At 42.7% G+C, this 243793-nt stretch overlaps 1 protein-coding gene and 1 non-coding gene across 3 annotated transcripts; both read left to right on the forward strand.

Moving 5' to 3' along the window:
• The first annotated feature begins 18356 nt into the window (after positions 1 to 18356).
• PREX2 (phosphatidylinositol-3,4,5-trisphosphate dependent Rac exchange factor 2) lies at positions 18357 to 230884 on the forward strand. Of its 2 annotated transcripts, XM_038766581.1 has the most exons (40): positions 18357 to 18551; positions 67963 to 68034; positions 68128 to 68250; positions 71348 to 71452; positions 73077 to 73178; positions 76405 to 76566; positions 88388 to 88521; positions 92293 to 92396; positions 101412 to 101561; positions 104122 to 104266; positions 107750 to 107850; positions 116143 to 116246; positions 118303 to 118352; positions 121538 to 121613; positions 122995 to 123067; positions 125855 to 125997; positions 126153 to 126245; positions 127236 to 127384; positions 129416 to 129501; positions 132805 to 132941; positions 136286 to 136403; positions 136585 to 136769; positions 138258 to 138419; positions 141917 to 142139; positions 143577 to 143784; positions 150907 to 151086; positions 153626 to 153720; positions 154466 to 154548; positions 155077 to 155167; positions 155665 to 155793; positions 158011 to 158052; positions 161538 to 161755; positions 166924 to 167026; positions 169098 to 169241; positions 178479 to 178593; positions 191118 to 191184; positions 191730 to 191920; positions 211598 to 211700; positions 221851 to 221918; positions 228924 to 230884. In XM_038766581.1, the coding sequence occupies exons 1-40, from the start codon at positions 18426 to 18428 to the stop codon at positions 228958 to 228960; spliced, it is 4797 nt and encodes a 1598-aa protein (XP_038622509.1). In that variant the 5' UTR covers positions 18357 to 18425; the 3' UTR covers positions 228961 to 230884. The 2 variants fall into 2 exon arrangements, with proteins under 2 accessions (XP_038622509.1, XP_038622508.1); XM_038766580.1 differs by lacking the exons at positions 221851 to 221918; positions 228924 to 230884 and having other exon boundaries at positions 211598 to 211808.
• On the forward strand, positions 62192 to 62329 carry LOC119945607. The gene has a single exon (XR_005456269.1). It is a non-coding gene; the product is annotated as a small nucleolar RNA SNORA7 (small nucleolar RNA).
• Positions 230885 to 243793: the final 12909 nt, after the last annotated feature.

The following is a 243793-nucleotide window of genomic DNA, read 5'->3' on the forward strand; positions in this document are numbered from 1 at the left end:
GGCCGGGGGTCGACGGCGGGACGGGTGAGAACGAGGCCTAACGGTGAGGAGGTGAGCGGCGGAGGAGTGGAGGGTGCGGGCTGGGCTGGAGAAGGAGAGAAGGGAGGTGAGGTAGGAGGGGGCGAGGTGATGGACAGCCTTGAAGCCCAGGGTGAGGAGTTTTTGCCCGATGCGTAGGTTTATTGGTAGGTACTGGAGATTTTTGAGGAGGGGAGTAACATGCCCAGAGCGTTTCTGCATAAAGATGATCCGGGCAGCAGCGTGAAGTATAGATTGAAGTGGGGAGAGACAGGAGGATGGGAGATCAGAGAGAAGGCTGATGCAGTAATCCAGTCGGGATAGGATGAGAGATGAACGAGCAGGGTAGCAGTTTGGATGAAGAGTAAAGGGCAGGTCTCAGAGATGTTGCGGAGGTGAGAGCGGCAGTTTCTGGTGACAGATTGGATGTGAGGGGTGAACGAGAGAGCAGAGTCGAGGACGACACCAAGGTTCCGGGCTTGTGAGACGGGAAGGATGGTAGTGCCATCAACGGTGATGGGAAAGTCAGGGAAAGGGCAGGGTTTGGGAGGGAGGTAGGAGGGGGCGAGGTGATGGAGAGCCTTGAAGCCGAGAGTGAGGAATTTTTGCTTGAAGTTAGGAGTTTTTGCTTGAAAGGCAAAAAAAATGAGGGCCTATACTAATGATTTTAGATAAAAGAAATTAAATGAGGTACAGTTTTCGTGTGATTTGATTGACTCTATTGGCATCTGTTAATAATTGCTTTCCCTTTTTGCTCTATTAATATGCAAATAAACTTTTTATATCTACTGCAGTGCTTAGTACAGTGCCTGGCACATAGTAAGCGCTTAACAAACGCCATTAAAAAACACAAAAAAACTTCTGGATATTACAAAATGGAAGAATCTCTGGAGAAACCAGAATTTTCAAAGGGATTTGTGTAGCTCACAGATTTGAGCTGTGCTTTTTTAATGTAATGTGGGAAGCCCTTTAACACCTTTCACATGATTATAGTAGGAATATGGTAACAAATTTCTGTATGTTACAGTTGGCCATGGCTAATAAACTCTAAGTATATTAGTGAGTATTCGGTTTTTAAAATGCTATTTGACAGTACATTTAACGTATGTTTGAAAGTATGTCTGGACAGTGAATTTGTCATGAACTTCTAGAATTCAGACTTCATTTTTCATCTCTGACTTTTTCTTTATTTTGCATTTTTATATCCTTCGGACTAGAATGAGAAGCAGCATGGCTTAGTGGATAAAGCAAGGGCCTGGGGGTTAAGAGGACCTGGATTCTAATCCCAACTCTGTCACTTGTCTGCTGTGTGACCTTGGGTAAATCATTTCACTTCTCTGGGCCTCAGTTACCTCACCTGTAAAATGGTAATAAAGACTGTGAGCCCCATCTGGGGCAGGGCCTGTGTCCAACCTTATTAGCTTGTATCTACCCAAGTGTACCCAAGTGTTTAACAAATGCCATAATAAAAAAGATTACCAGTAATTCTGAACTAAAAAGCCCTTTCTAAGTATGAGTACGGAAAATAATTTCCCAAATCTCACCCATTTATTCAGTGATAACAAAAATAATTTGGGATTTTCCTTTATGTGGATATAGCCTCAACTCCAGGGTTTGAAAATTGCATTTTCCTGAACTGTGCTCCTTCCCCCACATCTTGCTTCAATAGAGTTATCTCCAGAAAAAGCGGCAAACAGATGTGTGAGCTGTGTTGTATTTCCTAGTGGAATTTCCCTCTATTGAAAATATCGCAAATGTCACTACAAGATTCAGGGAGATTTCACGACTAGAAATATCTTTGAAGTAGAATGATATCTCAGACCAGAAGTTTTTAATTGTGTGCATTGTCTATGGAATGTTTCTCTTTGTGGATTTCATTCACTTACATAGCCTAATATTTAAGGGCAAACTTGTACACAAATCCAATGGGAAGCAGGGTGAACTAGTGGAAAGAGAATGGGCCTGAAAGTCAAAGGACCTGGATTCTAATTTTGGTTCTGCCATTTGTCTCCTGTGTGAATTTGGGCTAGTCACTGAACTTCTCTGTGCCTCAGTTACCTCATCTATACAATAGGGCTCTAAGACTGTGGGCTCAATTATCAACCCAATTATCTTGTATAGTGCTTAGTACAGTGTCTAGCTCATAGTAAAAGCTTAACAAAGACCATTAAAAATTATTTTTCTTCCTCCTATCTGTAATGCTTTCATGGTCTGTCTCCCTTTCTAGGTTCTAAACTCCTTGGAGGACTTGTCAACAAATGTTCAACAAATTCCCTAGATCAATTCACCAATGAGATGGTAACTCAGTCTCCAAAACTGGAACCATTTTCTTAGGCAAATTCAATCAGTCAATTAATCAGTGGTATTTATTGAGGGCTTACTATGTGCTGAGCACTGTACAGTACAGTAGGAAAGCAGCATGGCCAAGTGGAAAGAGCATGGACCTGAGGATCATATGACCTTGGGTTCTAATCCTGGCTTTGCCACCTTCCTGCTCTGTGACCTTTGGTAAAGTCACTTCACTTCTCTGTGCCTTAGTTTCCTCAACTATAAAATAAGGATTCAAAACCTGTTCTCCCTCCTCCTTAGGCTGTAAGCCCCATATGGGACCTGATAATCTTGTATGTACCTGAGCACTTGGTACAGTGCCTGGCACATACTAAGCGCTTAAAGAATACTATTATTATTATTGTTAGTTGAAAGGCACATTTCCTATCACAAGGAGTTCACAGTCTAGAGGGGACTTTAAAATAAATAACTGATAGGGAAATGGGAGAGTATAAGAATATGAATATGTAAGTACCACGGGGCTGGGACTAGGCTGAATATCAACTGTAAAGGGGTACAGATCCTAGAAAAAGGTGGCACAGAATGGGGGGGGGGGGTGGCGGGGGCAAATTGGAGAAATAAGGGCTTATTCCAATTCTTCTCTCAAGCCTGTCCTTCCACAATGTGGCTCAGTGGAAAGAGCACGGGCTTTGGAGTCAGTGGTCATGGGTTCAAATTCCGGCTCCACCAATTGTCAGCTGTGTGACTTTGGGCAAGTCACTTAACTTCTCTGTGCCTCAGTTACCTCGTCTATAAAATGGGGATTGACTGTGAGCCCCCCGTGGGACAACCTGATCACCTTGTAACCTTCCCAGTGCTTAGAACAGCACTTTGCACATAGTAAGCGCTTAATAAATGCCATTATTACTATTATTATTTTTGTTTAAAAAATTTCCTCAAAATCTTACTAAGTGAATAACCCTCACATTAAGCCCCTGATTTTATATATTACTATAGATTAAAAATTTCACCCTCAATGAGGGTCCTCTGAGAGAGAGAAAAGCATGGCTTTTAGTCTGTAAATGTAATGCCGTTGGGCTGTAATTGTTGTTTTAACGGTTTCATGCTCACATGGTCTCTGTAGGGGGCCGTTTTCCATTTGAAAAGCACTGAAAATTAACAATAAAATTAGCAACATATGATCATGCATACATTAATCAGGGGGAAGAGTGGAGTCTTTATTCCTAAAATTCAGCTCTTCCAAATAGCTGCCTTGCATTCAATCTGGATGAAACAGACTCCATTTAAAATGGAGCTGCTGCTTAACACACTGGAATGAAATCTCTGCCATTCTGTTGAGAGACTGAAAGAGTCAAGCAGCTTGTTATAGGTGGACAAAGGGTCACAGATGTTTTGTCATTAATCTCATTCCTGGTGAGGTTGGGTTTGGGTGATTGTGGTTATCTTGTTCAGATGGCATTTCTTAGTCCAGAAACCTTGAATCCAAAAGGGGTGGGGATAAATAGGCAGGACCTAGAGCAGACATCGATCAGCCGAAATGACGACTGTGTGTTTTCTTGTGAGGAAAGGGGAACTGCATGGAAAGGCCTCTAGTGCAGGGGGCATTGCCGATTTGTTGCTGAATTGTACTTTCCAAGTGTTTAGTACAGTGCTCTGCACACAGTAAGCACTCAATAAATACGATTGAATGAACAAATGAATTTAGGGACACTGCTCCCCAGATCTGTAAGTTCACTGTGGGCAGAGAATGGATCTGTTATAGTGTACTCTCCTAAGTGCTTAGTACGGTGCTCTGCCCATGAGTGCTCAATAAACACAATTGACTGACTGACTGACTTGTACATATCTATTCTATTTATTTTATTTTGTTAGTATGCTTGGTTTTGTTCTCTGTCTCCCCCTTTTAGACTGTGAGCCCACTGTTGGGCAGGGACAGTCTCTATATGTTGCCAATTTGTACTTCCCAAGTGCTTAGTACAGTGCTCTGCACACGGTAAGCACTTAATAAATACGATTGATGATGATGATGACATGACTGTCCTAAGCACACCCTTCTCTTCAGCCAGTCAAATACTAGTATTTTATTGAGTATTTTATGTGTATAGAGTGATGAAATAGGTATTTGGGTAATAGAATTAGTAGTCATGATTCCTAACCTCAAGTGGCATATAGTCTGGGCACTGCGGGGTGGTGTCAGACACTAAAGTACAGATAGGAGAAGTAATAGACTATAGGAGATATGTAAACTATAAGCCCCAGGGACTGTGTCTGACCTGATTATCTAGTATCTTTGCCCAGCACTCAGTACAGTTTGGCATGTAATATGCACTTAACAAATACCCCAGTTATTATTTTTAAGTAGTATGGCGGGGCTTGATAACTTCATTGTTTAGGTAGCACTCAACTGCCAATGTGGAAGTCGTGGGGCTATTAAATGGGGGGATTAGAAATTAAACAGGGAAGACCTCCTGGAGAGGTGGGATTTCAGAAGGGCTTTGAAGCTAGGGAGAGACCGTTTAACCCTTTCTAGACTGTAGGCTCTGCGGGCAGGGGTCAGGTCTGTCAACTCTGTTCTATCATACTCTCCTGAGTGCTTAGTACAGTGCTCTGCACAGAGGAAGTACTCGATGAATACTTTTTAGACTGTGAGCCCACTGTTGGGTAGGGACTGTCTCTATATGTTGCCAATTTGTACTTCCCAAGCACTTAGTACAGTGCTCTGCACATAGTAAGCGCTCAATAAATACGATTGATGATGAATACGATCGATGGATCGATGGATTGATCGGGAGAGCTGAAGTCTGCCAGATGTAAAGGCAGAGAGGCAGGTGGAATTTTGGGCAGGAACCAGAAGGAACAAAGAACATTCTGAAACTATTTCATGAGTAACTAATTGATTTGTTTTACTGCTTGCCCGCCCACTGGTGTTATCAGTCACACCCAGCGGCTGGCATGTTCCCGTCTATCACACGTGAAATGCCCTCATCTAGAGGAAATATAAATTTGCACCCCCTTTCAGGAAAGAGAAACCTTCCAATGGGAACAAAGCAGAAGTTTTGGAAATGGACAGTCTGTGACCCTACTGTTCTCCCTTTTACACCATGAAATCATTTTAACCAAAGAAGGCCTCAGGACCAGAGATGCAGCATAGTTATCAATCAATCAATCATATTTATTGAGCGTTTACTGTGTGCAGAGCACTGTACTAAGCGCTAGGGAAGTACAAGTCGGCAACGCACAGAGACGGTCCCTACCCAACAGTGGGCTCACAGTCTAGAAGGGGGAAACAGGGAACAAAACCAAGTTCTGATTTGACCTGGTTTACCTCCAACGTGACTTTTGTGATTGGGAAGCATGTACTCGATTTAGGAACCATCAGTAAGAAACCCTTGAATCAACCCAGCTAAATTGGCTCGCTCTTGTAGACATGTAGAAAAGTTCAGATAGGGTAGGAACCAGGCTGTGGGTTTGGGCACCAGAACACTGCTTTTGACTATATAATAATAATAATGGCATTTATTAAGTGCTTACTATGTGCAAAGCACTGTTCTAAGCACTGGGAAAGTTACAAGGCGATCAGGATGTCCCACGGCGGGCTCACAGTCTTAATCCCCATTTTACAGATGAGATAACTGAGGCCCAGAGAAGTTAAGTGACTTGCCCAAAATCACACAGCTGACAATTAGCAGAGCAGGGATTTGAAACCATGACCCCTGACTCCAAAGCCCAGGCTCTTTCCACTGAGCCATGCTGCTTCTCCAAAACACTGTTCTAAGAGCTGGGGAGGTTACAAGGTGATCAGGTTGTCCCAGGGGGGGCTCGCAGTCTTAATCCCCATTTTACAGATGAGGGAACTGAGGCCCATAGAAGTTAAGTGACTTGTTCAAAGTCACACAGCTGACAAGCGGTGGAGCCGGAATTTGAACCCATGACCTCTGACTCCAGAGCCTGTGCTCTTTCCACTGAGCCACGCTGCTTCTCTATCTGAAATACCAAGAGGAAAGACACTCAGAGAGTGAAAATGATCACTCTAGAGTTCCCAAATTACATTGATGTCTGCTTGTGAAAGGATCTAACTGAAGGCTTATTGTAGGTTTTTTTGCCCCTCTGTCTCTTCCGCCTCCTCTTCCTTCTCCACTTCCTTTTTCTTTTCCTTCTCCTTATTTTCCTCTTCCTCCTTCTCCTATGCTTCTCCTCTTTCTCCCCAGTCCTTCCCTTGCTTTTCCTCCTCCTTGGATTAAAAGAAAGACTGGGCCCAGTCTGATATTTTCTGAGCATCATTGTCATCAAATGTATTTATTGAGCACTTACTGTGTACAGAGCACCCTACTAAGCGATTGGGAGAGTACAGTACAACAGAGTCGGCCAACACCTTCTCTGCCCACAAGAAGTTTATAATCTAGAGGGAAAGATGGACATTAATATAAATAATTCATAATATATAATTTAGAGCTAGGTACGTAAGTGCGGCAGAGCTGAGATGGGGTGAATATCAAATGTCCAAAGGTCAAAGATCTGTGAGCATCTCATGAGAGTGCTAATATCTCTCTGTACAAAGGAGAAGGAGAGCAACATGACCAAATTCAAGGAATCCGGGCCTGAGAGTCAGAGGACCTGGGTTCTAATCCAAGGTCTGCCACTTGCTTACTGTGTCATCTTGGTCAAGTCACTTGACTTCTCTCTGCCTCAGTCTCCTCATCTGTAAAATGATGATTAAATCCTACTCCCTCCTACTTAGACTGGGACAAGGACTGGGTCCAACTTAATTATCTTGTATCTACCCCAGCACTTAGTACGGTCCTTGGCGTCCAATAAGCGCTTAACAAATCATCATAATAATTGTGATTATTGTTAATCAAAGGCTGATGGGTCAGCGTGGAGAGAAGTAGGTCACTTAAGAATCACACCCATGTTGTAATGTAACTTGTGGAAGGCTACTCTGTGTTATTTGGAAAAGACAAACCTGGTCGTTTAGGCCTAGGGGTCAACAGAGGACTGTCCATGACTCCGTATCCATAGTTAGAGCCCAGCGGAAGAGTGAAAATCAGTTGAATTCCAGCTATTCTAGCAAAATCCTGTTATGTTTCCTGGGTGACTGAGAGATCTGCTGTCTGTGTGGCATCTCCGGAGAAAAAATCGTTTTAGGAAAAAAAAAAACCAACCAAACAAAACCCCCTATTTTGACAAGTGGTTGGATTAGAGATTTTTGCAAGAGCCAAACTTTGGGACTCTAAGTCTTTGTGGCAGAAAATCAAGTCTTATGTAGTCCTCTTTGCTGTTGAATGGGTATGTTGTGAACCGGTCTTAATCAGGGACAAGAACTTTTTTTTTTTCAGTTTGCTGAGTTCTTATTGTGTTACAAACATTTGCCTACTCTTTAATGGCCCTTTCATCTTCATCTTAATACCACAATTTATATGATAATAAAAAAGATTCTGCCAGGGGGTAAAATACACTATAGGAAGGGGCATTCTGGGGGTCCCCTGTTATGTTTGCACGTTTGAAAAAGCATTTGAGACAAACATCAATCTACCATATTTGCTGAGTGCTGACTGTGTGCACAGCACTGTACTAAGTACTTAGGGGGGTACGATCGAATAGAGTTGGTAGACATGTTCCCTGCCCATATGCCTGGCTACAATCTCTCTATTCAAGTTTGGAGTCTCTTCAGGCCCTGTGAGATGTTGGATAAGGCTCAGACCTCACAGTTTAGAAAGAATCAACCTGGAATATTTCTAGTTAACAATAATTGTGGTATTTGTTAAGTAAGTGCATCGATTTTCAAGAATATCTTTGCAGATCTGCTCTTGCTAAATATGGATAGAATGGTAGAAAGTGTGTGCAACCTTTCCTTTGGAGAAAAGCAGGATACAATTGTAGGATAAAAGCACATGGTTATTTTTCACCAACTTGATTAGAATTATTTGCTCCTTTCAAATCTTGGCCTTTAGTCACAGGTAATTCTTTTATCTCTGCTTCTATCTTCTGAAAATCATTCCTTCATTTTTCCCCACAAATTTCTTATTTATGATCTTAAATGCTTACGCAAATAAATTTAAGTTTATCCACAAAGGCTTCCATGATTTTCCACTTCAGAGGTAGTGGCCACACCAGGAAAGATGACAAAGTCTATAAGTCTTCATATGCCTGTCTTTTAAAGCAAACGAGCTCTTTAGATTTTTGATCTTTTGTCTCTAAGAGATGAAATATATATTCAATTTTAAATATTTAATTCCATGATATAGATTTTTGACAAAGAAAGGAACTGCCATGGAAACCTAGCCAAAGATAGAGTGACAAGTTGTTCTCAGTCAGTCAATCCACCAATAACGTTTATTGAGCACTGACTGCGTGCAGAGCTCTGTACCAAGCACTTTCAACACTATCTTAAAATAATGAACTTAGAAATAGTTTCAGGGTTATTTCAGCAGTTTTACCCATCCTATCCAAATCTATCACTGTAAAGATGATGGAATCTCCCACCGAGAACGAGTGAGTGTCATTCTGGAGATTTTAGGACCAAGAACCTACACATAGAAATTGGTTTTCATCATAGTGGTTTGTGCAGTACCATTCTCTTATTTCTGTCAGCCGTGTTCCTGTGAGGGCATAGTTGGGAGTGAGAGAGTAGGCAAATTGTTGCACATTGAAAAGCACACATCAAGGATTTTTATATATAGGACTTATCTATTACCAACCAGCATTGTCTCATTGAATGATCATAATAACTATGGTATTTGTTAAGCGCTTACTGTGTGCCAGGTACTGTACTAAGAGCTGGGGTAGATACAAGGTGATTGAGTTGGACACGGTCTCTGTCCCACATGGGGCTCCTAGTCTTAATTCCCATTTTACAAATGAGGGAACTGAGGCCCAGAGAAGTGAAGTGACTTGCCCAAGGTCACACAGCAGATATGTGGTAGAGCCAGGATTAGAACCCAGGTCCTTCTGACTCCTAGGCTCCTGCTCTATCCACTAGACCACACTGTTTCTCTCCTTGCTGCCTCAAAGTCCCTTAACTCAGCAAACAGTGGCTTTGGCGATCTATACAGTGCTTGCTGCTGAGATCATCCGGCTATTTTTCAGGGAACATGTTTACCATCTCTTTTATGTGGTACTCTCCCAAGTGCTTAGTACAGTGCTCAGCACAGAGTAAGTGCTCAATAGATAAGCTTGTTTGATTGATTCCTGCAGAGCCAGTCCACCTTGCAGATGGCCCTATATGGCACTTCTGTCAATTCAGTCGTCAATCAGTAGTACTTATTGAGTTCTTATTGTGTGCAGAACACTGTACCAAGCACTTGAGGAAGTATAATACAATAGAGCTGGTAGACCCAATCCCTGTCCACAAGGAAAAACCTTTATTTCTGATGGAATAACCCCAGCAAGCATTCCCCTCTTCACAGAGGCAGATCTAAGGTCTCAGTTCTAATTACTCGAGCTGTGTTTTCGTCACTGGACCAACAGTAGCATTCAGTAGTGAAAAGCCATGTTAGATTTAATTTTACTAGGAAATGTAGAACAACCTAGTATCCATTATAGTCCTTATTTTAGCGAATGATGCTGGAACTAAGGCAATATTTTTTGCTGTACTATATTATCGGATATTAATTCGAAATCTAATCAATTGATTTTTTTTAACTACAGTTGTTAAGCACCCACTATATGCCAGGCATTGTGCTAAGTGTTGGGGTAGATACAAGCTAATCAGGCTTGACACAGTCCATGTCTCACAAGGGGCTCACAGTCTTAATCCCCATTTTAAAGACGAGGGAACTGAGGCACGACATATTGAAGTGCCTTGCCCACGGTCACTCAGCAGACAAGTGGCAGAGCCAGAATCAGAACCCAGGTCCTTCTGGTTCCCAGGTCCGTGCTGGATGCACAAAGCCATGCAGCTACTAGAGAATCCTAGGGATTTTTAGACTGCGAGCCCACTGTTGGGTAGGGACTGTCTCTACGTGTTGCCAACTTGTACTTCCCAAGCGCTTAGTACAGTGCTCTGCACACAGTAAGCGCTCAATAAATACGATTGATGATGAGGATGATTCCATGCAGGGTACCGGCCTGGGGAGGGAAAGAGCTATAATTAGAGTAAAATGTGCTCCCATCTTGTAGAGAAAACTGTGGACTCCGTAAGAAATTTCCCTCCTGCCTCAGAAAAAGCCTGTTGAGCTCTTATTCTACAGATGGTAAACTCCTTGTGGTCAGGCACTAAATGTACTGGTATAGTGCTTAACACTCGGTAGGAATTTTGTAACTAGCTAGTTTAGCGTCCGGCCTTTGATAGACTATACCAACTGCTACTTCAGGAGGATGTTAAGTGCATTTGAGGGCCCTTCACCAAGGGCCCTGGCTATGTCACTGCCTCCTTTGATGTCTTTACCCCCGTCCCCCCGGGGCCCCAGCCCCGGCTCCCCTTCATTGGATGTTCTGGTTGCATCGGCTACTGGTCCAAGGCAGTCCGGGATCCCATCCATCATTTCAATTGTTGCTTGGCTTTTAGCTGGCAGGAAGGAGCTAAGCTTCAAAAGGGAGAGATGCCACACATTCAGAGCTTGTGAAAAGCATTACTTACCATTAGAGTGAAGGACCGAAATCCTCCGGCCTCGCTTTCTTTCCATTTCAGCCTTTGATGAGGAATTAGGGACATTCCGAAAGAGGATCCCGCAGGAGTTGTACCCTTAAGATTATAATAATTATAATGGTACTTGTTAAGCACTTATTATGTGTCAAGCACTGATCTAAACGCTGGGGTAGATACAAGTCAGGTTGGACATAGTCCCTGTCTCACATGGGGCTCACTCTCTTAATCCCATTTTACAGATTCATTCATTCAATCGTATTTATTGAATACGATTTATCTTGAATTATCTTTTAGACTGTGAGCCCACTGTTGGGTAGGGACTGTCTCTATATGTTGCCAATTTGTACTTCCGAAGCGCTCAGTACAGTGCTCTGCACACAGTAAGCGCTCAATAAATACGATTGATGATTTATTGAGAGCTTATTGTGTGCAGAACACTGTACAAAGTGCTTGGGAGGTACAGTACAATAATAGACATGGCTCAGTGGAAAGAGCATGGGCTTGGGAATGAGAGGACATGGGTTCTAACCTTGGCTCTGCCACTTCTCTGTTCTGTGACCTTGGGCAAGGCACTTCTCTGTACCTCAGTTTCCTCATTTGTAAAATGGGGCTTAAAAGTGTGAGCCCCACGTGGGACAACCTGATTACCTTGTATCTACCCCAGCACTGAGAACAGTGCTTGGGAGAATCAATTAATTAATGTGGGAGAATCAATTAGTCAGTGCTATTTATTGAAAACCTACTGAGTGCAGAGCACTGTACAAAGAGGGAGAGTCGAGAGTGAGGGAAAGATCATCATCATCATCATCAATCGTATTTATTGAGCTCTTACTGTGTGCAGAGCACTGTACTAAGCGCTTGGGAAGTACAAGTTGGTAACATATAGAGACAGTCCCTACCCAGCAGTGGGCTCACAGTCTAAAAGGGGGAGACAGAGAACAAAACCAAACATACTAATAAAATAAAATAAATAGAATAAATATGTACAAGTAAAATAAATAAATAAATAGAGTAATAAATATGTACCATTCATTCAATCGTATTTATTGAGCGCTTACTGTGTGCAGAGCACTGTACTAAGCGCTTAGCACTGTACTAACATATATACATATATACAGGTGCTGTGGGGAAGGGAAGGAGATAAGATGGGGGGATGGAGAGGGGGACGAGGGGGAGAGGAAGGAAGGGGCTCAGTCTGGGAAGGCCTCCTGGAGGAGGTGAGCTCTCAGTAGGGCCTTGAAGGGAGGAAGAGAGCTAGCTTGGCGGATGGGCAGAGGGATTGGGGGCATTCCAGGCCCGGGGGATGACATGGGACGGGGGTCGATGGCGGGACAGTTTGTTAGTATGTTTGGTTTTGTTCTCTGTCTCCCCCTTTTAGACTGTGAGCCCACTGTTGGGTAGGGACTGTCTCTATATGTTGCCAATTTGTACTTCCCAAGCGCTTAGTACAGTGCTCTGCACATAGTAAGCGCTCAATAAATACGATTGATGATGATGATGATGACAGGCGAGAACGAGGAAAGATGTCAGAGAAGACTGGCGAGGTGGGGAATTTTTTACCTTGACACCCTAAAACTTAGTGGAAGTGTGAATAATAATAATGATAGCATTTATTAAGCACTTACTATGTGCAAAGCACTGTTCTAAGCGCTGGGGAGGTTACAAGGTGATCAGGTTGTCCCACGGGGGGCTCACAGTCTTAATCCCCATTTTACAGATGAGGTAACTGAGGCCCAGAGAAGTGAAGTGACTTGCCCAAAGTCACCCAGCTGACAATTGGCAGAGCCGGGATTTGAACCCATGACCCCTGACTCCAAAGCCCGGGCTCTTTCCACTGAGCCACGCTGCTTCTCCACACATGTGAATGTAGTGGAGAAGAAGGGGAGTCCTTCCTGGCATTCAATTTTGTGAGGGATAAAGCGTGCCTTTGATTTATCTGTGGATGCGTGTTTCCTGCGGGAACTATTTTGTTTGGCCAGGTGTTTGGGGGCTTGTCATGCAGCACTCTAGCTGCTGATATGAAGCCGGTCACATCCCTTTTTATTCGTCTTTATGAATCATGTTCACATACAGGCAAGGTAACTCTGATGCAATTGTGTATAACATTATTATGTATTCTATCTATCGGTGCTACTCACTGAGAGCTCTGTGCGGAGAACGGTACTAAGCTCTTGGGAGACAACGGAGAAGAAGTACTGCCTTAGTGGAAAGAGCATGGCCCTGGGAGTCAAAGGATCTGGGTTCTAATCTTTCCCCAACACATATCTGCAGCATGACCTTGGGCAAGTCATTTCACTTCTCTGTGGCTCAGTTTCCTCATCTGTAAAATGGGGATTAAATTCAGCTCCTTGTGCCCGATCCAGTTTGCTTGTATCCACCCCAGCACTTAGCACAGTGCCTGGCCCAGAGTAAACACTTACCAAATACCATGTCAGTGAGGTCCCTGGGAAACAGAGCACCCGCTGAAGCAGTTCCGTCTTCTCCTCCGCTGATAACCCAGATGAGTGTACTCAGTCGGTTTTTCATGCCTGTGAATATTACTCTGTTTTACTCGTACATATTCTGTTTATTTTATTTGGTTTATATGTTTTGTTGTCCGTCTCCCCCTTCTAGACTGTGAGCCCGCTGTTGGGGAGGGACCATCTCTATATGTTGCCAACTTGTACTACCCAAGCGCTTAGTACAGTGCTCTGCACACAGTAAGCGCTCAATAAATATGATTGAATGAATGAATAGAATGTGAGCCCCATGAGGAATGTGGACTGTGTCTTACCTGATCACCTCGTATCTACCACAGTGCTTGACACATAGTAAGTGCATAAAAAATACCATAATCATTAATAGAGTATATAGACCCAAACCCTACTCTCAAGGAGTTTATAGCCTTGCAAACTGTAAACTGAGATTCTTGGACAGGGGAGAAGATAAGCAGGCTCTCACCATCTGCCAGTTGCACATTATATAATTCATTCATTCATAATAATTCACCTCCTCCAGGAGGCCTTCCCAGACTGAGCCCCTTCCTTCCTCTCCCCCTCGTCCCCCTCTCCATCCCCCCCATCTTACCTCCTTCCCTTCCCCACAGCACCTGTATATATGTTTGTACATATTTATTACTCTATTTTACTTGTACATAGCTATTCTATTTATTTTATTTTGTTAGTATGTTTGCTTTTGTTCTCTGTCTCCCCCTTTTAGACTGTGAGCCCACTGTTGAGTAGGGACTGTCTCTATATGTTGCCAATTTGTACTTCCCAAGCGCTTAGTACAGTGCTCTGCACATAGTAAGCGATCAATAAATACGATTGATGATTGATGATTCATTCAATCATATTTGTTGAGTGCTTACTGTATGCAGAACACTGTACTAAGCACTTGGGAGAGTATGGTACAATAAACAAGACACATCCCCTGCCCACACGAGCTTACAGTCTAGAGGGGAGGAGACAGGCATAATATTTATATTAATTACTGATTGTAATTATTGTAATTTATTTACAATCAGTTTATACCTAAACTTCTTTTAAAAAACAAGAGATTATTTACAATCAGTTTATACCTAAACTCCCTTTAAAAAGCAAGAGACTTTTAAAACAGATGTTGTAAGTTTGTAACAACCTTAAAACGTTAGGAGGCTTACTTTAACGTTGAAACAAAGTAAGATTTTGTGACTTGGGAAATTGCATAGGGAGTGAGGACACCTCTTTTTACTTTATGGCAAAAAAGTTAATCTGCTTATTTCCAGCATAATCAGTGTGGCAAACTGGAATCCTATTGAAAAAGTTACAGTATGTGGGGAAAATTCTAGCTGAAAATTGCGAAGTTATACTTGATTAGATAAAGGAAAAGTGAATGAATTATTTTGTTTGTTGAAATGTTTATTAGCCCCAGGCCCTGTTTACAAAACAGTCAAACTGAACTTAAAAATAACCCCCTTTCTCTATCAAAGTGTAAGTACTTGTAAATAGAAAGGATAAACACGTACTCCCTTGGACTAAAACTGAAGTACAAACTCTGTCTTTTCCATTCCTTAATTTGATGACGCTTGTTGAAATCACAATACAACGGTAGTAAAGTGGAGTAAATTCAAACTTGCAAAGATGCCCGATCATCTGGGAGACATTTAGACCCAGGCCCCCCTCCCCCCCAAAAAAGAACACTACATCCCAAGTTTGAGCTTTTCTTTTTAAAATGGCATTTATTAAGCGCTTACTATGTGAAAAGCACTGTTCTAAGCGCTGGGGAGGTTACAGGGTGATCAGGTTGTCCCACGGGGGGCTCACAGTCTCAATCCCCATTTTACAGATGAGGTAACTGAGGCCCAGAGAAGTTAAGTGACTTGCCCAAAGTCACACAGCCGACAGTTGGCAGAGCTGGGATTTGAACCCATGACCTCTGACTCCAAAACCCGTGCTCTCTCTATTCTATTTATTTTATTTTGTTAGTATGTTTGGTTTTGTTCTCTGTCTCCCCCTTTTAGACTGTGAGCCCACTGTTGGGTAGGGACTGCATATGTTGCCAACTTGCACTTCCCAAGCGCTTAGTACAGTTTTCTGCACACAGTAAGCACTCAATAAATATGATTGATTGATTGATTGACTGTCTGTGTATGTTGCCAACTTGTACTTCCCAAGCGCTTACTACAGTGCTCTGCACATAGTAAGTGCTCAATAAATACGATTGATTGATTGATTGAGCCACAATGTAGCTTTCCTGCTGCAGTCCCCTAGTGTCTTCATTTATTATGCTAATTGGGACCTTCCAAATGAAAACAGGAATCCAGTCCGAGAAAGATTTCCCAGCCCGTAAAGCACAATAAATCCGTTTTTATTGACAATTAGAAGAAGGTGGGAATGGACAAGGGGGGTAAAAAAAAAAAGTTAGTGCCTTCAAGTTATGTAACTTCGGGGCAGGGGGTGGGCATGTTCTTTTGTAGCATTGTGGCTCAGTGGCAAGAGCCCGGGCTTTGGAGTCAGAGGTCATGGGTTCAAATCCCGGCTCCGACGACTGTCAGCTGTGTGACTTTGGGCAAGTCACTTTTTTTTTAATGGTATTTGTTAAGCGCTTACTGTGTGCAAAGCACTGTTCTAAGCGCTGGGAGGGGATTCAATTTGTACTTCCCAAGCGCTTAGTACAGTGCTCTGCACAGAGTAAGCGCTCAATAAATACGATTTTTTTTTTAATGGCATTTATTAAGTGCTTACCATGTGCAGAGCACTGTTCTAAGCGCTGGGGAATTTACAAGGAGATCAGGTTGTCCCACGTGGGGCTCACAGTCTTCATCCCCATTTTACAGATGATACAAGGTGATGAGGTTGTCCCATGGGCTCACAGCCTTAACCCCCATTTTACAGATGAGGTAACTGAGGCTCAGAGAAGTGAAGTGACTTGCCCAAGGTCACACAGCAGACACGCGGCGGAGGCGGGATTCGAACCCATGACCTCTGACTCCAAAGCCCGGGCTCTTTCCACTGAGCCACTTCACTTCTCTGTGCCTCAGTTCCCTCATGTGTAAAATGGGGATTAAGACTGTGAGCCCTCTGGGGGACAACCTGATCACCTTGTAACCTCCCCAGCGCTTAGAACAGTGCTTTGCACATAGTAAGCGCCTAATAAATGTACTACTACTAATAATAATAATTATAGATAATTATAATTATATATATAGTTATATATAGTTATATATATAATTATATACATATAATTATAATAATATAATATATAATATATATCATATATATAATATATAATATATATCATATATAATATATATAATATTATATATAACACATATAATATTATAATTATTATTATAATCATATAATAATAACGGTAATAGAATAATAATATCATAGTTATATTATAATATAATATATAATATATAATAATTATATAATTATAATAACAATTATATTATTATGATTATTATGATTATTATTATTATTATCCCCGGCTCATTAAAGGGAGACTCTGGAGCGGCAGTCCCCGGCGGAGTTGGGGGGCTCGGACTTGTAAGGGAAATTGTGGCCATGTCGAGACCCCAAACCCGAGGGGGGGTGTTGTGTGTGTGTTGTGTGTGTGTTGTGTGTGTGTTGTGTGTGTGTGTCGGGCGGTTCGTTGGCACGCAACGTTTCCTCAAGGTTGTGTTTCCTTTCCTCCTTCCTGAGCTCTGGCGAAGGGCGTGGGGGGCCGAGTCACATGGAGCCGCAGCTTTTGATTAATGGCCAAGTTGCTGCCGCCGCCGCCGCCGCGCTCCAGAGCGTGTCCCCAGCCCCGACCGGACGGAGGCCGGACCGGACCGGACCGGACGGGCCCCAGCCCGCCATCGGCCCCCCGGGAGGCTCGCCTCAGGACCGGTACCTCAGGACAAGAGACTGGTGCCTCAGGACCGGTACCTCAGGACTGGTACCTCAGGACTAGTACTTCTTGGCAGTACCCCAGGACCGGTACTTCCGGGCGGTACCTCAGGGCCGCTACCACAGGACCGGTACCTCAGGACCGGTACCACAGGACTGGTACCTCAGGACCGTTACCACAGGTCCGGTACCTCAGGACCGGTACCACAGGACCGGTACCTCAGGACCGGTACCACAGGACCGGTACCTCAGGACCGGTACCTCAGGACAAGAGACTGGTACCTCAGGACCGGTACCTCAGGACCAGTACTTCTTGGCAGTACCCCAGGACCAGTACTTCTTGGCAGTACCCCAGGACCGGTACCTCAGGGCCGCTACCACAGGGCCGCTACCACAGGACCGGTACCTCAGGACCGGTACCATAGGACTGGTACCTCAGAACCAGTACTTCTTGGCAGTACCCCAGGACCGGTACTTCCGGGCGGTACCTCAGGGCCGCCACCACAGGACCGGTAACCCCAGGACCGGTCCTCAGGACAAGAGACTGGTACCTCAGGACCGGTACCTCAGGACCAGTACTTCTTGGCAGTACCCCAGGACCGGTACTTCCGGGCGGTACCTCAGGGCCGCCACCACAGGACCGGTAACCTCAGGACCGGTACCTCAGGACAAGAGACTGGTACCTCAGAACCAGTACTTCTTCTTGGCGGTACCCCAGGACCGGTACTTCCGGGCGGTACCTCAGGGCCGCCACCACAGGACCGGTACCTCAGGACAAGAGACTGGTACCTCAGAACCAGTACTTCTTCTTGGCGGTACCCCAGGACCGGTACTTCCGGGCGGTACCTCAGGGCCGCCACCACAGGACCGGTACCTCAGGGCCGCCACCACAGGACCGGTACCTCAGGACCAGTACCACAGGACCGGTACCTCAGGACCAGTACCTCACGTCCGGTACCTCAGGACCGGTACCTCAGGACCGGTACCTCAGGACAAGAGACCGGTACCTCAGGACCGGTACTTCTTGGCAGTACCTCAGGACCGGTACTTCCGGGCGGTACCTCAGGGCCGCTACCACAGGACCGGTACCTCAGGACCGGTACTTCTTGGCGGTAGCCGAGGACCGGTGTCCGCCGCCCAGTATGTAAGGCGGCCGGGGGCGTCTCCCCGGCACCATGACGGAGGAGGGCGGCGGCGGCGGGAAGGAGCTGGAGAAGCAGCTGCGGCTCCGGGTGTGCGTCCTCAGCGAGCTCCTCAAGACCGAGAGGGACTACGTGGGAACCCTGGACTTCCTCGTCTCTGTGAGTGATGAGGAGGAGGATGATGAGGAGGATGATGATGGCATTCGTTAAGCCCTTAGCATGTGCCAAGCACTGCTCTAAGCGCTGGAGCCATCGCCCCGTGGCTCAGCGGAAACACCCCGGGCTTTGGAGCCAGAGGTCGCGGGTTCAAATCCCGCCTCCGCCAACTGTCAGCTGGGTGACTTTGGGCAAGTCGCTTCACTTCTCTAGGCCTCAGTTCCCTCATCTGGAAAATGGGAATAAAGACTGGAAGCCCCCCGTGGGACCACCTGATCGCCTTGTAACCTCCCCAGCGCTTAGAACGGTGCTTTGCACATAGAAAGCGCTTAACAAATGCCATCATTATTATTATTTGGAGCCAGAGGTCACGGGTTCGAGTCCCGCCTCCGCCACAAGTCTGCCGTGTGACCTTGGGCAAGTCACTTCTCTGAGCCTCAGTTCCCTCATCTGTAAAATGGGGATGAAGACCGCGAGCCCCACGTGGGACAACTGTGAGCCAACTGTGGGCTGTCTCTGTGTGTTGCCAATTTGTGCTTCCCAGGCGCTTAGTACGGTGCTCTGCATCATCCTCATCATCAATCGTATTTATTGAGCGCTTACTGTGGGCAGAGCACTGGACTAAGCGCTTGGGAAGCACAAATTGACAACATATAGAGACGGGCCCTGCCCAACAGTGGGCTCGCAGTCTAAAAGGCTCTGCACATAGTAAGCGCTCAATAAATACGATTTTAGACTGTGAGCCCACTGTTGGGTAGGGACTGTCTCTATATGTTGCCAATTTGTACTTCCCAAGCGCTTAGTACAGTGCTCTGCACATAGTAAGCGCTCAATAAATACGATTGATGATGATGATGATGATCACATTGTATCCCCCCAGCGCTTAGAACAGTGCTTTGCACTGAGTAAGCGCCTAACAAATACCATCATTACTATTATTATTATTATATCCCCCCCCAGCGCTTAGAACAGTGCTTTGCACTTAGTAAGCGCCTAACAAATACCATCATTACTATTATTATCCAGAGAGCCCAGCGCCTGGCCCGCTTTTCTCCAGAGAGGGTCCAGGGGTTCCACCCATCCTACCTCTAGTTCATTGATTCATTCAGAAGTATTTATTGAGCGCTTCCTGTATGCAGAGCACTGTACTAAGCGCTTGGGAAGCACAAATTGACAACATATAGAGACAGTCCCTACCCAACAGTGGGCTCACAGTCTAAAAGTCTCTGCACTTAGTAAGCGCTCAATAAATACGATTGATGATGATCACATTGTATCCCTCCCAGCGCTTAGAACAGTGCTTTGCACTTAGTAAGCGCCTAACAAATACCATAATTACTATTATTATTATTATATCCCCCCCAGCGCTTAGAACAGTGCTTTGCACTTAGTAAGCGCCTAACAAATACCATCATTACTATTATTATCCAGAGAGCCCAGCGCCTGGCCCGCTTTTCTCCAGAGAGGGTCCAGGGGTTCCACCCATCCTACCTCTAGTTCATTCATTCATTCAGAAGTATTTATTGAGCGCTTCCTGTATGCGGAGCACTGTACTAAGCGCTTGGGAAAGTACAAATCGGCGACACGTAGAGACGGTCCCGACCCAACGACGGGCTCACAGTCTAGAAGGGGGAGACAGGCAACAAAACTAAAGCAAAACATAGCAAATCATAGCTATTATTAGTTAATAATGGTGGTATTTGTTAAGCACGTACTATGTGCCAAGCTATTATTAATCATTTATTATTATTATTAATAATAATTAACGAATTAATAAATAATTATTAATAATAAGGATATTTGTTAAGCATTCGTGGCTCAGTGGAAAGAGCACGGGCTTTGGAGTCAGAGGTCATGGGTTCGAATCCTGGCTCCACCACAAGTCTGCTGTGTGAGCTTGGGCAAGTCACTTAACTTCTCTGAGCCTGTTACCTCATCTGTAAAAATGGGGATTAAGACTGTGAGCCCCACGTGGGACAACTTGATCACACTGTATCCCCCCCATCGCTTAGAACAGTGCTTTGCACGTAGTAAGCGCTTAACAAATGCCATCATTATTATTATTACTATGCGCCAAGCACTTTCTAAGCACCGGGATAGACATGAAGTAATCAGGTTGTCCCACGTGAGGCTGACAGTCGTAATCCCCATTTTACAGATGGAGCCTTGTACTTCCCAAGCGCTTAGTACAGTGCTCTGCACACAGTAAGCGCTCAATAAATACGATTGATTGAGTAAATGAGGCCCAGAGAGGTTTAGTGACTTGCCCAGGGTCACATGGCAGACAAGTGTCGGAGCCGGGATTAGAACCCACGTCCTCTGATTCCCAAGCGCGTGTTCTTGCTACCAGGCCATGCTGCTTCCCTTTCCAAACCTGATTTCTCCCATGGGGGCCGTCAGTGAATCAATCAATCAATCAATGGTACTTATTGAGCATTAACTATACTTCTCTGAGCCTCAGTTACCTCATATGTATTAAGCGCTTAGAGATCGTGTGTTCTAATTCTGGCTCTGCCCTTTTTTCAGCTGTGTGACTTTGGGCAAGTCATCAGTCATATTTATTGAGCGCTTCCTGTGTGCAGAGCACTGTACTAAGCGCTTGGGAAGTACAAATTGGCAACATATAGAGACAGTCCCTACCCAACAGTGGGCTCACAGTCTAAAAGTAACTTCTCTGGGCCTCAGTTCTCTCATCTGTAAAATGGGGATTAAGACTGGGAGCCCCACGTGGGACAACCTGATTTGCTTGTATCACCCCAGTGCTTAGTGCAGTGCTTGGCACATAGTAAGCGTTTAAAAAATACCATTATTATTACTATTATGTACAGAGCACTGTACTAAGCACATGAGAGACTACAGTACAACAGAGTTGGTAGACACATTCTATGCCCATAATGCATGCGATTCCAGATTCTCCTCTACCCCTCTGACAGGGACTTGTTAATAATAATAATATTGATGGTACTTGTTAAGCGCTTACTACGTTTCAGGCACTGTTCTAAGCACTGGGGTAGATACAAGATAGGTTGGTTAGATAATCGGTTTTGCCTCCCCCACTCCATCCTTTCCCAACACTGTTCCCAACAATTTGAGCTGGCGTTTGCTCAAATTCCTCATCTAGTTTGGAAGTGAACTTCATAGGTTCATTCAGGGTACAGCTGGTTCTTTTGTAACACGGGTTTTCGTTGGATCTGATGTGATAGAAGCATTTGGGGACATTCTTCCCAAAGTACAAGTTGTCCTGGGTATATAACGATCCACAAGATGGTTCGAGGAGATTTGATATAGGAAGAAGTAGTTGGCCACATTTGCCTGGTGCTAATCAAGGTGTGATGCTGTTGTTAGTCAGTGGTATTTATTGAGCACTTAAAGTGTGGAGGGCGTTGTACTGTTTGGGAAAGTACAATATGATAGTCGGAGGTGCTATCTGTGCCTATAAGGAGCTTACACTCTAACCTTCCTAGCCTCTGTCTTATTGTCTGTACCGCGCAGCACTTTGTGTCTCTTGGTATATTTTCAACTTTACAGCTTATCCAGTTCTTCTGTAACCCAGAGGTTAAATTCTTGTAGAACCAGTCATTTAAAAAAAAAATTGCACTCAACATTCCCCATGTCCAGCATTGCGTGCGTATGCACGATCGCTTCTTTTGACACCTCATTGCTCTGCCTCCAGATGGGCTCTTGTCATTCGCAATGATCCTTAATTCTCTTGTGGGATTCTAGCCAAAATGCGGAATGGCCAAAGCGGGCGTATGTAATGGATTTAAACAATGATTAACAGTAATATAAGCATTTGTATCAAAAAATGTCAGTCACGTTTGTATCTTCAAACCATCCCCCCCCTTACCATCGATTCCATCAACTCGATGGCTACTACGGCATGACTTTTCCCATAACATGAGTTCTTTCACGAGCCTAACTACTTTGTTCTGTACATTTCCTTAAGGGTCTGTGACTGGAGATCATGAATTGGATTCCAGGGCAGGCATTCCCTTTATTTATAACGATCCTTATAACAGACTTTTCTGGTGGGGGGTAACTGAAAGAGCCAAGGGGGTTTTGATCTGCAGCAGCTGTTGGATATTAAAGCCACATGCACAGCTTGCCCCCTCCTCAAGACCCTCTCTTTTTCCCTGTGGAGTATATTTGTGGCATCTGCATTCACAGAGAGTACAGCGACTGTGTGAAAGCAAAACTCAGACTAACTTCAAAAACTCACAAAAACTACTTGGGAGAGACCTGCATGTTGTTTCATGGTTTAAACCTCATTCAGGATGTGCTTTTCCCAAAAGTGCAGCTTTTTTAAATGAAAGGAACTTGGGGAAAGTCAGGATTTTGCGATCCACAGTTGGAAAGACAAAGAACAAGAAAATCTGTTAGCCTTCGGTAACAGCCAGGCAAATATTGGTTAAGGATCAACCCCTTCGGTCATCAGGAGCCGAGGAGCCTTAACTGGAAGCAAATCTCAAGTCATCTGCTTCATTTTGAACTGTGCCTGCTTGCTGCTCAAAGACTTCTGACTGTTCTCCTCTCCCGATTCCTTCATGTCTGAGGGGAAATATTTCAAACAGCAAACTTCCTGCTCAGCTTTAGGGGATCTGAGAACTCTCTGCTTATTATCAGGGTAGAATAAGGCACGAAGGAAGGCACAGTCTCCCACTCCAGTTGGTCATGCAGTTTGGCATTGGATTTTGTGAACTAAAATCGACATCACTGGGACCGTTTGAAAAACATTCCTTTGAATTGTGAATATTTGAGGAAATAACTGATGATGTGTAAAAATGCACTGTGCTTCCATGTAGCAGCAGCCCGTGGTATTTTGGCCAAAAAAGGTCATTGTCAAGGCTTAATTAAAAAAAAATTCCATCCCCAAAATTTGACCCACTTTAAAACTTGTACCCTCTAGACAGTGAGAAAATCGTTTTGACTTTTAAGAATCTGGTTAGTTTTAGAACCCCACAATCACTCTGTGAAGAACACTAAGTGGAGAATGAGTTACCAGGTTTGAAGAAATGAATAGTGAACATACCTTTCAAAGCAGTAAGTCAATTTGTTGCACGAAATGTGGCTCACTTTGCCCTTATGTTTGGATCTGAACCCTTTAAGCATCTGATACTCACCCGACCCCCACAGCACTGGCATGCACATCTGTAATTTATATTAATGTCTTTCTGCCCTTTTTGACTGTAAGATTCTTTTGGGCAGGGAAGGTACCTGCCAACTCTTGTATTATACTGTCCCAAGGGCATACTATGGTGCTATGCACATAGTAAGCACTCTATAAATACCATTGATTTGATCGGTTGATTTTGCTAGCAAACCCCCTGCTCCATTCTTGGTGTCCTAGTGGAAAACGGAGCCTTGGATTGCCCTAAGGAGAGAGTAGGAGGGTACGTAAGTGTATGACTCTAGATGTAAGCTTGTTGTGGGCAGGGAATGTAGCTGTTTATTGTTGTACTTTCTCAATCGCTTAATGCAATGCTCTGCACACAGTAAATGCTCAATAAATATGATTGACTGACTCGTAGTTTTTCCTCTCTCATCCAGTGGGTTGAAATGAGGAATCCTCCCCGCAACCCTGTCATCATCCACCCTGACCACCATCATCATCATCATCAATCGTATTTATTGAGCACTTACTATGTGCAGAGCACTGTACTAAGCGCTTGGGAAGTACAAGTTGGCAACATATAGAGACAGTCCCTACCCAACAGTGGGCTCACAGGCATCTCCCTATTCTTTTTCTCTTATGTTACGGTGAAAGGTTTTCGGTAAATGGAACTGAGTTTCTGACATCACAGTTAGGCAAATACTGACTTAAGCATCAACCCATTTAGCCACCAAATTACAAGTTCAGACTATGTGAACCCTACTCTCCCCTTCTTCAAGGCCCTTCTGAAATCACATCTCCTCCAGGACTTCCCCGACTATTCTCTCATCTTCTTTCATCTTTACGTTTTCCCTACTGCTGCCATGCTAGGGCTTTTGGGTCCTTTAAGCAATTGGGTACTAATCCTAGTTCCCCCTGCAAAATTTAGGTAAATATTTTTAAACCTCTGTTGCTCTCTTGTTTTAGGTCTGATTCCCTCAGTAGATTGTAAACGCCTCAAGGACAGGGAACAGGTTTAATAACTCTACTGTAATAATAATAAAAATGTTACCTGTCAATCTCTCCCAAGCACTTAGAAGAGCGCTGCACCGAGGAAGCAATCAAACAGGGTTGATTAATCACAGCAAGAATCCAACCTTGAAAAGGTTAACAACAATTTGGTATTTCGGATGTGTCAATTACACTTGCCAAAGAGAGAAATACAGATGAGATGTTCATTACGATCGAGCGTTTATAACTTTTGAAATGGAGAAGTGGGAAATGTTCTCACTGGACAAGTATAGAATCCACATATCCTAGCTAGAGTTGGTCGAGCCTGCAGATTTCTCTGAAAGCTATAGCCATACTGATTTAAACACTAGTCTTTGCTTCTTTCCCAGAAGCATTTTACTCTAAAATCTTTGCATTGTACCAGGATTGGAAGGGCAACATCCAAAGCCTAGCATGAGAAAAATAGGGAGAGGAGACAATTGACGGAAGTGAGACGAGGTGGTGGGTGGAGGAGCAGGAGGAAGGTCGGCTACCAAGACCCACAACTTTTCACACAGGAAACACTGTGGACTGTAAGCTCCTCATGGACAGGGATTGTGTCTACCAACTCTATTCTGTACTTTCCAAGCACTTAATACGGTGCTCTGCGCAGTGAAAGTGCTCAGTAAATACCATCGGGGGGACATCTTTGAAATTGTTTCTATGTTTCTCTCCTTGGGTTTACTATTTATATCTGTAAGAAATAGACTCTACAAATCTGGAAGATATGTGGATCAGATAAAAACCAACCAAATTAATCACGAATGGTTTGTATTAAGATTCATCTCTTTTAAGGTAATTTTATTCCGAAAACTTTTAAAATTACTTTTATCTTGGTAATTTGTTAATCTTAACATGCACAGTCAGAAGGAAAGTTCTGATTCCTGTCAAATTAACAGTGAATTGACAGATTAAAGTATAGGTGAAGAAGAATTTGCAAGTAAATAGCACACAGTATTTATTGGTCACTTGTCAAAGCAGTGACTTTAATGAGACTGGTAGGTCCTATAAAATAGAAAAACATTTGAAAGTATCCAGTGAAAGTACTGTAGAATTTCCCCCTTCCTCTTTGCTACCTTGAGAAAAGGAGTTTATTTTTATCCCAATATTTTGTTATTTACTATTTCATCTCCTGACAGTTTTGCTTCTGGTAGAAATTAAAGCAGATGAAACCACTTTGTTAATATCTGGCCGAAGAACTCCTTTGGCCAGGTGGTTGTTAAAGCTAGATGAAGTGGTGACTAGATTTGAGAGGAAGAAAAAGGGGTAGGGATATATGAGGGTCAACAGCACCATGAAATCTTTACTGTCGACCAATTAAGATAGTTGCCTGTAGGCAGTTTTAAAGGTCTGCCTTGAAAGCAGGATAGACATGGCAGGCTATTTAAGCCTATGTGGTAGACACTACTTCTATTGTCTAGATTGTGGCTCACTTCTACACCTAACCATCCAGCCGAGAGAGCCAAACAACACCTATCTGTCTCCGATATACAATTGTTCCAGTGCTGAGATGAAGAGTAACATATTTTGCTTATTTCCCCTTTTTTTTGGTGGTTGGGGTTGGAAAATGTGACTCTCTTTCTCCACTTTTCTCTACTTCAATGTCACCTCAAATGGCCAATTTAGCATCTCCTTGAAGATGATGAACAGCTGGGTGCAGTTTCCTTTGCCAGACCATCATATGTCACTCTGAGTCCCTGTCATAGCTTGTGAGGGAAAAGGAGGTCACTTAAGGACTATGGAAAGCATTCTCTTATTCCTCAGTAATTTTGGGACCTGGCTTCTAGGCTCTGTGCTTTTCCGTAATGATAAAAATGGTATTTAAGTGCTTACTATATGCCGGGCCCTCTGCTAAGCACTGTGGTATATACAAGGTAATCAGGTTGGGAAAAATCCCTGTCCCACACTGGGCTCATGGGTCTTAATCCCCATTTTACAGATGAGGCGACGGAGGCACAGAGAAGTAAAGTGACTTGCCCCCGGTCACTCAGCAGACTCACGGCGGAACTGGGATTAGGGCCCAGGTCCTGTCTTCCAGGCCCGTGCTCTATCCAAAAGACCACACTGCTTCCATGTTGTTGACAGGGGGAGTTTGGACTTTAAAAGTTGCTACCTCTAAGCCTTCCACATTCCACAGAAGACTCTAAAGCAGTGTTATGTGGTGGTGGATGCAGGCTTTTAGGGGAAGTATATGTATTAAGGCCATCATGAACAACTTGAGACTAGTTTAATGAATAACCTCAGCATGCTTGCGTTGCATTAAAAAAAGATAGAAGGGAAGGGATTTAGCGGGCTGTATTTTTTTGATAAGCTTTTGTGATTTCCTTTTCCTTTCCTCTTTAAAGAGCCCATTCTATTGCTAGTACATCATTAAAAGTCAAGAGGAAGTGCAAACACAATTACCATAGAAAGTCAAAATCTTTTCCATTCACTTCTGGTTTTGCCGTTGTTGACTTGTCCGCCTAGATTGTTCCAAAGTAAGGAAAAACCTGGGATTCCTTCTCCATTCTTTCTCAAACCTGGTTACTTGAACACCACCTGTGGCATTGATCCTGATAAAATCTCAGTAGGATCAGCTTTATTATGTCCCCACTAGCCAAAACGAACAATTGTTCCAAAGCACACAGTTCATCTTAAAGTAGGTTGGATTACTTACTTGAGAAGTTCAAAAATATAATTTGTTCTTTGTGGTCAAGGCCGTAACAAAATGATACTGGAGTAGCCTATAAACTCGTGTGTTATATTGTTGTGTTGTAGTCTCCCAAGTGCGTAGTATAGTGCCCTGCACAGAGTAAGAGCTCAATAAATACGATTTATTGATTGAGTAGCTTCCTTGCTGTCTCTGTGGCTGGTTAGATTAGGTTAAATCTGACTGTGCTTTGAACCTCTTCGTAGTTGGAGAGTCCTGCCTTTCCTTTGGATATAATATAAACTGAGCATGAATTACATTCTGCAGGACACAAAAATTCAGTTTTTCAAGGTTGCACAATTAAATCACTTCTTTGTAGTTGTTCCTGGTACAGCCCCACAGAACTGAAGTTCACTGCCTTGAAAACCCTGGAGATTGGAACTCATTTGATTCAGTGCAGGGGTACAACCTTGTCTGTTCTTCTAGAAAAATGATACTCGGTACCTTTAATAATATCCATATTTTACATATCAGCTCCCAAATGGCAAATCACTCCCTGATAGAGAGTAATGCACAGTCTCAGTTTCAGTCCATGTTTTAATTCACTAGAGTGGATAGAGCACAGACCTGGAAATCAGAAGGACATGGGTTCTAATCCCAGCTCTGGCACCTGTCTGCAGAGCTGTGCGGACAGATAATTATTATTATTATTATTATTATTATTATTATTATTATGGTAAAGAAACCAGTAAAGTTACCTGGAGAGCTGTAAAGGCAAACTGGAACAATTTGTGGATTCAGTTCATGTGTACAGAGCTCTTTCCTTGGGACACAAGTGAATTGACATGTTCCAAAATCAAGAGACAAGGAGTTAAAGAGAATGTCTTCCCTGTTGTCTGAAATTGTTTACAGTAATTGGCAGCATTGAAAGGAAGTATCTCTGGTTATTTTTCTCACAGCTCCTTTTCTTTTAATGCCCCTGGGGTGCTGAGTAGTTCTCTTTGCTGTTGTTTTTAGCTTTTAAATATTTATTTATTGCAACTTGTTTAGTGATTTAATTGAAGTGCTCACTGATGGAGAAGGAGGAATCAGAGCTTCCTGAATGTTTTAAAAACAAAGTGTAAAGTGATTTGTTTACTTGTCTGGTTGTCAGTACATGAGAGCCTGATGAGGATTATGTCCTTATTTCTGGATCTCATGTGATTGCGACCCAAATGCGGGATTCAACATTTTGACACAAAAAAATTCCAACAATAAAGTGACAGTCATTTATACAGAGAAATAGTGCAATGATCAAGAAACTTTCAACAACACGGGATTAATTATGAGGGAAAAAACACACAATAGTCTTAAAGTCTTAATCTGTTTTCATGCTTCCATATATCTGATGGAAACAATTTAAAATGATTGAAGTGGAGCCTGACATTGTACTTTTTTTTCAGCAATCAGCCTCACCAACCTCCTGCAGAGACAGACAGGAAAGCTAGTCTGGGAAAATGCACCCATTGCTCTCTTTGGAAATGTGGACTCTACTGTCCTCTGGACCGCAAACTCATTGTAGGCTGAGAATGTATCTTACCAACTCTGTTGTATTTGATTTTCCCAAGCACGGAGTACAGTGCTCTGCACACGGTAAACGCTCAATAAATGCCACTGATTGATTTGGAGGCAAGGAGAGGTCCATAATGGATCTCTTGAGGGAAAAGTTAAGAATGTCAGCTAGCGGATCCGTGATCCTGAAGGTGGATGTCAAGGAGGGCAAACGTGACACGGTTCTTCCGTGCATCCTGTTGCCTCGATTGATCGCCCCTGTTAGAGACAAAAGTCTGAACCAAGCAGACCATTGCTCACGTTCTTATGGTCGCCATCCAAATGCTAGTTCCTTGTAGGGGACCTGGAGAGAGGACCAGGAAGGGAAAGAATCAAAGGAGAGCAAGGATGGCTCCATTTACCTGCTGGCTTCCCCAGTTGTTGGGGTCTTGAGAGCCTATCTTCTTTCCCACCCCAAACCAGCTTCCTGCCACCTTGAGCTCTACAGTGTTTATTGGTGGTATATTTAGCAATCCACCAGGTATCCCGTAATGACCATGGGGATGGGGTGGGGATCTTTAATTTGTACAAACCCTTCCCCTTGCTATGGGGGATCAGCCAGGGCAGCTGGAACTATGGAACTCAGTCCAATATTGATAGCACAGCAGTGGACCTGGAGGTATCGGGAAGGAGACAGAATTTGGTTTTAACACACCAGACAGTGTGCGTGTGCGGGGGCAGTGTCTAGGCAGCTCAGCCCCACCTTCCCACCCTGTGGGTGGTCCCACAGTGCAGCTCAGAAGCCTCCCTGATGAGCCTCCAACCCATCTGCCCTCAATTCTCGCCTCTTCCCTAAGGCCACAACGAATTGTTCAAAGGATTTGCATATACTTTGCATGTGTCTATTTCCACTTTGAGGGTTATTTTTAGGGAATTTCGAATCAAGAGTTTATTGCTGCTCTGTGGTTGTTTCTTTTTCTTCTTGCCTTTGTTATCTACCCACTAACATTGACCCAGATCCTGTCCGTCTGTCTAACATTTGAAATGTTTTAGTGGAGTTGGTGGGTGAGCCTACAGTTTGGATGACAAGGGCGCTACAGTCTATTCAGCTCTCAAAATATTTGGCAAAAAGGAGACTTGCCCGATTATATCCACAGAATAAGGAGAAATGAATACTCAATTCTGAGGAAATCCATTTATGTTTAAAACAGAGTGCCAGGCTGCTCTAAACCGGTTTAGAACTCTGATATTTAATGTCTTCTGAAGAATATACACATAATGAAGTGTGTCCTTTGGTTAGAAACATGACACTGCTGTTGGTGAGATTGCATCCATAGACGTATGGCATAGTGGGAATCACTTGCACAGTGTATCCATGAAAATGTGGTAACACAGCTTTCTCTGTCTCCTTGCTCTTCATCGTGAGCATTGCTTAGCCCAGTGAACAAAAGGAGAGAGGTATATCTCCCTCCAGTTGGTACTGTGCTCGAGTTAATGATAATGATAATAATAATTGTGGTATTTGTTAAGCGCTTACTATGTACCACGCACTGTACCAGGTGCTGGATACAAGCAAATCAGGTTGGACGCAGTCCGTCTCACATGGGGCTCACATTCCTAATCCCCATTTTGCAGATGAGGTAACTGAGGCACAGAGAAGTTAAGTGACTTGCCCAAGGCCACACAGCAGTTTTGGCACTAGAGGTGATGGTTTGCTCTGAGTCAACCAGACTTTTTTTGCTCAGTCAGACCTGAATGGAGGCATACAATGTGAGATGACTGAAAGGGAAAATAGGTGGAGCCAAACAGAACGTAGCAATCCCTTATTAAAACTCTGTTTTGGTTTTTTTTGGTGCTTTTTCGGGAATAGTGCTATTGAAGGTTACTGCCATTGCTATTTTCAAGGCTTTCTCACTTCAGGATAATGCTGCCAAGTTTACCTTGGCCTAAGCATTTCCCTTCCACACCCTTGGAAGGATATGGACTAATTTGGTAGAGCGATTAACGCCTATTGCAATTGAACATATCTCTCATCTGTAAAATGGGTTGAGATGCCGCCTCTCCCTGTCCTTTGCTCTGTGAACCTTGGCTGGGTTAAGGATTTTGTCCAAGCTGATCATCTGGGAGGTATCCCAGCATTTAGTACAGTGTTTGGCAGGGCAGCACTTAATAAATAATTGTTATAAATATGGCAGATCTGTTAGTTGCCTTTTTGCAGAATAGTATGTGAAAGATTGGGTTAGAAATAGCAAGTCAAAGCAAATGGATTTTTGCTGTTTTGCGGCGTTTAATTTGGTTTTTTTTTTTTTTGGTTATGATTGGACCAAAGCCTTTTTTTTTCCCATTGCACAAATAAATTTTGGGATTCTCCAGAAATTCTGGACATGTGAATCTTAGTGCAAAAATACCTCCACTGTCTTTGTCTAAGAAACTGCAGTTGTTGAATTAAAATGAAACGATTCAGGTGCTAGCGTAGACCCTTAAAAAGTTTAGTTGTAAATGGCTAAGATCTCGATGAGGTACTGGTAGATAATTTAATTTGGATTAACAGCCATTAAAATGATTTACCACAATTCCTATTCGGAGCAGAAACAATTCTCGAGAGTCACAGTGCCGAGGAACTTAATGTTTGATTTCCTTAAGGTAAATAATTTGGTACTCTGAAATCTTGCAGAGAAATCTTAATTTACACTTATCAGTTGGTTGCATAAGGGCAATTCAAGTAATAACACATTTACTCCCCCCATAAAAATAAATATTTGAGTTTGAAGATGATACTGCTGACAGGGATAATTGAGAAGCAGTGTGGCTGAGTGAAGAGAGCATGGGCTTTGGAGTCAGAGGTCCAAAGCTGCCGTATGTCAGCTGTGTGATTTTGGGCAAGTCACTTAACTTCTCTGTGCCTCAGTTACCTCATCTGTAAAATGGGGATTAATACTGTGAGCCCCCTGTGGGACAACCTCATTACCTTGTAACCTCCCCAGCGCTTAGAACAGTGCTTTGCAAATATTAAGCGCTTAATAAATACTATTATTATTATTATTATTATTATTATTATTATTATTATTATCATCATCATCATCTGTGTAACTGCTTGGTGCCTGATCCAAACCCTTAATGTTTCTTAATACATCCTGACTGAAAACAAAAAAAATTGGTTTTGCCATAACCAAGTTTACAACTTTTTATCCCCAAATCAGAATCAATCAATTGATAGTATTTATTGAGAAACTAGTGTTTTAAGTGCTGTGGAGCTTATAATAGGCTCCTTTGACCTCAGGGAGCTTACATTTTCAGGCTGAACAATAATGAACCTTTTAATTTGTTGGAAATGGGCTCAAAGTCCATTCTGTACAAGTCTTTGGCACTTTGCTCTGTTGTGTTACTCTGCCTTTATAACATTCTTCTGATTGCACCCTATCTGTGGCCCTCTTTGGGAAAACCAACTGAAGAGAATTTCCCTTAAGGATAAAAGCTAGTGAAAATCCTTTCCCTACTCTTTCTTTCAATTTTGGGCTAACAGTTTGGGTCTCATTTTACTCTTCAGTCTCTACTGGGGCCAGTTAGCAATTAAGGGAATGTCACTGCCAATTTGCTTGAAAGGAGTTTTGAATTCTAGTCATTGATTACATGAATGTATTAAATTTTAACACATTCTCGTTTCTCCCAGTGAAATACTAGTGTGTCAATTTAATACAGCTTTATTTTTTTAGCAGGCACGTTAATCTCATAGCCTAATTCAGCACCTAGAATATATTAGCTGTTCAGTAAATACTAATAATGCTAATTAAAAAGACGTTGTTCAAATGGTGAAGGATCGGATTTATTTTATGTTAAGCCTTCTGAAACTTTTCCTAACAATCGTTTCAATCAGCTGTGACACCTTTCCCATTTCCAGCTACCTATCTTTAGATATTCCATGGTAATGGAATATCCCCCCTCTAGATTGTAAATTTGTTGTGAACAGGGAATGTATCTACCAACTCTTTTATATCGTACTCTCTCAAATGCTTAGTACAGTTCACTGCACACAGTAAACACTCAATACATTTGGTTGATTAATGGGCTAAATAGTGGAGTCCTCGATTGATTGATTGATTGGTAAAGCAGAAGTGAGTGCCAAACTCGATTTATGAGCATGAGATGGATGAAAATACTGTAGTATCTGCTTTGGGGATGGCTCATGAGGATCTGTGCAATGCTAGACAGAATGCCTCTACCATAGGCAGCCCAGTGATGCTGTTGGATAAAAGGGGGATCAGGAGAGAGAGATTCATTTAGTTAATAATATTAATGATCGTCGTCATCATCATGTATCTCTATCTTGTCTGTCTCTCAGCCAAACCCTTGCCCACATCTTTGCTCTGGCTTGGAACTCCTTCCCCCTTCATATATGATAAATCACCACTCTCCCCACCTTCAAAGCCAATATTAGAATCATATGTCCAAGAGCTCTTCCCCGACTAAGCCTTCATTTCATTCATTCATTCATTCATTCGATCGTTTTTATTAAGCACTTACTGTGTGCAGAGCACTGTACTAAGCACTTGAAAAGTACATCGACAACAGAGACAATCCCTACCCAACCAAAGGCTCACAATATAGAAGGGGGAGACAGACAACAAAACAAGTAGGCAGTGTCAATACCATCAAAGTAGATAAATAGAATTATGGATACATATTAATAAAATAGAGTAATAAATATGTACAAATAAACAAAAGTGCTGCGGGGAGGGAAAGGGAGTAGGGCAGAGGTAGGGAGTGGGGGCGATGGGGAGGAGGAGGAGAGGAAAAGGGGGGGCTCAGTCTGGGAAGACCTCCTGGAGGAGGTGAGCTCTCAGTAGGGCTTTGAAGGGAGGAAGAGAGTTTGTCTGGTGGATGTGTGGAGGAAGGGCATTCCAGGCCAGAGGTAGGACGTGGTCCAGGGGTCAACAGCGGGACAGGCGAAAACGAGGCATAGTAATGAGGTTAGTGGCAGAGGAGTGGAGTGTGAGGGCTGGGCTGTAGAAGGAAAGAAGGGAGGTGAGGTAGGAGAGGGCAAGGCAATGGAGAGCTTTGAAGCCAATAGTGAGGAGTTTTTGCTTCATGCGATGTTTCATAGGCAACAACTGGAGATTTTTGAAGAGCGGGGTGACATGCCCAGAGCGTTTCTGTAGAAAGATAATCCAAACAGCAGAATGAAGTATAGACTGAAGCGGGGAGAGACAGGAGGATAGGAGAACAGAAAGGAGGCTGATGCAGTAATCCAGTCAGGATAGGATGAGAGATTGTACCAACAAGGTAGCAGTTTGGATGGAGAGGAAAGGGCGGATTTTGGTGATGTAGTGAAGGTGCAACCGGCAGGTTTTGGTGATGGATTGGATGGGTAGGGTGAATGAGAGAGCGGAATCAAGGATGACACCAAGGTTGCGGGTTTGTGAGACGAGAAGGATGATAGTGCCGTCCACAGTGACGGGAAAGTCAGGGAGAGGACAGGATTTGGGAGGGAAGTTAAGGAGCTCAGTCTTGGACATGTTGAGTTTTAGGTGGCGAACAGACATCCAAGTGGAGGTGTCCTGAAGGCAGGAGGAGATACGAGCCTGGAGGGCGAGAGAGAGAACAGGGGAGGAAATATAGATTTGGGTATCATCAGCGTAGAGATGATAGTTGAAGCCGTGGGAGTGAATGAGTTCACCAAGGGAGTGAGTATAGATGGAGAACAGAAGGGGACCAAGAACTGACCCTTGAGGAACCCTTACAGTTAAGGGATGGGATGGGGAGGAAGAGCCCGTGAAGGAGACTGAGAATGTATGGCCAGAGACATAAGAGGAGAACCAGGAGAGGATGGAGTCTGTGAAGCCAAGGCTGGATAATGTTTTCTGAGGCGTGGGGGAATGTGTCCTGAAAGTTTTCGTAGAAAAATGATCTGGGCAGCAGAGTGAAGTATGGACTGGAGTGGGGAGATGCAGGATCCTGGGAGTTCAGCAAGGAGAGTGATGTAGTAATCCAGGTGGGATAGGATGAGTGATCGTATTAACGTGGAGGCAGTTTGAGTGGAGAGGAAAGGGTGGATTTTAGCGATATTGAGAAGGTGGGACCGACAGGATTTAGTGATGGATTGAATATGTGGGTTGAATGAGAGGGAGGAATCATTGATAATGCCAAGGTTAAGGGCTTGTGAAACAGGAAGGTTGGTGGTTCAACTCATATCCTGTAAGAGGCCTTCCACTATTAAGCCCTCATTTCCTTTTCTCTCACAACCTTCTGCGTTGCCCTAATCTGCTCCCTTTATTCACCCCTTCCTCAACTCCACAGCACTTCTGTACATATCCATAATTTATTTATTAATGTCATCTAGAGACATTTATTAATTAATGTCTAATTAATTATTAATAAATGTCTCTAGACTGCAAGCTCATTGTGGGCGAGAGTGAGTCTGTTATTATACTCTCCCAAGCACTTAGTACAGTGCTCTGCATGCAGTAAGTGTTCAATAAATACGATTGATTAGAGTGGGAGAACCAGCAAAATCCTAACCAAATTTGGTTGTGTCTACACAATAAGCAATATCCAACTTTGGTTGTGTCTACACAATAAGCAATATCCAACTTTGCCCAAATGTTTGAAAAGGTCACTTTGGCCAGTTTTATAACTAAGGAAATTCTTGCATCGAACTCTGTAATTAAATTAACAAGATTCCCTGGGAAAACCAAAATGGAAGGGAACAGAACAGAAAAGGGGAATGGTGGTAGGAAAGGAGGAACAAAAGTGATGAGCAACAAGGAAGAAGAATAGATTTAACACATGGGAGGGATCATTGAGAACAAAAGGATATTTGGAGAAAGAATTAAGAGACATAGAAAGTTGGAAGAGAGCATGGGGACTTGGTATTGAAGACTTAAGAAGTTGTGTGGCAGCAAATCCATTTTCCTGAAAAATTACATTGTTGACTTGCCCTATCAAAAATTTTAGTTTTCCCCTCTGCCACATGTAACATGTTGTTACTTTCATATTGAAAAATGGAAATATATTTCCATTTTGCATCTCCTTGGAATTATGAATGATAGTCTTAAATTTGGAGAAGCCCATTTGATCTGCCCAGAGCTGTTGTGCTTGTTTTGTAAGTAGCTTGAGAAATAAAATCTCTTTGTTTTCTGGGATGATAAAAAAAGGGATCCAAATCAACAACTTATGTTTTGGGGCTGAATTTTACCCAAGGGCATTCTAACTGTAGCAAATCATTTGCTTGAGTGGAAATATCAAATGGCATTGTATCCTTGTAAATATTTCCTAGGGAGACTTCACTGCTAAAGCTGGCCATGGCCTTAGTGCTTCAGAGTGAAAAATTGATGGAAGCAAAAATTTTAAAAGGCTGTACTTTCCATAGTCTAACTAGCTTGATTTACAATTTTGTCTGGGGCCTTTTTGGAGTAGCCTTTGGGCAAGGTACCGTTCAAAGAAACCAAGACGAAAATGATCTCTAAATAAGACAAATCTGAAATTTCCAAACCAAGCACAGGTTTCCTTAAAATTTAACACCATATGGAAGAGTTTTGACTCCTGACTGCTAGATCTTTCTTTCATATGTCATAAATGGCTGAAAAAGTGACAGGGAGCCAGAAATTAAAGTCAGATGGTTTATAGTTTAGAGGTTTATTTATGCGGTCTTAAACTAAGAAGAATTCGGATATAGAAAAAGATTAAAGAAACCTTTCAACAACTGGGTAACTTACAAACTATAATGTAAGCACCATCAACTGTCGATCTCATTTCTACTATTTTGTTAAATATTTTTTTCTCTGTACCAATACACTGCTCTTCCTAGTAACATTCTTCCTCTAGACTGTAAGCCTCTTTTGGATGGGGAACATGTCTATCAACTTGGTTTTTTGTTTTTTGTGACTCTCCCAATTGCTTAGTATAGTGCTCTGCATACAGTAAAGGCTCAGTAAATACCATTGATTGATAACAGTATCTTGTTTCTGGTATAAAACCTATTGATGTCATCAGCTGTAGCTGTATGTCCATTTTTCTTTTGTGGATCAGTATTTGCTAACTAACTCAAGTTGTGGGTGAACCACCATTAGACTTCTTGAAGCATTTCTGTTGGGTACTAGCAGTAATATATATGCAAATTGTCCAAGAAAAATTAAGCATGCAATTAGAATTAGAAAAAATGAGAATTAAAGTGGGCATTAGTTTGTAGATGATTTTATGAATTAAAGGATTACAAAGATAACCTATTACAGAGTTTTCTATTTGGGGGTTGTGGAAAGAACTCTGGTAATTGGACCAGTACCTTCAGCAATATTCTATTTCCATCTTATCAGGAAACCAGAAAGAAGAGCAGCATAAATTCAGTGAGCAGTAGAACAACTCTGAAGTTACAAACAAAGGTAGACATGCGATTTCCTAGTGTAGACCATCCTAAAATATTTGGACACTATTTCTTCACGGTCTTTGCAGCCCGTTGGCTTTTGATCTACTGTTGAAAGGTAAATTGCAAAAGAATTTGTGAGCAAATAATGCACTTTATTTATGGGGGGATCTGCCAGTTGGGAAGAGAAGGAAAGACAGTCTCTTGACCCCTTTTATTATGGGATATAAGAAAGGGTCAAATGTAAAACAGATGTCTGTATTCTGAGGCACCCCCTATGGAGGTTTGGCGGGGGTTTTTTTCCATATGCTACCCTTACCACATCACCTTGCCTAGTTTCTGCTGAAGAGACTGGCATGATGTTGAATAGAAAGTTGGAGTTTCCCCATTAGAGAGCCTGCACTTGCATGCACTATAACTGCAGTTTTTTTTTTTTTGAGGTCATGTGTTGTACTCTGCGGTCTGCTTGACAAGAGGCAAGTTTCTCCCTGTCTCTTTACGAGAGCCTAATAGAGATTGAGCATATATTCTGTGGTACATAGAAAAAAATGAAGTATCTTCTGAAGGGTTTTGCTTGCTTAACTCCGATTTGGCTCAGGGCTGAGCAAGGTATCCAATAAAAACACGATTTAATATCAGAAGTATTGAATGTAACACAATGAGTTCGAGGAGTGCTAGACATTTAACAAAATTTGATAGAAGTGGGTTTGCTTGAAATAACTTGGGAAACAATTGTTCTTTATTTTCTTCTATTTCAAAAGAATGGAAAATAGTTTAGAATATATCTGATGTTGAGAATTTCCACATTATTCTCCAGTATCCATTTTTAAAACTGATTATATTTTATTCACATTGTTTAAATAGTAATGAAAATATCTTGGCCTTTCTTCAACTCTCCCATCTTTCCCAGCAGTATCTCAAGACGAGATCTCCTGCTTTCTCTCAAAATCCACTCTCTCCACTTGTGCTTCAGACCCCATCTCTTCGCACCTTATCAAAGCACTTGCCCCCTCCCTTCTTCTCTCCCTGACTGCCATTTTCAACAGTTCACTCTTCATTCACTTCTTCCCCACTGCTTTTAAAATGCCCTCGTCTCCCTATAAACACCCTCCCTTGACCCCACGGCTCCCTCCAGTTATCGGCCCATCTCCCTCCTACCATTTCTCTCCAAACTCCTTGAGCGAGCTGCTTATATCTGCTGCCTCAAGTTCCTGTCTTCCAATTCTCTCCTTGACCCACTCCAGTCAGACTTCTGTCAACAGAAACCGCCCTTTCTATCTCCTATCTCCTTTTTGCCAAATCCAATGGTCTCTACTCCCTCCTAATCCTTCTCAACCTCTCAGCCACCTTTGATACTGTTGACCAGCCCCTTCTCCTGGAAAACCTATCCAACTTCAGCTTCACTGACACTGTCCTCTCCTGGTTCTCCTCCCTTCTCTCTGGCCGCTCATTCTCAGTCACTTTTGTGGGCTCCTCCTCTGCCTCCCATCTTCAAACTTGGGGAGCCCTTTAAGACATAGTTCTGGGTCCCCTTCTGTTCTCCATCCACTCCCTTAGAGAACTCATTTGCTCCCCTGGCTTCAATTCCCACCGCTGTGTGGATTATTTCCAAATCTCCATCTCCGACCCTGATCTCTCTCCCTCTCTTCAGTATTGCATTTCCTCCTGCTGTAAAGATATCTCTACTTGGATGTCCCTCTGACACCTCAAGCTTAACAAGTCCAAAATGGGACTTGTCTTATCTTTTCACCCAAACCCTGTCCTCCTGCTGGTTTTCCCATTACTGTACACAGTACCACCAACCTTCCTATCTCACAAACCCACAATCTTGGCTTTATCCTTGACTTAACTCTCTCATTCAACCCACATATTCAATCTTTCACTAAATCCTGTCAGTTCCACCTTCACAACATTTAGACTGTGAGCCCACTGTTGGGTAGGGACTGTCTCTATATGTTGCCAATTTGTACTTCCCAAGCGCTTAGTACAGTGTTCTGCACATAGTAAGCGCTCAATAGATACGATTGATGATGATGATGATCACTAAAATCCTCCCTTTCCTCACCATCCAAATTGAGACCATGTAATCCAAGCACTTGTCCTATCCTACCTTGATTACTATATCAGCCTCCCTGCCTCCTTTCTCTCCCCACTCCAGTCCATACATCCCTCAGCTGCCTGGATCATTTTTCTACAAAAACATCCAATCGGTGTTTTTCCATTCCTCAGAAACCTCCAGCGGTTACCCATCCACTTGCACATAAAACAGAAACTTCCTCACCATCAACTTTAAAGCACTCAATCACCCTGTCCCTTCCTACCTCACCTCAGTGCTTTCCTGTTACTTCGCTACTCTGGTGCCCACCTACTCTCTGTACCTTGATCTCATCTATCTCGCAGCCGACCTCTGCCCACCCTCCCTCTTCATATCCAGCAATTACCCTCTCAACTTTCAAAGCCTTATTGAAGGCACATCTTCTCCAGACTGTAAGCTCATTATGGATCGGGACCGTGTTTGCTAATTCTGTCGTATTGTACTCTCACAAGCACTTAGAACAGTGCTCTGCACGTGGTAAGCACTTAATAAATGCCACTGATTGATTGATTGACCTCCTCCAAGAGGCCTTCCCTGATTAAGCCCTCATCTCCTCTTTTCCCACTCCCTTCTGTGTTGCCCTGATGTACAGCACTCATGTACATAACTGTAATTTATTTATATATATTAATTTCTGTCTTTCCCTCTAGACTATGAGGTCACTGTGGGCAAGGGACTGTGTCTATCAACTCTGTTATATTGTACTCGCCAAAGCTCTTAGTATAGTGCTCTGTACACAAATAAATATGATTGACTGATTGAATTGGAAGGGCCAAGTAGTATCAATAGTATTTAGTAATAATAATAATAATGGCATTTGTTAAGCGCTTACCATGTGCAAAGCACTGTTCTAAGCGCTGGGGGGATACAAGGTGATCAGGTTGTCCCACGTAGGGCTCACAGTCTTAATCCCCATTTTACAGATGAGGGATCTGAGGCACAGAGAAGTTAAGTGACTTGCCCAAAGTCACACAGCTGACAATTGGTGAAGCTAGGATTTGAACCCATGACCTCTGACTCCAAAGCCCGTGCTCTTTCCACTGAGCCACACTGCTTCTCTAAGTGCTTTTTGTGTGCAGAATACTACGTTAAGCACTGGGAAAGAATATGCAGGGGGGATTTAGACTTGGTCAAGTGTATTTGAATGAAATGATATTACTAGAATGCAGCTAGGTGAACTAATAGTTTTGAGTGTTGGCTCGTCAGTTGTATTTATTGGGTGCTTACTGGGTGCAGAGCACTGTACTAAGTGCATGGGAGAGCACAGTAAAACAGAAACATTCCCTGCCCGCAATGAGTTTACAGTATAGAGGGGAAGACAGACATTAATCTAAATAAAGTCAGCTCAAAGAAATCTGTGGTTTGTGACTCACATTCATTCAGTCATTTGAGTTTCATAGCAAGAAATTCTTCCCACCCTCAGCATTACTTCTTCCTTCAGATTAGAAGTCTTGTTGCCAAAATGAACACTTGAGTGTCACAAATAACTACATCTCTGAGAGCTGAAATGATGGACTTAGTGGAACTCAATGGAGAGAGTCCTGGGGCCACTGCTCATGTGCCAATAACTAATTCCAAAACAGAAAATGAGAAGTGTCAGAACCCCCACTTCTCCAGTGATTCAGTTTTGCAGAATTTGGGCTACTCCTATTGGGAATGGGAAGAGGTACTTATCTCAAGTAGTTTCCAGGAAGCTCCTACTGATTATTACAAGAGTAGTCAAGGAAATGGTGTTGGGGGGAAAATCTCATATTGCTTGCACCTGGGCTTCTGAACTTCAGAAAAGGCACTTGATCGAAAAGAGGTTACAGTCCAGCTGTGAGGAAAATGCTTTCTATTGTGAGGGGAATATGAACAGTAGTTCTGAGAAGAAAAGAGCAGATTGTAAATCAGGACTTGAATAGCGAAGGGGAAAATAGCAGTAGGTTGTGGGAATCTGGTCAAGAATGCCAACTAGAAAATAATAGGAATTTAGGGTTTGAGACAGTGAGCGAAACAGTGATAGGATAAGGTACCAAGGATGAAATGAGTTATTTTAATCAAAATTAATTTGACTGAACTGCTAATTAGCCTCTTTCAAATTTGTACTAGTCAGTGTTAATTTGCCTATTTCTTGATTTTTTTTTTCCACTTTCGAATCTTAAATGAGTAGATTAGATGCTGCTTGAAGGCAGTGTTGGATGTGTCTGTTGTATTTCTTAAAGTTCCCAAAGTTCAATGCTGCTGATTCGAAAGGTGGTCAATAAATGATAGATGGTAGGTAGGCATGATGAAAATGCATTTGAATACTAGCAAAATGGTACATTAGGTTATTGTGTACAATATCGTACTTTGTATATTGGTATCTAAAATATGCTAATCAGTTTTGTATTTTAAATGGGATCTCCAAATATGCATAGGAAGAGAAATGCTGTATTGCTGCCTTCAGTTAAGTCTTGATTATTCACTGTGTGCAGTAACCATCGCAGTCATTGTGTTTCCTGCCAGCAGCTTGTAGCCACTGGGTTACTTCATGGTCATGAACATATTTTTCAAAAGGAGGGCAAGAGAAAGTAGAGAGAAGGCTAAAGTTAGCCACTTTTTTACCAAAGCACTCCTGTAACAGATTTGGTGGGAGAAGAGGAAGAAAAGGGTTTGATAAAATTAGATTTAAAAAAATTGTATGTAGGTTTTATTTATACATTCTATCTTGGTCCCAAGTAACTTTCGATGGTAATGTGTGGTGCAATTCATCTTATTAAGTATCTGGCCATTAGCATCAATACAGACTTTTTTTCCCTTAATGACATTTAAAAAGAGTTGGGGAACTTCTTAAAAAAATGACATCCTTAAATCTGTTTGGACAACTGTCATTTGAAATGTCATCATAGTTTGTGACTGTACATGATGAAGCATTTTTATGAGGATGGGAATTCTGTTGTGATTTTTCCTTAGCAAGTGGAAATACAATGAGGAATTAAAAAAAAATCACACTATAAAAACTACCAGAATATTATACTTCCAAAATGATCTGGGACTCTAATGCTGTTTTATCAGTGTTTTTTTAAAAGCCAGTGGGAATTTAAATAAGTTAATATTGAAATCTGATTTCATTGAGCTATAGCATTTAACTTTTATGTTTCATTAGAACATATAATTTCTATAGGTCAATGGCATAGGATAGAATATTTTTCATAATGACTTTTGACTTAAAGGTGAGAACTGGATATTCCCTTATTTAGCTGTTCTGTGTTGAATGAGAAGTCCAGAAATTTAGGATCCCAAATGAAAAATGGCAGAAAATGATAAGCTCATATGAAATACTTTATAGTTGCACTACTAGTATTAAAATCATTATTTTCTAAAATAAGTGTTTTTGATTTTTAAAATGGCAATTTCTTTAATATCCAATGGCCTTGTTTGCTTGATCTTTGAGTACTCCGGGTGTACGTCGAAATAGGTATTGTTCTGTGGATACAATTGTTAAATCATAGACTTTTGCCTGTGTCACCTCCTGAAAAGTCTTCAAATGATCCCGAGTTGTTCAGAGAAAAGCCTGATTTATTTGACCAGAAATGCAGAAATGTCCCGCCAGCAGTTATTGAGGAAAAAAGTACAGCCACTCCACAAGTCCGTTGACGAACGTCCTTGCTGTTCAACTGGAAGATTGCCTCCTCGTTGGAGCCCTGATTTAATAAACAGAAGTTCAGACAACTTTATGATGGAAAATGCAGCTGAGGATTCTTTCAAGTGAGCAAGCCGATCGTGCTGGATGCCTTTCTGGGTCACGGTCTTTTCATGAAAAAGCAGTCGATTCCTAGCCTTCCCCCAAGAGGAAGCAGTGAAGGGCCCTAGCAGTTGAGAGGGGGAGAAAGAACTGGGGAGGAGGGGGTCAGAGGCAAAGAGGGAAGGGAAAGAGGGGGGAAAAGAGGAGGAGGGGTGGGTTGTTGATCATGTCCTTTCATTCACAAGCCAAAAGATGGCAGGGAGCCCAGTCTTCTCACACAGGTCTTCCAGAACAGCGGCTTTCAGTCCAAATTCAAGCCGCTGCTTAGATGCGAAAGTTCCTTCTCATTCATCGTGGCCAATTTATTCCAGCGAGCAGAGAAACATAGCATGGAAGTACAGAAAACACACCAAAGTGTTCGCTAACTTTTAGGCAAAGTAAAACTTTTTTCAGTGCCGGAGGTACGCTTTCCCCGGGTACCGTTCCTTAATCATGACTTGTTTTTGAAGCGGGGCACAATAGCGGAGTGAACTTCAGTCAGCATTTCGGTAGAGCTTGGAACTTTGCTGCCCAGCTAATTAATGTGATTTTTTCAATTTGGGGGTTGGGAGAATAAAGAAGATTGTTGCTAGTAAAGAAATCACTTTGTGTGGAATCTGAAACAAGCCAATTATAAACCCAAGTCCTTAGATTTAGCTTTTGGCATATGTGAATTCACAGTATTACTTTTGAGGGCCACGGATTTTTAATTTTCTCTTAATCTCAATCTCTGCCAATGGAATTTTTAAATTGTTTTGGATAATCCTGAAAGTAGCCTTTTCAAGGTGTTAAGATTGTCAAAACTGTTCTTGAGCATAAATTGATTTTCCTTTCACTATGTTGCTTTTATATGTGTACATATATAATACAAATATTATATAAAATTAACTAAATATATTGCACACGATGTGCAGTACAAAGTGAAATGAGACTTCTTATAGGGCAGTTTCTGGAAACAGGCACTAAGTGTACATTTTCCAGGAAAGACTGTCTCTCTTTTTTATGGTATTTGTTAAATGCTTTCTATGTTTCAAACACTATGCTAAGCGTCAGGTTAGGTATAAGTTAATTAGATCGAGTGTGAGCCCCATGTGGGAGAGGGACTGGGTCCAACCTGATTAACTTTCATCTAATCCAGCACTTAGAGTAGTGCTTGGCACAGAGTAAGCGCTTAGCAAGTACCATAACCATCATCATTATTATTATTAGATCGGACACAGTCTCGCAGGGGGCTCATAGTCAAAGTATGAGGGATAATAGGCATTTAATCTCCATTTTACAGTTGAAGAAACTGAGGCACAAAGAAGTTAAATGAGTTGCACAAGGTCATACAGGAAGCAATTGGCAGAGTGGGATTAGAACTCAGGTCCCCTGACTTCCGTACTCGAGCTCTTTCCACCAGGCCATGTTTCTTCTCAGGAAGGTCTCCTAGGTGTTGTCTTCACTAATTTACAGCAACATTTCTTCCATACTTTCTCAGAAATGTTAGTGAGTATCAACTGGCCCTGTGGGTACTTTAAAAACAAAAGCCCCAGGCTAATTCATCAGTGCATATGGCCTTGCTCTGATAGATACCAAGGAGGAGAAAGAAAAGCTCTATCAAAACTGGATCAGCTCAGCACAATGGATCCGACATCTGACCATCTAAATTGTTTTGGGAGGTTTCAGTGCAGGTAGAGCCTGTGAGGCTGAAACGTGGAAAGGAAATCATTTGACCACACAGGTTTGGAAATCTAAATAGCAGTGATCTTCTCAGCTGTCCGTGTGTCTCGCGTCAGTTTATTATTGGCACACAATCTTTCCCTTTCTAAACACAGGCATGGTCAGTAACGTTCATTCATTCAGTCGTATTTATTGACCTCTTACTGTGTCCAGAGCACTGTACTAAGCACTTGGGAAACTACAACACAACAATGAACAGTGACACTCCCTGCCCACAATGGGCTTACAGTGTGTGGGGTGGGGAGGCGGGATTTAAATGTTAGTTAGTGCTTACGATATACAAAGCTGGATACTAAGCACTTAAGACTACATGGGAGAGTAATTCAGACCTTAAGAGATTCGCAATCTTATGAGGATGAGGGAGGGCAGACGCTCAGGGAAAAGTCAGCAGTTAAACGTGAACTAGTTGGAATGCCGCTGCTGCTATTACTACTATAGAACTGGGAAAACTAGAAAGGAAAAGTCAAACAGTTTGAGCAGCAAAATGTCTCTGGGAATTCACCACAGTGAGCAAACGGGCCTGGGTGTGAAACTGCCAAACCATCGTAACTATTAACTGTTAAGATTGTGGGCTCTGCTCCTTCAGGGGGCTTGGCCTCCGGGGAATATGATGGGGGAAAGAATGGAAGTCGGCTCAGTTATTGGATGATCCCATGCCAACTCCAGTGCCCCAGTTTTGGGGAAGCTTTAAGCCACATATTAACTGGCTTCTGTCTGAATATGAGGAAGATAGCATAAATGCACTCAGCATCTAAACAGAAACACCACATTTTTCTTTCATTTTGTAATGGTATTTAAGCGCTTACTATGTGCCAGAAACTGTACTAAGCTCTGAGAGAGAATTAAGCCAATCAAGACACACAGTCCTTGTCCCACGTGAGGCTCACAGTCTTAATCCCCATTTTACAGATGAGGTAACTGAGGCACAGAGAAGTCGAGTATCTTGCCCGAAGTCACAGCAGGCAAGTGGCGGAGCCAGAATTTGAACCCAGGTCCTCCTGCCTCCCAAGCCCATGCTCTATCCATTAGGCCACTCTGCTTTGCTATTTAATGGTAGTAATCAATCAGTCAGTGGTATTTGAGTGCTTATTGTGTGCAGAGCACTGTACTAAATGCTTGGGAGAGTACAATACAGTAGGGTTGGTAGACACAATTCCTGCCTCCAGGAGCTTACTATCTAATTGGGGAGATAGTGAAATAAATAACAGATCGGGGAAGCAGCAGGATATAAGGGTACGTATGTAAGTGCAGTGGCACTAATAATAATGATAATAATTATGGTATTTGTTAAGTGTTTACTGTGTGCCATGCACTGTTCTAAACACTGGGGTAGATTCAAGGTCATCATCATCATCATCATCATCAATCGTATTTATTGAGCGCTTACTATGTGCAGAGCACTGTACTAAGCTCTTGGGAAGTACAAATTGGCAACATATAGAGACAGTCCCTACCCAACAGTGGGCTCACAGTCTAAAAGGGGGAGACAGAGAACGAAACCAAACATACTAACAAAATAAAATAAATAGGATAGATATGTACAAGTAAAATAAATAAATAAATAGGTAATCAGATCGTCCTACGTGGGGTTCACAGTCTTAATCCCCATTTTGCAGATGAGGTAACTGAAGCACAGAGAAGTTAAGTGACTTGCCCAAAGTCACACAGCTGACAAGCAGCTGAGCCGGGATTAGAACCCACGACCTCGAACTCCCAAGCCCGTGCTCTTTCTGCTAAGCCACACTGCTTCTCCCAACTGGTGGTGGGGTAGCAAAGTGCTTAAGGAGTACAGACCCAAGTGCATAGATGACACATAGTACATAGTAATGATATTTAACTAAGTATAGTACATAGTAATGATATTTAACTAAGTCTTCTCAATGAAGTACTCTGTATTAAGTGCAGGCAGAAGCACAGACCGGCTCAAAAGTAGCTTTTAAGGGTGTGACAGTGACATTTAAAAGACCATCACACTATTTTTTCTGTGCACAGGAGTTGAGGGATGTTGTGATTGAAACACTTGCTGCAGAGAAAACCTTACATATCGCAAAGTTGTATGCAAACCGTCTAAAGGTTGATCATCAAACATCTAGAAAATACACGCATCTATAAGGAATTTTGTGACACTAATAATAATGATGGCATTTGTTAAGTGCTTACTATGTGCGCTGCTCTGTTCTAAACTCTGGGGTGGATACAAGGTGATCACGTTGACCCATGTGGGGCTCGCAGTCTTAATCCCTATTTTACAGATGCAGTAACTGAGGCACAGAGAAGCAGCATGGCTCAGTGGAAAGAGCACGGGCTTTGGAGTCAGAGGTCATGGGTTCAAATCCCAGCTCCGCCATTTGTCAGCTGTGTGACTTTGGGCAAGTCACTTAGCTTCTCTGTGCCTCAATTCCCTCATCTGTAAAATGGGGATTAAGACTGTGAGCTCACCGTGGGACAATCTGATCACCTTGTAACCTCCCCAGCACTTAGAACAGTGCTTTGCACATAGTAAGTGCTTAATAAATGCCATTATTATTATTATCATTATTAAGTGACTTGCCCGAAGTCACACAGCTGACAAGCGGCAGAGCCAGGATTAGAATCCATGACCTCTGACTTCCAAGCCCATGCTCTTTCCACTGAGCCACACTGCTTCTCTATTCTGACATTAATCATCATCATCATCATCATCAATCGTGTTTATTGAGCGCTTACTGTGTGCAGAGCACTGTACTAAGTGCTTGGGAAGTACAAGTTGGTAACACATAGAGACAGTCCCTACCCAGCAGTGGGCTCACAGTCTATAAAAGGGGGAGACAGAACAAAACCAAACATACTAACAAAATAAAATAAATAGAATAGATATGTACAAGTAAAATAATTAATGCAGCGCTTAATACAGTGCTTGGCACATAGTAAGAGCTTAAATTCCAGTATTATTGTTATTATTATTCTGTAGAAACAAAAATTTCATCTATCAATGCGAACAGAAAGTGATGGACTTTATTATATATGTCCATCACTCTTAAAATTTGAGGGCATGGGAGATGAAATCTTACTTGTTGAATAGATCTATGTGCACTTCACACAGAAAGAAGTGGAACGTTCATCCGATATCTGTGCCATATTGATGTATACTTCAGTATGCCTTTTGGGCTTCAAATTGTCCTGAAGTCTCTGTTTGAAATGAGCCAACCCCACTTCTGATTGCTGTACACCAGACTCTTTCATCTGCTGCCGTGTCTCCCAAAAGTCCGCTGGTGTATACTCCATTGTTTCAGATTGCTTCATTATGTCTTTAAACTCTTGGTTCTGTCAACTGAGTTTGCTTGTGCCTCCCCTCCACCTTTTAAAAAAAAAGTTTTAAGTGCTTGCCTTGGGCGAAGTACTGTTGTAAGCACTAGGGAAAGGTACAAGGATATTCAGGCAGAATCACCAACCCTCAGGACCTCACAGTCTAAAATGGGGGAAGCTGACTGTAGACACAGGGAAAGGAAACAACTGAATCATTTCAGCCCGAAGAGGAAATCAACGCTATATCAGAGCTGACTGTTTTTTATGATATTTGTTAAGCGCCTCCTGCATTAAGCGCTGGGATGGATACAAGGTAACGAGGTTGGTCACAGTGCATGTCTCACATGGGACCCCCAGTCTTAATCCCCACTTTACAGTGGCACAGAGAAGTGAAGTGACTGCAGACATGTGGCGGAGCCAGAATTAGAACCCAGGTCCTCTGACCCCCAGGCTCTTGCCACAAGGCCAGGCTGCTTCTCGCTTTATTGTTGGAGTCTGTTCTGTCTTTTGTGGATGAGTAGGTTCACTGGTGATGCTGAATCCAGCTGCTGAAGAAGCTGGGCCCGGGCCTAGAAACGTTGAAAACCAGCGCCTGTATATAAGTTTGTACAGATTTATTACTCTATTTCACTTGTACAGATTTACTATTCTATTTATTTTGTTCATGATGTGCATCTAGCTTTATTTCTATTTATTCAGATGACTTGACACCTGTCCACATGCTTTGATTTGTTGTCTGTCTCCCCCCTCCAGACTGTGAGCCCGCTCTTGGGTAGGGACTGTCTATATGTTGCCGACTTGTACTTCCCAAGTGCTTAGTACAGTGCTCTGCACATAGTAAGCGCTCAATACATGCTATTAAATGAATGAATGAATGCTTTGTAGACCACCTGCTGGCGTCTCTGTTACTTGCCTCGAAGCTGGATTGGGTGGTTGGTCCAATGCATGTGTTTCTGGGGTTTAAGACATGCAGCTTGGCATTGGGTAAAGGGAATTCTCTTTGGGCGTGGTAGTCCAGTGACTGGCTGCAGGAAGACTCACACATGCCTACTTTGCAGTTTCCCTGGGCTGCTACCACAACAAACAAACCAAACAATCCACAGTGAGCCCACCCTGATGATGTCATGACTTTGGGAAGCCCTGCCTCTGGTTGCCTGGGAGGTCCCTTGTAGAGAAAAGGGGGAAGGTTTTTTTTTTTTATGTTTTTTTAATGGTAATTTTTAAGCACTTACTAGGTGCCAGGCACTGTACTCAGCACTGGGGTCGATGCAGTCCCTGTCCCACATGGGGCTCACAATCTCAATCCCTATTTTACAGATGAGGTCACTGAGATGTAGAGAAGTGAAGTGACTTGCCCAAGGTCACGCAGAGGGCAAGTTGGACCTATGGGACCGGGAAATAAGGGAAGCCTTTTCTGCTGCTTCCCCTCATCACCAGGGTACAAGGAAGCAGCGTGGCTTAGTGGAAACAGCATGAGCTTGGGAGTCAGAGGTCGTGGGTTCTAATCCTAATTCCACCACTTGTCTGCTGTGTGACCTTGGGCAAGTCACTTAACTTCTCTATGCCTCAGTTCCCTCATCTGTAAAATGGGGATTAAGACTGTGAGCCCCCCAGGGAACAACCTGATTACCTTGTATCTATCCCAGCACTTAGAACAGTGCTTGGCACATAGTAAGTGCTTAATCAATCGATCAATCATATTTATTGAGCGCTTACTGTGTGCAGAGCACTGTACTAAGCGCTTGGGAAGTACAAGTTGGCAACATATAGAGACAGTCCCAACCCAACAGTGGGCTCACAGTCTAGAAGCTTAACAAATGCCATCATCATCATTATCACTGTGGTGATGTGTGGTTTCAGGTTGTCTGTCATTTAGGGAGACTGAGAACACTGACTAAAGTTTTTTATGCAAACAGAACATCATGTAGAGCGGCCCCACTGTCTGATAACTTTCCTCTTCAACCTGGAGTGGAAAGACCTCCGTGTGAGAAACGCTTAACCCTGATCTGCCGTGTCCATCTCTCCCGAGAATTCCCCATTTTCCAGTCCAAGCCAAACACTCTGAAGACCTGAATTGGGCGTACGGAGACCTAGAGGGTGGAATGAAACATGCGGAAAAGGGGATCAGTGTTTAGATAAGAAATTTACATTTATGGTAGAGTAAGTGGAACAAATCTACATTTATGGTTAAATTCTCCTGGTGCTGTAATTTAGTCCCTAGATGGATTATTAACATTCTTCAGAAGTATATTTCTTTCACTAACATTTCTATAATCATTCTTAAAGCATAACTACCATATGGTTAGGAATGTTTAAGCCTATGAAATGGCAAACTTAATGTGGTCTACTGCTTAGAGGAGAATCTTGGAGTTATCTAAACTGAACCTGTAATTAGACAATAAAGAATGCCACAATTGTTCTCCTTCCCTCCCCCCACCCCCCCCAGCCCCATAATTACAGGACATTTCCTGAATGCCTAGAGAGAGCTTTGCATGAAGCCATTGATATTTGGGCCTCGAAATACAAATGATTATGGATAATTTAAATGATCAGAATTTTTGTTTTAAAAAATGGACAGTTTGTGATCTTGTAAGTAAACGAAGCATAAGTTGTTTTCCCGAGTGATTGGAAAAAGCAGTGTTTCATATTGTCCCAGGATTCTTGTGATAAACCATTCAGTGGCTACCACATTCCTATTTTCTTAATGCAGTGGCCTTTGGAGGATTCAAAACTGATATCACTCAGTTTGGAACGTTTTAAATAGAACATCAATGGCACGTTGAATTTCTCTAGTGCTTAGTACAGTGTTCTGCACACAGTAAGTGCTCAATAAATATGATTGAATGAATATAGAGATTTCAGCCTTTCTGTCTAAGCCATTTCCTTTTCTCCCACTCCATTCTGCTTCGCCCTGATTTGCTCCATTTATTCAACCCTCCCTCATCCCCACAGCACTTATTTACATATTGGTAATTCTCTATATATTAATGTCTGTCTTCCCCTCTGGACCGTGAGTTCGATGTGAGCAGGGACCATGTCTACCAACCAGAGAAGGAGCATGGCCTAGTGGAAAGAGCACTAATCCCGGTTCTGCCCATTGTTTGCTCTGTGACCTTGGGGACGTCACTTATCTTCTCTGTGCTTCAGTTCTTCAACTGCAAAATGGGGATTAAATGCTTGTTCTCCCTCTTCCTTAGATTGTGAGCCCCATGCAGGACAGGGACTCTGTCCAACCTAATTAACTTGTACCTACCCAGGGCTTAGAGCAGTGTTTGACAAATAATAAGCACTTAACAAATACCATAAAACCAACCAAAGACAACTGTGTTATATTGTACTCCCCCAAGCACTTAGTATAGCGCTCAATAAGTGTGATTGATTGATGTAAACTGAATCGAGTTCCCCTCCTCTCCTGTCTGCCCATCCCCCTGTGTGCACGCACACACACATACATGCATACACACATGCACACACAAACACACCCCACCCGCGCTTTGTTCAGCCTGAAACGATACCGGCTTCAGAACTGGTCCAGCAGAGACTGTGGCAAAGTAGTAGTGGGGCCCTGCCAAGCTGGGAGTGAGCTGGGTCAGACAGACATTCCTTAATTAATGCCCCCGTTCCCTCCACACTCTCTTCCTCCCTTCAAAGCCCTACTGAGAGCTCACCTCCTCCAGGAGGCCTTCCCACACTGAGCCCCCTTTTTCCTCTCCTCCTCCCCATTCCCCCCCACCCTCCCTCCTTCCCCTCCCCACAGCACCTGTATATATGTTTGTACAGATTTATCACTCTATTTTACTTGTACATATTTACTATTCTATTTACTTTGTTAATGATGTGCATCTAGCTTTATTTCTATTTATTCTGATGACACCTGTCCACATGCTTTGTTTTGTTGTCTGTCTCCCCCTTCTAGACTGTGAGCCCGTTGTTGGGTAGGGACCGTCTCTATATGTTGCCAACTTGTACTTCCCAAGTGCTTAGTACGGTGCTCTGCACACAGGAAGCGTTCAATAAATACGATTGACTGAATGAATGAATGAATCTGTATAAATGTTGGGCCTTTAGATTCAAGGTGGGAGGGCGTCAAGTCTGGGCCACCCTGAAACTTATTGGAACTTGTCCTGGGGTTTTCAGTAGAGACCTTCTTCACTGCCCAATTTGTACTTCCCAAGCACGTAGTACAGTGCTCTGCACATAATAAGCGCTCAATAAATACGATTGATGATTGATGATGATGATGGTTGGTGGTTGGCTGGATCTGGAGAAATGTCTCAGAGAAATGCCTCAGAGAGGGCAGTTTCACTCATTGTGGGAACCTCCCAGACTGGGTTTCAAGTATGTGTTCCATTGGTTGGCTCAGAAGGACATTTATTTATTTATTTATTTATTTATTTATTATGTATTTATTTATCTATTTATCTATCTATCTATCTAACTATTTATTTATTTATCTTTTTATTTATTTATTTATTTATCTATCTATCTATCTATCTAATTATTTATTTATCTATCTATCTATCTATCTATTTATTTATTTATATTTATTTATTTATTTATTTATTACTCTATTTTACTTGTACATATCTATTCTATTTATTTTATTTTGTTAGTCTGTTTGGTTTTGTTCTCTGTCTCCCCCTTTTAGACTGTGAGCCCACTGTTGGGTAGGGACTGTCTCTATATGTTGCCAACTTATACTTCCCAAGCGCTTAGTACAGTGCTCTGCACACAGTAAACGCTCAATAAATGCGATTGATGGATTGATTGACATAATCTAGGTCTTTGTTCAGCATCCCTAAGCCCCTGGTTTGTCTTTAGGATATTAGCTGAGTTATCGTGGTCCTGGGCAGCAGGTGTTGTGGTGTCTCACCCCGCTCAGAACTGTGAATTGGCAGTATTTTAACGGGCAGAACTCTCATTATCATTATTATTATTATTGTTCAGTGTTTACTATGTGTCAAGCACTGTTCTAAGCACAGGGGAAGACACAAGTTAATCAGGTTGGACACGGTCCCTGTCCTACAGGAATCTTAATCCTTGGTTTATTTATCGAGTTGTCCCCTTCGAGAATTGGGATTAATGCTAGATTGCCTGATAAAGGTATTGTGTGAGCTGATGATTGTAAAGTCCTTAAAGACATATCTAACATTGTTTATCGTTTGATAGACCAGGATGGCCAAAATTTGAAGTAAAAGCTTCTCCTGTTTGTATGAGTGGAGATGAGTTTATCCTATAGAAAAATGCTGAAGAATTTATGTAGGCTTTTACCTTTTAGGGCAAATATTTTTCAGGAATGACATACGAGGCTTTCTACCGAGATATATTGAACAAGTTATTGCAAAGATGTCTGTCTGGTTGTCCTCATGTTCTGGTGAAAAATCCAGTGGCCCTGGAAGACAACCTGGTAGAAACATTAATTCTATTTTATAATTTCTCATGAGGCCTGCCTGAAAATCCTTCTCTTAAAAATCATTTTAGAATGCCTACATTTGGTAAAAGAGAGTGTTTAAAATATCTTTTTACTTGAGGACATTACATAGATTCTATATCAAGTTAGATTCCAAATAATGGGTTTTTAAGCCGTTTTTCCCATGGTTCAGATTTCTTTAATGATCCTGCTTTGTGATAAGCAGTTTTATTGGTTAGTTTCCATTTTATGTTTTCACACCATGGTCTGGATTCAAGGATTAGAGCATGATATAAATTTGGGGTTTTGATGTTAACTTTTGGCATTTCAAATTTGTTTGGGTTGTGGCATTTGCGAGCCAAAGTAAACTTGCAAGGCAGCTATAAGTAGGCTATCATGTAGTAATAAGCAGTTTGGGGTTTTGGATGAAGCCAACTTTGATAAATAGGTTTTTAGAATTGTATTTTTCCATGGTGGCTGAAAGGAAACAGGGCAATTTTCTTATAAGTCTGTTTTTAATCCCCTGTGAATGTACTGTATCATGACTTAAGAATGAAGCACACTTAATGGATGCATTTTTGCAGATAAAAATGTACAAGGTCATTTATGTGCCCACCTACCATTGAAAGTCCCAGAAGAACAAGGGATTGGAAATGTAGACGTAGAATCGTGACCATACTTAAACTGCCTTGTATTTTTAGATGCGCCAAACTCTCCTGTAATGTAGGGGTTACTGAGTAGATACAAGCTCATCAGGTTGGACACAATCCATGTCTCATATAGGGCTCTGTACTAAGCACTGGGGTGGATACAAGCAAATGAAGTTGGACACAGTCCCCGTCCCACATGGGGCTCACCGTCTCAATCCCGCTTTTACAGAGGAGGTAACTGAGGCACAGAGACGTGAAGTGACTTGCCCAAGATCACACGGACGACAAGCGGCAGAGTCGGAATTAGAACTCGTGACCCTCTGATTCCCAGGCCCATGCTCTCTCCACTGTGTCATGCTGCTTCTCTAGAAACCCACCCAAGGATGAATCAGTGGTATTTATTGAGCATTTGCCGAGTCCTGTAGTAAGCTTTTGAGGATGCACATATGGGGATACAGAGACAAAGAATGACAGAGGGCCCAAGACTGGAAAACTCAGAGGCCTGAAGACCCATTTCACTCATAGAACAAGTTCTCTCCCGGTATTAATTAAGTCTCAAGGAAGCAATTTTTGCCCACACGACTCCTATGAAGTACCAAAGGGCAAAGGTTTATCTCTGAAAAATAACACATTGAGAAGTATACTCCTTCATGACTCACTTAAGCTATTATCAAAGTTGGGTTGTTTCTTTACTTTGTTCCTGAATGTGTGTGTGACTAGGTAGAATGAATATATCAAACAAGAAAGGCTTTTGAGATTTAATTCTTGTGCTCAGAACGAAGCAATGTAGAGGTGGAATGCTATTAATAAAAGCATAACTTGTCATTTTTGTTGGAACGGCCTCTGCAGTGGGTTATGTGGTAATCAGCGAAAACCATTTGCCCAGCATGAGAGCCAACTCTTTGAGATGGTCCCCATGCTGCTCTAATCTGATGAGAAAGCCCAGAAATAGAAGAGGACAGAATCTAACAGCACATTTATAAGCGTGCCTGGGTATAAATAATCCACTAAAATGGTATACGGATAATTAGCCCTGCTGTCCATCCAGTGGAGTGAGCACTGCTCTGGGAATCCAGAGACCTCGGTTCTAGGATCGGTTCTGCCTGTAACTACTTGAGGTGGGCAAAGACCTCACGTGCAGAAAGAATAAAGAAAGAAAATAAGAGAAGCAGTGTGGCTTAGTGGAAAGAGCCCAGGCTTGGGAGTCAAAGGATCTGGGTTCTAATCCTGGCTCCGCTGCTTGTCTGCTGTGTGACCATGGGCAAGCCACTTAACTGCTCTGTACCTCAGTCACCTCATGTGTAAAATGGGGATTAAGACTGTGAACCCACATGGGACAACCTGAATACCTTCTATCTACCCCAGCGCTTAGAATAGTGTTGGCACGTAGTACGTACTTAACAAATACCATTATTATCATTATTATTATTACCCTGAAATGTCACATTTCAATCCCCAGCCCAGCCACACCTGGCAGAGATGAGGGACTGCAAGTTTTGCAGCACAAGACACTAACTTTTTCAGTCAATCGGTGACATTTATTGAGTGCATACTATTTGCAGAGCATTCATTCATTCAATCATATTTATAGAGCACTTACTGTGTGCAGAGCACTGTACTAAGCACTGTAATCCCTTTATCCATACAGGTTCTCAAGATTGAAGCCCTTGTGCCTGAGACTGTAAACTCATTGCGGGCAGGGAATCTGTTTATTGTTATTATTGTACTCTCCCAAGCACTTTGTACAGTGCTTTGCACTCAGTAAATGCTCAGTAGATATGATTGAATGAATGAGACATCGTCACCATCATACAGATGGTTAGTCTTTCCTCGGATGCTTGTTAGGGTCCATTTTTTTCACTCGGACTGGGTTGCAGTTAATAAAGATATTGGCAAATGAGATTGTATAGCCAGAATATTGGGCGAATAGACTTTTAATTAATTAATTAATTACTATTATGGTATTTGTTAAGCGCTTCCTATATGCCAAGCACTGTACTAAGCACTGGGGTGAATACAAGCAAATCAGGCTGGACCAGTCCCTTGTCTAATGTGGGGCTCACAGTCTCAATTCCCATTTTAAAGATGAGGTAACTGAAACACAGAGAAGTGAAGAGACTTGGCCAGGGTCACACAGCAGACAAGTGGCGGAGCTGGGATTAAAATCCATGACCTTCTGATTCCCGGGCCCATTCTCTATCCATTAGGCCATGCTGCTTCTCTCTTTTGGCCTTGCTGTTTTTGGGGACATCCCTAATTGGCACTCCATGGCCTGTGGTACCCAGGAGGCAAAAATGCTGTGTGCTTTCCTTGAGGAGGGTAGAGAATATGTTTCTCCTCTTTTCCCCTCTCTCCCTACCAATGCCCAATCTAAGTTCACTGGGAATCTCTCCACAGACTTTCAGATCTGTATAGATGGGGAGAGGTGGGCTTAATGTTTTTAAGTGCTGGTATGTTGAGTATTTTCCACTTGCAGATGGTCTAGTAGAAAGAGCATGGTCCTGGGAGTCAGAGAACCTGGGTTCTAATTCCAGTTCTGTCACTTGTCTGCTGTGTGACCTCGGTCAAGTCACTTAATTTCTCTGGGCCTCTGTTTCCTCATCTGTAAAATAGAGATTAAATGCCCGTCCTCCCTATACTAAGACTGTTAGCCCCATGTGGAATAGGGACTGTGTATGATCTGATTACCTTGTATTGGCCCCAGCTCTTAGCACAGTGCTTGGCACATAGTAAATACTTAACAAATACCAATATTATTAGTATTATTATTCAATTTATTCAGCCCATTCAATGCTGATTGGTAGATTGAGTGCTGATTCTGAGAAGGCATAACCTATTATTCCTTGAAATCCCTGAGAGTTTTGTGAAAGTGGAAGCTTAATTTGAAAGTGTTTCTCTGAAAAAATCATCAGAGATTTCTAAGATTTCTCATTAATTTGCTTTAGTGGGGATGAGAGGGAGGGCTGAATTCCCAGAGGATTTCTGAGCTATAGACATATGAGGCTTCATAAATGTTGGGATTCTTCAATTGTTAGACAAATGTCAGGGTAGTTGGAGGAAAGGTGGTAGGAGAAGCAAGGAGTTATTGGATTTCTGTGGAGAAAAAGGTCAGGAGGTTTTCATGGTGGTCTCATCACTGGGCAGTCTATTGTAGCTAATCAAGACTGGGATTGGAGCCATTAAAAATTGAATCTGCTATTTAGAAATCAAATCTGCTTTAGTTTTCATCTCCACCTCCTCATGAGACACCCCTCCACACACATACTTACTCTGTGTGTGTGTGTGTGTGATATATAAATATTTTAAAAGTGATCTTTTTAATACACCAGATTGGAAAGTTGTGTTCTTCCTCATGTTCGAAGCTCATTGTGAGCAGGGAATGTGTCTACCAACTCTGTTATATTGTACTTTCCTGAGCACTTAGTTCGATGGAGTAAGCCCTCAATGAATACAATTGATTGATTGATTGATCTGAAACAGACAAGCAAGGCAGGCTGTGTGGAAATGGAGGAATCCTCTCAGATTTCTCAGGGGAACTTTTAATTCCACTGGGCCAGAGTTACGGAGTAGCATTCCCTCAATCAACATTTTCCCTGCTAATGATGACGAAGCAAGTGTCACTGCTGGCTTTTAGGGACAGTCATTTCTCATAAGGATCAAATGAACCCCCTCTGAAATTCACAATAAGTTGTTTGCCTTGTTTGCTGTCGAACAAAATGGTTATTCAGCATCTGCCTTATGCAGGGAGCTATAGCCAGTCATGGAAACATTCAGTTTAGGTGGAAAATTGCAAGGCCTGTAAGGGCGCATTAACTTGTCAGGTCAGGGCCTGAGTGCGAAGTAGTATAAGGTTAATGTCTAGGGATTCTAGATTACGGATTCTCATTTGTCACATCTTATGGCCTGGCTGCTAGGTTATCTTTGCACGTCTTTCTTGGGAGGAAGAGGGCATTGACACAGTTTTTAACTGTGCTCCCTATTTTTAACACTCATGTCCTCCTTTTCACCAGCTCTCAATAATAGTACTTGTACTTCCCAAGCGCTTAGTACAGTGCTCTGCACACAGTAAGCGCTCAATAAATATGATTTATTGATTGATTGATTTGTTAAGCGCTTACTGTGTGCCAAGTGCTGTTCTAAGCGCTGGGGTAGATACAAGATAATTAGATTGTCCCACATGGGACAGTCTTCACCCCCATTTTACAGCTGAGGAAACTGAGGCACAGGTAAGTTAAGTGACTTGCCCGAAGTCACACAGCTGACAAGTGGTGGAGCCAGGATTAGAACTCACGACCTCTGACTCCCAACCCCGTGCTCTTTCCATTAGGCCACACTGCCTCTCAACTGTAAATAGTTTGATACATTAATCAGGGATTTCGTCCCACCTGCCTTGATTTGTCAAAGCGACACAGAAGGGAGTGGGAGAAGAGGAAAGGAGGACTTATCAGGAAAGGCCTCTTGGAGGAAATGGGTCTTCAAACAAGGCTTTGAAGGAGGGGAGGAGGGGTCTCTGCCACTCATCCTCATCCCCAATCCCCAACCCAGAAATACCTGTCTTAGACTGTAAGCTCATTATGGGGTAATTCTGTTGTATTGTTCTCTCCCAATGCTTAGTACAGTGCTCTGCACATAGTAAGCGCTCGATAAATACCATTGTTTGGTTAATTGATTGAGGGCCCATTTAGCAGTAGAATGGTCAAAACCTATTTTCCTGACTTGTCAGGGAGGATGTTAAAGGGGACTGACTGGCTCAGGAACCTTATTGAAGTCTAGGTGGATTATATCTCGCACTTCTCTTCTGCCAGGGATGTTTGATAACGAGATCACAGATGGAAATTAACTGTTCGAGCATGCATTGCCTAGTAGAGCCCAATCCACAAACTCTACTTTTTTAGCACCAGTTTACTTACTGTGCCCTGACCCCGTGTATCTCTCTGCCAATCCCCATCCCATGTCCTCCCTCTAGTCTGGAACTCTCTCCCCTTCCATTTATGCCAGACTTCTTCACTCTGCACCTTCAAAGCGTTATTAAGGTTACATTAATTAATTAATGGTGGAATTTGTTAAGCGCTTACTGGGTGCTAGGCACTGGGATGGATACAAGCAGATCGAGTTGGACACTGTTCCTGTCCCACGTGGGGCTCACAGTCTCAATCTCATTTTATAGATGAGGTAACCAAAACCCAGAGAATCAATCAATCAATCAATCAATCAATCAATCGTATTTATTGAGTGCTTACTATGTGCAGAGCACTGTACTAAGCGCTTGGGAAGTACAAATTGGCAACATATAGAGACAGTCCCTACCCAACAGTGGGCTCACAGTCTAAAAGGAGGAGACAGAGAACAAAACCAAACATACTAACAAAATAAAATAAATAGGATAGATATGTACAAGTAAAATAAATAAATAAATAGAGTAATAAATATGTACAAATATATATACATATATACAGAGAAGCGACGTGACTTGCCCAAGGTCACGCAGCAGACAAGTTTACTTTTCCAAGAGGCATTTCCCAATTAAGCCCTCTTTTCCTCTGCTTGCTCTCCCTTCTGTGTCGCCTATGCACTTGGATCTGTGCTAAGTGAACATTTGATACTCACTCCATCCCCAACCCCACAGCATTTGTGGACATATCTTTAAATTATATATTAAAAATTTCTTATTTATATTAATGTGCGTCTTCCTGGTTAAACTGTAAACTTGTTAATGGGGCAGGGAATGTATCCAGTAATTCTGTTATAGTGAACTCTTCCGAACACTTAGTACAGTGTTTGGCACATAGTAAGTGCTCAATGAATTCCACTGATGGATTAAATACTCTTCCCAAATGATAGGTGGAAGGAAACTAAAGCTAAGAATGAGAAGATTTCTGCCGTAACCTGCTGTGTGACCTTTCACAACTCATTTAAACTCTCAGGGCCTCAGGCTTCTCCTCTGTAAAATGGGGATTCATCCTCACAGGGATGTTGTGAGGAAAAAATGAGAGAACTGATATGAAAAACCTTTGGAAAATTAAAAGCATAATACAAAAAACAAGGCAGTATTATTATGTTTCCACAGTCATCTAGGTGGCTGTAAATTGATGGATAATTTGGTAGTAAATTGATTGTTGGATAGTTTGTTCCCATATCTTTTCAGCTGTTGGTGGTCCACAAGTTCTTGGTTGACACTATCATGTGGATGTACTGCTTAATTTAGCAAATAGTTGCTGACAGGGGAAGAAGTAATGTACATCCAGCTCTCCTGTAAAGCAGGGGTTGTGTTTTTGCAGAACTCAAGAACTCCCCCAAGGCTGCTATTATTATTACTATTATTAATAATACTAATAATGATGATGATAATTGCGGTATTTGTTAAGCGTTTACTATGTGCCTGGCACTGTTCTAAGTACCGGGATGGATACAAGCAAATATGGGTTGGACACAGTCCCTGTCCCACATGAAGCTCACAGTGTTTATCCCCACTTTACAGATGAGGTAACTGAGGCCCAGAGAAGTGAAGTGACTTGACCGAGGTCTCACAGCAGACAGGTGGCAGAGGCAGGATTAGATCCCAGGTCCTTCCGACTCTCAGGCCTGGGCTCCAGCCACGAGTTCACTTTACTTCTCTCGTGAACACGGACTCGGTGTGTATAATTTTTGGCAGCGCATGAGCAGCAGGATCAGTTTGCTGGCAGAAGTAGGGCCTGCTCTGTTACAGCGGAATGAGGTTCACAACTTTATTGGGAAGGTGAATTTGGAAAAATATCACCATGGCTTTTCTCTCAGCAGATGATATTTCGCCCCAGCTGAACAGAGGTTGCAGCAGTTCCACTCTGGCCGTCAAAATGATCTTTACCAGATTTGCCAAAATGACAAACAATGTTTCCACAGGGTGTGGGTTGAAATGCCCAATGTTGACTTTTTGAAAGCAATTCCAATCCTTCTTTCTTTTTTTGATACCTCCCAATAAACCTGCAACAATTTACCAAATTATTTTAAATCTTCCGTTATTGTTTTTTCTGACCAGCTAAACAAGGTTATCCAAGGGCCTGGCTTACTACTGGCCGCAAGCTGGACTCCTGAGTGGTTCAGATGTCAGTGTCATTGTTAGCCCATTTTGGGGGAAATGAGCTCAGTAATAGATTTTTTTTTTTTCCTGGATCCTGAATGAAGACTTCATCGTTTATCTTTTGGCATTCTCAGTGAGATAATTTGATACCATATTTGTGCATTTCTCTAGAATTTGTCACAAGTCAGTTTTTTTTATTTCATTTTTTGAATATTTAAGCATTGCTGGTGTCAAAATGAATGCTGTTCTCTATTATTTGATATAAGCGTTGATCACGTTGACCCAACTTTTTGAAGAGAACATTCCGATTTGGCCTAAGTTTGACCTATCGTCCAATTCTAATTTAGCAAGCATTATATGGTGAGGTAGGCTTTAATATTTTTGGATCCACCGACCCTTAGTGTACCTCCTAGCTCATTCCAAGCACCCTAAAATCATTATGTACGTGAGGCTAACAGACTGTTGGAAGATTTTTTGATTCCTGATCCATCAGTAGTATTTATCAAGTGCCTCATGGGTACAGATCACTGTCCTTGGGGAGTCTGGTATTTATTGAGCTCTTACTGTATGCAGAACACTGTACTAAGCGCATAGGAGAGTACAAAATAATTTACCAATATAACCTTGTTTTTCAACCATACTGCTACCCTGATGGTTTCCCAGAATGCAAGCATAAGAGCAATGGAAGAAAAAGAGTTACCACAGCCCTGATGAATCAGCGTGACCAAGTGGATAGATCACAGGCCCAGGAGTCAAGAAGAACCTGGGTTCTAATCCCAGCTCAGCCAATTGCTTGCTGTGTGACCACGGGCAAGACATTGAACTTCTCTGTGCCTGTTTTCCTCAACTGTAAAATGGGAATTCCCGTCCGCCCTCGTACTTACACTTGTGAGTCCCATGCAGAATAGGGACTGTGTCCGACCTAATGAATGTGTACCTACCCCAGTGCTTTGAACAGTGCATGATGCACAATGAGTGCTTAACAAATGTCGTTAAAATATTAAATCCATCGTATTTATTGAGCACCCTTCTCATGGTTGCACCTGGAGAGTTTCCAGTACTCTACAAGTCTCGGCTACGGGAGGGAGAGTCAAGCAGAGACATACCCATTCCATTCCTAGCTTGGCAGGTGGGTAGCGAGTGGAAGGCAATCTGCTTCAAGTCAAAACTCACCTGTGCTGGGCAGCAGCGGTGTGGGAGAGAGTCGTAGGTGGAGACTCACATTTACTGTGCAGAGGGTGCCAATGGTAAACCGCTTCCGTATTTTTACCAAGAAAAGTCTATGGATCCACTACCAGAACGATTGCAGATGGAGAGCGGGGCGTTGTGGGAGAGATGTGTCCGTGGGGTTGCTATGGGTCGGAAAAGATATGACGGCATGAGACAAGACAAGATTTATTGAGCGCTTATGGCGTGCAGAACACTTGTTAGAAGCACTTGGGAGAGTACAATATAACAGAGTTGGTAGACCTGTTCCCTGCCCACAGTGAGCCTACAGTTCAGACGGGGAGATAGACATTAATATAAGTAAAGAAGCAGCGTGGCTCAGTGGAAAGAGCACGGGCTGGGGAGCCAGAGGTCATGGGTTCAAATCCCAGCTCTGCCACTTGTCAGGTGTGTGACCTTGGGCAAATCACTTAACTTCTCTAGGCCTCAGTTCCCTCATCTGCAAAATGGGGGTGAAGACTGTGAGCCCCATGTGGGACAACCTGCTTACCTTGTATCTACCCCAGCGCTTAGAACAGTGCTTGGCACATAGTAAGAGCTTAACAAATACCAACATTATTATTATTATTTTTATTATTAAAGAAATTACAGGTATGCACATAAATGCTATGGGTCTGAGGAGCAAATCAGGGAGATGCAGAAGGGAGTGGGAGACGAGGAAAAGAGGGCTTAGGGGCAAGGGGGACAAGGAGATTGAATGCTTTAAAGTCAATGGTAAGGAGTTTCTGTTTGATTTGGAGAAGGGTGGACAACCACTGGAGATTCTCGAGGAGTGGGGAGACATAAACTGAATATTTTCGTAGAAAAATGATCCAGGCAGCAGAGTGGGCTGGAGTGGGGAGAGACAGGAGGCAGGGAGGTCAGCAAGAAGGCTGGATCAAGGCAGGATAGGATAAACTCTTGGATTAACATGATAGCAGTTTCAGTGGATAGGAAAGGGCAGATTTTAGCGATGTCGTGAAGGCTGAACTGACAGGATTTAATGATAGATTAATCAATTCTCTGTCGTATTGAGTGCTAACTGTGTGCAGAGCACTGTGCTAAGTGCCTGGGAGACCACGATATAATAAGAGTTGGTAGACACATCCCCTACCCAGAACGAGCTTACAGTCTAGAGGGGAAGACACACATTAATATAAATAAACTACGGATATGTATGTAGGTGCTGCGGAGCAAGTTGGAAAGCATGCCAAAGTGTGCAGTCTCACAAGAAAAATATCCTTTTGTAGAACCTCAATCTAATGCATTTACGGCAGAATTGGGAAGCAGCGTGGCCTAGTGGAAAGAGCACGGGCTTGGGAGGCAGAGGACCTGGGTTGTAAACCTGGCTCTGCCACTTGCCTGCTGTGTGACATTGGGCAAGTCACTTAACTTCTCTGGGCCTCATTTTTCTCAACCGCAAAATGGGGATTCAATACCCATTCTCCCTCCTACTTAGACTGTAAGCCCTACATGGGACAGGGACTGTGTCGGACCTGATTAAATTGTATGTACCCCAGTGCTCAGAACAGTCGTTGACACATAATAAGTGCCTATCAAATGTCATGAAAAGATAACTACTTCCAAAAGTGCTTTAGGCATTATGCTATTGGATCTAACTTATCCAGAATAAGCCCTTCCTTAAGATGCCCAGTGAGTGATGTGGTCTAATGAAATCCTTGTACATCTTCTTGGGAATAAAACACAGCTATGTGAAACATATTGACCATATTTTAATAATTTGAAACTAACGTGATCACGTATTAAATCTCAAGGGTCACTAGGGCATTTCTAAAATGATAAAAGTGGAGAAAGGGTAGTACCAACTCCTGGTAAAAGAAATGGTTTCAGTAAAAATTGATTTTGGTTGCCTGTATGGACAGATTCATACTATTTTTTAATGTTACCGTGGTGAATTAGAGTTTTTTTAATTCCCTACATCAGAGGAAGTAGTTAAATAATGAAATTTTCAAAGCACATTTCCTTTAATTTTTATAAGGTCTGACTCGTATGGAAAAATGACTAATACGGAATTTTGAATAGGGCAGCTTACGTATAGTGAAAATCCTTATTGAGAGATTTTAGGAAAAACCACTAATTGTACAAGACAACAGGTAATGATCAGATATTTCATCAGGAAGGTATTTCCATCCAGAATTTAAGAACAGATATTTTGAAGGGATGCCTCATTTTCTGTGGCTTTTTCAGAAACACCAGTCAAAGTGTGAGCATGTTAAATTCATCAGAAACGGGGAAGATGTTCTGGACATTTTACAGGGAGTCTGGCCTAGTGGAAAAAGCCCAGGGCAGAGACTGAGGAGACCGGGGTTCTGCCACTTGGCTGTAGCGGGGATCTTGGATAATCAATCAATCAATCAATCGTATTTATTGAGCGCTTACGGTGTGCAGAGCACTGTACTAAGCGCTAAGGATAATGATTATGGTATTTGTTAAGTGCTTACTATGTGCCAGGCACTGGGGTGGATTCAAGCAAATTGGGTTGGCCACAGTCCCTGTCTCATGTGGGGCTCATAATCTCAGTCCCCATTTTACAGATGAGTTAAGTGAGGCCCAGAGAAGTAAAGTGACTCGCCCAAGATCACACAGCAGACAAGAGGCGGATTTGGGATTAGAACCCATGACCTTCTGATTCCCAACCTTGTGCTGTATCCACTATGCATATATCCAAAGGTATTTATTCATTGAGCACCTAATATGCTCAATGTTTGTACATATTTATCACTCTATTTTACTTGTACATATCTATTCTATTTATTTTATTTTGTTAGTATGTTTGGTTTTGTTCTCTGTCTCCCCCTTTTAGACTGTGAGCCCACTGTTGGGTAGGGACTGTCTCTATATGTTGCCAATTTGTACTTCCCAAGCGCTTGGTACAGTGCTCTGCACATAGTAAGCGCTCAATAAATGCGATTGATGATGATGATGAAGCAGCACAGTATAGTGTATGGGGCTTGACCTTTTCCAAGTGCTTAGTACAGTGCTTTGCACACAGCAAGCCCTCAACAGTGCCTGGCACGTACTGATTGCTTGATGCATTCAATCGTATTTATTGAGCGCTTACTGGGTGCCGAGCACTGTACTAAGCAATTAATAAATACCATAAAAAAATTGATGATCGATATTTAGCACTTACCGTGTGCACAGCACTGTACAGAGCACTTGGGTAAGTACGCAACAGCAGAATGATGACAAAGAGCAAGGCTTGGGACAGGGTACGGTTAGTGAAGAGAAATGGGAGCTGAGGACAAAGGTATTTGTAGGACTGTATAGGCTCCCTCAGATCAAAGGGAGCCCTGCTTTAATTCTGACATGACACAGAACAGAGAAGGGATATAAGTTCTGGGGTGGGGGTGGAGAGGGGTAAAAGATAGAGAACCACATTTGGAGCTAGCTTACTCTCTAAAGTTAGCAGATATCCGATACAATCAATCGGTACTATTTATTGAACCCCCGCTTTATAGAAAGTGCTGTAGTGAGCACTTCAGAGACTACAGTAGAATCAGTCGATACTATTTTGGTCACACTACACGTTCTGTTATTCTCCGTTCTCCATTCAGGGTTGTAAAAATTGATAACCTCTGGGGAAAACATATGGTTCATCAAAAAATGTTAACACATTCCATGTTGCCTTGTTAAAAAAAAAAAGTTGAACGGAATGGTTTCATATTACCTATGATACCTACTGGAATGATATGCAATGCAATTAAGTAGAAGTACTGTTTTCCTGATATATTTTAATGCTGCCCTTATCTTCTTTTGGTGTCTTTAGAGTATTAGATTATTATGGTGATTTATTTCCTGGTCTCAAACCGTTTTCTAAACTAGAGTAATGGGGAAGAGTTTTAAATATATCTAGAAAAAGTTAACAATTTTCTCAAGGGGCTTTGGGGCTGATTTATAACATAAACTTGGCAGATGTCACCCCTATCCTTGCTACTCATGGAATCATCAATCGTATTTATTGAGCGCTTACTGTGTGCAGAGCACTGTACTAAGCGCTTAGAGCACTGAATGAGTTTGTAGGAGTATTTGCAAAGGACAAATAGACACAAAATAAGCAATTCAAATGGCAGTGGTTTTCCTTTGTGTGTCTCTCTTTTTTTAGAAGTTTGCATCACTAGAGCATGCAGAAGTATTTACATCCTTTAATATGGCCTTGAAACTTGGTGATTATGAAAACCATGATATTTGTCACATTTGGTGGTTGTTGTTGTAGTGATTAAAGAATATGCTATGGTATGGGTAGTCAGTGTATCAAGGCTTTAGGCTCCCACCTCTGCCAGTATCTTTGGTAAACAATGAAGTGTATTGATAGGATTTTGATGAACATTTTCCCCTGAAAGATAAGGTGTAGTACTCTTTAGCAACACCATTAGTTTTCATTGGAAATTGGCATGTGTCCTTGAATTAATGTAAACTGTTGAGTGCAAAGGTTTCAGTAATGCTCTTTTAGTAGGTTATTTTGGCAGTTTCATGATGGATTTTAGTGTTCCCTTTAGGTTTTCGCTCCCCTAAAAGGGATATCAATCAATCCGTCAGTGGTATTTACTGAGAGCTTACTATGGCGTAATGGATAAAGCACAGGCCTGGGTGTCAGAATGTCAGGGGTTCTAATCCCAGCTCTGCCACTTGTCTGCTGTGTGACCTTGGGCAAGTCACTTCACGTCTCTGTGCCTCAGTTACCTCATCTGTAAAATGAGGATTGAGACTGTAAACCCCATGGGGGTCAGGGACTGAGTCCAACCCAATTTGCTTGTGTCTACCCCGGAGTTTAGTAAGGTGCCTGGCACATAGTAGCCACTTAAAAAATACCACAATTGAGTGAAACAGTGCTAAATGAAGTGTAAATCTCCCATGGGAAATAAATGTAAAGTGCATTGATGCATTCCCAAGATCAGGAAATTGGCCAAAACAATATAAATATTTTAAATTGTGATAAAATCTGTAAACAAAGATACTGATCAAATAATGTATGTACTACTGGTAAAAAGACTTTGAATTACATTTTTATGTGGACATGTGTAAGCACTAATTTTCACTTTTTATGCAGCAAAAAGGTACCTTGTGCTAACACACTAGAGATCTGTCATTTTCTAATGCTAAATTACAATGGGGCAATACTAACTTTATTGAAGTAAATCCAAACACACCGTAGTTTAAGAGGGAGGGAAAGGAGGTGATTAAGCCATGGTAAACTTCATAGCATCATTTTGATGGGACATAATGCTGACGAAAATGCCTGCATTAAAATTCAGCCACTTAAAACAAAGAGCTTTCAAGTGGGGATCCCTGGACTCCTAAGATGATCTGAAATTAGAATTTGAAAAGATTTCAAAAGTCCCAAAATGGTAACATTCTCTCTTTACAGAAAACCTATTTAAAATCCTGGTGTGTCCTTACTATATTACATCTCTAGCTGTAAGCTTGTTGTGGACAGGAAAGGTGTTTGGATATTGTTGTATTGTTCCCCCCAAGCACTTAGCACCGTGCTCTGCACACAGTAAGTGCTCAATAAATGCGATTGAATGAATGAATGAGTGAACATATTACTCCTTCTTGTTTCCTTTAGGCATTCTTACACCGGATGATTCAGTGTGCAGCCTCAAAAGTTGACAAAAATGTCACAGAGGAAACCGTGAAGGTGTGTTGCTATTCTGTTAAAAGCATTTTTTTAAAAATTTCCTAATGGCTCTGCTGTTCTTTTCCTCATTGATTTTTTTGTCGGCTTTCGCAGATGCTGTTCTCCAACATCGAAGACATTCTTGCAGTGCACAAGGAATTCCTCACCATTGTGGAGGAGTGTCTGCATCCAGAGCCTGAAGCTCAACAAGAAGTGGGAACCTGCTTTCTGCACTTTGTAGGTTACCTCTTCATATTCCTTGGGGCTGATTTCACTTCAAACCCGGGCTGGTGTTGGGGAGGACCCTGTTTGCAAAAGTAGCATTTCTTAGAGGTTAGAGCGTGGGCTTGGGAGTCAGTAGGACCTGGGTTCGAATTCATTCAGTTGTATTTGTTGAGCGCTTACTGTGTGCAGAGCACTGTACTAAGTGCTTGGGAAGTACAAGTCGGCAACCTATAGAGACGGTCCCTACCCAACAACAGGCTCACAGACTAGAAGGGGGAGACAGACAACAAAACAAAACAGGTAGACAGGTGTCAAAACCGTCAGAATAAATAGAATTATAGCTGTATGCACATCATTCACAAAGTAAATAGGAAATATGTACAGGTAAAGTAAATAGAGTAATAAATCTAATCTTGGCTCTGCCACATTTCTGCTGTGTGACTTTGGGTAAGTCACTTCACTTCTGGACCTCAGTATCCTCCTCTGTAAAATGGGGATTAAGCTCTGTGTGTACCAGGGACTGTGTCTAACCTGATTAATTTGTATCAGTGCTTTAGAACAGTGCTTGGCACATAGTAAGCTCTTTAATAAGGACTATAATTATTACTATTATTACTGTTTTTCTCCATCCTATTTACCCCTGGCTTTTCCTTTGGAGTTCTAGTTCCTGGAATGACGGCGGGTGTACAGTCAGCCGTGAATCCCAAACCTGACGGTGATCGCTCATTTTCCCTCAAGACCCCTGGACATGAACGCCAGTTGCCAGGAAAGAGGAAGTTGCGGCAGTCTATCCAGTCAGTCAGCTGAAGAACAAACAGGCTTTTAGTTTTTTTTCAACATGTTAGTGTTTAGCATCCTGTGTAGCTTTGAACGCTAATGAATATTCAAGCTGTTCACTGTGAATGGACTTTTGAGTTTCCTTCAAACATAAAGGACTTCTCTTCTCAAGGAGATGTCCTCTCCCTGCCGGAGTCATTCCTCAGGGGACCCTCTGATAAACTAGCACGTTGGGAAGCTCTAACTAATGACAGGTGTGCAAACTCAGGTGCTCTGTGGTCCCCCTTTTAGGAATTTTTTGAAGGAAGAAATAATTACCCTGCAGATCAACACTACCGAATAGCACAGGGGAAGCTCTTAGGTACGGGAGATTTAAAACAGCAAAGGGAAACTGATGTTTATGCAGTCCACCATCTAAGGTGAGAAAAATGTTTAGACCAGCACAGGGAGAATTTTAACCTTCATAGGCATTCCACTGCTGCTGCTCCTCTGGACTGTAACTGTCTTTCTGCAGCTCAGAGCAAAGAAAAACATCTCGGAAATAGACCAGTGTTGTTCAATGCAGACACACATTTTTTAGAAATTCGCAATTTAGATGTAACAAATCACTCTGTACTGAAACTGTACAAAAAACCATACACTCGAACAATCATTGGCACAGTTAAAACAATTCCACGTAGGCTGGTCAGGCTTTTAAAAACTGAAAAAAAATGTAAAAGGGTAGATATTTTAGGCAGTGAGGCCTGGAAGAATTGAGGATTCAGCATTCCCTGTCCTTTGGCACCACGGAGAATTTCAGTGAAACAGAGAGATGTTTGTGGAGAAATTCTGTTTGGGCTTCTCCCATGATAAGGCAGACAGGGAATGGTGTGATAGTGAAGAGGTGGAGGGGTGGAGATTTGGACTCCTTTCATTTCTTTTTTTCAACTCATTTTGCAGTCGCATGCCTCTAGCTTTCCCAAAATGTTTAAAAAAGGTGGAATTGAAATATCTCAGTCTCTTCTAGCTCTTATTCCTCCGCTTTTAGCATATGAGATGGGCCTTCCCAGGTGCTTCCATTAATCGATCATTCCTCCATCTTTTGAAGGCATGTTGGTTAAGGAGGGGCAACAGCATTACAAAAAGAATGAGGAGTTTTCCGGAATTCTTTGCTTCATGCCTTCCAGCAGGCCTGACTTTACATGCTCTTCAAACCGGAGAATTGACCCATTGATTTTTGTTTTTCTTCCGACTTGATCTTTTCCTTTGGCCTTCATCCATGAAAGGGAGCCTCCTTTAGTCATTCTGGCCTCTCAGATGGCTACTAAGCTCTCGGGAGCTTATATGACAGCATAACGGACACGTTCCCTGCCCACAGTGAGTTTATAGTCTGGGGGGGGACAGACTTTAATATAAATGAAGAAATGACAGATATGTACATAAGTGAGTTGTGGTACACACTATCCCTGTCCAAAGGGGCTTGCAATTCCAGGGGAGACAAACATTTAAGTAGATTTAGGGATAGGGTAAATAGACTACTTCAACCTGGAGCAGGGTATCCTCCGTTAAGTTTCACCCCCTCCAGCTTGGGGCCACAGTGGTCTCCGCAGCTGGCGGGGGTAGGGACCCCCACCTCAGAGCCGCCGTGCGGCTTGCGTGATGACACATGGCCGCATCAGACCTCTGGCAAGTATCAGACTAGTTTGGAGAGTTGCAAGGGGTTGATTTTAGCTTCTTCATTCTAGCTCAGGAGCTGGAAAGATAACCTGAACTCTAAAATAGACAGCTGCAATTGACAGACAAACATGTGTTCAAAGGGCCATAATGATGGTGGGGAGAGAGACGATAATTCGACATCAGCAGTAACCTCTAGCAACTTTTCATGGAGTGAGTTCTTCCCTTACGTTCCGGATTATGCAATTTCTAGGTGATATTTGGGCAGGGCTAGAGAGATAATAGCGTTTCCAATAGTGCTGCTTCCAGAAATTCACAATTTTGTAGAATTGAAGATGCAGTTCACAAAATTATAGGATAATTGACTGAGAAGGAACCTGGAGGAATTTACCTAGTTTCTCCTTCTAATGTTAGGTGTAAACCACCCTTAACTACCCATTTTTAATGACTGCCAGTAAGGTGAGTGTATGAGCTCCATTGGAAAGCCAAAGCATGGTCTCATAATGCTCATCAGTTGATTTTTATATATATATATATATATACTGAACCTAAGTACTTTGCCACCTCTGGCCATTTCCTGAATGCCTAGCTTTGGATTCAGAGCCCGACTAGGGTAAATGCAGATGAAAATGTCCAAGTGGAATAACTTATTGTCATTTCTTTTCAATTTTGTTGGCAGAAAGATAAGTTTCGCATCTACGATGAATACTGTAGTAACCATGAGAAGGCACAAAAGCTGCTCCTCGAACTTAACAAGATAAGAACAATAAGGGCTTTTCTTCTGGCAAGTATATTTTGATTGGTCAAGGTCCTCTAGGAGCTTCTGTCAGACCCACTGACTTGCTGAAATAAAGGAAAACAATGTCGATGGGGGTGATCACAATGCAGTGGGTGGGGAATCTTGCACTGGAGGCTTTCAGAAGGGCATGTGTTTAATCAGGCGAAGCCAGGAAGGGTACTCAGGACACAAATCTTTGAAGCATCCCATGGCTACCATCAAATGGACCATCCTATGAGCCACTGGACCAGAGGAACCATCAGTCTGAGCTGGTAATGGTGATGGTTTTGGCCTAAGGAATCATGCCGTTGGGAGGGATATATATTGATATCACGAAGGCAGTTATGCCATGCTTCCCCACTTAGAGGAAGAGGCACCACACCCCCTATTCTGTCATTGTTCTCTTTGCCCCCCAACTCGCTAAGGCAGATTTTATTCCAGTTTAAGAGGCTACATGGGGTTGAGACGACAGGAAAAAATCTTGAAAGAAAGGGTGGGCTCCATAGAAAAGTTAAGCTTTGACCTGCCCCTTGAGCCAAAAATAGCAAAGAAAATCATGGAGGAAATTTGGGGTAGTACTGTCAAAAAAAAAAAATTACTGGACAGTGTATACCACTCACAGAAGCACTTAATAACAACCTAAAGCCCAGAGTGTGGCAGTGATTCAGTTAATATTGGTAGCTCAGAAAAATTCACTCAATTCTTTAGGCGATCTGTACAGTCTTCTGTGATGGTAGACGTGGCTAAGAAAGAGTTAAATAGTGTCTTGTTCTAATATGCTCGTTCATCAATGACGCTAAATACATTTGCATTATAGATTCAGTCGTATTAATCTGTTTTCTACAAACATGTCTGAGAACAGTACACGAAGGACATTTCAGAAGTTCTTCCCTTGCAACTTTTTTGAAAGTCCTTGAAGCCACCATTCAGGAAATGCTCTTGGCTTAGGAATGTGTTCCGGAAACACATTCCTAAAAGGAAGCACACACAAAAGAAACTGGTTGGGGAGCGGTGCGGGGAGGGTGTTTTGCTGACTTTCTACAGTGTATGGATTAAAAGTTAGTCAAAAGAAGACTAAAATAATGTACTTGTTAGAAAGTGAAGGTGCGCCGATGATCCCGAGCTCTAAGCATCTGCATAATTTCACTGATGAGACCATGAGAATTATAGAGCAAGTGTGGGGAAAAAAAGGGATTCATTAGTCTTTATGGAGACGAGCAGCAGACAGCTTCTTGTTAAGGCAGATTCAAGATGACACCAAACTAAGCTTTCATACTAGGATGGCGATAAACAAACCGGTATGCGACTGTGAAGTTTGTAAGCTATGAATTATTTCCTCAATCAGATCCCTGCACAGATAGTTACTGAACAAAATAGTTTTTCTTCGTGAGCAGCGCCTTATCTCATGGATTTACTATGCCTGTGGTCTTGAACATCTTTCTTCAGTGAGGGATGGAAGGGGGCACAAGACCCTTGTTTGTTGGCAATTGAATGTGCTCTTTAAGGGGAAATTAAACCACATACCATCATGTGCTTTCATAAGTTTTCCACAGGGAACTTTATGGTATTGGAAAGTTTCATAGCCTTGGGGTTTTCTTGCATAATTAATTCTGTTTATTTTTCCCACTAGAATTGCATGCTGCTCGGGGGACGAAAGAACACAGATGTTCCTCTGGAAGGTTATCTGGTGACACCAATACAGAGGATATGCAAGTATCCTCTTCTTTTGAAGGTACTTGTGGTGTTTTCCCCTTGGAAATATTCCCTTGAGTGTGTGTTTCTTGATGGTGATTGAGTTTATTTGAGGTCCTCTTTAAAGCAGTCCTGTCGTCTGTGGAATGGTGACACTTCGTTGCTGGAAAAGGCTGATATTTCCTCATAAAATTCACAAATGCCAACAAGACATAAATCGTACACACACATGGTGTTTTATCCCACATCCAGAAAACAGTTCAGTATCAATCCACATAAGGAAGAGATTCATCTGAAATTATTAATTTAGATTTGCCCTGTACAACAAGTTTCATTTACTGCACTGTGGTTTAAAACGAGTCGGTCGGTATAGATGTTTGGGTGGAGAATGAACATTGTGTGGGTGACTATCATTTTTACATTGAGTCCTAAGTGTTTCATTCTTTTATAAATATATGATACCATGGTCAAACTGATTATAAACTTGTTTTCCACTCTTGTTTCCCTCTAGACTGTGAGCTCGTTCTGGGCAGGGAATGTCACTGTTTATTGTTGTATCGAACTTTCCAAGCGCTTAATACAGTGCTCTGCACACAGTAAGTGCTTAATAAATACAATTGAATGAATGAATAGTAAAATGGACTAGTCTTGTCTAATCTTCCTACCTCTTAGGATGTATCAGGGACTATCTGATCCGATTGTCTTATAGCTACATACTAAGCACTTGAACAGCAATAATCAGTCAATCAATCGATCGTATTTATTGAGTGCTTACTGTGTGCAGAGCACTGTACTTAGCGCTTGGGAAGTACAAGTTGGCAACAATATAATAATAATATTATGGTTATTACTGGTAGTATTATTATTATTAGCACCTGGCCACTTCTGGTGCCTAGACACTGAAATTAACCATCACCCCTTTTTTTTTTTTTCCATGGTATTTGTTAAGTGCTCACTGTGTGTCAAACACAGTTCTAAGTGCTGGGGTAAGATACATGTTTTACCAGGTTGGACACAGCCCCTGTCCCACATAGGGCTCATACTCCAAGTAGGAGGGATTAGGGTTGAATCCCTGTTTTACAGTTGAGGAAACTGAGGCACAGAGAAGTTAAGTGACCTGCCCAAGGTCACCCAGCAACCGCTTTTTCAATTGGGCTACCTGGCCTGAATCCCCAAACAGTAAGAGTTGGGTTGCCCTAGTTAGGAAATTGGTTGAGGGTGCTCCCTGCAGCATGCAGTATCTCCAGACAAGTTGGGGGGCATTTTGTCCAGAAGCATTGTACGGACATCACGAACACGAACATCAGTGTTTTCCCAAGGAAAACATTGAGCGTTAGCATTTATTTTTCTTTTTTTTGTATTGGAATGAGAAATGAACTTACCCTAAGTTGTTTCCACGGATCTGGGGTTGCCTCTGAGCGTTGGTACTTGGGAATCCTTGGGACTCTCAAGCACTTGCCTGACCAGTGGGTAAGTAGGGTATGGCGGCGGGAATTGAGGTGCAGATTTGGGGTTCTCTTCTGTCAGCTGGAGGATTTAGGGTGTTCCCCTCCTAGCCTCATGCCTCCTGTGGAGGCATCTTGACTCTTTTTATTGCTTTGGGGTGGGGAGAGTAGGGAAATGAGGTAGAGCAGGGAGAGGACAAACCGGGCAAGCATTCTCTTTCTAGGGTCAGCTCCCATAGGCCTCTATGTTGGCCACTTATCAGGTGAGGTTTGTGTTACTAATATTTTAAGAAGGACTTGGTCACCTTGAATGAAATGGGTCATACCGTATTTAGTAGTAGTTGTGTTAAGGAAGTGGCCCCAACAGTGACTCTCCCGATAACGGACACGAGCTTCGCATTGTTTTACTCAGGAAAAAAAAAAAAATCCTACACATACTAGGCATTACAGCTCTGAGACTGCAGAGTATCTGCGTAATTCACCTAAGGGCCCTGGGTTATGCAATTTCACATTTTTGAGCCGGGAAATGGCTTTATTTTCCCAGGGAAGTATACTAGATTCTTGGCAGCGCCTTAAGTGTGCTTTCCAAATTCTCTCCAAAATTTAACTTCCTGTCCTCACACCAGCAAGACCACAACATCCTCCTGGCCGTCAGGAAATAGCCCAGCAACAGTGCTTCTCTGGCATGGCAACCACACCAGGCTGCTTTTATTTCAGGCACCTCGGGTCGCAGCCCACTTAGAGAACATGTCCCCGTCCTGTGAAGTCACGGCTCTGTTGTGAGCGCTTCCCGAAAAGTCCGAGCTTTCTCGGGTAGGACCGAGGTCCATTTTCACGTGTGGCTCTCTAGTTACGTTGGGGGTGAGGTAATGTGTTTTCTCCTGGTGTTAGCTCTGTAGAACAGAGTGTGAACTTTCTGAACACAGGGTCAAAGTTTATGGCAAAATTTTCAACAATAACAGAACTCAAGAGAACCTACTCTAAGGACGGCATACTCTTCTCACTCTGTTAGGTGGAATTTTTGAGGGGAGAGGGTGCTATTTAATGTTTCCTATATTTTATAAAATGATGTTGGTTATATAATGAAGGGATCTATCATGAGGAAACAAGTGAGTAATTAAAAAACAATGTGGTCGTGGACAGTCTAGACAGTAGGTGAAGCCATTTAATTCATTCTCTTAAAAAAAGCCTTATTCTATGAAAGTGAGGATTCCTCTAATTTCGATCCAAGGAGAACAAATTATGAGCTGTAAACAACAATCATTGTGAATGTGAAGAGATACTACAAATGGTGGGAAAAAGATTTAGGGAAACCAGTATGTTTCCCTAATAAACATAATAATAATAATTATAACAATAATATACTTTATTATACTACCAAATTCCTCTTTTGAAATAGATGTGGGATTGTGAGAGTTGTTACGTTTCCTGTACTTCTCATCTTCCCCCGCTCCTTTCTCCAACAAATCTTCCCTCTCATCATTTACAAAAGCATTAGGTCACCAAAACGAGTACCCCAAAAATCAAAATGAGAATATTGGGAGCCCTCAACGAGGTCAGGGATTAATCGAATGTTTGGAAGCTAAATGAAAACTGGAGGGAAAAAAAGGTTGAGTGGAAATAAGATGGACCTTGAAATAACATTGCTTCATTAATTTGAAACGATTTTTCCTACTTGTTTTGGTAAAAACTATCTTTATCATTCCCATTGTGACAATGGGTGTGTTGGTGTTTTCAACTTTAGTGTTGTTAGACAATTAGAGCCTACTGTTATGGGTTGCTTAAGATCAAAGGGTGATGTATATTTTTGTGTGTAAACAGGAGTTGCTGAAGAGGACACCAAGGAAGCACAGTGACTATGCGGCATTGATGGAAGCCCTCCAAGCCATGAAAGCTGTCTGTTCCAACATAAATGAAGCCAAGAGGCAGATGGAAAAATTAGAGGTTTTGGAAGAATGGCAGTCTCACATTGAAGGCTGGGAGGTACATTTGTAATGTCAATTGTATGAGTTCTGTGCGTACAGGCTGGGTATGCTGATTTAAAGTTAGGCAGGTCGTCTGCTGAGTTCCGTGAATCAGGATTTGATGTCACTCAATCACTGGTATTTATTAAGCGTTTATTGCGTGCAGAGACGGGACTAGCTCTTGGGAAAGTACAATACAACAGAGTTGGTAGACGTGCCCCCTGCCTATATCGAGCTTACGGTCTAGAGAGGGAGACAGACATGGATATAAACAAGTAAAATTACGGATATGTACATAAATGTTGTGGGGCTGAGGGTGGGGTGAATATCAAGTGTCCAAAGGGTACAGTTCCAAGAGCAGAGATGACACAGAAGGGAGAGGGAGTTTGCAAAAAGAGGAAGGGCTTAATTGGGGAAGGGCTCTTGGAGGAGGAGATGTGACCTTAACAAGGCTTTGAAGGTAGGGAGAGTGGTGGTCTGTCAGATATGTAGGAGAAGGGAGTTCCCGGCCAGAGGCAGGACATGGGTGAGGGGTCATTGCTGAGATAGATGAGATCAAAGAAAGATGAGTAGGTTGCAAGCAGTTGGTTGTATACTTTATGAAATATATGACAGAAGTCCTTTAAACATGAGGGCCTAAGATATTTTTCTCTCCTGCGGACCATCTTTAAAAGACTTGATGGAAACGGATACCACCAAGTTTTGTTTCCATGTGTGGCCTTTCCCAGCAAGCGTCAATGATGACTTGGCTTTTTGGCAGGAGTGCTGCTTTGTTCGTGTTGCCCAGCAGTGCACATTCAAATGATCTTGCCTTTCCCCAGTAGAATCACGATCATTTCTTCACAGTAAGCGCTCCATAAATACGATTGATTGATTATTTGGATTGATGTCTGTCTTCCCCGCCCCACCCAAGACTGTAAACTCATCGTGGACAGGGAATGTCACGGTTTATTGTACTTTCCCAAGCACTTAGTACAGTGCTCTACACACAGTAAGCGCTCAATAAATACAGTTGCGTGGCTTAGTGGAAAGAGCCCGGGCTTGGCAGTCAGAGGTTGTGGGTTCTAATCCCGCTCTGCCACTTATCAGCTGAATGTCTTTGGGCAAGTTCCTTCACTTCTCTGTGCCTCTGTAACCTCATCTGTAAAATGGGGATTAAGACGGTGAGCCTCACGTGGGACAATCTGATTACCTTGCATCTACCCCAGCAATTAGAACAGTGCTTGGCACATAGCGCTTAAACAAATACCATAATTATTATTACTGTGTTTATATTATTATTGTGTATATATCTATAATTCTATTTATTTTTATGATACCGACACCTGTCTAGTTCTGTTTTGGGGTCTGTCTCCCCCTTCTAGATTGTGAGCCCGTTGTTGGGTTAGGGATTGTCTCTATATGTTGCCGAATTGTACTTTCCAAGTGCTTAGTACAGTGCTCTGCACACAGTAAGCGCTCAATAAATACGATTGAATGAATGAATGAATGAATGGTGAGCTTCCGTCCGGCTGGAATGAGAAGAATAGGGTAAAGTTTTCTTTTGCCTTTCTGTTGTCATTCATGAACATGGAATTAAAAGTCTTATAAGGCTGGTAGTAAATTTCAGAATTTATCAGCAAATTCAGCCACGGTTTTCACTATAGCAAAGACCGTAGGCCCTCACTATAGTAAATTGGTAGACCTGACAGTTTTTCATTTTTAGTGCATTTATTATCATTGTTATCATTAGACAAGCAGTGTGGTGTAGAGGAAAGAGCATGGGCATAGGAGTCAGAGGACCTGGGTTCTAATCCTGGCTGTGCCAATAGCTTGCTTTGTGACCTTGAGCAAGTCACTTCTCTCTGCCTCAGTTTCCTCAACTGTAAAATGGGAATTAAGTACCTGTTCTCCCTCCTACTCAGCCTGTTATCCCCATGTGGCATGGGGACCGAGTCCAACCTAATTAACTTGTACATACCCTAGCGCTTAGAACAGTGTTTGACACGTAGTAAACACTTAGCAAATACCATAAAAATATCCTTATTATTATCGCGTTTGTGTAGTGCTTACTAAGTGCCAAGCTCTGTCTGAGTGCTGGGCTAGGTACAAGTTAATCAGGTCATACACCAACATGGGGATCACAGTCAAAGTAGGAGGAACATGCATGATACGATTTGCATCTTCCAAATAGCCTGCATAGTCCTCATCTAAAAAGACAAAAAAAAGAGAGTAGCTTTCATGTGCCTTCTCTACATTCATGTGGCCTTAAAAGCAGAAGTGATGTGGAGTACAGCAGAGAGGGAGACAGTATATTTCCCTTTTAGAGGAATCTGGATGATCAGAGAGATCAGAACTGTAAGAGACGAGATGAAAACTGAAATAATCTGAATAGGAATACTCAGACATTGGGGAGTTAAAATGCGCGCAAAAATGAATTGGTCATCTGTTATTTTTTGAGCTCCCAGAAGATTTGAGCACTCTATAAGTCACCTTACATTGCAGTTTTTTAAGGGGACAAAAACGGATGAGGTGAGGTGAAGAGAGGTGTTAATTTGATGGATAATTTAGGCCCAGATACTTTTTATGGAGAATTTTTCTCAAGGGAAAGTTGTTACTTCAATCATCTTCTGCAGCTGACTACATTTGTAAAATATCCAGGTCAGTTGCTTAACTCTCCTATAAACCAATCAATTGTAATTATTGAGCATTTACTGTGCAGAACACCGTATTAACTGCTTGGGAGAGTCCAATATATCAGACATGTTCTCTGGCCACAACGAGCTTGCAGTCCAGAGGAGGAGACAGACATTCAAATAAAAAAATAAGTTATGGATATGTAGAAGCAGCGTGACTCAGTGGAAAGAGCACGGGCTTTGGAGTCAGAGGTCATGGGTTCAAATCCCGGCTCCGCCACTTGTCAGCTGGGTGACGTTGGGCAAGTCACTTCACTTCTCTGGGCCTCAGTTCCCTCATCTGTAAAATGGGGATGAAGACTGTGAGCCCCTCGTGGGACAACCTGATTACCTTGTACCTACCCCAGTGCTTAGAACAGTGCTTGGCACATAGTAAGCGCTTAACAAATACCAACATTATTATTATTATTATTATGTCACTTCTCTGTGCCTCAGTTACCTTATCCGTAAAATGGGGATTAAGACTGTGAGCCCCCTGTGGGGCAACCTGCTCACCTTGTAACCTCCCCAGCGCTTAGAACAGTGCTTTGCACATAGTAAGCGCTTAATAAATGCCATCATTATTATTATTATGTGGTGGGGCTGAGGGAAGGGTGAACATAGGGTGCGAATCCAGTTGCAAGGGTGATGCAGAAGGGAGTGGGGGAACAGGAAACGAGGCCATAGAGAAGGCCCCTTGGAGGAGATGTGTTTTTAATAAGGTTTTGAAAGTGGGTAAGAGATAATCTGTCAGATGAGAAAAGGGAGGGCATTTCAGGCCAGAGGCAAAACGTGGCCAAGAGGTCAACGGTGAGATAGTTGAGGGTGAAGTACGGTGAGAAGGTTGGCAGAGGAGCAAAGTGGGCAGACTAAGTTGTAGTAGGAAAGCCATGAGGTAAGGTAGTAGCAGAGGGAAGGGATTGAATGCTTTAAAGCCGAGGGTAAGGAGTTTCTGTTCGATGCGGAGATGAATGGGTAACCACTGTATGTTCTTGAGGAGTATGGGAACATGGACTGAACATTTCTGCCAAAAATGATCCAGGCAACAGAATGAAGTATGGACTAGAGTCGGGAGAGACAGGAGGTAGGGAGGTCAGTGAGAAGGCTGACACAATAGTCAAGGCAGGATAAGATAAATCCTAGATTTAACCTGGTGGCAGCTTGGATGGAGAGGAAAGGGCAGATTTTAGCAATGCTGTGAAGGTTGAAGTGACGGGATTTAATGACGGGTTGAATACAAGGGTTGAATGAGATTGATGAGTTAAGGATAATATCAAGGTACTGGCTTGTGAGAAGGATGGTGGTGCTGTCTACAGTGTTGGGGACAGCAGGAGAGGAAAGTATCACTGAAACCAAGGTTGGATAATATTTCTAGGTAAAGGAGGTGTTCGAGAGTGTCAAAGAGAGCTGAGAAGTCGAGGAAGCTTAGGATCATCAATCGTATTTATTGAGCGCTTACTATGTGCAGAGCACTGTACTAAGCGCTTGGATGGAGTAGAGGTCTTGGGTTTGGCAAGGAGGAGACCTTTGGTGACCATTGAGAGGGCAGTTTCTGTGGAGTGAAGGAGGCAGAAGCCAGATTGGAGAGGAAATGGAGGAGATAGTGGGTATAGACAACTTGCTGAAGGAGTTTGGAGAGGGATGGTAGGAGGGAGATGGGGAGATAACTGGAGGGAGCCGTGGGGTCAAGGGATTTTCTGTGCTTTACTGAATTTAACTAAAGAAAACGCTAGATTTTTTCCGAACAAAATGCAAGTTTGTGGGGCTGGATTAAGATTGAAGAATTTTATCATCAGTTTCACACATGGAAAATATTGTCTCTAGTGGATTTCTTTTTCCCAACTTGAAAGTCAAAATCTTTTTTATACGTGTATATATATGTCTTTTATTTCAGTAGCCGACTTGTCAGGCGTAAATGTTTGCACCAACCAAATTACCTAGAGCAATGAACTCCTTAAATCGTTCTTCTTTGAAATGTTAAATGGGCAATTATTCTGACGGGAAAGATACTTTGGGCATTGCACTGAGGCCTTCTTCTGCCACTTTTCAGTTTCCAACAGTGTTGCAGACATACTACAAGCAATACATTTGTTTTGGACACACAATTTGTTCAGGCAATACTAACATGAACTGGACTGTAAGCCACAGGGAACATGTCCACTAACGCTTTTATATTGTACTTCCCTCAGTGCTTAGCACAATGCCCAGCACGCAGTAAGCTCCCAGTAAATACTATTGATAGATCGATTGATGAATAGAAGTCAAATAAGGCAATCCTACTACCCCCACTCAACCCAGATCGCTACAGCGTGGCTCAGTGGAAAGAGCCCGGGCTTTGGAGTCAGAGGTCATGGGTTCAAATCCCGGGTCTGCCACTTGTTAGCTGTGTGACTTTGGGCAAGTCACTTCACTTCTCTGGGCCTCAGTTCCCTCATCTGTAAAATGGGGATTAAGACTGTGAGCCCCCCGTGGGACAACCTGATCACCTTGAATCTCCCCCAGCGCTTAGAACAGTGCTTTGCACATAGTAAGTGCTTAACAAATACTAACATTATTATTATTATTACCCATCCTCTCCTCATATTCATTCATTCAATCATATTTATTGACCGCTTACTGTGTGCAGAGCACTGTACTAAGCGCTTGGGAAGTACAAGTTGGCAACATATAGGGACGGTCCCTACCCAATAGTGGGCTCACAGTCTAGAAAGGGGAGACAGACAACAAAACAAAACATATTAACAAAATAAAATCAATAGAATAAATATGTACAAATAAAATAGAGTAATAAATACGTACAAACGTATATACCTATAATACAGGTGCTGTGGGGAGGGGAAGGAGGTAAGGCGGGGGGGATGGGGATGGGGAGGAGGGGAATCTATCTCTCTCCCTCTCTCTGTCTCTCTCTCTCTCTCTTTAATCATAATTGTTAAGCACTTACTATATGCCAGGCACTGTACTAAGCGCTGGGGGTAGATACAAAGATATAAGCTAATCTGGTTGGACACAGTCCATGTCCCACATGGAGCTCACAATCTTAATCGCTGCTTTACAGATGAGGGGAAGTGAGGTGGAGAGAAGTGAAATGACTTGCCCAAGGTCATGCAGCAGATAAGTGGCGGAGCTGAGACTTCTGACTCCCGGGCCCCTGGTCTATCCACTAGGCCACACTGCTTCTCTTCCACTGCTTTTACCCCTTTTTCTCTGAATTCTTCTTAGCCCACCCTTCTCTAGTTTGTTTTGCTATTTGTTAAGTGCCCACTGTGTGCCAAACATTGTGCTTATACTCTGGAAGAGATTCAAGCCGATCATATTGGACACAAGCCCAGGCCGGTATGGGGCTCCCAGTCCAAGAGGGAAGGACGACAGCTAACTTGTCCCCATTTTACAGATGAAGAAAGAGAGGCACATGGAGAGTCAGCAGCATGTCCAAATTCACATAGCAGGCAGGTGGTTTCAGAACGTAGGTTTCTTTACTTTCCCAGTCCACTGCCTCCCCTCCTGCTTTCCTCCATTCCCTTGATATTCACCTTCGGCTTCATCATCATTGATCGTATTTATTGAGTGCTTACTATGTGCAGAGCACCGTACTAAGCGCTTGGGAAGTACAAATTGGCAACATACAGAGACAGTCCCTACCCAACAGTGGGCTCACAGTCTAAAAGGCTTTCAGATGCTTTCACAAAGCTGGCCAGGGAAGTTGTTAAACAACTGTTCAGTTATAACAGGCAAAACTATTCTCCAAAGGAACATTTTTCCTGATGGCTTCTAACTTTCTCCCCTTCCCACCCAGCATCTCTTCCGTTCCTCTTCGGTTGTCAGGTTGAGTTAAGAGAGCCTGGAGAGAAGACTGTGGTTGTGCCGTCTAGAGCCCCCCAAATATCCTGAGAAATGCCAGAATGCCAGGAAAGTTCCTGGAGTCTAATCATTGCTCTGAGGTTCCTCAGAGTTCAAGGAACTATTTCTGGGGATTTGTAGTACCAGAGCAGATGCTTGAACTAAGAGCGTGCTTTATTACTCTAGGGACTCAGGCAAGGAAAACAATCCTGTCCTGTCTTCGTGAATCCAACCAGGCGGTTAAGGCTTACCAGGCTGAAACGTGACAACAAAGAACTGGTTACCAAGTTTCTTTTTGTTGGCTTGCTGAAGTCAGGTGTTATTATTTCCGTCAAGAAAAAGCAGGCACACGTGAAAATCTCGCACCCGGTCCCGACGTGAACAGTGTCATGTTAAGCAGCTTGGCCGCAGTCAGAGAGTAAATGATAGAATTTGGACAAGGGTCCTGGTCTTGTGACTTTAAAGCCCCGTCTGCTCCGTTAAACTCGCACAATACATACAAAGGAGCCAAAATGGTAGTTAGACTCAGCTCTTCTCCCTGTGCAAAAGCGCGTCAGTGGAGTTGCAAGTGAGGAATATAAATCTGGTGATAAAGAAATCGTGTTTAGTGTCTCCGGGAACCAATTTAAGAACATTTAAAATGTCGCTAGGGGCAATATAGCAGACCACCGACATTTTAAAATAAAGACATCAGAGTGTGCATTATGCTTATTCTGAAAATCTGGGAACTCTCGGCTCCACAGCCAGCAGGAAAAATGTTCCTTTGGAGAATAGTGTTGCCCGTTATAACTGAACAGTTGTTTAACAACTTCCCCGGCCAGATATGTGAAAGCATCTGAAAGAGGCCATAGTGGAAGACAGCATCCCAGAGATGAAATTATTTTATATTCTCTCGATTGGCCTTCTCCCTCCGTTTTACCAAATCACCGTCCTTTTCTCTTTCACAGCCTTCTTAAAAATTTCCTCAGGAGCCAGTCTCTGATTAGTCTTCCCCATCTTCCTTGTTATGCCATCTCATCAGTCCCCTCTGCCTTCATGGATTTATCTGTTCGTTCACTAATGTTTCTCATCTTTTGTTGTATATGAATTAACTTATATGTCTGCCCCATTAGACTGTAAGCCTCTAAGTTGTGATTCAAAAAAGATATCTCACAGTAAACCTTCCTTTCCTCTTCTCCAACTCGCTTCTGTGTCATCCTGACTTGCTCCCTTTATTCATTTCCCCTCTCAGCCCCACAGTACTTATGTACATAGAAATTTATTTTAATGTCTAGCTCCCCTTCTCGATTCTAAGCTCTCTGAGGGCAGGGAACATGTCTACCACCTCTTTTATACTGTACTCTCCCAAGTGCTTAGCACAGTGCTTTGCACATAAGTGCTCAATAAATATGATTGATTGGTGGCTGAAAGGAAGGTGAAGAAGCTTCCCTAAGAGAATAAACTGGGAAGAGGCCGACTGAGAGAGAGCATATTCGAAGACTTTAAATTCATTCAGTGGTATTCATTGAGTGCTTACTGTGTGCAGAGCACTGTACTGAGCACTTGGGAGAACAATACAACAATAAATTCATGAAGGATGATGACAGGGCACAGTTCCAAACATCAAGATGAGGGTACTTTCATTGCAGCTTGACGGTGGTAGGTTTGGAAAGTCAATGAGAAGGAAATGCCTTTTCATAAAGCCGTGGAAAGCAGTGGTAATTTGCTAAGACAGGAAGTTGTGGAAGCAGAAAAGATATCATCACTTTCAAGAGGGTTGTTGAAGAAATTAATAGATGAGCAGTCCATAACAGGTTTCTAGAGGGAAAGTTACAAATGCAGAGGGGACAGAACTTTACCCTTAGAGTAGATGTCCAGGAGTGTGACCCTCCCATTGTTCATCAAGTATCCTTGTATGGACCATTGTTCCCAACCAGAGTGGTGTTGCTTATATTCTTCAATCAGTCCGTCAATCATGTTTATTGAGCACTTACTGTGTGCAAAGCGCTGTACTAGGCACTTGGGAGAGTAGAATATAATAGACACATTCCCTGCCCACAGCGAGCTTACCGTCTAAGCTGTTTGAGAATTGGGATTTTATCTCTCATTTGTATGTCCTCAGAGTCCCCGCAGCAGTGCAAACAGTAGGCACCCAGGCAATAGTAGAGTAGCAGCGTGGCCCAGTGGAAGGCACATGGACCTGGGCCTCAGAGGACCTGGGTTCTAATCCTGGCTCCTCCCCTGTCTGCTGAGAGGCCAGGATCACAAAAAGATTATTTTAGAGGTAGCAAGGCTAGAAGGATGGTGTTGAAGACCCCACATTTTGGGAGAGATTGACCCTTCCCCTAAGCATAGCAGAAATTAGAAAAGTGCAAAGATTCAGTTGCTTTCATCTTTCCATCATCACATATACAAGGGGCTTAATTTTACTATCTAACTAGAATGGAGGTTGCACTTCAAAGGATTTGTTGTATGTTTGAGAGCAGCATGCTGCACATTCGTTGAAAAAGCCCAAGGAAGATGTTCTGTACTTGTGAAAAAAAGAAACTCCCAAACCAAAACACTCCTTACTCCACTTCAAAAGAGTTTCATTGCTTTAGAATAATGTTTGGTTCGAAGGGAGTCATCTTGTAAAATCCAGTTTTGCTTATGTCAGCTGTTCACCACCACAGTGAACTTCTCTGTGCCTCAGCTACCTCATCTGTCAAATGGGGATGAGGACTGTGAGCCTCACGTGGGACACGGACCGTGTCCAACCTGATTAGCTTGTGTCGGCCTCAATGCTTAGTACAGTGTCTGGCACAAGGTAAGTGCTGAATAAATACCATTTAAAGAATAAATTGTTGATAGTAATCGATCAAGCTCCACTTCCACTTAAAAGCTAGGCTTCATTTTTAGAGGGTCAGCGGGGGTTGCCTTAGGCCCAAGAGTTGATGAGAAAAGAGAAATGCACCAGTGTTCTCTACTTCTGAATACTGCAGCTTCTGGAAGCACTTTGACACAGAAGAAGTGTGCACAAATTCAAGTTCTTTAATGCTGCCACTTCAAAATTCATTAAAAGTACTTTTAAATTAAAAACAGTTGGTAGCAGTTACCCCTAGTAAAATTTGGCAGCCAGTTAAAGCCCAGGTTATAGCTTGTGCAATTTAGCAAATTACCTATTGAATTTTTACACTATATTTCCTATCTTGCAGTAAACCAGCAAGAGTAATTCCCTATCAGTTTCAGCAAATTGAGTTTCTAATTCTCTTTAATGAATGCAGTGTCCTGAGGAGAAAATGCGTTTTAAAACATGTCATTCAGAAGATTTGTGTTTTAACTATTTTCTTTGCCATTATTGGAGGATAACAATCATGAGAGAAACTTGCGGGAGGGAAGGAGGGATTTTAAAACATTACCCGTTGTTAATTTTTGTACATAAAGCCAGATGCTCAGTTCGTAATCAGTGATTTATTTAAAAACTCGTTTTTTAAATCACCCTTTCAAAGCTTACCATTCCAGTGGAAACCTTTAATTTTGCTGTGTGGCATCCTGGTAGCCGGTAACACGATGACTTGATTTTTATGAGCAGTCCTCGTTCACCGTTTCAACTTGCAGTAGTACTGAAATCTGCACGGCCTCAAGAGTCAACTGAGTCTTTAGATGGTTTCCTATCTAAGGGTTGGTTTAATTAAATAAACATCTGGTTTTTGTGTGAAGCGCTAGGAATAGGAGACTGACTTGTTAGAGATTTCCATCCAGAAGGGAATGTTTAGCACATCACTTGCCCTCTTGAGCAAAATCCCTATTTTTAGGCTCCGTCAGGATCAAAGTACATTCCCATGTATCACTGTTATGAAGCCGAAGTGGTGTGGTCATGTTAAAAATAGAAATTTCTGGAAAGCCTAAGTGTCTGTTTTTGAAATCATGGTTTTGCCATTCTGAGTCATTACGATCATGTAAGAGTTGCAGTTAATCGTTTCTGAGGATGATTCAGGTAGGGGACTGAGCACAACGCCTAAGAATGAGAACCAGCATTGCCTATCATCATCATCATCATCAATTGTATTTAATGAGCACCTACTATGTGCAGAGCACTGTACTAAGCGCTTGGGAAGTACAAATTGGCAACATATAGAGACAGTCCCTACCCAATAGTGGGCTCACAGTCTAAAAGGGGGAGACAATTGCCTAGTTGAGAGAACGCAGGCCCGGGGTCTGAAAAAGACGTGGCTTCTAATCCTGGCTCCACCATTTGTCTGCTGTTTGACCTTGGGCAAGTTGCTTCACTTCTCTGTGCCTCATTTAACCCATCTGTAAAATGGGGATTAAGACTGTGGATGATCTGATAAACTTGTATCTACCCCAGCACTCAGAACAGTGCTTGACACATAGTGAGCGCTTAACCAATATCATCATCATCATCCTTCTGAATTTTCTAGAAACTGTGGGGTGTCTGCTTCATGCCCTTCCCAACCCCAGTACTTCCTCCAGACGGCATGGAGCCTGCCAACTGGAAGCTCAAAGGCACCTTGTATGGTTCCCGGGCATCTAGTTTTAGGAGAGCACTTTCATGCCTATCAGAAATACTCCTAAGTGATTCCATCGGGCCCGTTCCGCTCTTCTTCAATTTTGAAAAATCTCGAATCAAAAAAAGCAATTACTGAGCTTGGAAATTCGGATTGAAAACAAAATTGATTGCAGTGTAAAAGCATCGTGGGTTTTTACGATCCTTGTTTTTAGCTTGTGGGCTTGTGGCAATTGTAACTTCTTCTAAGCAAGGACTATGCCAGTTTCTGTTTCAGTGCCCAATACACAGTACCTTTTTTTATGGTATTTGTTAAGCACTTACTATGTGTCAGGCACTGTTCTAAGCGCCGGGGTAGATACAAACTAATCAATTTGGACACAGTGAATGTCCCACATAGAGCTCCCAGTCTTAATCCCTGTTTTACAGATGAGGCACAGAGAAATGAAGTGACTTGCCCAAGATCACACAGCAAACAAGTGGTGGACCTGGGATTAGAACTCAGATCCTTCTGACTCTCAGGCTCTTGCCGTATCCACTAGGCCATGCTACCTCCCTGCAAATGATGGTCACAATGACAAAGAGAGGAGTGTTCATTGTTTTTTGATTAGCTTATCTTATTAAAGAAAATAGCATATAATTTATCATACCATTTGCTTCAAATTACTGCCTGTTTCGTCTCTTCCTTCCTTCCTTTCATTTTACCCATTTGTTTAGGGAGAGTGGTGGACATTGGTTTTTAAGAATTAAGAGGAGCAACCAACCTCAAACCTTTCGCATATTGTGCTATTTGTAAATCCACAGCGATTTCTTTGAATTAAATGTTTGCCCTTCCTTGTTTCCATTTATTTCTTGGTTAGGGTTCTAATATCACCGACACCTGTACAGAAATGCTCATGTATGGAGTTCTGTTGAAAATTTCTGCCGGAAATATTCAAGAGCGGGTGTTCTTCCTTTTTGATAATCTGTTGGTGTACTGCAAAAGAAAACACAGGTGAGTTGATGGGGTTTTTTTTTTTTACACCCCAGGAATTGTTCGTGTGAAAGTTAAAGTCAAAATAAATATTAAAGCTGTGTTTCGCACGTGGTCCGTCAGTTGGAACATTTTATTTCCTGTCCGGGTAACAGATGCAGGAAATTTGTATGAGGCATAGACAGACCCCTTCTTCTCAAGATGGTGATTTCCTAGGACTATTTACTTTTCCCATAGAAAAACAGATTTCCTAGTTTATTAATAAAACAATAGAGTAATGTTTTACTGGCTAGAAATATCTAGTACCAGATCATTCATTTAGATCCGCACTTATTTAGTACCTAATTGCTGAGTGTTCAGTCCATAAATCTTTGGCTTGCATTTTTAACAGCTCCCATAAGTCGTTAAGAGCTTCTTAGTAACTGAATTCAGAGCACATTAATTTCCCCGGGCCTGGGCCTGAAGGCCTTTAGCTAATCTAAACTGTACTCATTTCACTGCCGAAAGAGATAAACCAGTTTTACCTTTATGTGATTTTTTGGGGCCAGCGAAGATTTATTTTGACTTACTAGCCAATTCAGCAACAGCGTGTCAGGGAACAGCATTTAATTGGGAAAGGGTAAGAGACCATCCCAGTGAAATGCCGCCAAGAAGTAGGGTGACCTAATGGATAGAGCTCGGGCCTGGGAGTTAGAAGGGCCTGGTTTCTAATCCCGGCTCCACCACTTGTCTGCTGTGTGACCTTGGACAAGTCACTTAACTTCTCTGTGCCTCAGTTATCCAGCTGTAAAATGGGGATTAAGACTTTGAGCACTGTGTGGGACAGGTATGGTGCTAATGGGGATTAAGCACTGTATGAGCACTGTGTGGGACAGGTAAGGTGCTAACCTGATTAATTTGTACATCCTCCAGTGCTTAGTACAGTGCCTGGCACATAGTAAGTGCTTAACAAATACCATAAAAAAAACATGGGCAATGCCACATATGAGAAGCAGCTTGGACTAGTGGATAGAATATGGGCCTCGGAGTCAGAAGGACCTGGGTTCTAATCCCAGCTCTGCCACTTGTCTGCTGTGTGACCTTGGGCAAGTCCCTTAACTTCTCCGAGCCTCAGTTCCCGCATCTGTAAAATGGGGATTAAGACTGTGAGCCCCACGTGGGACAGGGACTGTGTCCAACCTGATTAGCTGGTATCTACCGTATCCCTTAGTACAGTGCCTGGCACATAGTAGGCACTTAACAAATAGCACTGATAAGTAAATAAATAAATAATGATATTGATGCCATTAGACTGTGAGCCCACTGTTGGGTAGGGACTGTCTCTATATGTTGTCAACTTGTACTTCCCAAGCGCTTAGTACAGTGGTCTGCATACAGTAAGCGCTCAATAAATACAATTGATTGATTGATTGATTGATTGATACTACTCCTGGGTATTTGCTGGGCTATTTTTAGAAGCTGTTTCTCCATACTCCACAGCCAGGTGAATGAACAATAACCATAATCATAATTATGGTATTTGTTAATTGCTTCCTATGTGGCAGGCACCTTACTAAACACTGGGGTGGATACAAGCAAATCAGGATGGACAAAGTCCTTGTCCCACATGATGCTCACGGTCTTAATTCCCATTTTACAGTACAGTGCTTTGCACATAGTAAGTGCTCAATAAATACGATTTAACAAATGAATGAATGAATGAATGAAGTAATTGAGGACTGGAGAATTGAAGTGACTTGCCCAAGGTCACACAGAAGACGAGTGGCAAAGCTGGAATTGGAACTCATGACCTTCTGACCCTCAGGCTCATGCTCTATCCACTAAGCCACACTGCTTAATTCCTGGGCCAGAAAGGGAGAACAGAACTGATGATTTTTTTGAATACTAAACTACTCCCTAGTTTGGAAGCTGCACTAAGTCTTGCACGTCTTCAAGGAATTCTTCCTCCAAGGAATTCTTCTGCATATTAAAGCAGTAACTCATTGAATAATATTGTAGACATCTGAAGACTCACTGCAGCTTTCTGACATACACAATGGGGTAATGGAGGATTGAGAGTAACGGGATCGTAGAGTTTGTTAAGTTTCTCCCTCCCGGGAAGAGATAAATTTTATAAAAAAAAAATCGTGAATGGGCGGGAAACGTTTTTGTATTAATTGGCAAGGTTGGGATAAACACTGACAGCTTGCATCAAATTGAAGAGGGCTTTATGGTGTGTCACTTTTGCCCATTCTACATTTTAAGGAATAAATGTGATTCTTTCCTACTGTTCTGGGGAGTCACTTGGGACATTATCTTAGAAATTGGGTCTTTCCCCTCAAGTGTTCATCGCCTCTTGCTAAGTCAACCTCCCCGGACGTTCAGACCTTCTGTGACATTGAACCTCGTTGGCATACAAATGATGGTATCATTCACGGCCTGTGGCTTCAACTGTTGAATACATAAACGGAATGGAGAGTGTCTTAAGAAATTTACATCCGCCGCTTTGCGGTTGTCCTTAAGTAATGAAACATCAGTAAGGGCATGTGACATAGACCCAATTCATAGCTATTAAGAGATGAAAATAACCAAGTAGATCATTGCGTCCGTTCCCTGCCAGGATAAGAGAAGTACCATCTGCTCCTTTCTCAGAACACTTCATTTCCTTTTGTCACTAACGAGGCCGAAACTTTCAAGCTCACTTCTTTAGCTAAATTCTGCAGTAGCCAAAAGCAATCACGAATGGATTATTTTTTTTAACTCTTAATGTCATCCAGTGCAGTGTATTAGAGACGCACTATCATTGTTATAGATTTTGTTTTCCTTTTAATAGCACTGCCCTGATTTGTGAGGCAGAAATTTTCCCCACCTCTGCCCCTTGCTCTTTCAGGGCCAGTGTGGCCTAGTGGAAAGGGCGCGGGCCTACAAATCTGAGGACCTGGGTTCTAATCCCACTTCTGTCAGTTGCTTGCTGTGTGACCTTGGGCTTCTCTTAACTTCTCTGTGCCTAGTTACTTCATCTGTAAAATGGGGATTAAAATCCCTCCAAGTTAGGCTGGGAGTCCAGTGGGGCCAGGGACTGTGTCCAAGCTGATTAACTACTTCAGCGCTGAGAACAGCGCTTGACAAATACCATTTCAAAAACTATCTGGACAACTCTTGCATGGATACGTCAGGTGAAAGTGGGTTTTTGGTGGAGCTGGAAATATCTTGAAGTCTCTCGGCCCGATAATTCCATAATTGCAGGCTTTAATTTCCAGCTCAGGCCAGCTAATATTAAGCTCTCAAAAGGTACCTGTTTGGCAGGCAGAAAATTCCATTAGAGGGAAAAAATGGTGTCCCTCCTCTCTGCCAACTTCCTTTGTCCCAGACCTCTGTATCCAGGCTACTTGAAGGAGCTGGTATTCATTCGTTCAGTCATACTTATTGAGAGGTTACTGTGTGCAAAGCACTGTATTAAATGCTTGGGAGAGTACAATAATATAACAGATCACTCCCTGCACACAACGAGCTTACAGTCTAGAGGGGGAGGCAGATATTAATAAATAAACAACAAACAGACACTTTCCTGCCCACAACGAGCTCACAGTCTAGAGGTATGTGACCAGGGTTGGTTACTGCTGGCCAAGCTTACCACTGTGAGTGAAGAGACTAGGAGGAAGGTCCAGGTATGAACGTTAATTTTGATCCGAAACAAAATGCCGGCGACTAAACTCTTGTGTTGTTTTCAACCATTGACTTCTCCTGATAACTGCCGAGCTGCTCAGTCGAATATAGTGATCAAACACCCCTGAACTCTCCTTCTCTTACAAGGCGATTAAAGAACAGCAAAGCTTCCACGGATGGACATCGATACCTTTTCCGAGGGAGGATCAATACCGAAGTGATGGAAGTTGAGAACGTTGACGATGGCACAGGTGAGCGATTTGGGACTGATTGTGACAAAGTCAGAGAGGGATTGGTTTCCCAACCTTGAAACTTTTGTATTGATTTTTATCTTGCGAAGTATTTACTGGGACGTGTTGCACTATAAATGAATAGTTATAGTCAGTCATGCTGAAAGCCAAGGCAGAGTTAAGGTGAAATAGTCTTCCTGACTGCATTGTGACAGGAAATAGGCACTTTGGTTTCCTTTGAAAGAGTCACTCTTTCTCCATGGATGGTTCCAGTGAATGAAGTGTTCTGGGAATGTATTTGTGAATTTTTTTTTCCTGAAACTGTCTTAGACTGTGTTCATTTCTTTACTACCAATCTCTGGCCACTACTCAGCAAACAGATGATGTGGAAAGTATGGCAAGGTGCATATAGTTTCGGGCAGCCAGTTTCAGGCTTCTGAAACGTCTAATCAAACCCTTTATTTGAGAACACTAAACTCTTCCATATTGAGAGGACGTTGGATGATGCCAGAAGTTATCAAAGCATCTCTTCCTATGTGCCAAGCACTGTGCTAAGCACTAGGGCTGTTACAAGATCATCAGGTCAGACACAGTCCCTATCCCAGACAGGACCCTCGCTTTGAGAGAGGGAGGAAACTGAAGCAAAGAGAAGATATTGACTTGTTCAAAGTCACACAGCAGACAAGTGGCAGGGTTGGGACTGAGAACTGGTATAACTCTGCTCTTTCCACAGGGCAATGCAATTAGTGGTAAAGATTTTGATCTGACCTAAAGGATTCCATATTTCTTTTTCTTGACGTCCAGTTTTCCATATATCTCTCTATAATGTTCCTTTGGGTCTTAACCATTTTTGGCGTATTATTATGTAATGTGGTATTATGTGGTATTTAAGTGTTCACTGTGTGCCAGGCGCTGCACTAAACGCTGGGAAAGATACAAGCAAATCAGGTTGGACGCCGTCCCTGTCCTGCATGGGGCTCACAGTATTGATCCCTATTTTACAGATGAGGTAACTGAGGCACAGAGAAATGAAGTGACTTGCCCAAGGCCACACAGCAGACAAGTGGCAGAGCAGGGATTAGAACTCATGACCTTCTGACTCCCAGGCTCCATGCTCTATCCACTGGGATCGTGTTTACCAACTCTCTTGTACAGTACTCTCCCAAGCGCTTAGTACAGTGTTCTGCACATAGTAAATGATCAATAAATACCACCCACTGATTGATCTATAGATAGCTGAGTGCTACAAAAAGCGCACAGACAAACCCAAAACCTATAAAAGTTTTGAGACAAATATATCAAAGGTATGCCAGGACTGTGAGCCAAAGTACATTTTTATTTAATTTCTACTAAAGCATGTGTTTCAAAGCCCGATTGCACGCCAAATTCAGCAGTTTATTTCTCATCACAAAGTTAGTTATTCCTAAGAAGTCTTTGACATTTGCATCCCCTGACCTTCACATTTCAAATCTGCAAACTAAACAGTCAGTGTTGTCTTTTACATTCAATTCTTCCGTTTTTTTAAAAGAAAAACAGAAACAATTGAAGTAAAAAAAAAAAAAAAGACAAAGCCAAGGTCATTAGATGTAGCTCAAACAGTTAGGCCTTGTCTCTTTCTCCCTGCTCCATTTTCATGAGATGCACAGAGTCATGGTTGGTGTCGCCCCTGCATGTCTTACATTCGAAGAAAATCATGGAGGAGCCAAGAAGCATCATCAGTGTAAGAGCTGACAGAGGGAGATTTTGTAATGCCGTGCGTGACCCGTGGTTCTTCCAGCTTCTTGCCTTTAACCAGTGTAATAATAAGAATGATAGTTGTGCTATTTGTTAAGCGCTTCCTTTGTGCCAAGCACTGTTCTAAGCACTAGGATAGATCCAGTCCCTGTCCCTCGTGGGGCTCACAGTCTCAATCCCCATTTTACAGATGCAGAAGGAATCCATCCATTGTTTTGCAGCGGTTCATTCCTTCGCCCCATAAAAGACAAAACTGGCACATTCATGCCTTTACACGTGCCCCAATCCTCGGGCTCAAAAGGGCGTTAATCTCCATGTAAGTAGCTGAAAAAGACAAGCGTGAGCATGGGGAAGGGAAAGAAGCCTGCTCCTGTTGATTTACTTATAACACTTTCTGTTTAACTTTCCTCTGGCTTGGTAAGCAGTTGACTTACCAGAGAAGGAAAACATTCCGGGAGGAAAAGCTAGGAAAATTGTCATTTCTCGTAACTGGGGATGTTTGCCATCATCATCAATCGTATTTATTGAGCGCTTGCTGTGGGCAGAGCACTGTACTGAGCGCTTGGGAAGTCCAAGTTGGCAACATATAGAGACAGTCCCTACCCAACAGTGGGCTCACAGTCTAAAAGGGGGAGAACAGAGAACAAAACCAAACATACTAACAAAATAAAATAAATAGAATAGATATGTACAAGTAAAATAAATAAATAAATAGGGTAACAAATATGTACAAACATATATACATATATACAGGTGCAGTGGGGAAGGGAAGGAGGTAAGATGGGGGGGATAGAGGGGGGACGAGATCTCTCCCTCCCGTGGAGTTTTTAGGGGCATGGAGTAATCGTGGATAGAGCACAGTCCTGGGAGTTAGAAGGTCATGGGTTCTGACCTGCCTCCACCACGTGTCTGCAGTGTGACCTTGGGCAAGTCATTTCACGTATCTGTGCCTCAGTTATCTCATCTGTAAAATGGGGATTGAGACCGTGAGCCCCACGTGGGACAGGGACGGTGTCCAACCTGATTTGTTTGTATCCACCCGCAGTGCTTAGTAAAGTGTCTGGCACATAGTAAGCGCTTAACAAAAACCACAATTATCATTGTTATTATTATTATTGTTCTTTTCATTCGTCCAGAAGGACACAATTCCTTCAAACGAGCTGTCGCCATTGTTTGAGTCAGAATCCTGGGATCGATGGACTGGTGGTCTGATCCAAAATGGTCTTTTTTGGACCCTTACCAAATGGTTCATGTTCAGGCTTTAGAGTGCGCTTCGGAAAGAGGAATTTAAGCTGATTTTCACATAGTTGTTTTAGACCGTGTGTATGTTGTAAACTAATTAAGAAATTTAAGTCATCCTGTGCGTTTGAAATAAAATAAACAATAGAATCATATGATTATACCCAAGTGAGAATAAGAAAAAAAAGGATGGTTCAGATCCATTTTAACTTAACTTTCGCATTTTATGTTCCTTTGTTCAAATTTCTTATGGTTATCCTGTAAAAAATCTCAGATCCACTGGAACAATCACTGCGTTAGCATTAGTCTTAAAGTGAAGTGAACGGCTATTTAAGAATTCCCTTGGAAACACTCTGGCACACATTCCTGGTGTTGAGCACCAAAGCAAGAGCTGAACTGAATATTTAGTCATCTGTTTCTTGATGTGTGGAATAATACATTCTGGCAGTTCCTTACGTTTCCCAGCCTGCGTATACAATAGTTGGCTGTGGTCCACCTTATTAAAATGCAAAGTTATTGAAAGGATACCAGTGTGTCTGCCGAGATTTATGGTTATTTCTGCTCTGGAAAATCCCATCTCATTATACAAAACTGTGCTGAATTAAGGACTAGAGAATATGCAAAGTAGAAAAGTGGGGAGTGATTAGTGGCTTGTACTGGACTGCCCTTTGGACTGTTCTTCCTTTCCTGAAATCGGTGACGGAGAAGACTGTTGACCTTTGCTGTTTTCCACTACAGTTCCCTAGTTCTTAATTCCTGATTTTATTTGACAGTTTCTACGAAAGCATGCTTTTGATCCTATGCAATGAGCGATAGTCTTGTTTTTGCCCGAGGAAGTACATATAATCTTATCGAAGGATGTTCGTTGTAGATAAGTGTGGGGACTTGAGGGTGAAAGCGTGCTAGCCAATCAGATTGCCAGGCTTCATGCTAATGTTCCAGCCAAGACGTGGCAAACTCTAGGTAAGAGCAACAAGTTGGAAAAGTTAATGGTGATCTCAAGAAAGTTTTCACCTTAAATGATTATTGTCCCCTTCCCCTCTTTTCCTTCATTCTCTTTTTTCACACCCCTGTCCCCCCCCACCCCAACTCACAAAGGGGAAAATGCTCTCTCTCCTGATGAGGGAGAGCTGTCCCCCTTTTAGACTGTGAGCCCACTGTTGGGTAGGAACTGTCTCTATATGTTGCCAACTTGTACTTCCCAAGCGCTCAGTCCGGTGCTCTGCACACAGTAAGCGCTCAATAAATACGATTGATTGATTGATTGATGAGGGGAGTTGAATTTTTTGGCTCTACAGTGTGACCGAGTGGATAGAGTACAGGCCTGGGGGCAGAAGATCCTGAATTCTAATCCCAGCTCCGCCACGTGTCTGCTTGGTGATCTTGGGCAAGTCACTTCGCTTCTGTGGTCCTCAGTTACCGCAGCTGCAAAATGGGGACTGATGTTGTGAGCCCCACATGGGACAGGACTGCGACCAGCTTGATTTGCATGTATCCACTCCAGTGTGCTTAGTACAGTGCCTGGCACATAGTAAGCTCTTAACGAATGCCATCATTTCCCCCCCCGCACACACATTGAGCTACTACAGAGCATCACACGCAACCACATGCTTCATATCCCTATTTTGGGGTGGATCTGACAAGACTGAGCAGGGATTCTTCCTATCCCACTGAGCTACACATCACTGCCTTGGGCCTCTGTGGTAGACAGGTTTGTGGCTATGTCTGTGTGGACCACCAGCTGAAAGAGGAGCAGTTCTGTCAAACTGGGCAAACCCCGTGCAGCAGGAAAATCTTCAAGGGGACAGAGAGAATTCATCCCTTCATATCCTGGAACCACCCATCCCGGTTGAGAAAGAGGAAAATCAAGCTCGTTCAGAATAATGCAAACGCTTTGCGTGTGGATCTTGGCTTAGTTTTGAAAATGTTCAGTGAGCCCAACATGCCTCCTTCCTCAATGCCTTGCATGTGTTAGAATGTGTTGAAAGGTGGTACAAGAAGCCATGGGTGACTTATGCGCCCTTACAGGAGTTGGTGGATGAACTCATCCTTTTCCCTCTTCTTCTTCCCTTCTTCAGCACCTCCTCCCTCACCAAATAATCCAAAGGACAGCAAACAGGCAGAATATCTGAATCTAACATGAGATGCATAGGCTTAGGAGCTGTGAGTAAGAAAGCTAAATCATCTCTTCATTATTACTGCCCTCTGTGTGAAAGGTGGCAACAGGGGATTAGCTACTGGATTGCGATATGTGGCATTTGTGGGAGGTTCAAAATGTTTGTCGTGTGACCTTGAGAAATGGTTATGGAGTAGCTTGCTGAGTTGTCTTCCCTAGCCAATGGAATGGATTGAGATTCATAGGAAAAGATCCGTGCCTTGAATTCCTGCCCATGGTGTGGATTTCTGGCAGGGAATGAGTGTGTTTGGCTTTCAGCTATCCCCAGGAGTTGTTGGACCATTGCCAGAAAGATGGGGTTTTGCTGAACTTTGTGCAGTGTTACCTCTTGGCATGCCTTATATAGGCTGGCTACTTAAAACGAAGCATTGGGAGGACTCTTCCCAAAGGAACTAGCAATCAATTAATTGTATTTATTAAGGAGCAGCATGGTCTGGTGAGATCTGAGAGAAGGATCTGGGTTTCAATCCTGGCTCTGTCACTTGTCTGCTGTGTGACTTTGGGTAAGTCACTTATAATAATAATAATAATGAAGGCATTTATAATAATAATAATAATGATGGTATTTGTTAAGCGCTTACTATGTGCAAAGCACTGTTCTAAGCACTGGGGAGGTTACAAGGTGATCAGGTTGTCCCTGGGGGGGGCTCACAGTTTTAATCCCCATTTTACAGACGAGGGAACTGAGGCATAGAGAAGTGAAGTGATTTGCCCAAAGTCACACAGCCGACAGTTGGTGGAGCTGGGATTTGAACCCATGACCTCTGACTCCAAAGCCCGGGCTCTTTCCACTGAGCCACGCTGCTTCTCTTATAAAGCGCTTACTATGTGCAAAGCACTGTTCTAAGCGCTGGGGAGGCTACAAGGTGATCAGGTTGTCCCACGGGGGGCTCACAGTCTCAATCCTCTGGGCCTCAGTCACCTCATGTGTAAAATGGAGATTAAAACTGTGAGCCCTAATTGGGACATGAACTGTGTCTAGCCTGTTTATCTTGTCTACCCCAGTGCTTAATACAGTGTCTGGCACATAATAAGTGTTTAACTGATACCATTAAGGTATAAAGTAATTCAAAATATCTCATTATGCACAGTACCATTTTCCCCAGATATCTGTGCCTTCTGTACTTTGGTCTGTAACCTCGAGTTGATTTCATTTCAGTTCCTCTTCACTATTATGTAAGAGCATCATCAAGAACCATCCTCCCTATTTCTGTTTGATCCTCTCAATTGAGAAGCCTAGAATGCTTTTTCTGTTAAAATATTGTAAATGTATATCCTATCTCCAATTTAGCCTATTGATGAACTGTTCACCTTTTGGGTAAAAACAATCAGGACTTCTCAGTCCTGTGATTCTTCTAAAGGGCCCCATATAAAAGCACCAAAACCATGTTTCCCTTGTACAAATATCCATATTTAGAGGAGGCCACAAACAGCCCTTTTTTAATTATTATGAGATTTATTAAGTCCTTACAATGTGCATCAGAGTCTTCTAAACGTCAGGGAAATGTATAAGGATGTAGATTCAGACTCAGTCCTGAATCTCAGGGGATGATAATGATGGATTCTTGGTTGATAAATCAAGTAGAGATGCAGTGTGGCCTAGTGGATAGAGTGCATGCCTGGGAGTCCTTCTGATCTTGGCTCTTCCATATGTCTGCTGTGTGACCTTGGTCAAGTCCTTTAACTTCTCTATGCCTCAGTGCCCTCATCTGTGAAATGGGGATTAAGACTGAGCTCCATGTGGGACATGGACTGTGACCAAGTTGATTAGCTTGTATCTACCCCAGTGTTTAGTACGATGCCTGGCACATAGTAAGCGCTTAACAAATACCATTAAAAAAATCCATCAATCGTATTTATTGAGATTACGCATTCGATGGGTGAATCCCAGTCCTGAGACCTGGCAGGAGAAAGATGGGGAACTGTGCGACAGAAACGCAGAGAGAGACATAATGTGGTAAACTCAGTCCAAGCAACAATTCAGTAACAAAGAGGAAAACTAAGGGGAGCTGCCACAGTTGTCTGAGTAAATGAATTATGATATTAAGCACTTACCATGTGTGAAAACTCTGGGCTAAGTGCTGGGGTTAAATATAGGAAAGTCAGATCATACAAGGGATCTGTTGTTTTGGGCAGGGACACTGTCTTTTATATTGTTCTATTGTAATAATAATAATAATGGCCTTTATTAAGCGCTTACTATGTGCAAAGCACTGTTCTAAGCGCTGGGGAGGTTACAAGATTATCAGGTTGTCCCATATGGGGGGGGCTCACAGTCATTATCCCCATTTTACAGATGAGGTAACTGAGGCTCAGAGAAGTTAAGTGACTTGCCCAAGGTCACACAGCAGACATAAGGTGGATCCGGATTCGAACCCATGACCTCTGACTCCAAAGCCTGGGCTCTTTCTTGCAAGCGCTTAGTACAGTGCTCTGCACACAGTACGCGTTCAATAAATACCATTGACTGACTAACTCTGTCCCACACAGGGCTCATCCACTAAGAGTTAGGTAGAGGAAGTACCTTATCCCTAACACTCTGCCGAGGAAAAAGGCCCATGGAGGTTAAGTGACTTGCCCAAGGCCACACAGGAGGCTCGGGGCCGAACTGGAATTAGAACTCAGGTTTCCCAAATCTCAATGACCTTCCCTCTCTCTTCACCCATCCTGAGGAACCAAAAACGCTCCAGGCCGGATGACTACAACCTCCTCCCCCTGTACTTCAGCAGGAGGTTATGTCGTCTTCTAGCGATAGTGAACTTGTAATGCCGCCCCTTTGTGTAACTGGGCCTGCTATTTTTGCTGAAGAATTGTTCTATGCTTAAAGGTCTGCCCCAAGTGACTCAAAGTCTAAGTCTGTCAAAGTCTATCTACCTGTATATATGTATATATGTTTGTACATATTTATTACTCTATTTATTTATTTATTTTTCTTGTATTTTATTTTGTTGGTATGTTTGGTTCTGTTCTCTGTCTCCCGCTTTTAGACTGTGAGCCCACTGTTGGGTAGGGACTGTCTCTATGTGATGCCAATTTGTACTTCCCAAGCGCTTAGTACAGTGCTCTGCACATAGTAAGCGCTCAATAAATACGATTGATTGATTGATTGATTGATTGTACATATCTATTCTATTTATTTTATTTTGTTAATATGTTTGGTTTTGTCCTCTGTCTCCCCCTTTTAGACTGTGAGCCCACTGTTGGGTAGGGACTGTCTCTGTATGTTGCCAATTTGTACTTCCCAAGTGCTTAGTACAGTGCTCTGCACATAGTAAGCGCTCAATAAGCACGATTGATTGATTGATTAAAATACTGGACCCGAATTGATTTTTAGATAGGTGACAAATAGTTCTGCCGTGTTGAGGACAAAGCTGTTTGGACACATAATTTTTTCAAGCCCTTTATTTGTTCAAGGGTTAGGCATTGCCATTGATCTTGATTAGGCATATGTGTTGGGGGGGGCAGAAGAGGGGAGAATGTAGAAGTCACTTCACTTCTTTGTGCCTCAGTTACCTCAACTGTATAATGGAGATTGCGACCGTCAGCCCCACATGGGACAGGGACTGTGTCCAACCGATTTGTTTGTATCAACCCCAGTGCTTAGTACAGCACCTAGTAAGCACTTAACAAATGCCGCAATTATTATTATCATTATTATTATTATCCCTTCCTCTCCCCTCCGACATACACGTATATGCCCTTTCGTCTCGTGCAATTAAAAAATTCATGTCCACTATTACGAACTCTTTTATGGAACGCAGAGCACTTAGCACTGGCATTTAGGACATTTGGAGGAAGAATTTAGAAACCCTAGCAACGTTTTAGCCAATTTAATGATGATATAAATCATTCTGTCTGACCAGTTTTACATTTTTTTCATTCCCTAGCTGACTTCCACAGCAGTGGACACATCGTCGTTAATGGTTGGAAAATCCATAACACTGCAAAGAATAAATGGTTTGTATGTATGGCGAAAACCCCCGAAGACAAACATGACTGGCTGGAAGCTATTTTGAAGGAGAGAGAAAGGCGGAAAGGTAGGTTTATAAGCTGGGTTTACTTTATGTCCTTTTGGGGAGACACTCAACGATCATCAGATGTTTACTGCTCCTTGAATCAAACCAGTCACACGGGACAGATGTTTAAATAGTTGTGATCCCTACTTGTTATTAAATAAGATAGACAAGAGGTACAATCATGCAGTGAGCATTTTTCATTTTACTGCCTTCCAATGACCTGCAAAGAACTTGGAATTATGCTGGGATAGCTGAAGGTGGTGCAAACCAGAGTACTCCCTCCGGCCTTGGATAGTTTATTTTTACATCTTTTTTTCCCTTGCCACTAACTGCTCTTTGTCTTATTCGTGACCACTGGTTCACTTCTCTGGGCCTCGGTTACCTCATCTGGGAAATGGGTATTAAGATCGTGAGCCCCGTGTGGGACATGGACTCTGTCCAACTTGATTGGCTTTTATAATAATAATAATGGCATTTGTTAAGCTCTTACTAGGTGCCAGGCACTGTACTGAGCGCTGATCTTAGCGTTTAACAATCTACCCAGTGCGTAATAATAATAATAATAATAATAATAATAATAATAATAATAATAATAATAATAATGGCATTTGTTAAGCGCTTATTATGTGCAAAGCACCTGTATATATGTATATATGTCTGTACATATTTATTACTCTATTTATTTATTTATTTTACTTGTACATATCTATTCTATTTGTTTTATTTTGTTAGTATGTTTGGTTTTGTTCTCTGTCTTCCCCTTTTAGACTGTGAGCCCACTGTTGGGTAGGGACTGTCTCTATATGTTGCCATCTTATACTTCCCAAGCGTTTAGTACAGTGCTCTGCACACAGTAAGCACTCAATAAATACGATTGATTGATTGATTGATTCTCTCCCCTTGGTCAACATTTATATGCTATTTTTAGGTATATTTAGATCAAGAGGGTTGGAACTCTATTCAGTCAGTTGTATTTATGTGCTAACTCTCTAACTCTGTACTAAACGCTTGGGAGAGTACACTTTAACAATATAACAGACACATTCCCTGCCCACAATGAGCTTACAGTCTAGAGGGGGAGACAGAGATCAATAGAAATAAATAAATTTACAGCTATTCATTCAATCGTATTGAGCGCTTACTGTGTGCAGAGCACTGTACGTATAAGTGATATGGGGCTGGGCGGGGGGGGGAAATAAAGGGAGCAAATCAAGGTGGTGTGGAAGGAAGTGGGAGAAGAGGAAAGGAGGGCTTAGTCAGGGAAGGCCTCTTGGAGGAGATGGGCCTTCAATCAGGCTTTGAAGGTGGGGAGAGTGATCATTGGATATCTGCCCTCTGCCCATCCACCAAGCTAGCTCTCTTCCTCCCTTCAAGGCCCTACTGAGAGCTCACCTCCTCCAGGAGGCCTTCCCAGACTGAGCCCCTTCCTTCCTCTACCCCTCGTCCCCCTCTCCATCCCCCCTTCTTACCTCCTTCCCTTCCCCACAGCACCTGTATAGATGTATATATGTTTGTACATATTTATTACTCTATTTATTTATTTATTTTACTTGTACATATCTATTCTATTTATTTTATTTTGTTAGTATGTTTGGTTTTGTTCTCTGTCTCCCCCTTCTAGACTGTGAGCCCACTGTTGGGTAGGGACTGTCTCTATGTGTTGCCAATTTGTACTTCCCAGGGGCTTAGTACAGTGCTCTGCACACAGTAAGCGCTCAGTAAATACGATTGATGATGATGGTGATGATTGGATATGAAGAGGGAGGGCCTTCCGGGCCAGATGTAGGATGTGGTGAGCAAGAGGAGATTGAGGTACAGTGAGAAGGTTAGTATTAGAGGAGCAAAATATGTGGCAGAGTTGTAGTAAGAGAGTGGTGAGGTAGGAGGGGGCAAGGGATTGCATCAAGGCACTCTACTGTTTCACGTCTCAGAGCAGTCTGAAAGATAGTCCTTCTAAAAAGGTATTGTAGCTGCCCATATTGTAGACCAAGTAAAACAAGGACACTTTCGATCTCTTTTTCTAAAAGGTCCAGGAAGGGGTGATGAACAGCCAAATCTTAAATAAGAGGGGCGATTTTACGCTTTGCCTCTCTTCTCCCTCCACCCTGATTCCCCTCCTCCAGATGCTACTACCACCACCACCTCCCCTTTCTCCATTTATTTTCACTGACTAATGCATTCATTCATTCATTCAGTTGTATTTATTGAGCGCTTGATATGTGCAGAGCACTGTACTAAGTATTTAATGCCCCAAATGCCCTTTGATTGAGTTTGGATCAGTACTGAGTTGAGGAGAATAAAATGTCACACATTTATCTGAAGTTGAAAAAGATGTTACTTTGGATATTTAATTGCACTTTTCCTTGTATCTAGTGGGTAGTCACTAAAAGTTAGTTGAGGATGATGATACTGACTTCAGGGAAATTAATCCATTCATATACCCTTTCATTCTGTGTTGTGGTTGGAACAAAGTGCTATATTTGTGAGATAATTGTGGTTGCTAGGGAACTTCAAAAATGATATAAGTATAATGTGAAGACTAATTGTGTCTTTTATTACTTCCTCACCCCAATTTCATTAGGTTTGAAACTCGGCATGGAGCAAGATACATGGGTGATGATTTCTGAGCAGGGAGAGAAACTTTACAACATGATGTGCAGACAAGGAAATCTGATCAAAGACAGAAAGAGGAAGCTAACTACCTTTCCTAAATGCTTCCTTGGGAGGTAGGCTTCATAACTAGAATTTTAATCGCTTAAAAGCACATTTTTTATTTTTCTAGTCTATATGATCTATTTATAGTAGCGCACACATCACTTTGAGATCTTGATTCTGTTGGTTTTAACATCATTAATAATATTTTTAATACTAATGCGGCTTTAACAGCATCAAAAGAAAGGAACATGTCTGGAGGAGCATACCACTTATATTTTACTTAGAACTACATAGGGAATCTAGGAAATTTTGCCATTTAAAACCAGCAATTTACCAAAACTAATGCCATAATAATAATAATTGTGGTATTTGTTAAGCCCTTACTATGTGCCAAGAACTGTACTAAGTGCTGGGTTAGATGCAAGGTACACATGGGGCTCCCATTCTAAGTAAGAGAGAGAACAGGTATTGATTCCCCATTCTGCACATGAGGGAACCGAGGCACAGAGAAGTTAAGTGAATTGCCCAAGGTCACACAGCAGGTACATGCCAGAGCTGGGATTAGCACCCAGATCCTGCACAAGAGCAGGCTTGTGCTCTTTCTACTAGGTCACACTGCTTCTCTAGATTTTCCCTCAGAGAATGAGAGGAAATATGCTCATTTTAAAAAAATTCAACTTGTGCTTTGAAACACTTTGGATTAGAGGACTCATATGCTTATTCAAGGCTAGTTTTAGTAATAGCTGTAGTACTTGTTAAGCGCTTACTATGTGCCAAGCCCTTTACTAAGTGATAGGCACGGCACAAGATAATTAGGTCGGGGATAGTATCTGTCACACATGGGGCTCCTAGTTTAATTTGGGAGGAGAACAGGTATTGAATCCCCATTTTACAGATGAGGGAATGGAGGCATAGAGAAGTTAAGTGATTTGCCCAAGGTCACACAGCAGGCAAATGGCAGAGCCTGGATTAAAATCCAGGTCTTCTGACTCCCAAGTCCAAGTACTTTCCACTAAACCACACTGCTTCTTAAGAGATGCAGAGATATATCTTTGAAGCATCCTTTGTTACTACATTAAAGCAAAGATTTAGTGCTGAGAAGACCATTGGCTAAACTGTGTAATGGCATCACATATGACCTTATTTATGTTCAAGAGAAGCATGAGGTGATCAATTATCTGGTTGATTTTTCTCTGTGTAGTCTGCCCAAATGGATCATTCAGGACCAAAGTTTCAATTTTGCCTCCAAAGCGATGTCACATTACCTATTTCCCAACTTGTTTTCCTCCTGTCTCGGGCTGTGTTGACTGGTCATCCTTTGAATCCTCAAGACCTGTGGTAATTTGGTTGTGTCACTCTAAGCTTAGGGGTAGGAGAGAAGAGTCATTCTCAGGAGCTTTCTACATGTTAATGTTACTCTGTTTTATTTCTCTATGCTAAAGTAAGAACAAAAAAGAAAATGAAAGAAAAAAAAACAACCTAAAAGATAGTGTTCGTTACTGTTTGACCTTTAAGATTATTTCCACATTGCCATGATGAAAGAGCCCTAGATGTTGTAGATCGTCTCTGCATATAATGCCGCCTTATCGGCCACAGTGGAGTTTTATAAATTGCCCCCTTCGATGCTACCTTCCAGGCAAAAGCAAAACATAAGCATCACTTGGCAGCAGCAGGGAGTTTGCTAATTACTCTGGCGAAATCTGCAAGTATGGAAAGATGGTGCCTCCTGCTTCTCTGAGCCCTATTATCATTGTGGAATTTGTGTAGAAAGCCTCTGAGCTGTAATTTGCTGTACTTAAGCTATTTTGCCCTCATTCCTTCCCAAGATTATTATTGAGGAGAATGGAAGCCAGCTGTGGTAATTCCACCAAAAAGGTGAAACTCTTCACCTCCTTTCTGTGTGTGTTAAAAAGTGAAAGACACCTATGGCACTTCTAAACTCCCCTTTGCCTAGAAAATGACACAGGGAGAAGGTTACACATGTATCTGCTGTATGACTTTGGGCAAGTCACTTAACTTCCATGTTCCTCAGTTCCCTCATCTATAAAATGGAGTTTCAATACCTGTTGTCCCTCTTACTTAGACTGTGAGGCCCATGTGGGACCTGATTAAATGAAGCTTCAATTTCTCTATTAGTTGTGCAGATAAATTTAGAACTGTCCATTTATTTATTGAGTCCCGGATTCCTTATAGACAAAATATCAGTTGGTAATGATCGGACAATTTTATGTGATTAAAACCTGGGTAGCATTTTCAGTCAGTGAGATAGTATTTATTGAGCACCTAAGGTGTGCCAAGTAATGCACCAACTCCTTGGCAGAGTTCAGTAGAACAAATAGAGATGATCCCTGCCTTCAAGGAGCTTACAATTTAGCATGGGAAATGGACACCAAAATAAATTAGGTAAGAGAGAGCAGCAAGGTATAGAGATACGTACAAAAGTGCGACAGTGGACGTGAATTCCCAAGTAGTTAGGTGTCAAGGGGGTACTCAAGTAATTTTAGGGGGAATATAGGGAGGGCCGATGAGAAACTAGTTGAGACTTGAGGGAATCTGAAGTTTAAGTGCCAACACTTTCATAGCTCTTTGATCCTGACTCCGAGGCTTGCTCATCTGAGGTCTTTGTAAAGATATGAGAGTTAATAATACTCCGTAAGTGTTTACTACGTGCCAGACACTGTACTAAGCGCTGGGGTGGATACAAGCACACAGCCCCTGTTGCACGTGGGGCTCACAATCTCATTTTACAGATTAGGTCACTGAGGCCCAGAAAAGTGAAGTGACTTACCCAAGGTCACACAGAAGACTAGTGGCAGAGCCGGGTTTAGAACCCACGACCTTCTGAATCCCTGTCGCGTGCGCTGTCCACTACACCGTGCTGCTAAGTTTCCAGTCAGGTCCCCAAATGTCTGTTCTCTGTCTTTTTAGTTGTTTGAAACCCGTCCCCACTCCGACTCTATACCTCCTGAAATCCCTGCCCCTCTTAACTCCAACATTCAAAATGATGTGATCAGAACTATGAACTGAAGTATTAATTAAAATAGAACTGTGGTAATGAGGCAGGGAGGCCCGATTGGAAGACCAGGAGGTCCAGGTTCTAGTCCCCAGGTTGGCCACGTGCCTGCTGTGAGACCTTGGGCAAGTCACTTAACCTCTCTATGCCTCAGTGTCTTCATTTCTAAAATAGGGAAAAAATACCAGTTCTCTCTCCTCTCTAGACTGAGTCCCCTGTTCTCTCTCCTCTCTAGACTGAGTCCCCTGTAGGTTAAGGACCGTGTCAGAACTGATTGTGTGTTATCTAGCACGGGCCTTAATAGGGAACTTGGCACATAGTAAATAATAGTTAAATAAATAATAATATTAAATAATAGTAAATAATAGTAAATAAATATCAACATTAATGGCATGGCAGAATTGACTTTTAAAAAAGGGACCCAGATTTAAATGACTTCTTGTGGTTCTTTGCTTTTGGCAAGATATGGTCTGGCGGAGTCCTTTTGGCGAATTGCGTAGTATAAGCATGAGATTTGTCTGATTTATGTATTTTAATACAGTGAGTTTGTGTCCTGGTTGTTGGAAATTGGAGAGATTCACAAACCTGAAGAAGGAGTCCATTTGGGACAAGCATTATTGGAGAATGGTATTATCCACCATGGTAAGTACGTCTGATTATGACTTAGTTGGCTTTGTGTATTATGTTTTCTCATCATAACATTGTTAATAATCTTCCAGGTATGCAGGACATAAGGGAGGCTCAGAAAATAGGACTGCAACAAGCAATCAAATCTATTGAGCACTTACTGTGTGCAGAACACTGTACTAAGCAACAGAGTTGGTAGACACGTTCCCTGCTCACACTCCCTTTGGCGTCGCCCTTGCACTTGGACTTGAACCCTTTATTCACCCTTCCTTCAGCCCCACAGGACTTACCATGGTGGATAATACCATTCTTAATAATTAATAATTCTTACAGATTATTAATGTCTGTAAGCCCTCTTAACTGTAAGCCTGTTGTCCTGTTGTGAGCAGGGAATGTGTCTACCAACTCTGTTGCTTACAGTCTAGAGAGGGCGACAGACATTAATATAAATAAATAATTTTGGAGATTTATGTAAGTCCTGTGGGGCTGAAGGAAGGGTGAATAAAGGGTTCAAGTCCAAGTGCAAGGGTGATGCCGAAGGGAGTGGGAAAAGAAGAAATGAGGGCCTTGTCAGGGAAGGTCTCTTGTGCCTTTACTAAGGCTCTGAAGGTTGGGAGAGTGATCGTTCATCGGATGTGAAAAGGGAAAGTGTTCCAGGCCAGAGGCAGGACATGGGCGAGAGGTCAGCAGTGAGATAGACAAGATCAATCAATCAATCAATCAATCGTATTTATTGAGCGCTTACTATGTGCAGAGCACTGTACTAAGCGCTTGGGAAGTACAAATTGGCAACACATAGAGACAGTCCCTACCCAACAGTGGGCTCACAGTCTAAAAGGGGGAGACAGAGAACAGAACCAAACATACCAACAAAATAGAATAAATAGGATAGAAATGTACAAGTAAAATAAATGAATAAATAGAGTAATAAATATGTACAACCATATATACATATATACAGGTGCTGTGGGGAAGGGAAGGAGGTAAGATGGGGGGATGGAGAGGGGAACGAGGGGGAGAGGAGGGAAGGGGCTCAGTCTGGGAAGGCCTCCTGGAGGAGGTGAGCTCTCAGCAGGGCCTTGAAGGGAGGAAGAGAGCTAGCTTGGCGAAGGGGCAGAGGGAGGGCATTCCAGGCCCGGGGGATGACGTGGGCCGGGGGTCGACGGCGGGACAGGCGAGAACGAGGTACGGTGAGGAGATTAGCGGTGGAGGAGCGGAAGGTGCGGGCTGGGCTGTAGAAGGAGAGAAGGGAGGTGAGGTAGGAGGGGGCGAGGTGATGGACAGCCTTGAAGCCCAGGGTGAGGAGTTTCTGCCTGATGCGCAGATTGATTGGTAGCCACTGGAGACTTTTGAGGAGGGGAGTAATATGCCCAGAGCATTTCTGGACAAAGATAATCCGGGCAGCAGCATGAAGTATGGATTGAAGTGGAGAGAGACACGAGGATGGGAGATCAGAGAGAAGGCTGGTGCAGTAGTCCAGACGGGATAGGATGAGAGCTTGAATGAGCAGGGTAGCAGTTTGGATGGAGAGGAAAGGGCAGATCTTGGCAAGATCGAGGTACAGTGAGTAGGTTGGTGTTAACGGAGCGATCTGTGCCAACTGGGTTGTAACTAGAAATCAGGGAGGTAAGGTAGGAGGGGGCAAGGTGATCAAGTGCTTTAAAGGGGTTCCTGTTCGATGCGGAGGTGGATGGGCAGCTACTGGAGGTTCTTGAGGACCCCCATCTTACCTTCTTCCCTTCCCCACAGCACCTGTATATATGTATATATGGTTGTACATATTTTTTACTCTATTTATTTATTTATTTATTTATTTTACTTGTACATATCTATCCTATTTATTTTATTTTGTTGGTATGTTTGGTTTTGTTCTCTGTCTCCCCCTTTTAGACTGTGAGCCCACTGTTGGGTAGGGACCGTCTCTATGTGTTGCCAATTTGCACTTCCCAAGCGCTTAGTACAGTGCTCTGCACATAGTAAGCGCCCAATAAATACGATTGATGATGATGATGATGATGGGGGGAAGCATGGACTGAACAGTGATCCAGGCAGCAGCGTGAAGTATGGACTGGAGTGGAGAGAGACAGGATGAGGGAGGTCAGCAAGGATTCCGATAGAGTAGTCAAGGCAGATTAGGACAAGTGCTTAGATTAATGTGGAAGCACTTTGGATAGAGAATTTTTGGGGTGTTTAGTGCTTTGTGTCTGAAAAGTTTATGTTTTACACAATCTATGTATATTTTAGACAAGACTGAGGTACAGTGAGTAGGTTGATGTTGGAGGATCAAACCGTATGGCCTGGGTTGTGGAGAAGGGGACGAGTTGATGTTTTAAAGCTGATGTTAAGGAGTTTCTCTCTGATGCAGAGATGGATGGGCAAACCCAGGAGATTTTTGAGGAGTGGAGAAACACGGACTGAAGTTTTTCTTCAGAAAAATGATCCAGGCAGCACTTTGGGTGGAGATGAAAAGGCGGATTTTAGTGATATTGTGAAGATAGAACCGACAGGACTCGGTGACAAGTCGAATGGATGGGTTGAATAAGAGTGATGAATTGGGGATAATGCTAAGGTTTCAGGCTCGTGAGACAGAGGATATTGTGTTAATAATAATAATAATAATGGCATTTATTAAGCATTTACTACATGCAAAGCATTGTTCTAAGCGCCGGGGAGGTTACAAGGCGATCAGGTTGTCCCAAGGGGGCTCACAGTCTTAATCCCCATTTTACAGATGAGGTAATTGAGGCCCAGAGAAGTTAAGTGATTTGCCCAAAGTTACACAGCTGATAAGTGGTGGAGCCGGGATTTGAACCCATGACCTCTGACTCCAAAGCCCGTGCTCTTTCCATTGAGCCGCGCTGCTTCTGTTGTCTGCAGTGATGGGAAACACAGGGAGAGAACAGGGCTTCAATGGGAAGAAAAGGGGTTCTGTTTTGGACAAGTTCTGTTGGCCTTCAGGGAGGGAGCAAGTGTTCTAATAATAATTATAATAGTTGTGGTATTTGTTTAGCACTTACTATGTGTCCGGCACTGTACTAAGCACTAGGGTGGAAGTAAGAAAATTGGGTAGGACACCTAAGGTGTGGAGGAGGAGGCTGATTTTGAGAGGAATCGGGAGCTCTCCTCTTGACATACTGCTAGACAAGATGGGAGAGATGAAGAAGGAGCTGGAAGAGGGAGGGACTGGAGAGGAGTAAGAGAGATTATAGGGGTTTACTTTCTTTTATTTCATCGGAAAGTTACTTAATGGCCACATTCTCACTGCTGTAAAATTTAAAACCCCTAGGTTAGAACTGGCTAGACTTTAAATGAATTGAAATCCACGGTGAGTCATACAGCAAGAACAAATTAGAAGGTTCCTGATTGACTATCTTCATGCTCTGCGTGCGTTTAGGGGGGCTTTGGTCTTTGAATACTTTGTGTTACAGTGACATAGGGTTGAAGAAAAAAGCCCCCAGCAAATGAACTTTTCTCCTGATATTTTCGCTTTGCTGAAGACGCGAATGGCCTTATTATTATTAATGGTAATAATAATAGCAAGCATTAAGCTCTCACTGGGTGCTCAGCCCTGGGGCAGTTTGAAGATGATCAGATCGGACGCAGTGCCCATCTCATACTGCGTTCCTAATCTAAGAGGTAGTGGAATCAGAATAAGGAGTGTAACGTAAAGCAGATTTTAAATAAGGCTTTCAAATAAGTTGTCCTTGGAAGGGAAGGGAAGATTTTGTTGAATGTATTTTTTTTTTCGACTTTTGAGATGTATCAGGTTAATTACCTCGTGAGACGTGAAAAGTTTCTGAGCAGTTTTATTTTGATCACCATTGAAATAACAGAAGTTAAGCTTTCCTGGTTTCAGTTTGTATTTTGATTGCAATAGCCTGACCTATTTTCCTTATCTCTAAACCATCATTCAGAATGCCAGATCACATTACCTTCCTAAGTCACCCAGAATTTTCTTCAGCAGAAAGGGTTGCCAAAATTTTCCCTCCAACCTTTTCAGTTGGGTCCAAAGTACACCAACCCAAATCTCCCCAGTGCAGAGTTAAGTGAACCCCCTTTTGTGATTTCACAATAAAAAGAGTAATTATGTCAGAGTGGGGCTGCATGAGCCAGACATGTTACTTTTATTAGTAGGTGGTTCCAGCTGTGTTTCAGTGAAAATGGGATTCTTAAAATAAAGTTGAACGAACCATCTGTTTCAGAGAGAGTGAGCAAGAATATTTGGCTATTGTTGTTATTATTCACATTGCAAATATTGCTGAGAACTTCACCAGAGGCAAGACTTTAGTGCACTGGTCATTGTTTGAGGCATGCAAGCACTGTGTCTGTGGTATTTTGAAAGAACTGATTATTCTTTTCTCATTTGGCTCATCTTGTGCCAAGCTGAAATGCTCAATACGTGGGAATTCAGAAACCCATTGATTGTGAATATTGTCGCCTTAAGGGCGGCAGAGAACCCTACCACATCTTCCACATCAGAAAGACCAGCAAATATGTCAATTAATGAACTGATCAGCTCCCCTGTTACATTACATGAGAGGGGAAGAAAGGAGCAGTTTCACAAAAGCCAACTATTCCAGCACTGCGGAAGGGATTTTCCCATTACTGTTTGGTCTGAGGAGGTAGTTAGGGAGCAAGCTGAGCCTTCTAATAATAATAATAATAATAATGACTTTATTAAGCGCTTACTATGTGCAAAGCACTGTTCTAAGCGCTGGGGAGTTTACAAGGTGATCAGGTTGTCCCAAGGGGGGCTCACAGTCTTAATCCCCATTTTACAGATGAGGGAACTGAGGCCCAGAGAAGTGAAGTGACTTGCCCAAAGTCACACAGCTGACAATTGGCGGAGCCGGGATTTGAACCCATGAACTCTGACTCCAAAGCCCGGGCTCTTTCCAGTGAGCCACACTGCTTCTCTGTGAGAAGCAGCATTCATTCATTCAATCGTATTTATTGAGCACTTACTGTGTGCAGAGCACTGTACTAAGCGCTTGGAAAGTACCATTCCACAACAGAGACAACCGAGAAGCAGCGTGGCTTAGAGGAACGAGCACAGACTTGGGAGTCAGAGGCTTTGGGTTCAAATCCCAGCCCTGCCACTTGTCAGCTGTGTGACTTTGGGCAAGTCACTTAACTTCTCTATGCCTCAGTTACCTCAACTGCAAAATGGGAACTGATGTGAGCCCCACGTGGGACAACCTGATAACCTTGTATCTACCCCAGCACTTAGAACAGTGCTTGCACGTAGTGAGCGCTTAACAAATACCATCATTATTATTAATATAATCCCTACCCAACAACGTGCTAATAGTATAGAAGGGGGAGACAGACAACAAAACCAAACACGTAGACAGGCCTCAGAAGCATCATTAGCATGACCTAATGGGTAGAGCCGAACCTGAGAGTTAAAAGGACCCAAGTTTTAATTTTGGCTTGTCTTTTTTGGGAAAGTCACTTCACTTCTCTATGCCTCAGTTACCTCATCTATAAAATGGGGATTAAGATCGTGAGCCCTGGTACAGAGACTGTGTCCAACATGATTATCTTATTTCTACCCCAGTGCTTAGAACAGTGCCTGGCACTGTAAACTCTTAACAAATACTATTACAAAAATGATGCCTCAAGAGTTGCCTTGATAGGAGCAGAGAAAAAAAATGGATCTCAAATCTCTTTTTATTTCATCCTACAAACGTAATCTTTCTTTAAATCTAAAAAAACAGAAACTGGTTGGAGACAGGGAAAAAAATGAGACCTGATTTGGGATTTCAAAAATATTTTCAAATTTTTCCCTTCTGTTTTTTGCTACACACTTTTGTTTTCTTTAAGCTCAGTATGGGCAGAGAAATGTGTCTACCAACTCTTATATTGTACTCTCCTGAGTGTTTAGAACAGTGCACAACTCACAGTAAGCATTCACTAAATGAGTGATCAGTTGTTTTCAGTTTAATCTGCAGGAGATGGAACAAAATGCATAGGGAGCCCATGAGTTTCTGGAATTTAGGAAGCTTTTTTACTTGTTAAGTACTTGCTATGTGCCAGGTACTATATTAAACACTGGGGTAGATAAAAGGTAATTTGGTTGGACACAGTCTCTGTCCCACAAGGGGCTCACAGTCTAAGCTTCGAGCAAGGATTGGTTGTGGATTGGTTTGGGGATAGCATGTGCATCTTTGGATACTTTTTTGAACCAGTAATTAGCCCACCCTATATAAGAACACTGAAATCTAGGAGAAATTAATTCACATGGTTTTGGGGCCATTTTTGACCATTAACTAAGCCAATCTTCCCATTCAAGTGGAAGCAGAACTGTCATGGAAATGAGTGAGTCCTCCTATAAACTCCAGTCCCTGTCATGAGCAGAATATGGGTATAAGGTTAGCCTTTGAAGGACTGGAATACCAGTATGAGATTGGTTTTGAATCTTTTTATAAAATAGTATGTAAGTGCTTACTATGTGCCAGGCATTGGGGTAGATATAAGGTAATCAGGTTGGACACAGTCCCTGTCCCAGATGGGGCTCAGAGGCTTAATCTCCATTTTACAGATGAGGTAATTGAGGCAAAGAGAAGTGAAGTGACTTTCCCGACGTCACTCAGCAGGCAAGTGGCAGAGCTGGGACTAGCACCCAGGTCCTTCTGACTCCCACCCAGAAATAGTGGATTCTGTCTTTGTAAGAGAAAGCTGGGAGGGTATTTTAATACCGGTTTTCAGATGTGAAGAAAAGTGCCTAGAGGATTGGGACCAGTTGTTCTCAATTTCCACTGAGGCCTGAAAAGCGGAAACAAGCACAGACCGACTAAAGCCTACAGGTGTTAGTTTAGGTCAAAAAAAGACTTGCTAAACATTGGAGTGGATCACCAAAGGAGATTAATCGATCAGTGATATTTATAGAGCATTTACTGTGTACAGAGAACTGTACTAAGTGCTTGGGAAGGTATAATACAACAGAGAATGTGGAATCTCTTTTTGTGGAGGTCCCTCAACCTGGATAGATTCTCATTTTGTCATCGTTTAGGGTTATGGGGCAATGGATAAATTGCCTATCAAGTCCTCAGCATGTTAACAATTTTATAATTCTAGGTTTAAAAGAATATTTTTATGAAGGGAATTAATTCCTCATGTAAAGTACTTTCATAAAAGAACATATCTATTACTCTATTACTCTATTTATTTATTTATTTTACTCGTACATATCTATTCTATTTATTTCATTTTGTTAATATGTTTAGTTTTGTTCTCTGTCTCCCCCTTCTAGACTGTGAGCCCACTGTTGGGTAGGGACTGTCTCTATATGTTGCCAACTTGTACTTCCCAAGCGCTTAGTACAGTGCTCTGCACACAGTAAGCGCTCAATAAATATGATTGATCTCCATTTTCCTGTAATTGTATGAAAATGGGGAATTATAATGGCACCATTATAACAGTATTTATTAAGCTCTTCCTCCGTGCTACGAACTGTGCTAAGCACTGGGGTAGATACAAGAAATTCAGGTTGGACACAGTTCTTGCCTCACACGGGGCTCACGATCTTACACCCCATTTTACAGATGAAGTAACTGAGGTATAGAGAAGTGAAGTGATTTGCCCAGGCTCACGCAGCTGACAAATGGTGGATTTGGGATTAAAACCCAGGTCCTTCTTACTCCCAGTTCTGTGGTCTATCCACCAGCCCGCACTACTTCCCTGTAAACAGCGATGACAATGAAGAAAGAAAGGGGTCTTTGGTGGGTTTTGATTAGCTTATCGTATTAAAGAAAAGAATATATGATTTATCATACCATGTGCTTCATTTTACTGCCGATTTTCTCTCTTCCTTCCACTTTACCCATTTGTTTGGGGAGAGTGGTGGACTTTGGTTTTTCAGAATGAAGAAGGGCTCACAGTCTTAGGAGGAGAGAGTAGGATTTAATCCCCATTTTACAGATGAGGAAACTGTTACACAGTGAAGTGAGGTGACCTGCCCAAGGTCACGCACCAGTTAAGTGGCAGAACCAAGATTTGAATCCAGGACTCCAAGACCTGTGATCTTTCTACTAGGCCACACTGCTTCCCTCTAGGCCTCGTGGCTTCCCAACAAACATTAACCAACAATTTTTTTTTTTTATAGTCTTGAACTTTTTTGTTTCCAAATCCTTAACATTATCATAGTCTAGTGGAAATCACTTTCTGTGTTTTTGAAGCTTGAAATATCCCATTTTATTGAAACTGCAGTTGGGGACCAAATGGGCTCTGGATCGTGTCCTCAGCCGTTCTTTTTCTATGTTAACATTTTCAACTCTGAACACATTATTTATTCTTCCCCTTTAGTTACTGATAAGCATCAATTCAAACCAGAACAGATGTTATATAGATTCCGCTACGATGATGGAACGTTTTATCCAAGAAATGAGATGCAGGATGTGATTTCCAAGGTAATAGACTCCTGTTCTGTTTCTCTGCCTGGGCCACCCAGAGTGGCTCATGTCCTGCTGGGGAGTTGTTCAGCATGGCATGCACGTCGAGGGGTTAGGGAGAAGCAAGTGAACCGACAAACCACCAGTGAAATCCTCCCTGCGTGCTTCAGAGCCTTTTTGGTTTCTTGTTAAGTTTCCAAGCCTTGAGGGGTGATCTTTTCAGGCAGCTCTAAATCAGTCAGCGGTATTTACTGAGCACTTACGGGGTGCAGAGCACTTGGGAAGGTGCATATGGTAGTTAGGATCCCTGCCCACAAGGAACTTAGAATCTGTGAGGGGAGACAGACATTCAAGTAGATTGGGGACAGGGAAAATTGTAGAGTAGCTTAGTCTAGCAGAAGCCGGCCTGATGGATATGGGCATAAGTGCTGTGGGGCACGGAGGCAATAAAGGGAGCGTGTCTGGACGACACGGGAGGGAGAAGAAGAGGAAAGGAGTGTATGTGTTAAAGCACAGCAGAGAGGCATGTCGCCAGTGAATGAGTCCAGCTTTAGCAGGCTCTTGACAGGTAGGCGTTGCTCTCGGCATAAGCAGCGGCCCTCTCCGCTCTTCCAGGCCAGAGCGTGGACCCTTGGGAAGAAGATTAAGTGGTCTGCAGACCGAAGTAACGGCCCATCCCTAGTCCCAACCAGTAGAACTACTGGGAGGCATCTACTGGGGGTAGCGCTCTGTGCTAGGGGTTTCGAGAAGAATAGGAGTTAAAGATAATAATAATAATGATGGCATTTGTTAAGTGCTTACTATCTGCAAAGCACTGTTCTAAGCACTGGGAGGGATAAAAGGTGACCAGGTTGTCCCACATGGGGCTCACAGTCTTAATCCCCATTTTACAGATGAGGTAACTGAGGCTTAGAGAAGTTAAGTGACTTGCCCAAGGTCACACAGCAGACATGTGTTGGAGCTGGGATTAGAACCCATGACCCCTGGCTCCCAAGCCCGTGCTCTTTCCACTGAGCCACGCTGCTTCTCCCTGTTTTGAGGGAAATATAATAAAGTCCATCTTGACAGAGGTATTGGACTTCTCGTGCCCAACATTTATTCAAGAAACGGCCAAAAAGCCCAACAGTCTGGGGCACATTTATAAAAGAAATTCAAATTGTTTGTGAGATGAACATGAATTAAAGAATGCATTGAAAGACTCAGAAATATTGATGGTGATACCTGGATGGGTCAGATGATTTTTGTTGAAATCATGAGTATTGGAAGCACATTCTATCTTCCCTTTTATTCTCAGGGACTGACTACACTGGGGTCAAGGGGAGGAAGAAAACACAGGGGAAAATCAATTAATCAAGTTTATTAAGAGCCTATTGTGTGCAGAGCACTGTACTAAGTGCTTGAGAGACTGTGATATAACAGAGTTGGCCGACACGTTCCATGCCCACAACAAGCTTACAGTCTAGAGGGGGAGATAAAGGTTTCAAAGCTTTAGCAATCAAGAATGTCTGGGCTACAAATTTTAGAAAGCGTATCGTCTAAGAGCAATTGCTGAGCATGCTTCAGACTGAACAGTTGTTTATTTTCGTATTGAATGTCCGCAGATTTAGATGAGTGGTAGGATCATAATAAGTATGACTGATCCATGAAACAATCAGTCTCATTTTTTTAAATGTTCCTACCATGTGCAGAACACTGTACTAAGCACTTGGGAGAGTACAGTAGAATAATGGAAATGATCCCTGCCCACAGTGAATTTACCAAGTCCCATGATATATGAGTAGTGCTTAGTATCTATCCTTACATGACGTACTGCCAGTACTTATTGCAAATTGAAGTATTTTTACTGTCACTTCAAAATAATTGTTGGCAGGAGAATGGTAACATACTTTTGTTTACTCACACCTTTGTTCTCAGAATTGACGTTCGCACCTTATAATAACTGAAGAATTTTCAAATGAGTCATGACTGTTTCAGGCTTCCAATTATTTCATGGCAAAAATTTGTGGTATGTTAATGCTACTGGAGTGGTCTGTTGTATGTTCACGTTTGTTGACATGTGTTTTATTTTATATAGGGTGTGAGATTATACTGTCGCCTTCATAGCCTGTTCACTCCAGTGATAAGGTGAGTTTGGCTGTGAAGTTCTCATGGGTGAAGAATAGAAATATTTAAACTGTGAGCTCTAGAAATAGCATTCAGGTAAAAATGGTTTTGCCCCACTCCCTGTAGTGGGATCAATAGATATTTAACTAAAGGGGGTTATGGGGGTCTTGATTACTCAGGAACTGATTAATGAGGTGATAGGCTCCCGCTCTTCTTCCACCTGGCTTCTGTTTACCCCTTTGGCTTGTTTGCTGCTCATAAGCATCTCCCTCTCCAAATCGGACAGAAGAAGCGGCCGATCACACAGCAGCTAATTTTACTGTTTTGGCCTAGAGGAGGAAAGGTGGAAGCTAGAGACTATTAAGATTTTAAAATCCTTGAGAGCAAGGTTTGTGTCTACCAACTCTTATGTAATGTACTCTCCTGAGCGCTAGGTACAATGTCGTGCACACACTAAGAGCCCAATAAAAACCACTGATGAAGATAATTGATGAAGATGTAGACTGTAAGTTTGTTGTGGGCAGGGAACGTGTCTGCCAACTTGATTGTATTCTCGCAAGTGCTTAGTACAGTGTTCTGCACGTAACTAGTCAATAAATACTATTAATGATGATAGTGTAGGCTCCTCATCACTTGGCTATTTTGTTTCCCGAGGGTATCTGATAATGGTTGTTTGAAATTTAAATTTACCTCTCTGATTTCATCTCCCAGCTGCCCCTCTGGCTCATTCCCATTCTTGTCTCCATCATCTCACTGATAAAACAGGAAGAAGCTGAAATCTGCCCCTCAATCAGGCAGAAGGTTTGTGAGCATTTTGAGCATTGGACCGTCACCACAGAGAAGCAGCTTGGCCTACTGGATAGAGCATGGGCGTGGGAGCCAGAAGGACCTAGGTTGTAATTCTGGCTCTGCCATTTGTCTACTATGTGACCTTGGGGGAGTCACTTAACTTCTGTGGCCCTCAGTTACCTCATCTCTAAAATGGGGATTAAGACTGTGAGCCCCAAGTGGAACAGGGACTGGATCCACCTATGTTGTATCTACCCCAGCGCTTAGTCCAGTGCCTGACTCATAGTAGACCCCCCCAAAAAACCACCAAAATAACGAAAAACAAAAATCCAAGATCCAAGAAGAAAGTGGCACCTATGTGGTGTTCATCAAATCAATCGATCAGTGGTATTCATCGAGCAGAAAGCACTGTCCTAAGCACTGGGGAGAGTGTAGTAGAGTTGATAGACACGATCCTTGCCCACAAGGGGTTTACAATTTAGCTTTCCTCAACTGTTTGGGAAACCAAGTCTTAAGTTCCTGGTCAGGTTTTCAGCCTCAGTGGCTAATATGTTTCAGAATCACCTTTCCCGTGTGAAACAGTAAAGTCCCTAAACCTTCCCTAGAACCTCACTGCTAGGTTAAAGTAATTTTCTTTGTTTTTGCAATGTATGAGATTTCGAGCTTCTTTTAAATGGTACATGTTAAGCGCTTGCTATGTAGTATTTGTTAAATGCTTACTAAATGCCAGGACGTACTAAGCACAGGGGTTGATACAGGCAGATTGGGTTGGACACAGTCCCAGTCCCATGTGAGGCTCACAGTCTCGATGCCCATTTCAGAGATGAGGTAACTGAGGCACAGAGAAGTAAAGTGACTTGCCCAACGTCACACAGCAGATATATGGCAGAGCCAGGATTAGAACAATGACTCTCTGACTCCCAGGCTTGTGGTCTTTCCACTATGCCATGCTGCTTCTATATATGTACATGTGTCAACCACTGTTCCAAGCATTGAGATAGATACAAGTTAATTAGGTTGGACACAGTCCCTTTCCCACATATGGACAAAGTAAGAGGAAATCCCCATTTCACAGTTGTAAAAACGGAGGCCCGCAGAAGTCTTGACTTGCCCAAGGTCCCACAGCAGACACGGCACTACGAAGATTAGAATTCAGGTCCTCTGATTTCCAGACCTGTGCTCTATCCACAAGGCCAAGATGTTTCTCTAGCTAACTGGAACTAACAATATCTCAGTATTGTTCAGGAGGTTTTGGTCTCAAACTCTAGATTCTGCTTACTCCAACAGATCTGGCCAGTCAGTAATAGTGTTGTCAAATAGGAGAAAACTGTACCCAAAAAACTATTCCCAACTACAGGGTGAGAAAATGAGTGTTATGTAGCTGAGTCTCTGATTTGCAAATGCAGTATAATTGGGAGAAAGTTTTGACCAAGAGAGTTATGCAGAATGTAGAGTTTATAAAAGCAAACAGCCCTTTTTTTCCCCTGGCAGTGTTTATCCTTTACATATTAAGCTGGTGGATGTTCTGGGGGAAGTAACCATAAGATAGATAGAATGTGTGATATCCATGTTTTCTGTCTGCATGAACTCTTCTTTTGAGATCCACCAGACTTGAAATGCCCCCCGATTCCAAATGAACTACTAATAGAGTTCTCTTCTCATTATTATATTGACAATATATTCATCTGTAATCAATTACCAGTAAGTGATGATCCATCAGCATCTTGGGTAATGGATGATGACTTGCTGTCAATACAGTCCACTCAATATTAAGACAGTCAAACTTTTTCACTGATTTTTGGTGGTGTTGGCAGCTACAGATCAGTGACTGAAGACATGGAATGACTAAAGTTTTATATAATCACGGAGGTCAGAGACATTGCTTAATCTTCAGCTTTAGTTTTTCTGCCGTTAGGAAAAAAGGCCATCCCTTTCTGGAGGTAGGCATTTAAAACTACGCAAATTTTTTTTTATTAGTGAAGTCAGCTTCAGTAGAGTGTTTAAAAGGTAATCAATCGATCAATGGAATTTATTGAACACTTTCTGTATGCAGAGGACTGTTGTAAGTGCTTGGGAGAGGGTGATACAATAGAGTTGGTAGATACGTTCCCCACCCACAATGGGCACTGGAAACATAGGAAGAAGAATATTTTTACATTCCTTCTACTGCCTGAGTTATTATCAGGGCAGAAAGTAGAAGAACATATTCTTATTTTACAAAAGCAAAGTAGTTTAAACAGATGCCATATTTTGACATGACTTATACCTTTACCACTGGGACTGAAAGTAGGATTCATCAAGGTTCTGCAGATTTTCAGAAACCGTACTTCAGTTGTTGTGGTGTTGCTTTTAGATAGGAATCCAACATGCCTGTTTATCCTTTGGTACAAAGGAGTTTTTTTGTTCTTTTCTTGTAGGGATAAAGATTACCATCTAAGGACCTACAAATCTGTGGTCATGGCTAACAAATTAATAGATTGGCTAATTGCCCAGGTAACTAGACCTTTTGGTAGGGGTGGTTGCTGTTGATCATTTCCGTTACTCAAAGGTCCGTGCGGTTTACAAAGCGTGATCCCACAGGAACATCACTTCTGAGTATTTAAAGCATTGGATTTAGTATCCTATTATGCAAAGCCACAAAATGGGAAGGTCTCAATCTAAATAACTGTGATCAAAAGGTTCATGGCTGTTAAAACAAAGTCAAGATGAGTGTAACCTTACTACAGCCATAAAAGAGTAGGTATGGTCCTGATTCAGGCCATCCGGTGTTAGAATAATTTTTTTTCCACCGATTTGTTTCATTTAACTCTGGTGCTTCTATTGACAATTAGGTGGAAATTTTAGCTGAGAGGGTTTGGGGAGTAAGTTCTCAGAGGTTGCGAGTAGAAGTATTTAAACTCTGGACACCAGCCAGACAGACAGGCAGACAGGCCATTAGTATTATTTGGAATATTGCTGTTCCACCATCTTGAAATGAATTACATATGTGTTTGAGTAGAAGTCTAAGCACCTGTGTTCATGGGTTGTTCCTTAAGAGGGAGAAGGCCCATGTAGTTGCTGCTGCTCTACTGCTAGTTGGGGTGTGGGTGGTGGTTGTTGTGTGTATGTTCCCAGGTGACATGATAATAATGATAATAATTGTGTTGTTTGTTAAGTGCTTAGTACATGCCAGGCACTGTACTAACCACTGTGGGGAAACAAGCAAATCGGGTTGGGCATAGTCCCTGTCCCTCATGGGGCTCACTGTCCCAGTCCCCATTTTACAGATGAGGTAGCTGAGGCTCAGAGAAGTGCCCTCAGAGAAGTGAAGTGACTTGCCCAAGGTCACACAGTAGACAAGTGGTGGAGCCGGGATTAGAACCTTCTGACTCCCAGCTCTCATAGCATAGTGGATAAAACACGGGCCTGTGTACGGAAGGTGTCCAAGGGAAAGGCTGGGAATTCCTGCTCTAGTCTGATCTCCCCTTCAGGTAGATTACAGTGAGACAAAAGTCTCATTAAAAATCTTCATCAAGGAAGGTTCCCTTGGCAACCCCATTGTAGCATTTAATAACTATCCCTGTCCAAACCAGAAAAGAAAATTGAGATTGTTGTTGTCCTCAGTCAGACTCTTTTAGTACTGAATAAAGAAGCCTATTTCTCAAGAAATCTTTCACACCTGTTGCTAATTGATTGCCGAAAGAACAGATTTTAAATTTTGATATACTAATAGAGGGCCCTGAGAGATGATGTTGGGAAGTATGCATTGTCTTTGACTCAGTAGGGTTAAAGCCTAGAAGTGACTAAGCTGTCACTGAGTGAGAGGGAAGGGGGAAATTTGATCAGACCTTGAATTCTGAGTCATTATTTTGTACCCTGGTTTTATGGTCAACAGGGGGATTGCCGGACCAGGGAAGACGCCATGATCTTCAGCGTGGGACTTTGCGACAATGGGTTTATGCATCATGGTAAGAATACATATTCTAGAGGCCAAAGCTCACTGATTCCATTGTTCTGTTGGGTAGTAGGAAACAGAACAAGGTTTCTGCTGAGAGCACAGTGAAAGATACTGCGGAGATCTCAGTGGTCCAGTGTTATTCCTCGTGGAAGATGTTTAGAGTTGAGACACAAAAAGGTGTTTTGCAACTTTTTAAAATAAAAATAAAAGACTTTTGAATGAAATATGCAGGAAAAAAAATTAAAACATCTTCTGGGTTGAAATTCTGCTGTGGTTTCCAGGGGAGAAATTACTCATACAGTAGAAGGTTCCTGTTTTGGGTATTAGCTTTGTTCAGGCCTTTTCCTTTCAAGGTTGCTAATTGGAGGGGGAACTTCCTTTCCAGCCAGTTGGTCCCATTGCTTAGGACCTGAGTTGCTCAGGCAGAATCTAATGCACTACCCTTTATTTAGGGTAGAGTGCCATGTGTGGCAAGGAGAATGGCAAGACTGGCCTTAAGACTGTGTGTCAAAACTCTGTAAAAATCTATTCATGGATGCATTTATGGCGTTTATTAAACACTTACTATGTGCTAAGGGCTGGGGTAAATACGGGGCAACCAAATCAGAGCGTATCTGTCCCACACGAAGCTCACAATCTGAGAGAGGAAGAGCAGATGAAGGATTGAGGCACAGAGAAATTAAGTGACTTGTCCAAGATCTCTCAGCAGACTAAAAGCAATGCTGGAACTAGAATTCCAGTCTCCCGATTCGCAGACCCAGACTTTTTCCAATAGGCCTTTCAGGATTTCTGCAAAACACTGCATTACAATAAGTCATTATAAAGAAGAGAGAAGAAAATAAGCTGGGACCACTGACATCTCTGTTGAGGATTCTGGACTTCAGAGCAGAATCCATGACATTTAGCTAGTGCCTTCTCTATGCAGAGCTCTAAACTCACTCTGTGAGGAGCTAGACAATAATTAGAAAAACAGGCTCAGCCCTTGGGAATCCTGAAAATACAATGGGAACAGGAAATTATAAAACCAGGCTGGATTTTTCTGACCCTCATTAAGTAAATTCTCAGCAACTGAAATGGTTTTCATTCCTGTTCTTTGGAAATTATGTTTAACTCCTTTCTTTGTGAGTGACAACTGTGTAAAATCAAATCGCATAGATTTGTAGATCAACCCCTCTTGTCAAAATAAGGATTAAAAATTTATCCTCAAGAAATTGACAGACTGATTGGAAGATGGGAAGGCAAAGGCGTAAATTTTATTTTAAATACGTCAGAACAAGTTATGCCTCAGATAAAGGCTCACCTACTGCTCATCTTAAATTTTGGCTAAAAGCTTTACTATGTCCTCTTGTACTTTGACTTCTTTAGCAAAATGAAGCCAAATATTTGTTGAAATGGAAGTAAACACGATACCTTGTATATAGGTACAGAAAGGATGGATTCAAGAAGTTATTTGCCCTCTTTTCTGACCCTCTCTTTTATGCCTCAAGGCAATGGCCAAACCAGGTAGATCAGTTGGCTGTCCATTCTTTTTTTTTTATAAGAGATCTCAAGGAATGGATCTTTCAGCCCAAAGCCACTCAAAATATTTGCGTTTTTTGTGAAACTGAAATCCTTTTTTTTTGTTTGTTTAGCATAAATGGCTCTAACATTTCCAGTACTCTGCAAAAAGGAATTGGATAATACAGGGAAAGTCTAACATTTGAAGAGTTGAATGAAGCTGCCTTTGTATTCTAGCACTCGTATGTGTTGGATTTTGACTCCCTGTGTTCATTTTAACCAAACAACACTACTCCCTTTTCATGTCCTTTCATTTGAAAATCAAAAGGAGTAAAGATCCTTTGGTAGAATCACAGCATTCCATAGGGCACAAAGTACCCTGTTTTTGCCAGTGATAAAACCTGTCAAGCAATTTTGTTGGAAATAAGCACGTACAGCTCTGATGACTTTGTATTCTCTCTGGGACTTGGGGAAAACTCTGAAGCTTAAAACACTGAACAAAACTGAACTTTGCAAATGTGAAGTCTATTGCTATTTCTTTTTCAGGCTTTAAAAGTCAGACAAGGGCTGAAAGTTTTTTGCAAACTAAACACACATTTCACCCAGAGAGTGATGTTTAGCTTTGACATTATAGAGCCAAACTGATGGCAGTGAGAATTGTGCACCCAGAGGAGGGCAATATTTAGCCTATTTACAGTTTTAGTAGTTGTGCATTGTTGCGCAAAAATAATACCCCTGAAACATGTTTATTTAATGCTCTCAAAAATATAATTGATACAGGTAAAAAAAAATTACTATTCTGGTTTCCCATATTAGTTTTCATGAATATCTAGAATGCAGTATTTTTTTCCAGTTAAATTCAGATACTAATCAAGGGTGATAGATCTTGTTGAGATGAATGATCAGTCAATCAGTCATATTTATTGAGCACTTACTATGTGCAGAACACTGTACTAAGACCCTGGGAGAGTACAATTCAGCAGAATTAGCAGACACGTTCCCTGCCTATAACGAGCTTACGTTATTTATGGTTATAACTCTGCATAAGGAAGAAGTTCAATTTAGAAAGTCGTCTTTATTTAAAAACTCAAATTCCTTCAGCTGATGCCTAGATTCAAGTTACGGTATGAACTACGTCCTCCGCGGGCTTGAAGGAAAACCTCATAGTGACATAAGCGAGGGTTTAGCTGACCTGAGGAAAATAGAATTAGGAACATGTGGATGGTGACGACTGCACCAAGATCTTGCTGTTATCTAACACGCTTTTGATTTTTTTTTCCTTCATTCACTGTCCTCGCAGTTCTGGAAAAAAGTGAGTTCAAAGATGAGCCCCTACTCTTTCGTTTTTTCGCGGATGAAGAAATGGAAGGATCAAATATGAAACACAGGCTTATGAAACATGACTTAAAGGTTGTAGAAAATGTGATAGCCAAATCATTGTTGGTAAGTTGATCGCTGTTTTCATTTTTAAAAAATCACAGTTCGGCAGCGACAGAAACTTAGTTTGTACTTAAAACTTTATTCTAGTTGAGTCTTAAATTTCCCCCCCTAAACTTAGTAGTTGTTATCTCTAATATTACCAACCTTTTGCCTTTCAGATCAAGTCTAATGAGGGAAGCTATGGCTTTGGTTTAGAAGACAAAAATAAAGTACCGATTATCAAATTGGTGGAGAAAGGGTCTAATGCCGAGGTAATGTATTTTGCATTGAATTTTCCACATTATATGTTGCTGTTCGTCTTGTTTCTGAACTGAGTCTCCAACTCAGTTTTCACACAGCCCTGTATGTTTCTGGGTTTCTTTTGGGAGTCTCCAGGTTTCAGATCCGCTTAAGGAGAGGACAAAAGGATCCTGGTTTGGTTCCCAGGAATCACCGAATGCCCTGAGTTCCCAGGGGCTGCTTTGTGGTTTCTTTTTTTTTTTTTAAATGGTATTTAAGCGCTCGCTGTGTACCAGGCACTGTATTAAGCGCTGGGGTAGATACAAGCTAGTCAGGTTTCCTTTCCCTACTTTACAGATGAGGTAACTGAGGCACAGAGAAGTGACTTGTCCAAGGTCACACAGCAGTCAAGCGACTGAGCCACTATTAGAAACCAGGTCCTTCTGATCCTGAGACCCATGCTGTATCCACTAGACCACACTACTTTGGGTTCTTACAGCATACGTATTTAGGGGACATTTTGCCTTTTCCTCCCTAGAAAGGGATGTTGAGGACGACAGAGCCTTATCTCAGCCAGGGGCAGTGACTGCGTCCAGCAGCCAAATATGGAGGACCCTATTTAAGAACTGAAATGCAAAAGATTACAGCCTAGAACTTTTATGACAAGTCACCGTTAAATGCAAGTTTCAGATTTTCAAGGTAAACTCATATTGCTCCAATTTTGAAGAACTAGAGTTAAAATGAGTGATTCTAACTCCAGTTCAGTGATGTAGGAGCAAAGGTGTAAAAATCCAATCAGTACACGTCACTTAGGCAACATATTTCTTTTGAGCCAAACAAGCAGGTAAATTAGGTACAATCATGTTTCACCTGTCAGACATGGCCATTGTCAGCCTAGACACATCGACAACTATTTTCTGAATCCGTGGATGAGGTCAAAAAGGCGAACAAAGATTCTGATGGCAGTTGTAACATTGTGCGTCAGAAAATAATGTTAGTGTTTTTGCATTTTTCTCTCTTAGATGGCAGGCATGGAAGTTGGGAAAAAGATTTTTGCCATCAATGGTGACCTAGTGTTTATGAGACCTTTCAGCGAAGTGGATTGCTTCTTAAAATCATGTTTGCACAGCAAAAAGCCCCTCAGAGTCCTAGTGAGCACGAAACCAAGGGAGTAAGTTTCACCTTCTTTTAACAGGTCAATTGTATTTATTGAGGGCTTACTGTGTGCAGAACACTGTAGTTAGCGCTTGGGAGAATACAACAGAGTTGGTAGACGTGGTCCCTGCCCACAACAAGTTTACAGTCTAGTGGGAATTCAAATAAAAGATTTACATAATAGAACCTAAACATTGCCATTTTGGGGTCAGTCCAGTTGTCCCTCAGATCAAAATTCTGTGGCAAGAGGATGCTGGGAGCAACAGGGTGATGGTTGTTCTCTTTTACATAATAAAAATAATAATAATTACGGTACTTGAGTGGTTACTATGAGCCAAGCACTGTTTTAAGCACTGGGGTAGATACAAGTTAATCGCTGTCCCACATGGGGCTCACACTCTTAATCCCCATTTTATAGATGGGGGAAATGAGGCTCAGTGAAGTGATTTGCCCAAGATGACAGAGCAGACAAGTGGCAGAGCCGGGATTAGAACCCAGGTCCTTCTGATTCCTAGGCCCGTGATCTGTCCACTAAGCCACACTGCTTCCATCCCCATAATTTCCACACCATTTAAGGCTTCTGATTTCCTATTAAACTGTGGTTTTGGAATTTGTTGAGCAGTGGTGTTTGGTTGTTTTTTTCAACTTCTCTAGTAACAATGGTTCCAATAGTTGATTCCCTTGGGTTCTTACAGAAGGGAAAAAAAGCCCCCCTTTGAACTTTGTTTTCTTCTGGTTAACATCATGAAACTTTTATATATATATAAAAGTTTATATATATATATATCTTTGAAAAAGTTTCATAATATATATATATATCAACACCTTAACTTAGCAGGTGATGCTGCACACGGATTTCTCTCTGTAGGAAGTGGTGCATTCCAGTTCCTACTCTAGATGAGTTTTTTCCTTTTAATTTTCACAAGCTGTAGGGTGCTGACTTTTTTGTAAGAGAAAGACTAGAAAGACCTGCTTACCTCCTTTTCAAAGAGAATGCATCTGGTTTGACAACATCCAGAGTGAGGAAATTGGTCCTCATGTCGTTCGTGTAGGGAAAAAAAAATTCTTCTCAACAGTTCCTTAGTCGCCTTCAGTTTAACCACTTCTTTGCCAAGCTAAATTTTGTCCAGAGGGGCCGATTGCTGCATGAATCCAACAGATTCCAGCGACAGGGTCTTAGGATGAACTAGGATGGGCTAGTAGTAATGGTGTTTATTAAGTGCTTGATGTGTGCAGAGCACTGGGAGAGAATACATATGTGGGAAGTAGACACGGCTCCCTCCCCTCTTGGTGTGGGCCTGAAAGATGCTGGATTGCTTTGCCAAAGCCCACCACTCTATGAGCTTATTATTATTAATAATAATTATCAATTTAATAATAATTATTATTAATTATTAATTTATCTCATCGTTTATTTTATTTTATTTATTTTTATTATTCATTTTATTATTTCATTATCATTATTAATTATTGATAATGATCATTAATTAATAATTATTGTTGTTAATAATTATTAATAATTATAATAATTATTAAAATAATTATTGTCATTAGTAAATGCTAATAATAGCATTTATTAAGGGCTTACTATGTGCAAAACACTGTTCTAAGCACTGGGGAGGTTACAAGGTGATCAAGTTGTCCCACGTGAGGCTCACAGTCTTAATCCCCATTATACAGATGAGGTTAACTGAGGCCCAGAGAAGTTAAGTGACCTGCCCGAAGTCACCAATCCAGCTTACCCAATGTGGTTAAAGGACCATCTTACTGAAAAATTCCATCAGCAGATTTGCCTGATGTAGTCCCTGATAAAAATATTTATCTCCTCTTCTTGACTGTATCTTTGACTGTTTAATTTGATTTTTCTTTTCCCCCTTCGAGTTTTCCCATTCTTCTGATGCTCCCTGACTGAATATCCCTTGCTTTTCTCCCCACTTCATCTGCCCAAGTCAGCCTTAATATTTCCAAATTATTTAAAGCATACATTCAGTGGTTTCAATTTAGGAGTGGGTTTGGGGATCTAATTTCAGTCTTGGTCTGCTTTTAGGACCGTGAAGATTCCAGATTCTGCAGATGGTCTGGGATTCCAGATCCGGGGTTTTGGTCCAGCTGTAGTCCATGCTGTTGGGAGAGGTATGAAGTGTCATCTGAGTAGCGTACTGTGAGCTTCTCTTAAAATTGTTTCATTGATTTAACAAAAAAGCACCTTCTTGACAGCTTTATTCATCAGCTATGTAGCATTTTTTTAATGTGTGTGTATGTGTGTTTTAATAGCATTTGTAAAGCGCTTACTTTGTGCCAGGCACTGTACTAAGCACTGGGTTAGAGACAGGCTATTCAGGTGGGACACAGTTCATGTCCCACATGGGGCTCACAGTCTTAATCTCCACTTTACAGATGAGGTAACTAAGACGCAGAGAAGTTTAGAGACTTGTCCAAGGTCATACAGCAGACATATGGTGGACGCAGGATTAGAACCCACGGCATTCTGACTCCTAGGCCTGTGCTGTATCCTCTAGGCCACATTTCATCTTTAACACATTCCATTCTTGCTGGCAGTAAATTTCTCAAATAAGGTCATTTGTTTTCATATACTCTTGAAAAACCTGCAAAGCATTAAATGTTATTTGTACAAGTTTTGTCATTTATTATGGAGCTACAGAAAAATTTATGGATAAGCCAGTTGAAATCGACTGGAGTTTTATAGTGGCTTATTTAATTTTTCCCCAAAGAAGTGGTTATATTGACTGTCCAGTTTCCGCATATGCGAGTTTTCAAGCTCTTGAATCTATGTACACATTTTGGAACGAGTGACCGTTTGAAAAATAATCAACGTTCATAGAAGAGAAAACTCACAAAGCCTCCTTGTAAAAATCATTCCTTCCCAAATATCTCTAGGACTGTTTTGTCTGATGTATTTATTTATTTATTTATTTATTTTACTTGTACATTTCTATCCTATTTATTTTATTTTGTTGGTATGTTTGGTTCTGTTCTCTGTCTCCCCCTTTTAGACTGTGAGCCCACTGTTGGGTAGGGACTGTCTCTATGTGTTGCCAATCTGTACTTCCCAAGCGCTTAGTACAGTGCTTAGTACAGTGCTCTGCACATAGTAAGCGCTCAATAAATACGATTGATTGATTGATTGATGTACCCCTAAAACAAAGACTTAAAAATAAATCTTGTTGTACTAAACCATCGTAGGAGCTACTGAAGTGTCATTTTTGGTCAGATATATCAGAAATTTTCAGGTGGCAAAAGCCAGTGCATTTTGGGTGGCCACACTTAAACAAATCATGATGGAGATGGATAGCTGTTATATTCCACAAGGGTGTGAGACCCATGCATATTTGAAGTCATGTTTTTTGCCTAGCCTGGTACAAGTTACAAATGGCCTTAAACTCCAAAACCCGGTGGACTGATTAATTAAAAACCCTTTCAACTGGGTCCTTCACTCATCTTTTCTCCTCCACCTCTATACTTCTTCTATCTGTCTTTCTCCTCACCCGTCTCTCTCCTCCCCTTCTTTCTCTCTTCACTCACACCCCCTTCTCTAACAGAAGCAAAACATTCATTCCGTGCCCTCTGGAGGTTTACAATATAAAGGGGTAAGGCAGACAGAAGTTATTTACAAATAGGCAAAAGAGGATATATCAGAGAGTAATTCAAGTATATCACAATTTATTACTATCACTATTTATTACTATCACTATCACTACTATCACTATTTATTTTATTTTGTTAGTATGTTTGGTTTTGTTCTCTGTCTCCCCCTTTTAGACTGTGAGCCCACTGTTGGGTAGGGACTGTCTCTATATGTTGCCAACTTGTACTTCCCAAGCGCTTAGTACAGTGCTCTGCACACAGTAAGCGCTCAATAAATACGATTGATGATGATCACAATTAAGTAGCAGAATAAGAATGCTAATGAGCATCCAGGCAAAAATATACATAAATCATAAGGGTAGCTTGGGTTAGTACTACTAGGGCATTGAAAGTTATTTGGGGTAGGCTTCCTGAAGAAAATGGGATGTAATAATAGTAATAATTATGGTATTCCTTAAGCACTTACTAGGTGCCTAGCACTGTTCTAAGTTCAGAGGTAGATACAAGGTAATCAGGTTGTCCCACGTGGGGCTCACAGTCTTAATCCCTATTTTCTAGATGAGGTAAATGAGAAACAGAGAAGTGAAGTGACTTGCCCAGGGTCACACATCAGACAAGCGGTGGAGCCAGGATCAGAACCCACATCCTCTAACTCCCAAGCCCGAGCTCTTTCCATTAAGCCATGCTGCTTCTCGTAAGGATGGCTTTAAAGAGAATGGGATTTATGAAGGGCTATAAAGACCGGGAGCCCTGTTGCCTGGTAGACTTGAGTAGTGGGGAGGGAATTCCAGGCCAGAAAAAGAGTAACTAGCGAGGAACAGTTTAGAAGGAGAGTGTGAGAGGAAGGAAGAGTGCAATCTGGTGAGCAGTTGATAAATAGAGCTGATATGTAAGCCGCGTGGCTCAGTGGATAGAGCACAGGCTTGGGAGTCAGAGGTCATGGGTTCTAATCCCAGCTCCGCCACTTATCGGCTGTGTGACTTTGGGCAACTCAACCTGTTTGCTTCAGTTACCTCATCTGTAAAATGGGGATTAAGACTGTGAGCCCCCAGTGGGACAACCCGATCACCTTGTAACCTCCCCAGTGCTTAGAACGGTGCTTTGCACACAGTAAGCGCTTAATAAATGCCATTATTATCATTATTATTATTTCTTAGGGCCAGAGCGATGTACATGATGACGATGATAGCATTTGTTAAGTGCTTACGATGTGCCAAGAACTGTTCTAAGCACTGGGCTAGATGCAAGGTCATCAGGTTGTCCCCCATGGGGCACACAGTCTTAATCCCCGTTTTCCAGATGAGGTAACTGAGACACAGAGAAGTTAAGTGAGTTGCCCAAAGTCACACAGCTGACAAGTGGCAGAGCCAGGATTAGAACCCACGACCTCTGACACCCAAGCCTATGCTCTTGCCACGAAGCCACATTTCAGGATGATGATCAATCCGTGCCTCACCATGTAGCATAGACTAAATGTGGGTGAACAGTGAGGCAGGGAGACCAGTAAGAAGGCCGATAGACTAGTCTACTCGTCATGTGGACCGTCATCATCATCATCAATCGTATTTATTGAGCGCTTACTATGTGCAGAGCACTGTACTAAGCACTTGGGAAGTACAAATTGGCAACATATAGAGACAGTCCCTACCCAACAGTGGGCTCACAGTCTCCAGGATGGTAGCTGTTCTGGGCTGAAAATTTATAATTTCTCTTCAAATCGTTTTTCCGTCAAAATGGGAAAAGCAAACCAGTTTAGTCGGAACTTAAATGGCAAATTCCAAAATTATGATTTAAATGGAGATTTGGCACCTTCCCTAACTGTCCTTGTAGGAACCGTGGCTGCCGCAGCTGGTCTTCACCCAGGACAGTGCATCATCAAAGTGAACGGGATTAATGTCAGCAAGGAAACACATGCCAGTGTGATCGCCCATGTCACAGCCTGCAGGAAATTCAGACGTCCAATGCAGGTAAACTGTCTCTCAGCTTCATTTTCCTTCCAGATGTATAAGTTATCCTTCGAATTCGAAGATTTTGTTGACAGTGAAGTTCACCTGTGAGCACACGTTTGGCTGAAAAGGTCAACGCCAAATCCTTCATCCCGGCCAGATTGCGCACACAGAAAGTTTGTCCCTTGTCGTGGTGTTAATTGGAATGTTTGCAGCATCAGACACGGTTTTCTCTTTCACTTTCTTCTATCCGTTTTTATGCAAAGCTTTGCTCCAAGAGAGCCGTTCCCTTCTTGATGACAATGCACCATGCAGGCAAGTGTGTATTCAGGGACTGGCTCCCCATTTTCAGCTGTGATTCAGCGTTATCTGAGACTTTCACTGTCCTTAAAACGCTTCTTCTGCCCGCCTGGCTTTCGTTTTTCCAATTTCAGCTCTCCAACCAGCAGCCATTTGGGTAGCTGCTGTTGCTTAGTCTCCCAACAAGTTACACCCAGTATAGGCTCTGTCTCTGTGTATCTAGACTGTAAGCTGGTTGTGGGCAGGGAATGTGTCTGTTTATTGTCATATTGTACTCTCCCAAGAGCTTAGTGCAATAATGCTGTGCACATTGTAAGTGCTCAATAAATATGATTTAACGAATGAATAGCTTTACTGAGGTGTGCATAGCTTCAGTGCTTGGAAACTATGTTGCAGAACTGTTCATTAGCTTTTCTTGCCCGTCACATCTCACTGTTATCTCAGTGGTGTCACTGCCCTTGGATCTGAACTCTTTGTGCAATTGGTATTCGCTCCACTCATTCCCACAGCCTTTATGTACATATATGGAAATCATTTATAATAATAATAAATGTGGTATTTGTCAAGCACTTACTGTGTGCCAGGCACTCTACTAAGCGCTGGAGTGGCTACAAGCCAGTTGGGCCGGAAAAAGTCCCTGCCCCACATGGGGCTCACGGTCTTAATCCCCATTTTACAGATGAGGAAACTGAGGCACAGAGAAGTGAAGTGATTTGCCCAAGTTCACACAGCAGACAAGTGGCAGAGTCGGACTTAGAACCCACGACCTTCGGACCCCCAGGCCTGTGCTTTTTTCATTAATGTCTGTCTCCCCCTCTAGACTGTAAGTTTGTTGTGAGCAGGGAACATGTCTACCAACTCTTTATATTGTGTTCTCTCAAGTGCTTAGTAGAACGCTATATACACAGTAAGTGCTCAATAAGTACCACTGACTGGTATCACCCAGCAGAAACCATGCCTGGTACGAAGGGAGAGAAAGGCATCTCCCTGAGTAATCATTCAGTCAGTGAATAATATTAGCGTGTACTCCGGGCAGAGTCCTGTGGTAAGTGCTTGGGAGAGTTTAATAGACTTAGTAGAGATGATCCCTGCCCTCAAGAATCTTGTAATCCAGGTGGGAAGGCATTCACTAAAATAAAGTACAGAGAGAGGAAGTAGTAGAGTATATAAGGCTATACGTTGCCAATTTGTACTTCCCAAGTGCTTAGTACAGTGCTCTGCACACAGTAAGCGCTCAATAAATACGATTGATGATGATGATGATATACGTAAGTGCTAAGATTAAAGCGGAGGTTTTAACTTCCTCTTCTAAAGGAACCTTTAATTAAGAAACAGACACGTCCCTGGTGATAGTGCTACATGAAGGTTTTATCTCACACAAGTGGTCGTATTGGCTTTTCTCCGTCCCATAGTTGCACACTACTTGGACTACACTCAAGAGTTGATAGACTGAATACTCTAGAAAGAGAATATGGGGCATACTCGAATTTAGTGAGGGCTTATCCAGGTGATATTATGTTCCCCAAATCTGAAATTGCAATAATACTAAGAGTCTGTTTCCCCGACCCTGAAACTTGTGAATATTTTGGAGGCAAAATAGGAGCAGTACATTACTGTATTTAAATGGCAGGTGCTACACTTCCCTATACAGTCTCTCTTCTGGAGAAAATGGAATTTCAAAGGTTTCAAACCCATCTTTCTGGGTTCTCTCAGCTGGTCTCTTTGGGCTTTTAAGGAATTTATACAACTGTTTATCGAGTGCCCATTATGTGCAGAGCTCTTAACTCAGCACTTAGCTATTTGAATGGAATTAATGGACATGATACCTGTACTCCAGGAGCTTAAATTCTAGCAGAACACCCCAATCATTTTCAACCAGAGTTAGCAATGAAGTTTGCAAGATACATCCCTGTTCCTTAGCAACTAATATTTCAGTGAAACAAAATGAAGCATGTAACACATTTTTGGGACTGTTCATTTTTACTGAAAATTTGAGAAGGATGAAATGTAATTGAGTCTAAGTGGTGATTTGATTAATGTGAAGAATTCCCTACCTATACTTTTAGCACTGCCTTCTAAGGTTAGCCTGCGAAGTCCTCAAATGAGAGGGATAACACAAAATAGAATAATAGTAATAGTAATAATTGTGGTTTTTGTGAATCACTTAATATGAGCATGCACTGCACTAAGCACTGGAGAAGATACAAGATAATCAGGTCTCACGTGGGGCTCACAGTCTAAGTAGGAGGGAGCATAGCTATTGAATTTCCATTTTGTAAATGAGAGAAGTGAGGCACAGAGAGGTTAAGTGACTTGCCCAAGGTCACACAGCAGGCAAGGAGCAGAGCCAGCATTAGAATACAGGTCCTCGGATTACCAGGGGTGTGCTTTTCCCACTAACCAAACTTGCTTTTCTAAGAAGTAGGAGATCATCAACATTATCAGCATTGGTATTTATCGAGGCCTTATTGAGGGCAATGCACTGTTCCCCTCCCTATGTTGCTTCCTTCATAAAGGGAAGACAGTGCCGGGCCTGACACGGATGGATGGGAGGCAGTAGGATGGCTCCCGTCCCCAGGGGTGGGATGGAAGATAGTCATCTAATTTGGCGTTGGGTTGATTTAAAGATTGATTTAATTTCTTCAAATATATTCACCTTTAAGAGCAGCCACAACTTCCTCATATGCTTCAACTTCCTTAGGCAGTTCCACAGTCAATAGTTACCACACATTATAGCAATTACTTTTAGACATGATTTAAAGCTTTTCAGGGTTGCTGGAAAAAGAGATACAGAATGGAGAGGCTTCAGGGAATCATTTTTCAGATAAGAGAAAGTGTGTTGATTTGTTAAATACCAGGCCACAGACTTCCACATTTCTTTTTATTATTATTCATCTCAGATAAGGTCAATTTCACTTCTGTTTCAACCTTTCATTCTCTTAAAAGTGACTAAACTAGAGTGGACGAACAGTCTTCAGAGGTATAGTGATAAAGCAGGGATTTCTTTTGGGAAGCGCTGAAGTGAGACGCCTTTCATTACTCCTGTCTCTCTTCTCCCATTTCAGCAAGACTCCATTCAGTGGGTTTATAACAGCATTGAGAGTGCCCAAGAGGACCTTCAGAAAACTAATAACAAAGCTTCGGGAGATGATGGCGGAGATGCTTTCGACTGCAAAGTGGAAGGTGGGGCTTTATTTTGCCACGTTTCAGTGTGTAATGTTATTCTAGATCCAGCAGTAGGTCCACCTTTCATGTTTGGCGAAGACCTGCCCCAGAAGTGTTTGTGCGTGTATTGATAAAAAATGGATTAGAGTCATCCAGAAACTCCCCTCGGACTGACTGCTTTGAAATATCCTTATTTTAGAAGTAATCGACAAGTTTAACACCATGGCTATAATAGATGGGAAGAAGGATCACGTGAGCTTGACTGTTGACAACGTTCACCTGGAGTACGGCGTCGTGTACGAGTACGATAGTACAGCCGGAATAAAGTGCAACGTACTAGAGAAGATGGTGGAGCCAAAAGGTTTCTTCAGCTTGACTGCCAAGGTATGAGAACTTCTCTGAGCGTGACGAAGGTGGAGGCTAAGTCAGCACTCCGACTCTTCCGGCAAACTGCCTTCCCCTGGACCAGCTGATCAATCAGTCCATCCATCCTATTTATTGAGTGCTTACCGTGTGGAGTGTACCATACTGAGCCCTTGGGAGAGTTCAGTACAAAAGTGTTGGTAGACGTGTTCCCTGCCAACACTGAGTTTACAATCTGAAGCCGATCGCAAGCCTTTCCTCTTGTGCTTAAGAGTTTCGAGATATCTGAACATCTTAGATGAGAGAGTCGTATTCACCGTGGGATCTATAATTTAAAGCTCAACTGCACTTTGTTTTAGTCATCTAATATGAAACGTTGGATTGTAAATAATCAGTTTCTGGTAAGTTTCATCTTGAGGGTAATAATCTCTCTGAAGGCAGAGATCATGTCTACTAACTCAGTTGTTCTCTCCCAAGGGCTCTGCACACAGGATCGAAGGCTAGCGTTCCAAAAGTCCACGTTTTTATGAGTGAGCAGTCAGTGTCACAAGTAGGAGAGAAAAGAGTTGTGGAAGAGTAAAATGATGGCCTTTTGTTCCAAGATATTGCTCTTCCGAGGCGGAGTCCAGTGCTGTCTCATCAAAGTATTCAGGACAAACGTTTCGAATGATCTGATATAAAAACTTGCGTAGACTTGGCCCGTCCCATAGATGCCAAAGTGGAATGCATTGTACCAGACCCCAAAAGCCCAGTGGTGTTTGGGCTTGCCCTGGCAGCCCCATTGCCCCCACATCTCCTCTTGCATTTTAGTAAGGTCAGATTTGGGCTAGTGGTTCACCATTCAACAGTTTTTTTCGTTTATGTGTGGGGCACTGGGCCATGCTTGGGGGATTCTCAAATGCTCAGTGCATGTGTGTATGCCCCTTAGAGTACAGCCCCTTTATTTCCAACCAGACTTCAATTTGGGTGCAAATCTGGAAGTCTGGGGCTCAGTTTGGGCCCAGAGCTAGAGAGGGCCAGGCTGGGGAAATACAGCCTGAGCAGAACTCCAGTCCATCCATCAATCAATAATATTTAATTGAACACCTACTCTGCACACAGTAAGTGCTCAGTAAATAAGATTGAATGAACCTACTCTGTGCTACACTGTTTTAAGCAGCTGGGAGAGTGCGACAGAGGTAAAAGACTTGATTCTTGCCCTCAAGAAGCCTATGCCTTTTCATAATGTTCCACGATTCTTGGCCATTTGGTTGTCCTCTGAGAACCACTGTAATTTATTTATTTTAACGTCTGTCTCCCCCTCTAGTCTGTGAGCTCGATGTGGGCGGGGAATGAGTCTGTTTATTGTTCTGGTGTACTGTCCCAAACACTTAGTACAGTGCTTTGCACACAGTATGCGCTCAAATAAAATTGAATGAATGAATGAATGAAGGTAGTCATTGAGACTAAGAAGTGGCGGTTTAAGTTACGGGATTTTGCATTTGACTCTCGTTGATTTCATTACCACAGATTCTTGAAGCGCTGGCTAAAAGTGATGAGCATTTTGTGCAGAACTGCAACAGCCTAAACTCTTTAAATGAAGTCATCCCTCCTGACCTCCAGAGCAAATTCAGTGCCATCTGCAGTGACAAAATTGAGCACATATACAGAAGAATATCTAGTTATAAAAAGGTAAGGATCAGAAAATCTCTTTCAAAGACTATATGTAGGCAGAGTGAGCTGTCTTTGGATGATACAATTGCTGGTGAGATCCAATTCATGTAAGAATTGTAGTAGTATCAATCGGTGGTATTTATTGAGCGCTTACTAGGTGCAGAGCTCTGTTCCAAGCGCTGGGGAGAGTACAGTACAACAGAATTAGCAGACATGTTCCTTGCCCATAATGAGTTTACCATCTAGAGGGGAAGACAGCTATCAATATGAATAAATAATAATAATGATGGCATTTATTAAGTGCTTACTATGTGCAAGCCACTGTTCTAAGTACATAATTTATAATAAATCATTTAAAGAATTGTATATAAGGGCAGTGGGATTGGGGATAGAATGAATGTCAAGTTTCCAGAGGTCACAAATCCAAGTGCATAGCCGATACAGAAGGGACAGCAAGAAAAAGAGGGCTTAATCAGAGAAGGCCTCATGGAGAATATGTGACCTTAACTGTGCTTTGAAGGCGGAGAGAATGGTAGTTTGGCAGATATGGAGGGGAAGGGAGTTCCAGGCTAGGGGAAGGATGTGGAAAAGGAGTCAGCAGTGAGAGAGACGAGATCAGGGCACAGTGAGTAAGCCAAAGGAGCAGAATGTGTGATCTGGACTGTAATAAGAGATGAAGTGAGGTGTGAGGTAGCTGATTGAGTACTTTAAAGCCAGTGGAAAGGAGTTTCTGTTTGATGCGGAGGTGGCTGGGCAGCCATTGGAGGGTCTTGGGGAGTGGGGAGACCTGGTATACATAATAGTGGTTATAAAGCTGTAGCTCTTACTGTGTGCAGAACATTCGGATAATCAGATCAGACACGGTGCCCATCCCACGTGAGGCTTAAAGTGTAAAAGGGAAGAGCAGGTGAGAAAACTGAGGCCCAGAGGTTAAGTGACCTGCTTAACCTGGATCTCCAAATACCTAATCCAGCAATCCATCCACTCCCTCCCTGTAAGGGAGAAGCAGGCTACCCAACCTAACAGTGCTTTGCACGTAGTAAGCGCTTAATAAATGCCATTATTATTTACCTCTCAGGGAGGGAGGGAGGGAGAGAGAGAGGAAACACACATTGATGAATGTATAATTGAGAGAAAACAAAGATGAACAGACACCATCAGACTGCCACGGGGCCATGCTATCATCATTTTCATGTAGGTTTGCAAACAGGTGATCTATTTTTTCCATTAGAGTGTATTTTAGCGTTTAATGAATGCTATTACCATATAGCTCTTCCGGTACACAAACATACCTTTTTTCTGGTGACGTAGAAGTCTCTGTGGCTTGGCTTCAGGGCTGGTTTGCTTGCCGGAGTTTAGACGCTAGAAAGTGGAATGAGTCATCCTGTCTGTCCTGTTTTTATTACTAGGCCGTCATGTTTGGAATGGGTTTTACAGACTGGTTGCATGGGACCCCCAGATGTTTCATAAGACATGCATGAAAGAAATCTGGACTTGCCTTGTGACCTGACTAAATCATAAGCAGGCATTTGTTCCGTGTGGGAGAGTCAGATAAAATATGTACTGTCTGAAGGAAAGCCTTCCCCATAAAGTGTCCGTAATGCCCTTCAGGGTGCATTCTTCAGCCTGGGAACAATTCCATAGCTGGGCTTATTTTTGGTTTGTCTCTAGAATACTGTGGTAGATACAATTGTTTAATAAGCATTCATCTGATAGATGCTATTTATTTCAAAATACTACAGAGTCTAAACAGATCACAAATCTCCCAGTAAACACTTCAAGCATTTCTTGGTTATTGATGCCATATGGGAAGGGATGTGTGTGGCAAAGGGTGGGGAGAAGGTTCAATTTGATTCAGTACAATGTTATTTGAAGCCAGCTATTAACTGTCAGAAGTGTATCGTGAGATATACGGCTCATATACATTTGGGACGATTATCCTCATTCTAAGCAGTCATCTGTCCTTACATTCTGCCATTCTGTGAGAGTGACACTTTATCATCCTTTTGTAAAATCTGAGTGATGTCTTTAAAAACAAAACAGAATATGTTATATGGGTGTGTAATGTAAATTTTCCATATTCTGTAAGCCATTCAGGCCTCATCCCCAAAGTAGAGCCAGGTTTAATTCACTTAATGAATGCATCCCTAGCAAGATACTAGAGCAGAGAACTCAATAAATACGATTGATTCCCAAGCGCTTAGTGCAGTGCTCTGCACACAGTAAGTGCTCAATAAATACGATTGATTGATTCCTTCCTCTCCCCCTCATCACCCTCTCCATCCCCCCATCTTACCTCCTTCCCTTCCCCACAGCACCTGTATATATGTATATATGTTTGTACATATTTATTACTCTATTTATTTTATTTGTACATGTCTATTCTATTTATTTGTACTTCCCAAGCGCTTAGTACAGTGCTCTGCACACAGTAAGTGCTCAATAAATACGATTGATTGATTAATTCCTTGGTAGTGCCGTACTTCAACTCGGTATCCTGCCACAGCAGTAATCAAAAGATATTAAAAAGTGGATTTAAGCTGTTAAAACTTGCTTTGTGTGGTGGTAGCATAGAGCCACTATTAATGTGGTCCAGTGAGAAGAGCACAGATGTGGAGGTCAAGGGATCTGGGTTCTAGTCCTGAGTTCAAACCCCAACACTGTCCTGTTTTGTGTTAATCAGCCAGGATCCCCTGGGCAAATAACTTATTTTCTCTGTACCTGTTTCCTCATCTGTAAAATGGAGATAATGACACCTGTTTCTCCCCCTCGTCACATGGAGGTTGGGAGGATAAAATAATTGATTTGGAAGCCCTCTGGGGTAAAATAGGCTATACAAATACAAGGTGGAATTGATTATTGATTGGTTGTGAATATGGAGATGTCATTAGAGTGAAATTAAGTTAATAGCCCCTTACACATACAATACCACTGCCAAAAGTGTGTGTTGGATCAGATTCATATTTGGCCAAATTTCCATAATATTACTACTAGTCTTGGGGAAAGCTTGGCCAAATGTGAATGCAATCCAAAGCCAAGCATTTCTCTTCATTTTTTGAGAAAGCCACTGATTTACCCTCATTTTGTTTTAGATCTCACTAAAGCCTATTTTTTCTGCAGCTCCCTGGTTACAAAATCATTCCTTCTTTGGAACAGTATCCAACCTGATTTTGATCTGGCATAGAAAGAATATATAAAAACCTGCCATAATTAGCTGAATTTCAAAAATCAGAGTTCATCAGGCTTTCCTCATCCCTTCTTGGGTCAGACTAAGTACCATTGAAGGAGTTTTAAGTGAGGCGTGAGAAACCTCTAGCAGAGTTGGGAAGTATGGTCTGCAAAGCTGGTATTTTACTTTGAAATCTGAGATTTTTGTACCTCACCCCCCTACACATCAGCCCACGTATTAACTTGAACAGAGTATCTAGGTATGAAATGAGTTATTTCATTAAGTGCAGCAACATCGTAATCCTCTTCTATGTAGAAGGGTTAATTTCCTTCTCTTTTAACTACAGTTTTCCCGTGTGCTAAAGAATAGAGCTTGGCCGACATTTAAACAGGCCAAGTCCAAAATTTCTCCATTGCACAGCAGCGACTTTTGCCCAACGAACTGCCATGTCAATATAATGGAAGTCTCCTATCCCAAGACCTCAACCTCCCTAGGGAGCGCCTTTGGAGTTCAGTTGGACAGCAGGAAGCACAATTCCCAGGAGCAGGAGAACAAAACCAGCGAGCAAGGTAGAGTGCCTTTATTTTCCATCTGAAAAAGAAAATCATTTCCAAATACCAAAATCCACTACCAAAGCTCCACTTGGTAGCAGTTCTAGCCACTTCCAGGGTTAGATGGCTGAGTTGGAAAATGGGATAAATGCCCAAATCCTAGTTTCTAATTCCTAGTTCCTAGAAGCAGTGTGGCTTAGTGGATGGAGCACGGGCCTGAGAATCAGGAGGACATGGGTTCTAATTCCGGCTCCTCCACTTGTCTGCTCTGTGACCTCGGGCAAGTCTCTTCACTTGTCTGGGCCTCAGTTCCCTCATCTGTAAAATGAGGATTAAGACTCTGAACCCTGTGTGGGACAGAGACAGCGTCCAACTGTATCACCTTGTGTCTAACCCAGTGCTTAGAACAGCGTGTGGCACATAGTAAGTGTTTAACAAATACCATATATTATTATTAGTTAGCCCACATTGTTGTGAAAGGAATTCTGTTGTGAAAAAAGAGCACTGTCTAGTTTCAGATGACTCGTCCTGTAGTTAATTTGAATGTACCCAGTAATAATGGCATTTATGAAGTGCTTCTTATATATGCAGCATCATGCTTAGTACCAGAGTAACTACAACATAAAATGCCATCTACTCTCCATTAAGACAAACGAGAGGAGTTCCTTCCTCTTCCTCACATTTGGCCTTCCAGCTTGGTAGGTGGGGATGTATGGGGGTGGGGGTGGTCCCATTTCCAAGCATGGCCTGCACCCTATGCAGGCATCAGAAATAATAATAATAATAGCATTTATTAAGTGCTTACTATGTGCAAAGCACTGTTCTAAGCGCTGGGGAAGTTACAAGGTGATCAGGTTGTCCCACGGGGGGCTCACAGTCTTAATCCCCATTTTACAGATGAGGGAACTGAGGCCCAGAGAAGTGAAGTGACTTGCCCAAAGTCACATGGCTGACAAGTGGCGGAGCCGGGATTTGAACCCATGACCTCCGACTCCAAACCCCGGGCTCTTTCCACTGAGCCGTGCTGCTTCTCCAGTGAAGCAGCAGAAATGGTGACCACTTGGCAGTGAGGGATGAGGGAAGGGTTCACTGCTGTCCTGCGGTGTGGCATGATCTGAGCCCGGTTTGACTGCTTCCCTTTCTGGTTTATCCTGGGATTGGGAATGGAGGAATTTGGGACCATCGATGGCTTTAATAAGCAGCAGGGACTGGGCAGAGCTTTGTCGCTGTCACCGCCGAGCCATCTTGACCCATACTGCAGGGGTAATATTGGCCACTGGCCATTCCAAGGCCTCATTGGGATCATTCTGGACACTTTCCGGAAGGTCCAGGTTGATACTGGATCGAGAGCCAACCATTCTAGCCAAGTTTGCGCCCCAGAGAACAAAGATAATGAAATTCAAATGTGAGTCGGAAGGTTGAGAGGCCTAACGTGAAATTATATGCCCTTGACAGGGAAGCTAAACCCCATGGTCTACATTCAGCACACGATTACAACAATGGCAGCCCCTTCGGGACTATCCCTGGGTCAGCAGGATGGGCACGGGCTTCGGTATTTGTTAAAAGAAGAGGATTTGGAAACTCAAGATATCTATCAGAAATTGTTGGGCAAACTGCAGACGGCGCTGAAGGAGGTGGAAATGTGTGTCTGTCAAATAGACGAGTAAGTGTTTTGTACCTTCTGGATGTTCTTAACTTCGCTGGGCGGAGGGCTTGGGTAAACTGTGCCCCCTGAAAAATTGATTGTCCACCTGTATTGTTGCTGTCATTTATGATGTGATTTAGTGAATGCACTGATTCTGCTGGAAGTGTCACAGAGCATCCTCTAATTGGACTTGAGGAATCTCAGTTATTCCTACCCCGTGTTTTTCTTCACGTGCTTGATGAAATTACTCTAGGCGAAATATACAGTAGGGTGCAACCCAGTGAAGAATGCGCTTCTCTTTGTTAGCTTTCATAGACCCTCTTTTCTCGCCATTCACTCAAGGGGAGGTTCAGTCCATTTCATGTCAGAGGCTTTGCTACTTTTTCCAGGATCTGTTGCATCCCTTCTGTTATCTGAGAGTCACATATCATTGGCTCTTTGTAAAACTTTCCATGCCCCCCGCCCCAGCCTTCTCCCCCAATACACATTTACCCCTTTGCTACAAAAAGTCAGGGAATGTTTAGTTTAATTTGCTTGATGCTGGGACTAGCGTGGCACCCTGTGCAGGAGAACATTTAAGGACTTTCTAGACTGTGAGACCATTGTTGGGTAGGGATTGTCTCTGTCTGTTGCCAAATTGTACTCTTCAAGCGCTTAGTACAGTGCTCTGCATACAGTAAGCACTCAATAAATACAATTGAAAGAACGAATAAGGTAAGCTTTTAAATCAGAAAATAAAGAGCTGGAGGGACTTCCAAGAACTCTCTGGTGGCAGCTGGCTGCTTCTAGGCAGGTGAGTGATCAATTCCTCCCGGAACAGAGCATGTCTGTTCATTTGCTCTATTTATTTTATTTTGTTAGTATGTTTGGTTTTGTTCTCTGTCTCCCACTTCTAGACTGTGAGCCTGCTGTTGGGTAGGGACTGTCTCTATATGTTGCCGACTTGTACTTCCCAAGCGCTTAGTACAGTGCTCTGCACACAGTAAGCGCTCAATAAATACGATTGATTGATTGATTGATTTGTATGTATTTATTACTCTATTTTATTTGTACATTTTTATTCTATTTATCTTATTTTGTTAATATGTTTTGTTTTGTTCTCTGTCTCCCCCTTCTAGATTGAATGAATGAATGAATGAATGAATTTGCTCAAGAGTTCCAGAGCTGGAAACTCTGTCACTTTCTGCATTAGCCTATTCTAGTGTTCATTCACCTTGATCAGTTAATGAGATTTATTGAACGCTTACCCTATGCGGAGAGTACCATAGCCAAGAATTTCTACCTTGTGTTCCAGTGAAATCTCTCCAGTCTTAATTTAAGCCCACTTCCTCTTACTGGATCCTTTGTGGTGATGGAGAGCAGGTGGGATCAAGAGCTTTTTAAAAAATGCCCACCCATATATTTGAAAACATCATAAGTCACTCCTTAGCTTCTGCGAGGAAAGCAATCTCAATGCCTTTAACCTTTCCGCAATTTTTTTCCATCCTTGTAATGATTTTTGCCTCTCATCTCAGGGCTCTATGCAGGTATTCTAAAGTTTGGTGTCTGGACTTAAAGTCCAGCGCTTAGTACAGTGCCTGGAACATAGTAAGTACTTTACAAATACCATCATTATAATAATAATTATTATTATTATTAGAAGGGATTTGACTGTGCAGAGGACTGCATAGCAGAAGGATCATTTCCTGATTCTTTCATGTCATATGCCCTTCGTTACCTCCCAGAACCAAGTTGTCAGTTAATCAATCAGTGGTATTTATTGAGCACTTAACTATGAGCAGAGCACTCTTTGGAGAATACAGTATAAAAGAGTTAGCAGACACACTCTCTGTCCACAACAAGCTTACAGTTTAAAATTAGTCTGTCAGTCCATTGTTTTTATTAAGCACTTACTGTGTGCAGAACAGTATAGTAAGTGCTTGGAGAGTGCAATATAACAATAAACAGACACATTCCCTCTCCACAACAAGCTTACAGTCTAGAGTTGTCATACATAGTAATGCTCTGCGACAACCATATCCAACTTGAAGAAGGTATTGACCCCCAGTTCACTTTCCACTTGAGAGATTTTCCCTTACTCTATTTTTCATGTGTTTTTTTTTTTACCTAGAATATTACTTTGTGCTTTTCCCCGTTGGGTTTCATCCTGTTGTTTTTTAAATTTTTACAATTAGTCAAAGTCACTTTAAAGTTTACTCTTGTCTTCGAAGGTGTTCGCAGCCCAGCCAATTTAATACCATGCTCCTGAATATATGGGTCTTGTAACATGCTGCTGAAATGGTTCATGTTATATAAATGTCGAAATATTCATTAGTATTCTAGGGTTTCTATATAGGTCACCGTATATGGAAATCCAATTTCCATAGTAGTTGTATTTTTTTAATATCGGCCTAATAGTTTCTCTGAAATTGTGACCAATGATTTCCACTGAATATTCTTTTTCCCTGGCTTCTGCATTAATTTTTAATTTAATAAGATGACCAGTGAGCCAGTTTTTGTCTCAGTACATTGGTACAGTCTTCCATGTTCAGAAAAATTAGGAATTTGGAAAGCAGTTGAAGAAACAGAAAGCTATTTTTAAATGGTGGTTACTGGTGAGCTGTGTCTTAGAAATGACCTTCTGGCAGGAAAGTAGACATTTTGTGACATGTCAACTTTCGCCTCGACTTTGGATAATTTGGAATGTTCTGATTATCATTGGAGAGGACTGGAGGGAATATATGAGTTTGACTTTTGTGCATGGAAATCTTGCTCACTTTCAAAAAACAGTTTGAATCTTATGTCTTCTCTTCTAGTTCTGCTAATCATTTAATTTTAGATGCAGGATACTCTTTGAATAGTTTAGCATGTTGAATATAGCAGTTGCTCAAAATAAGAACTGCAATATTGTTTTTGAAATGATTTGGCTTCCCTGTTGTAAAGAAGAACTAATTGTGTTAATGAAGGCAGATTCTTGATATCAGACGGTTCCAGAAGAATCTATTTAAAACTGTTGAACGTTGGGGTCTTATTTTCCTCCACTGGATTATTATTATTATTATTGTTATAGGAACTTTTACAAGGTTATTTTGCATGCTCTTGAGACAGATAAACAAGTAAATACTTGAGGAAACTGGTTTTGTCTGAAGCATAAAATCGAGCATGACGCAAACATCTGCAATGTAATCACTTTTATAGTCTTCCTCTTAAGGTGCCTTTGTATCTCATCCTCATCGATGTTACTACTGCCAACGAGGACCCTAAACCTCTTTCAAAAAGTGACAGTTACCTTTGTGATGAATTACTCTTGTCGAGATAATGACGATAACTATTATTATGATCTTTGTTAGATGCTTACTATATGGCAATCACTGTACTAAGTAAGCATTCAGGTATGTTCAGGGTAATCAGATGAAACACAGTTCCTGTCCCAAACAGGGCTTACAGTCTAAGTACGAGGGAGTAGGATTTAATCCCCATTTTACAGTTGAAGGAACTAAGACATAGAGAAGTTAAGTGACTTTCCCAAGGCGACATAGCAGACAGCTCCCAGAGGTAGGATATGAGCCCAGATCCTCCGACTCCTAAGCCTCTGGCTCTTTCCACAAGCCAACATTGTAATGGGAATTTGGCAATGCCCATTGGAACTTGGAGCCCCACCTCTGGGTGGGTTCCTTAGAGATTGAGAGCAGCCCTGGCACCTAATCCTTGAGGGCAGATAAAGGGCAGAGTCTAGGGAAATAGGGAATCTGGAGGAGAGCAGAAGGTGCTGCCACTGGAGAAATTAGAGCCCTTTATCATTTCTGACCTGGAGTCTTCCCTTTGGCCCCTTGCTGGCAGCTGCTTCCAGATGTTGCAAGTCAGGCAGAAACTCCTCACCCTGGGCTTCCAGGCTGTCCATCCCCTCGCCCCCTCCTACCTCACCTCCCTTCTCTCCTTCTCCAGCCCAGCCCGCACCCTCCGCTCCTCCACCGCTAATCTTCTCACCGTACCTTGTTCTCGCCTGTCCCGCCATCGACCCCCGGCCCACGTCATCCCCCGGGCCTGGAATGCCCTCCCTCTGCCCATCCGCCAAGCTAGCTCTCTTCCTCCCTTCAAGGCCCTGCTGAGAGCTCACCTCCTCCAGGAGGCCTTCCCAGACTGAGCCCCTCCCTTCCTCTCCCCCTTGTCTCCCTCTCCATCCCCCCCATCTTACCTCCTTCCCTTCCCCACAGCACCTGTATATATGTATATATGTTTGTACATATTTATTACTCTATTTATTTTACTTGTACATAGCTATTCTATTTATTTTATTTTGTTAGTATGTTTGGTTTTGTTCTCTGTCTCCCCCTTTTAGACTGTGAGCCCACTGTTGGGTAGGGACTGTCTCTATATTTTGCCAATTTGTACTTCCCAAGCGCTTAGTACAGTGCTCTGCACATAGTAAGCACCCAATAAATACATTTGATGATGATGATGATGATGAAGACCAGGAATAATCCCAATACTAGCCATCCAGCCTAAAAAGCTTGGAGGAACTGTGAAATGGTGGCCCTCTTGGATTCTATCTTCACATACCATCTACCATCCAACAATCAGTCAATCATATTTGAGTGCTTACTGTGTGCAGAGTGTTGTACTAAGCGCTTGGGAAAGTACATTATAGCAGAGTTGGCAGACACGTTCCCCAGTCACAAGGAACTTACTGTCTCGAGAGGGATTTTCATCCCTAATTTCCCTTCTATTAACCCTTTTGGGCCTCCTTGCCCGTGAATTTAGCCAATCCCCTCTCGAACCTGCTGACAGGTTCTGCTTGCCCAGCTCTCTGGTGAGAATGAAGTTTTATTGTTGACCTTCCCACTGGGTGAAGAAGACATGCAAAGTGATTTCGCAAAGGATCCTCCTTCCTTGTCTGTTCACCCACTCTTAAACTTAACGATTCCTACCTCCAAAGCCTCCATCTGTGTACCTTTTTCTTTCTTACTCTGCTGTTTCCTCTCCGCTGCCTTTCTCTCCTTGTTTACTCCTTTCCTTTGACATCATTTTGACTTATGTCCTACTCTCCTTTTACCGATTTCCTGGGGTCATGAATCTTTCTGCATTCTATCATCCCCCTTTCATTTTCCATGTCCCTTTCTTCGTCTCTCTCTCTCTCTCCTCTTTCCTAAGACATATTTTTGTTTTTCTTTTCCATTTTTCTAAGTTTTCCACCTCCGTAAAGTCTCTCTGCACTCAAGCTGGGAGTTAGGTTTTTAGAGAAGGACCAGAGATTTCAGGGCTAGTGAGGATGAGGAGAGAGTTCAACTAGAGAGATTTCGGCTCATAGATAACATTTTCGGGATGTTTCTCACAACTTTAATCCTTGATGCAAAATTTAAATGTGCTCTACCCTTTTCCTATCATCAGCAGGACCTCTTTTTGCATCCTGGCATGTGTCTCCTAAGTAGTAGAGCAGCAGGATTGCGGCAGTAACAAATGAAAAGCAAATATGAGGCTACAACTCCCAGAGCCTTGGGACAGTGTTTAAACTCAGCACCATGGCTGCCAATTTAAAAGACACAAAACACACCAGGGACCTCACAAAATATATACTACTGCATTACATCTCCGTCCATTCTGATTGCAGTAGAATAGACAGCATGAAGTGCTGGTCATGAGAATTAATATAGAAGTCACAAGAGTTTGTTATGTTGTCTTTTTCTTGGTGCTGAGAAAATAGACAGGTTATCTAGCAAGGTATTTAAGCCTCTGCCCCTAGAAAGAAATCAATCATATTTCAATCAATCATATTTATTGAGTGCTTAAAGCATGTCCAATACCGTACAAAGAGTTTGGGAGAGTTCAGTATAACAGAATTGGTAGGCATGTTCCTAGCCCACAACGAGCTTACAGTTTAGAAGGGAGACAGGAATTGATATAAATAAATTATGGATATGGACAGAAGTTCTGTGGGGCTGAGGGAGGGGTGAAAAAAGGGAGCAAATCCAAGTGCAAGGGTGGCACAGAAGGGAGTGGGAGATGAGGAAATGAGGGCTTAGTCAGGGAAGGCTCTTGGAGGAGATGGGCCTTCGGTAAGGCTTTGAAGAGGGGGAGTGTGATTTTCTGTCAGATATGAAGCGGTAGGATGTTACAGACCAGCGACAGATAGATTGTTCATTTGCTTCAATTCTTGAAGTCTTCCCTCGGGCTCCCTTTCTCGTTCCTTTTGATTTTAATCTCTTTCCCTAGCACGCTTTATGGGGTGAGTTGGGTGCTACAAATTAACTCTGCTATAATGTACTCCCCCAAATAAATACCAAATACCTTTACTAAAGAAGATAGGAAGTGTCTTTTCCCTTACCATTCCCTGGGAAAAAACGTTCTGTTAAGATATTCATCAGCTCTCTTCTCCCCTACGTTGGTAGGCCAGGTTGATCCAGGGGTAGCCCCGCTTGTGGAAAGGCAAATAGACACCTGTGTCACTGCTTCCCTTTCCTTCCCACTTCCTCCCTTTCCCTGGGATTTATCCCCAAGCAAGGAGACTGATACCATAATCAAGGTGGAATAGGATAAATTCTTGGATTAACGTAGAAGCAGTTTGGATGGAGAGGAAAGGGCAGATTTTAGCGATGTTGTGAAGGTCGAACCGACAAGATTTAGTGATAGATTGAACATGTGGATTGAATGAGAGGGTTGAGTCAAGGATAAAACCAAGGTTATGGGCTTGTGGGACCGGAAGGATGGTGATGCTGTCTACAGTGATGGGAAAATCAGGGAGGGCAGGATTTGGTTGGGAAGACAAGTAGTAATAATAATATTTATTAAGGACTTTCTTTGTACAGAGTACTATACCAAGTGCTGGTGAAGAATGTAAGGGTGGGAATTAGATATGGTCCCTGTCTCTCTGAGGGGTCACAAACTAAAAAGCTCCCTATGGACTCCACTATACTACTGATCATGGTGTTGAGCTTCTCACAGGACGCATTCCCCTATAAGAATTGTCTGTCACTTTCAGACGTGCAAATCGTATGAAACACATTTCTGGTATTCTACCAGTTTCATTTGGTTCCAAACAAGAGGGAAGAATATCAGAGAAATATGTCTCTACTGAATTTTGTCACACAGGTTCATAAATAATGCAGTTATCATCAGACAGTTTTGAAAAACTGTACTTACTTTGGGGTTTTTATCACATTGCAGCCTTCTGTCTTCAATAACATATTCTCCCAAATTGGAACATAAAACATCCGAGTCCTTAATCCCCACTGACAGTGACAATGAGAAAGGAGAGAAGAATGGCAAAAAAGTCTGTTTTAATGTAGCTGGAGACGAGCAGGAAGATTCAGGTCATGACACTCTCAGCAACCGCGATTCTTACAGGTAATTAACTCAGTTCTTTTCTCGGGTCTCAGTCCGTTGGCAAAATGAGGGCAGAAGCATGTACTTGGGAAGGTTTTTTCTAATTTATCCTTGGTCCAAAATCCTTGGACCAATGGAACCGCTTCCATTTTTAATTGCATATTTGATTCATTCAGTTAATGTATTTGTGGGTTGGGGCATTTCATGCTGATAATTTATCTTCAGATTCTGGGCTTGATGTCATTGCTGAAAAGTGCAATGTCACTGGTAGTTTTTTCTCTGTCTATTGATTGTAATCCAATCAATCAACCAATATTACTAATTGAGCACCTATTTTTTTGCCCAGCCATATGAAGCAATTAGACTGTTCCAGAAGCAAAAATCACAGACTATGTCCTCAGGTGGTTTACTGTCTATCAGCAAAAATCACAGACTATGTCCTCAGGTGGTTTACTGTCTATCAGCAAAAATCACAGACTACGTCCTCAGGTGGTTTACTGTCCATCAGCAAAAATCACAGACTATGTCCTCAGGTGGTTTACTGTCTATCAGGCAAACAGGCAAGCATGAATCTTCCTCCCTTCAAGGCCCTGCTGAGAGCTCACCTCCTCCAGGAGGCCTTCCCAGACTGAGCCCCTTCCTTCCTCTCCCCCTCGTCCCCCTCTCCATCCCCCCATCTTACCTCCCTCCCTTCCCCACAGCACCTGTATATATGTATATATGTTTGTACATATTTTTATACTCTATTTTATTTGTACATATCTATTCTATTTATTTTATTTTGTTAGTATGTTTGGTTTTGTTCTCTGTCTCCCCCCTTTTAGACTGTGAGCCCACTGTTGGGTAAGGACTGTCTCTATATGTTGCCAATTTGTACTTCCCAAGCGCTTAGTACAGTGCTCTGCACATAGTAAGCGCTCAATAAATATGATTGATGATGATGATGATGATGAATTAGTCATAAATAGAGGGTACGCAGATATGCTTTAGGATTAATTTAAAAAAAAAACTGTGTGGCACAAGTATTCTTCATAAACTCATTGACCACAGTATGCAAAAAATGCAAAGTTAAGATTCTTTAGCATAAGCATTGCAGCATTTCTGTTGAATTAAAGTGCCTATCTAAAGCATCCCAATATTGGAATCATTTGAATGCTTTTTTGGTGATTTTTTTTTTCAACTGTTTTCAAGCTTCAAAATTCAGTGGTAGTGAAAACACACCGAAGGGGCCGAATATACTGTAAAAAGAGCTTTTCTGAATGATCTCGTGTGTAGCAGAAACTGTGAACTAGGTTCATTATGAAACGCGTTGCCATTGTAAGAATACCCTCTGGTGGACATTGTTGAATTCTTCGAATTGTCTGCTTTTTTCTTTACCTCGCACTCAGCAGCGTGAGTAGACCGACGACTGCCCGTTAGGGTAAGATGAATGAGACTTGACTTTTATCGTAAATAAAACAGCGGAAACTGAGAGTCGGGACTCCAGATGAAACTACAAGCGCAGTTCAGGATCCAAATTCTGCATCTTTTCACTTACCTTGCCCTTTTAGTGTCTACTGCTAGAGATGTGAACGCTAAATAAAAATGGATGAGCAATTTCAATTTGATTGGACTTCCCATTCAAACAGCCAACTATCTTCTATAGTTGAAGAAGTTAATGTATTTGCGGGTTGGGGTATTTCATGCTGAGAATTTATCTTCAGATTCTGGGCTTGATGTCATTGCTGAAAAGTGCAATGTCACTGGTAGTTTTTGACTAGATATATATAGTCAAACATATATATATGTTTGTACATATTTATTACTCTATTTTACTTGTACATATCTATTTTATTTATTTTATTTTGTCAGTATGTTTGGTTTTGTTCTCTGTCTCCCCCTCCTAGACTGTGAGCCCACTGTTGGGTAGGGACTGTCTCTATATGTTGCCAACTTGTATTTCCTAAGCACTTAGTACAGTGCTCTGCACACAGTAAGCGCTCAATAAATATGATTGATTGATTGATTCTAGTTTTCTAGAGTAATTTTTGAAAGCTTTAGGATAGAAGAAACTCTTGCCCATCTAAAAGAAGCAGCATGACAGTGGCTAGAGCACAGGCTTTGAAGTCAGAAGGTTGTGGGTTCTAATCCCAGCTCCGCCACTTATCTACTGTGTAACCTTGGGCAAGGCACTTCACTTCTCTGTGCCTCAGTTACCTCATCTGTAAAATGGGGAATGATACTGTGAGCCCTATGTGGGACAGGCACAGTGTCCAATACGATTTGCTTGTATCCAACCCATTGCTTAGTACAGTGCCTGGCATGCAGTAATTGCTTAACAAATACTACAATTATTATTAAGAGATGTTAGGACATTTGAAATATTGAACAGACAGTAGCAGTGGCATAGGATGAGAGGTCCTCAGAAAAATTGGTTTACCTAATTGATGTAAGTGGGAAATAAACAGAACGGCCTAAGGGCTACTTCTAGGTCATAGGGGGAAAAGTCAGAATTGGTCCTGGTGTCTTTTAGACTTCAGGAAACTCTCCTTTAATAAGCCGTGCCATTGTGTTTTTCCAGCGACTGCAACAGCAATAGGAATTCCGTCGCCTCATTCACTAGCATTTGCAGTAGCCAATGCAGTTCCTACTTTCACAGTGATGAAATGGACTCGGGTGAGTTCAACAAACCATCTACAAATTGTTACCTTTGTTCTGGAGGAGACAATTTTCGGAGATTCATTTGGTTAGTTCGTGTGCATGGGATTTGTTCTCTGCTCCAGGCTCGGAGGAGACAACGATATCAACTTTCCCTCGAGATTAAAGGGCTATCTGCTTTTAGAGTACTTCGGTATAACAAACTGTCAGTTCTATTGCTGGTGCCAAGCCCTGGGAGAATCAGACCTGCACACTGTTAGACAGAAATTATAGGTTAAGCGAGGTGTGTTGTATTCAGACACTTAGGGAATGTTGGTTCACAGAGGTTGACTTTGAAACAGCAAGTCGTGACTCCTGAATAGGAGAAGTTATATGAGAGAGACAACGTTCATTCATGCAAATGAACCAGGAATGGCACATCAGAAAGAATCCCATGTCATTTCAAATGTGCAAATGTTATATAAACCATGTTTTGTCACCCTCACTGCTCAATATTAAAGAATGTATCTTACGTTTGAGGGGATTATAAGCACACAGCTCCAGGGTTTTTTTCTTAAAGCAATATCCTCACACCAAATTCCCTGCCTCATCAAGAGGTTGAGTTCCAAATCAAGAATTAACTCAATGAAATTTTTTCCATTTAGTTGTACTAAACGTTCATAGCATAACATAATGGTATAGTGGCTAAAACATTGTAATTAATTTGATCAAACGTGTATCAAGCACCCCCCAAACAGTAATTGTGTTTGCTATTAACATCCAGGTGATGAACTTCCCTTGAGTGTTCGCATTTCTCATGACAAACAGGACAAGCTACATGGGTGCTTGGAACATCTTTTTAGTCAGGTATGCTTGAATTGCCAGCCCTTTTCTTTTCTAGTATTCATTACAAATATTACCGTCCTGAAGGCGCAATTTTGTATCTTGAGCTCTTTCAGGATACTTAGGAAACATATTTTCTTTTTTTAAAAGTGCAAGAATTTCCTAGTGTCCTTAAAATCGCTTCACCCTACTATACTATATTTTAATGACCAGCAGCCAGTTCTGGGGAATAGAATTTTAGATTCCTTTCACAATCTCTTTTTATCAGAGTTCAGGTATCTTGTGCTATTTTGGAAGTGTCTAGACCCATCATTAGATTTTTTTTTGACTTCCATACATTACTTTTGTGAGGGAGAAATATATGCTTAAGTATCTAAAAAAAATCATCACAACTGAATTCCAACTTCCATGCTATTACTATCTCCAAGAATAGAAACTTCAGTCTTAAATTTTCTGCTGGAATTGGCATTCCTTATGGTTACTGAGAAACACAGTTGAAAAAGATTTGCCCGTTAGGAGAATTTACCCTTCTGAAACCTCTGCCACTAACAGGTGGACTCAATTACCAATCTCTTGAAAGGACCAGCTGTAACTCGAGCCTTTGAACAAACCAAGTTCTTCTCACCAGGTCGGGGATTACAAGGTAACATTTACAAATGACCATTCAACCCGGCGGCGGGTGGCTCCAAAGAGTGCAGAGAAGAGGCTAGAAAATAAATACACGTTGCACTGTGATCCTAAAGGCAATCTGGAATTTCCTAGTCTTTTAAAAGCTTTGTTGTTCAGAGCTCCATGAAATCACTTCACTATTTCTTGTCTTCGAATCTGTTAGAAAACATTACACACACACAAACTAAATCTATCAGTCACATGTCTAAATTCTTACTGGAGCTTTGAACTTGTAAATTGACAATGTTACAGGTTAGCAGCACTTCATTCTAAGTGCACTTTATTTAACATTACCCTGAAATTGCATTACGCTCTCCTATTATTGATGGAATAAAAAGCAGTGGTCTGAAAAATAATTTAAGAAGGTAGGAGGACAGTAGAAATCAAACTACTTCATCCTAAAGGGAGCTGGCATTTTGCAGTCCGTCTCTGAGAACACTAAACTGAAGAGACTTCTTTGCCTTTGTTCAGAGTTTCAGCAGGAAATGGAACCCAAGCTAAGCTGCCCAAAAAGATTACGCCTTCACATCAAGCAGGATCCGTGGAATCTTCCCAGCAGCGTCCGGACTCTTGCACAGAACATCAGAAAGTTTGTGGAAGGTCAGGATGAAAAGCAAAGAGCAGTCTTCTGTAATTACAAATTTTAAAACAACCCACAGCCTCTGGGCCAAAAACTCTAAGGGACCCTAGGGGCTGGTTTTTTTTGGTGAATATCGTATAGGCAAAAAGGAGGGAAGAGGGGAGAAGGATGAAAAGCAAAGAGCAGTCTTCTGTAATTACAAATTTTAAAACAACCCACAGCCTCTAGGCCAAAAACTCCAAGGGACCCTAGGGGCTGGTTTTTTTGGTGAATATCATATAGCCAAAAAGTAGGGAAGAGGGGAGAAGGATGAAAAGCAAAGAGCAGTCTTCTGTAATTACAAATATTAAAACAACCCACAGCCTCTAGGCCAAAAACTCTAAGGGACCCTAGGGGCTGGTTTTTTTTGGTGAATATCATATAGCCAAAAAGGAGGGAAGAGGGGAGAATAAAAATCACAGAGCCTATGAACCCGGGTTCTCATCCCTTGTATGCTTCTAAATCGATTATTCAGTAGTATGTATTGAGCGCTTACTGTGTGCAGAACACTGTACTAAGCACTTGGGAAAGGACAGCATAACTGAGTTGGTAGAATAGAGTCCTCTAGATTGTAAGCTTCTTGGAAGCAGGGAATGTCTTGATTGTTTTGCTGTACTCTCCTGAGCCATGCTGTGTCCCATAAAGTGGGAATTGTGTGGGCCGGTGGTTGAGCTGTCGTAGGAGATCAGTGAGCTGAGACAGGAGGCAGTGTGGCCTAGTGGATAGAGCCCAGGTCTGGGAGTTAGAAGGAGCTAGGTTCTAATTCTGTCTCCACCGCTTGTCTGCTGGGTGACCTTGGGCAAGTCACTTCACTTCTCTGTGCCTCACCTGTAAAATGGGCATTAAGACTGAAAGCCCCATGTGGGACAGGGACTCTATCCAACCTGATTAGCTTGTACCTACCCCAGCGCTTAGTACAGTGCCTGGCACATAGTGAGGGCTTAACAAATACCATGAAAAAAAAATGAGGTAGGCAGGGAAAAGCTGATTCAGTGGTAAGGAGTTTCTTGTTGGCATCTTAAACTCTGTTGCATTTGATATGCCAGTCAGGTAAAGAATCCCCCTTGGTGCGTTGTATTTTTCTTTCTTGTTTCTCTTATTTTTTAATTTTTTTTTGCCCATTCCATTTCTAGCTAATAAACTGAGGTCTACTGTTGGGATTGGTGGGAATCTAGTATTTGAACCGACACATCCCTGTAATCAACACTTCCTTGCAGATTCTCTGACCTCAGGTCTCAGGACTGAGGCTCCCCTGCATTCCCAACGGATACTCCTTTACAGCAATACATTCAGCAATACAATACAATTCAATTCAATACAATTCAGCAATACAGTACAGCAAGACTCCAACACAGCAATACATTCCTTGACTCACCAGCCTTTCGACAAGTCTATATGACCCTACAAGAAGTAGCTGACAGTAACAGTTTAATTTGGATATTGCAGTTTGGGGCACTATGCCACGAATTCGTAGGGAATTTTCTGGACACCTTGATCAATACTACCCCACTAACAAAGAGTGGTGATTTGTCCCCAGAATGGTTGATATGTAGTTTGCAAATATTAGAGACTTGGAGTCTAGTTTTTTGGGTTTTTTTTTTTATAAATCTGCTCATTTGCAGACATCAGAACGTAACAGGCAGAAAAGGAAAGGACAGCAGTTTTTTACTCTCTTGATATGTTTGCTTACCTACATTTTAATATGATATGCTAATCAACAATGGGATTTTATTAATTAAAGTTTTTTTCTTTTTTATATTCCAAATTCTTTTGGAAAAAATCTTTAGTAATAAGAAAATTAACCAAATGTTGCCATGCTAGAATTTTAAATGGACATGGTGCTTCATTCAAGTAAAAATTTAGTAAATGTTAAAGCATTATTGTCAACCATTCTTCAAAACATTTTCTGTTTTACTAAATGTTATACATTAAGGCTGCTAATATCCTAATATTCCAGTATTGCAGTAAAAAACAAAACATGGAAATGGATGTTTCCTGAGAGTTTAGATGGAGAATTTCTTAGACGTAAGAGCTTCCACTAATAGTTTCTACACAGGATAGCATGTAGCCATGAGAAAAAATGGTGTGTTTTATTTTCTTGGCACGTTAAAACTAGGGTAGTTGAATCTTGGCCAATGCAGCAGAGAAAACATTTGAGATTTCCCTCGACCATCTAACTGTATTTTTTTTCTCCCTAGAGGCGAAGAGCAGGATACTTTTGGCCCTCCTTGAATATTCAGGTAATGAGAATTTCTGTAACGGAATATCAGACAACCATCTCCATCGTCATCAAATACAGTGAAACCTTGCAAGCCCTATAGAAAACTTTACGTATAAAGAAGCAATGAGGTCTAGTGGAAAGAGTGTGTGCCTGGGCGTCAGAGGACCTGGGTTCTAATCTCTGCTCCACCAGTTGCCTGCTGTGTGACCTTGGGCCAGTCACTTAGCTTCTCTGGGCCTCAGTTTTCTCATCTGTAATATGGGGATTCAGTGTCTGTTCTCCCTCCTACTCAGACTGTGAGCCCCATGTTGGAGAGGGATTGTGTCCAGTGATTAACTTGAACCAACCCCTGCTCTAAGAACAGTGCCTGACATACAGTAAATGTTTAACAAATACCGTAATTATTATTACAGGGCCATTCTTGGATGTCATATCTTATGAAACCCCACTATCTGATGCATTGTTTCGAGTAGAAATATGGGATTGGTATTTCTCAGGCCTGGGTTGTATCGCTAACTCGTCGGATTTAGTAAAAAGTGTTATGGGAGAGTGAACCTTTCACCCAGTAAAATTCCTGCAGGAACTCAGTGTCACATTAGCTTGCCCAATTCACTCTAGGAGACTCGAGAACACTGGGTCCTAAGTGCTTCCAGGCCCGAAATAACCCAGAAGCCCAAAAGACGGGAGATGACTCCTTGAAAATGATGCAGAAGGAGGAGATTGAGAGAGCACGGCAGAAGGGTTGTTGGGGCGGGAAGGCGAAAGCAAAGATATGATTTGACATAGGGACCTAACTTCCTAGAGGTGGGCTGCAGTGAGGGTGGTATTCATAGAAGCAGTGTTGCCTAGTGGAAAGAGCCTAGCTCACCAAAAATAAAAGCCTGGATAAAAAAAGGTCCTACTGAGAGCTCACCTCCTCCAGGAGGCCTTCCCAGACTGAGCCCCTTCCTTCCTCTCCCCCTCATCCCCCTCTCCATCCCCCCATCTTACCTCCTTCCCTTCCCCACTGCACCTGTATATATGTATATATGTTTGTACATATTTGTTACTCTATTTATTTATTTATTTATTTTACTTGTACATATCTATTCTATTTTATTTTGTTAGTATGTTTGGTTTTGTTCTCTGTCTCCCCCTTTTAGACTGTGAGCCCACTGTTGGGTAGGGACTGTCTCTATATGCTGCCAACTTGCACTTCCCAAGCGCTTAGTACAGTGCTCTGCACACAGTAAGCGCTCAATAAATACGATTGATGATGATGATGATGGGAGTCAGAGGACCTGGGTTCTAATCCTGCCTCTGCCACCTGCCTGCCTGCCTTGGGCAAGTTACTTCACTTCTCTGTCCCTCAGCTTCCTCAACTGAAAAATGGAGATTTAATACCAGGTTTCACTCTTAGATTGTGAGCCCCATTTGGGACAGGGACGGTGTCCAACCTCAATCTACCCCAGGGATTAGAACAGTGCTCGGTACATATTAATTTTGATGCTTGTTAAGTGCTTACTATTATAGTTCTTATTCATGAACCAGAGAGTCTTGGTTCCTCTGCAACTTCAATTTTCAGTGGGCGCCAAGCTAAAATTGCACCCATTTTCAGGTGGACATCAGCAGAGCTAGACACTCTAGTGTCAAAATGCTTTTTGCAGTAGAAGCATTCCCTTGTCTCTAGGGCATTGGGAGGATGAAGAATGGATGCACTGTGGGGGAGTCCTGCTCATAACAAGATGATACAAAGAGTGGCATTAGAGATGATGAAATGCCAAAATGAAGCTAAAGCCATTCGTTTGGAGCATAGTCCTCCTTGTGGTAATTGTCACAATTTGACAATTGTTGCTATTTGGAAAATAAAAAGCTGCATGAAAAAATTGGCTTAGATGGGGAACCAGCTGCTATATTTCTGGCTCTGGTTCCCGTTTTTTGTTTGGGAGAGAAAGCAGAAGCTTTGGTCGAAGGCAGGTGGTGAACAGTTACGTCAAGTAGTGTGAAGAGGGAAGGTACAAGGGGTGGCGAATTGACCACCCCTTGTTGAAGGGGAAGAGGATCAAACCTGCAGCCGTCTGCCTCACTCACCTGATGAACAGGGACCCCCAAAATCGAGGACACTGTGGCCCAGCCCTGATTTCGTTGAGGTGACTAAGGGGCAGGAAATCGATCGTATTGAGCGTTTACTGTGTGCAGAGCACTGTACTGAGTGTACTCGAATCATCTGTCTCTATGTGTTGCCAATTTGTACTTCCCAAGCGCTTAGTACAGTGCTCTGCACATAGTAAGCGCTCAATAAATACGATTGATTGATTGATTGATCTGTCTCCTCTTTTCTTCCTTTCTTATGCATTGTCAGGCTTCCAAGATGCCCCGTGTGGGTTTCTGAGATGTGAGTAAGGAGGGAGTTAGGTTAGGAATTCAACCTTTGGGAGGGGCCGTTAGGGGTGGAGTCACAGCTAGGATTGCTGTAGGGACCCCACATTCAAGATCACCCTCCTCATCCCCTTATCTTCTAACAGGCTTTCTGGGAAGGGGGTGCAGGGATCGGGAGTGTGGGATCACAGGCGGGAGCTGGGCCGGGACGCTTGGAAAAGGTCTGGGGTGCCCTCAGATGTCACTCCCCACCACGGGTTGAACTGGAAGTCGATTCAGCTGTCAATCTATCAATCATATTATATTATGTTCATTGAGCGCTTGCTGTTCCTTCTCATCCATCCGATCGTATCTATTGAGCGCTTATTCATTCAATCATATTTATTGAGCACTTACTGTGTGCAGACCACTGTACTAAGCGCTTGGGAGAGTACAGTATAACAACAGACACATTCCTTGCCCACAATAATAATAATAATAATGTTGGTATTTGTTAAGCGCTTACTATGTGCAAAGCACTGTTCTAAGCGCTGGGGTAGATACAAGGTAATCAGGTTGTCCCACATGGGGCTCACAGTCTTCATCCCCATTTTACAGATGACAGAGAAGTGAAGTGACTTGCCCAAAGTCACACAGATGACAAGTGGCGGAGCCGGGATTTGAACCCGCGACCTCTGACTCCAAAGCCTGTGCTCTTTTCCACTGAGCCACGCTGCTACTCTAATCAGTCAGTCAGTAACATTTATTGAGCGCCTATGTTCTGAGCAGTACAAAATTGTATTTGCCAATCTTAACCAAATCGTTTCAGCTGAGTTGATATTAAAAAGCCATCTGGATTGCAGTGAAAACAAAAGAGTCAGAATTTCATATGGTAACTGCTAAATGGAATTATGAAGGAGATTAGGAAGTGCTGTTTAATCATTTTCCTTCATTGTCTTCATCGGTGGATGTTTTTAAGCAGAAACTTTTGCAATATGTCTCCAGGCTATTTTAAACCTGCCTTGAACCCCTGCCTCCATGATAAGGACCCCTGTGTTAGCACAGAAATAAACTTGTGAGTGTGAGTTATTAGTTAATATCTGCTGATGAACTACCCTATTCAGGGCCTTTTCTAAGGCATCTAACATATGCTGTTTCAAATCACAGATAGCGAGATCCAGCTCAGAAGAGACATGGTTTTCTGCCAGAGTCTAGTGGCCACAGTCTGCGCCTTTTCTGAGCAACTAATGGCGGCCTTAAATCAAGTGTTTGACAACAGCAAAGAAAATGAAATGGAGACGCAGGAAGTGAGCAGGAGGTGGCTGGACCAAATCGCCACCGCGGGGGTCCTGCTGCACTTTCAGTCGCTGCTGTCGCCCAATTTGGTAAGTGTCTCTAGCTTAAGCGATCAGTCGATTGTATTTATTGAGTGCTTACTATGTGCAGAGCTTATTGAAGGCACATCTCCTCCGAGAGGCCTTCTCTGACTAAGCCCCCCTTTCCACTTCTCTCACTCCCTTCTGCTTTGCCCTGACTTGCTCCCTTTATTCATCTCTCCTCCCAGCCCCACAATCAATCAATCGTATTTATTGAGCACTTACTGTGTGCAGAGCACTGTACTAAGCGCTTGGAAAGTACAAGTTGGCAACACATAGAGACAGTCCCTACCCAACAGTGGGCTCACAGTCTAAAAAGTGGGCTCACAGTCTAAAAGCACTTATGTACATATCTGTCATTTATTTCTCCTAATGTCAGTTTTCCCCTCTATACTGTAAACTTGTTGTGGCCAGGGATTATGTCTGTTTATTGCTATTTTGTACTCTCCCAAGTGCTTAGTACAGTGCTCTGCACACAGTGAGTGCTCAATAAATACCATTGAATGAATGAAGGAATGAGCTCTGTATTAAGTCTTGGGTGAGGGCAGTATAACAATATAACAGACACATTCTCTGCCCACAATGAGCTTACAGTCTTTAGCTTGTAATGGTGAGCCTCCCCAAAGGTGTGGGGAGAATGGGTGTTTATTTTCAATGCCATCATGACCTTACCAGGCTGCATCCTTTTAAAAGAAGGACTGATTCTTGAGAGGATTATGGTACTTGTTAAGAGCTTACTATGTGCCAAGCACTGTTCTAAGCCCTGGAGTAGATATAAGATAATCAGGTTGGACACAGTACCTGTCCCACATGGGGCTCACAGCCTTAATCCCCATTTTACAGATGAGGTAACTGCAGCCCAGAGAAGTGAAGGGACTTGCCCAAGGTCCCACAGCAGACATGTGGCGGAGCTGGGATTAGAACCCAGGTCCTTCTGTCTCCCGGGCCTGTGCTGTATCCACGAAGCCACACTGCTTCTCCCCAAATGGGACTGTAATAGTAATCATAATAATAATAATAATTTTGGTATCTGTTAAAGTGCTCACTATACGTAAAGCACTGTTCTAAGCGCTGGGGATCGTACAAGATAATCAGATCAGACACAGTCCCGATCCTACACCGGTCTCACAATCTAAATGGGAGGGAGAACAGGGCTTGAATCCCTATTTTACAGGTGAGGTAAGTGAGGCGCGGAGAAGTTAAGTGACTTGCCCAGGATCACACAGCAGGCATGTGGCGGAGCCGGGAATAGGAGTGTTCGGGGGGCTTTGATTGTTTCTGGAGTCTTATTTGTAGCCTGCTGCTCCTGACTGCTGAGTGTGCTTCTCTCTGCTGCCAATCAATGATTCCATCAGCTTGGCCTAGAAAGGGTCATTTGAACAAAGAAAACCCCCCCACTGATGGTGTTTCGCTCCCGCCAAAGGCAGAAGACTCAGCACGCGGTAAAACCAGAGGGCTCGCGGAAATGGGTATCCTGGGACTGTACTTGTCAGACCAATTCGGAAAACTTGCCCGGCAGTAGAACTTGGCAGCCTGCTTGGAATTTGCATATGTTAACCAATTTTAAAATCTTCTTCCGCCTCAGCGTGGCCCTTGGCAACTGTGTTAGCAGTGGAATTCACTTTGAGCGTCCATCTGCCACAGTGGGTACAGAATAACCGTCTTTAAATATTTGAGAAATTGCAGGATGGCAAATTTCATTAGTACTTAACACAACCCACTGTTGGGTAGGGGCCGTCTCTATATGTTGCCAACTTGCACTTCCCAAGCGCTTAGTACAGTGCTCTGCACACAGTCAGCGCTCAATAAATACGATTGAATGAATGAATGAACCATTTGCATGGGTTGAGAAAACAAAAGAGAAACCGCAGAGAAGCGATAGTGTAGTGGATAGAACATGGGCCTTGGAGACAGAAGGTCGTGAGTTCTAATCCCTGCTCCACCGCATGTCTGCTGTGAGACCTTGGGCAAATCACATCCTTCTGTGGGCCTCAGTTACCTCATCTGTAAAATGGGGATTGAGACTGTGAGCCCCACATGGGACAGGGACTGTGTCCAACTTGATTTGCTTGTATCCACCCCAGTGCTTAGTACAGTGCCTGGCATATAGTAAGTGCTTAACAAATACCACAATTACTTAAGCTGGTTCATTCCATTTTAATGTTACCCAGGAGGCTAAAGGGAACTATGCTTCCCTCTAAGCTCCCCTTTCCTGAGTCAAGCCACAGTGCTCTGCACACAGTAAGCGCTCAATAAATACGATTGATGATGAAGGGCATGGGAGAGGACAATATAAAAGAGTTGGTAGGCATGTTCTCTGCCCCCAGTGAGCTAACAGTCGAGAAGGGGAGACAGGCATTAATATAAAGTGACAGATGATTCTGGAAGTTAGGAGATGGCTTACCTTACTTGCTGCCCTTCCACTACCTGAACGTAAACTGAGTTTCTTGCTCCTTTTATATATAGACGCAGCATGGCCTAGTGGCAAGAGCATGGGCTTAGGAATCAGTGGTTCTGGGTCTAGTCCTGGCTCCACCATTTGCTGTGTGACCTGGGGAAAGTCACTTAACTTCTCCATGCCTCAGCTACCTCATCTCTAAAATGGGGCTTGAGACTGTGAGCCCCATATGGGACATTGACTGTGACCTACCTGATTACCTTGTATCTACGCCAGTTCTTAGAACAGTGCTTGGCACATAGTAAGCCCTTAACAAATGCCATAATTATTGCTATTAATAGACAATTTCTCCTTAATTTCTCCTTTTCCACATTCTCCACCCTAGTGGGAACTTGGGCTATAAAAAGTACTATCAGTATATGGGTCAGTTACCTTTTTGCCAGTATCATCGTTTGTCACTAAAAGATATTGGGGTTACCACAACTTTGTAAGGAATTCGGTGCTGGACCAACTACCGATGCACCCCAAACTCTTGCTGATGTCATAATCAGCTTTTCCTATAAAACTAATAATAATGATAATAATTGTGGTATTAGTTAAGCGCTTACTACATGCCAAGCTCTGTACTGAGCGCTGGGGTGGATACAACATAAACAGGTTGGGCACCGTCTCTGTCTCCCATGGGGCTCACAATCTAAGTATTGAATCCCCATTTTACAGATGAGGAAACTGGGGCTCAGAGAATTTAAATGATTTGCCCAAGGTCACACAGCAGAGAAGGGGTAATATGGGGATTTCGAACCCAGGCCCTCTGATTTCTCGGCCCATGCTCTTTACACTAGGCTGCTCCCGAAAGGAAATACTTCTCTAGTGGTTAAAAGCTAAACTCATGTTGAATTGAATAAGCCACAAGAAACGCCGTGATCCTTGCAACATAGGAGAAACTTAATGAAGATTTTTAAAAAATTCAGTGGCCCCTGCATCTCTTTTATAGTGTTTGTTAAACACTTATTATGTGCCTGGAACTGTTCTAAGCGCTAGGGGAGATACAGGCTAATCAGGTTGGACGCAGTCCATGTCCCACATAGGACTCAAAGTCTTAATCTCCATTTTACATATGAGGTAACTGGGGCATAGAGAAGTGAAGTGACTAGTCCAGTATCTGTAAATCAAGTCACTCTGTGACCCCAAATTCACTTGATTTGCAGATTCCATTTCAGCTATAAATGGCTTATTATTCCAGCACCCTTCCTGTGGCCCCCCCGCCTTTCAGCTGCTAGGAGATTGCTTACGGGCCACCTAGGATAGCAGCAAGATGGGGAAACATTGCTGGGAGGTGGAAAGAACTCAAATTGCATTCTGTCAGTTGGGAAAATGGTCTCTGGATCAGGTTTGGAGGTGACTGGGTTAGAGGGGTCAATGATTCCTTCTGCAGAGCCTTATTCCCACTAACTGGATCATCCCATGCAGACAAGCTAATTCCTAAGCAGCCCTCTTTAACAGTTCCCCAGTGTAACAGAGGGTGGTCCAACCTTGACAGTGGAATGTTTTTGGAAACGCAGTGCTACTCCAAGCTTTCTTTCCAGAAATATCATAATAAGAAAGAGTTCATTGTTTTATGTAGAAACCTTTCCTCGGGTCTTTCACAAGGCTAGTTTCATGGAGACCAGCAATCTCTTCAGCTTCTTAGAATAATTAAGAGCATTTAACTTAGAATAAAGTACTTCAGGGCATTCATATTGTTTGTAGTTATGTTATATGCTCTGTTTATGTAGCAGTTTCTAGAAAGAACCTCTACTAGCATTACTTTGCATTAATTGTGCTTGACAGACTCTACTATATTCAGAAGGTAATGAGTTTTTCTAAATATTGGAGTTTTTTGATCATCATGGGTAACTCTCCTGAGGAAAAGTGTGGTAGTACTTGTAAAGAAGAACCAAAGGCCAATAGCCCAAAGCCCTGAGTTCTAGTCACAGGTACATAGTTAACTGGGTGACCTTGGGCAAGGTACTTATTATCCCTGAATCTCTGCATACATTTTCAAAACGAAATGTGATACCTGCCCTTTAATATCTCACAGGGATGTGGCAAGATAACACAGTATGTGAAAGTGATTTGAAAGTCAAAATGCTATATAGATTCCAGATGGTAGTATAATCCCATTAGTGTAAATATAATGGATCATAAATATAAAGAGAGAATAATCTGTAAAGTGAAATGACATAGAACAATCAGTACTTTATTGGATTTTTAAAAAGAAAATGTTTCAGCTTCCTATGGTTTCCTAGAACCTTGTGGGAATTTTATCTCAAAATACATAATCTACCTGATATACAGTGCTTCTTGTGATTCCACAGATTTGATTATGCTGTAGAGCAAACCATTCTCCCATACGATTATCTGACTTTGTTCCGCTTATCCGAACTGTTAGGGGCCCGGGTTGAAAGTAGTTTGGGAAGCTCTGACTCTTGGGTAATTGATTTTACACCTCCACCATGGAGGGGAGATTGTACAATATGCTACAGGAAGACAAGGAGTTATTCATGACCCTCAACTCCTTGAACTGCAATTAAAAATAAATATGGTTAGTAGTTGCTGAAGAGTCTAGCTGTAAAATACACTGTGTAAAGCAATTAGCTGATAATTATATGGCTAGAAGATGGGGGATATGAATCTCTTGTCACTTTGAGATGCTAGGTTGTTTTCCTTGCTGCTGTTTTTGTAAGACTGTAGTCTGTTAAAATAGTCTCCAACTTTGGGATTTCTTTTTCATTTTCAGACTGACGAACAAGCCATGTTAGAAGATACCCTGGTTGCCTTGTTTGACCTGGAGAAAGTTTCTTTTTATTTTAGACCATCGGAACAAGAGCCATTAGTTGCAAGTAAGCACCACTGGTGTTTTATGGGCTTCCTGTTACTGTTGTAGAGTGCAGTAGTGTTATATTGATCTGTAATTCTTCTGTGAAATCACCTGGGTTTCGCAACAAATTGATGAACTGTTGAACATTAACGATGAAAGCGGGAGAAATCTGGGCAGGTACCCCGCCTTTATGAGGTTAGTAGGACTGAGGAGGAGATTGGGAAGGGGAGGAGGAGATTGGAAAGGGAAGGAGGGAAGGCAATTGAGAGCCTGGTAACTCTGGGAAAAGCTATAAGAACCTCTCTTTGGCACATGCAATCCTCGGGAAAACAGAGTTGTCCACCCCAACTACCCCGCAGGTTATATTTTGTGGATAGTGGGTGCAGATTCATCATCTTTCCCCAACCCTAAAACTGGGTCTTAGTGGAATTCTGGGACATTAGAGACGATGAAAACCCGTAGAAAATTCCAAAGTTTCATTTTAGCCATTGGTGTCACCACAGAAAGGATGGATTGTACTGGAGAATGTGAAAACAACCTTCTCTGGTGTTCCAGTGGTCATCGCAAACATCATTTGGTATGGGCTCAGACCACTTGGTGCTGAAATAAAGAAAAAAGCATCACTGCCCCCAAAATGAATGCATTAGGAAAGTGTCAGTTTAGTGAAATATTTGTGGAGGAATTATGCATTTTGAAACACAAATAATAACTCCTCTTAGGGAACAGATAAAGATCACAATAGATTCTTTGCCCAAATAACTGCATCAGTAAAAAAAGCAAAAATGAAAACAGTGTCAAGGAGGAAAAGAAGAAAGTAAGTACATGTATTGTACTTTCCAAAGCCTTTAGCAGAGTGTACTGTGCACAGTAGCTGCTCAATAAATACCACTGATCGATTGACTCATACTCAAGAGCCTTTGCTTAATGATCTCTCAGTCAATGAATCAATCAATGGTATTTACTAACCACTTACTGTGTGCAGAGCATTGTACAAAGCACGCCAGAGTGTTTCCGTGATGCCCTTTCACTTATTGTAAAGTTGTGTGTTTCCTCAGGGTTTAATAATTTTGAATTCCTCTCTGATTAGCTTAGCTCTCTGTGAGTGTTGTACTACTTTCTAGACAGGCCGATAGTCCCTGGTTAATATTAAAAAAATTAATAGTATATTATCTTGAATTCTTCTGTCATTGTATTTGATGCCTTCTGACCTGGAACAAATACATCTCAAGGATATAAAAGAATGTGTTGTTTAAAAATTATTTTAACTAAATTAGAACACAGATTTTTAGATCCAGTCAAATATTTGGCTTTATTTGTTATGAAGTGAAAATGATTTTCCATTCATGTATACAACATTGACATTAAACTGTATTATGAAGTGACTATGAATTACTCCTGTGGCATTTTACTTTTATTAAGTTGTTTAATCTTTGTAATTTGTCTTAAAGGTCATATTTGTCATAAAGGAAGTATACAGTTTTCCAGTGTGGTAACAGGCGTAGACAAAAAGAAAAATATTTTTGGCTTATTGTACAGGGAATCAGGCGTGCAAAACCTTTGCTATTTGGGTAATTAAAACTGCATGCGGAATTTCTTGCACACTCCTTGGAAAACAAACCCCAAGGAATCATTCTGCTTGAAATGATAGACATAGCTGCAGCAGGAGATGTTGAAGAATCTTCACCATTATTAGTCTCAAGTTCTCATTTAGTTGAATGAAGCATCTGGTGTGTCAAAGTATAAGGAAACTTTCTATTACCAAATTTTATATACAATACAGCAGTAAATCTGTTGTCTCCGCTAATGAGCATCTGATTGAGTACTGCTATACTCCAAACAGCCCTGCTCCCATACATATACTTGATCACCTGTATTTCACTTGTCCCAAATTCATTTATTCTGTCAATCATATTTATTGAGCACTTACTATGTGTGGAGCACTGTACTAAGTGCTTGTGAGAGTACAGTTCAATTAACAGATACATTTTTTCTAGTTCCTCTTCATGGTTTTCTTTCTGCGGTTCTCAAAAGCGGAAGACCCTATGGATCTCCCTGCTTTTAGTAATAATATAACCTTAAATATCTTCTTCTAGATGTTCCCCTTACGTATCAAGCGGAAGGAAGCCGTCAAGCCTTGAAAGTTTACTTCTACCTTGATAGTTTTCATTTTGAACAACTGCCTCAGAGGTTAAAGAATGGAGGAGGGTTTAAAGTCCATCCAGTTCTCTTTGCTCAAGGTAAGACATCTCTTATCACCTTCTTTCTGACACTCTTAGAGAAGGGCACATCCTTGGTGCCAAACAATCAATTAATGGTTTTTTTTGAGCACTGACTGTTCACAGTGCACGGCACCAATCACTTGGGAGAGTTCAGTATGACAGATTTATGGCACTGTGGTTTGAGTCACGTCTGTTCTTGCCATCTGTGTTCCTCCGGCTGGTGGGCTGCTTCTGAACCCTGCAGTATATGCAAGATGCGAAGAACTTGGATAGGGTCTAGAAAAGATCCACAAAATGATTTCTGATCTTGGGATGGGAAACGGGCCATCCAGTCTGGGGAGGGGTCTCTGATTGTGCTGTTACCCCGCCATTTTCAGAGGGAACAGATTCAAATCGTGGCAAGCAAGGTGAAGGTCAGTCATTTGGAACATTGCTTTATTTAGTTCATTATTTATAACACTCCAAACTTGGGTGGTAAATAGTCCCTCTCTACATCCTCATTCATTCATTGTCGTATTTACTGAGCGCTTACTGTGTAAAGCACTGCACTAAGCTCTTGGGAGAGTACAGTATAACAACAGGCACATTCCTGCCCACAAGGAGCTCACAGTCTAGATCCTGCAGTTAAAAGCAAAAAAAAAGGTTTCATGCAATTAGACACTGGGTATCTATTTGTTTTGGTGCAAGAGAGCCATAATAATAACAATAATAATAATGCCTTTTGTTAAGGGCTTGCTGAGTTTTAGACACTGTTCTAAGCACAGGGGTGGATTCAAGCAAATTGGGTTGGACAATGTCCCTGTCCCACGTGGGACTCAGCGTCTCAATCCCCATTTTACAGATGAGGTCACTGAGGCCCAGAGAAGTGAAGTGACTTGTCCAAGGTCACACAGCAGACAAGTGGCAGAGCAGGGTTTAGACTCCTGGGCCTATGTTCTATCCATTACGCCATGCTACCTTAGTGATGAGGCATTTTAGGGGTGGTTCAAAGAATAGAGGAAGAAGTGAGGCTCATGTTCTGGAGATTGGTGTCCAGAAGAGATAGAGGCAATAGAGGGGAGTCTTAGACAAGAACATAGAGAAATCAGATTTTGGAGGAGTGTGAGAATTATGGAGAGAAACTTAACACGGCTTAAGTTCTGTAAAGAGAAAACATAGAGAAATCAGATTTTGGAGGAGTGTGAGAATTATGGAGAGAAACTTAACACGGCTTAAGTTCTGTAAAGAGAAACCCTGAAGAAGGGCAAGAGGGATGAAAGCAGAGATCTTGGAAAGGAAACCAAGGTTGTAGACCAGGAAAAAGAAGTTGTGGTGGGTGTTGCCATTTAATATCTTTTGTCTTTGGGATGATTGTCAAAGAGAGAGTTACTTTATCTTTTTGAGTACCCCAGTGACCTCTCTTGCATAAAAAGCAGTGTAGCTTTCATATTCAGGAACAAATTTAAACAGAAAACAAAGGGAAGGAAGCAAGAAAGGGCATTTTAGTGATAGAAAACTGGCATTTTAGAGACATCCACCCAACATGCACTAGTAAAGTTATAAATGGATACTTAAGCATGAATTTGGGAGAGTAAAAACTCATTTAGAAGCAATAGTCCTAAGCACTGTTTGAGAGTTCTTGGTAAATTTAATTAGAGGCCTTAGCTAAATTAGGATAAAGGAGAGGAAACATTTAAACTGATGAGGTCCTTGAGTTTAAAACAGGGAGAGACTGGGAAAACCTTTGTTATCTTAAAGTGCTGATAATAAAGGCTGACTGTTTCAGCCACTTACAGAATGTTTGAGAGTCAGTAGGTGTCTTTAGTATGCATTAGATGGTTTGAGCCCTGAGAGGTAGTATTGGGGCCTTCATAGAGATTACCATCCAGTAATTGAAAGAGGCGATTTGGAATGGAAAAGATTTCCAACTGAAGACAGGCTCCAGGATACAAATTTATTTCCAGCCTTTTCAGTATTTGAACTCAGTTGGCCTTTAAAAAAAAAAATCTTGTATCACATTAAAAAGACAGAGATGAAAAAGACCTCCTCCCTTGGCATAACTGCCTGAGGTTGTCATCTCCTGAGGGAACTTTCTTCTCCTTTTCTCTCTTCATTCAGTCCCAGCTGCTTTGGCCAGTCAATCAGTTAGCCAGTCATATTTATGGAGCACTTACTGTGAGCAGAGCACTGTACTAAGTGCTTGGGAGAGTACAGTATAACAGGAAACAAACACAGTCCCTGCTCACAGTGAGCATACAGTCTAGAGGGAGGACAGTCCAGTCAAAGTGGATGATTTTGCAGTAATTCCGTGGTTCAGGTGTCTCCTCGGGAACCAGTTTTGGTCATTCAGACCAAAAGGGCTCTAGCTGCTTAAATTGCAGAGATGCAGCAACAAATTGGCCTCCTTGAACTGTTTTATACTAACTATGGCAATTATTAAGTGCTTTCTAGGGCTAAACGCAGGGGTGGATACAAAGTTACAAAGATACAAAGGCTACAAAGTGGAAAGAGCCTGGGCTTGGGAGTCAGAGGTCATGGGTTCAAATCCCGGCTCCACCAATTGTCAGCTGTGTGACTTTGGGCAAGTCACTTCACTTCTCTGTGCCTCAGTTCCTTCATCTGTAAAATGGGAATTAAGACTGTGAGCCCCACGTGGGACAACCTGATCATCTTGCTCTTTTCCTCCCTTCAAAGCCCTACGGAGAGCTCACCTCATCCAGGAGGCCTTCCCAGACTGAACCCCCTTTTTTCCTCTCCTTCTCCCAATCCCCGTTGCTCTACCTCCTTCCCCTCCCCACTGCACCTGTATATATGTTTGTACAGATTTATTACTCTATTTCACTTGTACATATTTAGTATTCTATTTATTTTGTTAATGATGTGCATCTAGCTTTATTTCCATTTATTCTGATGACTTGACACCTGTCCACGTGTTTTGTTTTGTTGTCTGTCTTCCCCTTCTAGACTGCGAGCCTGTTGTTGGGTAGGGACCGTCTCTGTATGTTGCCGACTTGTACTTCCCAAGCGCTTAGTACAGTGCTCTGCACACAGTAAGTGCTCAATAAATACGACTGAATGAATGAATGAATGAATGAATGAAAGTTAGGTCAGTTCCCATTCCACGAGAGGCTTACAATCTTTCATAACCCCATTTTGCAGATGAGGCCCAGAGAGGTTAAGTGACTTGCCAAGGTCACGTGGCAAGCCAGGGACAGAGCTGGCACTAATCAATCAATCAATCCATCAATCAATCAGTCACTACCACATGAGTTTCCTACCTGTCAGTCCTGGACTCTCTCCATTAGGCCATCTTGCCTCTGTGGCTCTACAAGTTGTTTTGGGCATCATTATGGTTAGAATTGGTTTTAGTTGGGAGCTGAGAGCTTTTCATTACTCTAGAGTGGAGGGTTAACACCAACGCTGTGATGTCTTAAAGGGTGGGAACCCTGCAATTATGAGGTGTTTAATTTAATTAGCATAAATTGCAAGCTTAATGCAGCTATAGTGTGGTCTAGTTGGAAATAGCATGGGCGTTGGAGTCAAAAGGATCTGGGTTCTAATCCCAGCCCTGCCACTTATCTTTTGTGTGATCTTTGGCAAGTCACGTCACTTCTCTGTGCCTCATCTGTAAAATGGGGATTAAAACTGTGAGCCCCATGTGGGACATGGACTATATCCAACTCGATTATTTTGTACCTACCCCGGCACTTAGTACAACGCCTGGCACATCGTAAGCGCTTAACAAATGCCATTAAAAAAAAAAATCTGGACGCCCCCACATTCAAGGAGGAAATGAAGTCACCTCAAGGTTGTACCATTTCCTGTGTATTTTTTCATAACTGCTCATATTTGGCTATAAGTAGCAGTATGGCATAGTGGAGAGAGCACAGGGCCTGGGAGTAACTAGGTCATGGGTTCTAATCCTGGCTCACCGCTTGTCTGCTTTGTGACCTTGGGCAAGTCACTTTGTTTCTCTGTGCCTCAGTTATCTCATCTGTGAAATGGGGATTGAGACTGTTAGCGCCATTTGGGACAGGGACTATGTCCAACCTGATTTGCTTGTATCCACCCCAGAGCTTAGTACAGTTCCTGGTACATAATAGTGGTACAAAATATCATTATTATTATTATTATAAACATCCACTGTTTTAGGAATAATGATTCTCAGTTATCTTTTGGGGTGTTTTCAATATGCCACAAAAATTCAATCTTCCCAAGTGTGCAGTGAGCAGAGAGTTGCCTAATGATGATTTAAAATTCAAATTTATGGAACTTTCTGTTTGGAAATCATATCGTCTTCTAAACAATAAACTCCTAGGGCAGGGACTGTGTCTTTTACCTCATGTACTCTTCCAAGTGCTCAGTTTAGCAACATGGAAACAGGAGGCATTGATAAATACAGTTGATTGATGAATCACCATAGGGCTATTAAATGCCTTTCCAAAGGGTGCTGCTTTATAATTAGGCCTTTTTCAGAAATCACAGTTCACTTGCCCTCTAAATATTTAATTTCCGTATATTGGAAATGCACCCCGGCAGCAATGTAACAGTGCTAGTTCTTTTCTGCTGAGGGACTGTCTATTTTGGGAACTACCTTCAAGTGTTTAGAAGGCAATTCAGTCATCGTAATGTATTACTTTTTACAAAGATGCTCAATTACCAACTCTCAGAGTACTCCAGGGAGCCCTCAGTGCACACGTTTGTGCACAGCGAATGAATTATTCAGTGAATGGTCATGGTAGGAACAGCAGGATCTGTATTCAGTGTGTGACCGGGACAGTGAATTTACAGGGTATCCCCTTCAGAATCCTTGGAAGGAGATGATTTTTCAGATTTGTTTTCCCCCCTTGGAGTGTTACTCGCAAAATCGTGTTTAAACATTATTAAAGTCACAGTGTCTCTATATTTGAAGTCCTTAAACAATGCCTAAAAATGTGATCAGTTTTTCAGTTCTTCCCTTCCTTCCTCTCCCCCTCATCCCCCTCTCCATCCCCCCATCTTACCTCCTTCCCTTCCCCACAGCACCTGTATATATGTTTGTACAGATTTATTACTCTATTTATTTTACTTGTACATATCTATTCTATTTTGTTAGTATGTTTGGTTTTGTTCTCTGTCTCCCACTTTTAGACTGTGAGCTCACTGTTGGGTAGGGACTGTCTCTATATGTTGCCAACTTGTACTTCCCAAGCGCTTAGTACAGTGCTCTGCACACAGTAAGCGCTCAATAAATATGGTTGATGATGATGATGATGATGATGACTTGCACATATGGCCCTTTTTACCCTCACGATTGGGTTTTCATTTCATCCCAACCCTCAACTCAATGAGAGATTTGTTCAGTAAATTGACAGATGAACTCAGGCACGCTAAGAGAAAACTGAAGTGGGCTTGAAGTGCAAATGTTTCAAATGCATTTCTAAGCTCCCATCTTATACTAAGTGCTTTGCACAGTGCTTTTCGCACAGTAAGCACCCAGTAAATATAATTGAATGAACCTTGTGTGTGAGCTGGTCTTCTAAACTTGTTACTCCTATGTCTCTCATGACCTGAGTTTTCAGTCAGAACCCAGTAGCCCCAAAAGGGAGGCTCTGTTGGCTGTTGGCTGTGTGAATCAATCAATCAATTAATCGTATTTATTGAGCGCTTACTGTGCGCAGAGCACTGTACTAAGTGCTTGGGAAGTACAAGTTGGCAACATAAGCCTCCCTCCCTCACTCCCCCCCCACCTAAAATTTTTGCCCCTATTCACCCTGGCCCAAGTGAAAAGTTGGCATTAGAGTTGAATTAATGAGAGAAAGGTCCATCTTATCACTAATTCCGTATTACTGTTTAGAGAACTCAAAATCCCAAAGAAAAGCATGGAAATACCAGAGAAAGATAAGATTGTCTTGGTAACAATAAGCTCCATTGCACATGCTGTAGGCTTCCTTGTTGGGGAAGAGAAATTGGGTGGGGATTTGTTAAGAAACAGATTAAACAAGAAAGGAATAATGCATAGTGGAGATGGAGCACTTCCCAAGTGTAAGGGAATTGTTTCTGCAGGAATATTACCTCTTCCTGACTTTTAGTACCTGAACTTTTATGTCATTTCTACATTTCTGGTTTGTGGTGCATTTAGTTTCCTTTCATTATTTTTCCTTTGGAAACAGAAGGAAGATAAGTGAGATGTTGGTGAAAAAGAGGGGGATGGAGAGTTTAATTCTCTTAAATTGGTTTAACATGGCACAAGGGTTGTAGAGCATCTGCATTGAAGGATTTCAGTCCAATAATAATAATGACAATAATAATAATACTTAAGTGAACACGATGCCCCTTGCACCATTCTAAATGCAGGAGGTAGATACAAGTTAATCATGTTGGACACCATCCCTGTCCCACATGGTGCCCACACTCTTATCCCCAGTTTACAGATGAGATAACTGAAGATGAGAGAAGAGAAGAGGTGAAGTGACTTGCCCAGGGTCACACAGCAGACATGTGGTGGAGCCGGGATAAGAACCCAGGTCCTTCTGACTCCAGGCCCCTGCTCTATCCACTAAGCCGTGCTGCTTCTCTGTTGTTTTCTTAGATATTTTTTTAAAATAGGCTTTTTATTACCCCTCTGCATGTTTGACCTCTCTCTAGAATAAAGGTTTTGGAACAGGCTGGCTAGACCAGGGCCTGCTGTTCTCCGCTACCAACTGGAAAAATACAAGAAGTTCTGCTCATTCCATACACCTTTGGGCATTTACTCAAATGTTCTCTGAACCTCTACTCATTTCCAAGTTCTTGGCTCCACATTCAGCTAAGACTACCTACAGTTTCTTCTGAAATTTGACTTGACTCAATCTTCATCAGTAATAACAAGAATTATTGTGGTATTTGTTAAATGTTTACTCTGTGCCAAGCACTGTGCTGAGAGGTGGAGTAGATACAAGGTAATCTTTTCTGGCCTTTTATGTCCTTTGAGACGGTGTTCTGTGTATTTCCTCATTGCCAAATTCAGTTCAACAGGATGAGAAGAGCAAAATTAGAATGGAAAGAATCTTGGTCAGAAACAAGGTAATCTTTTCTGGCCTTTTATGTCCTTTGAGACGGTGTTCTGTGTATTTCCTCGTTGCCAAATTCAGTTCAACAGGATGAGAAAGTAAAATTAGAATGGAAAGAATCTTGGTCAGAAACAAGGTAATCTTTTCTGGTCTTTTATCATCATCATCAACCGTATTTATTGAGCGCTTACTATGTGCAGAGCACTGTACTAAGCGCTTGGGAAGTACAAATTGGCAACATATAGAGACAGTCCCTACCCAACAGTGGGCTCACAGTCTAAATGTCTTTTATGTCCTTTGAGGTGGTGTTCTGTGTATTTCCTCATTGCCAAATTCAGTTCAACAGGATGAGAAAGCAAAATTAGCATGGAAATAATCTTGGTCGGAAAGGAGATTCTTGTAGGTTGTAAGGGGTTTGTAAGATAATAGAGGAAAAATTTGGGTAGCACTGTGAGTGGTAATACTGAGCAGGGAAGATAAATTGCCGTGTAAACATTTCTGTTATCATGCAGAGGTGATAACTTTTCATTCTGAGTATGAGGGAAGGGATTTTAGCAGCGGACGAAGCAGCGTGGTGTAATAGAGCACAGGCCTGGGAATCAGAAGGACCTGGTTTCTAATCCTGGCCACTTGTCTGCTGGGTGACCCTGGGCAAGTCACTTAACTTCTCTGGACCTCAGTTACCTCAGCTGTAAACTGGGGATTAAGACTTTGAGCCCCAAGTAGGAGAGGGACCGTATCTGTCCTGATTAGCTTGTATATACCCCAGTGCCTGGCACATTGTAAGTGCTTAACAAATACCATTAAAAAATAGCTTAATAGATAAAGCACAAACCTGGGAATCAATCAATCAGTCATATTTATTGAGCGCTTACTGTGTGCAGAGCACTGTACTAAGCGCTTGGGAAGTACAAGTCAGAAGGACTCCACCACTTGTTTGCTGTGTGACCAGGGGAAAGTTACTTAACCTCGCTGTGCCTGTTACCCTATCTGTAAAACGGGGATTAAGACTGTGAGCATGTGGGATAGGGGCTGTGTCCAACCCGATTTGCTAGTATCTACCCCAGCGCTGAGAACGGTGCTTGACAGTGCTTAACACATACCATTAAAAAAATTAAAGTGAGGACACGCTTTCTTTCATGAACACCGTAAGAATGGTTGCATTATATTTTGGTATTGCATTCAAATTTTATGTTACATTTGGATTAGTGTTTAATCAATCAGTCATATTCACTGAGTGCTTACTGTGTGCAGAGCACCGTACTAAGTGTTCGGGAGGGTACAATAGAAGCAGCGTGGCTCAGGGGAAAGAGCATGGGCTTTGGAGTCAGAGGTCATGGGTTCAAATTCCGGCTCCACCAGTTGTCAGCTGTGTGACTTTGGGCAAGTCACTTAACTTCTCTGTGCCCCAGTTACCTCATTTGTAAAATGGGGATTAAGACTGTGAGCCCCCCGTGGGACAGCCTGATCACCTTGTAACCTCCCCAGCACTTGCACATAGTAAGCGCTAAAAACCATCATTATTATTATTATTACAAGATAGCAGAGTTGGTAGATATGTTACCTGCCAACAAGGAACTTACAGTGTAGAAGGGGAGACAGACATTAAAGTAAATTATAGCTATATACAGGGTGGGGTGAATAAAGGGTATAAATTCAAGTGCAAAGGTAACAGAGGGGAGAGGGAATAGCAAAAATAAAAGCTTAGTGAGGGAAGGTGTCTTGGAGGACATGTGATTTTAATAAGGCCTGGTGATCACCTAACTAATGAGGCTTAAAAATAACTGAGATACACCACTAACTGAACATTTGAATGGTAACACAGAAAATATTTTGAAGGGTCAACAACTGTAAGAACTGTATTGTGGATATTTTATTTTTTATTTTTATATATATTTATTATATATATATATATTATATATTTATTTTATTTTGTTAGTATGTTTGGTTTTGTTCTCTGTCTCCCCCTTTTAGACTGTGAGCCCACTGTTGGGTAGGGACTGTCTTTATATGTTGCCAATTTGTACTTCCCAAGCGCTGAGTACAGTGCTCTGCACATAGTAAGCGCTCAATAAATACAATTGATGATGATGATGATGATATATTTTCATTTTATCCTCTTCATAATTGGCAGTCATACTGTAGACTGTTGGAAGTGGCTAACTACTGTGAGTGTTTATTGCACTAACTGGGAAGAAATGAATAGTGAAGAGAATGCATAAACAGTTTTTACTCCTTCCCACAGCACTGGAGAGCATGGAAGGATATTATTACAGAGACAATGTTTCCGTGGAAGAATTTCAAGCCCAGATTAATGCTGCTTCTTTGGAAAGGGTGAAACAGTATAATCAGAAGCTCAGGTGGGTTATTTTAGACGTTTTCATTTGAAGCATACCTTTAATTTATAAACCAGTCCTCTTGAACCCAAACAAAGGCTTTTCTACAAAAATAGAAGACGAGGAAAACTTTTCAAGAAATGATCAGACATTTTATAGAGCAGTCGTGTTTAATATATAATTCTAAAACGGCCTACCTTCATTCCTTGGGGCGAAGATTAAGTTCAATGTCTTCTAATGATAATAATAATAACTGTGGTATTTGTTAAGCACTTACTATGTGCCAGGCACTGTACGAAGCGCAGAGGTGGATACAAGCAAATCGGGTTGGACGCAGCCCCAAGCGCAAGTGGGGCTCACAGTTGCAATCCCCATTTTACAGATGACATAACTGAGGCACAGAGAAGTGCAGTGACTTGCCCAAGGTCACACAGCAGACAAGTGTTTTAGTAATTGTGATACTTGTTAATCCCTTCCTATGTGCCAAGCATTGTATGAAGCCCTTTGGTTGATTATCAGGTCAGGCACAAGCTCTGTCCCACATGGGAATCACAGTTTAAAAGTTCAAAGGGAAAATGGCACAAAGTGTGTTCTAGGTTGGGTTAACTACATTCTAAACTTCCTTTCCCTAAATAGTTTATTTCCTGCAGCTGTTCCTTGTAATAATGCCACTGGGGCAAGGAACAGAGAAATAAGTCCAGGCCAAGAAAAAGAGAATATTAAAAGGAAGAATATGCACTTATTGTCCAAAAGCTGTATTTTTCATAAGTGTGCGGTTACATACATAGTAAATAAGTAAGCGGTGTGGCTTAGTGGAAGGAGCAAGGCCCTGGGAATCAGAGGACTGGCCTCTAATCCCAGTTCTGCCACTTGCCTGCTGTGTGTGACCTTGATCAAGTCACTTCACTTCTCAGTGCCTCAGTGGCCTCAACTGTAAAATGAGGATTAAATCCTGCCTCAACTATAAAATGAGGATTAAATCCTATACCTTCCTATTTAGACAGTGAGCCCCTTATGGGACAAGGACTGCGTCCAACCTGATTAACTTGTATCTAGCCTAGCACTTAGAACAATGTTTAACACATAGTAAGCACTACTATGTTGCCAATTTGTACTTCCCAAGCGCTTAGTACAGTGCTCTGCACATAGTAAGCGCTCAATAAATACGATTGATGATGATGATGAAGCACTTGACAAATTAAATGATAAAAGGGGGTCCTCTTAGTCACTGGTGTCTGTTTTTTTTTAATCATCTGAGCTGTGAATGCTGTTTTTTTAGGAATAAGGGAAGAGATTATTCTTAGACTGGCAGCATACATTTCATGGGAGATAGTGTGTGATAGTGAGCCAAGGAGAGGAATGTGAGAGACGATGAGAATCAGACCCGATCGTGAAAACTTGTGGGTGGTTCTGACGGAAAATCTCAGGGAGAGGTTGGAAAAAACCCTCCAAATTTAGCGTTTGTCGCACTGCATTTGTGCAAATCAGCGGCAATTTGATTTCAGTGGTAGAAGAGAAATGAGAAAGAAAAGCGGGATGCCTGTCGCTGCTAATGGCGAGGGAAGGTATCAGGCAGGGTAGGAATTGCCCAAGACACAGAATATGGCATTGTTCCACCACCTCAAAGAATTCCTCTTCTCCACCAGCTGCTCTTTGCCACCTGCTCATACCCGTGGCTTAGCCACTATCATCATCATCATCAATCGTATTTATTGAGCGCTTACTGTGTGCAGAGCACTGTTCTAAGCGCTTGGGAAGTACAAGTTGGCAACACATAGAGACAGTCCCTACCCAACAGCTGTGAGACTGCCAAAAACAGCTTCTGAAAACCAGAAGCAACTTGGCCTAGTGGATAGAGCATGGGTCTGGGCGTCTGAAGGACCTGTGTTCTAATCCTGGCTCCGCCACGTGTCTGCTGTATGACCTTAATAATAATAATGGCATTTATTAAGCACTTATGTGCAAAGCACTGTTCTAAGCGCTGGGGAGGTTACAAGGTGATCAGGTTGTCCCACGGGGGGCTCACAGTCTTAACCCCCGCTTTACAGATGAGGGAACTGAGGCCCAGAGAAGTGAAGTGACTTGCCCAAAGTCACACAGCTGAAAAGGGGCGGAGCCGGGATTTGAACCCATGACCTCTGACTCCAAAGCCCGGGCTCTTTCCACTGAGCCACGCTGCTTCTCCTGAGCAGGTCACTTCACTCTCTGTGCCTTAGTTACCTCATATGTGAAATGGGGGGGTAAGATGGTGAGTGTGTCCAACCTGGTGAGCTTGTATCTACCCCAGCGTTCAGTACAGTGCCTGGCACATAGTAAGCACTTGACAAATACCATTTTAAAAAAAATGTAGTGCCTTGGCCAAATGTCCATCCACACTGAGTGGGACTGTCGCAAATCTAGATCCTCTCAGAGGTGATACCTGTCATATGGCTCGGCCCGAGTCTCACAAAGCAGGGTAGCCCCTTTCCTCCGCTTATCAGCTCTCATTTTTCCTCGCACGGGGCCCGGAGGTTGAAATTTAAATGAGCCAATACCCCAGCGTGGGTTCCAAAACATCCTACCCCATCTCTCCAGCCATATGGCAGCTATTTTTTCCTCTCCTATAGAACCGTCTCCTTTGACTCATAAGACTCATTTTTTGCACCTCTTATTTGAGGCTGCTTCAAACACTTCATTTCAAGGTTGAAATATAAAGCTTTGGATTGTCTTTTTGATGGGGAGAAAGGAAAATGACAACAAAGCCAAATGAACTGTATTTCCGAGTGGGGAAACAGCAAGAGAGAACAGATCTACCTCATCTGTATCCATTCCAACTCCGATCGGTTTTAAATTGTAGGCGTACAGAAGAAACCTCAAGTGGAGATTAGTGCATAAGGATGTTTAAAGAAGAGCTAAAAAATATGTGCTTCAAATATATTTTATATCGTTCAGAAGCTGTTACTTTCAGAAATGATTTGGGTTGTGGCCTTTTTTTCCTATCGAGAATTCTTCAGAAACTTGTAACATACTTTCTCTTTTATGGGATTATATTTCTAGACTGTGAACCCACTGTTGGGTAGGGACTGTCTCTATATGTTGCCAACTTGTACTTCCCAAGTGCTTAGTACAGTGCTCTGCATACAGTAAGCGCTCAATAAATACGATTGATTGATTGATTTCTCCCACCCCCACCTCCATACTGTCTGCCGAATTACATGTATTTTTATTGCTCATACTACTTCAGCATTTCTGTTTTCCTGACATTTGCAGGAAAACAGCTCCTTTCAATTCCCATTTATTTGCAGGTTGGGAGGCTTGTTGTCAGTGTTTTAATGTAGTGTGACCTAATAGTTTTCCATTGAGAAGATGTTATGCCCCCAAAGAGAAATCAATCAAGACAGTATTCATTCATTCATTGTCGTATTTATTGAGCACTTACTGTGTGCACAGCACTGTTCTAAGCGCTTGGGAAGTACAAGTTGGGCAAAGATTGTAAATAAATTTAGTATGTTTAGTAGCTTCAGTTGTCATCTTTGGTTTTGCAGGAAGACTAAAGAACCCAGAGGGAACGTATCTACCAACTCTGTTGTAGTCTACTCTCTCGAGTGCTTAGTACAGTGCTCTGCACACAGTAAGCATTCAAAACATATGACTGCAGAATTGGGCTCATAGCAAATGCTGGATTCGTCTTCGAATTTAATTGCAAGAATTGCAATCTCTAAAAACTGTTAAACTTTTGAATCCAGCTCAGACAGGTAGTTTTATTTCATTTGGCTTTTTCCCGTTCACGATTTTGAGCATAAGCTTGATGACTACAACCCTGCTGAAACTTTAACAACAAAGCAGCTTCTCCCAGGCATTTTGTTCCTCTTCCGCTGAAATACCCCGATAGTCCTTTGTATTTTAGGATGGACGTTGTCCTCTTGGTTTGGGGTTCAGAACTGACACCAGTGTGGCAATTTATCCGTATGTGGGGCCGTGATTGGCTTGCTCCCTTCTGTCAAGCTCTGGGTCACAGATTAACTCTTGGCCCCCCAGAAACCAGGACTTCCTTCCCAAGGAGACATCTGAAGTGAGAAGATGCTGGCTCTGTTGGAAGCCAAACTCCGAGGGAGGTGGGATTAGGGTAGCCAAACTCCTAAACTTGGCCATCCATTATATTTAGTAGCAGTTGAGGTAGGGGAAGGGCTGGGGTTTATGCTGTCATCATCATATGAAAAAGTAGATGCGGTCTGTTGAGGAAACCAATATTGTTTGTTTCAGAAAATCCCCTTCTTTTATGCCCTTGACCCTTTCCATCCTTTCCCCTGTTTGACTCACTTCCCTGTCTTGGAATGTCCTTTCCCTTGACCGTCAGAGAGGTGGGTTCGAGGAGGAAGGGAGTTAAAAGTTGGGATACGTTATTTCCTTCAGGAAGAGAAGGAGACAGAAAGGTCAGTGTCTCTCCCCTCTCCTCATTTTCCCTTAGCATAGGTTTCTTTAACAAAGATTTGAGCCTCTTTCCCAGATTTAATCCAAGTCCTCAGAGCCCAAGGGGTTGAACTTCAATGCCTCTTCGATAAAACCGATGTGCAGAGTCACTCAGGTTAGGTTTGATTAAGAACTCAGGAGGGCTCTCTGTTTTATAATAGTTTCTTCAAGTATGTATCAAACCTCATATTATTTAATTTACTTGCCCTTCTCTCAAGGGCCTGTATATGAATTTACACCACTGTACAACACTCTGGCAATTTCCTTTTCTATATTATGGTGAAGATTAAAATTCTTTTTATTTGTGCCTGGAGGTAGCTTTTCCAATAAAATAATTTTTAAAAAGTTAGCAAATAGTTTCCCTTATTTGTTAAGGGAAACCATCTTAGCGACAGGAAATGCTTAAATATTTTAAATAATAATTAGGTGTATTGCAACTGTCATTTCACGTATCTTTGGGATACACGTTCTTTTACCAGTGATAATATTTACTCAGCTGGAGTAAAAGCGTTTATTGAACGGTAGAAGTTAGTGGAAGCGTCTTCAAAGGAAAGCTTTGAAATGAATCCTCCATTTCCTGAGATTAAGCAAAATTTATTGTTTTCACCAAAGCAAGGGAAGTAGAGAGATCAAAGTGATTTGGGACTCAAAGTGGCCTTTGAGCAGCAAGTGACAAGAGAGAGAATGTGAATCTTAGTTGACTTGACCGGAAAGAATCCCCGTTGGAGAATGTGCTGGGCTGCAAGAGAAAACTCAAAGTGCAGAATTGATTTTTGTTTGTAACTCTGACTTCTCCATCTGCTCTTAAGGGCAATCATTTGAAAAGGCAATCCAAGGCATCTTCATCTGACTCTTTCTATGAAACTTGTTCCGATTGCTTTTATTCTACTGCAGTTTATGCCGTCACTCTAGATTTGTTTTCTCGTTTGGCAAAAAACACTGGAAGATGGGTGAATGATAAATTAGTTGTCCTGTGGGAGCCCACCTATGGACCAACTGAAAAAATGACCATGGGCTCTGAGCCTTATGAAAAACATCAATCAGTCATATTTACTAAGCGCTTACTGTGTTCAGAGCACTGTACTAAGTGCTTGGAAGAGTACAATATAGCAAAGCTGGTAGACATGTTCCCTGCCCACAAGAAGCTTAGAGTTTAGAGGGGACATGACATTGTCTTCAAATAAATCATAGGTAAAAATCACATAATACCCAATTTAGTAATTTTTGTGTTTGTTATATACTCAGTATGTATCAAGCACTGTTCTATGCACTGGGGTAGATACAAGTTAAGCAGACGGGACATAGTACCTTTCCCAAATAGGGCTTGCAGTCTAAGTAGGAGGAAGGAAGAAAATATATTTAATTCCAATTTTACAGGTGAAGAAACTGAGGCAATAACACCCTTCCTGTCTCACAAGCCTATAACCTTGGCATTTTCCTTGACTATCGATCAATCAATCAATCAATCAGTCGTATTTATTGAACACTGACTGTGTGCAGAGCACTGTACTAAGTGCCTGGGAAGTACAAGTTGGCAACATATAGAGACAGTCCCTACCCAACAGTGGGCTCACAGTCTAAAAGGGGGTGACAGAGAACAAAACCAAACATACTAATAAAATAAATAGAATAGACATGTACAAGTAAAATAAATAAATAGAGTAATAAATATGTACAATGAGAGAGACTACTCTCTCTCATTTGACCCGTATATTCAAGCTATCAGTAAATCCCATCTGTTCAACTTTAATAACATCACCAAGATCCGCACTTTCCTCTCCACACAAACTGCTACCACATTAATTAATAATGGCATTTATTAAGCGTTTACTATGTGCAAAGCACTGTTCTAAGCGCTGGGGAGGTTACAGGGTGATCAGGTTGTCCCACGTGGGGCTCACAGTCTCAATCCCCATTTTCCAGATGAGGTAACTGAGGCCCAGAGAAGTTGAGTGACTTGCCCAAAGTCACACAGCTAAGAAGTGGTGGAGCTGGGATTTGAACCCATGACCTCTGACTCCAAAGCCCGGGCTCTTTCCACTGAGCCACGCTGCTTCTCTTAATTCCATGAATTCAGTTCCATTAATTCAAGCACTTATCCTATCCTGCCTCGATTACTGGTAACAGCCTCTTTGCTGACCTCCTGGCCTCCTGCGTCTCCCCACTCTAGTTCGCATTTCACTCATATTTTACGAAAACGTTCAGTCCACGTTTCGCCACTCCTCAAGAACCCTCCATTGGTTGCCCAGCCACCTCTGCATGATATGGAAACTCCTCACCATCAGTTTTAAAGCACTCAGTCACCTTAACCCCTTTCACCTCACTTTGCTCCTCTCCTACTACATCCCAGCCTGCACACATTCAAATATTTCGGAAGGCTCATCATGCCCTTGCCGTGGAAGAGAGAGGAAGGTGGGACCTGATTTTTGAGGAAAACTGCATCTGTGGGGTGCTTCTAAGTGTCAGGACTCGCCCTCAGGTAATGCAAGCTTTGATGACGTAGGAAAAGCATTGGCCATATTTATCTTTCACTTGCAGGTTCAGGTACTAGAACACACACTACACACACACGTGGAGAGGATGTTATAATCACATTAAAAACCGATGCGGTTGGTTAAACGATAATGTTGTTTTCTCCTCTCCTTAACGATTATGGAAAAGCCAGAACAGCTTCTGGCATTGCTAAATGGAGAGTAACGAGCGGCGTTTGAGACGCTGGCCTTAATTGGGTAGAAGGACCCCATGGTAGAAAACTTCAGAAACAACTGTGTTTTGGGGGGATTTCCAGGTTTGTGGAATTGACTTTCCTCACATCTCAGGCTGACAGTTAATAATGATGGTATTTGTAAAACGTATACTATGTGTCAAGCACTGTTCTGAGCGCTGGGATAGATACAAGATAGGTTGAACACAGTCCCTGTCCCACATGGAGCTCGCAGTCTTAATCCCCATTTTACAGATGAGATAACGGAGGCACAGCAAAGTGAAGTGACCTGCCAAAGGCCACACAACAGACAAGTGGCGGAGCCAGGATTATTATTATTATTTTTAGTAGTAATCTGAATTGTATTTTCCAAATGCTTAATAAAGTGCTCTGTACACAGTAAGCGCTCAATAAATACAATTGAATGAATGAATAATTAATAATAATTCTGATATATATGTATATATGTTTGTATGTATTTATTACTCTTTTATTTGTACATGTTTATTCTATTTTATTTTGTTAATATGTTTTGTTTTGTTCTCTGTCTCCCCCTTCTAGACTGTGAGCCCACTGTTGGGTAGGGACCGTCTCTATATGTTGCCAATTTGTACTTCCCAAAGCACTTAGTACAGTGCTCTGCACACAGTAAGCGCTCAATAAATACGATTGAATGAAGGAATGATAATTGTTAGTATTGTTAGATATTGCTCAGTATTCAAAATAATAGTATTGAAATCTTGTGCAGAATTCAGCTGGGTGGCATCCCTTGTAATGCTTGCCACAGAAGCTGAAAAAAGGTGACTGAGCTTTTTGAACCAACTGACTTTGTGTGGCCCTTAAAGTTTGACACTAGATGGTATCCTCTTTCTAACTGTGTCTTAATCAGAGAAACAAGTTCCCATAGATATTAAAATATCATTTCAAGTATCCTTTCTGGGATTCTGACTTGTAGACTGTAAGCTCATGGTAGGCAGGGAGCCAGTCTAGCTGTCTATTGTATTGTACCCTCCCAAGCGCAAACTACAGTGACTGATGCATCAGTGTTAGAAAGAATGAATGAATGAATCAATCAATCAATCGTATTTATTGAGCGCTTACTATGTGCAGAGCACTGTACTAAGCGCTTGGGAAGTACAAATTGGCAACACATAGAGACAGTCCCTACCCAACAGTGGGCTCACAGTCTAAAAGAATGAAGGATGGGTTGATTCTTCTTTGTGCCTTTCCTAAGGTGGAAGTGGGGTCTTTAGAGAACCCTGTTTTTGAGCAATCAATGCCAACATCCAAGGAGATGGGGAGAAGAACCGCTGTTTCCATTCTGGAATAAAGGGCATGCTTCTCCGAACTCCTATTACGGAAAAAGGATTGTGTTCCAAACCGATGAAACTACTCAGCAAATTCCAGCAGGCTAGGAGACCTATAGAAGCACCAGGTGGGACGCAGGTAGTCAGAGGAAGCAGCGGAGCTGTTCTCAGCAGGTTTATGTGATAATACTAATATTTCTGGACCAACTCTCCTGGTTTGGGAAGGGATTGAGGTACAGAAGCAGTTGAATTTGAAGCAGCGTGGCTCAGTGGAAAGAGCACGGGCTTGGGAGCCAGAGGTCATGGGTTCTAATCCCAGCTCTGCCATATGTCTGCTGTGTGACCTTGGGCAATTCACTTAACTTCGGTGAGCCTCAGTTACCTCATCTGTAAAATGGGGATTAAGACTGTGAGCCCCACGTGGGACAACCTGATCACCTTGTATCCCCCCCCGCCAGTGCTTAGAACAGTGCTTGGCACCTAGTGAGCGCTTAACAGATACCATCATTATTATGATTATTGTTAAAGAAGCAGCGTGGCCTAATGGATAGAGCACAGACTTGGGAGTAAGAAGAATCTGGGGGTATAATTCCAGCATCACTCGTCTGCTTTGTGACCTTGGGCAAGTTGCTTAAATTTTCTGGGCCTCAGTAACCTCATCTGGAAAATGGGGATTAAGACTGTGAGCCCCACATAGGACAGGGACTGTGTCCAACCTGATTATCTTGTAATAATAATAATAATTGTATTTGTTAAGTGCTTACTATGTGCCAGGCACTATTCTAAGCTTTGGGGTAGATACAAGCAAATTGGGTTGAAAACAGTCCCTGTCCCTGTGGGGCTCATAGTCTCAATCCCCATTTTACAGATGAGGTAACTGAGGCCCAGAAAATTTAAGCAACTTGCCCAAGGACACCAAGCAGGTGAGTGGTGGAACCGGGATTAGAACCCATGGCCCTCTGATTCCTAGGCACATGCTCTAGCCACTATGCCATGCAGCGCTTAGTACAGTGCCTGGCACATAGTGAAAGCTTAATACCATTTAAAAAAAAGGCACAATCACTGCCCTCAAGTAGCTTACTGTCTACTGAAAGTAGTGCACTCTCCTGTGTGTTCGGGAGAGTGTAATAGACAACAGAGTTAGACACAATCCCTTTCTTCAAGAAGTGTACAATCTAGTAGACTGAACAGAGGACTGCATTCCTTTTCCAGGATACTCCACAGCAGAATGAGTCAGGTATCCCACATAGCCCATCTTCCTCAATTTTTGGTCTCTAATCTAGCCAAGTTGTCAAAAAGAACGGGTACAAGGATTGGGTCTCCCAAAACCCACATACTAGCAAATTATTTCCTGAGTTTTGACGCTTCTCCTCCCACATCCTCAACTTGTACTTCCCAAGTGCTTAGAACAGTGCTCTGCGCACAGTAAGCGCTCAATAAATACGATTGAATGAATGAACTTCCACTGAGCTCAGCCCCTCTTCCTTCTGCTCACCTGTATCTAAAAATGCTGCAATGTCTCCCCTTTTTCAAAGGGAAGGCTTTTCTTCAGTCTTTGAGACAAAATCATTCTTTTTTCCAAGCTGTTCATAAGTTAGCTTCTGTCTTCCTCAGGGACCTTGCTGTTATTTCCTACCTCTCAGCTAGCATCAACTTCCTGATAAATTTCCAGTACCTTTCTGCCAATGCTAGAAGATCATTTCCTTTACCATAGTCCTGCAAGAACTCCATGGTTCATTACCACTACTTCTCATAAAATCTATATTGTCTCTTGCTTCATTTTCTAAGGTCACATATTTCAGTTTGACCAGTCTGCTTTTCTGCCATGAATGTGTTTAGCATTACCACACGTAGGACTTGGTTTTTGAAGTTGCCATAGCCATTCTAGAGCATTCTAGCTAGTTTAATTAATTGAAAATGAGTGAGGCCCCAGGTTTCTGTTACTGTATGACTGCATTGAAAAAAGTTGTGCCACTTCAGCTCCTGAAAAGTAGCCTCGCATTGAGGGAGGTTATAATAGCATTTGGGGTATTCTAACCCAGTGTGATGACTTCATTCTTATTACCTGCCAAAGCATAATGAGCTAGGATCCAATCTTGGCAAAAGGCCAGGATTGCCATTTACTTTATCCATAAAATTTGATTAAGGATAAAAACAAGCCTTTAGCAATTAAGTGGAGTGCTTTAAAAATTTATATGCTGTCCACAGTTTGTCATATTCTGAGAAATACTAGAGTTTTATGAAAAGTCATAAACCCGTAGCACTGAAGACATTTCTGACTTAGGCATCATTCCTTCTGGATGGAGGTTATTGTCTCCCTGAGCCATTTGAAATTTTAAAATTAATTGTGTAGTCTCAAGTTCCAGTTCCTTAGGTTAACAAGTAATTGAAATTGAGGATGGGTTTAATTAGATTTGCTGTTAAGAGTATCCAAGTGGTTTCACTTCCTAGCCATGTTCCTAGCAGTCCAATAGTGCAGGGTTGAGTTTTATTTTCTTATTTTGTCAGTCGCTAAATAATGGAATAGAGAGATGTGAAACACTTAGCAGATTTTGGCTGAAAAAGATCTCCCTGGGACTCGGTAGCGCAAAAAAAAAAAAACGATTGTGAGCTTGTATTGTCTAAAAGCAGTTGGTTTTCCTTTATTCCTGCCTCAGAGAGGCATAGAAAATCCAAGATTATTCCTGTCAGGAAGCTTTTCCCTTTCATCTAATGTGAGGCACCGCTACACAACCACAATCCTCAACAAAGTTGGTTTCTCATTGATCCTCTGCTTCCCCTGCTTAGCAGGCTCTTTCCAATTTCCTTGGGATGTAAATATGTTGGCTTTGCAGACTCTGCTGAAATGAAGAGAACAGAATTACCTCTACTGTCATTTCTGTTAACTAGCTGAGTCAAGCACTCTTTTTGAGTCTTTTTAAAGACTGTTTTGTTCTAGAAGATCAGAAAGTGCTTGCTTGGGGTAGAAGAATCCAGTTAGGAATGGTGTATCATGTTTTACAGAGTGGTAATCCTAGAGTGTAAACTCCTTATGGGTAGGGAACGTGTCTTCCAACTCTTTTATATGGTACTCCTCCAAGCGCTTAGTACAGTGCTCTGCACACAGTGAGCATTCAGTATATAGCATTGATCGATCCCGCAGGTATTTAGGTGACACCTTGCTTCCCAAGAACTTGAGATGCAGAGAAGCCATAGGTCAGTTAATCACTAGTAATGATTAAGTGCTTTGTATGCACAGAGCATCATACTAAGCATTTGGGAGAGTACAGAGCTCTCAGTATTCAAATACAATTGAATGAATGAATGAATACAGTGGAGACACAAACCCTGCTTTCAAGGAGCTTGCAATCTAGCAGGGAGTCACAGATTCACCAAAGGGGTTTTCCCAGGTTTGGTTATTTTGGTACGGCTTAGAGAGTGGACAGGGACAATTAACAAACATCCAAATGTTCACCTCCCCAACCAACTGGGTAGACAAGAGGCAGGGGGATCTGACAGAACAGTTGGTACTAAGCCAGATTCCACCACAGATTTACTGCATTTCCTTTGGAAAAGCAGTTAACCGCCATAAGACTCAGTTTCTCCTTCCTTTCTTTTGAATATATTCCTAGGCGTCTAGTACAATTCTCTGCACAAAGTACGAGCTCGGTAAGTGCGGTCGGTGATGGGGAAAAGAATTGCTTTTGAGGATCGACTCCATCGTGTGGTATTACCTGGACTGAACTAGTTGTCTGTCTCCCCTTTCTAGACTGTGAACCCGCTGTTGGTTAGGGACCGTCTCTATATGTTGCCAACTTGTCATTCCCAAGCGCTTAGTACAGTGCTCTGCACACAATAAGCGCTCAATAAATATGATTGAATGAATGAATGAAGTCAGAAAGCAATTTTCCTTAGGGTCATGTGAAATATTCACCGCTGGTTTTGAACTGGAGAAAGAGAAAGATTGCTTTAATTTTCCCATTCTGCATCCCACACATCCTGCCTCTCCCCGGAGTCTCTTTAAAATAAAAAGATCAGGACTTTGGAATGATCTGTTCTCAGTGTCATCAGTAGTAACGGTTCTTTTTTTTTCCTTGGGATCCTTACAGGGCGTTCTACCTGGACAAGTCAAATTCACCTCCAAACTCCACATCCAAAGCGGCTTATGTAGATAAGGTAAAAGTGGATGAAAAAGACCAGTTTAATTCCCTCGTATCAGTGAAAAGTTGTTCCGTAACAACTGTTTTGTGTTGAACCAAGGCGTAATTGTTTTCTGTTCATTGAGGAGATCTGAATTCCCACACCATTTTTTTTTTCCTGCCTTGGGACTTGTATATATATCAATCGTATTTATTGAGCGCTTACTGTGTGCAGAGCACTGTACTCAGCGCTTGGGAAGTACAGTACTAAGCACTTGGGAAGTACAGTACTAAGCACTTGGGAAGTACAGTACTAAGCGCTTGGGAAGTATAGTGATCTGGGCTTGGTTCTTCCCTTATAGACTGATAGCTCCTCATGGGCAGGCATGGTGTCTGTTGTAGCATGCTTTCCCAAGCGCTTACTACAATACTCTGTACACAGTAAGCACTTAGTAAAATATCACTGATTGATTGTGTCTTTCATCTGAAGATGCAATCCTAATTATGGTTTCCTTGAAGACCATGGTAAATGCCTCTCTGTGACCCGTGGTAAATTTGCTTTGCGTTCCCTGTGCCCCGCAGCTGTTACGGCCACTCAACGCTTTGGATGAACTGTACCGGTTGGTGGTCTCCTTTATCCGGTCCAAACGCACGGCCGCCTGCGCGTACACGGCTTGCAGCGCCTCGGGGGTTGGACTGCTTTCCGTGTCCTCGGAACTGTGTACCAGACTCGGAGCGTGCCACATCATCATGTGCAACAGCGGCGTCCATCGGTATGACAGTTTATCCCTCATTTTTGGTTCATTCTACCTTGGGTTTATAACCAGTAGATCTAAGATATGCAGTGCAGCCCGGGTTCAGAAATTCCTAGGCCTGGTCCCAATCTGAAGAAATACTCCGACTGACAGGATTGGGCAGAATTCCTGTTAGCCGACCCATTCATTCAATCGTATTTATTGAGCGCTTACTGTGTGCAGAGCACTGTACTAAGCGCTTGGGAAGTACAAGTTGGCCACATATAGAGACAGTCCCTACGCAACAATGGGCTCACAGTCTAGAAGGGGGAGACGGACAACAAAACATATTGACAAAATAAAATAAATAGAATAAATATGTACAAATAAAATAGAGTAATAAATACATACAAACATATATACATATCCCTCTGACACAAGGCTCAGCAGCTTCCTTCTGTTTCTGCAAGGGGCATGGTTTTGGGTTGAGGGGCTGACACCTCTAGGATTTGATTATATTCTCCTTCTTTTGAATTATTACTCTGTAAATGTTCCATTTTCTCTTGGGGTTGAATTAGAAGAGTGCCTTGCACATAATAAGCACTTAAGCATAATAAGCACTTGTGTTGCCGACTTGTACTTCCCAAGCGCTTAGTACAGTGCTCTGCACACAGTAAGCGCTCAATAAATACGATTGATTGATTGATTAACAGATATCATTTTTTTAAAAAAAAATAGGGGTTTGGATGTGAAGTATGCAATTTTTAAAAGTCAAGTGAAGATTTGACTGAATAACATCTGTGTGAAAAAAGTCAGATTATTCCCTGAGGCCTGCAAGTACCATTTTTTTTTTTAATTTGGCCGATACATTATAAATGAAATACCCATTAGTGAAGAGTTATTAGGTTACTAATTATCCTGTTCTTTTGCTGGTGTTATTATTAGCAATACATCTAATTTCAGAAATAACTCAAGCTTCCTCGTTTCTGAATTACAGTACTTTCAAACATTGTTTGAAAGGGGTTGTGTTTTCAATGAAAATCCATAACACCAGTGTTGACTGTTGATTAACGTGATTGTTGGGTTGGGATTTCTGTGGTTGAAAAAAATATACTAGAGCTAAGAATCCCAAAAGGGAAAAGTCGGTTCTAATTGATTCAAGAGGAACCAAAGGTCAGTAGGCCTTGTCTTTCCTGTCCACTTCAACACATGCCTGGTACAGGCCAACCCAGAGATTCAGGGTAATTTCTCCTTAAAGGTTTTTCCTTCTCCCATGTTACCGTATGTCAAGCAACCACATTTGATAAAATACAGCCACTACCTACTATAATTTCCTTGTTGTTTGCCCATTTTCTATTATCACACTTCCAAAAAAGAAGAGAAAATCTTGATTGGGGGCCTGTTAAAATGCAATTGAATCATAATGCTAGCTACACATTTCAAGGGGAAGGACCTGACAGTATGAAGTCTTCTCTGCCAATGTTCAATCTGATTTCCCAGCTGCATAAATTCATTGTGAGATTAGTTGGAATAGAAATTAGAATGAATTATTCAAAGCTTCCATTCATGTAGGGTGTAGATTTATGTTGTATTGCAATTTTATTTCTTGGGGTGGTCCTTTACCCAAGGAACCTTTTTCCGGATTAATTCCCTTGACATTTTCATTCATTCATTCAATTGTATTTATTGTATTGTATAAATACGATTGAATGAATTATGTAACATGGACAAAGTCAGATCATTGCCCACCAGAAACTCCCCATAGCATTTATGTACTCATCCATTATCTATTTATATTGCTATCTGTACTCCCCCTCTAGAATGTAAGCTCGGTGTTTCTATCAATTCTGTTCTGCTGTACTCTCCTAAACACTTAATTCAGTGCTCTGCACATAGTAAGCACTCAATAATTATGATTGATTGATTGATAAGGCAAAAAAATTCCATAGGCGTACCTGTACTGCACCAACATAGATAGGGCACCTTTAATGGTGAGTTTAGTTTCTGCTTTCTGTTTTCTTGGCTTTATTTTCCAGTTTTTTTGGGTTGTTTTTTTTTTTTATAGTGCGGTAGTAAGTTGGTACTGAAGGGAATGACAACCTTTTTGAGAGAGATTTGGTGTTGCTGAGAATGCTTAAGAAAAATCAGGGTCAAAGTCCCTTACAGATACCCCACAGTTTATACCTGTTGTATGGGTAGAATGATTCATTTTTATGTAACCAAATCTTCTGTTAATTACAATTTTCTGTTCTGGGCAGGGTGCCCTTCCGTGGTCGGCTTTGCAGACGATTTTGGCATTTAAAATCAGGAATGACACAATGGGGAATTGACGGTCCCCTTCCTGTTTCAGGCGTTGCAGCATCTGTCCAGTCACTGCAGTGTTTTATTTTGATTCTTTCCTCCCACCTTTGTCTAGCAGTTGGATGGGTTTTTTTAACTGGTAAAATCCTCATCCAGCCTGGCCGAAAGATAAAGATATTCCCCTTTCTGTAACCGCCACAGCCAACAAGCACAAGAGAAAGAATATAAAATACTGCCCTAAATCCAATGTCCAGAGGCTCAAATGTCCCGAAAGGAGGCATCGTGATTGGGATCAACACCGGTACTCATTGAGCACTTAGAATGTACAGAGCACTGTACTAAGACCTTGGGAGAGTGATACGGTATTTCTTAAGCACTTACAGTGAACTAAGCACTGATCTAAGCGCTGGGGCAGAGTTGGTAGACACATTCCCCGACCGCAGCAAGCATCAGAGTTAGGAAACTGATGATTCCTATCATTCACCCTAGATGTTTTCCTTATCCATAATGGCCTGGAGAAGGTGCAGAGAAAGACATCTAAAGTGAGCAGGGAGAACTCCCCAGATGGCAAAAATGCCGAGAACGGGAGAGATGCTAACAAAATCTTGAACTGGGAGAATACGGGTCACACTGAACTGCTCTAATTAATGGAGGATCCCAAAGCCCCAGGACTGGGGGGTCAGGGACCCATTGAAGGTGGCTGGGGGGGATGACAGGGACAGGGAAGCTTCAAAACGAAAGACAAGAAAAGCAATTCACCCACTGAGAAGTACATTTACAGAATTCACTACCTCAAGAAGCTGTGCAAGATATCAGTAGGTTCAAAAGGAGTTTGGATAAATTAGGGTGTGTGGTCCATTGTTGTTAGGGTAAAAGTTGGGGGTATAGTTTGCACCCTTTATTCAATCCACCCTCAGCCCGCACAGCACATAGGTAACATATCTTCAGCTTATAATAATATCCATCTCCCTCTCTAGACTGTAAGCTCTTTGTGGGCAGGGAAAGTGGATACCAACTTTGTTATATTGTATTCTCCCAAGCACAAAGTACAGCGCTCTGCTTACAGTAAGCGCTGTATAAATGCAATTGATTGATTTGATAGAAAGGGACTAGGTTAGGGATAGTGCAAGGTCCATTCAGGAGGGCAGCTGTCTCTGGTTCTAACTTGTACTTCCCAAGTGCTTAGTACAGTGCTCTGCACCACAGTAAGCGCTCAATAAATACGATTGAATGAATGAATGAATGGTTCCCGCAATCATCTTTTTACTTAGTGAGTGGATGGACATTGATCTGACCCAGGAATGAGAGTACATATGGAGCAGCATAAAGAAGCAGGGTAGCTCAGAGGCAAGAGCATGGGTTTGGGAATCAGAGGTCATCAGCTGTGTGACTTTGGGCAAGTCACTTAACTTCTCTGCTCCTCAGTTGCCTCATCTTTAAAATGGGGATTAAGACTGTGAGCCCCATGTGGATTCTAGTTGCTGTTGTCCAGGGAAAGCAACAGAAGGCACTGAGCATATGGCTTATCTTCCTCTTGTAGATTCTGCGGCATCCAAACCAGCCTCGGATGAAAAGCCCTAGAATTTTCCAGGGATAAATTACAATCCACCTACCTGGGTTCTTGGGAGGATAAATTCCTTGCTGAGAAAAGTAGCAAGAGAGATGAGGCCACTGAAGTTCAGCAAAGCAATAGGAAAGGAAAATTTATGTCTGTAGTTATTCTTGTGTGTCTGGGTTTGGAAATTATTTTTAAAGGGATGAGCAGAATGTCACTGAGGGAACTGGAAAAGTTTGGTGGTACAAAACAAAGTAAGAATGGAACAGTGCACATTAAAGACTTTTATCTGTATGTTGCCTCAGCAAGAAAGATGACTAAGATGATATATGTAAAATTGCTCTGGAATCTTCAGAAGATCCCGTATAAAATCCAAAGTAGCATTTTAAATGCTAATGACAAAATTGTAAATTTCTTTGGCTGTCATAGAAGGGGAGCCAGAATAATCATGGAAGAGGCTGGGTAGGTGCTTTCGCATGTGGAGGGACTGGAAAGAGTAGAATTCCTCAGTCTAGAAAGGTGAAAACAGACAAAAGTCTTGATTGAAATTTACAAATACCGTAACAAATACCATTTTTAAAAAATCATGAAGGGTTTAGGCAGAGTCCTCCCTCCCCCTTAGTCTGGGCGCTCCATGTGGGACAGGAACGGAGGCTGATCTGATTGAATTGTATTGATCCTCATGCTTAGCAGACTGCTTTGCCCATTAAAAGCATTTAGCAAGTACCAAAATTAGTATTATTGTAGTAGTAAAAACACGTAATGAGCCCAAAATTGTTTTCCACCAAAGAGCCAGTACCAGGTTGAGGGCCTATTGAAAGGTGAGGATGATTGAAAACAAGCAAAAGGAATAACTTTTTCACACATAAAGAACATGTCTCCACAGAAGGTGGTGTAGAAACAACATAGCAATAGATTTAAGAGATGTTTGTAAAATGGCATGGATGAGGTGTCTTTAATAAACTACTGAAAAGAACATAAGAGCTTTGAAGTGGAAATTGAGGGGTATTAGGTGAAACCTGTGTAGCTTTGTCTCTCGGCCCTTACACCAAGGCAGAAGTTTCAAGCCAGCAAGGGCTGGGTGGTGTCCACCTGAAAGGCAGAGGATGAGTATATATGTACATATTTATCATTATAATTCTATTTATTTGTATTGATGATGTGTATATATCTATAATTATGTTTATAGTGATGCTACTGATGCCTGTTTACTTGTTTTATCATAATAATAATAATGATGGCATTTATTAAGCACTTACTATGTGCAAAGCACTGTTCTAAGCGCTGGGGAGGTTACAAGGTGATCAGGTTGTCCCACGCGGGGGCTCACAGTTTTAACCCCCATTTTACAGATGAGGTAACTTAGGCACAGAGAAGTTAAGTGACTTGCCCAAAGTCATACAGCTGACGGTGGAGCGGGGATTTGAACCCATGACCTCTGACTCCAAAGCCCAGGCTGTTTCCACTGAGCCACGGATATCTGTCTCCCTGCTTCTAGACTGTGAGCCCTTTGTGGGCAAGGATTGTCTCTATTTGTTGGTGAATTGTTCTTCCCAAGCGCGTAGTACAGTGCTCTGCACACAGTAAGTGCTCAATAAATACAATTGAATGAATAAATGAACCATTACGACGAAGTCGAGGGAGGCTGCCCTTCACAAGGAAGGCTTCTGTTGCCAACTTGTACTTCCCAAGCGCTTAGTACAGTGCTCTGCACACAGTAAGCGCTCAATTAATACGATTGATTGATTGATTGATTCTGTCAAAGACTCGTGGGCTGGATGAACCATTGGTCTGATCTAGTAGTGGCATTCAGGGTCTGATTTTTACCTCGTTTAGTCATTATTAGTATTATGGTACCAGCCAAAAAGGAGGAAGACTCTAGTCTTCAAGGGTAAGTGGGCTGTAAGTTAGTCTTCAGAGTTGCTTCTTGGTATTTTAAGGAGGAAATGGTTATACAATAACAGGATGTAACCTACACACTAACAGGATGGTTCTCCTGCTGGGAAGGAGAATGGCCTAGTGGTTAGAGCCTGGGCCTAAGAGTCAGAGGACCTGGGTTCTAATTCCAGCTCTGCCACTTGCCTGCTGTGTGACCGTGAGTAAATCACTTAACTTCTCTGTATCCGTTTCCTCAACTGTAAAATTAATTAATTCATTCATTCAATTGTATTTATTATTCATTCATTCATTCAGTCGTATTTATTGAGCGCTTACTGTGTACAGAGCACTGTACTAAGCGCTTGGGAAGTACAAGTTGGCAATGTATAGAGACGGTCCCTACCCAACAGCGGGCTCACAGTCTAGAAGGGGGAGACAGACAACAAAACAAAACATATTAACAAAATAAAATAAATAGAATAAATATGTACAAGTAAAATAGAGTAACAAATATGTACAAATATATACATAGTGACTTGAATATAAATAGCACAGCCCTCTAAATGTTTATCACAACCAAAAATTTGGTAACCCAGTTTTCTGGATATGCATATGCTAGGTATCTAAGCTTGGGGACTTTCCTTTTTTCAGAGCAGTAGTTACCCAAAATCAATCAATTAATCAATGGTATTTATAATAAGAAGAATAAGAATGGCATGTATTAAGCGATTACTATGTGCCAAGCACTGTTATAAGCACTTAGGCAGTTGCAAGGTGATCAGGTTATCCCACGTGGGGCTCACAGTCTTAATATCCACTTTACAGATGAGGTAACTGAGGCACAGAGAAGTTAAGTGACCTGTCCAAAGTCACACAGCTGACAAATGGCGGAGCTGGGATTTGAACCCATGACCTCTGACTCCAAAGCCCGTGCTCTTATTAAGCGCTTACTGTGTGCAGAGCACTGTACTAAGGGCTTGGGAAGTACAAGTTGGCAACATATAGAGACGGTCCCTACCCAACAGCAGGCTCACAGTCTTGAAGGGGGAGACAGACAAAAAACCAAAACATATTAAGAAAATAAAATAAATAGAATAGTAAATATGTACATGTAAAATAGAGTAATAAATATGTACAAACATATATATAGGTGCTGTGGGGAGGGGAAGGAAGTAGGGCGGGGGGCATGGGGAGGGGAAGGAGGGGGAGAGGAAGGAGGGGGCTCAGTCTGGGAAGGCCTCCTGGAGGAGGGGAGCTCTCAGCAGGGCTTTGAAGGGAGGAAGAGAGCTAGCTTGGCAAATGTGCGGAGGGAGGGCATTCCGGGACAGGGGAGGACGTGGGCAGGGGGTCGACGGCGGGACAGGCGAGAATGAGGCACAGTGAGGAGATTAGTGGCAGAGGAGTGGAGGGGGCGGGCTGGGCTGTAGAAAGAAAGAAGGGAGGTGAGGTAGGAGGGGGCGAGGTGATGGACAGCCTTGAAGCCCAGGGTGAGGAGTTTCTGCCTGATGCGTAGGTTGATTGGTAGCCACTGGAGATTTTTGATGAGGGGAGTAACATGCCCAGAGCGTTTCTGGACAAAGTTGATCCGGGCAGCAGCATGAAGTGTAGATTGAAGTGGGGTGAGACAGGAGGATGGGAGATCAGAGAGGAGGCTGGTGCAGTAATCCATTCGGGATAGGTTGAGAGATTGAACCAGCAGGGTACTGGTTTGGATGGAGAGGAAAGGGCAGATCTTGGCGATGTTGCGGAGGTGAGACCGGCAGGTTTTGATGACGGATTGGATGTGAGGGGTGAACGAGAGAGCGGAGTCGAGGATGACACCAAGTTTGCGGGCTTGTGAGACAGGAAGGTTGGTAGTGCCGTCAACAGTGATGGGAAAGTCGGGGAGAGGGCAGGTGTTGGGAGGGAAGATAAGGAGTTCAGTCTTGGATATGTTGAGTTTTAGGTGGCGGGCAGACATCCAGATGGAGATGTCTTGAAGGCAGGAGGAGACACGAGCCTGAAGGGAGGGAGAGAGAGCAGGGGCAGAGATGTAGATTTGGGTGTCATCAGCGTAGAGATGATAGTTGAAGCCGTGGGAGCGAATGAGTTCACCAAGGGAGTGAGTGTAGATAGAGAACAGAAGGGGACCAAGAACTGATCCTTGAGGAACCCCTACAGTAAGGGGATGGGAGGGAGAGGAGGAGCCCGCAAAAGAGACTGGGGATTCCACATCTGTTCTTTCTCCCTCAGACTGTGAGGCCCACATGGGACAGGGACTGTGTCCAATCTGATTGAATTGTATTTATGCCAGTGCTTAGAACAGGACTTGACAGGTAGTAAGCACTCAACAAATTCAATTATAATAATGAATAAAGAGCAAAATATAGGATGTTAAAACATCACTTTTCACTGAGGGAATATGCTGAAGTTTCCCTTGATAAAATTTAGTAGTTGTGCTGTTTTTTTGAAGATTGTTTTACAAGTAGCTATCCATAACAATTTAAAAGCTATTTTTCACCATTGGAGTTCTGAAGGACTCGACTCAATTACCGCACGATTTTTCGTATGTCATTTCCTTGACACGAAAGGACAAATTGACAAATAGGCCAGGTTTAAGTAATGCAGATTGTTACAAAAGTGGAACGTTCAAGGTAAATCAGCATGGGTAATCAAAAAGTCCCTACTTCAGTCAGAGAGATGAGCCAGCACATTTTCTTTTACAGAGCCTAAAAGGCACAGTTAAAGTCGAGAAGTTCTTCCCTTGGGATTTCCAGATTTGGGCTAGATTTTGGCCTTGGCTTCAAATAAAAGGCATATCCATTCCTACCAGTGTTTAAGGATGAGTGCTCCCATAATAGTATTTGGAAAACTGGATATTAAAAGAAGTAGTTTCTGAGGACCTTTTAAGTCAGTGACTTTCCACAAGTAATCTTTCAGTGCAAAGAAAAGGTCTATCAGCTCACCTCAACTGAGTTCCCCTCTCTTCCCTCTCTACTCCTTCCTCTTCCCTTCCACTCTCTCCTTGTCCCAGGAATGAGGATCGACAGCATGTTTTTTCAGCCTTAAATTCATTCTGTCTCTTGAAATTGAAAAGTTATTGCAACCCCGTGAAGGTGTGACTCTCATTCGACTGGAAAATCTTCAAGGGCAGAAATTGCATCTCTCATTTCTTCTGACTGACTGACTCCAAATGCTTTGTACAGTACTCTGCATAGAGTAGGCACTCAATATTTATTATTGTTGAAGATGATTGTGGAGAAAGCTCTAATACTATAAACAGTTGTAGCCAAAGCTTGATTATGTTCCGTGTATCCCAAGTCTTGCTAGCTTTGGACTGTTTCCAAACATTCAGAGAGAAAAAGGATGAAGGTTCTGTCCTCTTTAAGCATTCGATATTCACCCCACCCTCAGCCCTAAAACAATTAAGTAGATATCCGTAATTTACATTAATAACTGCTTCTCTCTGTAGACAGCAAGCTCCTTGTGGGCAAGCAATGTGTTTATCAACTCTTCTGTATTTTGTACTCTCTCAAGTGCTTAGTATAGTGCTCTACAAATTGTAAGCACTCAGTCAGTACCTTTGATTAATTTAGGTTGTGGATGTCGATCCTTTAAGAGAGCATATTCAACTAGGGCAGTATTTAAGAAGAATTATTTCAAAGTGCAAGACATGAAAAATGGGAATGAATCTTATAGAACACATAACCCAGGGTACGATTTTAGTTCAGGTTGCTCATTGAGGCTTGGTATTTATACTGCAAGCCCTCAGTTATACATGCTTTTCCTTCCCCTCTGCCTGGTTCCTTCCCTTCTGCCTTCAAACATGCCCACATCTCTCCCATCCTAAAAAAAACCCTCTCTTGACCCCACCTCACCTTCTAGTTATCACCCTATCTCCCTCCTACCATTCCTTCCCAAGCTCCTTGAACGAGTCATCTACACGCGCTGCCTCGAATTCCTCAATGCCAACTCTCTCCTCGACCCCCTCCTGTCTGGCTTCCATCCCCTACAGTCCATGGAAACTGTCCTCTCAAAGGTCACCAATGACCTCCTGCTTGCCAAATCCAACGGCTCATACTCTATCCTAATCCTCCTCGACCTCTCAGCTGCCTTCGACATTGTGGCCCACTCCCTTCTCCTCAACACGCTATCCAACCTTGGCTTCACAGACTCCGTCATCTCCTGGTTCTCCTCTTATCTCTCCGGCCGTTCATTCTCGGTCTCTTTTGCAGGCTCCTCCTCTCCCTCCCATCCTCTTACTGTAGGGTTTCCTCAAGGGTCAGTTCTTGGTCCCCTTCTGTTCTCTATCTACACTCACTCCCTTGGTGACCTCATTCGCTCCCACAGCTTCAACTATCATCTCTAAGCTGATGACACCCAAATCTACATCTCTGCCCCTGCTCTCTCCCCCTCCCTCCAGGCTCGCATCTCCTCCTGCCTTCAAGGCATCTCCATCTGGATGTCTGCCTGCCACCTAAAACTCAACATGTCCAAGACTGAACTCCTTGTCTTCCCTCTCAAACCCTGCCCTCTCCCTGACTTTCCCATCACTGTTGACGGCACTACCATCCTTCCCATCTCACAAGCCCGCAACCTTGGTGTCATCCTCGACTCCGCTTTCTCATTCACCCCTCACATCCAAGCCGTCACCAAAACCTGCCGGTCTCACCTCCGCAACATTGCCAAGATCTGCCCTTTCCTCTCCATCCAAACTGCTATCCTGCTCGTTCAAGCTCTCATCCAATCCCATATGGATTACTGTATCGGCCTCCTCTCCGATCTCCCATCCTCCTGTCTCTCCCCACTTCAGTCCATACTTCACGCCACTGCCCGGATTGTCTTTGTCCAGAAACGCTCTGGGCATGTTACTCCCCTCCTCAAAAATCTCCAGTGGCTACCAATCAACCTACGCATCGGGCAGAAACTCCTCACCTTCGGCTTCAAGGCTGTCCATCACCTCGCCCCCTCCTACCTCACCTCCCTTCTCTCCTTCTCCAGCCCAGCCTGCACCCTCCGCTCCTCTGCCGCTAATCTCCTCACCGTGCCTCGTTCTCGCCTGTCCCGCCATCGACCCCCGGCCCATGTCATCCTCCTGGCCTGGAATTCCCTCCCTCTGCCCATCCGCCAAGCTAGCTCTCTTCCTCCCTTCAAGGCCCTACTGAGAGCTCACCTCCTCCAGAAGGCCTTCCCTGACTGGGCCCCTTCCTTCCTCTCCCCCTCATCCCCCTCTCCATCCCCCTCATCTTACCTCCTTCCCTTCCCCACAGCACCTGTATATATGTATATATGTTTGTACATATTTATTACTCTATTTATTTATTTATTTATTTATTTATTTTACTTCTACATATCTATTCTATTTATTTTATTTTGTTAGTATGTTTGGTTTTGTTCTGTGTCTCCCCCTTTTAGACTGTGAGCCCACTGTTGGGTAGGGACTGTCTCTATATGTTCCCAACTTGTACTTCCCAAGCACTTAGTACAGTGCTCTGCACACAGTAAGCACTCAATAAATATGATTGATTGATTGATTGATTCCCCACAGCACCTGTATATATGTTTGTACGCATTTATTACTCTATTTTACTTGTACATATCTATTCTATTTATTTTATTTTGTTAATATGTTTTGTTTTGTTCTCTGTCTCCCCCTTCTAGACTGTGAGCCCACTCTTGGGTAGGGACTGTCTCTATATGTTGCCAACTTGTATTTCCCAAGCGCTTAGTACAGTGCTCTGCACACAGTAAGCGCTCAATAAAACGATTGATTGATTGAAAATGGGCCCCTTTGATTGCTTTTTTTTGCCTAAAGATATATGGAACAAGTGAAGTATCCATTTTGGCTGTACTTATATATACCAGGGTTTCACTCCAGCTGTTATTCAATTGGATTTATTGAGCACTTACTATGTGCAAAGCACTGTACTAAGTGTTTGGAAGAGTACAGTATAACAATAATAATAAACAGATGCCTGTTACCCATCTCCTCTGCATTCTGCTTAGTTGTTTTCCACTCTGCTATCTACTCCCTGCCTCCTCTTGTTTTCATTCATTCATTCAATAGTATTTATTGAGCGCTTACTGTGTGCAGAGCACTGTACTAAGCGCTTGGGAAGTACAAGTTGGCAACACATAGAGACGGTCCCTACCCAACAACGGGCTCACAGTCTAGAGGGGGGAGACAGACAACAAAACAAACCATGTGGACAGGTGTCAAGTCATCAGAATAAATAGAAGTAAAGCTAGATGCACATCATTAACAAAATAAATAGAATAGTAAATATGTACCAGTAAAATAAATAGAGTAATAAATCTGTACAAAAATATATACAGGTGCTATGGGGAGGGGAAGGAGGTAGGGTGGGGGGAATGTTTTCTAGCTCTGCCAATTAACTGCTTGTCCACCGGCTGGTAAAATAGGCTGTTAGCATGTGCACCCTTAAAATCAAACATATATGTATCTTTCTCTGATGCAGTCAGAGGCCACCCTCAGCCAATTCTCAACTGACAGATAGCTTTGGTAATTTCTTCAATACACATCAAATCTAGCTGACTTAGCCTGATGTTTTACATTGAGTAGTAGCTTTGGAATACTTCTGGGATCCCACTACTGTCCAGAGGGGTCTTAATGGATGAAATATCACTTTGGGTCAAAGGTGCGTTTTCCTAGGTGCTTACTCTAGGCTGTAAACACTATTATTCTATTTATTTACTTATTTTACTTGTACATATCTATTCTATTTATTTTATTTTGTTAGTATGTTTGGTTTTGTTCTCTGTCTCCCCCTTCTAGACTGTGAGCCCACTGTTGGGTAGGGACTGTCTCTATATGTTGCCAACTGGTACTTCCCAAGCGCTTAGTACAGTGCTGTGCACATAGTAAGCGCTCAATAAATACGATTGATTGATTGATAAACACGTTGTGGGCAGGGAACTCTGTTGTTTTGTACTCTCAAGTGGTTAGTACCGTGCTGTACACACAGTAAGCGCTCAATGCCGGTGACAGAAAAAGAATCCAGTTTCACTTGATCGTCCATGAAGAGAAAATAAAAGCATTTCCTATTTAAGGAACATGTTAAATCAATCAATCGTATTTATTGAGCGCTTACTGTGTGCAGAGCACTGTACTAAGCGCTCGGGAAGTACAAGTTGGCAACATATAGAGACAGTCCCTACCCAGCAGTGGGCTCACAGTCGAAAAAGGTAAAAGGTTAAAGGTATGGTTGGTGCAAAATAAGCAGGTCAGACACTGTCCTTGTCCCAAAGAGAGTTCACAGTCTGAGGTAGTGAGAGGTGGTGTCTTCTCCCCATTTTATGAATTAAATAGTTAAGGAACAGAGAAGTCAAGTGACTTCTTCAAGGTCACACAGCAGACTGGTGGCAGAGCTGGAATTAGAACCTGGGTCTCCTGACTCTCCTGGACCTGTATTGTGTCCATTAGACCATACTTCCAACTGTTGTGGAAGAATATGTGGGAAGCAGAAGAATACTTGAGATCTTGAGGAGCTTCCAGGTACTAGCTTTCTAGAAATTTCACACATTTGGAAGTTTATCCATGTACCTTCTTCCTTTTTTTGGAGGATGGCATTGCTAAGGGTGGACGGTGTTGGAAAGACAAATCTATCATCAACAGAACCATGCCAATTTATTGCATATAATCTGCTCAGGGGATAGAAATAGTCACTGCTGTTTTAGGACTGGTTAATATATAACTCTCCTTCCTTAGTTTTACCATTAGCTCTAGATTTCTTTTGTAAACATTAGATAGTGAAATGTGGCAGAGAAAATGCCAGCGGGCACCATTAATCGATTAGACACTTTAATGAGCTGAATAACCCTCTTTCTTCATGTTAACATTATGAAGGCAGTGTATGGAATAAATTTGAGGAGTGAAGGAAAAGAAATCACTAAGTGGAGTGGATTTTACCCAAGACCACATTAATAAGAGTGTAGGAGAGGTGTGAGGTAGGGGAGAAATGAAGGAATCCCCTTGAGGGTATTAGGGGCAAGGACCACAGTGGAGCGGGAGAGAGGAGGGAGCAGTAGGAAACCTCCTGGAGGAGTAGAGAATCTTCCGGGTCCTAGGGAGGGGCTAAGGGAATCGGCAGAAGATGGGATATGGAGCTGGGATGAGTTGACAAGCAGGTAATCATCATCATCATCATCATCAATTGTATTTATTGAGCGCTTACTATGTGCAGAGCACTGTACTAAGCTCTTGGGAAGTACAAATTGGCAACATATAGAGACAGTCCCTACCCAACAGTGGGCTCACAGTCTAAAAGGGGGAGACAGAGAACAAAACCAAACATACTAACAAAATAAAATAGAATAGATATGTAGAAATAAATTAAATAAATAAATAGAGTAAAAAAATATGTACAAACATATATACATATATACAGGTGCTGTGGGGAAGGGAGGGAGGTAAGATGGGGGGATGGAGAGGGGGACGAGGGGGAGAGGAAGGAAGGGGCTCAGTCTGGGAAGGCATCCTGGAGGAGGTGAGCTCTCAGCAGGGCCTTGAAGGGAGGAAGAGAGCTAGCTTGGCGGATGGGCAGAGGGATTGGGGGCATTCCAGGCCCGGGGGATGACGTGGGCCGGGGGTCGATGGCGGGACAGGCGAGAGCGAGGTACGGTGAGGAGATTAGCGGTGGAGGAGCGGAGGGTGCGGACTGGGCTGTAGAAGGAGAGAAGGGAGGTGAGGTAGGAGGGGGCGAGGGGATGGACAGCCTGGAAGCCGAGGGTGAGGAGTTTCTGCCTGATGCGCAGATTGATTGGTAGCCACTGGAGATTTTTTTTGGGGGGGGGGGGTAATCCCTCCAATCCCTCCAATCAGCCAAGAAATGGTAGCAGGAGAAGAATGGAGGCATAATAATAATAATGATGGCATTTGTTAAGCACTTACTATGCGCCAAGCACTGTTCTAAGCGCTGGGTGGGGATACAAGATCATCAGGTTGTCCCACATGGGACTCACAGTCTTAATCCCCATTTAACATATGAGGTAACTGAGGCCCAGAGAAGTTAAGTGACTTGGCCAAAGTCACACAGCTGACAACCAGCAGAGCCGGGATTAGAACTCCTGACCTCTGACTCCCAATCCCGTGCTCTTTCCACTGAGCCACGCTGCTTCTCATAATGCTGGTATTAAGTGCTTACTACGTGCCAAATACTGTTCTGTGCACTGGGGGAGGTACAAGGTCATCAGGTTGTTCCACGTGGGGCTCACAGTCTTCGTCCCCATTTTACAGATGAGGGAACTGAGGCACCGAGAAGTTAAGTGACTTGCCCAAAGTCACACAGCTGACAAGTGGTGGAGCCGGGATTAGAACCCACAACTTCTGACTCCCAAGCCCGGGTTCTTTCCACTGAGCCAAGTGGAGATGGCGAGTGGTGGAGAGAACATGGGACTTTGATTCAGGAGACCCTGTCTTGTAGCTCCAGCTTTGCCTTGGGTCTGCTGTGTGACTTTGGGCAAGTCATGCAACCTCTCTGGGCCTCAATTTCCTCCTCCATAAAATGGGGATGAAAAGGGTAAACGGAAAGAGGAAAAGAGAAGCAGAACAACACAGCAGGATTGAGGGAAGGCAACAGGAGAGGCAGGAAGAAAGAATTAGAGGAAGAGAGGAAAAGGAAAGTGATAGCGAGGGAGAAGAAAATCATTATGTCCATCTCACCAGGTTGAGGCAGAGCTATTTCTGCTGGTTCGATTAATATTTAATTCGAAGAAAGCAGAAAACTCTGCCCAGAGTCCAAGTGAGTTTACCATGGGATTTGAAGAATGTAATGCAACAGCTAATAAACAGAGCCTTTGAACTTTTTTTTTCTGCAGTCAGGAATTTGTTATCACAGCCTAAGGAGAAAACACTCTACTTGTTCATGCTTTTATTTTTAACCAGATTGATTATACTATGTAACAAGGCAAAATAATGATTTCAGGAAATTAAAGAAACACTGGGTGCCTGTTGCATTTAGTGCGTTGCATGTGTGAAGAAAACATCATTTATCATTTTTACATTATATACATTTCCAAGTAAAGAATAGGAAAAGAAAATATCATCAAGTGAAAATCTCAGTTCAGCCTACTGTTACAAAGTTTCCCACTTTGCTGCTTCCTTGAAGAGAGGGAGGCTGCTTATGCCAACATTGAAATTTGAGAGCTGGTGACATCGATGATGCGTTTTGCTATCATTTGAGATCATCTGGGTTTTTTCCCCCGGCTGGGCTCTCCTGTTTATCCCTCAGCTCATGTTGTTCTCAAGGCCACAGACTGTGCTGTTCTGAATTTGCTAACTGTCATCCATATCGACCAGTGATCGACTGCTAGCCCCCAGCAAAGTGGTCTTAGTTGAGTGCTTAGGGCGCAGGTACTCATGGCTTGACAGTCATTATTCCTCTTACCAGCTTCGCAGACATTTGCAGTCTGATCCTTCTTTTGTGATTATTCACCGCAACCTGGTAGCTATTCAGTAATAGGGCTCATAGCACATTATCCTGATCATTTAGCATCCCCCAACCCCGCAAAGATAATGCCGCTATTCAACACTGTTTTTCATCCTGAAATATCTGGGTAATTAAGGGCCATTATAATTTTACCGTTTCCACATCCTGCTCCCTCCGCTGCAACGAGGTGGTATCCAGGCCGGCTGCCTCTGGTAGAACTGGCAAGATTGAATTGGCTTTGGAAAATGAAGCACAGTATGAATTCAGGGCACTCATTATTATTCACCCTCTTCACGCCACTATCTCACAGAGAAAAATGCCTTTTCGGGCTTTTGTTTTGAACTGACAAATAGGACTCTTCAAATTGCCCTGAAAACTGTCTAATGAATAATCTGGTAATATACCTTCACACCTCTGGGGTGCAAGTGTTTAGAACAGAGTTTGGCCTGAACTGTAGACTAAATGCCTAGCCGAGGAGCCCCGTGGGTCTTGGATCCAGGTTCAAGTTGACTTTTCCCTTCTTCTTGCAGCACCTTTGTTTTATGTTTGGTGGACAAGTCTGAGGCAGAGGCTCAGCCCAGACCTGGGACGTTGCCAGACCCGATGTGAACAAACCAACTCCTTGAAGTGTGGCAGGCTCTCACCTTGAAGGACCAGTGTCGATTTTCATTACAATCAATCAATCAATCATATTTATTGAGCGCTTACTGTGTGCAGAGCACTGTACTAAGCGCTTGGGAAGTACAAGTTGGCAACATATAGAGACGGTCCCTACCCCACAGTGGGCTCACAGTGGGAGACAGCCAGGAGGAGGGTGGAGAGAACATGGGACTTTGACTCAGGAGACCCTGTTTTCTAGTTCCAGCTTTGCCTTGGGTCTGCTTTGTGACTTTGTCACTCAACCTCTCTGGGCCTCAGTTTCCTCATCCATAAAATGGGGATGAAATTGTGAGCTATGTGTTGGAGAGGGACTGTGTCCAACCGGATAATCTTGTCTCTCAGGCTTAGCACGCAGAGTAGTGCTTAATAAATACCGTTATTATAGCATCCAGTTACCACACAGTTGCACTTGTGCTCCCATAAGAGAGGCTTCTTCTGGCTCATCCAGACTCACTTCCTTTCGAACTCAGACCCAGATTTTACTTGGATACCCCAATCCCAGGTTAGGGTCAGGCCAGGCAGGGCAGGGGAAGAGACATGTCATGGTCCCCCTCTCCATCCCCCCCATCTTACCTCCTTCCCTTCCCCACAGCACCTGTATATATGTATATATGTTTGTACATATTTATTACTCTATTTATTTATTTATTTATTTATTTTACTTGTACATATCTATTCTATTTATTTTATTTTGTTAGTATGTTTGGTTTTTTTTTCTCTGTCTCCCCCTTTTAGACTGTGAGCCCAATGTTGGGTAGGGACTGTCTCTATATGTTGCCAATTTGTACTTCCCAAGCGCTTAGTACAGTGCTCTGCACATAGTAAGCGCTCAATAAATATGATTGATTGATTGACTGATTCAAAGACGGGAGGCTGGACTGGAGACTTTCAGCCTAAACAGGTCCCCAGTGAAGAGGTCCAGGACAGAACTCCAGACTGTTTCCAAGCATTTCTCGAGAGATTTTAGACAATGCTTGTCATTTATCGGATTATTTCAAACATGTCTCTGTTTGAAAAACCAAAGTGGTCATCCTGAGGAGAGCAAAGTAGTCACTGTTTCATTGAAAAATTGCAGGGGGAAAGGAAGAAATAAATCTTGGGAAATTCAGTTGAATTTTAAGATAGGTTTGTCAGTTGTCCTCGTCCTTTTGTAGGGTGATGAATTCCAAAGTCGTCACACTGTGCTGTGACTGAGCTTTCAAGGAACAAGGTATTGGTCATGGTGATTTCCCATCCAATACCACTTTCCCTTTGGTAAGAACATCTCTTTTATTTCAAGTGGCATTAGGGAGCATTGTTTGTCTTAGGGGAGGAAGGTAATTGGCTGCTGAAGTGTTGTTTGCTGAAATGGTGAGAGGATAAGAATAAATTCAGGAGGATTAGGAAAACAACCCCAAATTATATGAGGCTAATTTCAAGCCCTCTGGAGCGAGTGGGTAGTTGATACAAATTGAGGAGGAATGGGCCGTGGTGTATCTAATTCGCTAATGTGTTTTAGTGAAATTCGATAGCGATAAAGATTTATTTCTTGACTTCTTTCCACCACAGTGCTTTAGATAGCGTTGATAAAAAATTGTAAGTTCAATAGCAAAATAAAATCAGAATAGAGAAGCTTTGTGTTAATTTAAGGAAGAGGAAGGTCTTGTTTGTCAATCTAGTTGGCAGTTAGATGCTTAGTAAAAAATAGATTGAAAAGAAACAAAGACCTGATCCACTTTCTCCATTTCCAATGGTGTGCATTGTGTTATGTGCGACTTCTGCTTCATGTGCAAAAATCAGTATTCCTTATATTGGTCCAGATAGAGTATTGTCACTGCTAGTGCACCCAGAAAGCACTTAGCTCTAATTGTAAATTACTGATCCTTCTGGGGGTTGTTAACAGAATCAAATGAGTTTCTCTGGAAAACTAATGCTGCAAACTGTTTTTCAAATAATTAACAGCCAATAGAACATTTCATCATGTTCCTCAAAAGAAAAGAATTGATTAGTCCCCAAAATGTAGGGGAGGTGGAGGGGGGTTTATCAGCCAATCACTTAACCAAACACTAGACTTGTATCCACATTTTTTCCCCGTTCTCTTATTTGGTCATGAGCTGCTCCTGCTAATTTATCAAAGTCGTGCTCAAGTTTTAAACGGTCGTTTAGCCCTAAAATTCCATACATGAGAATTACTGATCTGGAAATTTTTACAAGTGAGTGATCCCACAGAGCCCTGTGGCTCTCCGTTCTGCCAGCGTGTGAGAATGAATGATGTAAACTCTGGGGTCATGGGTTTCTTAATTTGTCAAACCCAGGGCAAGTTCCAGAGTCCCCCGTTTTGAAGGGCAAGTAAATTCAGCTCTGCAGGACTGCCTGGTGCTGTCAGCATCTTCCAACCATCACCGTGTTCCAGTGAGCCACATCTAGGCCCAACCTATCTCTATGCACACCTGGCTTCCCCTGCCTGCAAAATAACCGGAAGACGGGGCGACAGCACTGCTAAACATTTTTGGTTTTAATGGTTTGTGAATGATGTTGTCGTATGAAGTCAGGATCTGACTCGAAAAATAACTCCTTTCTAATTATTTTAAATGCACGTGAACTCTTCATCCCGAATTCTCAAATGAGATTGGTGGAGAATGAGAACACCTAATTTGGAATTCGTCTGAGACCTGTTAAAACGGAAGGTGATAGAGGAGCTTCGAGTTTTATTATGCGTGATGCTGTTTTCCCATTTTGAATGAAAAGAGGACATTCATCGCACATTCGCTCTGATTTTGTGAGACTGTAATATTTTCCCACTCAATCTTAGGATGGCACGCCGAGCAGTTTGGATTCTGATAGACTGGGGCTTTGATTGAGTATCTCTAAGTTTTGCTTAAGAGCCATTTGATTCATTTTACCTCTTTCCTGCAGCTGCACGCTGAGCGTTACTCTGGAGCAGGCCATCATTCTTGCTCGAAGCCACGGTCTGCCACCCCGGTACATCATGCAAGCGACAGACGTGATGCGCAAACAGGTAGGCCATGTTCACCTTCCGGTTATCGTCATTTCCTCCCTGTCACGTGTGCATGTGGGGACACCACAGACCCTTCCGCTGTGCAACCACAGCGCAGCCCACCTGTGACAGAAATCATCATCATCAATCGTATTTATTGAGCGCTTGCTATGTGCAGAGCACTGTACTAAGCGCTTGGGAAGTACAAATTGGCAACATATAGAGACAGTCCCTACCCAACAGTGGGCTCACAGTCTAAAAGAAATCTTGGGTTAGGGTTGGCCTGACGTCGAGAATGAGGTGCAACCCTGGGCCGATCCTACTTGGGCTTTCTGCATGAGAGGAAATAAAGAAGGAGTCCGCAGACTGAAATAACTGGAAAGAAGAAAGTAAAAAGATTTCAAACAACGTGTCAACCCCCTGGTTAGGGGCAGGAGAGAAATTGCAGCTACAGTGCTGCCTGCCTTTGTCCTATATTTGATTTCAGCATGCCTGCTTTTTAATCAGTCATTGGTATTTATTGAGCTTAGTACAAATACAAGCACTTAGTACAAGCACTTAGTACAGTGCTCTGCACACAGTAAGTGCTCAATAAATACGATTGATTGATTGATTGATTGAGAACTTCTTGTATTCAGAGCACTGCTCTGAGTGCTTGGCAGAGTATAGATCAGTGGAGTTGGTAGACATGATCCCTACCCACAAGGAGCTTACTATCTATAGCCTTAAGCGCTTAGAGGTCATTCACTGTCCTAAGCACTGGGGTAAATACAGATTAATCAGGCTGGATGTAGTCCTTGTCCACATCGGGCTCACAGTCAAATAGGAGGGAGAACAGGTATTGAAACCCCATTTTGCTGTTGAGGAAACTGGGGCCCACAAAAGTTAAAATGACTTGTCCAAGGTCACACAGCAGGGAATTGACAGAGCCTGGAGTAGAATCCAGGTCCTCTAGCTCCCAGGCCTGTGCCTTAAGGTTCAGAGTTAATCATTCGAGGGAGGAATTTAAATTCACGTTAGGTAAATGCAAACATGACATTATGGGAAGCAGTATGGCCCAGTGGAAAGAGCATGGGCCTCGGAGTCTGAGGACTTGGGTTCTAATCCTGGCTCCACCCCTCGTCTTCTGTATGACCTTGGGTAAATCAGTTAACATCTCTGGGCCTCAGTTTCCTCATCTATAAAATGGGGATTCAATTCCTGTCCTCCCTCCTCCTTAAACCGTGGATTGAAAATGTGGACAGGGACAGTGTCTGACCTGTTGATCTTGTATCTACCCCAGTGCTTAGTCCAGTGCTTGGCGCACAGTAAGCACTTAACAAATACCATTATTACGATGCTATTTATAAATTATGCTAGGCCATAGCAGGGGAGAACCCAGAGACTTTTGTTTCTTCCCGTCTTCTCATTTAGACTTCTCTTTTAGACTGTGAGCCCACTGTTGGGTAGGGACTGTCTCTATATGTTGCCAACTTGTACTTCCCAAGCACTTAGTACAGTGCTCTGCACACAGTAAGCGCTCAATAAATACGATTGATTGATTGATTTTTCTTTAGGTCAGAACGAGCCTACCTTCCTTCTTACACCTATTTTCGTCTCTCCTACTCTGTGTTTTGACTTGAATATTCAGATTCCTTTCAAACTCTCATACATGTGTGAGCCCGTAATTATCACCGTAATTTACTTCAGAGCGTACCATCCTGAGGAATCCTGTCCCTATAGTTGTTGCAGATAGTTTCAATTCAGTAGGTATGCACAGACAAGATATAAGTATGGCATTTTAATTTAGTGATAACCCCTACTCTGGACTGGGTTCTGATTTGTAGTTACCTTGGTTAAAATATAGCTGTCACAGCCTCAGTCTATTAAAAAAGAAGGGTTTAGCCCTGCTAAATGAAATTGATACTAGTCATTGGGATTAAATAATTCTCTCACTTGAATAACAATTATACGACCTCTTGTCTCTCAGTCTAATGATAGGGGAGTAATAACTTTGGTATTTGTTAAGCACTTACTAACTGCTAGGCAGTGTACTAAGGACTGGGGTGGATGCAAGCCATTTGGGTTAGGCGCAGTCATTGTCCCACGTGGGGCTCCCACTCTTAATCCCCATTTTACAGATGAGGTAACCAAGGCCCAGAGAACTTAAGTGACTTGCCTGAGGTCACACAAAAGACAAGAGGCAAAGCTGGGATTGGATCCCATGTCCTTCTGATTCCCAGACCTGTGTTCTATCCACTTAGACAACCCTGCTTCTCGTAATAGACTTAAAGCAAGGGATTTTGGAAGCAGCTACCCCAACTGTTATTTAACGTTTTATGTGAAGTACCCACTTAAAGTAGCAAATTTCCCCAAGTGTCCCAAATCTCTGGGTACCGGCTCTCTGGCTCTCTCTTTTCCCCATCCGAGAATGCCTTGCTCTGGCTCTTCTCCAACCTAACATGGCTGGTAGGTGGTTCAGAAAAAGAAATGACTGGAGATCCCCTTACATTGTTTGGACAAAGACATTTTACGAACCAGATATGTGATTCCTTATTACGGTCACTGAATTCCCCAGGCCAACCTCAACACCTAAAATACTAGCAGAAACAAAAAGAATGCACTTTCCTTTTCTGAGACTTTCAGGCTAGAAATCTGATTCGTTACCCTCTTCAGAGGAAGATGATCCCTTAGGGAATTTAATACTGGCAGATTAATTCCCTATTCAAATAACTTAGGAAAGCCCTAGAAGAATCCATTTCTCTACAGACTCATTTGGAAGATTTATGCTTTCAGACAGTAGTTGGAAGGAGAAAGAAAATGGGCCCTCTTTCTCCCAGTTGGGCAAAAAAGAGGCCCAAGTTGAGGATAACCCAAATTGCTCAGAGTCCCTCCGCGAATCTTCGGCCACTCAGCCAGAGTCAGGCATTCTTCGACTTGGTCAGACTGCCAATTTTCAGAAACGTCCATCTCACTGAGAAACAACGTGGCCTAGTGTAGAGACCGTGGGTTTGGGAGTCAGAAGAACCTGGGTTCTAATCCTGGCTCTGCCACTTGTCTGCTGTGTGACCTTGGGCAAGTCGCTCCACTCATCTGTGCTTCGGTTACCTCATCTGTATAATAGGGATTAAGACTGAGCCCCATGTGGGACAGGGACTTCGTCCGTCCTGATCATCATCAATCGTATTTATTGAGCGCTTACTATGGGCAGAGCACTGTACTAAGCGCTTGGGAAGTACAAATTGGCAACATATAGAGACAGTCCCTACCCAACAGTGGGCTCACAGTCTAAAAGTCTGATTTGCTTTTATCTACTCCAGCGCTTGGTACAGTGCCTGACATATAGTAAGTGCCTAACAAATACCATCAAAAAAGCCAGGGTCTTCCCTATTTCACTCCTGAGGCAGAAAAGGAGCTTCTGCGGCCCAGGAACCCTTATAGTTCCCTCCAGTCGTTCGGAGCCATTTTCAGCCAGCCATATTTTTTGAGGTCAATCTTTTCCTGTCTGGGATATTCCTGGAGTATAAAACATATCCAAAGGCAGATGGAAACTGTCAATGGAAACTGTCAAAAACCATCAGTGTGACTCAGACAACAATGCTTGTCTGAGCATTGTTGCTTGCTCAGAAAAGCAGCATGGCGCAGTGGAAAGAGCCCAGGCTTTGGAGTCAAAGGTCGTGGGTTCTAATCCTGGCTCCGCCACTTGACAGCTGTGTGACTTTGGGCAAGTCACTTAACTTCTCTGGGTCTCAGTTCCCTCATCTGTAAAATGGGGATGAAGACTGTGAGCCCCATGTGGGACAACCTGATAATAATAATAATAATGCCATTTATTAAGCGCTTACTATGTGCAAAGCACTGTTCTAAGCGCTGGGGAGGTTACAAGGTGATCAGGTTGTCCCATGGGGGGCTCCCAGTCTTAATCCCTGTTTTACAGATGAGGTAACTGAGGCACAGAGAAGTTAAGTGACTTGCCCGGAGTCACACAGCTGACAATTGGCAGAGCCAGGATTTGAACCCATGACCTCTGACTCCAAAGCCCGTGCTCTTTCCACTGAGCTACGCTGACCTTGTATTTCCCCCAGTGCTTAGAACAGTGCTTGGCACATAGTAAGCGCTTAACAAATACCAACATCATTATTATTATTATTATTTTAAATCACTCTGTGACCGAATGGGAGGGTAGGATTTCCAGGGTGCCGTCCAATGTCCAAAGCAGAGCCTGCAGGCCACATTTTGTCCACTGTGGAGTTCCCTTCCCCACAGCACCTGTATATATGTATATATGCTTGTACATATTTATTACTCTATTTCTTTATTTATTTTACTTGTACATATCTATTCTATTTATTTTATTTTGTTAATACGTTTAGTTTTGTTCTCTGTCTCCCCTTTTAGACTGTGAGCCCACTGTTGGGTAGGGACTGTCTCTGTGTTGCCAACTTGTACTTCCCAAGCGCTTAGTACAGTGCTCTGCACACAGTAAGCGCTCAATAAATATGATTAATGATGATTATGATGATGATACTGGCCAGGCCGCTGGTCTCTAGAACCAATCGGGAGTTCTCAGTTCCATTTACTGAGGCACCGTGGGCAAATTCATCTTTCTAGCTCAGTCTTCCTGTTTTGGAAATGGGGCAAAAACACTTCCACCCTCCCGCCTCATGAAGGGTTACTGGCAGAGACCAAGCACTGGGCTAGCTATGCATGCACATCCCATCATTACTGTTCTACTAGAATATTGTTTTTGATGTTAGATTTTTCACAATTATTTTCCTTAGATTTCTCTCCCCACCTCCCAACTGAACGCATCGTCCCACGTGGGGCTCCCAGTCTTAATCCCCATTTTACAGATGACGTAACCAAGGCCCAGAGAAGTTAAGTGACTTGCCTGAGGTCACCCGAGCACTGGGCTAGCTATGCATGCACATCCCATCATTACTGTTCTACTAGAATATTGTTTTTGATGTTAGATTTTTCACAGTTATTTTCCTTAGATTTCTCTCCCCACCTCCCAACTGAACGCATCGTCCCATGTGGGGCTCCCAGTCTTAATCCCCATTTTACAGATGAGGTAACCAAGGCCCAGAGAAGTTAAGTGACTTGCCTGAGGTCCCCCAAAAGACAAGCGGCGAAGCTAGTAGATAAGAGGTTGCAACTAGATTCTGCTCTCTGGAAAGTAGAAAATTGATCATTGTTTTGCTGCTGTTGAAGTGGAGAGGATCAGATGCCATTATTATTAACTCACGTAGCTGGCTGATCCAGTCGATAAAAGTGTCGAGATAAAAGATGTTAGCTCAATCATAGTCTTAATCACTACTTTTCAGGACCAGGGATCCACGACAGAATTGAAAATAGCACCAAATTCTGAAAAAACCAGTGGCAACCACAGGGCAAAGGATGATCTTTGTGTGGCCAAATGGGAATATGCCCGTTATATTGTTGTGTTGTCCTGGCCCAAATGCTTAGTACAGTGCCCTGCACACAGTAAGCGCTCAGTAAATGCGATTGATTGAATGCAGAAGGGATGTGGTGATCTCAACTTGAATATTTTTTTCAGCCACGCCCTCACTTCCAGATCATTTCCTCATCAATAGCATCACCTTCTTTAAAGACAAATCTGTTTGTGCTGCAGTCGCCTTTGCATTTATGCAGTGTGACCTAGTGGGTAGAACACTAGAAGACTGAGAAGCAGCGTGGCTCCGTGGATAGAGCCCGGGCTTTGGAGTCAGAGGTCATGGGTTCAAATCCCAGCTCCACCAAGTGTCAGCTGTGTGACTTTGGGCAAGTCACTTAACCTTATCTGCAAAATGGGGATGAAGACTGTGAGCCCCCAGTGGGACAACCTGATCACCTTGTAACTTCCCCAGCACTTAGAACAGTGCTTTGCACATAGTAAGCGCTTAATAAATGCCATTATAAAAAAAAAAAAAACACAGGCCTGGAAATCAGAAGGACCTGGGTTCTAATCCTGGCTCTACCACTTGTCTGTTGTGTGACCTTAGGCAAGTCACTTCACTTCTCTGGGCCTCAGTTCCCTCATCTGTACACTGGGGATTCATACTGCGAGCCCCATGTGGAACATGGACTGTGTCCAACCTGATTAGCTTGTATTTACCCCAGCGCTTAGTATAGTGCCTGGCACAGAGTAAGCACTTAACAAATACCATATAAAACAAAACAAGCACACACAAAAAACTACAGGTTTTGAGTCCCGAAGTCTCGGGGCCAAGGTTAAAGTATGTTTCTTAATGGAAGAGTCTGTCATTCCTGTGAGTCGGGGATATTCCAGTATCTTTGTGTTCTGTCTTTCTCTTCTTCCCTTTCATCGATCACTCCCCCTTTCCCTTCACTTTCCCTAAAAACACCTCACCATGTACAGCCTCCTCCTCTCCCTGCTGCAGTCTACCTTTCCTTAAAAAGCCCGAGTTGTGTTAAAATAGCAAATCTAGAAAGATAGGTAACAAACGACAAAGCTTTGTTTGGAAAAGCAGTCATTGGTTTTGTTTCTGGGTTTGGCCTAAGCAGTCTGCTTTCTTCCTGCCATAATCAGTGTCATTTGTCCCCGTTAATGATGTGTCCTTGGGGGCAGATATCCGTCGCTTTCTCTTAATGTTTTGCTTAGCCTTTCCAGGGCACTGAGTTTAGTTCTGACCAATAAATGGGAACTCAATAAATGTTTAGAGGAAGGCCGGAGTTTCACTAGTCAGGAATAATGCTTCAGCATACTGGATCATTATCCATCCCAGCTGTTTCTGGAACTAATGGAAACCTATTCTGAAAAGGTTATTGGAGGAAGGGAAAATGGTGTGCCTAATGAATGGTAATTTAGATGATGTAGCAAGGTTTTATATGCGACTCCCCGTAACTCAACACATTTGATTTATCCTCCAAGCTAGGTAATTGAGATTTACTTACCTAGCTAGTTGTATAAAGCGATGCGTAGAGAAAAATGAATTTCATGGCGCTCTCTTTTATGCCTTCCAACTTGAACCACAAACACTATGAGATAAAGCATAGAGGCATCTCCCTTCGACGATTTCTTGGTTTCTTCAGAGGTTTTATGAAACGATGGAAAACCCCTGCCATTTGATAAAAACGGCTGCCTTACTGACCCTCCTGTTCAAGCATGCTTGGCGGTGGGCCGTGCAGGAAACGTAGAATCTTCATCAAAATGGAGCTTTTAGAGCCTCACTCTCCCCTCTGTGTAGGCTGTCAGGCTTTTTCCCATCCCATTATGCTCCCCGGGGAACACAAAGCCTGGTACCCCAAGGACTATTCTTGCTCTGCACCATTTAAGGGGGACAGTTTGTTTTTTATGCTTTTGTTAAATGCTTACTATCTGCCAAGCACTATACTAAGCACTGGGGTAGATACAAGTTAATCAGGTTTGGACACAGTCCATGTTCCACACAAGGCTCACAGTCTTAATACTCATTTGTAAAACAGGAACAGGGGCATAGAAAAGCTAAGTGACTTGTCCGAGGTCACACAGCAGACAAGTGGCACACCCAGGATTAGAACCCAGGCCTTCCTACTCCCAGGTCTGCGCTCTTTCCACTAGGCCACGATGCTTCACATGGAAACCTGGAAAGAGATGGGATCTGGAGGCTCACTGAGGAGAAAGGAAAAAGAGGCTATAGGGGATACTATTATTAATAATAATAATTAGTAATAATAACACCTCCATAACTTCTCACCCTTGAGGACCATTAGCAGCAGGCAGGAGAGGACAAGCTTCAAATGGAAATAATAATAATAATAATATTGATGGCATTTATTAAGCACTTACTATGTGCAAAGCACTGTTCTAAGCGCTGGGGAGGTTACAAGGTGATCAAGTTGTCCCACCGGGGGGCTCACAGTCTTCATCCCCATTTTACAGATGAGGTAACTGAGGCACAGAGAAGTCAAGTAACTTTCCCAAAGTCACACAGCTGACAATTGGTGGAGCTAGGATTTGAACCCATAACCTCTGACTCCAAAGCCCATGCTTTTTCCACTGAGCCACGCTGCTTCTCTAACTAGGTAGCCACTAGAGTTGCCAGATAGATCAGTTGTCGTCATCCTCATCAGTAGTAGTTATTGTGCATTTATTATAATAATCATAATGATGGCATTTATTAAGTGCTTACTATGTGCAAAGCATTGTTCTAAGCACTGGGGAGGTTACAGGGTGATCAGGTTGTCCCACCGGGGGGCTCACGGTCTTCATCCCCATTTTACAGGTGAGGTAACAGAGGCACAGAGAAGTCAAGTAACTTTCCCAAAGTCACACAGCTGACAATTGGTGGGGCTAGGATTTGAACCCATGACCTCTGACTCCAAAGCACGTGCTCTTTCCACTGAGCCACGCTGCTTTGCGTGCATTGTAAATCTTAAATGCCTGGAAGGATGTGGAGCTAAGGAGGCTCAAGAAGACACACCTTCCTTTTGGCGAGTCTCAGTCAGGAACCAGGGTCACTGATTCCATCAGCGTCCCCTTCAGCTCTGGCCTCACGCCCTTGAAGGCAAACTGGGGGGAAAGCCAATATGCGGCCGTATTAGACTGCATCGATGATGAGCTCTTGGAAGCTTTGAATCCAGGCAGGGATAGACCAGCTGTCAGACCCAGATCGCCTAAAACACCACCACTGGAGTTGTGAATCCTCTTGCCTGGCAAACTGGAAAGTAGAAAGTGAAAAGTGCCATGAGTCAAAGCCTTTTCTCAAAGTTCTGCTTCAGAGATCATTAAGCAACCTTCCTCTCCCGACAAGTAAATGAAACCCTATTTCCAGGCTGGAGGGCAGATAAGATGTGTGGGAGAGTCTAAGATTCCTCTCTGCCTGAGAGGAATTGTTCTTTTAGTGTATTCATTTTTTTCATTTTCAAATGAAACCCTATTTCCAGGCTGGAGGGCAGATAAGATGTGTGGGAGAGTCTAAGATTCCTCGCTACCTAAGAGGAATTGTTCTTTTAGTGTATTCATTTTTTTAATTTTCAAAGTCTGAATCTTGGTTTTACTACGAAAGAACTGAACGATGGAAAGGACAGGAGTTTCGCATGTCCACTGAGGATTTAGAAGATTAGAGAACCAGAAGCTAATTACTTCAAATGCCAAGTCAGTGTCTTTTCCGTTTTCCAGAAAGCAATTACTTTGGATATTGATTTCACCAAAGGGCCCTCTCCCCCAACTTTGGTACTTTCTTTACTCAGTATTAAATGTGATTCCATTTCTTTCATTCATTCAGTCCGTCGTATTTATTAAGCGCCTGCTGTGTGCAGAGCACTGTACTCAGCGCTTGGGAAAGTACGATACAACAATAAACAGTGACGCACCCTGCCCGCAACAGGTTCACAGTCTAGAGGGGCAGGAGACAGACATCAATACAAATAAACAGACTTCAGATAAATAAAATTGCAGGGGGGCTGTAAAATAAGATGCATAGGTTCTGTGGGGCTGGGAGCCGGGGAGAGCAAAGGGAGCAAGTCAGGGCAACGCAGAGGGGAGTGGGAGATGAGGAAAAGTGGGGCTTCGCCTGGGAAGGCGTCTTGGAGGAGATGTGTCTTCAATAATGCTTGAAGTGGGGGGTATTTGCCTGGTGGATTTGAGGAGGGTGGGCGTTCCAGTTCAGAGGCAGGACATGGACCAGGGGTCAGTGGCGAGAGAGATGAGATGGAGGCATAGTGAGAAGGTTAGCACAAGAGGAGTGAAGTGTGCTGGCTGGGTTGTAGAAGGAGAGAAGTGAGGTAAGGAAGGAAGGGGCAAGGTGATGGACTGCTTTAAAGCCAATGGTAAGGAGTTTTTTTGCAATGGAGGTGGATAGGCAACCACTGGAGATATTTGAGGAGGGGGGCGGGGGGGGGGGAATACGTCTTGAGTGTTTCTGTAGAAATATTATCCGGGCAAGTATGTAGAAAGAGTATCCGGGAAGTACAAGTATCAACTCGTACTTCCCAAGCGCTTAGTACAGTGCTCTGCACACGGTAAGCGCTCAATAAATATGATTGATTGATTGAAGTATGGACTGGAGTGGGGAGAGGCAGGAGGTGGGAGGTCAGCAAGGAGGCTGATGCAGTAATCTAGGCAGGATAGGATGAGAGATTGTATCAACGTGGCAGTAGTTTGGAGGGAGAGGAAAAGGGCGGATTCTAGCGATAGCTTTATGAACACTGTGTCCTATCCATAAGGGTTTGAATATGTCTGTTGCAGGGAGCAAGAGTCCAGAACACGGCCAAGAATTTGGGAGTGCGAGACCGGACCCCACAGTCTGCTCCTCGGTATGTATGTGCTAAGAGCATCTGATATTAAAGTCTTTGGCTTTACTCCTCAGTTAAAGGCACCTTCTCAGCGTAGCCTGCTCTTGGGTTCCCAGTTGTTTCCTTTTAGGATATTTGAGATTTTCTCTTGCAAACATCATCGACAGAATGGGGGCCCTATTTAGGAAGAAGCGTTCGGAGATTTCCTAGTCATTTTGGTGGCTAAAGAGAACAGAGCGCCAGCAGATAAAATCCAGGATAATGCCAACCTTGAATTACTTGCCCTGAAATGTTCATCGCCTTGATTCAGCTGAAAATCAAAACTGTACCAGAACACGATTCTTACATTCTGCTGCAGGGACCAAGAGACTGATGAGGTTTGTGCTCAGGGACTTTTGTTTCATTCTTCTTGATAACTTTTCGTAGGACTTGGTTAAGTGCTTCACTCTTAGTGGATGCTTAATCTATATCATGTTGACTGACCAAACTCCCTTCTGGGGTACTCGAAGTAGTAGAAATGATACTTATTGAGCATCTGCTATGCTCAATACACTGTACTAAGCACTTAGGAATATACATCAGACGCCTGGCACATTCCTTCCCCACAGGGAGATTACTCGCTAACAAGATTCAATTGTGCAAGTTCATTTTAATTGATTTTTGCCAAATGTCGTGGACGTTAGTGAGCCCTGTAGGAGAAATAGGCTCCATCCTTGGGTATTGCAGACAGAGCAATCCCTCTTGTTTATTATTATCAGCCAAGCGGCCATTAGAATGAAAAATGACTACAGTGTTGCTGTGGGGAGAGGGGTTGTTTCATCCCGAGTGGTCCCAGAAATGGACAAAGGCTTCTCAAATAGAAACAATCTTTTTTGCTGAAAATAGATGAAGCAACCCAGACTTGGTCTGCATTTTCTGTTTCAATGCTGACTCTTCTAAATCACTCTCATTAATCTTTTGCCGAGGTTTATGGGCTCCCTCAGACTTGATTAAAATCAAAGGCTTCGTTATTGAGAATCATTACCCATGGGCGTGTTGAATAAGTCCGTGGCCGCGGAAATGAACATGTGGAAAGTAGAGACCCACTGAGGCCCTCAAATCCCAGTAAAGAAACAAAGTGGTAATTGAGGGGTGCCTGATGTGAGTAAGAGAAAATGTGGATAAATAGCGGAGTTTCAGATGAAGCTTCAGGATCCCAATCGATACACTGATAAGGAAGCCGAGAGAAGAGAAATTGACCAACTTTTTTTTTTCCCTGAATTGGGCTATGGTCCCAAAGCAAAATCAAAATGAAATGCCGGAATGGGTCTGTCGTTGGGGTTGCAAGCTGGGTCTGTGTTCATGTGCAACAGCAGAGAGCAGTCGGGTGGACAGGCACAGACCTCTGGGGGAATAAAGTAAATAGTAATAATAATAATAATAATAATAATAATAATAATAATAATAGTAACGATGGCATTTATTAAGCACTTACTTTGTGCAAAACACTGTTCTAAGCACTGGGGAGGTTACAAGGTGATCAGGTTGTCCCTCGTGGGGCTCACAGTCTTCATCCCCATTTTACAGATGAGGGAACTGAGGCACAGAGAAGTGAAGTGACTTGCCCAAAGTCACACAGCTGACAAGTGGCGGAGCCAGAATTTGAACCCATGACCTCTGACTCCAAAGCCCGGGCTCTTTCCACTGAGCCACGCTGAAAACTGCCCTACATGCAGAAGCAGCGTGGCACAGTGGAAAGTGCACGGGCTTTGGAGTCAGAGGTCATGGGTTCAAATCCCGGCTCTGCCAATTAGCTGTGTGACTTCGGGCAAGTCCCTTCACTTCTCTGTGCCTCCTCATCTGGAAAATGGGAATTAAGACTGTGAGCCCCCCGTGGAACAGCCTGAGCACCTTGTAACCTCCCCAGTGCTTAGAACAGTGCTTTGCACATAGTAAGCACTTAATAAATGCCAGTATTATTATTATTATTATTATTATGCTTTGAGAGTACAAGCATTCAAGGACAGCATTCTAGAATGATAGAGGGGGGCAGCACAGTTGTCCTGGACATTGTTGGAAGTGGTTCATTCCCCCCAGCTTGAAAACACAGATCCTGAAGGGACCTTGGGAACGTCCCCCTCCCTCAAAATAGCCTCCCCAGTTGCAGTTAAGGAGACTGTGTCCTCCTGTGGTCGCGTGTTCTAGAGTCCCTCCAGACCAATCAATCAATCAATCGTATTTATTGAGCGCTTAATGTGTGCAGAGCACTGTACTAAGTGCTTGGGAAGTACAAGTTGGCAACACATAGAGACAGTCCCTACCCAACAAAGCCCACAGTCTCCGGGGACTTGAGGCAGCAGAAGAATGTGATGGTGAGAATGGAGAAGGATGCAACTCACACATAGTAATAATAATAATAATGACATTTATTAAGCACTTACTACGTGCAAAGCACTGTTCTAAGCGCTGGGGAGGTTACAAGGTGATCAGGTTGTCCCACAGGGGGCTCCCAGTCTTAATCCCCATTTTCCAGATGAGGGAACTGAGGCCCAGAGAAGTGAGGTGACTTGCCCAAAGTCCCACAGCTGACTGTTGGCGGAGCCGGGATTTGAACCCCTGACCTCTGGCTCCAAAGCCCGGGCTCTTTCCACTGGGCCACGCTGCTTCCCCTTAAGCCCATCTTCGTGACCAGTAAGGAATTGCTCCTGGGATGAAAAGGAGCAGGAAGCGGTTGAGACGGAACCATGTAGACGGCGTCCCTGGGCTCCAAGCAGAGCCCCGGCATTAGACTAGGAGCGGGAAAAACATTGCTTCAGTCCAGCCAAGTTTGTCTGATTTGTTTGATGGTACGTGTTACGCACCTGCTTACTATGTGCCAAACACTGTCCTAAATGCTGGGGTAGGTACAAGTTACACATGGGGCTCGCGGCCTTCTGTGGGAGAGAGAACGAGTATCGTATCCCCATTTTAAAGCTGAGGAAAGCGAGGCAGGAAAAGTTAAATGACTTGACCGAGGTCAGTCCGTCATTCGCACGTATTGAATTGTACGACTGAATTGAATCGTACTGTGGGAGAATACAGCACAACAATCATCATCATCATCATCAACCGTATTTACTGAGCGCTTACTATGTGCAGAGCACTGTACTAAGCGCTTGGGAAGTACAAGTTGGCAACATATAGAGACAGTCCCTACCCAACAGTGGGCTCACATCATCATCATCAATCGTATTTATTATAATAATAATAATGATGGCATTTATTAAGCGCTTACTATGTGCAAAGCACTGTTCTAAGCGCTGGGGAGATTACAAGGTGATCAGGTTGTCCCACGGGGAGCTCACAGTCTTCATCCCCATTTTACAGAGGAGGTCACTGAGGCCCAGAGAAGTGAAATGACTTGCCCAAAGTCACACAGCTGACAAGTGGCGGAGCGGGATTTGAACCCATGACCTCTGACTCCAAAGCCCGGGCTCTTTCCACTGAGCCACGCTGCTTACTATGTGCAGAGCACTGTACTAAGCGCTTGGGAAGTACAAATTGGCAACATATAGAGACGGTCCCTACCCAACAGTGGGCTCACAGTCTAAAAGGGGGAGACAGAGAACGAAACCAAACATACTAACAAAAGAAAATACATAAAATAAATAAATAAAAATCACAGTCTAAAAGGGGGAGGCGGAGAATAAAACCAAACATACTAACAAAATAAAATAAATAGAATAGATATGTACAAGTAAAATAAATAAATAAATAATATAATAAATAAATAAATACAACAATAAACAGATCTGTTCCCTGCCCACAACAAGCTTACAGTGTAGAGGGTCACACAGCTAGCAGCTGGCAGAGCAGTGGGCAGAGCTGAGTAGAACCCAGGTCCTCCGTCTCCCAGGCCAATGCCCGGCTGCTTCTTTTGTGTGTGATTTTCTCTTGGCAGCCCCTCCCTGCCTGTTTTACATTCCCTGTGCCCAACCTGCACTTTAACATTACAAATGGGTGCGAACTTGGATAACCCTGAGTCTTTTCCCAGCGAGAGGCAGTGCGGATTCGGCACGGCACACTGTTCTAGCGATGCCAGCCGGCTCTGTTATTCCATCAGCCGAACCCAGGAGAAGCCCACCTTCCCGCTGGCAAACGGACGCGACAGGGTGGGGTGAATAAAGGGTATGAATCCAAGTGCAAAGGTAGCAGAGGGGAGAGGGAATAGCAAAAATAAAAGCTTAGTGAGGGAAGGCGTCTTGGAGGAGATGTGATTTTAATAAGGCCCGGTGATCACCTAACTAATGAGGCTTAAAAATAACTGAGATACGCCACGAACTGAACATTTGAATGGTAACACAGAAAATATTTTGAAGGGTCAACAACTGTAAGAACTGTATTGTGGCTATATTTATTTTTATTTTTATATATATTTATTATATATATATATTATATATATATTTATTTTATTTTGTTAGTATGTTTGGTTTTGTTCGCTGTCTCCCCCTTTTAGACTGTGAGCCCACTGTTGGGTAGGGACTGTCTCTATATGTTGCCAATTTGTACTTCCCAAGCGCTTAGTCCAGTGCTCTGCACATAGTAAGCGCTCAATAAATACGATTGGTGATGATGATGACAGGGGCTCGCGTACCTGGAGGAATTACCGCAGATTACCCAGAAGTGGGTGCCGGAAGATAATGGAATGTGATGGCATAAAGCCGAAAAGATGGGAGAATGCATTAGTCACATCAGAGGGTAACATTTGCAAGTCTCCCGGCTTACCTGTCACATTTTCCCAGACTAATTACTCTACACCCATTTATCGGTCAGTCCATCAGTGGTATTATTAAGCGAGTGCTTTCTGTGTTGAGTCGGTGACCCGATTCCTGCCCTGGAAGAACTTACAATCTAGTGAAGAGTGATGCCGAGCTCCCAGAGAGGTCGTCTTTCGTTTTGGAGCAAGCCTTCCCTTTCTCATCGTCAATCGTATTTATTGAGCGCTTACTGTGTGCAGAGCACTGAGTTAACCTGTATCAGAGCAAGGCTCAGGACATCATCACCTTGGCTTGGTGCCTGTGGGCAGAAAACGGGTGACGGCCACGATGATCACTTGTACCTGGTTCTCCCCGGCCCCTCCTAGTTTGGGAGGAGAGTGGGTTGCTGGAAATCAGTGGAGGAACCTCTGTTGAATCAGTCAATGATATTTATTGAGCGCTTACTCTGTGCAGAGCACTGTATTAATTGTTTGTTGACCTGCCCCCTTTGCTCTTCCTCCCTCTCGTCCCCATTCCCTCATTCATTCATTCAATCGTGTTTATTGAGCACTTACTGTGTGCAGAGCACTGTACTAAGCGCTTGGGAAGTACAAGTTGGCAACATATAGAGACGGTCCCTACGCAACAACAGGCTCACAGTCACGGTTCTTATGTACAGATATAATGATGATGGCATTTATTAAGCGCTTACTATGTGCAAAGCACTGTTCTAAGCGGTGGGGGAGATAGAAGGTGATCAGATTGTCCCACGGGGGGCTCACAGTCTTCATCCCCATTTTACAGATGAGGTAACTGAGGCCCAGAGAAGTGAAGTGACTTGCCCAAACTCACACAGCTGACAAGTGGTGGAGCCGGGATTTGAACCCATGACCTCTGACGCCAAAGCCCGGGCTCTTTCCATTGAGCCACGCTGCTTGTCTGAGCCACGCTGCTTCTCTGTATCAATGCCCGTCTCCCTGCCTCTAGACTGTAAGCTCGTTGTGCGCAGGAATGTCACTGTTTATTACTGTAGTGTACTTTCCTAAGCGCTTATTATAGTGCTCTGCACACAGTAAGCGCCCAATAAATATGATCGAATGAATGAATGAATGAGTGAGGAAAGAGGGAGTTTGCTTAAGTGTCGGCTACCCTCCCTTGGCTACCCATAGTACAAGGATGCTACATGTTGCCCAGCTCTCCTGGCCTCTTTTGGGTTGGACCTGGAGTCCAGACAACTGCCATCAGCTGGTAATCAATCAATCAATCAATCAATCGTATTTATTGAGCGCTTACTATGTGCAGAGCACTGTACTAAGCGCTTGGGAAGTACAAATTGGCAACACATAGAGACAGTCCCTACCCAACAGTGGGCTCACAGTCTAAAAGGGGGAGGCAGAGAACAGAACCAAACATACCAACAAAATAAAATAAATAGGATAGAAATGTACAAGTAAAATAAATAAATAAATAAATAAATAGAGTAATAAATATGTACAACCATGTATACATATAGTATGGTAACTAATTGGCTGATACTTATCAGCCAATACTCTTTCCACTGAGCAGCGTGGCTCAGTGGAAAGAGTCTGGGCTTTGGAGTCAGAGGTCATGGGTTCAAATCCCGGCTCTGCCAATCGTCAGCTGTGTGACTTGGGCAAGTCACTTAACTTCTCTGTGCCTCAGTTACCTCATCTGTAAAATGGGGATTAAGACTGTGAGCCCCACATGGGACAACCTGATCACCTTGTAACCTCCCCAGCGCTTAGAACAGTGCTTTGCACATAGTAAGCGCTTAATAAATGCCATTATTATTATTATTATTATTATCTTCCCTGGCTTCTCTCCTTTCGGCCTGGGAGTGATATGGAAGAAACAGCTGCGTAGTTAAGGAGGGGAATGAATGAGGGCCCAGCAATGAGGGCTTCCAGGGTTTAGGTGTCAGATGGAGGGGGACATCCTTTCGCAACTGGCTCCAGAGTTCAGCTTAGGGTTGGGCCCAATAATCACCCCATCCCCTGGAGTCCAGGAAATAGATTTTCTTTAAGTCCGCGGAACTTGCAGCGTGAATTATTAATAGAAAATGCTTCCGAGCTATCTGTGTCCATGAAAGAGGGATAGCTGAAGATTAACAACGCCTAGAGTCTAGCATTTGCTCATTGGGACTTTAATGTCAGGCTGACCAAGGGAGTCATGGGACCTCTTTGGCTTCTTTGGTTTGGGCTTGGTATGCCACTCCTAGAAAACGAATCTCTAATCATTTGAAATACTGTGCTGTGGAGTTGACAGAATGACCGCTCTGTGCTTTTGCCAGGTTATACAAGCTGTGTCAGCCACCGCCAGAAGAATAAAGAGACGTGCTTCAGAAATTCGTGAATACTTCTGGGACGTTGGACTGTAAAAGAAAATTCAATGCTGCTTCCAGTGAAGTGTTTCTGGACTCTCGTTAAGTGCTCTACTTGGGGTAAGAGCAAAACTGCCTTCGTTTAAGTGTTTCTCAATCAATTTCCCCCTCCCCAAGCCCAGAAGAAAGAAGACACTGGGGAACTTATTCACGTCACTCCTCTTTCGGTAATGTATGTAGGAACACCCTCTGCCATTTAACCCGAATTGTACTTTCCAAGCGCCAAGTACAGTGCTCTGCACACAGTAAGCGCTCAATAAATACGATCGAAAGAATGAACCTGGGATATCGACACTGGAATCGGTCTGCGGATGAAGGAGCTGGCAGCATCTAAAATCACCTCATCCCAGATCATCACTCATCACGGTTACCAACCATCCTGAGAATTTAGAGAAGAAAGTAGAAGGATACTCGAGCGACCACACAGTTAAGCCTACCGATCACTCCCCCCACCCCACAAGCCGACTTACTATGTCTTATGATATTTCCTTTTGTTTCCTCCAGGGTGCTTAGGAAAGGAACGTGTTCTAGTATTTCGGGTGGAAGCGTTGTAAATGTAGCCCCATCACTTCAACAGAGCCCCGCAGTCTCTGGAATCAATCAGTGGTATTTATTGATTGCTCATTGTGTGCAGAGAACTGTACTAAGCGCTTGGGAGAGTACAGTACATCAATAGACACGTTCCCTGCCCACAGTGAGTTTACCGTCTAGAGGGCATGCTGTCGTTAAAAGGAATCTGGTCCCTACTGCTGGATTTGGGACATTATTTTCCAAATCCGGTAGCCAGAACTGCAGATCTGTTGACTACGTTTTCTTCCCATCCCCGCCAAAGTGGGCTCCCTGCCTGGCAGATCCCAGAGTCTGACAAGGGTCCAGGATCCCCTAAACCTGGTTTCGATGGAGCTTGGCAGTTCAAACAACATGTCTCAGTATGGGGAGAGGGCAGTTCCCCCGATACTTTTAATTAGGAGCTAATCAAGATGCCCTTTTCTTGGAGTGTGCTGCTTATGCTTGAATAAATGAATGAATTATGCCAATAATGCAGAAAGCAAAGACAAGCAGAGCACGGGATCAAATTCAGCTCATCTAAACTGTTAAGGATTCGAGCTCGATGGGCCTCCATAGGAGGGCTCCTGACGTTGACTGAGAGAAGTCAAATAGGACAAGGGTGCTGTAGACATGTACAGATCACTCCTCTGTTCTGGCCTCTGACGTCTAGTGCCTTCTACGCGAATTTACCTTCAAAATATGGGCACGCTGATCCAACGTTTGAGGAAAAGGTCAAGGGTAAGACACCTGTTCATTTTGGCACCTTGTCACTTCCCTTTTCTGGAGCATCCTTTTGTTACGAATCACGCGGACAAGAAATATTGAGGGGAGAGACTAATAACCAAGTGACTCGCGTGGTTGGATACACCGCGAGGAGTTCCTGTTTCAGAGCTACAGTGGAAGGTAGAAGAGAAACTTTTGATTTGTCAAAAGTCAAAACTCAGGGACCCTCAGCATCCTTGGATCCAACTGGACCTGCCACATGTTTGAAAATTTGGGATTTTTGAAGCTAAGGAAAGAGCTTATCGCATGCTTAGCATAGCTCACCCTGGCCTTTACATAGTGCATTTGGGACCTGGGCCTCTAAACACTACCTTTATTTGAAGCTGAAATAATCGAGTTTAAATGCAAAGGCAATTTTTATTTATCTCAGTGTTGCAGAAGGTCAGATATGCAGAATATAAGAAGAAGTGCTAGGTTTTTGAGGTTAGCTTTTTGGATGACAGGGATCTTGGAAGAGGGCAGTATATCATGGGCATTTGAGAAGCAGTGTGGCTCAGTGGAAAAGAGCCCGGGCTTTGGAGTCAAAGGTCATGGGTTCAAATCCCAGCTCCGCCAATTGTCAGCTGGGTGACTTCGGGCAAGTCACTTCACTTCTCTGGGCCTCAGTTACCTCATCTGTAAAATGGAGATGAAGACTGTGAGCCCCCCGAGGGACAATCTGATTACCTTGTAACCTCCCCAGCACTTAGAACAGTGCTTTGCACATAGTAAGCGCTTAATAAATGCCATCATCATCATCATTTGTGCCACCACGTCTTAGCATTGGCTGGACCCTGGTAGCTCTCCCCCTTAGCCTTTCCCCCTAGATTCTTGTGAATAGAATTGGGCCCTTAGCAGCTACTGAAAGCAGTTTGGTGTTGAAAGTGGCATTATTCTAAAGCCCATCAAGGTTTCTGTTAGTTGAACAGGTAATGGGGTTACTTTTAGGGTTGTGAATGGAGTAATACTGATTTTAAGTTCCTTAAACTTAAAATGTTTGGTTTGTCAGAAGTGTTTAGGGTGTGTTTTGTGATCTGTGGCAATTCAGGTGAATTTTATGCAATTGCTCCGCAGCCAAAGCACGTACAGACTTCCCCAGAAGTTAACTTTTATTGGCATGTTTGTCAAGAAGAAAATTCTATTGAAAGCACTATTTCTCTTACTGGGAAGTAGTTACAAAATGAGGGATTTCCGTACCACATATAAACCCAACTATGTTCTGGGCAGTATTTTATGCCCTGTGGATGCATGAAAGTGTCCTTTGGTTAAAAACAAAAAACAAAACAAGCAATTACATCGTGAATTTTTTTGTCTTATGCTGTTGAGTCATCTCCAGCCCATGGCGACTCATGGACGCATCTCTCCCAGAACACCCCACACTCCGTCTGCAGTCGTTCTGCTAGTTTGTCCTTAGAGTTTTCTTAGTAAAAATACAAAAGTGCTTTACAACTGCCTTCTTCCGCATGGTAACTTGAGTCTCCCCATTCGCGCCTCTCGTGCCACTGCTGCCCAAAACAGGTGAGTTTTGACTTGTAGCAGATTGTCTTCCACTTGCTAGCCACTGCCCAAGCTGGGAATGGATGGATATGCCTCTGCTTGACTCTTCCCGTAGTCGAGGCTGTTGAGTCCTGGAAACCCACCAGGTGCAATCCTTAGAGGGGACCCTGTGAATTACCTATGTAATTGTTGAAAGAAAAGAAAGAGCCCAACCAGAAAGTATTGGAAAACACCATGTAGTGTACATAATGGGATTTTTTTTTTATTTAAAGGAAGATATAGTCTAATTTTGTATAGGTAGTGTGCAGTAACTATTTCCTTCTAATATTCATATATACTGGAAATATATATCACATATATCATGTTTGTATATATTATATACATAGCACTATCATCCTGGGAAGGGTGTGTAGATATAAAGGACATGGTTTTCCATGCTACGACAGTTAAGTGCCAATTGTAAGAGGGAAAATCGAAAGTAAAATCACTTTAACATCTTTCAGCGTGTTATCCTGAGTGTTGGTAATATCACAAACTCTCCTTTTCATTTCCCGTGGTTGCCATTGAGTATTTCTGCGGGGATTTCCATAGAAAGCTTTTAAAATGTCAACCATTTGTGATGAGAGAACAGAACTGTGGACTGTGGTATTCCACAGGTAGTCCCAAGTAACACTCAGCTGTCAACAGGGAACATTCTGGCTGGGATATTCCTCAGATGTTTGTAAAACAGGGCCCTCAAATTCCAGGGAGAAACAGCAGTTAGCCTGAAGGAAAAATGTGTCTTAGATAAACTGCGCCTGAAACACCTGGGTAATTCAACTGCGAAGGGATTCGGCATTATTTCAAGTCTCCAGCCTTCATCCTCTCTTCTTGGAAGGTAGGATACAGAATTCCTTCGGGTTCAATCGGTCTAGGCAGCCCCAGCCTCCTGCGCTCAATTTTGCAGATGAGGGAACCGAGGCACAGAACTGTTAAGTGACTTGCCCAAGGTCACACAGCAAGCGATCGGCAGAGCCGGGATGAGAACCCAGGTCTTCTGATTCTCAGGCCCGTGCCGTTTCCACTAGGTCACGTTGCAGAATTAACAGGCGCGATTCCTGCCCTTTAGGAGCTTACCATCTAGCGTGGCTCAGTGGAAAGAGTCAGAGGTCATGGGTCCGTATCCCGACCCCGCCACATGACTGCTGTGTGACCTTGGGCAAGTCGCTTAACTTCTCCGAGCCTCAGTTACCTCATCTGTAAAATTGGGATTAAGATTGTGAGCCCCACGTGGGGCAACTTGATCACCTTGTATCCCCAGCGCTTAACAAATGCCATCATTATTATTATTATTATCTAGCGAGAGATATGAAAATTCATTCATTCAATTGTTTATTGAGCACTTACTATGTGCAGAACACTGTTACAAGCACTTGGGAGCGAACAATATAACAATAAACAGACGGTCTAGAGGGGAGACAGACATTAATATAAATAAATGACAGATATGGACCTAAGTGCTGTGGGGCTGGGAGGGGGGACGAATAAAGGGAGCAAGTCAGGGCGACGCAGAAGGGAGTGAAGCATGTGCCCTCCCTAGAAAAGCCCCTGCTCTTAGTCACCCAGAGAAAGCAATCCCCCCAGCACCCTTAAAAGCTCAGAATGCCAAGAACTTTTTCAGTAATTTGCGTTTTGTGGGTTGAAATACAAAGATCGATTACGAGGACTGACCTCCGACAATCGCAATCTGATTTTCCACACAATGTATACTTGCATTAACTCTCTATTTTGGGGCTGTTCCTTTTTAGAAACTATTTATGACCTTGCCATCTAGACTGTGAGCCCGTTGTTGGGTAGGGACCGTCTCTCTATGTTGCCAACTTGTACTTCCCAAGTGCTTAATACAGTGCTGGGCACACAGTAAGCGATCAATAAATCCGGTTGAAGGAATGAATGAATGTTAAGGGCTGGAGCGTCTCTATGGCTGTATATAAATGGATCTATAGTGGACATTAGAAAGCCCCAGAGGGGTGGGGGGAGGTTGGGGGTAAAGTGTGATGGGTAGGGACCGTCGCTATATGTTGCCGACTTGTATTTCCCAAGCGCTCTGCACACAGTAAGCACTCAATAAATACGATTGAATGAATGAATTCATTCATTCAATTGTAATTGAGTGCTTACTTTTTGGGATGGCATTTATTAAGCGCTTACTATGGGCAAAGCACTGTTCTAAGCGCTGGCACTGTTCTAAGCGCTGGGCACTGTTCTAAGCGCTTACTGTGTGCAAAGCACTGTTCTAAGCGCTTACTGTGTGCAAAGCACTGAACTAAGGATTGGGGAGCGTTCAGTACAACAGACAGATACATTCCTTGCCCACAACTGCTGCTACTTATTGGGTTCCCTTAAACCATCAGCTGCTGTCAGTAGTTGTCCTTTCTGTACTTCCCAAGCACTTAGTACAGTGTTCTGCACATAGTAAGCACTCAATAAATACAATTGATGATGATGATGATGATGATGGAAATGGCATTTTACTGTGCCCGAGGGCCATTTTAAGAGGACTCCCAAATGTTGCATTTTAGAAGATGATTGGATTAGGATTAGGTTACTAATTTCCCATTATCGAAGGGAAAAAAGCCAGAAAATACCCTACAAGCTTTTAATGAAACTGGAGCCACCTGATGCTTGGAAATATTGAATTATGGATTTTTCTAGATCCTCCCCCGGCCCCCAATCCCTACAGCTTTCTGCTAGGAACCCAGAGGATGTGGGTTCTAAACCAGCCTCCGCCACTTGTCTGCTCTGTGACCTTGGGCAAGTCGCTTCACTTCCCTATGCCTCAGTTTCCTCATCAGTAAAACGGGGATTCAGACTGGGAGCCCCATGTGAGACAGGGACTGTGTCCAACCTGATTAGTTTGTATCTTCCCCGGTGCTTAGAACAGTGCTTGGCACATAATAAGCGCTTAACAAATACCATTATTATTATTAGGAATTCATACTGATAGGGTGCTCACATTTAAAATGATTACGTGCTCATTTCCAGTTTAGCACCGTGTATATATAGTGTTTCAAGTAGAGAATACTAATTTTATGAAAATGTTTTAGGACGCGTATATTCGATTTTGAATATCTAATGCTTCTTACGTTCAGATGGATATATTTTTTGTAACTACTCCATAAAAATATAGACCATTACTGCTTTAAAGTATTTTTATAAATATATATATATATATATACATATTCATTTACATTGTACCTATTATGTTGAATAAATGTTACAGCCAGTTTCATATACAGTATTCTTTTTTTAATACACTGAGTATCGTTCGTAATTTAACGGCAATTGTCATTGGGATGTAGTGTGGAAGTTCATTTTTCTCTTGTCAGGTGTCCATGTAGCATACTTCGTCATTAACTTCTCTTTGTGGTTTAAAACTGTCACAGTTCATATGATGTGGCTTATTATTTTAGTCTGCATTAGAGACTGGAATAGTAACACTGTATCATAAAATGTCAATTAGCAATAATAAAATAAACTTCTAGTTGGACCTCAGTGGATTTCTCTGTTTCACTGTATATCCTTTAAATATTTTTTGCCACCCCCTTTGCATATAGCGCATGTAATCAGATAGACTACTGATTGGAACTGTAAGAGTTATCCTTATAAAATTGAATTGCATTTCATTCTTTCATTTCATTTCACTCCAGGAGGCCTTCCCAGACTGAGCCCCTTCCTTCCTCTCCCCCTCGTCCCCCTCTCCATCCCCCCCATCTTACCTCCTTCCCTTCCCCACAGCACCTGTATATATGTTTGTGCATATTTATTACTCTATTTATTTATTTTACTTGTACATATCTATTCTATTTATTTTGTTAGTATGTTTGGTTTTGTTCTCTGTCTCCCCCTTTTAGACTGTGAGCCCACTGTTGGGTAGGGACTGTCTCTATATGTTGCCAACTTGGACTTCCCAAGCGCTTAGTCCAGTGCTCTGCACACAGTAAGCGCTCAATAAATACGATTGATGATGAAATAGGGCAGACTGATGGAGGAGACAGAGGGGACCCCCGGAGGGAATCATTCATTCATTCATTCAATCATATTTATTGAGCGCTTACTGTGTGCAGGGCACTGTACTAAGCGCTTGGGAAGTACAAGTTGGAAGCATATAGAGATGGTCCCTCCCCAACAACGAGCTCACGGTCTAGAGGGGGAGACAGACATTAATACAAATAGACAAAACAATAAATGACAGCTAGATACATAGGTGCTGTGGGGAGTCATTCACTCAATCGTATTTACTGAGCGCTTACTGTGTGCAGGGCACTGTACTAAGCGCTTGGGAGGTACAAGTTGGAAACACAGACGGTCCCTTTTCATCCCCGCTTTCCAGACAAGGGAACTGAGGCAGGGAGAAGTGAAGTGACTTGTCCGAGGTCACAGGGCAGAGCGTCCAAGTGGCTGCCGGAGCAAGCTCACCTCCTCCAGGAGGCCTTCCCAGACTGAGCCCCTTCCTTCCTCTCCCCCTCGCCCCCCTTCTTACCTCCTTCCCTTCCCCACAGCACCTGTATATATGTATATATGTTTGTACATATTTATTACTCTATTTTACTTGTACATATCTATTCTATTTTATTTTGTTAGTATGTTTGGTTTTGTTCTCTGTCTTCCCCTTTTAGACTGTGAGCCCACTGTTGGGTAGGGACTGTCTCTATATGTTGCCAATTTGTACTTCCCAAGCGCTTAGTACAGTGCTCTGCACACAGTAAGCGCTCAATCAATACGATTGATGATGATGATTAGAATCGATTTGACAATGCCCAGAAGGACCAGCTTTTCCCAAAGGGCTTTCCGCCGGAGTTCCCTCTTTCCTGGGAAGAGTTCGCCCTGCATTCTCTTACAGGCCTTGGAGGTGCGATTAGCAAACTGGAGCTGCTTGGTCTTCAGGGACGCCCCGGAGCCCTGACAGAGTCAGGGAGATTCCCAAGGAGTGAGATTTCCAAATCAGTAACTCTACAATTCCCAATTCCGCGGCTTTCCCCAGGGAACTTCAGGGAGCTATAGGAATGTTAGAGTACCAGGTAAGTGACACCCAGAAGGGCATCACTGAGATCAGGAGGGGTTAGAGAAGCGGCGTGGCCCAGCGGGTAGAGCGTGTTCCTGGGAGTCAGAAGGATCCGGGTTCTAATCCCGGCCCCATCACCCCATCTGCTGCGTGTCGCTGGGCATGTCACTTAATAACGGCATTTATTAAACGCTTACTATGTGCCAAGCACTGTTCTAAGCGCTGGGGAGTTTACAAGGTGATCAGGTTGTCCCAGGGGGGCTCACAGTCTTAAATCCCCATTTTACAGATGAGGGAACTGAGGCCCAGAGAAGTGAAGTGACTTGCCCAAAGTCACCCAGCTGACAATTGGCAGAGCCGGAATTTGAACCCATGACCTCTGACTCCAAAGCCCGGGCTCTTTCCAGTGAGCCGCGCTGCTTCTTCCTGTCTCTTCTCTGTGCCTCAGTTACCTCATCTGTAAAATGGGAAATGAGGCGTGGACTGGGTCCAACTCGATTAGCTTGTATCTACCCCAGTGCTGAGTACGGCCTGGCATCTTGTAAACGCTTAACAAATATCATTAAAGAAAGTTAAGAGGGCATCCCGGAGATCTGGAGATCTGGAGTCCTTTTAGACTGTGAGCCCACTGTTGAGTAAGGACTGTCTCTCTATGTTGCCATCTTGTACTTCCCAAGCGCTTAGTACAGTGCTCTGCAAACAGTAAGCGCTCAATAAATATGATTGATTGTAAATGCTTAACAAATATCATTAAAGAAAGTTAAGAGGGCATCCCGGAGATCTGGAGTCCTTTTAGACTGTGAGCCCACTGTTGGGTAGGGACTGTCTCTCTATGTTGCCATCTTGTACTTCCCAAGCGCTTAGTACAGTGCTCTGCACACAGTAAGCGCTCAATAAATATGATTGATTGTAAGTGCTTAACAAATATCATTAAAGAAAGTTAAGAGGGCATCCCGGAGATCTGGAGTCCTTTTAGACTGTGAGCCCACTGTTGGGTAGGGACTGTCTCTATATGTTGCCATCTTGTACTTCCCAAGTGCTTAGTACAGTGCTCTGCACACAGTAAGTGCTCAATAAATACGATTGATTGATTGATTGATTGATTGATTGAAGAAGTGAGTACCGTTTGAGCGACACACGTTATGTTATAGGGGCTAAACGTTCAGGTGTGACCTCATCAAATAATTATAATATTGGCATTTGTTAAGCGCTTACTATGTGCAAAGCACCAAATGCTGAAACAAGAATAATAGTAAACCCGAGATAGAATCCTGGGAGATGAGGGGATCTGAATTTTCCATCTGTTGTCCTGATTTTAGAGAAGGCAAGGGAAGTAGTCATACAAATGATATTATAATCACCTACTGATTTATTTGTAGGCTATTTTTATAGCAGTTTCTTTGGTCCCCTGGAACGGCAGGGCTATTAAACCTTTCGTCCCTTTCTGACCGTTTTCCTTTTTGAAAATGGGAAATGAATCATCAGTCGTATTTATTGAGCGCTTACTGTGTGCAAAGCACTGTACTAAGCGCTTACCGTTATTATTATTATTGTTAGAACAATAATACTACAGTGATCCAAATACATCAGGAGTTGGGTACATATTGATACGGATGCAGGTTGTCAACACTTGGATTTTCCAGACACACAAACACAAAATCAGAAAATCTCTTATCCTGTAAATCGTCATCAATGAACAGGATGAAGGACTAGTTACAGGATTAACGCCGAGCCCCATTCATCGTTCGAATAAAATGTCCTGTTGTTTGAGTGGCCGGGAGACGTGCGGAATAGGGGCCTTGTGGCCGCAATCCGGTGGCTTGCCCATCACATTTACGATGCTGTCATTCCCAGACGTTACGGAGCTGCCTATTAAAGGGATGCCAGAGCGTCTCCTGATTTTCCACAGCGGACTCCTGTGACTAGCTGAGAATGGCACATTTGCCTCCCAGCCAAGAGGGATTTCCTGATGCGGAGCCAGTCTACCGACTGCTGTGTGACCTTAGATGAGTCACTTCACTTCTCTGTGCCTCAGTTCCCTCATCTGTAAAACCGGGATTAAGACTGTGAGCCCCACGTGGGATGTGAACCGAGACCAACGTGATTAGCTTGTATCTACTCCAGAGCTTAATACGCTGTCTGGCACACAGTAAAAACTTACGAGAAGCAGCGTGGCTCAGTGAAAAGAGCCCGGGCTTTGGAGTCAGAGGTCATGGGTTCAAATCCCGCCTCCGCCACTTGTCAGCTGGGTGACTTTGGGCAAGTCACTTCACTTCTCTGGGCCTCAGTTCCCTCATCTGGAAAATGGGGATGAAGACTGTGAGCCCCACGTGGGATGTGAACCGAGACCAACGTGATTAGCTTGTATCTACTCCAGAGCTTAATACGCTGTCTGGCACACAGTAAAAACTTACGAGAAGCAGCGTGGCTCAGTGAAAAGAGCCCGGGCTTTGGAGTCAGAGGTCATGGGTTCAAATCCCACCTCCGCCACTTGTCAGCTGGGTGACTTTGGGCAAGTCACTTCACTTCTCTGGGCCTCAGTTCCCTCATCTGGAAAATGGGGATGAAGACTGTGAGCCCCACGTGGGATGTGAACCGAGACCAACGTGATTAGCTTGTATCTACTCCAGAGCTTAATACGCTGTCTGGCACACAGTAAAAACTTACGAGAAGCAGCGTGGCTCAGTGAAAAGAGCCCGGGCTTTGGAGTCAGAGGTCATGGGTTCAAATCCCGCCTCCGCCACTTGTCAGCTGGGTGACTTTGGGCAAGTCACTTCACTTCTCTGGGCCTCAGTTCCCTCATCTGGAAAATGGGGATGAAGACTGTGAGCCCCACGTGGGATGTGAACCGTGACCAACGTGATTAGCTTGTATCTACTCCAGAGCTTAATACGCTGTCCGGCACACAGTAAACACTTAACTTACGAGAAGCAGCGTGGCTCAGTGAAAAGAGCCCGGACTTTGGAGTCAGAGGTCACGGGTTCAAATCCCGCCTCCGCCACTTGTCAGCTGGGTGACTTTGGGCAAGTCACTTCACTTCTCTGGGCCTCAGTTCCCTCATCTGGAAAATGGGGATGAAGACTGTGAGCCCCCCGTGGGACAACCTGATCACCTTGTAACCTCCCCAGCGCTTAGAACAGTGCTTTGCACATAGTAAGCGCTTAATAAATGCCATTATTATTATTATTAACGAATGCCATTAACCCCCAACAAATAAAAAAACAACCCTCTGGTGTCAGCGTATCTCCCTGACTGACAGATTCCATTTTGTTTTTTTCTAGCATCCCCAACCTTACCCTATAGTGATGTCCGGAGTGCAAATAACTTGGCTTCATGACCTCGAGAAAATAAGCATCATCTCCTGATGTAAGTTGAGCCTTTTAGTCATTCACTTTGAGCAGAAAGGGAGTCTCTACTTGCCATACAGACAGCTAAAACAACATCCTTAGAACAGTGCTTTGCACATAGTAAGCGCTTAATAAATGCCATCATTATTATTATTATCCTGTGGGTCACAGTCTTTTTTTAAGTGGTTCTTGTTAAGCGCTTACTACACTAAGCGCTGGGGTAGGTACAAGGTAATCATTCATTCATTCATTCTATCGTATTTATTGAGCGCTTACTGGGTGCAGAGCACTGTACTAAGCGCTTGAGAAGTACAAGTTGGTAACATATAGAGACGGTCCCGATCCAACAACGGGCTCACAGTCTAGATAATCACGTTGGGCACAGCGCCTGTCCCACATGGGGCTCGTAATCTAGGTTCCGAGGGAGGAAGATTTAATCCCCAATTTACAGGTGAGGTAACTGAGGCCCAGAGAATCAATCAATCAATCAATCGTATTTATTGAGCGCTTACTGTGTGCAGAGCACTGTACTAAGCACTTGAGAAGTACAAGTTGGTAACATATAGAGACGGTCCCTATCCAACAATGGGAAAACAGTCTAGATAGTCATGTTGGGCACAGCGCCTGTCCCACATGGGGCTCGTAATCTAGGTTCTGAGGGAGGAAGATTTAATCCCCAATTTACAGGTGAGGTAACTGAGGCCCAGAGAATCAATCAATCAATCAATCGTATTTATTGAGCGCTTACTGTGTGCAGAGCACTGTACTAAGCGCTTGGGAAGTCCAAGTTGGCAACATATACAGTCCCTACCCAACAGTGGGCTCACAGTCTAAAAGGGGGAGACAGAGAACAAAACCAAACATACTAACAAAATAAAATAAATAGAATAGATATGTACAGGTAAAATAAATAGAGTAATAAATATGTACAAGCATATATACATATATACAGGTGCTGTGGGGAAGGGAAGGAGGTAAGATGGGGGGATGGAGATGGGGACGAGGGGGAGAGGAAGGAAGGGGCTCAGTCTGGGAAGGCCTCCTGGAGGAGGTGAGCTCTCAGTAGGGCCTTGAAGAGAAGTGACTCGCCTTGGGTTGTGCGGCAGTTAAGTGGCAGAGCTGGGAATAGATTTCAGGTCCAGGCCTGTGCTCTAGTCACTGGGCCATACTGCGTCTCTAGGTTCCCCAGTCAATTAATCCATGGTATTTATTGAGCACTTACTGTGTACAGAGCACTCGTCTAAGCCCTTGGGTTAGTACAAGTCAGTAGCCATGTTCCTTGCCCATAAGGAGCTTACGGTCAAGGGGGCTAAAGTTTTAGCCTTATCTGCACAGGACACCTCCGCTCCCTTGAGAGACAGTAAAGTGAGATGCTGGCCGTAAAGACTTCAAACTTAAAAAATCCCTTATGCCAAAGACCCCTTTTCCTGGGCGGCAAATGGCCGAAGTGTCTGAGTGTGAGATTGTCGATGGAATTTGGGCCAGGAATCTATCTGGAAGCCTCAGCCAAGAGAGCAATGGGGGCAGGTTTGATGCTGAAATGGGGAGTTCATTTATTCAGTCATATTTATTGAGCACTTACTGTGTGCAAATCAATCAATCGTATTTATTGAGCGCTTACTATGTGCAGAGCACTGTACTTGGGAAGTACAAATTGGCAACATATAGAGACAGTCCCTACCCAACAGTGGGCTCACAGTCTAAAAGGGGGAGACAGAGAACAAACATACTAACAAAATAAAATAGAATAGATATGCACAAGTAAAATAAATAAATAGAGTAATAAATATGTACACGATACGATTGATTGATTGATTGCAAAGCACTGTCTTAAGCACTTGGGAGAGTACAACAGAAAAATAAAGAGATGCATTCCCTGCCCACGATGAGCTTCCAGTGCAGCTAAAAGGAGAGACTGCACCGTGACCAGCTAACATGAAGACTAAGGGAGAGTTGTGGCTTGGCACACGGCGTTTTGGGCTCTGGACTAGAAGAACAGACGGGAGGCGTGGGTTTCTGGACTTGCTCCCGGCCAGGCTTTGAGAGAAAGAATTGAAACAGCTGAAGCCTCTGGGCAGACTGGAATCGTAGAGCCAGGGTGTTCACTGCTGCAAAAGCCAAATCAATCTGGGATGTAAGCTGAAAAGGGAAGAGAAAATGTCCTCGAAGGAAGGCAGGGAACGTGTCTACCAACTTGGTTATACTGTTCTCTCCCAAGTGCTAAGTGCTCTGCACACAGTGAGCTCTTTATAAATATGAATGAATAATAAATATGATTGAATGGATGAAAATGGTTGGCACAGTAATAATAATAATTATTATAATGGTATTTGTTAAGCTTTTACTATGTGCCAAGCACCGTTCTAAGTGCTGGGGTAGATATAAAGTAATCAGGTTGTCCCACATGCGGTTCACAGTCTTAATCCCCATTTTACAGATGAGGTAACTGAAGCACAGAGAAGTTAAGTGACTTGCCCAAGGTCACACAACAGACAAGTGGCGGAGGCAGGATTAGAACCCCCGTCCTCTCACTCCCAAGCCCGTGCTCTTTCCACCAATCCATGCTGCTTCCCTAGAGAGAAGCAGCATGGCTTAATGGATAGAGATTGACCTGGGAATCAATCAATCAATCGTATTTATTGAGCGCTTACTGTGTGCAGAGCACTGGACTAAGCGCTTGGGAAGTACAAGTCGGCCACATCTAGAGACGGTCCCTACCCAACAGTGGGCTCACAGTCTAGAAGGGGGAGACAGAGAACAAAACCAAACATATTAACAAAATAAAATAAATAGAAATGGAGAGAGAGAAACAGAGAGGGGGCAGAGAAACAGAGAGACAGAGAAAGAGAGGAAGAAATAGAGAGATGGAGAGAGAGAGAAACGGAGAGGGGGCAGAGAAACAGACAGAGGCAGAGAAAGAGAGGAAGAAATAGAGAAATGGAGAGAGAGAGAGAGACAAACAGGCAGAGACAGAAAGAGAAACAGAGACAAACAGGGAAAGAGAGAAACAGAGAGGGGGCAGAGAAACAGACAGGCAGAGAAAGAGAGGAAGAAATGGAGAAATGGAGAGAGAGAGAGACAAACAAGCAGAGACAGAAAGAGAAACAGAGACAAACGGGGAAACAGAGAAACAGAGAGAGAGAAACAGAGAGGGGGCAGAGAAACAGACAGAGGCAGAGAAAGAGAGGAAGAAATGGAGAAATGGAGAGAGAGAGAGAGAGAGACAAACAGGCAGAGACAGAAAGAGAAACAGAGACAAACAGGGAAACAGAGACAGAGAAACAGAGAGAGAGAAACAGAGAGGGGGCAGAGAAACAGACAGAGGCAGAGAAAGAGAGGAAGAAATAGAGAAATGGAGAGAGAGAGAGAGAGACAAACAGGCAGAGACAGAAAGAGAAACAGAGACAAACAGGGAAACAGACAGAGAAACAGAGAGAGAGAAACAGAGGCAGAGAAAGAGAGGAAGAAATAGAGAAATGGAGAGAGAGAGAGAGAGAGAGAGAGACAAACAGGCAGAGACAGAAAGAGAAACAAACAGGGAAACAGAGACAGAGAAACAGAGAGAGAGAGACAGAGAGAGA

This window comes from Tachyglossus aculeatus, chromosome 25 (genome assembly GCF_015852505.1).
Source record: "Tachyglossus aculeatus isolate mTacAcu1 chromosome 25, mTacAcu1.pri, whole genome shotgun sequence".
In the NCBI taxonomy this organism is placed as follows: Eukaryota; Metazoa; Chordata; class Mammalia; order Monotremata; family Tachyglossidae; genus Tachyglossus; species Tachyglossus aculeatus.

Bases quoted from the DNA above. Each gene is read 5' to 3' on its own strand.
- PREX2 (XM_038766580.1), top strand. From the start codon at position 18,426: ATGACGGAGGAGGGCGGCGGCGGCGGGAAGGAGCTGGAGAAGCAGCTG. The intron at 88,522-92,292 runs GTGAGTTGATGG...TTCTCTTACAAG, and splicing joins TACTGCAAAAGAAAACACAG to GCGATTAAAGAACAGCAAAG. The intron at 118,353-121,537 runs GTGAGTTTGGCT...CTTTTCTTGTAG, and splicing joins CTGTTCACTCCAGTGATAAG to GGATAAAGATTACCATCTAA.